Source organism: Ochlerotatus camptorhynchus, unplaced genomic scaffold (assembly GCF_037179485.1).
Source record: "Ochlerotatus camptorhynchus isolate MF236.1 unplaced genomic scaffold, CSIRO-AGI_Acam_v1.1 ptg000137l, whole genome shotgun sequence".
Taxonomy (NCBI): Eukaryota; Metazoa; Arthropoda; class Insecta; order Diptera; family Culicidae; genus Ochlerotatus; species Ochlerotatus camptorhynchus.
The window spans coordinates 2,229,683-2,487,193 of record NW_027040627.1 but is presented as its reverse complement, the minus strand read 5'-3'; the positions used below and the strand labels follow the sequence as shown (position 1 = coordinate 2,487,193).

At 38.5% G+C, this 257,511-nt stretch overlaps 2 protein-coding genes and 2 non-coding genes across 5 annotated transcripts; 2 read left to right on the top strand and 2 right to left on the bottom strand.

Annotated features, from left to right (window-relative positions):
* Positions 1–20,258: 20,258 nt before the first annotated feature.
* On the bottom strand, positions 20,259–32,311 carry LOC135700484 (tudor domain-containing protein 6-like). The gene is made up of 8 exons (XM_065221003.1): positions 32,090–32,311; positions 31,386–32,030; positions 25,222–25,910; positions 24,670–25,154; positions 23,821–24,602; positions 22,281–22,706; positions 21,436–22,215; positions 20,259–21,381 (listed from the first exon to the last, which is right to left on the bottom strand). The coding sequence occupies exons 1-8, from the start codon at positions 32,213–32,215 to the stop codon at positions 20,452–20,454; spliced, it is 4,863 nt and encodes a 1,620-aa protein (XP_065077075.1). The 5' UTR covers positions 32,216–32,311; the 3' UTR covers positions 20,259–20,451.
* Positions 32,312–44,910: 12,599 nt separating this feature from the next.
* On the top strand, positions 44,911–44,983 carry TRNAR-UCG (transfer RNA arginine (anticodon UCG)). The gene has a single exon. It is a non-coding gene; the product is annotated as a tRNA-Arg (tRNA).
* Positions 44,984–64,220: 19,237 nt separating this feature from the next.
* Positions 64,221–254,065, top strand: LOC135700503 (uncharacterized). Of its 2 annotated transcripts, none has more exons than XM_065221050.1 (5): positions 64,221–64,280; positions 64,956–65,399; positions 224,020–224,217; positions 252,601–252,711; positions 252,776–254,065. In XM_065221050.1, the coding sequence occupies exons 2-5, from the start codon at positions 65,339–65,341 to the stop codon at positions 253,003–253,005; spliced, it is 600 nt and encodes a 199-aa protein (XP_065077122.1). In that variant the 5' UTR covers positions 64,221–64,280; positions 64,956–65,338; the 3' UTR covers positions 253,006–254,065. The 2 variants fall into 2 exon arrangements, with proteins under 2 accessions (XP_065077122.1, XP_065077123.1); XM_065221051.1 differs by lacking the exon at positions 64,221–64,280 and adding an exon at positions 64,460–64,473.
* Positions 236,709–236,781, bottom strand: TRNAV-CAC (transfer RNA valine (anticodon CAC)). The gene has a single exon. It is a non-coding gene; the product is annotated as a tRNA-Val (tRNA).
* Positions 254,066–257,511: the final 3,446 nt, after the last annotated feature.

Below are 257,511 nucleotides of genomic sequence, written 5' to 3'. Positions count from 1 at the left end.
TCGGAAGAATTTTCTGAGGGCAACCAAAAGAAATTTCCGAGGGAGGCCAGGAAAAACTTCCGGGGAAATCATCAAAAGACTTATCAATGAAGTCGGACGATACTTAGCAATTAGCAGATTTCCCTAGATCTCATCAGACCCTTATCAAGATATCTGCATCGTTTATGAAATAGTGCAACACAGTCACACAACAAATGTTCAGAGCTTTCACTCTTTAAGTTACAAAAGCGACATTTAGCTTATTGCGTGTTCTAAATGCACTACCTCAGTTATTAATTGAGAGAATTCGATGTCAATACCAATGCATGCATTTGTATATTGTGTGGCAAGCACAATGATACTCTATGCCCAGGGAAGTCGAGAAAATTTCCAACCCGAAAGATTCCCTCGACTGGACCAGGATGCCAAAATTGATCCTGAAATTGATACACTAACCGTGCGTGAGTGGCGGTTAGTTTTAGCTGGTATAACGGTTTGTGGAGAAGGTTCCGATGCACAGGTGCTTCCTTCTCACGGTGCCGGTCGACGACTGCCCTCTGTCGAACAGGTAAGGGAAATTCTCCTTTATTTGTCCTTTACGTTTAGGCCAAGGCAACTAAATCGCCACCTAGACCGTAGTGTGCAATGGCAGTCCAGATAGACCAGATAGCGATTAGATTTGTAGAAATGGTCTTTGATTCTTGTTTTCCGTGCTGAGCACCAATGCTACCGACGCCAGGGAGGCAGCTCTCACACCTGGACCCATCCTATCGACCCATCAACACATGAACCGAAGACCAACGGTTATGCCTCAGAACATCCCGGCGGCGCCGACTGGGACTGAACCCAGGCCTGCTGGGGTGAGAGGTAATCACGCTTACCACTACACCACCGGCGTCGCTGACTTGATATTCTTGTTATAAGTATACCTACAGACACCTCAATCTACAAGCTTGCCTGAGATAAAGTGAACGATGACCGTTCCTTAAGCATCGCAGGACCCTTTAGCTCATCACCAGTGACTCCGTGTCACCATTTTGCCGTGGCCATGCACGCCTTATTCAGCAATCGCCATTAAGCATGGCCGTATCGTCTGCTCAGTGGGTTTCACCGCAAGTGTTTTACAAATTTATTTGAATGCTGGATAACATGGTGCATATTTAAAATATTGTATTGGATCTTTGTAACAGAATAGTTACACCTATTCGATCCTTGTTTGGACCCAACCCGAGGTAATCTTGCTTGAATGTCAATTTGGAAAATTCCTCATCGATCCTCCAGAATGTTATAGTAATCTGCTTGGAAGTCGATTTGGAGAAACTTTCTTCTTCAGGAAATCTCTTGAACCCCCTTCTTTTGAAATTTATGCCTGCAATCAATTTGATATGCTCACGGATTTTGAGAATGATCCATTATCCAGGAAAAATCCAGTGCTTAATGCCAAGAAGGAAAAGGTCTCCCTATTTTAATAACCATTTCCGATTCCTTTCCTCTTCACACGGAACTTTTGAACTTGAAGTGAATGCCGTGTATTGGCTGAAAACTTTGAACGGATTCACGCGTCTTCTCAAGCATCTTACTGAGAAACAACACCAATTTTTCACTTATGACACCAAAACTGAACGCCTGTTCAGGTTGTCTCGACAGATCTGCTCAGTAGTGAATCCCGGGATCAACCCTAGAATCAGAAAAACGATTTGCATAAACCTTCGCATAATTGTGTGTCATGGGCAATCATTGATATTTTTTACAAAAAAAAAATCGACCAATTTGCGTTTGTTGGTGCTACTGTACCGGTGTAGCTAAACCGTGTCGGCGCCGATGGTGTAGTGGTAAACGTGACTGCTTCTCACCCCAGTGTGTCTGGGTTCAATATCAGCCGAGGCATAAAAATCTCTGCTCGTTTTCTTTCGGAAGGGGAAATAAAGCCGGGACCCATGTGGTTGATTGATGGGTACTATATCCTCACAGGTGTGGAAGCATGCCCTCCCTTGGCTATTCGCTTGCGGAACAGAGACCGACGTTAAATAAATGAATTAAGAAGAAGGATAAGTAGCTACACCACAAAACCAACACCAATGTCTGAATATTTTCCTTCAATCTGTTTGACAGTCAAAAAACTACCTCTCAAGGTCCACGCACATTAGATCCGGATCGGACGCGTTGCGGCAAAGTGACAGCTAAATCTATTGTCTAACTGTCAAATTTACGTCAACGCAACGCAAACGGATCTAATGTGGGTGGCCGATAGGCAGCTGCCTCCCTGGCGTCGGTAGCATGGGTACTCAGTACGGAAAACAAATCTAGAAAAAAGGTGAAAGGTGCTACCAACTACTGCTCCGAATTTCTGTGAAGACATTTTTCCTGCAAACATTTTAAAGACTTTTCATGTTTTGTGAAGATGTTTGCAAACATATTGAAATTGAAAAAGAACTTATATAAATAATTTAATAGAAATCTTGGGAGATTATCTGTGAGACGACATTTGAAGATCTTCAGAATAATACTTGATCAATCATAAGTCTAGAAGGATATCCTTAGGACTTAATTGCAAACTTCGATCAGCTGGAGATCCTTTTAATACTTCTTAAATAACCTGCCGTCTTGAGAAAATATCTAAGCGCCGTCACTTTTTTTTTAAGTTGGAGAGCTTCGGAATAATAGCCAGTAATCTTCGATTAACTGGCGATCTTTCGAATACTTCCCAGTCAATCTGCCATCTAAGTAGAATATCTGTGTACGTCATCAACCTGAAATTTTGGGGGGAAAAATCGATAGAAATATCAAGAGGACATTATTGCAGTCTTCGATCAGCTGGAGTTTTTTAAATACCTTTTGACCAACTTGCCATTTCGGAGAATATCTAAGAGACGCCTTCTGAATTTTTGAACAGTCGAAGACCTACAGATCTTCACCTTGGAAAAAATTACCAGAAACAAAAAATTCACATGATAATATATGATAGGGTAAATGAGCCAGTTATGGCACTAGTGCTCCAGTTATTGGCCCTAGGGTCTAACTCAAATTCGAAACAAATTATCATGGCTTTATTCGCGTAGACATATGACAAAATCTGTGGAAATAAATTTGGTAAAAATGTTACAAATTGAAAATTAAGATAGGGCCAATTAGGGAACCTTTTGGGAACAAACCGGGCTCACTTACCCTAAATGTAATTTATTTATCTATTTTTTAACAGTTCAGAATAATACATAAAAAAATATACAGAGGACTGGAGGAGCTGGAGATCTTTTTAACTCTCCCTGTTCAACCTGCCTTGAAAAAATATCTGAGAGATGTCATTAAGTCTTCAATCCAGCGGACTTCATTGATATCTTCTCGCAAATCCGTTATATCAGCAATGTTCTTTAAAATTCCACAAAGTTTCTTGAACTAAAACTCAGTACCATGAACTCAAACGAAGTTCCCTGAACTTCTTGACATCAATTGTGCTTATCCAAAGTTCAATGCGCCTCTATGAAGTTCCTTAAACTTGTGGGGAGTTCCGCCAACTTGTAGAAAGTGCTGTCAACTTCAACAATTTTTCCATAGCTTATTCAAACTTTTCTAAACATCTAGGAAGTTCGCTGAATTTCTACCGAATTTGCTGAACTTGTACGAATTTTTGTACCAAATTTGCTCAACTTCTTCGAATTTCCCTGAAATTGCAAGGTTTATATGTTTTAATTCTACCAAGATCTCAGAACATCTATGAACTTCTCCGACATTCTGGTACGTCGTTGAACCTTTTCTACGAATATTTCTGAACATCTCGGTAGCTTCCTGAAATTAAACGAAGTTCCCAAACTTCCAGGCAATCTCAGAAGTTGTACGAACTTCTGAACTCTTAAGAATTTCGCGAAGTTCTCTGAACTTGTATTAACCTCAACAAAGTTAAAATAAAATACCGAACTTTTGTAAAATTTCCTGAAATTAAAAAAAAAAGTTTCTATAACTTTCATGAAGTTCCCCAAACTTGAACAAAGTTACCGCTTCTACGAATTTTCCCAGAACTTTTACAAAGTTCACAGGAGATCTACGAAGTTCCCAGATTTTCCACGGTTTCCTGTATTTCTGAACATCTATGAAGCCCTTGAAGTTTTACGAAGTTATCTAAAGTTAAGTTTCCCGAATTTCTACGGAATGCGCAAATTTTCTACGAAATCCGCTAAAGTTTGATAATGTGGTGAGATGATTAAGCATTCCATGAATTGTTAAATAAACAGTTACTCGGTTGCCACACAATGCATGCGACCGATGGTGTATGGTTGATAATAAATCGTTTTCCATTGAGCGTTTCCTATCTTTAAAGTTGAATAAAACAAAGTGTGTTTGAGATATTGACGAGATTTATTTTTCGACTAAAAGGCCTATCAATACCGTTTTGAATGGAATATGACATCGTTCAAATGGCCACGTCGGCTTCGCTTGGTGGCGTGCATCCGAGAGGTCCAATTTTCCATGACTCTGGCGCACAAATCAGGTTGAATCTCGTTGATGGCTTGAGTAATGTTAACTTTGAGGGCATCGGTGGTTTGCGGCTTATTGGCACATACCTGCGACTTAACATAACCCCACAAGAAAAAGTCTAGCGGGGTTCAAATGACACGATATTGGTGGTCGTCCACTTTATGCTCTCCGTTGACGGTGATGCTAGCGGTGATGGCCTCGCCGAAGAAGTACGGACTGATGATGCCTCCGGCCCAAAATGCACACCAAACAGTAACTTTCTATGGATGCATTGCCACTTGGAGGACCTCGTGTGGATTGGCCTTGTCCCAAATTCGATAATTCTGCTTGTTCACATACCCGTTTTCGGGCAAAATCGGGGTCTGTTTCCAACTGCTCCAAACACCAATCAGCGACACACGGCGCTGTCTATTATCGTTAAGCTTGAACTCCTGGGTCAAATGGATCTTGTATGGGTGCAGACCTTTAGTCTCGACGCAGTATTCGCCAAGTTGAAGCCTGCGAGAAGCCCAGTTCTTGTGTGCGGCGCAGAATCGACTGCCGCGGATTGTGTACAGGACAAGCTACAGCGGCGATATTCTCGGTAGACCTTCCCAAGTAACATTGCAAGTTTTATGGAGGTTTATAAAACCGAAATTGTTACTTGGGCTTGCGTTCCGTTCACGTACGGATGGTGGTTGAGCGTTCACCGAACTAGTTTCTTCGAATTTGTTCACCACATTGCGAATAGTCCTCTCGGTATGACGATTATTGCGATCGTAAAATGGGCGAAACGCTCGGAACGTTGCTCGCAAAGAACACTCACTTTGATAGAGCAATTTTATCATTTGGACGTGCTGTTGGACGCTATAACCATAGAGGTAACTCTAAGACCAATGAACCAATTGAAAATCGTTAGTTTCGAATTGATTGTTGCATCTCCATGGTAATTTGACAAGATACACTGAATAAATGACAGCTAATTTGATGCTTGTAGTTTCAACAATACGGCCGCAATGAACCGTCAAAGTTAGGAAATCTCTTTTGGAAAACCCTTACTAAACATCGTAGCCGTACACTACATAAATTCTGCTTACGCAGCATAAACACATTCCCTTGAGCGTTGGTCTGAAGTATGGAATAAAGTCATTCTAAATTATTATTGACCGAACCTTAAACCAAGTTGAACGCTGCTAACCGCGGTCAATATCACCACTACGAAAGTAGTTAAGGTTCAATTTACTTTGATGCATTTTCGAAAAATTCAAAATTACGCGAGCTTTTTGCAATCTGAAATGATGCGTCGGAAAAAACTGCATTTGAGTTTTTCGAAAATGCATCAAAGTAAATTGAACCTTAATAACAATAATTTTCTACACAGTTGGATGAAGTTCAACAAAATTTGCTGAACTTCTGCAAAATACTCGAAGTTCTCTGAGCTTCAACAAAGTTAGCTTGAACTTCTACAAAATTGTCTGCATTTTTAGAAGATTTCCTGAACTTCTTCGATTTTGCTGTAATTTTACGAAGTTTCACGATCCGGTTGGTGTGATTAAATATTTTTGTTGGGAAAAAGGAAAAACAATCGAAAAAAACATCTCGAGACTTATGCTACTTGAGCTAGTGGGTTTTATAACACTAGCCCGAATTTAACTAGACCGATACCGATTTTTGTATACAGTATTTGTATATTTACAGTACCTACGGTATCGAAATAAACAAGGGATCCCAACTTTTTTCGTTTACAAAAATCGGTATTTGTGGAATCGCTGGATGGGACCTATTTTCTTGAAACGACCCAAAAGTAATAGAGAAATACAACTAGGGTCAGGTGGGGCAAGAGGGCCACCGCCCGGTCATAACATCTTCGATCACGCCTTCCTTCGGAAGGGAAGTAAAGCCGTTGGCCCCCTGTTTATGAATTGATGGGTCGATAGGTAAGGTCCAGGTGTGGGAGCTGCCTCCCTGGCGTCGGTAGCATTGGTAAACACGCACGGACAACAAATCAAAAGGAAAAAAAGAGGGCCACCGCCAATAATTTTGAAAATAAAGACATTTTCAATGCTAGCTCACCCATGAAACAATGAATGGCAAATTGAGCAACATATAGTAAACTCGATGTGAATACATACAATTGATTCGCACTGGACATATTTGTACACCTCTGGCTCTTGGTTTTGGGTTCCGGCCTCTGACTTTATAAATGGTTTTAATATAGTTTGGCAACCTTAAATGACATGCTTCACGTTCTTTATGCATTTGGTATGGAACCCCTCGAAGCCCTGCAGAAAATGAAGTAGGGATATCAATAACGACTTCAACTCATTGAAGGATCATTGAGCCCTGCCAACTAAATTTAAAACCATTGTAAAAAAAAAACATTTTCTATTAAAGAAAATATAAGTGTTCACAGTAACATTTTGGACACTCATGTATCAACTTACGGAAAAAATCGAAATTGCAAAAGTGATTGAATCAATACTCCACCTGGTTACAGTTGTTCACCTTTCCTTGAAACAGCTGCTTTTTTTCTTGTCAGGATGTATGAGTTGATTTGAGCACTGATTTGACCACGGAGATTCAAACAATAGTTTCCGTGGCCACCCCTGACACCAATTGTAGAATTTCATATGTAGTGAAGCTAGCTTAAGAGAGGTCTCTCAATGGTATGATTTAAAGAAACTTAACCTAGCAGCCCTTTCCCCCCTGTGTTGACTGAGTGCTCTGCTGTCAGTGACTCGTTTACTTCTCAATCATTCTGACTCTCACGAGGCATTGAATGATGAGGTGGATGGCTGTTCATATTCAATGACTCATTGGACCTGACTGTTTTGCGCACTGCCTAAGTATCCTGGGCACCTCCTCCAGTCACACAAAGGGCCAACTTGAAAGACTTCCATTCCGGGTGATGGCTAGCTTTAGATTTAAGCTGGGCTCAGGTCAAATTCCTATCGACTTCATTATTTCAAAGGGAACGACTTTATCTACGATGCAGGGAAGATTTTGCTTTACTGTCGTGAGATGCACGCAAGCTAGGTAGATAGATTGAAGATTTAACGAAATTTGATGCCAAAACATGGACCGTGATGCAGGTAGATGGATCTTGATTCGATAATAGGTTGAGATCGTTGGTGTGAAATTTGTTATATAAACATTGCAGACGTTGTCGATTAACAATCCTGGAGGCCCCTTTGGATAATTTCATGAAAATTTAGAGCAAAAATCCAATCTTGGAAATAAAGTCTGAGTGAAATTCGATGGAAATCCTAAAGGTTTTACCAAATTACTTTTGAGGAATTGAAGAGGGGAAATGTCTGCTTCGGCAATACCTTAACCTATTATCTTCAGAGAGTGAACAACGTCCTTGAGAGCTCAATTTTGGCATGAGGATACATTGTGTTTCAGAGCATCTATTGGCCAAGTTTGAGTGCTCTAAGACTTTGTTTACGCCCCGACGACTATCGGTTAAGGTATTTCCGAAGCCGACATTTCCCCGATTTGAAAAAAAAAATATGAAGCGAAATTCAGGTCGATTCTTGCGAAAATTGTTAACAGTTCAAAGAAAATTGCAGAGTTAATTCCAAGCATTTTCTGGGGAAACTTTCGGAAGTAGTCTGCAGATAAATTCTTAAGACTAATCTCAAGGTTATTCTAAGGGATTTCTAAAAGAAATTGTAATAAAATTCTGTGAAGACTTGAACAACATATCAAGATTCTGAGACGTCGGTAAATTGTGTTCGGCTATTGGCCAACCCTAATAAAAAACATACCAAAACGATAACCCAAACGATAAAATTATTGCACAAATGGTTTGGATGATACCCTGAACACGTCGTTAAGCAAAATAGAGAAGCCAGAAGAGACAACCAATGGTGGTTAAAAAGGCACTGTTAACACATCTGAATAGGGATCTATTATGAAGAGCTTTGAGTGGGTTGGTTTATTTCCTTTAAATTCCGTTATAATTGCTTATCTTTTGACAGATACGCGTATTTCGTCTACTACTTGGCACTGATGAAGTCTGCAAGTAGTAGACGAAATACGCGTATCTATCAAAAGATAAGCAATTATAACGGAATTTAAAGGAAATAAACCAACCCACTCAAAGCTCTTCATAAAGGGATTCCGTTAAGAGGTTCGACAAATTTAAAGGAAGGATCTATTGTTAATATAACGATTGTATGAACTTACCTATGAAATTCTGGGCTTACTTGTGATGTTAAATCATCGATTGACTGGGGGTGCTTCGTGGGTTGTTATTGTCGTTATCTCGGACCGACGGTTCCTCTGATGATGGGAAGTCCTAAGGAACTAGGTCTTCTGTTTCACTACCCCAGTCATAGTCGCTGCTAGTCTCAAATTCCGACTCCACCATGCTACTATACAGTTTTTTGTGGTTTGTTTGAATTTGCTCCTTTCTTGTGCTTAAATTTCATTGGGAATTTTGCTCCTCTCCACGTCCTGTCGAATACAGGTTTTCCAGGTATATGCCGGTCTTCTAATTTTCTTGGGTTTTGGTATTCTATACTTGAGTGCCGATTTCAAAATTCCGCCTGGATCGCTCATAAGGATGTGCCCGTTGTAGTTGAGCCTATATATTCTTATCCTGTTGTTTATCGTATATCTCCCCCAGTCACTCGGGGGTAATGTGGCCACTACTACTACTCTCTTGAGGACGCTCTTCGTGATGATTGTTCCAGAACGTGAGTGGATCATGGTCTTCCAATTTTCTTCTTCTCCGAGAGCCCATATCCTAAGGGGCTTTCCTGATAATCTGTTATGATGGTTGTTTTTTTTTTTTTTTAAATAAAATGATGTTCTATCACTCTAGCATGGCTATTAGAGTGATGCAAAATTTGAAATTTTCGCTCCACAATACTTAAACGATTCCAAATCGGATCCTGACTAACCTCTCAAAATTTGAACCCATTTGGTGAGAAACTGAGATGGCACAAATCATTTGAAGTTTGTATGTTAGATTCCTTGCTAACAAGGGGTCGTTGCTTGCCCAAAATACTTGTAATTTCACACGACCGGATGTAGCTTTGTACGGAATTTGAATGGCTTCACGAAACAAACCACCCTTAACGCGTGTGCATCAAGCGTTGATGAACAAACAGATAAAAGTCGTGCGAAACATTTACAGAGGATAAACTTAACGCAAAAACCACTTTCTTAATGAAAGCAAAAGGAAAAAAACAACAACAACAAACATACAACAAACTTAAAGCTATTATATAGACTAAGCAAGATTAGACAAAAATGGATGAAGTAATTACTTTATAAGTGCAATAGTTAGGAAACAGTTTTAAAATTTACTTTTCTAGAGACTTTGTTCGTGCTGCTGATAGCACCCCCGTTGTTACTCAGAACTGTTTTCTTTCGCCCTCGCATCCACGTATCCTTTAATATTACTTTTCCCCCGGTTCTGCTGGTTTTCTTTCTTCCGCAAAGAGATGTACATACACCCAATATAGGTATATTTTTCTATTGATTACTTCAAGTTCTTTTATCCGTTAAGAAACGCCCTTAGTTCAATTGTTCCCTACGACAAAAGCATTGCTCACCATTAAAACAAAATAAAGCAAACACAACAATACATACCTACACTCATAAGCATAACTATTGAATCCATGAAAAAAAAAATAAGTGATGAGCTCCGTCTTTTTCAGATGGAAGCTTATCAGGATGTTTGGGAGTAATTATTCTCCCCCGTACTGACTATATACTACACACAAGCATCGTTTCACATAAATATTAAAAACGAAAGAAGAAAACATTCTCACCAGTTTGCCTCGTTCATAAAATAAAAACGGTTCATCATTTTCATCATTCGAGCATTCGCGTCGATTATTGTAATTTAATTAAAAGTAGCAATGCAAAGCAAAACAAAAAAAACTGAAGAAAAGCTAAAGTAATTTAAACGCATATTTATAGATGTAATAACGACAACATTTGGTAGGAAAATACAAACATACACACAAACACACTTCTTAACAGTAACAATAATGGCTATGGTAGCGTTTGAATAATCATTATCATTTACTCGTTCATGACAAGCAGACAATTCAGACAGAAAAACAAAAAATCATCCAAAGTGTGCAGCGAGAATGCATCAATAGACTAGTAACTCACCATTTAGGTACCTACCCAGACCGTGCAAATACGTACACATACATACATGATGAGTGAAAAAGAAATGAGAATCAAGGTAAATTTCATGCGTATTTTTCAAACATGAACGGCAAATTGGTAGACAGCAAAAAGGTATGGAAGGTTACTGAAACTTCGCAAATAAAGTGTAGCAAATTATCAAAGTTTGCATAGAGGAAATTTTAAAAGCAAGGTTCTTTTTTGGGGCGGTAATAGAATTCCAATAAAACAACAACAAAAGAAAAAAAAAACATTTTAGGAAAACAAAAAATTATAAAATGCATATAAAAGAGACAATTTCGATTAAACGTTTTCTGTTCGTTTTGAGAATGAAAAGATATGATACAAGAAAAAGCATGATACATCCATTAAATAAATCATGATGATTACCGGATAAAAACATAATTTCAAATGGCGAGTATTTGTGTGTTAATCAGATGACAGTTCCATAGAATCCTAAAGAAATGAATGCCGGGTTGACCATGTGGCCAGTTGAGCAAATACTTAGGAACTAGAGGCAAGAAGGTCACCCTAGCGATTGTGCGTTGTTATATGCGAATCAGAGAATATTTATAGGAGTTTATGCACCGAATTTTAGGTTTATAACATTGGTTTCATGTATCAACATTGAAACTAAAATTAAAATCCATGTTAATGATTTTTTTTTTCAAAATGTCATACCTGCTCTAAAAAAATGCTACGGAGCAGCATTTATAAATAACAACTTACTTTTATAGTGAATTCCATTTTAATATTGACTTAACGATATTTTTTTATGTATGTGCTTAGCATAAAAAAATATCGTTGTGCCTCAAAGAATAAAAATGGAAACTTATTTTGATACTACCATAGAGGTAATTTTGATACTACTTTATACCGAGATGGGAAATGACAGGTGGGCAGGAACTCACGGTCTCCCAGTGTTGGTGAGTTCTTTGCCGTTAATGTTCACGAAAAGTTCACTATTTTGCCATACAGAAATTCAAAACAAAAATTTTTATCTGCGGATTTGGACACTTTTTGACCTATTTCGTACGACCGGAAGGTGTATGCTGGTCACAAATGCCGTGCCAAACTGATTTCCTACGCAACTAATCAATCTTTGATGTGAATTTCGCTAATAAACACGAGGAGCATTTCTGTGGCACCTCTCTTACTCGCCTATACTTTATACAGCGTGTTTTGAAAAATTTCACGAAAATAATGTATATCGAAAACATAAATCCCCAATTGACCACTTTGTCAAGCAGTTTTGGCGTGACTTTCTACCAGCGATTTCACAAAACTGGACCAAATAATTTCTATTTTTTTATGAAACGCACAAATGTTGGCTACTTTTCTCGAGGTTCTAGAAGAAAAAATCTCGAAATAATGTTTTATTTCAAAGTTCGAGTGGTAGTAAACGTCATTTTAAGTGCTCGAATGAAGTGGTTATTTGTGCTAATTTCATAAATATAGGTGTGCCACTCTTGCCCCATATAAAGTTTATTTTTAGGATTCTAATTTTAGATAAATTGAAGAAAATATATAATTATTTATTGTTATTAGTATTTCAATCACCCATCAATAGTGACGTCTCCATGAGCATAAGCATGATCATGATTGACCGCCCTTAGATGCAACTCCATTATTGCCAGATCAGCTGTAATTACACAGAGAACCAATAGACGCGTTGCTTGGGACTAGCAATCATCCTCAATGTGTAAATACTGATGATCTAAAATTAGGCAATACCAGCGCCGGTCACGTCCGAATGCTGTTCAAGAAATGAATGGGTAGGAATATGTTGACGTAATACTCGCTGTAATGAAAGCCGATAACACCTCTGTACTTCCACGAGAAATCAAAGGGTTGGGATTGCAGCAGGATTCGTTTTGGAAATGGATATGCTGAATTGATGGCCTAACGAATCAATAGCGCGAAAGAGCTTGGGTTTGAACCCACGGTTTTCTGCTCTGTAAGCAAAATCGACAATTTTTTTTCCTCTGTTCGGGACCTAACACTACTGCGACCAGTAAATTGATCTATTGTAGTGTATCCCGTGTCCTTAGTTTAGTACATGTCGTATTACTCCATCACTATTGAGAAATGATGAAGTATTCGATTTTTTTACAGTTGCCACTCTTGCATTTATCGCAAGGATCCGACTCTAATTGAAAGGTCCCGCTATTTATACCCTTTGGAGTGTTGAAACACCCTCCAAAGGCGCGCCCCTGTGTCAGTCAAAATTGGATTCCTAGCAACAAAATTAAGGTATGACACCATAATGACCATGCATCAGAACCCTAGTCTTAACCACTTCAAACTAGGGAACAACGAATAGAAGATTAGGAATCACATAGATGAAGACAACTAACACATTTTTTTCCTTGTTTCAAGATCATCCTCGGTAGACAAAGCCGAGTCTTGTCACTATCAACAAGGCATAAAAAGTAACAAGGACTAAGAGGTGTTCCTTGGATTACTGAAAAATCCTGTTCCCCTAGTTTGAAGTAGTCAGGACTAGGAATCGATGGTAGATCTTACATCCCGTAACGTACCACGAAAAGGTGATCTACCCACGTTACGGGGCCACCAAACAATTACGATCAAGTTTCCGTTCAATTTGTTGTTACTATGTTTCGATCCCGGCGACAACCTCACCGACGACGACAAAAACTGCTCTTGAGAAATTTTTTGTATGGATTTCCAATCAACAAGTCTTTCCTAAAACTCAAATATTACTTCTTTCACGTACCCGTCCTTTTAACTGAATTTCATTACGGTCAATAGCGTATGGTGCCATAGAGGTAACTCTAAGCATAGAGGTAACTCTAAGACCAGAAGATCCCGAAGAAACGTGCTCAACTTTTTGGCTCAGCTCTGGTACTCTCTTCGCTCCCAAGCCATTCGATTCATCCCTCGAAACATAGGAAAATCCACTAACCCCTCATTTTATCTGTCAAATTTTCATAACGAATCAAAACAAACATAGTGTAGTACTGGAATTTATACTAGAATGGTGTACGTTAATCGATTTGCTTGGGACCAATAGGCTAGTCAAGTAGTGAGCCATTTAAAATCGTTAGTAGACCATTACTTTGATCTATTGTGGTGTATCCTCTTTTTATTTATGCCATAACGTAGTGGTAAGCCACTATTGTTTGAGTAACTACGATGTAAACGGAGTTGCATCTAAAGGGCGGTCAATCATGACATGCTTATGCTCATGGAGACGTCACTATTGATGGTTGATTGAAATACTAATAACAATAAATAATTAAATATTTTCTTCAAATTTCAAAGGGTTGCATTCATTAATTTTTCAGAAACAAGAAGAAGACACAACCGCAGCTGTCATACATTCCAAACACTGAAACAAAAACATATTATTAAATTAATTGTTGACTCCGAACTTTTATAAACTAACCCTTTGTATGTATCTCTAAAATAAAACAAAGTTCATTGCAAAAATCCTTCAAAATGGGTATTAAATAAAATTGAAATATATCTCAACTAATACCCCAGACAGACTATGGCTTATATCATGTAATATAGGCTGGTTTGCAATGAGCACTCATACATCTAGTTTTCACTGGAAATCTTATATATGAGTGCTCATTGCAAGCCAGCTTATATTACATGATATAAGCCATAGTCTGTCCGGGGTATAAGAGCCAGGCATATTAAAAAGACTTCAGCATACAAATATGTTAGAGAAAGAATCGTTTTGATGAATAATCAAGATTGCAAAAACTGTGAGGTTCTCCGGATATCAAAGGACCATGTTTGTCCCGAATATTAAGAATTTTACCATGACATAATTTTTGGAAGTTTGGGAGTATCAAATATCATTTATTGCCCATATAAGGACAAAATTAACTGTTTACCGCTGACCCGCTTGGTTGACGACTTTGAACGTGTTGAGTATAGATGGATCACTCAAGGATCGCTAAAAAAAACTTATCCGGTTTACCTAAATTAACTAGATTGCAGGCTAGAATACACGATGATATATTTATACGCATGATTGCTGGGTTGAATGGTGGCTGAATTGTCAGCTCGATTATTGGCTGCATCACTTTGATTTGTACTTCAAATATTTTAGCTCTTTATTTTCTTCTATCATGCAAATTGGGGATGGCACAGCTGTAACACTATTTATAAATCCGTACACAAACCTAATTTTGCTTCGATTTTTACCCCGAACTTTCATTTGTTTTATTGATGTTTAGTGAGACTATTCGCGTTGTTATAAGGACATAGCCTTCTGCGAATGGTTTAGGTTCAGTGCTTCAAAGTTTCATTGGAATTGGCTGTCAGTGACGATTGTAAATTTCGGGTTTCAACGCCAAATGTTAATTTTTCTCTGAATTGGCAATACCAACCGGTGGAAACTAACGATTTTAAATTGGCTCACTACTTGGCTAGCTTATTAGTCCCAAGCAAATCGATTAACGTATCCCATTCTAGTCGAAATTCTAGTACTACACTATGTTTGTTTTGATTCGCTATGAAAGTTTGATAGATAAAATGAGGGGTTCGTGGATTTTCCTATGTTTCGAGGGGTGCATCGATTAGCTTGGGACCAAAGATAGTACCAGAGCTGAGCCAAAAAGTTGAGCACGTTTCTTTGAGACCTTCTAGTCTTAGAGTTACCTCTATGGTATTACCTAGAGTCGGTGTATAATGAGTCACGCCAAGAGAAAAACAGTTGAACTCGCATCACGGTTTTCGAAAGATTCCCTTTCTTTTAACTTGGCAACAGAGGACTTCTGCATCAACTTCAAATGACTTCTAGCGAGGCTGTAGTAAATCATTATTATCAGTGATTTTGTCGAATTATTTTAAAGAAAAATAGTAGAAATTGTCATTACTGATCATTACAAAACGTATCGCATGACAAATGTAATGCTCACTGCGTGTATATGATCATTTCTTCGGTTATATTTAATATTTAATTGCAATACCTTTCGTGGACCTTTCATAGCATCGTAATGCTTGTTTACTTTGCACGATAGGTAGCCGGTTTGACAGTTCAATAGGTAGACTTGGCTTCACTCTTGGCGTGACTCATTATACAACGACTCTAGTATTACCAACAATCAATACGAAACTAACGATTTTAAATTGGCTCACTACTTGACTAGCCTATTGGTCCCAAGCAAACGATTAACGTACCCCATTCTAGTCGAAATTCTAGTACTACACTATGTTTGTTTTGATTCGATATGAAAGTTTGACAGATAAAATGAGGGGTTATTGGTTTTTCCTATGTTTCGAGGGGTGAATCGATTAACTTGGAACCGAAGAGAGTACCAGAGCTGAGCCAAAAAGTTGAGCACGTTATTTCGGGACCTTCTAGTCTTAGAGTTACCTCTGCATACATTAGTTACAGTCATTTGCCTGATCAGTTTCCGTGTTCCAGTGCAACGCTTCATGATGTTTACACGATTTCCAAGAATAATGCTGCTACCTTTATTGCTTCTGGACCACCACCATCACCACCGAGACGCATCGTGGATAGTACTGTGGAAGCCCCTGATTTCTCTGCCTCAGTCGCGCTTATTCCAGCCAGCGCTCTGCATAGTCGTCTTGGCCCTGAGTGTAGATGTAGGTCGGGGGTCTTCCAACCAGCTATTACTGGCAAGTATATTGACGATTCAGCTTCTCCTTTGCCTGATACCGCTTCAACTTCTAGCTGTGTTTCCGGTTCTGCGATCTCCACACTAGCCACATCATGTCCATGCATCCGTCCTGCCAACTACCAGCAGGTTTATGCCGCCACCTGCTCTTCCTCGGATCCGGGACACCCTAAAACAGGCACTGAGGAAGCTTCCGAACCTCCCGACCCAGTCGCGCTTGCTGCAGACATCCGCGATCGTCATCGTCCCGGTCCTGTGGTCGGTGATGGTATCGGGGGCTTCCGGCCTGCAACCTCAGGCGAGTATGTTAGTGATTCCGAACTTTCGGTACCTGATGTCCTTTCGATTTCTAGTGCCCGTGATTGCTCCTCGAATGGTCTCCGGATTTACTACCAAAACGTGCGTGGGCTGAGGACTAAAATCGACTCGTTTTTCCTGGCTGTTGCGGAGGCCGAATATGATTTGATTGTGCTGACGGAAACGTGGCTGGACGACCGAATTTACTCATCGCAACTTTTCGGGTCACTCTATTCCGTCTTTAGAACTGACCGGTCTGCCCTAAACAGTCAAAAATCGCGCGGTGGCGGAGTCCTGATTGCAGTATCTACTAGACTAGCCAGCTACGTAAGTACGTCACCCATTTCCAGTCAACTGGAACAGCTGTGGATTGTCGTAGAACTTCCACAAAGCAAGCTTAGTGTAGGCGCAATCTACCTGCCTCCCGACCGCAAAAACGACTGCACGATCATCCGTGAGCATGTGGAATCGTTAGGGTCAATTTCGTCACAATTAAGTCCCTGCTCTCCCGCTTTCGTATTTGGTGACTACAATCAAGCTGGTCTACAGTGGCGCTTTACAGACAGTGGCACACCATTAATTGATCCACTGCTTTCGCATATGCCGGTTGCTTGCTGTGCTCTTTTGGACGGTTTTAACTTTTACGGGTTCACACAAGTGAATACTTTTCCGAACCGAAATGGACGTTTGCTAGATCTTGTCCTGGCAAATGATTCCGCACTACCGGGCACTTCTGTTTCCTTGCCCGTCGAGCCACTGATTGATCTAGATGCCGATCATCCCGCTCTCGTCGTGTCATTTAGTTTACCTGTGCCGATTCTTTTTACGCCGTCATCTGAGTGCTACTCTTTGGACTTTCGCCGGGCCGATTATGTTGCATTGAACAATGCGCTTGCGGAAATTGATTGGCAATTTATCGAAACTGCCGCTAGCGTGAATGATGCAGTGGATTTTTTCAGTGCAGCACTGGAAGATGCTATTTTCCGCATTGTCCCAGTTCGACGACCTCCGCTAAAGCCTGCATGGTCTAACCCACGCCTACGCGTGCTAAAACGTCAACGCTCTGCCGCCCTCCGAAAGTATTGTAACTCTCGCTCGCCGTACTACAAACGACTGTTCAATTTTGCGAGTCGTAGTTATCGAAATTACAATCGTTTTCTCTACAATCGACACGTGAGACGCATGGAAGCGAACCTTCGCACAAATCCGAAAAGTTTTTGGTCGTTTGTCAACTCAAAACGGAAGGAATCCGGATTGCCTTGTTCCATGTTTCTCGGGAATGACTCGGCTAATAGTGAAAGAGAAAAATGCGACTTGTTTGCTCGTCATTTCAAGCAAGTGTTCAACGATTTCTCCGCTTCGCCAACACAAGTGCTGGATGCTGCTGTTGGGATGCCACGTGATGTGTTTAGTTTCGTTATTCCGCGCATTTCAGAAGACATGGTGATAGCCGCAACACGCAGACTGAAGCTATCGTTCGCCTCCGGACCTGACGGCATTCCGTCATCAGTTCTAAAACGTTGTGTAGCCAATCTCTGCCTTCCACTTGCGAGGCTATTCAATCTCTCGGCACAGCAATGTGAGTTCCCCTGCCGCTGGAAACTTTCTTATCTGTTCCCAGTGCACAAAAAAGGCGATAAACGGAATGTCATAAATTATCGTGGAATCACCTCCCTGTGTGCCTGCTCAAAACTGTTCGAGATTATCATAAATGGTGCTCTGTTCGCACGCTGCAAAAATTATATCGATACAGAACAACACGGTTTCTACCCGAAGCGCTCCGTGTCCACGAACCTGGTGCAGTTCACTTCTAACTGTCTGCGATGCATGGATTCAGCTGCATTTGACACGGTGGACCATAATATCTTGCTGGCCAAGCTGGAGATACTTGGCATCTCGTCAACTGCTGTGGATTGGTTCAGATCTTACTTGGTGAATCGCTATGTACATGTCAAGATTGGCGCGTCGGAATCGGATGTTTTCTCAAACAACTCGGGAGTTCCGCAAGGCAGTAACCTAGGACCGCTACTATTTTTGATCTTTTTAAACGACGTCGCCTTGCTGATACCATCAGGATGCCGCGTTTTCTATGCAGACGATACGAAAATCTACAAAATTATTAAAAGGGCTCTCCAGAATATGTTAGGTATTTTTGCTGACTCGTGGTGCTCCAGAAATTTGATGAGTCTAAGCATAGAAAAATGTAACATTATTTCATATCACCGAAAAATTGAACCAATCATGTTTGACTATGTTCTCTAAGGACGCTGTCTTGCTCGTGTAGAACACATAAAAGATCTCGGCGTTACCTTGGACTGCAGACTCACTTTCAGAATCCACTACAATGAAATCATCTCCAGAGCTAATCGACAATTGGGCTTTATTTTAAAAATTGCCGACGTGTTCCGTGACCCGCTATGCCTCAGGTCACTTTACTGCTCGCTTGTGCGATCCTTATTGGAGTCAAGTTCAGTTGTTTGGTGCCCTTTCCATGCTAGCTGGATTACTAGAATTGAATCCGTTCAACGCAAGTTTATGTGATATGCTCTTCGTTTCCTCAACTGGCGTGACCCAACGAACTTGCCACCGTAGAGGAGCGTTGCCGTCTCCTGGGAATCGAGCCATTAGAGGTGAGACGGACGGTCGTTCAAGCTATGTTCGCTGGAAAGCTGCTTACGGGTGACATTGACTGTCCAACACTGCTGTCACAGCTAAATATGTATGCCCCTGAGAGATCTCTTCGGTAACGCGACTTTCTGTTTTTGAAACCACGGATCCGGCATTATACACAATACGAGCCAATTCGACAAGTTTTTTTATATGTTATGTTCGCCTTCAATGTATCAGCTGACGAGTTTCGTCATCGGCTACTTGGCCTTTTCCGTACCGTTGACCGTAACTATTTAGTTTAAGTTTTATTCATTTAGACAATAATTGTCAGTTGAATTTTTCAATAAACAATAAACAATAAACAATAAAAAAAACGTTTGAAAAGGACCTATCAGCTTCTGTCAACAGAACTTGTAACGTTCATTTTGAGCGAATCGAACACGATCGGGTTGGTAACAATGCAATCACGCTCAGATAAAAAGTTAATTTTTTTTTTCGGAATGGCAACACGCAGAGAAATGATGTTTAAATTCAAATGGATATACTTTTGACTCAGGACCTAATATGTTTTTAGTAGGATTGATACATTATTCAATTAATTCAACGAAAAATATTTTTGAATCAACAAACCGGTTGTAGAGTCGATAATTCGTTTGTTGATTCTGAAAACCATTTTGTTGATTCAAAAATATGTTTTGTTGGAATAGTGATACAATATTTTTGAATCAATAACAAAATACATTACACCCTTAAACAAAAATCAATTTTTCTGCGTGAACAAGACTTAAAATGTAACAACATAGGACTAATTTAAAAGGTCCACCCACAATGGATACGTATGCGTTCCATTGACGCAAGTTTGACAGATAACCCATGGGTTAACTATCCAATGCACGCAAATGCAACGTATCCACTGTGTTCCGTTGGTCTCGACAGTATGTGTTCCGTTGGTCTCGTCAACCATGATTTGAAAAGTTTGGAACTAGAATTCGGTGGTAGATCTTACACCGTAACGCACCACTTAGAGGTGATCTACCCACGTTACGGGTCAAACCTACGATTTCTTTTGCGAAAAGGGAAAAGGACTTTCTCTGGTTTATTTCAAATGAAAAATAAGCATGGTACTCTTTCTGTTGTTTTGTTTTTACATTTATTGCTATTTAATTCAAGGATAAGGAAAAGTAATAATACCATACGTTTCTCCAGCCCTCGGCTCGGAGCAGTAACTTAAAGTAGGTAAGGTCAATCTTTCGAAATGTTTTTTTCAGTAACATGGATAAAAAATTAACTGCGGCCCAGCCAAACACGTTCACATTGTGTCGAACGGCGAGAGTGCAATTTACTTTTCTGCGGAGTAGTACTTATCCTTGATCAACTGACGATAGACCAATTGGTTGCATCTGGAATCGGTGAATAGTTCAACTTCGACCACGGAATTGTGCGCCATTATTCTGGCGTAGAGTCGTTTACTTTCGACCAGCTCTACTAGCTTGTTTGTGACATCTCCGTCACGCATTCTGGTATTCGCACGCAGTTTGTGCAGTTTTACCTTCATCACCCGCAGTGGCACTTTTCGCAAGCTTACGGGACACTTGAGAATATCCCGCACATTGACGGTTTCCTTATTGAGATAATCGACATAATAGACTCGAGCTTCCGCGCGTTCGGGGAAGTATTCATCGATCAAAGCACGATACCAAAAGCCGTCTTCCGGGAACAAGGCCAAGCACGGCATATTAGTTTCGATATCGGGACATTTCCGATGTTTCTTGGCGTAGGTTTGAATCTGCGCCATCGTGCTTTTCATCAATTGGATATGCTCATCCAACTGTGGATAAACGAACATTTCTGTAGAATTGATCATGTACGTCACTTCACAGTAGAATCCTTTAATGGATTCGTCCACTGCTAACTTAGGATACCCATGTAATGTGGGACGTGTAATTTCTAGCGGTGGATCAATTTGGGTGGATGTATCGAATTCATTCGGATTGAATGAAATATTTGATGAAGCATCAACCACGTCGGCGTCGTCAACTTGGTCTATTTTCTTGGCCAAATCCCTTATTTCATCATCATCTTCCGAGCCGGAATCTGGTTCCTGCTTGACATCACCGAAGCTGTAGAAGTACTGCACCTTGTTCATATCTATACCGGAACTATTGTCGCCGGAGTCTTCACCCTCTTCGCGTTCCGCAGTCACTGAGTCCAACAGGTCGGTCAATTCCTTCGAACTGAAATGGGCTTGCAAGTCTTCTTCGGTTCGTTCCTGAAAGACACGGAGTGAGAACAATTTTGCTAAACGATTACTATCAATACTTACAACTTTGCTCTTGCCTTCTGCTTCGGCACCCGTGCCGAAATTGGCTGCGATACGCCGTCCGGCTTTCGGGGTCGTCGCATCATCATTGCTGTTGCCAGTAGTTTCCGAAAAGGGATCATAGAGAATATCTACTTTTTCCTGGAACACACCACGCTTCTTGATGGCGAGCTCGTTTTCTACTAGATATTCAGACACATCTTCCGCCAATTCTCCCGTTGTTCTGAGGTAGCATGGAATCACTTCAACTGTATCGGTGTCCATATCGTTATCAACACGAACCTGGCACCGCTTCCCGACGATCAACGAGTGCAGTGTGTCGAGTGATTTTACTGGCCAAATGTCATCGGATCGCGCCGGGGCAACGTCCGTTAGTCGATATTTGTTAGCAAGCATCGGAATGCTACCACAAATGACGTCCTTGCGTAGATCTTCCACGCCACAGTCCTCAATGTTGCCGTAGTCTACGAATTGAACCTTGTAGCGACCAGGGCCTATAGCTTTCCGTACTACTGCCCGGTAGAATTGATCATCGACGTGGAACTTGGCCAGACACGGTTGACCAATGGCATAGTCTTTATCTCCCGGTACATGTTGGCTTCCGTTGAATTTGGCATTGATGGCTTTTTTGATAGCAGTGAGCTTGAGATCTTTATCCACGTCGTGTAGGTAGATAACACCGTTGTTGTCCACGTAGGTTGGCATTGCAACGAAGATATTCTTCTCTATTGGATTTGCCGGCAACCAATGATCAATCGGTGTGGATTCGCCTGATATGTCGACCTGTTGGATAGAAGATTATAGTTGTTGACGCAACATTTTAATATATAGTGAATTTTCAAAACTACCTGATATTCATCTGACGACTCAGAGTCACATGCATTTCTTTTTTGTTCTTCCATTTCCACATCCAGGTCGTCCAACAACTTGTCGAACGCCTTGTAATGTCGTTCCAGTTCTTCCTCCACCGAGAAAGCTTCCGATAATGGGGGGAACTTTTCCTTGAGGTGCGCATAGCCATACTTCACCAGTTTGCTGTTGATGTTCGTGTAGATATAGAGCTGCGGCGAGAGAGCTTTGACCCTTTCCATGGTCATTCCCCACAGGATCACGGGAACGGAATCGTTCACACATCGTCCGTGGACGGAAATGGAGTAGAACTTGAACTTGTCTATGGCGACCCTGAATGCATCAATCACCGATGGGGTCCAGGTTTCCTGCAGTCCTGACGGACCGACACAAGCCAAAAAGCAACGGATGGCAACCGGATGAAACTGAAATGGAATCATTTATAAGTTCAGTGGTGATCGATATAGTTTACAATAGAACTCAGATAATGTAATATTATATTGTACTGCACTGCCCATAATCGCACATCAGTCCCGTCGTTGCAGACAACGGCGATGGATTTGGCAACACTGCCGGTTGCTCTATCTTTTCTGCAGGGCTCACCGACGACGCCAACACTCGTGTGAAGCAACAGAAATGCAAAACAATAGCATAATGTTGTCTAGCAGCCACAATGTCTTAAATTGAGACATTCTAATGGCGTGCCCAGCCCACCGTAGCCGCCCGATTTTTGCGATGAGTTGATGTGCTCGTTTCTGCTGTTGGTCGTGATATGCTCGCTAATTTGACAGCTCAATCGGTTCCCGAGATTCTACCCGCCAGACTAAAAGTATAGTGACTATTTGTACCATTGGTCATTGGTGAACCAACACGAAGCGTAGTGCAATATTTCTGCCTCTTCTACATCTGTGTTAACTGACTCACAAGTCGAAGGTGTTCAACGGTGAGCTTGAGCTATGTGACAGCAGCTCCAAAGTGCTAGTTGAAATTACCGCCTTCCTTTGGGTGTGAAAATGAGCCACGCACAATGCATCCGGATCTGCTCCGTTGTGGCAAATCTGACAATTAGACAGTAGATCTAGTTGTCACTTTGCCGGAACGTATCCCATCCGGATGCATTGTGCGGATGCAATCTCCGAACAGTTCTTCAGTGGATTGAAGGCTTCGGAGTTACGGTCCGACCTGTTCGTTCGGGAAGCAAAAAAAAAACTGCTGCTTTAGACCACTGGCGCAGCAAAGGAGGGGGTTTAAGTTTTCAACCCCCTCTCCCAAGAGTTTTGAGGTTGTTTTTAAAAGACGAAAATTGTCATATTTTGAAAAATGTTTAGTTGGATCATACATTAGCGCACTGGGGGTGCTTAAATCATGGTCTCCCCCCCTCCATAAGTGCCACCTTAGTGCGCCGGTCTCGCGATACAAAATTTCCTATTATTAATATGGGACAGTTATGTGATTATGGATAGTACATACCTGCATAGAAAACACGTTAAGTGATTTAACTGCATGAAAGAAATGTGTTTCGTATGGTACCCCACTTACCTCTTTCAGAAGCGGCGGAATGGTGCTCATGTTGGAGTAATGGGAGTTCATGGTGTGCGCCTTATCGATCAGGAATACCGTGTAGTTACTGTCATCAACCACTTCTATCACTCGGCCCCTGTACCACTCACAGCCTATGGTGTCTCTTCCCTGTCCCGTGGCCGTCGTCGGGAACACCAAGCACATTTCTCCCCGCTGCCAAGTTGTTTTATCGTCACCGTCGTCCATTTTGTCGTCCATCTTATTCTGAATGTCGTCCTGCATCCGGGCTATTCCGCTAGCATTCTTCAGCAAGCTCACGTAAAACTCACTCGGGGAAACTACTCGCAAAACTTCTACCTGTGCTCGCGTCACTTTCTTTTCCACTTTGGATGCTTTGCTGGTGTTTGCCTGTGCACCGTCTTCAGTCGGAACTTCCTTGACACGTTCTACGGTGCTACTTTCCTCACCGGTTGACACAGCGAACCCGTTCTTCACCATTAGACCATTCACACAGACGTCATACCGGCGCTTCACAATGTGAAGAACTACATCATAGCAATCGGCCACCAGGCCACCAACGATCACTTGAAAGACGGACAAGGTTCGTGCGATGCCGTTGAAATATTCTATTGCTTCCGCTGTCCAACGGCACATGTGCTGCTTGAACGGTTCGATGTGCATCAGCTTGCAGCAGACGGCAAACGCTGGTGGCGAGCTGAATGGCCCCGAAATCTCACGAATGTTTTCCCATCCTATGGTCAAGCGATGACCTGTATCTACCGAATACACCTCACACTTCCCTGTAAGAGTTGAAAAAGAAAACGTTTTCCAATCCGTTTGGAGCCATACGCTTATTTATTGATTTACCTTCACCCACTTTGACTATGCGTCCCCGCTTCCATACCAATAGGTCGTCGTGATCCTTTTCCGAAAAAGCGCAAACCATTCCCACGTGAGGCAAGTAAGCAACTCTGGCATCCTTGTTGCAGTAGATACTCAGTTCGGTTTGCATCTTTTGGTATGATTCCCGCCAGCCGTTCTTGCAGATATAGAACTCACTGGGCGACAGTGATAGGGTAATTTTCGTTCTGAACACGTCATCCTTTTCCAATTTTCGAGCAGCAATTTTTCGCTTGTAGTCCAGGATCCATCGTTTCTTTACCTTCTCAAGGTGATCGATCCGCTGTGAGGAATCTTCGCTACGTTTTGTCGGATTTGGATCCGGTTTAGCCAAATTCAAATAAATTAGAGCATCACGCAGCGATTTCGGACTGTCGACGGTCTGCATTATGAGGTCAACATGATCGATACCATCAGTGTCGGTCTGGATTACATACATGATCGATTGCTTGCTGAAAATTAGAATAGCAACATTTAATGACAAACTACCTAGTCGAATATAATCGTATCCGAACATACTTCTCAATAAAGTCAACCATAATTTGCTTGACTTCGGGGGCCCACGTTTTGCTTCCGTCTGCTGGGACAATGTCGTACAAAGCACACTCGTACGCGCCATCTTCAAATTCCTGCATGTCTTCTTGCAGCACACGAAGACGTGAATGGAGAATTTCATCCGTACGACCGTAGTCAACGAAACGGACGTCATATTTCTTGGTCTCTTTGGAGTACCCGATCACCCTGGACCGGTACCAGCGCCGATCAGCTGTGGGTTGAGCCAGATATAGCTTACCAATTTTGACATCCTCTGGGACCTCGGCATCCTCGGCCTCAGCGTCATCGCAGCATAGCTGGTTGACGATCGATTTGAAGGCCTGATTCTGCACGTAGAATTTGTGCGGACTCGTCACATAGGTAACATTCACCTTCTGGCTGAATTTGATGAACAAGGCATTGTCCGGGTTGATTGGATTTATCTCAAACACCGTGTTTCCTTCTCGGGAAGAATCAACCGGTGCACTGGCCGATGCGTGCTGATTCGAACTGCTGTGAGCGGAACTGTTCAGCCCTTGGGATTTCAAACGACCTCCGAAGGTTCGTTTGGACGAAAATCCACGCCTTGGCGAATGACGGTTGCCTCCTTGTCGACTATTCGAAGTTTGCTCGGGTCGATCAATGATTTCCACATCCGGACTGGCGCACTTGGCCTGCGAATGGTTAAAAACGTTAGTGAATGAAGACTAATAGACTACTATCAGAGCCGTGCTCGGGATTTTTCTTAGTTGACGAGTATGTAGGTATTTAGATTTGCTCCTATCAAAATTACCAAATGCAAGGGGAGGATTGTTCAATAGGTATATGTTTTAAGCTTTTTTAAGGGCGATTTAAAAATGACGTTAACCCCAGTATAGGTTTTCGATTGTATTGCATTTTAAGACCAATTTATTAGCATTTTAAAGACCAGTTAAACACGTTTATGTCGATTATGAATGGCAATTTTGTCGTTTTTACACTATAGGACATGTTCAAAGATATATAATTAACTAGATATCCTACTTATAATTTTCTCAAATAAGGCAATGGATACACCACCCTTATATGATTGCAGTACCATCTGGTGAGTGCACATTGAAACAGTTGGGACTACCCCGCCAACATCACCACCAGGGCTCAATAACTGACAGGTTTCAGCATTATAGATTCCAGCGTGGACGTTAATGATTAGCCGAAGGAAGATATCATCCTTATACAGGGTGCGTGACGAATTTTTGCAGTAAATTTCAAATAGTAATTTCTCATGCTTGTGCATCATGATTTAGATGTATTTGGCAGCACTGGATAGCTTATACTGTTAGGTGTAAGATTTAAACAAACAATGTTGAGTAAACGTAAAGATGTCGAAACAAGAGAGCAATCTGTCAGCCGTTGTCGCTTTGTTGCGCGCCGGAGTATGCATGAAAGAAATAATTCGGTCGGTAAATGTGTCTGAAAGAACAGTGTATAATATTAAAAAAAGGCTTGGGAAAGTGATAAGACGGAGCACCTGCTCATACTGCTAATAAAGCACAGAAATGGCTTACGGAAAATATTTCGTAAATTTGGGAGGAAGAAATTTGGCCCCCAAGCAGTCCCGATATCAATCCGTTGGATTATTTTGTATAGGGCGTCGTCCAACGGGATACCAATAGAACCCTTCACACCACACTTAAGTCGCTAAAAGCTAAAATCAAGGCAGTGATGACATCTATGGATCGAAACATTTTAAAATGTGCATACGGCAGTTTCCGGAAGCGTCTAACTACAGTCGTTGAAAGGGAAGGCAATAAATTTACTTACAACTTCCATATGTTGCGAAAGAAAATAAATCGCACAAAATTCATTGCTAGAATAACTAACTGGTGTATTTTTTCTCAAATAAAGGGTGATACGGTCAAAATTTGGTCAATATCAACTTGACGTATTTCTTTCAATTTTGCATTTAAAAAACCTGAACACCCCTCATTTTGAAGGTGTGTGTGTGTAGAATGTTGCTCCTATTTTGATTTTGGAATTCACTCTTCAGTTGTCAAAATGCCGTCCAAGCAAGAAGAGCAGCGTATCAAAATTTTGCTCGCGCATCGCGAAAATCCGAGCTACTCGCACGCAAAGTTGGCAAAATCGCTAAAAGTTGCCAAATCAACCGTTACAAATGTAATTAAAGTGTTTGGGGAACGTTTGTCGACATCCCGGAAGTCTGGATCGGGGGGAAATCGAAAACCGGAAGCCGCTGAGACGACAAAGAGATTTGCCGGTAGTTTCAAGCGAAACCCTAACCTCTCTCTCCGAGATGCCGCAAATAAGCTGGGTGTATCGTCTACAACCGTGCATCGAGCCAAAAAACGAGCCGGACTATCGACTTACAAGAAGGTAGTGACTCCAAATCGCGATGATAAACAAAATACGACGGCCAAAGCGCGATCCCGGAGGCTGTACACGACGATGCTGACGAAGTTTGACTGCGTGGTAATGGACGACGAAACCTACGTCAAAGCCGACTACAAGCAGCTTCCGGGACAGGAGTTTTATACGGCAAAAGGAAGGGGAAAGGTAGCAGATGTTTTCAAGCACATGAAACTGTCAAAGTTCGCAAAGAAATATCTGGTTTGGCAAGCCATCTGTACCTGTGGATTGAAAAACAGCATTTTCATAGCTTCCGGGACTGTCAACCAAGAAATTTACGTGAAAGAGTGTTTGAATAAACGTCTGCTGCCTTTCCTGAAGAAACACGGTTGTTCCGTACTGTTTTGGCCGGATTTTGCATCTTGCCATTACGGTAAAAAGGCCATGGAGTGGTACGCCGCCAACAACGTGCAGGTGGTTCCCAAGGACAAGAACCCTCCCAACACGCCAGAGCTCCGCCCAATTGAGAAATACTGGGCTATTGTCAAGCGGAACCTAAAGAAGACCAAAAAAACTGCTAAGGGCGAGCAGCAGTTCAAGGCAAACTGGCTTTCTGCGGCGAAGAAGGTGGACAAGGTGGCTGTACAAAATCTGATGGCAGGGGTAAAGCGTAAGGCCCGGCAATTCGGATTTGTAAAGGCGGAAGCGTAACTGAATATTTTTCCTGAATTTTATACTAATTGAACTTGAAAAAGAAATTTAATTTGATTTTTTAAATAAACGATTTCACCGATTTACACGCGTTTTCCCTTGACCAAATTTCGACCGTATCACCCTTTATGCCATTTACTGCAAAAATTCGTCACGCACCCTGTATAGGCCTTTTAAGGCTGTGAACCATTTGCCGAGTTAAATTTAACTCGTGGTTAAAAGTGACATTTCGAAAGTTATTCTTGATGTTCGAAAATCCCTGTGCTGTCGATCGACAGGTTTTCGAGAAGAACTCATCCACGGTTGTCAACATTTAACTTCTTGTCTGTCATAAATAACCACGCTCGGATAGCAGGGTTAATCGATAACTTTCCATCTGTCAAATTTTAACCAAAATTTAAAATAATCCACCAAATGGTTCAGAGCCTAAATGCACCACCTGGGGGCGACCCCGGCGTAGTGGTTAGCATCCATACCTCTCACGCCAAAGTCACGAGTTCAAATCTCACCCCCGGACAAGTCACGAATGACCCAAGAGCGTTAAAGTGACTATAATCGAAGAAAAAAAAAATGCACCACCAACGTAGAGTACGCCACGCGAGTTCAAGAAGAAACGTCAACCAAACCGTTTGTTTACATCAGAATAACTATTTTTCACAACGCAAATTAAAGCATTTTTCATTCAACATCTTGCCAATTTCCATCGGTAATTGTCTCATTGTACGATTTTCCACAGATCTGAACTGATTTGTACCTTAACTATTCAAACACAAGAGATCCGGAAGATCATAACCACTAAGGCACTTTTCTAATTTTCCATTTTCCATTTCTCGCAACAAAAATATTCCTGTACACCAGCAGGATCTTTGCGAAAACGTTGCAGAATTAAATTCTTCAACTGTAGATTAAGTTTTGGAGCATCTCATATGCATCAATTTATCAGGAAAAGTAAAAAAGTGTTCCGCTTCCTATGCCTCAAGGCAAAAATTTCTGCTCACAACACTCTTTTTGACGTTCTCCTATTCACTACCAGAGGTTGAATCGATCGCTTGGGTTCTTTTAAAAAGGCGTATACTAATTTGCAATTTTTGCGTTTCTAGATAATTTTAAAAATTCAGGCCAATTTAGCGTTTTTAGCCTTCTCCTGCACATGGTAGCACACTAGCGTTTATATCGCCATGTAAAGATGTTTATTATGTTCCTCTGACTAACCTATAAAATGTATAAACTTAGAGCTGTCAAAATCACTTTGACAACGATTTGTTATGTATTTTCCTCAGCTTTTCTTTAACACGCTCTCACAAATCGCACCAATACAACCGGACGTGAAAATCTCTATTCGGTCCGTCTCATGTTTGTCAATCTACACTCTCCCCCCGAAGAACGCGAACTCGGTCTACACGAATTCCATTTACGTTGGTGAATTGGTTTGGTTACGTTGGTCGAATGATTCCGTTTACGCGAGGGAATCGCGTAAATGGAGTACACGTAGCATATGGGATTTGACCTTATAGGGACCAACATGGAATATCTCGCGATCCTGGACATATAGAAGGTTACTGCCTTCGACAAAGTTGTTCATTGGATCAAGACCTAATGGTTGGTGGACAGAAGTTCGGAATTTTCTCACTACACGGCGCTAGTGTGCTTGAATTTGTGATTTCCTTGTTTGTGTTATATCTTAAAATTCTTGCCATATAGAAAGTTGCTGCCTCTGGCGAAGTTGTTCATTGGATCAAGACCTAATGATTGGTGGAAGTTCGGAATTCTTTCACTACGTGGCGCTAGTGAACTGAATTTGTGATTTCCTTGTTCGTGTTATATCTTGATATCCTGCCACCTAGAAAGTTGCTGTCTTCGGGGAAGTTGTTCAGTGGATCAAGACCTAATGATTGGTGGACAGAAGTTCGGAATTCTCTCACTACGCGGCGCTAGTGAACTTTAATTTGTGAATCCTTGTTTAATGTAACTTAAAATCCTTGCCATCTAGAAAGTTGCTGTAAACGGCGAAATTGTTCAGTGGAGTTTTCTTACTACGCGGCGCTAGTGTGCTTGAATTTGTGAGTTCCTTGCTCGTGTTATATCTTGAAATCCTTGCTACCTAGAAAATTACTGTCTTCAGCGAAGTTGTTCAGTGGTATTACTCGCGCTCTTCGGGGGGAAAGTGTACCATTAAATAGTCAGTACTTAAGGCCGGCGCACAATAGATACGTTTTCGGGTTTTTTGACAGTTAGCCCATGCATTATCTGTCAAAAAACCCGAAAACGTATCTATTGTGCGCCGGCCTTTATTTGAGATTCTCCATGGTTTCATTATTCTCGTCCATATGTTTTCTTTAGGATTCAACTGAGTAACTATTGAGAAACAATTTACAAATGGTAAATGATGACTTCGGCGTCCATTGACTGTTTTCGACAACAAAAATTTAAACGTTAAATTCGCTCTATTTTCTCACAAAAACGCTTCGCTACATGTATTTGTACGATTCCTTAATCTTTCAGCTTCAGTCTGATTACATTTTTACGACTGAGCAAAACCATTATGCCAGGTTTTTCATCAAATGAAACATACGTACTACAAAATACGGATGATTTCGAGTTACCGATAATAGAACAGCTAGTTAACACGCAGTTCAAATGGAAAGGTTGCCGAAGGAAAATAAGCTGCCGACAATATATATTTTCACAATATATGTTCCACAACTATTCTAATATAATTTATCTACTAAATAAAAACTAGTTAAGATGATTGAAAAAAAAAGTTTGAAACTCAAATTCACTGAAAAAAATCAAAAAATATATACAATGTATCACGGAACAGGTCGATAAAAAATAACCGAATCGTTCGGTACATAAAAATAATCGATTTTTTAAAATAATTTTTCTTGACCAACAATATAATTTGATTTGAACTGAAATTCCATACAAGATACTTAGGGCTCTAAGGTAATTTCGGGTAATTTGGGATCCAATCATGTGAAGAATTAAACATTGAATCTTAATATAGCCTGGATTATCATCGAGTTAGGGGGAGTTGACTATGTACCAGCTGAGCACGGTGGTTGACCTTAATTTAGGAGGTCAAAACTTACCTTCATGGTAGCAGTGCTGGATGCTTTGCCGACCGCATTCATACCGACATCAACAACGTTCTTGTTGAGACTGGATCGCGACGATTCATGTGATGAGCGGTCCTTGCCTTTCTTATTCTTCTTCTTTTTGGTTCGAGTTTGACTTCCGGTTGTTTTTCCGGAACCTAACGAAAGACTCTCCTCCACAAACTGTACCTCCTCAACGTTCTCCAGTTCGTCGGAAATTTTACTGATGTCCATTTCCTTCACTGTATGACTAGACGATGCCGTGGATTTATCCAGATTTTCCCAATCGAAACCGGGTTTCTTACTTCCATCATGTTCCATCGCCGATGGGGTGGCTTCAGGCGAGTGAAGCGTTTCCGGTGACTTTATCGGTTCCAGCACGGGAGCAGGCTCGGGCACAAAGTAGGGAACCACAGTGTGCCGGTAACTGTTGCGATTGCAATCCAGAGTAAAATAGTTGTGAATGTCCCTTCGTAGGGGCATAAGTTCTCGAAATTGGAAAGGATTTTCCTTTGGTTCCTGGAAGTTGGCCGTAATGGGCGCCGTTTGCAGCATCTTCTTCATGTCCCTGGTAAGATCGGTTAGCAGTGTCTGTCGAGGAAGCACCACTTGGAACGTCTTTAGCTGCTCGATCGAACGCTGTTTAGGGAAACAATGTAATTAATCAGAAAATAAAACCATTAAGTCAATAAACTCACCGACAAATCCCGCTCGGTGGTGGCAAGTTGCTTCTGTACGGTTCCGATTTCCGTACGGTACTTCACAAAGTCATTCCTTACCGTTTCCAGCAGCTCCTTTTCGACCGTTTGGAGCACGTTGTGCATCGAGAAGAAGTATTCCGTGATGTCTGTAATTGCTTTGTTTGTGTACGTTTTTTGCTGTTCGCGCACGCGTTCTGCGTTCTGGAAGAAAACAACGGAAATTTTGAAATGTATTAGTGCTAATCGAATTTGAGACTATATAATATATTGGAGGATCGCATTCGCATAGAATTCAAGTAGCTAGGTAGATGCAAATCACGGTCATTACTATACAATTATGTAACTAGATGCCTAGCTTGACGGATGCATTATTGGACGTCGTACTTGAGATGCTGTAGAATGTATGAATTAGGTGCATACGATTGTCTCATGTTACTTGCAAGTTGGCGCCTTTTCCTCCAGTATCAATTTCATTTTCATGAATGTGTTGCTAGTGAGCGTTCTGGGTCAGGTTCTTCTAAGAGGACGCTCTGATTCATGTGACATTGAGGGAGCAAGATTGCACTGAGATACGCTGGGTATTTTTCTAGGTTGATTTAGCATGTTCGCACAGATTGTTCGGATAGTTCCAACTCATGCACTCGGATGGTTCAAATGATCAATTTTGCTCTGCTCAGCGCAATCGATTTCAAATCAGTGAGGATCTACGACAGACCCACACTAGTCCTGATCATCCTCATCAGAAATTTGAGTTCATTTGGTTGAGATCTCATACTGCACTAACTCTTTGAAGTTCGATTAGATGATCTGTTTTCGTGCTGTGTGTGCCCGTTAGGCATAAATACGTTAGACATACGAAGGCATAAGTACGTTAGGCATAATGGAAGTTATGCATAAATGCATTAAACATGCTAATGATGTGATGTATGTTTTTCAAATACGTTCTGCAACTTCTACAACTTGGATCTGTAAATTCAGCTTGCCTATGATTATCAGAGCTGTTGGACACACTGGCCTGAGCACATCTACATTACCGTTGGTATCTACCTGTGTCAGCACAACCCTGCAGTGGGTTCGGCATCTAAGTGACAGCGGACGGACAGGTAACGATCTGTCACACCGGTAATCTAGTGAACTTAATTATAGTTGAATTTAAAACTAGTGTGATTAATAACTACAGGGTTTATCAGGTTATGTAAGTTTCTTATACCAACACACTGAATTTGGTAAACTAAACCTAATATTAATCACCATACACTCTACTCCGTGAATCCCGTAGCTAGAAAACATCCGAAATTATACAAAAAGGAAACTAAACCGTAAGTCACAACATTATAATCTACTCTTACAACTGGGACTAAAATTAGGTTGAGAACATAATGACAAGTAATTTTATGCACACTCTATCTACATTTCAACCTTGAGCAATATCAAGATCACTTAAATCTATATCAATGCCAATGGTAATGCAATGCACAGTTACATATATCTATAGACTAGCTAATTCCAACTGAAATTGTAATTATCTAACACAGGCAATTACATTTTCGCTATAGGCTGTTTCTATGCACCACCAATGTAGAGTGCGCTAGGCAATTATTAGAGGAAACGTCAACCAAACCGCTTGTTTACATCCAAATTACAATTTTTACATCTCAAATTAACGCATATTGTTATGCGTATCTTGCATATTTCCATCGGGAGGGGTCTTATTTTATTATTTTTCACATATTTGAACGAATTTACAGCTCAAATAACACCACATTAAAAATCCGGAAAATCATAACCGCTGTGGAAGCACCAGCCAGTCCACTCCAAAATCGATACAGAAAACAAAATATTCCATGTGGATGTTGATTACAAGCACCTGCGATGGATAAATTAATCAGAAAGGGTAAAAACATTTACCTCTTCCTATGCTTCACGGTGAAAATTTCAGCCCTCATCACTCTTTTGATGGTTCTCTTATTCACCACCAGAGGCTGAAACGATTGCTCAATTTCCATTGAATTCGCCTATCACCAGCTCGTCTTTCAAGAAACTGAATTTCAACATCATATAATTTCGTTTACTGAAACGGCACGGTCGGTGCAAGCTTAGATAATTAAAACATAGATTTGCCACTTCGGAAAATAAACTGGCAACAAAAATGTGGCGCCTGACTGAGAAAAGCGGTCAACGGGTGAACTATTTTTTTTCTCCCTGCTCATTCACAACTTTGCACGCTAAGATTTATTTACTTAGATTGCACAAAGAAATTATCTTGATTGGGTGCATAGCGAACAAACCCCAATGGTGATCATATATGATTTATTTTTATGCAAAATTGACATAAATTTTCCCATGTTTTGGTTCGTCCAGTTGGCGCCCAATGTGAGTAAACATAAGCTTATTTAATCATAGCGTGCAGAGTAATTTGTGATTAACGTGTATATCTGCATTTGCGTGAACAAACACTTTGAGTACCGATTTCTATATTAAACAACAGTGATTCATACCAGAAACCAAAATAGGGTTTCGACGGTGGGATTTTCAAAATTGTACGAGAGCTGCTTCCAGTCCAAGTTCAAAAACGTTTCACAAGCTTCTAGTGAATAAAAGGTGCTTCTATAGCTGTTTTTTGATGAACATTTGAATGATATTTTCTTGGGTTTCAGCTCAAGAGACTTAGAGAAATGGATTAACGTCTGCGGTGTCATGAAATTCTCGAAAGAGTCGGTTATTTGCAGCGATCAGGATGACGACCTCATTATTCCGATTTGCAAAACTAAAGAATTAGCTGCTCCGTCTTCAAATCGGAACGTTGCGAGCCAAATTTCACGTTTAGATGGCATTAGTTCGATGGATGTTGACTTTAAATTTAGCGAGTCGGAATCGGAATGTATAGAGATTAACAATATTCATGACAATACAGTTGTACATTATCAATATTATTGACAATACTACTCCACCACTTAAGATTGAACACAGCTAATAAAAAGCAAAACAAAACCGATGTGGCATAAACAATTTCAATTTTCAACGTCAGACGTGGAATGCGCCATCCAAAACATAAATGTACGCAGGGCAAAGGATAGCGCACTATCAATGTTACTTTTCGAGTAAAAGCAGGGATGCCCGATTGAGCAATCTATGTTTTAATTATCTAAGGTGCAAGTCAAATGTCGCGAAGTGATGGTAACTCCGACACGAAAAGCACCCGTAGAGGATCTAATAAAAATGGTATGAATAGTGAAGAGAATGCTACTGGTGGTGATGGTGGTTTCAATACGGATGTGGAGATATTGGAGGAAACTGTGGAAGGACATACCTGCAGAACTTGTCAAGGTCCTGACACCGACGAGATGGTCCATTGCGATGTATGTGATCGATGGCACCACTTTTCCTGTGTAGGAGTATCGGAGGAAGTTATTGACGAGAAAAGCTCTCAATTAATAACTGTGGAAGTGCATTTAGAACACAAGTTGCAAGTAGAGAGCACGCAATAAGCTAATATCCACTGAGCAATAAGCTTGAAATACGAATAAGAAGAAGATGCTGACAAGAGCTGGAGTTGGGAAGACGTCATCCAAAATCGGAGATCGCTGCAAGACCTAAGCATCGGGAAAATCGAGACAAACACCCGTGGCAATCCAGTAATTCCTTCAGCTTCAACATCAAAAAAGTCAGCTAAGTCGCCGACAGTTCCGTTGACCAGCCATAAACCAGCACCTCTGGATCCAGTGCCCGATCGGAAGCAGCAGACTTCGACACAATGCCTAGTTGTACCAGTGATTGGCTCTGGAATTCGTTCAGGTCCAGCGTCGTAAAAATATTTGAAGTCATTGCCAGTTCCGGTGACCAGTAAACAACAAACGTGTCCAGCCAGCAGAAGCAGAAGTCGTCGTTGCCAGCTGTAGAGTTTCCAATGATCGATGCAGAGGAGGCAGTTTCCGAGATTTCCATCTCCTCGTCACAAAAGTTTGCGAGAAACCGCGCCAAGCTTCAACTGATCAGATTGCTGGAAGAACGAGCATTTCAGCAGTAGCAAGAAGACTCGCTGAGGAAAAGGCAGCCCAGGAGTATAAGGAATATCTGGACAACAAATATAAGATTCTGGAGGATTTAGCGAGCGAAAAAGGATCGAGTTTGAGCTCTAACTTCTATCGGCGTCGGGTTGAAGAATGGGTGCAAACAACTAACCATACACGCTTAGACACAGCCAAATCCGCTGCTCAGGAACAAGACAACCTGCAAAAACAACAGCAGTAGGAACAGCGGAGTGTGTCGAGCAAAAACAGCAAGAACGGTTGCGGCAAGAACAGCTTCGGGGAAAACAATAGCAGCAGGAAGCAACACTGCAAGAACAACATCGGCAACAACGGTTGCACGCAGACCAGCTACGGAAGCAGTTGGAGAGAGAGTAGCAATTTCGGCAGTATCAACAGCAGCAGCGGCAAGAGCAAATACGTCAGGAGAGTTTTCTGCGACAGCAACAGGAAGATTTGAGGAAGGAAGCGGATGCCATCAATTACACTTATACGTCTTTTATTCGGTCCCGGTCGAGAATCATAGTATCGGAAACTTCCCGGTGAAACTGAATTTCAACAAAAGCCTTCTCGAACATCTAGCTTATGATATATATTGGTTCAGATGCCCCATAATCATCGAAAAAAATAAATCATTGTTAGCAGAAAAGGGTTGTCCACATACTAAGTAGACAGCCGTTTTGACGATTTTGTTTTTCAATTGTAGGAACTTTAAACAAACGCCAATACCTTTCCTCATATTTAAATATATAGCAGTTCATGGATAGCGTCAATCTACAAAAGATCTCCGATATAAGGAAATTTTCAACTTTGGTGATTTAAAGATTCTAGAACTGGAAATTTACATCGACATATCATGCTTAGACTAATCTTCCTGAACCCGGTTTAAAAAAGATTGAATATATTTAAAAAAAAAACGTTCTTAAACATAAACAAAATGCGCAATCTCAGATTAATAAAAAAAATCATAGGGGAAATGGATATAATGTCGGCCTGAATGCCCCTAATTTGGGCGCATACATAAATTCAGTAATCGACTAAATTTTTAATAGCGACCAAAAATATCCATTAGTACCGTTCCAATGACGCGTTCATCTAGATCAAATTGATAAATAGCAGATTTTTAGCGATGGGCCTAATCTTAGATCCATAGACCAATATTACTATTTCCCCTACATACGCTAAAAAATAATAAAGAACCACATCTCTGCAGGAATTTAGGTTATAAAAAGGATTCAAGATTTCCAGAAGACGCACAACTCGCAAGAATATTCAACATGTCGGGTATCCCAATTTTAAGCATTTGAAACTTCGATAGTTCTAAGAATTCTGTTACTATAGAAATTTTTCAAGATTGAAATGGTAGAAATATTTAAAGATTATTGGAGTTACTTTTCCTAACTAGTAACCCGATCAATTAAAGAAGAAGAAGTAGATTATCCTAAAAAAAAAAGCTCATGAGAAAAATAATGGTAAATTTAGTGATTCGACCAAATTACCAATCATACAAAAAAACTGCCCACATAAAAACTACAGCTTGCATTTGACTTTCATCTGAAAATGACACAAATCATGAATGTATAAAGAAGATTGAGATAGTGCTAAGCAGGGGTTGAAACTGTTGACGTTTTTTACGACACTCGCTTCGTTGTCATGCGCGATAGTCTGTTTTTATTCGCACTCTCATGCTCCGTCGTCTCTCTTACACAACACAAACGGTAGAACAACATTCGAGCAAAAAGAAATTTTTCAAATAACTATCATATGACATGTGTGATTTCGTTATAATTCTTCAATTTGGTGTAAACCATTTCTGATACAAAATGTTATTACTAGGACATCGTTGCTTGCTATCAGAATTCACACAAGCACAACATCAGCAGCTCTTTTTATGAGAAAAACTAAAATACATATATTCGTGACGGTCTTCGGCGACAGTGTCGTATGACAGAACCTGTCATATGACATTTTAGTTTGGTACTGTAATTTGATAGCTTGTTTTGCAAGTGTCGGAAGCAAAGGCAGTCGATTATCATAGAACATATGTCGACTACGGTGACCACTTACAAGACTGGTGCTAAGAACAGCTCATGAGTTCAGTTTGCTTTCGGCTGTGGACACAGCAACGCTTGTTTCTCGGAAAAATAGAGGTGCTGCGGCCCCGGTGACCAAAAACGAAATCGAATCTCAACTGAACTGGTACCAACAACTGCAGAAGGATTGGAATGATCTGTACGAGTACAAAATTATGCGGAAGAGGAAAAACAGGAGAAAAAAATGAAGAACTCAATCCCCCTAAATGTACATCAAAACAAAAATTAGTCCTTCGGCTCCAACAGGATTCCAGCACAAATTTGCGAACAATTATGCGAAGTTTCTTGGAATTCTGAGAGGTAAAATTCAAAATTATTTTTTTGAAGGATCACAGACCTGTGCTCCTCTTCGTCTTGTACCGGCCGGATTAGAGGCAAACACCATTTTTGCGGGATTGTTGTCCAGCGTTCTTAAAACGTGTCGCGCCCATCGTACCCATCCAGCTTTCGCAAGAGTTGTGCCAACTCGTGGTTCATCCTTCGCCTCCATACACCGTTCTCACATACCCCGCCAAAGATGGTCCTAAGCACTCGTCGTTCGAAAACACCCAGTGCTTGCAGGTCCTCCTCGAGCATCGTCCACGTCTCGTGCCCGTAGAGAACTACCGGCCTTATCAGCGTCTTGTGCATGGTACATTTAGTACGGAGGTGAAGTTTACCCGACCTCAGGGTCTTGTGGAGTCCGTAGTAAGCACGATTTCCAGCAATAATACGCCGACGAATTTCTCTGCTGCAGTTTTTATCCGACGTCACCAATGATCCGAGGTACACAAATTCATCCACCACCTCGAACTCATCTCCGTCGATTGTCACGCTTCTGCCTATGCGAGCCCTATCCCGCTCGGTTCCTCCAACTAACAGATACTTTGTCTTCGACGTATTCACCTTTAATCCAACCTTCTCTGCTTCACGTTTCAGCCTGGTCTACTGCTCCGCCACGGCCTGAAACGTTCTTCCGAACATGTCCACGGCGTCAGCGAAGCAGATGAACTGGCTGGACTTATTGAAGATCGTGCCCGGTATGTTGAATCCCGCACGTTTCATAACATCTTCTAGCGCAATTTTGAACAGGAGGCAGGAAAGACCATCGCCTTGTCGAAGTCCTTTGCGAGTTTGAAACGAGTCCGATAACGCATCCGATATCTTCACGCAGCACTGTACACCATCCATGGTAGCCCTGATCAGTCTGGTCAGCTTCCCGGGAAAACCGTTCTCGTCCATAATCTTCCATAGCTCTTCACGGTCAATAGTATCATAAGCGGCCTTGAACTCGATGAATAGGAGGTGCGTAGGGACTTTATATTCAGGACACATTTGGAGGATCTGCCGGAACGTAAATATTTGGTCCGTTGTCGATCGCCCGAACTGATTCAATAATTTTCCAATAAAATAGTTTACCATTTATGTAAAGTGTTAATTTTCTTCGTTCTGACATATTTACGAGCATATTTAGGCTTTGAAAAATTGTAAATACAGCAGTTGTTTTCATTATTTCTATGTAAAAATTACTATTTTTTTTACAATTTTCCAACTAAAAGTAACGCTATTCCCTAGTACTTATTCGTCCTGAAATCAATCCAGGGAGGTAGACTCTCACATTCAAATTGGTACCAATTGTTTTTGCAATTTTGGAACATGTATTTTTTTTTATCTTTCGATGTTCCCAGGATGAGAGCACAAGAATAACTGTCAGCAAAATATTTATTTTTGGTAAACTGGGACTTCATAAATGCAAACAAAAACAGGGAAAATTACTACGCTTATACCAGTTTTGAACGGAGCTCATTTCACCAATGGTCATTTCAATAAAGTTTTTTTTTACGGTTATGGCGAAAATATGTCCCATATGCCGAAGTTGTGCAAGACCCTATAGAACTGATAAATAATCAAGTGAAGCAGGGATGTCCAACTTTTCGTCTAAATAAGGAATGCAGTACAATTCAAAAGAAGTCTGACTACATGTTTAACAAGAAAGAACTGCTAACATTAAAAAAGACGGAAAAATTTACTATGACCATTGTAAAAAAAACTGTTGCTGCAATTTAAAAAAAAAACATTAGCAATGTTGAAAACTAGGAATCACGAGCAAGTTATGACCCAAATTTCAGAAAATTCTGTTCAGTTCAAGTAGTAATAACGATGGAGTTTTTATTGTGTTGTTAAGAGCATTTTTTCAATGAAATATTTTTTTTACTGAAATCCCTCATAAATATATTATGGTTAAGTTGCTTAACGACGAGTTCGAGGTATCATCCAAACCATTTATGGAATAGTTCTATATTTTGGGTTGTCGTTCGTTTATGGTATTTTTATTAGGGAATCATAGAACATATTTTTTCAACAGAACTTCTCAGAATAATTTTTTTAACCAATTTATTCCAAATGTTCATGTGAATGGTAGATAAATGGTGATGAAACAACATTTTTAAAAACTCTGTTTTTTACTTTAAATTTAATCCGTCAAAGATAGGCTTGCAAAGTAGATTGTTTGATGATAAAAAATAAAATATCTTAATATTGTTCGTTATATTACGCGTGACGTTACTATTATTTTTGGTTTACTGACTTTATTAGCTAATTGAAAACCCTGTAAAAAATTACCCAAGTAACATTTTTGATTTTATCATGGTTTTGAAGAGGTTTATAAGGTTTAAAATATACTTGAAGACCATAACTAAACCGGAAATGTTGCTTCGGTACTGACCTCAGTAAATAAATCTCTGTGTGAATAAGTACCTACAGATATTCAGCTTACCCATTACCATATATTTTTTTAGGGCCAATGCAATATTTATGTTACCGCAACCAAACATGCAAAACAAATGGCATATGCAAAAAATGTAGGCATCAATTTCTTACATCCTCTACAGATTTTTCTTTCGAGAACTGTAATACATACTACAGCGTTTAGTAAACAAGCAACTTTTTTAAAGTTGTTTTTTTTCGTAAAAAAATCTTCATAAGATAATTTTCTAGGCTCAATGTATTAGCGGAAATTAATTAACCTCATAAAATAAGCTATTAATAATTTCACACGGTTATTCGATTTACGGTGTAAAAGAATCTTAAATTCCTCGGCTGAGTGCGAGCTTATGCACTCAGGATATTAGGATAAGTTAAGTAGACAATATTGAAATTGATAGTTTGGAGTTGTGACAAGCGCAAATATATTAATGTGAAAAAACCTTCTGAACATTATAAATTAGTCTGATGCAAATATTATTCATCCGACATCACTCAAACAGGTCGAGGCAAAAAATAAATAACAAGGGATGAAACCAAAAATTTTGTAGTTCAAGGAAAAAAGCGTCGAGAGAAAGAAAATTTTGAATCGGGATGATTTGGCTTACACCTCTTCAATATTTTTTTAATTTTTGAAGGGGGGATGATATAAAATAAAAGTAAAATTTGCATCAGCCCAAGTGCAAAAAATAAACGTTGTGATAGATGATGATTATGATGATGGTCCCATCTCTTAAATGCATGGTTTAAAAATTGGTGTTCATCTGATCATGCAATAGTTTTCGAGCTGTAGCTTTCTAGAATGTTTTTTTAAAGCGGCATAAAGAATATAAATATTAGTGATAAAATTTATAATGAATAAAAAATAAAAAATAAAATGTTTGAGATTTAGAAAACTTTGAAAACTTCTGAACACAGAAAAAAATGATTTTATCTCAGTTCAGCTTGTTGATTTTTTTTTTTAATTTTAAATAGGGTAAGTGAGCTAGTTTTTGGCCAAGAGGTTCCCTAATTGGCCCTATCTTAATATTTTTCATTCTTCATCAAATTTATTTCCATTCAAGGTTAGAACACACATTTTGTCATATGTCTACGCGAATGAAACCATGAAAATTTATTTCAATTTTGAGTTAGGCCCTAGGGACAAAAGCTGAACAACTAGTGCCATAACTGGCTCACTTAACCTATGAAATGTTGTAAATTTTCCATAGTTGTCCAACATTATTTCATGTCTCCGAATCTGAGATTTTACTTTGTATGTAATCTTGAGTTCTCGCAAAATTGATTGAGCCCCAGCCAGAATTTAGATTATTTTTCTTGGTTTAAGTCTGAGCAGGAAATCAAAATAATATTTATCTTTTGTAAATGACAAATTTTAAAATAATGTTACTTGTCATGGTGATCATATTGTGTTTTTCATAACAATCTTAGCATGCGACATGGTCTTTATTGTTGTTACGTCTTTTGATACCATAAAAACTGATGTGATATCCCTGGACCGTAAAAACCTTCATAATACCGGGTCTACTAAAATTTAAATCAACTGCTATTTAATAACATTGTACACACTAAACTCTAATATATGAAAAAAAAAATAACTTCACACATCGGGAGCTGATCGTACATTTTTCGGACTCTAATAACAAAGGAAAAAAAGTTCCACCATTTTTTGTTACCAGCACGAAAATTGTTTTTTTAATTACCTCTTGTTTAATTCTCACGTATGTAAATCCAGCAATGATTTCATTTCTTAAGGCAAAACAAAAACCTTTAAACGTTTAAAGTGTTATCTGCTCACCTAGCGAACGAAGAATGGAACGACAATAACGACATTCGCCAACCGAAATTTCATGTGTCAAAACAGTTGTCAAATGCAAATTAAATGCAACGAAGTGTCCGAGTTGTCCAGGTGCTACTGATGCACGGCCGATGTGAATAACTCAGAATTGAGTCAAATTATAATTAAAATAGCAAAAAGTGGGGTTTACAAGTATATTTGTAGACTGAGTAGAATAATATTCACAGATTTTCATGAAATTCGAGCCGATTTTTGAGGCAAATCGAGGAAAATTTTACTCATCCTTTGATTAACCCCCCTTTTGCAGTTTTGAACCGAATTCGACTCAATTCTGAGTTACTCTCATCTACCGTTGGTGTAAAATTACATGAGTCTCTGTTATATATCTCTAATAAAATTGTTATGGTTATTTTGCTTAACGACGTGTTCCGGTAACGATTCAACGATAATATTGTTTGTTAGGACAAAAACCGGAATAAAATGATTTGTCAGATCGTACCACCGAATTTCAGTTTTGCGCTTTAATGACAATAATCATCGTCTTCAAAATTCCGAATAAAGTTCAATCTTGAACTTTGAAGTTTAAACGCTGGCCAGACTGAGCAGTTATAACATGTTATAGCGGTTGTCAAATAATTTCAACACATAAACCACCATCAAGATAGCGCTATAACATGTTATAACTCTATAGTCTGAACGTACTATTAGTTTCCTCTCATTTTTTTCTAGGTTGGTATACAAAACCAGTTGGTGCATTTCCCAATACATGTAAAAGATATCAGCATCAAGAAAACGCTGAAAAGGTGAGAACGGCGAAAGTTGCATTAAATTTGACAGCTTTCAAATGTTGTTGAGATAGGGGAAATGGATGTAATGTCGGCCTAAATGCCCTTAATTTGGGCCCATACACAAATTCAGCAATCGACTAAATTTTCAAAAGCGATAAAAAAATATCCATAAGTACCGTCCCAATGACGCGTACAACTAGATAAAATTGATAAATAGCAGATTTTTAGCGATGTCGATAATTATTATAACGTGTAGTCTGAACGTGGTATAAACGTTTAGGCCGCCCTAAGCTGGCAGTACAATAATGCATTTCAATCTACCTACCTCCAATCCAATCCTTCCATTTATGGATGGTACCGTCAACTCACCGCTGTTTTTCGGATGTCCTTCAACCAATTACGCTGATTTTGTGTATGTGATTAGTGTCAACAGGTGTAAACCATAAACTAGTTATCTGCAGAATATCAACCACCCACCCATCGGATAAATGGAGATATTACTGTATACTGTATCAAATTTAAAGTAGAACGCGATGTACGCAATGTTTAACGTAAAATGTAAATCAAAAATCTAGAGGTCGAGCAAAACAAATTGATTTGAATTACGTCGTTTTCGTTTTTGCGGTGTAGCTACTACTGCCGTGCACCGAAATAATTTAGGGTGCAAATATAGGATGACCTTTGTTTACAAACAAATGACGTTGAGCTGTCAAAGACTCGCGCTTATTCCTGCTTACACTACACCGGTGCTACACCGCAAAAACGAAAACGACATTGGATATAATTTAAGCTTGAGGTTCAATTTATAATTTGTGTCCATGGGTATTTATTTGCTTCATAAATGTATGGTTAAGTACGTTCACCAGCACCGAAGGGGCGAATGATATCCCCTACTTGTATGCTTGTCGTGCATTCGTACGTACGATTAGCATACACTGATAATACAACAGCTGCAGAAGTTGTTACTCACCACAGCAGTCACCTATTCGTGATGTGTATGGTGAATATGAACGAAAATGATGGTAAAGAGGATTTTATTCGAAGTATGTGCTCTCACACTTCAGCATATTAACAACGAGTTTATTTGTGTTTGGAGAGGGAAGATTTTTAGCTTTTTTCGCACTCACGTAAATGAGAAACACCGCTGGAGTAAAGAAAGGCTCATTAGTGGTCATCAACACAAATGGATTCGAAGGTTGAACGAAATAAATGCTCTCGCTCTCTCACACTCTACACCGGTTTTCCAGCTACCAGATGAATGGACAACTAATACTAATCCAAGCACATCCCGAGTCATGCGTACTTCATATTTGCAACGCTTCCCGGCTAAGGTTTAAATTCGGCTGCTGGCTCTCCCCACCATCGAATTGGCCGTGTGGCCTAATGGAGAAGGCGTCGGACTTCGGATCCGAAGATTGCAGGTTCGAGTCCTGTCACGGTCGATGGATACTTTTTTGTAAGCTAGGATTTTTTGCAAGATTAGAGACGGGATATTTGTTATGTAAATTTGATTTGAATGATTGTATATTAAATTTTAAGAAAAAGTTGGAAGTCACAGAAAAAAGGTCATAATTTATTATCACATTGAGCAGAGACGATTTTTTATATAATCAAGATATTTGTTTTATTGCTTCTGAAAGGAGCTCATTTCAGTATTTGAAAGGAAAACAATGTACATATTTTAGATTTGGCCAGAGTGGTAGCGTGTTCAACAGACTTGTTCATCAAGCTAAATACATAATTTATTATCCTGGAAATTGCTGATGAGCTTTGTCCTGGAAATTGCTGATTTTTCTGATACAAACTGGATTTTACATTTAAATTGACAATAAATCAATAATGATTAGCTATTTGATTGAAATCGAATGTGCATAGAAATAAAAGTAGATTACACCAACTGTCGAGTCCCTCAGTAAATCCCATTTGCAAGATATATGATGTTCATATTTTAGATTTTTATAACCGAGTCAAACGTTATACAACATTTAACACAACGTTGCATTTTATTTAATTAAGTTTGGGACACTTTCGCCACTGACCACTACTGAAACTTTCGACAAAAAAGTGTGATTAAAAATGTAACTGTAACTAGACCGGTAGAAAATTTTATGTCGATTATGTGAATAATTGATCGAAAACTAAGCTGTGATTAGTGATAATATGCTAGTTCAAAAATTGATAGATTCGATAACTGCTAAATAATGAAATGATAAAGAGATTAACGTAGTAAATGCTACGTTTGGAATAGCGAGTTGTAACGTCTTATAATAAAGGTTTTAGTGATACAAGGTCAATTGTGCTACATTGTTCTTGTATCAAGAAAACTTCTTATAGCTCCTTGATTCCCTAGTCTGGACATGGTATAACGATAACCGTTAGCAAATATTTACATCGATGACCAAGTCGAAACCATATGGGTGGTGAAGCACATTTGCACCCACCCCCTCCCAATAACACTCGGATTACCATATAATCTATACGTAAAAAGTCGTTTAGCCCCGGTATGTTCGACCCATCTCGAGTTCCCTCTGGGATGAACACTTCACAGGTGGTGAGGATCGTTTTGCAACACAGTTCTTTTTCGATTCGAGCATTTGATTTATCATGCTCGAATTGAAAAAAAAAGATCAGTTCAAGCTGAACAATGCATTAGGTCCTAAGTAACATTGCTCGATTCTCTCCATCGACTTACTCTTTCGTTAATAACTTGGATACAGAACCGTTTCATGCCGTGTTTGTCGAATTAGATGCTAGATAAAAGCTTCTTTTATAGATCTGAAAATAACTGGGAAAGTCTTAACTTGGCCGTGGAGATACAGAACGAAAAAGTCGACGAAGAGAACCTGTCAATGTTACTTAGGACCTAATTAAATGTTCAGCTTGAGTTCGAATCAAGATTTTGCTACGACCATGGCAAACCCTGAAAATGGCGTCCCTTCCTAATACTAGATGAAAAATTCCAAAGGGCCTCTCCGCGTTGAACGGTTCTCTTCGTCGACTTTCTCTTTTTATAACAACAGCTATACAAACATATTTCTTGCTATTTTTGCCACATAGATTGATAAAAGAGGTTCTTAGCTAGCATCTAGAATGTCAAATACAACAGGAATGTTTTTGCAGTTATTAACTAAAGAGAAACTCGATGAAGAGATCAAAGTTGATAGGATCTTTTGAAATGTTCGTCTTTTGAAAAAATATCACCTGTTCGTCGATTAATGCAAGCAATTCAGATTTAATGTCCCATAGTGCAAACTGCTCAAGATGTTTAGGGCTCTGACGCTTGATTGTTTTTTTGGATCCTTAAAACTTTAAAATCTTGAATATTTTTGAAAAAAAAATTCCTAATGAACTAGTCACTTTTTAATGAACAACGAATGGTTATATTTTTTTATTTAATTCCACATTTTGTATCCCTAACAGATACGTATTTCGACTACAATGTGCAGTCTTGTCAGTCAGTGTGATTCCCTATTGAAATTAAAAAAAAAATGATTTTCCTTCTTTAATTGAATCTTGGATTATTATTTAGGTAGGTTCCGATTCTGCTCGTTGTAGTTTAATTTTTACACCTGAGGTTGACATGTTTACCTAGGGAATGAGTACTTAAGAGGGTTAGATTTCAATAGATTTTACACTTATGAACACTGTACATAGTAGCCGAAATACGTAAGGAGGAACATGGAAAAAATGCTGCTAAGTGGAATCAAATGGAAAATAATAATCAATTTTTGCTCTTAAGTATTCTTCCCGGTGGCGTAAAAATACATTCATTTACATATTGTTAATGGTTTTGAAATAAGAAATTATCAAAATTAAGAGTAATACTTTCACTGATTAAAAAAAATAAATGAGATGGTTATTGAATTACATGAAATGCCAATCATTCTTAAAAAATTCTTATGGAATTTTCCACAAAATTCTCCGGAAAGTCCCCTAGGAACTATCTATGTATTCTCCCACAATTCTCTAGGAATTACCTTCAAAATTCCTTTTGAACACTTCAAAAAGTCGGCAAAACCTTTACTATTCTTCTCAGAATCCCCTTGGAGTCTTACTGTAACTTCCTTGAAGCTATCCTCAGAAATGAAACTATCTTCAGATTCAGATTCAATTTTAATCGACTTGGAAATCTTGTCAGGATGCCTTAGGAGTTAATGTTAGAATTCTCTTTAAATACCCATCACCATATTCTTAGAATTATTTTCAGATTCACATCAGGAAAAAAATAGAATATCTATTCTGTTTAAGAATTTCTGAGTTAGAACTACTTCGGAATTCTACCCATAACATCTATAACTGTTTTCCAGGAACTCTTCCTTGGGGCAGTTTGTCTTGGAATGCAGACAAAAAAAAAATAAGAAATTCACCTTAGAATTCCTTTGAAACTATCTTAAGATTCAGATTTCCTTGGAAAACTTTTCACAATTCTCTTGAAGTTTGTATTGGAGATCTTGCCTGTATTTTCTTAGAATTTTGGTCAGAGTTCTCTTGGAGTTGCGATAAGTCGAAAAGTATCCTCAAAATTCCTTTAGAATACTACTTGCACTTTGTTTTACATTCTCCTGAACTTCTCTTCACATGGAATTCTCCTCTAATCAATCATAATCACGAGTGAAATCTCAACTGATTTTGGCTGAACTTCTCCTCTCAAAACGCATGAAACAATTTTCAAAATTGCCTTGAAATTATCCTCGAGTTATTTTCAGAATACACTTGAAATTATCACAGTTCCCTGCCATTTGGTTCAGTGAGGGATAGGGCGCGTTCTGCCAGGTTGTAGTTCCAAAGAGCCTCAGTGAAGCTGTGGAGCTTGCGAAGATCACTTTAAGATACGTTGCAATACAACATTAGACTTATGGACTAATAATTAACACATTTTTCAATATGTTATCTTCACTAATTTCTGGAAGCATTTAATTGTGTTTTATAGAATTAGTATTATGATGAAAAATGTGTTAATTATTAGTCCATAAGTCTAATGTTGTATTGCAACGTTTTAAATCATGTTAAATTGATGATAATGTATATATCATTTACTAATAATGTGTACATCTTTTCCGGTACCATGGTAGTCAACAAAGTAAAAGTGAAAGAAGAGCAGCAAAATGGAGCGCATGCGATACGACAATGAAGTGATGCTCGTTAAGGAAATATCCGGAGATGGACACTGTCTTTTTTCCACGCTGTTTTTTTCTTTTTTACCGTGATTTTTAGCCGTAGGCTAGTTCATCACGTCAATTTCGCGCTGGTGTTACACTTTTATAAGACGCAACTAGGAACTCAAGATCATCATACAAAACGGACTTACATATGTCGAAACGTCGTGGAACACATCAGAAATAACATGGGAAACTTTCGGGAGACTAGTAGTTATTCTGACTGGAGAAATACGAAGCGTTAGAGAGATAAAGTACAAAGGATCCCAAAAGAAGCAATCAACGGCGGTGGAAGAGCATTTAAAATCTAATATCAAATTAAACTAAATACGTGCCAGGTTTGAAATGAATGAATTTTTTTCGAACCTGAAAGTGTGTATTTATAACCAATATAAATTTGATAATGGCGATGCATACATGAGGGCTTATTGTGAGTGAAAGTGGCCTCATAAAGGGCGTGACTCTCCAGACATTCTGAAATGGGTTGCTGGATTTGCAATAGAGCTATCACCTTCTAACTCCCGGACTAAAACTATCTGCAATTACTCATGTCTCAATTATCATAGCAATTCTTTTGAAAATTATTCCTGTAAGTTCATTCAAGTCCAGAAATATAGGATCATGGAAATACGACAACGTGGAGTCCGGCAATATCAACATATCACACATATTTCCTTCCCGGGATCTTAGTTTTTTTTCAAACTCAAAGCATAATTTCTCACTTTCCAAAATTCGACCTAATGACCCATACAGCTCAATACCGTTCGGCTTAGTGGCCTTTAAATAATTACAGAATTCTGTAAATAAGTCAGAAAAAATAAAAAAAAAGCTGAGATATTGCAAAACTTTCGAGATCTCGAGCTTCAACAAAAGATTATCTTAATTTTGGAACTCAAAAAATTGATAGCATAACATTTTTTTAAATGGAATGGAATATTCTAAAATTTTTACTAAGTAGAAACTCTTTAAATTCGTGCCTCTAGCTTGCCGCCCTTGACGGGGGGTCGATGTCACTTCTTCCTCACTACGGCGCTGTGTTTGGCTGTTTTCAACCAGTTAACGCCCAAGTCGTTTTGACCACCGAACAATGTGCGATTTTTTCAGGAGTAACCCAAAGATTATTCTCACACTTTTTGAAAACAAGATTAGGATATTCCAAGGATCATTCTAGTGATATTGAAAACATTATTTACGTAAATGTTGATCTATAAATAGATCACTGGACGTTAATTGGTGAAATAAATCAAACAATGCATTCAATGGGACCTGAGGGTGCAGGGTGCTTCATTTAATAGAAAAGGTTTGCAAACGCGACAACCACGCTCCAGTTCGTTTATTAGCCCCATAATATGAGCCTGTGCAAAAAAAAAATGGTACTGATACCTGAAGGTTTAGGGTTCGTGCAAAAGATTTAAACATATCAGACAAACAGCATAACCGGGGTTTTAAAATTCTCTGGCTTGGTGAAAAAAAAAAACTGTGGGATTATTTTTAGCGCAGGAATTTACTTCAATGTTCTTCAGAATCAAGCAGCATTGCGACTGTCTTTTTACTTAAAATTATTATTTTTACTGATTCTATAAAAGGTTCAGAAACAATTGCAAAACTTTGTGTTTTGGCAGAAGAAACATTTCAATCGAATTTGAGCGAAGAGTGAATTCAATTATACTAAAAGATAACTGAAAAAGCGTAGATTCTAACATGACAGCAGTAAAGCGAAACAGTTGAGAAACTGAAAGAATATGAAAAAAGTTCTCACCGACTGAATCATGAGAACTTAACTCGGTGAATTAGCCGTTCTAGTACAGATTCTACCTATTTGGATTAATATTAGGTAGGGGAATTTACGTATTCTCGGCAACCTAAGCAGTGACCTTCTTTCTATAGCCTTTTTATCTATGGAACGCACACATATGCAGTATTGGTTCGTTTACAATCTTTTGCTGCCAGCTGCTCTAACAATTTCAGTCGAAAGAATTGTTAAAAACTGTTTTGAAACGCTTTTACAAAGCTCCAATCTTCTCTAGTGAGAACGAGTATTGTCGGCAACCAGTTTTTCTTCGGCAACCGTTCAATTTGAACTGCATGTAAATCTGCTGTTCTATTATCGGCAACTCGAAATCAGCTACAATTTGTAGTGCGTGTGTTTCATTTCAAGAAAACCTTGCTAGATTGCTTTTTCTCAGTGGTAAAAATATAGTCAAATTGAAGCTGAAAGCTTAAAGAATCGTTTGCATGCATTCAGCGAAGTGTTTTCGTAAGAAAATCCAGTGAAAATAGTGTTTCAATTTGGGTTACCGAAAATAGTCTGTCATGCCGAAGCCGTCATTTCCCCTATATACTTAAACATAGTACTTATCTCCATACCAATACAAACACAACAATGTTTAGGGCAAGCAATCTGTAATTCTAATTGAAAGTTACTCATAAATTAGCCACGGTAAACTTCTCTGTCAATTCCCGCTACATTCTTTGATCAACGAATTACGTGAAAAAAAACAATCACAAAAGAGTAAGAAGTTGTATCCAAGACACGGCCGTAGACCGAGATCCTACGTCAAGGATTACGAGCTCGGTATCAATATTTGGCGACTGTGTTGGGAAAACCACTTTTACCCATCTCGGAAATGCCTCGTTTTCTGATGACAAAACGCACGGAATTTTTGGTTTATTCAATAGATGATAAAAAAATGCGAAAATTGATTGGAGGAATTTCTAAAATTTTCCAATTGCGAGATATTCGATTTTTTTTTTGCTTTTTTCTAGCGTCCTGGAGAAATCCTTACCTTAATTCAAAATATTTCTGGTTAATTGACAAGGGCATGTGGTATTCGGTCATTGCGAGAACTTTTATGTACCGCTTCAATATTGTTACGCATTTGACCACAATCGTTTGGTTGCTGGGTACATTATCAAAGAGCTTTGAAGGTGATGTGGCTGGCAGCAAGGCGAGCGAACGTTCATTGAAAATTAACTCTTAAACAACAATAAATTGTGGTGGTCTTGAAAAGAACGGTTTTGTCGTGATGGTTAAGCTATTAGGGTGTTCAACACGGATGAGGCTGGCGGGCTTTATGTTGTTTGGAACGAGGGTGACGCGCTTGGCATAGATGGCCCACAGCGACTCACGAAGAGCTACTGAATCCGATCAGTAGCGGTGCGGTTTCTTCCTCCTTCTTCGGTGAATGGACGCTCATGTGGGTTGAGGCCAGTGATGTCACGTATACAGATTTATCTGTAATAATACTGATTTTTCCCAGTATTTTTATACCGATATTGTATATACAGAGCAGATTTTTTTTCACAAAATGGAATGTTTTCACTGCAGATGACTTATAAATTTATTAACCTTTCCGTATTTGCTAAAGAGAAACAAATTGTTGAGATATTGTTAAAAATCTAACACTGCTTCTTGACTCCAAACCCCCTAATGCATTGAAACGCCATTGAATTCACTTCGGCCTATCGGATAAAGATAAAAATTGATTCGCTTGGAGCGCTTCTTTTGTTTTTGAGAAAAATGGGTGTAAACATTCATATCACGCGTTCTCATTAACTTCGTTCGGTAGCTTTTGAACTAAAGTATCTTACAACGCATAATTGACTTGCTAACTCTGAAACAATGGATTTATTTGATGTTTTCTGCTAGATAGGCCCTAAATGGGCGATTAGGCCGAAGTGCTCTACCCTATATAGATTTTTCAATTTTTTTTTAAATAAGCGGAATATATTTTAAACTCTTGATTTATATATTTTGATAAATAATCGTTTCTTCCTTTTGAGCAGCTACAAGCACCAATCCCAAATCGCATTTTTCACTCAATATAATATTATTTTATTTTATTATCTTCGTTAATTTTGAACGATTTTCTAACAGTGTTGCAAAATATCAATATTAATACCTACAAAATGCTGAATTTCATTAGCCACCTGATGACATGGCCACTGATATTCAAAGTACTACCGCAAATGTTTCCTATATACGCCAGCTAATCGAGTACCGATCATTATAACACTCATCAGGAATATTAAAACAATGCAACGGTTATACAAAAAGTTGATTTATTGGGATAAAAGTAAGTTTTTCCACTTTTCCCTAGTGATATTCATATGGATAGTAATATCAAATCCGTACTGCCTGATGTTATGCTTACTACGAATATCAGTGTCGGAAGTGAAATTCAGTGTTAGACAAATATCTTACGTCAATTGGCGTTGTTAACAGCACGCTCAAGTATCATTGCAAGCCTTATAGAGGTACTAAAGGTAGCATTCTAAAAGTCTAAATCATGGTCTACAGAACCCGCATAAAACCTACATTGTTACTTGGGCGCAGCACTGACTTCTGATGTTTAGATGTTCTGAAATAAAGAATGTTGTCTGCAATTCGACTAAACAAATACAAGTTTTGTGTTGTGACAAAATTAAAAAAAAAATGATGAACACGATTGCACATAGAGAAATACAAGTAGAACTATCCCAAAGTGTTTTACTTGGTCAAAAAATACTGAGTACACTTAGATATAGGCTTGAGCAATAACAAGCGAATTCCATATGCTTACAAGCTGCCAAAGGTTTACATAAAGTTGAAATTTGGTTGGTTTAAAAGAATTTGAGAACATGAAACAACGAACATTGAAATTTAACGAGTACCTAATACATAAATCATAAAATTTTAAAGATCGATTTTTCATTTTCTCAATTTGTTGAGTTGAAAAGAAAACAAATTATTAGATAAAGATGTTCGTAATCTTGGACATACAAAATTTAAATCTAGGGAAATGAGTTTGTTATTTGATTAAATAAATTGTCAGGTTTATTTCTCCCTACTGGTGCTTTATATTTTGTATTTCAGATTGAAATAGGAAAAAAAATGTGACGATACTGGCTGCACCTCCCTGCTTGCGGGCAGCCTTTCGTTGTGTACTGTAAAACAATGTTCAACGCCACACACCGAAAGTACTGCGACCGGACACCACCACACACGGCAATCGGTGATAATTTTGATCATCATTAAAATAGTTGGACATTTATGTAATTTTCAATAGTGACCTATTGAAAATTGATAAAGTTTTCATTTTAGCAGATTCGTAGAAAAATTTCCAATCGATTGGCTTTTTTAAAATTCAAATCCATCCGCTATTGACAGAGTTATAAGTGGCCAAAACCTGACCAACTTTCGTAACGCGGTCGATTTTGGATTTTTGAAATTGCACCCCCAGTTTGTTGCCGAAAGACTGATGATGATCATAGTGGTCTACCACTCATTGTAACACGGAAACTAGTCCGATAGCTGTGGGCTCTCCTCACTGTTGAACTTGATCAAGCTTAGCTTAATAACCTCTGATTGTCATCAGCAAATCGCTGTATGAAGGCCCAAAAACGAATCGATGGATTAATAGGAAATCCGCCTATTAATTACCTTGGGACAATTCAGAATCTTCTGCCTATTGATCAGCCAATTGGTCAGAAAACCAGCCATCCAACAGGAAGATACCCCAATGAGTGGGGAGAAAAGCCCGTCTACAGTAAGGGGCAACTGCGTATTTTAAGAAATATATGTTGGAATTATTATTTAAAATGCACTTCACTCAAGGATTCTAACGTCTGATTCAGATTCAGAGAACCCAAATTCATAGAGCACATTTACTTTAAATGCACTGGGAAAACTATTGATCAATTTCACTCCACCCGTTATTTCGAAATTTGAGACTTCAAAAATTTACTAAAACATTAAATATAATTAGTTATCCTGTAAAACGATAGAGTCCTTAGCTACTGGTTTAGTACCATTAGTTCGTCAATGTCTTTTTTGTAGAAATTTATTTCGATATTTACGTAAAACAGTGATCAATTTGCTCCCGTTTTTTCAGTGGCCCGATAAGCTTCTCGTTAAAATTTTAGAATTAGAAGCAATTGATGCTACAAAATCCAAATTGCTTAAGCGTCAAATACATTCAAATACACAAATTGTAAACGGTTTTGAAATAAGAAAATATCAAAACTAAGAGTAATAGGGGGCTCTAATGCTGGCCTATGGATATAAGATTGGGCCCATCGCTAAAAATCTGCTATTTACTAATTTTATCTATATGAACGCGTCGTTGGGGTGGTGCTAATGTCTATTTTTGGTCGCTATTGAAAATTTAGTCGATTGCTGAATTTATGTATGGGCCCAAATTAGGGACACTTAGGCCGACATTACCTTAATTTCCCCTACTTTCACTAATTTAAAAAATATATATGAGTAGGCTATTGAGCCACATGAAATGTCAATGATTATTCGAAAATTCTCATGGAATTCTCAACAAAATGCTTCAGACAGTTCTCTAGGAATTCTCTATGTATTCTCCCCAATTTTTTCTTGGAATTACCCCCAAAATTCCCTTTGATTACTTCATGGAGTCGGCGAGCCCTTCGCTATTTTTCTCAGAATGCCCTTGGAATCTTTCTGTAACTTCCTTGAAACTATCCTCAGAATTGAAACTATCTTCAGAATTGAATTATTTTCAGATTCACCTCTGGAAAAAAAAAATAATATTCATCAAATTTCTGTTTAAGAATTTCTGAATCAGAACAGGATGCAACAGGAAGATGTCCCAATTAATGGGGAGAAGAGCCCACCCTCTATCCACAAGATGTTAGCAACAGAGGGTTGACATCTCCACTCTTCCCATCCAAATCGCTTCAATTGGATGCCCTGATGGTCCCTGCGCATCCTGAATTTTTGATATATAGTAATATGTAATATAATAAACACATAATCAGAAGCATAACGTCTACAAAAATATGCGAGTCGATTGAAATCTGCCGAAAATAAATGAGGGCTAAGTTGATTCTTAACATAGAAGCGTAGATGCATAGGTGAAGGATAAGAGTAAGGAGAGTCAAAGGTGTTGACATGCAGAATTAGAAGTCGTCGAGATTGAATGCACATGTTTAAATATCGTTGATCCAGTTACCTATCATATAAATTTGCATTTAATCTAGTTATGATTATTGTCAATAATACTTACATTTCAATGAAGATGGTGCTACCTATTTTACCTTTTATGTGATACCAATAATAACAGAAGCCAACCTTGAATCGTAGACCAGGTCCATTAACAATTGACTTGTTCCGAGAAGGGGCTCCATGGCACCACTCATACTGTACAGTCATCTTCTTCTTCTTCAGGTTCGCTCACCACCCGGAATGAACGCTCGGTGATAAATACGCAATAAATTTACTACACCTTTTTAATTGAGGTAAATTTTGTTCAACTTGCAGCGAATTTTTAGTTGCGTAGAAGTTTTAGTTTGAACGAAATGATTAGATTTGACTGTTTATAATTTTGAAATATGTGCCAAATTAAGAGTTGGCATTACTGCCGCCTGTGGCGTGATAATATTATCACGCCACAGGCGGCAGTACTGCCAACTCTTAATTTGGCTGTCAAATGTGTGTTCGATGAACAACATGCGAGAGTTATGTCTGTTTGTCTGTGTTTTAAAGGTTGTATCAACCCAATAAAAAAATGCATTTTCAATCTGTTCATTATCTGTGTCTTCAATTCAGTTTTCTCGCTAATGTTCCTATAGCCTTCTTCAAGTACAAACCTGATCACAGCTGAGAATGGCAAACCACAACAAAAACGGATTTGCACATTCGTTCATCGTGCAGGTAGGTACACAAGCTATAAGACGTTATAAAGCATTATCGAGAGATTGCTTTGGAACCATGGCGGCGGCTCACAGTGCCCAATGTACAATTGCCATCGGGGTACTACCCACCAGACAAGCAGCCACAAAGCACACTATAAGCATCGTGCCAACATAAAAGACCATTCGAAAGATCGTCCCAAGCGTCGTCATCGTCTTTGGTTGGGCTGATCAGCGGAGGAGACTTTGAAGGAGAATGTTTCCAGCCCTGATGGCAAGGCAGCGCGCGTTCTAAACTTTTTGGAGCTGTTGGTTGCCCGCACCACAGACAGACCCTGGCCAACTGTACGATTCCAAGCGGTGAGAATGTAAATCTTTAAATATTATTTTGCCTTTCAGTAAATAATGACTGGCGCACAGGTCGTGATACTATTTTGTTTATGAGAGCACATAGCCTGTTGGTCTCTATGGGATTTTAATACCGCTGTGTGTAGTACATACAGTTGTGGATAGTTAGAGTGGGTACTTATGCGATGGACTACAAGCGTGGCAATCCCTGTCAGAACCAGGTTTCTACTACCCAGACTAAGCATACTGAAACCACTCGACCCCGTTGCGACGACTTTCAGAACCTTGGCTTTCAAGAGGGGCCTTTTGAGTGGCGTTACGATCGCTGGTGGCGCACGAACGCAAAAAGGTCAAGGATTGTAAATAGCAATAGAGGCTGTTCCTCTATTGGAAACTGGGAATATCTACTATGAATCCGTTGGACAGCCTATGCTCCAAAGTACGGCCTATCGTTAAACTTTGGGATGGAAGGCAGATTCAAGAGCCCCAATTAGCCTTAAGCGTGAAATGCCCAGTCATGAAACAAACCAATGATGACAAAGGGTAAACAATGTACGCACATGGGGTCCGGGGAAATGGACAGTCTGGAAATGTAAGATTCCTTTGCATTTTTAATTAACTTATGTTCTGCTATTTCTATGAATTTCTGCCAATACATTAAACCTAGAAAATTATCTTAAGAAAGATTTGAACGAAAAAATTATGTTCACGACAGGCTAAAAAACTATCAATACAGTAAGCAATAGCTACAGAGGATGTAAGAAATTCATGCTTACGTGTGGATATTATTTCCATTAAGCATAAGTAAGCTAAGCATAATGGAAGTTAGACATTAATTCTCCTTGGTAAAAGGCTTAACCAAGTTTTAAAATACGGACGAGGCATTTTTTGTTTGAATGATGGATGATTAGGTTGTAAGATGACTTCGTGACCAAATCCAATATCAATATTGTCCCGAATAAAAAGAAAGAACGACTTATTTTTGCAGCCTTTAAATCAAATACAAAGCTCTGAGCAAGCGTAACGTTCCGTAACGTTGGGGTGTAGTAGTTAAGAATAATTTAATTAAATAATACAAGTTCAACAATTGCACCAGAAGAGCGGCTTTCAATCAAATCCACCCAAGGACTTGAAATGAAGATTATGGACACATCTGGCGGGGGATCTCTTTCAGGTGCAACCAACCTAACTGACAACTGGCCCGCGCTCTATAATGCGGCTAATAAATCTAACTAGTGCATGGTCAAGACAATAGGTCATATTGTTAAAACTGTTTGCTCATGCTTTTCACTTATTATGCAGATTTTACCGCTGGGAGCCGTCCAACCGCGCGCTTCGCTTCAAAGTCATTCACGGTGCGGTAGATTATGACAAGCTTTCCTGGGAGTAAAATATGCAGATATGTATGCTCATGAAGTAACGTGTGTCTCAGAAGTCGGACGACACTAAAACTGATCTACCGAAGGAAATCCATTAAGGCGAAGATTTGAATAATTGCAAAAAGCTTTCCGCTTGATTATTTTATTTTTATTTTTGCGAAATTGCAGTTGTAAAACGCACCCCAATTTAAGAGAGCGCAATTATTAAATTCTTTTTTTTTATGTTTGGGTAGGAGGCTAATTTTATCACAGTTGCTCTACTATAAATATTAGACAAGATCATGCTTCGCTGTTGACGGTGTTGCATGTAGCATGTAAAATCTATACGCATTCGATGCAAATGACATTGACAAATCAACCGAGTTCTGATTTTCTGATCCGGCTGATTCGCATGAAGTTAGGTCTACGTTTTGAATATGCGACAAGAACATATGGTAATGTTGACGGATTACGTACCTCCCAGTTGTAAAGATCGCATGGTATGATTCACCAGATTGCATCGGACCTTCTCCACAGGTGCTACTGGATAATTTTATACGCCAATGCCCCTCGGGAAACCACCTGGGGAATTTCGGTGCAGGCTAATCCTCAATCTACATACATCTGTATATTGCACGTGTGCATTCCGTTAATCCCCAGTTTCATCTGTCAAATGCGGTCACCACATTTCTCAACAGATGTCGTTTGCCGCAGATTGGTATGAATCATTCAGCGTTATAACTGTCAAGGTTTCGCAGATTAGTATTGACGTTTTTGCATTTCGACCTGATGCATATCCTAGCCATTTGATTATAATAGAAAGCAACAGCATAAATAAACGGTTTACTTGCAGAATGGCATATGTACGTCCAGTTTTGAAGTTCGCGTACGTCCAACCAAATTTTGTGCAACTTGATTAAACAATCAGAAGAAAAATTAAAGAAAAATATGGTGGTATTGAAAAAATGAAAATCGTGTAAAAATAGAATTATGTGTCCGGAGGACAAATAGCAAAATAAATGTACAAGGTGATTCAAATCATCCACACAGCGCAATCGGTTCGAGCAGTTCCACGCCAAATAGCTAATCGATCTGATGCGACCTTCTCCGATGTGCATGCAAAGTTGCACATCGGAGAAGGTCGCATCAGATCGATTAGCCATTTGGATAATTGGCCATTGATTCTTATTGTCAAACATCAACATTTGAGCTAATACTCGGCCATTATGAATCTCGCAAAAATTCAGAATGGCGTATTAGATATTTTTCAACAAATCATAACTCGATAAACGTCACTTCCAATTAAAATGAGGTCTGAGACAAAGTTTTAGGAAATAATAAATTCAAAGTGTTATTATGTTACTTCCTTCGTGAAGTTTACGATTTTCAGAGTTGGTTGGAAATGCTATCTAACATGAAGCTTTAGTGTGACTAGTACTGTCGCATTAATGGCCCTTCGCTCATTTTCAACATCTATTCAATTTTCATACTGCCGTACTCTAGCGGAACTATCCACCTACCCTCTTCAGAGCTTTCTTTAGCTGATAAATTATCACACGAAAGCTTCATGTTAGATAGAATTTCCAACCAACACTGAAAATAATAAATTGCTTTTCAGGTAAAATATACACGGAAAAATATTTCAAGTAATTTTTATTTTTATTTTTTCAAAATGGTCATTTAGATTTTAACAAAAATCATTAAACAAAAACTTTTGGACACATTTTTGAACTTTTTGTGAAATTTTGCACAGAAAACCATTTCTTAGATTCAAAGTGTTTTTATGTTACTTCATACGCGTAGTTAGCGATTTTCAAAGTTGGTTGGAAATGCTAACATGAAGCTTTAGTGTGATAATTTATTAGCTAGAGAATGATCTTTTAGTAGAGAGTAGGTGGATAGTTCCGTTAGAGTACGGCAGTATGAAAATTGAATAGAAGTTGAAAATGAGCGAAGGGCCATTAATGCGACAATTTTTGAAGATAGACGCACATCTTTTGCCTAACCCGTACGATGTACGCGGAGACTTGAAGTATGTCTCCAAGTCTACAGGCAAAAAATGTGCGTCCCTCTTTTGCTCATAAACTGACTGCGGCTGTGGAATAGTTCTAGCGACGTTTTCATCACTACCTAAAGCCCCACGTTGCGAGAGCATTTCCAGTCGATGGTGTGTTATAATGCAATTCTTCTTTACCCAACTATTGTGTTGTTGTAACTTTTTAACCACGGTAACAAATGACTTGAAATTTTCAGAGAAGATTCTTAGACGAATTCTTAGTAAGAAAACAACAGATCAATGGCAAACTAATACCCACTTTTCAATTAGGGAATCCAAGAGCTGTCTTATACAGTTGCGAAAAAGTCCATCCTCAGAATTCCTGAGGGTCTTTTCGAAATTTTTAGAACTCAATGAGCTCTATTGAAATTCTTCTCAGAAGTCCTCTGGAATTATTTTTAGAATGCTTCTTGACTTTTACTCAGAACACCTTGGAACTGAAATTCCCTTAGAGTTCCAGAAGAATTTTCTCAGTATTATCCAGAAATTATTCCGGAATGAGCTAGAAATTATCGGTACTCACTAGAAATTTTCCTCAAAATCCCTTTGGAATGTCACTCAAAATTTGATTTTCTCGGTATTCTTTTTTGGATATTTGGAACTATCTGCAGGATTAACTAGAAATTAATTATAAAAAATTTCTTGGAATACTCCCCAGAAATATTTTAGAACTGTCCTAAGAATTCTATATCCTTGAGGTTCTTCTCGGAATATTTTGAACTTTTTTTTTTTCTCAGAACACCTTGGAACTGAAATTTTTCTAAAGTTTCAGAAATTTCCTCTGTATTCTCCAGAAATTCTTCCCAGAATGAGCTTGAAATTATCCTCGGAAGTCCCTTGAAATTTTCCTCAACATCCCTTTGGAATTTAACTTAAAATTTTATTTTCTCGGTATTCTTTTCGGAATTATCTTGGAACTATCTGCAGGATTCACTATGGAATCATCCCCAGAAATCTTTTCTTTTAGAACAGTCCTCAGAATTCAATACCCTTGAGGTTCTTCTCGGAAGTAAAGTTAAGTTGCCCGTCCATTCACCAAAACGTTGTATTTTTTTTCAACCGGAAATGTTCAATAACGCTTGCCCCTACATTCACCAGAACTGTGCAATTTTTACATCAGGAATTATCAATTCAGCTTGCCCCTCCATGCAGCAGATTGTTGCAAATCTTACACCAGAAATTTTCAATACAAACTTACCCACAGGTAATTTTAGACCAAAAAATTTAAATTGACCAGAAGGGTGCAAATTTTCCACCGTTAATAAAAATTGCTTCTCCAATCTTCTGATTTGTGCGGATTTCCTTTTTCCATTTTCTACCAAACATTTTAAATATAGCTGGCTTCTCCTATCATCAGAATGTTGCAGGTTTTCCACCAGATAAAGCTTGGCCCTGTTTTCGGATTTTTCATCATAAATTTTCAGTCAAGCAGCTTCCCTCCAATCATCCAAATGGTGCAAATTTTACACCAGGAATTATTATTAAAATTTGTTTCTCTATTCAGCAGAGGGATGCAATTTTAAGACCAATTTTGCCCATCCGTTCACCAGAATGGTGCAGATTTTCCACCAGAAATTTTCAATAAAGCTTCATTTTAAATAAAGCTTGTACCTTCATTTTCCATATCAGTGTAAGTTTTCCACCAGAAATTTTCTGTTCATTTCTTTTATCAGAGCGATGCAAATTTTTCACCAGAAATTTTTCAATAAATCATGGTCCTCCATTCACCAGAACGGTGCACCAAAAATTATCAGTGAAGTTTGTATCATCATGCACCTTTGTGGTGCAATTTTCAGGCTTTGCCTCTTCATGCACCAGAATGGTGCAGGTTTTCCACCATAAATTTTCAATGAAGCTAGCATTCATCAAAACGATGCAAATTACGTACCAGAAAAATGAATAAACCTTGCTTCTACATTCACCACAGTGTTGCGAACTTTCCACCAGAAATTTTTAGTCAAATGTGCACCTCCCCATTTTTAGCGTGATTCAATTTTTTCCACCAGAGTTATTCATTTTGATTAGTCCCTCCATGCACCACCACCTTGATGATATTTTTACACCAGAAATATATAGTAAAAAGCTTTTGCTTCGATTCACCACCTCGAAGGTAAATTTTTTCAACCTTAAATTTACCCTCTTCTTTTAACCCTCCATGAAACACCTTGAAAAAAAAAAATACACCAAGATTTTTTTGTATGCACCACTGTGCAATTTTTTGACCAAAAAATGTCATTGAAGTTTGTCCCTTCATGCACCTTTGTGGTGCAATTTTCAGGCACCATATCAAAGGAATTGACGCAATAAACGGTTTTCAGTGCCCATATATTATGAAATGAAGTTATTTTACCTCCAAATCAAGTTATCAAGAAATCAAGTTATTTTATATTCTTATTTTGAAAATTTGAAAATAAAAATCTTATTTATAAAAGAGGGGGCAATTGCCCCATCTTGCCCCACCCTGTGCACGCCCGTTCGACGACTCAAAATGTATTATGTTTCATCAAGAAGTAAATAAATGCAACATTAACCCTGAATAGATATGGTAAATGCCAAATTATCCCTAAAATTAAAGGAATCCTTAATAACTGTTGGAAACAGCAAAATGATCTGAAAACGTTAGAACATTCCTGCAGTACACATTTTAATATATTTTGTAATTCATACATTATGTTGATGTGGGCACGAGAAAATCTTTTATTGTTAAACAAAATGTATCATTCCGTTAATCATGTTTAAAAAGCCAAAATTGCTCTAAAATTAAATGACAACGTAGCCTTCAACGAACTGCCAAAAATTACTTTAATACGCAAAAATATCCAACATGGTCAGAACCTGAGTTTAAAATTAAATGACCGTACAAGCGTCAGAATGATCTCAAAAACGCCGAAAAGGCCTTTAAATCACCAAAAATGATCTAGAATGCGTTTTAAAAATGCCAAAGTAGACAAAACCTGCAAAAAAAAAGCTAAAATACGCCAAATCTGGCAATCCACGGAAGTCTCTCTCCTCGAAACGTCAAAATGACTATAGAAACGTCAAAATGACTATAGAAACGTCAAAATAGACCTAAAAATGCTTTGGAAACGAAAGCGCCAAAATGGCTTAAAAACGCGAAAAATTTATTCAAAATGCCACACTGTGCCCAAAAATTATGAAAACCATTACCAACATTACCTTAATAAGTCTAAATTGTTCTAATAAAGACTATAAATTGCTGTTGTGACGGAATTTGAGGTAACCTCCTGCAGCGATCTCGGCTACTATTATTCGCCTTCCTTTTTTTGAGTTTTCAAAACCTCTGTCTCTCTTCTCATCTCCAATATGCAAATTGTATCCCCTTTGTTATACCCGCTAATTGTGTCCCACTGCTATAAGTTATATAAAGCAATGTAGTTAAATTTGATAACCTAAACAAGTCTCGCGTATTTCATCCATCCGACCCGAAATCGGTAGTTCTCCCAGCGTTTTTTTTTTGACCTCACAGAATCAATGGGTCACATGGGTTTAAAACCGCCAATATGGCCCAAAATTAAATGATATAACTGTTTAGAAAAACGCCAAAATTATCTTATAAACAAGCCCATCGATCGCAAAAAGGGCATTGAAATTCGGCATTCCGTTGAAAGGTTTGATTCGTTGAAAAACAATTTAAATGTGTTCCATTAATTTGATTAGTTTGGTTGAAAGTTTGTTTTAATTTTACTATGCCATGCCCCGTCGTCAATCGGAATAGATAATCAAATTCACCAGTTCAAGGATCAAGCCTTCGGTTGTCAGAGACGAGTAATCATCCCTAAAAAGCCATAAACACCAATAAAAGCGTCTTCAGCCGAAGATCTTCCACCGCCGCCAATCTGTGATCTTGCCGAGACCCCTCCGATCGGAGCCCGTTCAAGGGAAATAACGAGCAAGGAGGCTCAGCCTGTCTGCGACGACGCTAAGGTGCTCCGCTGCTGCAGCAGAACAGATCTCTCTCGATCGCGAGAGGGGCACATCGCGAGAGAGCCCCAACTATTGGAAGTAGGGGAGTAGGTACAACTGCATCCATCGCGGCTGTGAGGAGTTGGGCTTAGTAGTAAACAATTTTTATATTTTAATTCAGTACGTGTCGATTGGTCGAATTGAGACGTTCTACGGATTCGAGTTTACCCGGTACGTCGTCGAAGTGGATACACACGTGTGTGGTGTTGGTTTTGGGGGGTTTATAATTCTAATTCTCTTGTTACTGGTAGCGTGGGGTAGTTATCGCACTGGTCGCAGTGAAAGCGATTGCCTTTGACATTTTGTGCCACCTATTGGCAATAGTCGCTTATGCGAGGAAAGGGTATTTCGTGAGATGTTTCGTGCGTGATACGGCTCATCTTCAAACGGTTGAGATTATCATGTTTTGAATTTTACATAATCGAGACGAGTCGTCGATTACCTTGCGGTGGCACAACCTGAGGGACCTACCGTTAAGCGGAGTCGAGAGGTGTATCATTGAAGGTGGATGTGTTGCCACAACCTCTTAATCAATTTTTTTACGAGCCCCATCGTGTATTCCTCCTTCTCGGTGAGTACGCGGCGTGGTGCAAGCAATAAGGGGCTCGTAAATCAATGAAGAGGAGACCCCAAGAGTGGGAACCGTGTGGTTTTTGTCAAGGAAAAAAGATCACCGATATACTCTTGTGTGGTACCTAGAAACAATAATAATAACAGCAACAACGTCAACAGTCTCCATAGCTCGAACCTCGAAGTAGAAGTGAATCCTCTTCGCTGCTCGCCTCGCTTAGTAGCGTCTTGTCTTAAAGTGTTATTTTCAGTAAAATCTTCCTCTTATTTCTTAGTCTACTTGTATTTTTCCCTTTCTTAGCAAGCATTTATGCATCTCTATGCAAAGTGTTTTGTGTATAGTTCGGAGCAGTGTAATTTTGCCGTTTCAAAAGTGTGTCGTGAGCTGCAGTAAAAGTGGAAAATACTCAAAACGGGAAAAATATAAATACAAAGTGACATAATAATTATCATCATCGCCATCATCAACCACAGCAGCAACAGCAGGTCGTCACAGCATCATCTTCTCGACTATCTCAGCAGGTCTTCACGGGTTTTCAGCGCATCTTTCCTGCACGCGGCTGCCCAAGTCTGCTCAATCGTTTGCCCAGTGAAGCTTCATTGAAAGTGAGAGTTCATCGCGCGTGTCGCTTTTGGGTGATTGTTGTTCAGGAAGATTCGGACATCGCAGCTGGAGCCAAGAAGATGTTTCTACGACGGTCGTCACTCGCAGTGCTGATCATATTTGGATACCTGCTAATTATAGGTAAATATTGTGTACGATGATGCGCTCTTCTTTCTCGCTTTTTCAGCTTTTTTTCTGGTTGGCAGGTCGAGTAGATGCTAACTGAGCCGTTTAGATTAATGGGATAGTGTCGAGTGTCGTTTCGATTTTTTTATGAGATATGGTATCGAGATATTGAGGAATGGTTTTCTCACGGTGGTAAAATATTTTTTTAATGGCACTAGTCATATAAATGCGTGTAAGCGTACCCCAGGAATCTAACCTTTTTTGACGATGGAACATTAAAATTAGTGGGACATGTTCTTCTGATTTCGACCCGGTCAAAAAGATAATTACTTGACTGGATTGAACCAGACCAAAGGGTGAGATGAGCATAGATGCTGTGATGGTTTTATGTGAATGGAAATGATGCATTTATGAACAGATTTGAAAAAAAAAACCCTGAATTTGATGCGGATCTAGTCCCCTCTAGCTGCTTGATGTAATATTGATGAGTGTTCATTATTTCATATGGTGTAACGGCGGTTGAAGTGAAGAGTTGAAATTACTATTATGCCATTGATCATTACTGTAATTTAGATAGCTCAAAACGGTACACGCGTATGATAGTGATGATGTAACAGTATTAGACAAAATTTCAAAAAAACGTTTAGCAGCAGGACGCATATGAAGTAACCAAAAATTACAGTATAACAAAGGAAAAAAACACCTGAGTAATGTGCTGGACATTTATCGACACAAACGCCTATGCAACGAACAAAAGACTTAATCGATTGCAAACACAGGAAACCCATTGACCCGCAATTACCATCTGAACACTGAAGTATCAGTTTCGAAATAACTTTTCTTTAAAAAAAAAAGTGAAAAGGAGGCAAATTAGCTCTCAGCACACAGACGAGTTTCACAACATTACAAATTATGATCAAGCCGTGCAATGGGTTGTTGTCACTTGGAATCACTTGATGAATACTCTGCAGTGTGCTGATTGCCAACAACGGTCGAATGGTCATAAACCGTACACAGTATATGTATCACAGAAGTGTAGGATTGTCAGCAGAAGGGTGTAATCATACACTCTGACACACTCTCTCTCTCTCCCTAGTTGTAAGTATGTACGGTCATACTACCTATAGGTGGCTCATAATGACACGCGATCAGTCGGGTCCACACCCCTTTCTTGGGCTCAGCTGGTTGACTAATAATGCCTGATCGGTGTTTCGTCGGTGTGATCGGTAATCTTGCGATCAAGAAGATATTGGCCGTAAAGTAACAATTAGCTTCAACGATTTCGGTTAATTTTTAAGCTTAATTTACAAAAAAATAGTGAAATTAAATTTCTACGAGAAGAGAAAAAAGTTAAGTCAGATAACATATTTGTAAAAATATGATAACACAGAAAAATTATATAGGGGAAATGGATATAATGTCGGCCTAAATGCCCCTTATTTGGGCCCATACATAAATTCAGCAATCGACTAAATTTTCAATAGCGACCAAAAATATACATTAGTACAGTCCCAATGACGCATTCATCTAGCAGATTTTTAGCGATGGGCCCAATCTTAGATCCATAGACCAACATTAGAGCCATTTCTCCTACATCGTTGATTTCCGCTGCATATTCGCGCTGTAGATTAAACAGCTTCCGACAAATTCTGCACAGTTCACACAAATTTCATATAAAATAAGGCATGTTCTGGAGCACCCTACCTTCTGTTTTGAAAGTTTACTTGACAATTTTCAAGTAACAGGGAATATATCCCTAACCTCGGTCTAATAAGAAGCCTTCAATTACATTGTATGCCGTATCTTATTTAATAATTGAGCTGCAGTCGATACTTCACTGTCAACATGCAAGTTTAGATATTCTTGATATTTGGATAGTAACTAGGCACGACTGAAAATTGTAAAACTCACCATTTTAACATCAAAACTTTCATGGATGTAATGTAATGTTGGTCTACTGTACTCAAATTGGGTCTATAAATGGATGCAACTTCGTTCTATCGAAGATGAACCTCGATCTACAAAGGTTCGGCATGTGCAATCGCGCTTCTTTTTTACTCCTTATCATTCATACGTAACCACATTGTTAACGTCACTAACACTTCTCGAGTAATAACTGATGAGAATGAAAGAGATGGTGTTTTCATTTCGGTTGATCCAGATAACATAAATCACGAAGCCAAGTAGATTAGCTCACAACCACACATATAACGAACTCTGAAGTCAAGTGATAGCAAGCCGAACAATGCATTAGCTCCTAAGCAACATTGATAGATTATCTATGTAGATTTTTTCTTTGCATTCCCACGACCATGCACAGGCACTTCCAGCTATTTTCAACACAACACAGTTCGATTAAATAAGCTATTATCTAGCATCTGATACGGCAAACACGACAAGAAACGGTTTTGTAGTCAAATTATAAACGAAGAAGAAAGTGGACGAAGAGAATCAATCAATGTTTCTTGGCACCTAATACATTGTTCGGCTTGATAGTTTTTCGAAGGGCCTACACGGCAAACATATCTAACTCATATTTGAAACCCATTCACTCAAATTCGCATAAACGTAGATCACTCATAGGATGAGTTAAAATTTTAATCAAATATGAATAAACGTCACTCATATGTGAGTGAATATCACCCAAATATGAGTGGAATTTACTCATATTTGATAAAAATTTACTCATTCTACGAGTGACCTACGCTTTTGCGAATTTGAGTGAACGGTATTCAAATATATACTAATTTACCGTGAACTTTGTTTTGACGGCAAGAATGACTGCACGCTATTTATAAACAACCCAAATTTGAGTAGGATCTACTCATATCCGTCAAAAAAAGGGCTACACTAAATAGAGCAAACAAAGTTCGATCTGACAAGATGACAAATGAACATCATCATACTCAATTTGGAGTACCCTACTTTCCACGGATATAAGTAGATCCTTCTCAAATTTTGATTGTTTAGAAACAGCGTGTGTACCGTATCGATCCGGACTTTCACGCAAAGATTAACACGGCGAATTTATTCAGTCTCGGAGTAGTACCAATAGACTGAGTGAATCCAACCTTTACTTTTCTCAAATTCGGGAATTTTTCCCTGGAAAATCCTGGAAAAACCTGGGAAAACATGAGACAAATTTTACTCATCGCTGAGTTCCTGCACTTTTGGCGATTATGAGTGAACTAAACTCAAATTTTGGTCGTTCTCATTTGACGTGAACATTTATATGCTTCACGAAATTCGACATTTTCCTATGGGGTTTTCCTATAGGAGTCGTCGTCGTCAACGCGAATGGTTTCACCAATACCAAAACAAAGTTATCAAATAAAGTTCGTAGACCATAATTAGGAACACGTCTCAAAAGTACGTCCCTAATGTTCGGCCCATAGTTATAAATCTTCTAAATTGACAATAAGAGTGAAAATTTATTACGCTAGCATGTTACAAAAAGGAAAGACCTTACAATTAATAAAATAAGCAGTGAAGTAATGAAATTGGGTTGTTAGCGGAATGCTTAAATAAAACAGCAAAAAAAGTTTATCTTCCATTTAATTCCACTTAATTAATTTTGGTATCCATGACACATACGTATTTCGACTACAGGGGATGAGTACTTAAGGGGGTTAGATTTTGAAATGTTCTTTAGTGGGAATGACACTGATGAAGACTGCACATTGTAGTCGAAATACGTATCTGTCATGGATACCAATATTAATTAAGTGGAATTAAATGGAACATAAACTTTTTTTGCTGTTTTAAAATAATCAGGTTATTTGATGACCACCGCAGTGCCGATGTTCGTTAGAGCAATAATATGGCAAGATCATGGCGCCTAGAAATCCAAAAATATGAAAATTTCACTAAACTTTTTCTTTTAAAAAGAGCAATAAATGTTCTAAATTTGTCCCAAAACTAGGCAATTCATTTACGGATTACAATTTCACAGTAGATGTGTTATTAGTTTTTCATTACTATCGTGTATTATTGCAGAATTAATGAGTTATTTACTGAGACACCCCGCCCAAGCAACAATTTTTGTTTTATTTAAGTTTTATAGCAGTTGATATAACCAAATTATAAAACCTTCACTGACGACCACATTGCTTTAACAATCTCCTGAGAACCGCAATACAGCCATGTCATGGCCAATTGGCCCAGTTTTAATGCAGTCATTAAAACTTGATATGCGAACTACTTTAGGAGCATAGGATTTATGTCAGTTTTATCACACTCTAGACGTGATTGTTAAAAATGAAAACATAAAACCTCCTCCAGGTCAGAAAGTTTTAACAGCCTTCTAATGACTACCATACAACTATATTACAACCGCATAAATCGCTACTGAAGAAGTTGATAAAACATGATACGCAAAACATTTTGACAACTTTGAAGGTTTTAAGTTGGGGTTTTTGGATGATAGTTAATATTGAGAAATATTTTATTGTGGTTTTATTCTTTCGATGTTTGATGTGAAATCATGATCCTTGTCAGTTGGTAATAATGGCTGATATTATTGTACATTGAAAATAAGACAACTTTATTATAATTTTAAACCAATCTGTATATGCTTCACAGCATGCCGTGCAATATTTATGGTGATTATTATACCAAATAGGAGCATAAATTTAGTGCGCCATATGAATACTAAAATATAGGGATATTTTTAATTTGTCTGCATTAGCACCATGCATTAAAGAGTCATTCAAAGATTATCTATTTAGTACAAAACTGTTACTACTGTTGAGCAATAACCAGCCACATATTATTTAATTATACATAGATGTATGAAAGTGTTTTATTGCCTATCAATTAAAGCGTAATTATTCATACTGTGTGAAATTTGTTCATACGGCGACATTTTTTTCGTTATAACTTGCTACTCCTTAAAAATACCTCAATATAACATATTCTCTTAGATTGGAATTCTATAGCATAACATAAACCTAATGGTTGTATCTTAGCATTTCGTAGTCCAAATTGAGAGCGTTAAGTTATATTTAAGCTATATAACTAGCTTGCTGGTTTTATTCGGTACAGCGAATCAAAACAAAACAAAAACCATGACCACCTGTCAAAAAGTCAACATTCCAAGCGATCCTCCTATTTTCGCTTGTAATCAAGATGTAAGAAATGCTTATTGGATCCACTAAAAGCTTTTTCAATACAAGGTTTAAAGCCGTGATGTCAATACTGGCCATCTCCAAACGGATTTAGTGAAACTGTCGGCGTTGCTTTAAGAAGGGTTCGTGGATCTTTCGGAAGTGTATCGGAAAGCCGCTTGTTCAATATTTTTAAGAGCTCCTTCACCGCACTGTGCCTTATGTAGGGATCGTATAACTGTAGTTCCTCCAGGAGTTTCATATTGTCGATCGTCTCATCTTCATCGTGTTCAGAAGCACTGAAGGGGTTTTCATTTCATATATCTGAATAGATTTGTTTTTTATAATGACAAAAAATTTCAGAGTATTTTTTGTTGTAGCAGTATATTTCTTATCTGTGAATCTTAGGCCTCTGATAAAGATGATAGTTGTAATGAAGCTTTAATGAAGGTCTAAGACTGCTTCAAGTTTTATATCGGTCATAAAAAGTGTACCATAAAACATAATTGTATGTTTTGTTTTGGTTTTATTCTTCAGTTATAAGTAGTGATGCAGAACCACCTTACAGCTACCGTTAAAACTATGAAGTCTGAGTTTTAATTTAGTAGTCATAAAACAGTTTTATAGACGACTTGACGGCCTGATTTTATGACAAGCACACAAAACCGTAATACAACCACAGGCTGGAAGGGATGCTATGATAAAACAATGATAAAATAAGAATAAATCTTCCAAGCATTTAGATTGTTACTTGGGCGTAACCCTATTCAATTCGTCGTAGTTAGGGACAGTTGACAGTTTTATGGATTGATGTCAACAGGATTTTGACCATCAATCGAAATTCTGTGTTTAGAAACCCTCTGGGGAATAAATCAGGTATAATATACTGATGAAAAAAAAATACCACACTAAAGGTAGGAGTTAGTACTCGTAGCATGCAAACTTTACAGTCCTTACTGCTTTAGACCATTTTTTAAAAGAATAAGCTTAGAATTACAGCTTTTCAACATGAACTGAACGAAGTCGTTCGGTTATGTTAAAATAATACAGTACTAAATTTATTCTAAAAATATTATACTTGATTAAAAGCAGCAAGTGTCTATCATTACCAACTTTCCCATACGCACTTCTTTACCTAATATCGTCAGGGGGTAAATGAAGTCTTAGAGCGTCCATTGTTAATAATATCGGTGCTCTAGAATATGACGTCCTACAAAAAATCAGTACAATTTTAATTAATTGATTATTTTTAACAGGAGTTTGAAAAAAAGGTTACGAAAATGATGTATGTGCTAGGGGCTTTGATGTCTGTGCTAGGGAAGCATGTTTTCACAATCCATACCCTACATAAATCCGCGCTTATTTTTTTGAAGAGATTCCAACAGCCGAGTAGTTCTATAGTTATTTTGCAGAGATTAAGAAAAACATTGGCCGAGACTTAGCTAACAAATTAGATTTTTGCTGAGATCTCAGCTTACAAAATATATTTTGCAGATATATCAGCAAAAGTAATGGCCGAGGCAGTCGGTTATTGGAAATCTTACCGAGCTAGATTGATTGTGTATAGTGGCACGTTTTGAACCGTCAATTTAGGTACCGTAAGTGAGGGTGACATGACACTTTAAAAAAAAAATCGTTCCCTACCTTACAACATTCACATTTTAGCAAGGAAAACAATTTGAAGCATGTGAATATATTTATCAATGATATTTACGACTGTCCTGGAAATGGTTGATTGACATTGGACCAAAACACACATTTGGTTAAAATATCTTTCAATATGTAAATGTAAAGTAGCTATTAGCAATACACTGAGGCAAAGGAACGTTAGAATTCCATAAGAACCACTTATGAAATTTCGACAAAAGGTTTTCATATGGAAATCATAAGTTTGGCTAACCAATTAATAAGCTTATGAAAGTTAAAAGAAGGGATATGAAATGTAGCAGACCGGTAAGATGCGATGTTTTTCTTCAGTCGAGTATTAGTACAAGACACTGACGAAGTCTGCACATTGTAGACGAAATACGCGTATCTGTCAAGGATAAGCAAATAAGGTAGTGGAATTTAATGGAAATTACTAACCCTTCTCTCTCTCTCTCTTTATATGGGTATAAGAACCACTCGTAGTAACTCAAGTATTACGATACTCATTCATAAGTCGTGTTTATGAAATGCAGAACTCATGCCTTTGGAATTCATAATGATCTTATGAAATCAAAATTGCCCAGGTTCATAAGTCATGTCTTAGGGAAGTCTTAATATGTTTTTGCCTCAGTGTACATATGTATCACATATGATCACAAGGTACTTTGTATGTATGGCTAAATATGTGTGTAACCCTCGTCTATCCATATAAAAGTGTATTCAAACTTTCGTTTGCCCGTAGACACAGGGCTGGTATTGGGTATTTGATGCAATAGTAGTGACTTTAGTGACTAAAATAACGAAAATAGTGATCAAATAGTAACTTTAAAACAATATAAAAGTGATCAATAGAGACATTCATTGATTGGAAAGATATGAATTCAATCTTTCGTTGATTGAGACCTGCTTTTAGAAATATTATATACTCACAACCCACGATGAGCATTTTTCAAGTGTCTTGAAAATAAAACAAATTGCTAAAGGATCCCATAAAATCTTTTTCGAAAAATCACTATTAATTGAATCATCAAGAGCACGGTTCATTTTATATTTATTTATTAAGTTTATTTAACTTAAGTTTATTAAGTTAAAATTACGAATAGAATTAAAGTACTGCTTTAATCTGTTTTAGTCATTATAAAGTCAATAGTTTCACTATGTTTATTGTAAGCAGTCATAATTTGATTAAGTGGACCAAATTTAGCATAATTTGTGCGATATTAATTTGTAGTAAATATATTTCGAGTTCGCAATTGCCGGGAAGGTATGTAAAAATTAATCTTTGATAACAGTTCTACTGAGTCAATCCGATGCGATACGATATCGTTCACAAACGAAACCATTGCAAATTCACGATATGTATGTCAGATTTTTTGCCACTTTTGAAAATAGGCACTGGAAAAGAGCTTTTCCATGTTTTTGAGAAGATTCTAGATTTTAGTGACAATTGAAAAGCCAAAATAATGGAGCTATAAGTTCCAGTGCCAGGCTCTTCATAAATATTGGTGGCCTTTGGAAGTATCCAAATTTTTAAAAGTTTCCATAATATCCTGCACATTAACATCATTAACTTGTGTGTCACTAGTACATTCAAGGATGAATTCAAAATAATCACGGTCACTATCATCTTTTGAAAAAGAGGTGTAAATTTTTTGGAAGGAAGTAGCATATCTGCAATAGTTTTAAAGTAATTTAAGGATTTTTTTTTGACAAGATTTTATTTCGAGTTAGGTTCTTGAATTGTACTCCTCAAATGCAATATAAATTGTAATTATTTAACTCATCGCAAATACGCAAATAGTTTGCCAGATTATCATTGGTGCTTTGCTATTTAAGTCTTATGTGCCTTTTGCCTTCGATTTTTTAAACTTATAATTTGTCTCAAGTGGTTATTAGAATAAATTTAAGGATGTGAAAGATTAAAGATGAGTGCTCTCAAGGATGTATACACAGGCAGCTGTGTATTTTTTCAGCGCGGTCACGCGATAGCCTTTTATTCAATAGCAACTATTGTTGCTCATTGTGTGAAGTTCTTCTGCCGTTGCCCCATTGGAAGCAAACAACAAACAACAGGAGATATCGGTGGAATTAAAGCTGACTCTTAGATTCAGGTTCGCAGCTAGCTGTAAACAACCGTCAATATATGGACCTCGATATGCTTACAGGTGTGCGGGAAATTTGCATGGACATAAAAAAGAAGCTTCCCAATTCCCTGCAACACATTCTACAAAGGGAAGAAAAACTTGTGTTTCCTTTGTAAGATGGAGGGGCATCGGATGAACTCCTGTCCCAATCGAAAGGAACGGATGCAGCAAGTACAGCAATAACAGGAAAAAGAAAGCAAAAAACGGAACGAAGAAGAAACCATTGCCAGTACGTACACTGACGTACGGTGTAGGGAATGGAGGTGCGTTAATGGACAACGATAAAGACACAAAGGAAGCGGTTGATGTGCTGGAAGAAGAGGTAGTAGAGCTAGATGTGACAACCCCTGATGCTGATAAGAACAATGGAGAAGACGACTGAAAGCGGAAGCTAAACTCAAGTCGTCTCACAGAAAGAGTAAAAAGAACTCATAAACATTGTCCTTCATTAATATTTATTGTTATTAAAAAAACTACTGGTTTTCGGCTCCGTGGAGACATTTGAGCCCAACCAATAATCTTATTGAAAAAAAAACAAAGTTTAAAGATCTCGAACACCTTAAACATAGACAAATTTTCATAACTCTGCAACCTGACTGCTGAAAAAAACATTATTCTAGAACGAGACAAATTTTCCCACTTGGAGATATCACGGACATAGAAAATTTTACATGCGTTTTAAAAAGTTATAAGGCTCCGGGATGAAGTTTAAATATTTTAGAATGTAAGTTCACAGTCCTGGAAAAATTTAAATGCTCGATGTTTGAACAGATACTAACTTCAAAGATTTTTAATAATTCGTTGCTTTGGAAAAATCTCTAGAGCTTGAAAAGTTTCCCAGACCATTTTTCAACATATTAGGCTGTAATAAGGCCAAAATACGTTATTCTCAATGGAATTCTGGTAATTCAGACATTGCAAATTTTCTCAGGCTACGGGCAGAAAAATTCAAGATTCAGGATTGGTTAAATTCTGAAACTTCAAACAGTTGTTACGATTTCATGCTTAGAAAATAATTAAGAGCCCGGTTCATTCAAACGGGAAAGCCTGTGTTACGAGACCCGAGTTGTTTTTTATAAGATTGATCAGGACTCAGGAAAAAAATAGAAGACTCCGAAGTATCTGAGATTAAGGAAAAATAAAGTCTTTAAGTTAAGTGTTTCACCTCTGATAAGCACAAATCAGTTTGCATACATCGGTAGAGCAAAGTGCATAGATGAAAAAGTACATATAGTTAACAAATTAAGCAGAATTATGTCAAAATTGGTACAAAATATGTTGAGATTGCAATCATATTCCCGATATTTCCCGTTTGGTTTTGATTCCCGGTTCTCCCAGCTTTCCTGGTTGGGAGGCCACCCTGCAAATGTCAAGATCAAGGAACTGAAAAAAAAAATTAGTTCGCAACTATTCTAATCAGATTTTACACGCTGATTTTCAATGAATCTTTCGAACACAAATGCTTTATCAAATCAAGCGTTTTGATGTGATTTTTAAAGGCTTATTCTTTAATCAACATTGGTCGTAAAGATGTGACTAAATTTTAAGAAATAGTGACATTAGAGACTTTTTGGATAAAAAGTGACTGACTTGAAAATAGAGACCAAGCCACTAAAAAGCGACTTGCTACCAGTCCTGTTACAGCACTATTTAAATAAAACAACTAGTTAATATTATCTACCCAGGAGATCAAGAAACATATTATAGTCATCAGTTTCTGTAAATTCCAGATATTTACATTATTACACTTTTTTCAATTTTGGCCCAATGTCACCCCATCTTAAGGTACTTGAAATCAGCGGCCGTGTTCGGGAAATCACCTCGTGGCTGATATTTTCACATACAACTTGGATCTCACTTCGACAATTTGTGGAGCTCGTTTCAATTCTATTTGTGAGGAAATGAAAATTCCATATTCGGGGCAGCGTTTTGATGCAGATTACATTGACTGCCCAGGGGGGCATCTACTCAATCTGCTGAACAGAATTTCCTGTGTTTTATAGGTTTTTTTTTCCAGGACTTCAACTTAAAATTTCAAAGTGTTTAAAGACATATTTTTGGTGATACAATAACTTTAGTGCCACAAACGCTTTGACAATCAGATTTAAGAGAACAGCTTTACAACCAAAACTATTACAAAAACATGAGTTTGTTTTCTCTCTGACCGGCGGCATATTGATCTGAGAACGCACATTTTTTTAAACCACAAAATAATATCGAACATATTTGCAGAATCTTGAATATTTTTCTATAAAACTTTTCTAAGCACCTCAAAACTAATTTAGAAGTCACAGAATTTTGCATTTTTTTTCAAATCCTAGGTCTCGTATTCCAGTGTCTAGGATCTTAAACAAACACAGGATATGTAAAGAATTTTCTGGAGAATTCGCTTAGCATCATCTAAGAATTTCCTCAATTTCATCTTAGAACTCTCTCTTGTACCTATTCCCTTATAATTTGCACTATACAGATTGATTATTCACAGTTTACACAGTTTCACGTCGATTTCCCGAAAATAACAACTCAATCATTCAAATCAACATTATTTATATATTGGAGATTGTCTTTATCCTTTAAAAAAGTCAACTGCGGATAATCAAACTGTCTGAAAATTTTCTTGGCATTCCCTTCAGCATTCACTATGTTTCGCTAAAGTTCCATGAAGTTATTCTCGGAATTCCCTCTGAATTATCTTATAGTCGTTCCATAACTTCAAGAAATGCTTGGGATCCACCAAGGAATTCCATTGAAACTCCATTTCCTTGATTTTTTTTCTCATAATTTTGTTACGACCAGGCATGGAAAATCATTTGCATTCATTTCACACATTCACCCACATTCATTTGTCTCTAACTCCTTTCATCAACAGCATTCCGCAAAATGATGTATAGAGCTTTTGTAGATTTTGTTATTAGCTACAAGTTATGTTCATAACTCAAATCTGTATCTCTTATGCACCACGAACTAGAGCGGGCAGAACTTGTTACTATTTTTCAGTGAATGAAAAATACATTCACTGAAAAACAGTAGTGGCTTCTGTTCGCTCTGCTTCGTCATGTATATGAGATACGGATTTAACTTGTAACAAATACATAACAAAACCTACAAAAGCTCTATACATCATTTTGCGGAATGCTGTTAAAGAAAAATTTAGAGACAAATGAATGTAAATGAATGCACGAAATGAATGCAAATGATTTTCCATGCCTGGTTACGGCTATCCTCGGAATTGAGAATGAAGGTTAATTAGTAACTATTTTTTAATTTCACCTAATCAACTTGCTTATCGTTCACAGATAAGCGTTTTTGACGTAGGACTACGTCTTTAATTTCTATACTGGGGGTCACATTAAAAACAAAATCAAAATTCAGACATGAGCGAACTCAATGCTCGGTTAACCGTTCATCATTTCACAAATGAAATAAAGGAAGGAGAAAAGAAGCGATAGCAGCTTTCGAGCAACGGACGGATAAGTGTCGTATGAGTGGAACAGTACGCCTTGCACTAATACGAAGACAACAGTATTGCCACATTATTTCCATTTTCAATCTGTATTTTCGCCGTAAAAATCTTTTTAATCTGTTTCTGGCTGACAAAAATCTGTATAAATTCTCTTGTATGATCTTATTGCGGATCGTCGTAATCAGAAATCAGAACATCTTAACATCAGAAGTCCGTTCAAAATTAACGAAAATAATATAATAAAAAAATGAAAAAAATTGTTTTTGGTTAGGTACTCGTACTTAACGGGTGTTCAATAAAAAATGAGAATTTTTTCAGTCATATACCTAACTAGTAAAACAAATTTTTTTTTCAACGAATTCAGTATTTTTTTATTAAAAACATAATGTTTATTCTTCAAAAAACGTCAATGAATTTTGGAGAAGGGGCCCTGGTCAGCCGTAAGTTGCGTCAGTCGCGATGCTCTCACAAGAGGGCTGGACGGCACTGAAATCATTCAAATTTTTAATTGAACACCCGTTATTCAAAGAAATAAAGGATTATTTATGGATATTAATAAATACAATCCAGACTTGAACATATATTCCACTTATTTGAAAATTCTGACAAATCTAGCTAGCAGTCCTATGTCAAGCTTCCGTTCGTACCTCTAGGCACAGACCCTTCTACTTTTTTAATTTTAAAATCCACATCCATACATAAAATGAACAAATACGAACAGTAGGGAAATCACCGAATGTTTCAATGGGTCTGAACTGGGAACAGTTGGGCGGATTGAGGGTTTTCGGAACAAACTGGACTCCGTGTCATTGTACCATTGTTGTACTTCCCGGTTGTAGTGACAACTCGCAAGATCCGGCCAAAATATCACCGGACCATCATGTGACGATTTTGTAAACGTCCGAGTTCATAACTTTCTCAGTGACGAAAACCTTTGCCTTCTGGCCACAGCTGCAAATTCCCTGCCAGATTTTTGCGTGCGAATTTATCCGCAAAAGCAAATTTGAAACTACCAGGGACAACTTCTTGAGCCTTCGCCTTGTAAAATTTTGGTCCTGGAAGCAGTCCGAAGTCGGCCTTAACATAGGTTTAATCATCCATAAGAATGCACACCTGGTCAGAAGGTTGTCATACAGCTTTCGATCACGGGTTATAGCTGCGGTATTCTGCTTCGATCGATTTGGTTGTCTACTGGCGCGGTAACAATTCGCGACATCATACTTTTTACTCAAAAATCGCGATTGGACATACCCGGGTTGCTTCTGATGGACCTCACGACCTTTCCGTGGAGCTGACGGTTGGCAGTTCCACTCCGGCGTTTACTTTGAAGCTTCCGATTCGTCATCAAGGTTTCCCAGTACGTTTTGAGCACGCGCCATACGGTGTTTCTAAGAAAATTCAACACTTTAGCCAGCTTGGACCCGGATCACGATGGATTTTTCAGGTGACTGCGCACGATTTTTTTCTACGCTCCTCTTGCATGGTGACTGTCTCTTAAACAAGAGCGTTTCATGCACTGAAAAAATACACTGTTATTGTTATTGTTGTTGTCAACAAATAGACGCATATAGCTTCCGAAAACGTTCACTAGGAGCGCTGTAATAAGCAAAAGAGTTTGTTCCATTACTAAATGGGCTATGGTTTACCTTGAAAGCAATCCTTAAATTTCACTTGGAATTATGCTCACAATTCATCCCAGACAGAACTCTCTTTGAATTCTCGTCGGAATTCATTTCAAATTATTACTTTAGTTCCATGAACCTTCTCTCAAATTCATTCATGAAGTTTTGATTTTGTTTTAAAAAGTCTTGAAAAATGTTTAATCGTCAATATCTTGAATATGTAATTATCATATACCAGATTTCTAAAATATCCTCGAACTGTCTTCAGTATTTCTCCAGAAATCTTCCTGGCTTGGAAGTGTTGTTGGACTGTTCCCGGAAGTTTCTACAGACTTCCTCCGATGTCTTTTGATGGCCCTAAGGTTTTCTGAGCTTCTTTGAAGCTTATCTAAAGTTCTCATAACTTCCCAGAAGTACCAATAGCTCTATGAAGTTTACTAAATTTCTCTTAAATTTCCATGGGCTTACCTAATGATAATGTTCTCCTTAACTTCTCTGAGATTATTTAAGTCTTCCTGAGGTTCCCTGCTCTTTTGGTCTCTGAATTTCACTGCACTTAAATAATCTTCTCGGAAGGTTACATTGAGCTTCTCTTGTGTTCATCTGGGTTTATATAAGCATAATGTCCAGAGTTCCCTTGAACTTCGCTCAAGTATACTAGACTTCTCTGAAGTTCACTTGCGTTTCTCAAAGCTCTCTGAACTTCAATGAAGTTCGCTAAACTTCTCCGAATTATATAAATTCATCTAAGGTTCACTGGACTTCTGAAGTTTTTTGAAGATCTTCTGAACATTTCTGAGGTCCCTTAAACTAATCATAAGTTTCTCAAGGTGGTCTCACTTTCTGCAACGTACCATGAACTTTCATGAAGTTCGCTGAAGTACCTTAAAATTCTGACAATTGAACGGATGACTTTGTGTAAAATAATGTTAAATGTTAGAACTGTTAATTAATTTTACAGCTTTCATGGTTCAAAAGATCCCACAATTCCTAGACTTCCTGAAAATCCACTGTTGCAGCAAAAATAGCCCAAAATTGTTTTCTTTTTTTGTATGTAGGGTTGCAACATGCTGCCCCATACCACGCCAATGGTGCTAAATAGAGTCCTCTCTAAACCCTCTACTATAAAGTACCTACGTCTTGCGAGATGGAGAGGAGCGGCGGCCAGTCCCTTATATTAAGCTTATTAAAACAAACGTTACATCACAAACCAATTGGCAAGGCTGGGCAATCGTAACGCTCTCTTCGTGCCACGGGGAGTTTTTTTTTTCTTGCTGGCTGACTTGCATCTATCGTGCTGTTTTTCCACGGCTAGACCAACAATTTTATTACTATTTCACTTTCCACCCTCCTTGCAAATACCTACACCGATCGCGGAGAGGGCCTCTGTAGAATATAGAAGGAAAAAAAATCCAAATAAGCCAAACATACAATTAGTTGTGCTCGCGAAAGATGCAGTGCAACAGTGTGACGATCTTGGGTGGTGATGTGAGCACTACTGAGTCGGATTAGAAGTAGCCCAATTCGAGCCATGGTCCATACTCTATAGTCTCAGTGGGAATCAAAAACAATGATAGGGTATCACGGTGGCGGCAGGGTGGAGCCCGCGAGAGGAGAGGTGTGGGTACTTTGGGGCACCCGCCGGTCCCATTGACACCTCCAATTGCTATTGTTGATGTCGATTGTGTCTCCCATCGAACCACAAGCTATAACCGATAGACACTCAATCATTCAGGTTACAGAGCCAAGCGTGAAAGTAATGAAAATATTGACTCCCAAGAGCATACAGCAAGCGTGATCGTCGCGAGCCGGGACGGAACACAGACAATGGACAGTTGGGGGCACGCCCCCAGGCGGGCTCACACTCGCGGTCACCGAGAGTTGGACGGTAGGTGACTATCGATCAATCAATCGAAACCCTGGTGATTGGTGATTGTGTTGAGTGGTTGTTTGGAAAAATGTGTCAAAATGTAGCGAATTTTGTTGTTGCGATCATGCAGCGTCGTGTGAGCAACATTGCATAAACAAGTTTTTTTCTCGGTTATCTTTGTATTTAGTAAATCAGTACTGATGGGTTTTCAGCCAGATAAAACAGATTTGACATTCCAGTTATCAAATCAAGCATTACTGAAGACAATTCGGACATTGAAAAGTCTAGATTTTCAAAAGATCTAAAATCAACTGATTACGTTAATGTCGTTGTGAAATTGGTCCCGTTACCATTTCAAAGCCCTTTTCTCAGTCTACATCCAGAAGCACGCAGTGCATTGGAAAGACTTCGAGTCGAGAGGTATTTTAGCAATCGATAAACACTTTTGAAAGCTCGACAAATCGCAGTGCAGCAGTGAGCTCTCCGTGTCGTTCAGGAGATGCATCAAAGTGCTGCCGTTTCAGATTTTGCAACACCCATCATTTCTGCTACCATCAACATCATCATCATCATCATCAACATCAGGTAAAGCATAGTTTTATGCACGGGCTCGAGTTGAGTGACTAACTCACTTTATACGAATGAACGAAGCCATCATTTTTCGCGATCGCACTTTGAGAAAAGATCGCGCGCGTTTGCTCTATTGAAGGTACAAACACACATATACATCATTGGTATAGTACACAATACTTTTAGAAGGTTGAAGGGGAAAAAAATAAGTGAAAAAAAATCACCGGCAGCATAAGGCAACTTATATATGGCAATTAGAAACGTACGACGGGTGTAATTGTATTTTTATTATTGCACGCCGGTTCAGGTTTAAATTAACATATTCAAAAGGTTTTTTTTTGCGCTGAGGGCTGTTCGATGAACTCGTTACTCATGGAATGGTGTTTTCTTGGAAAATTGAAATATTTTATTTGGATTTATTGCTTGCTAAAAAGCTTTGAAATCGAAAATTCGACCGTTTGTTTGTCGAGTGTTTTACAAATTTGAAACAACTAGAAATATATACGGCCTCTATAATAAATCGCCGCATATAAAGATTCTGTAATTTCAAGGAATTTTATAAAATTTAAGTTCGTCCATCTTTTAAGATGACTTCTACCAACTCAATGAGCCAAAAAATCATCTCGAAAAAAGTATTGTAAGAAACTCCAAAAATGCTACATATCCGCTACATGTTTGTAAGAACTATCGTAACATATGACGTCAGAATCATTTGCAGAGAATATGTTTGTTCTGTCCAAGATTTTTCAAGTTTGGAGGTACCTACATATAGAATTTTTAGTTAGTGGGCAAAAGCAGCGCGGGAAGCAGAAGGCAGAGAAAAATCTGTTCAATAGAATTCTGCAATTCAGATCACCCGCTGCTTTTGTCTAACACATTTCGCTAATTGAATTTAATTTATGTCTACTCTGCACTGATTGGATGAGGGGAAGTCAGTCAAAGCATTATACGTAGGAGAAGGAGCAGAATAACAATGGCATTTTTCTGAACATCCTTTTGCATTTTCATAAAACTCCTGACATGTCAATGGAGTTATCCGCGGAATTCTTTTTAAATTCTGCTCAAAACCTCCTAAGAATGCTCGCAGAAATTTATTTAAATTCTCCATACCCCAGTCAGCCACAGAAGTTGTCTGCATTCCATTCGATCCATGGCTGCACTTCGTCAGCCTCGCAGTCTGCGAATCACAACCCGGGGAGCAAAGCAACTTGCAGTTCCATGGTCCGAGTTTCCAATCATAGTTCTTTTTTCGTTGCCTAGGTCTTTGCCGATTGTTTCGGTCCGTAATTCCTTCTGTATTATTCTGTATTTGCAACGATTGTTTTCAAGGGCCGCTTGTTGGGCGTGTCTCCCACGCTGGCACGAGGCCGATTATCAGCCGACCTTGAAATGGGGAACAAACGGTGTTTTGACCCGTCCCTTGCATAGATAACAGACGTTTGGATGATCTTCGCTCCCTACCCCTCCCTGTCCAGTATACGACCAAGGTCCCACCGGGGTTTGTTACCCGATGTTTCCTATGGTTTCTCGTACCCCTTCCGGCACTGTGGGGAGGTAGGGATAGAAGTTACTGGACATGAGGCTAAGGACCACATTGATGAACTGATCTATTCTAATCTAACACCAACACAGCCAGTTCTTGAAAGCATCCTGGAAAATTATTGATATACCTTCATCATTTTTCTTGTCTATTTGATATGTTTCACATCGAAGATGTGTCACACATACCAAAACGGCCAGGCCTACTGTTCAGCATTTAAGGGGGCAAGATGATTCAGAAAACATCTGGCCTGTTTAAATCCAAGATTTAAACACGATGCTTCAGAATCCTATAAATGGATGAAACGTGGACATCTCGTACCGTACCTTCCGTTTTTGGTACTTATGTATTTGTTGGTCGTTGGAAGCATCTAAGCTAGAAAGGTTGAGTGATGCTCCATTTTCCTCTGACGGTTGGGACATGAGCACTAGCTACTAAGGACCAACGACCGAAAACATGAATTTCAGACTCGACCGTCTCCGATTTGCATGAAACTTACCATAATTGTTTTTTATGGTCAATCATCTACATTTGAGATAAAATTCGACCATTTTGAATCTCGCTAAATACGATATTTTTCAACTTATCATAATTCAAAAATGTCACTTCCAATCAAAATGACGTCTGAGAAAAAGTTGTAAGAAAAAATAATTGATTTTCAGGAAAAATATACACTGTAAAAAAAATCAAGTAATGTTAGGTAAAAAATAAACAAAAGTGTTTAAATCATGAATAACAAAAAGTTACCCTCTTAAATATTTTTGAATATTTTTCATTGAAAAGCTTAAGCAAAATACTATCATCTATTAAAGTTTCAAGCACTTAAAAAATAACAAAAATCATAAACAACATAATTTTGGTCAAATATGTTAACTTTTCGTTTATATATTTTTTTAATTTATGTAAATTTATCAAATAGTGAGAAGTTGCAGAATTACAGATGTTTAATCGTTTTTCTCTTGTTCCGTATTTTTTATAGGTCAATACTTTCGGCTCCACAAAGTTTTTGCTAAGAGTTAAGCCTTACAAAATAAAGACATTAAAAAAAATCTCTTCAAAATCTTGATAGAACCAAAGTTGCTACTTGGGAAGTAAAGCCTGTCCACGTTAAATTTTGGACACTAAAATAATGTCGGGAAAAACATTTACACATAATATAACAAAAACGATTGTTTATTTCAGTAAAGTAGACTTACATGTATCGATAGCAAACGTAGCTTATTTGAATGTTAATTCTTTTTTCTGTAAAATTATCGAACTTCCTGTAGGATATCCACCATCAAACTCCATACAGAATCCTCAGATACCTTAGTGGTGGCATGCCTCCATCTCCTCTTGAAATCTTTGATGCTATTTGCATTTTTTAAATTTTTTTTGGGTGATATTGATGTGCACCCAGATGAATATAATTTGAATCAACAATCGTAGCGTACACTCATAAAATAAACCGCATAACTAGTGAAAAATATCCATGTGAAAAATATCCATTCACATAATTTTCATGTAACCCCATAATTGGTAAATGCACACTGGTTAATCACATGAACCTTATGTGTCGAATGAAATCTATATGAATACATACATCGAATTTAATATTTTAAGTTTTTTTTAACTATTTGGTTTGCATTACTTCTGCGTGAAGTTAACGATTTACATAGTTGAAGAATAACAGACTAAAGTGGTAATTTCTATACAATATATGACGAGATGAAAGTATAGAGTTGATAGTTCCGTTAGAGTACGGCAGTGTGAAAATTGTATATAGATAGTAGAAAGCGAGCAAGGACAACTTTGAGGAAGGTACGAATCCGGATAACCATTTCTCTTTACCAAACTCCCCCGTTGGAGAGGGGTGGTAAGGGGCATGGGTCGATAGGTAGGGTCCAGGTGTGGGAGCTGCCTCAGCATGAAAAACAAGATCAATCAGTGAATCAGTCCTTGTCAGTCAAATTCCTTACACAGTTTTAAGGCTCATGGAATTTTATTATAATTTCTAAGGACCTCATTCCACGGGAGTTTTGGGAAAAAAATCTGAAGCCTAAGCCTAAGATAGCAAACTCCAAGCGAATTTTAATAAGAAATCTCCGTTGAATATGGAATGGACTATTCTGAGGTCTTCATAACTACTTGAAGGTTCCCAAAATATTCCTAAAGTTAATTAAACTGTCTTGAAATTCTTTTGTAGTTTGAGAATCCAACCTGATGCTCGCAATACTTCTCATCATTTTTTTTTAACTTCTCTAAACCTTTTCGGATTTCCTTAAGTTTCCACAATTTTCCGAACAATCATGAATCTTTTCTTTTTTTCACTGAATTTCTCGAAACTTTTTTTTTTTAAATTTGTGTAATTTCCCTGCTTTTGAATATCTTTGCTCTGAGGATATCTGTTCTTTCTTGAAGTTTTTTTTTGTTTAGAGCTTTATTAGCGAGATCAATATCTTTCTCGAAGTTCTCGAAACTTCTCTAAAGTGTTTGCAGTTCTTATGAAGCATGTTGTACTACTATGAATTTAATTGAACTGTTCTAAAAATGTTTAAGCTTGCGTGAACTTCTGGAATGCAATAATTTTTTTAACATCTCTAAAGTTCTCTGAAAATCTGGGAACTTCTAGAAATTCCCGCTAATTTAGTGAAACTAATAGAACTGAACTCCCCTAAAATTCCCTTTGTTATTGGAGCTTTACTAAACTTATTGGAGATGCTCCCAAAATGTCCATAAAAGTTCCTGAAGTTCTTGGATCTTTCCTTAAGTTCCATAGACTTTTATGAAATTCTCGAAATGTTTCTGAAGATCTCTGTACTTCTGTGAAGTTTTCAAAGTTATTCTGAAATTTCAGGAACTTCTTTAGGCTTCCGCAGCGAAATAATTATTATAGTTCTAGGATTTTCACTGACGTTATCGAGGTTTGTCTGAAATTCAAATTTTTGAAACTAATTCATAACTTCTTCAATAGTCTAGAGTTTCCTGATGTTTTTAGAACTGCCGAAAATATTTGTCAATTTCCTTAAAATTCTCTAGACTGCCCTGCCTTAGTATTTTTTAAAAGAACCGACCATTTTACTGGAATTAATTTAATTGTCTTTAAGCTCTACAATTTTCCTTATGTTTTATAAAGTTTATAAACGCTCCCGGAACTTTGCCGTGAATCACTAATTTTCCCTGGGAGAAGTTTTCTATGCTTAGCTTAATTTCTCTAAATTGATCAAATGCTTCTAAAGATTTCGGATCAATCATAGAATTCTCGGAATATCCCATAATTCTAAGGAACTCCTTGTAAGTCGCTGCAAATTTCCTTAAGTTAATGTGATTTTTCTGATGTTATCCGATCGTCATCGAGGTACTCGGAACTTCACTGAATATAATGAAACAATCTAAAAATTTCGAAATTTCTTAGAAGTTCTCTGGAATTTCTTGAGAATATCGGTGCTTGCTAAAAGTTTCCACCTTTTTTTTTAATTAATGGAACTTCGTTGATGTTCTCTAATCAACTTAGCTAAATTTTCGATTTTTTTTTAGATCTTAAAATTTCCATGATATAACACCCTTTAAATACTGTCGCATTTTCCGGATGTTCATACAATTTTTATTGCGCTCCAGAAGTTTTCTCTGAGCAAACCAAAGTTTCCGAAAATTCCGGTTTCTGCAATTTTCTTGATTTTTTTTTTGAACAGCTCTCTGATCTGTTTTGATGTTTTCGGAGCTTCCTTAAAACTCTCAACTCTAATGAAGATCTCGGTTCTGCTTTAAAATAAATGGAATATTCGTTAACACCTTTGAACTTCCATGGAATTTTCTGGATTTTTGTGAAGTTCCTGAAATATTTCTGAAGTTTTCATAAATTTTCTGAAAGTCTCTGTACTGAATCTTTCAGAACATCATCTCATGGTTTTTATTTCAGCACCTCATGGAACTATCCTGAATTTTTCTAAACTCACGCTTATAGATTTTTAGACCAATTCAATAGTCTGGGCTAAAGTTTCGGGGACTTCCCCTTAAGATCTCTGGAATTCCCGTAAGATCTATATATCTAGCTTTTCTGAGATCAATAGAACTTCAGTTAAGTTTCCACAATTTCGTTAGTACGAAACGTCAAGACATTAAAAATGTTGTGATCTTAGATTTACTAAAATGAAGTAAGTGTTCTACTTCAACATTTTGATAGTAAAGCTGTTTCTTTAAAACTGATTATCATGTCTTAAAAACGTTTGCGTTAAAAACATATTTTTAACGCATTTCATAAATAGCATTCTTACTATAAACCTGGAAATTATCCACCAAAGTTATGCAAAAACCTGAAAAACTCAGGGAGCTTTATTTGGCCAAATAATTGGAAACCCTGTAGATAGAGAAGAACAATCAAACGTAAACAAAACTCTATACCGTCGTCAACTTCTAATCGTAGGCCTATCCAGAAGAATGATCAATCTTGAAATAAATTCACTTTTAAAAAAGTTAAAAATAGTGACTTATTACAAGAAAAAGTGACTTAGTGACTTGGCCTTAAAAAAAAGAACTTTTTAGTGACTGGCTTGAAAAAAGTGACTCGCTACCAGCCCTGTTTATAGCATCCCTTAATTTATGTTTCACTCACTTTAATCTAATCTGAGGATTATTTCTCGAATAGCAATTTTGGATTTATCACAGCCAAAAGGCCTGAGATTTGGACTTCTGGAATGCTTTAAACCTTTGATAAAATATACAATACTACTTGGAATCAGTCGATATGTTAATAATAATTAGTTCGTACAACACATCTAGTTTCCAGTTCTGGCTTACTAAAAACAAACGAGATTACTTTCTAGTCATAGATCATTGGAAAAAAAACACACAATTAGTTCAAACATTCACCGAACGTAAACATTACAGAAAACAGTTCAAAGTATATCACAATCTTCACCAACGTGAGTGGTTCGGTGGTCAAGAGCATTAGCATTAGCATTAGCATTATTGACCGCCCACGGTTGCTACTCTGTTATTACCAGATCAGCTGAAATTACACAGAGAACCAACAGATGATGTTTGGGACTAACATTCATCCTCAATGTGTAAAAACTGAAGATCTAATATTTAGCAATACCAGCGCCGGCCGTGTCCGAATGCAGGTCCAATAGGGAATGGGAAGGAATGTGTTGACGTGATACTCGCTGTGAAGGAAACCGAGAAATCCTCTGCGCTTCCACGAGAAATCACTGGGATGTTGGATGTGGGGAAAGGTTTGCAGCAGCCGGGATCGTTTTTGGTAAACTAATGCTGATTGTAGTGATTTATAATAGGTACACAAACACAAAAATGGGCGCATACACACGCACACACACTCGCACTCGTGAGAATAAACAGAATATAAAATGATATTAACTTTATTTTAACTTAACTTTAACATAACTTCAACTTAACTTTAACTTAACTTTAACATAACTTCAACTTAACTTTAACTTAACTTTGACTTAACTTTAACTTAACTTTAACCTAACTTTAACTTAACTTCAACTTAACTTTAACTTAACTTTAACTTAACTTTAACTTAACTTTAACTTAACTTTAACTTAACTTTAACTTAACTTTAACTTAACTTTAACTTAACTTTAATTTAACTTTAACTTAACTTTAACCTAACTTTAACTTAAATTTAACTTAACTTTAACTTAGCTTTAACTTAACTTTAACTTAACTTTAACTTAACTTTAACTTAACTTTAACTTAATTTTAACTTAACTTTAACTTAACTTAAACTTAACTTTAACTTAACTTTAGCCTAACTTTAACTTAACTTTAACTTAACTTTAACTTAGCTTTAACTTAACTTTAACTTAACTTAAGTTTAACTTAACTTTAACTTAACTTTAACTTAACTTTAATTTAACTTTGACTTTACTTTAACTTTACATTAACTTTACTTTAACTTCTGTAGGCTAGTTCATCTCTAAGCTGAAAAAGTGAATATTTATAATATAAATGCAAAATTCAATAATATAAATGAGATATTATAATATAATCCTGGAGGTGTTTCATCATCGAAGAGCTGAAAGCAAGCTTAAATAATTAAAATCCATACATCCCGCATGAATGAAAACTGAAAAAAGTGTATTATTATTTTGTAAATCTAATGATGTCATATATTCAAATATTCAACGATCTGAAAATAAACTTATCTTATTTAAAACAATGGATCTAACTTGAGTGAAGACTGAGAAAAACTAATCATTACGTTATAAATCCAAAGATGTTCCGTCATCAACGAACTCAAAAGATGTTTCATCATTGAAGAGCTGAAAATAAATTTTTAAATAATAATATTTCTTCAAGTGTTCGTCGCAGCAAAGCTATGCAAATAAAACGGCGTCCCCGAAAGCTGTTTATAATTTCACTTTAATAATGAATCAATAGTCAGAAAAATCAAGGTTATTTGGACAGTTAATAGTTCTCATGCACTTGTTATCATGGATTACAATATTTTTGTATTTTCCTGAACGAAGGCTGAAAAAGTGAACCATTATAATATTATTCTAAAAAATTTCCATCATCGAAGAGCTGAAAATAAACTTAAAGATTCAAATCAGTAAATCCAACCTAAACGGAGGACTCGCGAACACAATAAACTCCCCGATCACTCATATTCCGAATCTGATTAAATGAGTATTTACAAGTATACAATTACATATATCAACAAGTAATGTAATTTTCTCTCCGGGAATGGAAAAATAAAATGGTTAATTGCTCTGTCATATAAACGTAGAACATACATTAGAGAAAATCAAACAATGTTACGTTGCTTCTTCCAGTTGTGTTTTGATCCTGTTTTAAATATTTGTCATTGAATATATAATAATAATATAATAGGACCTGGGATTTATTCAAACTCAAACTCCACGGTGGTGCCTTTTACACAAGAATAAGTCTCTGCTACCGATGATCTTTTAAACCTGGAGACAAAAAAGCTACGAAAAAGCGCTTATGCCTTCATTAAATTCTGCTCTTAAGCGACGTTAATAAAAAATAATAAGATTCTCTTGAATTGGTCGCGTCGCGTTAGCAATTATGCACGGCCCACACAAATAAAAAAAAAATGCATGGACAATTGTCTACGCAGGGGGGGGGGGGGTCAAGAATCCCAAAATCCTGTCTACGTAGTTAATGAACAGCCCCTAAGAGCAATCTTCAACTGGAACGTACTCACCAAATCAATATATCCGGGAGCACATACCCGATGCTTATTTTCCTCTCGCAAACCCGTCGTCGTCGACGGGAACTCGGTGAGAAGTTTTGTGATACGGAATTTTTCCTGAAAAAAACCGCGAATTCACGAATCTCACCACACCCAACTGCGAAACACGTTTAGACGCACTTTTGGTACACTTTCGATATCAATTTCGTACGAAAACACTTTTTTTTTTTTGCAAAAATAGTTGCAAGCGAACCAACATCAACACCGATCGTACGGAGCTCTTTCACGCACATTATCACTCGCGATGCCACTAATTTCTCTAAATACGTAAATATTCCATTTTCTACTAAAGATCGATTCTTTGATACCGATTTAATCAGTGGATCGATTCTAGAGCCAAATATAAGATCGATCTTTCTCTGAAGAGACTTGCTCAGAGAGAGACTCACTTTTACTCAGGATACTCAGCGCTGAGCGTTTTTAGAAATTTCTCTTTCGTCTGAGTAAAAGTAACTCTCATCGGTCGTGCAGGCTGTGAAGATCCATTGCCGATTCGCGTTTGAGTGATGTGAAGTCTAAGAGGTCGTCCAAAAAACGATTGCTTCAGATGGGAAGGGTTCTGGAAGTAGAAGATTCCATGCCATTGGGTAATTGTGCATGCTGATTGGAATCGATTAGATGAGCTGCACATTTGGCAACGATGACCGTTGGTAGTAGAACCATTGTTTGAAAGACCAACCGACGAGTGAACCAAGAACATTCAGAATGGAAGCCCTGAAGTTTTATAGTGGGCATGAAGAAACCCATTTAGGCAGTAGTAGTTTGCGGACCCTAGCGATGTCCGCTTTTTTAGATGGGTGTCGAGGGCAGTTTCGTCGAGCATCTTCGTTGGCCAGCGTTTCTTCGTCTCTAAGTAATTTAGCGAGGCCACCAAGTTCTTTAGCCGTTGTTTAAATGACTTGATGCAACTCACGGTCGACATAAGTGTTGAAGTGTATTTTTGAAAAACAATTAAATCGCACTTGAATGGTTCCTCGAAGCGGTGGATAACACACGATAACAAGACAAACGGAGACTCGACGCTATCCGGACCGAATGATCAAAGCACGACGGTGCATATTTTTAGTATAAAAACGTCATTAACTCTTGATAGGCGAAAGATATTGAAAAGCTTTCTGCAGCAAAAATTTGCGCCTTCTTAAGATCCAAAATCATTTTAAGTCACCTTTGCTGAGAAATTCGAAATAAGAAAACTAGACCAAAATAACTGTTTTTTTTTAGCGCCACCCTAACTCAATTCAAGAAAATAGCTCTAAATCGGCCAATTTAAGAGATACAAAAAAGTTGTTTTTACCAAAGTTGCTTGAAATTAGCTCAGCTATAACTTTGTCGAACAATGTATACCTTAATTTATTCAAACAAAAAAGTTAGATTTTTGATTTTAATGATAATAAGAACCACCCTAGAATTCATTGTCATAAAAATGAGGGCCTAACTATAGGAACAACTTTGTACAATAGACTTTTAGTCTAAAGTTTCAACTTCAGGCTCAAAACATATAATTCCACCTAAATCTGCATTCTGGACCACTGTGCACTGCGACCAGTAATTTGATCTATTGTAGCATATTCCGTGTCCTTAGGTTAGTGCATGTCGCATTATTTGATTACTATTGAGAAATAATGAAGTATACAGTTGTCATTCCTGCCTTCATCGCAAGGAATCGGATGTAATTGAAAGGTCCCGCTATTTATACCCTTCGAAGAGTGAGAGCACCCTCCAAAAGAGCACCTCTTTGTCAGTCACAATTGGATAATGACCGATAATGACCATGCATTAGAACCCCAGTTTTCACCACTTCAAACTAGGGAACAACAAATAGACGATTAGGAATCACATAGATGAAGACTAACTAACTCACTGTTTTCCTTGTTTCAAGTTCATCCTCCGTGGACAAAGCCGAGTCTTGTCACTATCAACAAGGCGTAAAAAGTAACAAGGACTACGATGTATTCCTTTTGATTAGTGAAAAATCTTGTTCCCCTAGTTTGAAGCAGTCAGGACTAGGATTCGATGATAGATCTTACATCCCGTAACGTACCACGAAAAGGTGATCTACCCACGTTACGGGGCTGAGTGGTTCGGTGGTCAAGAGCTGCAAGAAACGGACTAGCAATATATTATGCTTCGTAGGCTTCCTTCCACCTGGTTGCTCAATTTTATCGCAACCCCACCTATATACGTAAATAATTGTGAAAACGCTTTTAGAGTGGTATTTTTTTTATGTAGGTCTTCCTTTTTTAAATCTTAGGTCTTTGATGTCTTGGTCAGTATTTCTCAATATTATAAAATGCACAACATCGCCCAACACACCCTTTCCCTAAAGACGCGCTATTTAAAAAATAAAATCGAGTGTATTCTAGGCGGAGGGAACAAGAAATAAATAGCAACCTTAAAAAGTGGTGCTTTGTAAACCGAGTAATTTTGTCCAAGACCGTAGAGCAGTAGAGAATATGCCCACGGCCTAGAAGGAATGTAAATAAAACAAGTTAGTTCCCCCACTATTGGGTCACTTGCCCCAAACAACGTTGAATATTGTCAAAATATGAATAGAAGCATGTCCATGATAGGTGCGTTTCCCCTACAAGGGTACAAATTAAATCGGATAAACTCCCAAGTCTAGTCTAACTGAATTTGTGTTTACAGATTAAGTCGTATATAACTTGGTAATATCAAATTGAATCGCTTATAAAGATATTTCAAATTATCACGTATATGGCTTGCACCATAACCATAACCAATTGTTTTGAATTATATACGATTTTTCTGTAGATGTAGATATGGGTTTCCTTTCGTAGACCATTTGTTTTAGATTATATTTTTACGGCAAATGAAATATTTAAGCCTGTTTTCCGATAAAATTTAATGTAATTAACCATTTATTTTTCAATAATGTATTCAATATTCTACTTAGCTATGAATTTCCTCTAAACGGTCAGCTCAGAAATGTGGCAATCTATCGCTAGTCAATTGCTGCCTAAATCAAAATTGATTGATTCCTAAACATTTAGCGCGCCAAATACGAACCATTCGAGTGGTTCATACGAAACGTGCTAAACGGCAGATGATTTGGGCAATTACACAAACCATTCTTTTTCCACATGGCTGTGTACGTATATTCGCACCAAGAAGGAAAAAAAAACGGTATAAACTGTCATTGTTATGACATAAAATTTTATTGGATTCATTAGCGTTACAACAACAATAAAAAGCGACGATTTAGTACAGACGTGCATTTTTTCCAACATCGAACCATCGTGATTTTTTTTCCGTAAAGATGGCGCTTTGACGTGGCGCTGTCATAAACTATCAATCATTAGTAGTCGTCGTCGCTGTCAAGCGGACGGCTTTCGACGCGCTTTGTATGCGGATCGATCATAATTTATGCCCCATCGAGGTCTACTGCTGTGTGATGGACCTCTCCATTCAGTAGACATCCAGACGACAGTTACCCATTGCTACTGGTTTCAGTTTTGTGTTGCAATCACAAATTTTAGCATAAAATTCTTTCAACATGCTAAGCTTAATCCGTTGCAACTGCACGTGCTACTAACCCATAACACACACCTATAAATTACGCTGTTTGTTTAATTTTCCTAAGCGTCTTACGCCAAACATCCTTGAATTGCGACGAAGGCATAACATCCCATCACCATCATCGAGAGATGATGGTTTTGAGGGCGCTGGTTGTTGTTGATGCCGCGGCTGCTGCTGTACTCTGCTCATGATTAAACCGCAAATGTCAATTTAGCAGGGCTGATGCTTCCATCACCTTTTCTTACTGTATCCACACAGTACATAGAGGGGATGAGCGATGAGCACTAGGGTGGGTCAAGTTTGAATGGCGGATCGCAACCCCCTGCGCCTCAACGCTCTGTCGATCTGTGTCCCAAACAACTGTGCCAAATTTGAACGAATTTGGTTATGATCTGCATATGCGGTTATATAAGAGTGTTAAAGTTTGTATTGTATCAATTTCTTAATTTTTGACAAACATGTGGATAGTTTTGATCCGTTTCCCGTACATTCTCATACACACTTTAAAGTTCTCCCACAAATCGAGATCATAACAAAATTCATAACAAATATTTGGCATAGTTGTTGGGGACCTCAATAATGATCTAAAGAGCAGGGGGCAGCGGGTTGTAAAGTTGACGCACCCTAATAAGCACATTTCGCACGCGCGTGCACTTTTGCGGCTTGTGTTATTTAAGCAGTTCAACTTTGAGGGATCATCTTAACAGCCGCGCAAAACCGTGCCGCGGCGATGACAAAGGCGGTGCTGATGGTTCCGGCATGCAATAAATTTCCAATCGGGTAATGAGCTGACAAAAGGTTGATTGCTGAATGGAGTAGTTTCGTAAACTTGTTCATGGTGCTTTGGGAATGTTAAAAGTATGTGTGCAGTTTTTTATATTAAACGGCATCGGAAGGGTAGTTGAAATATTAAGTTGAAGAACGTAAGAATGTGTCCAAGTCATTGGATCATGAAAATTTCATCAAGTTCAGGCCTGAAGTAGAGATCGAGTTTGCTTTTCGAAGCTCCAGGCTTTTAACATATTTTCTTAAATGTTAAATATTTATTTTATAACGTTTTTCAATGAGATTTTGCAAATCTGAATCATGGAAAGTTTGCAAATTCGTCACGCACGTAGAGTTATCGCCTTTATAACTTGGATATATACGGTTGCATACAATTTATGGAATTTCTCAACTTTGCCGCAACGTGTCAGATACGGATCTAATGTGGGTGGCCTATTTTAGCCAGATTAGCTGTTATTATACAGAGAACCAATAGACGTTGCTTGGGACTAGCAATCATCCTCAATGTGTAAAAAGTGGCGATCTAAAGCTTGGCAATACCAGCGCCGGCCGCACCGAAACACAGGTCAAGAAAGGAATTGGTAGGAATGTGTTTACGTGAAACTCACTTTGATGGAAGCCGAGAATACCTCTGCACTTCCACGAGGAATCACTGGGATATTTTGTAAGAGGATTGGGACTGCAGCAGGGTTCGTTTTGGTAAACGATAAGCTGGAATGATGTCCTAACGATCTTATAACGCGAATTGGGATTGAACTCACGGTCTTCTGCTCAATAAGCAAAAATGTTTGCCACTAGGCAAACGAGCTCCTCCTTCTTAATCATCGAGTTGCTGTTATTACCATGTAGTCATATTAACAAATAAAACGAGTAACGAATGTTGAATGTGGATGGGCATGAGATTAAACTCATGATGTTCTGCTCAGTAAGCAAAAACGGTCGCTCTAAGGCCCCCTAGTCTCTCTTATCAATCGTACCGTTACTCAAGTTGATATAACCACTCAAACCCGCCACCGACGACGACGACAAGTTTCGCAAAATACACGATAAACAAGCGATTTGACCAAACATCTGTGCCGCGTTTTTCTGCTCAGTAAGCAAGCCACGGCAACAGACGATCTTTAAAATCCGAAAACTAAAAGCTATGAAAAAGCCTTCATTAAGATCCACTTTCACGCGACGTTCAATGTTTCGATTTGCTTTTTACGCATTGTTCAGGCTATCACAAAGCTATGACCGACGTGACGATTGTTTAAGCCCTGGTTAAACAAGCTATTCAAATGAAATTACGTTCTCGAACAACTATTTTTAGCTTGCACTATTATAGTAGATAAGCGCTGAGCAATTTACCTAGTGAAGCTTATCAAAAAGTATCCCATATTTCAAGAAATTTTCATTAAATTAACTTCACAATTCAACGACAATTAACAAGGCATAAAAAGTATCAAGGACTAAAATGTGTTCCTTTGAATACTGGAAAATCCTGTTCCCCTCCCGAGCAGGAGAAAATAACTAATGAATACCTAATTCTGATCTGATACCAGAATTTGGTATTGACCAGCATGACATAACAGGTAAAATACCAAAGAATAATACCAAAACATGACATGGAAAATTGATATTTGGATACCAAAAGAATACCTGGGTGGTATTGTTTTGGTATTGCATTATCATAATTTGGTATTGGAATGGTATTGTGGGAACATTTTTTTTGGTATTATTTTTTGGTATTTTACCTCTTATGTCAGGTTCATGCATACCAATTTAAGGTATCGAGATATTCCTTCCTGCTCGGGCTAGATTGAAGTTGCCAGGACTAGGGTTCGGAGGTAGATCGTATACAGTAACGCACCACGAAATGGTGATCTACCAGCGTTACTGGTTGTTGAATTTGCGTTTTATTCATGTGATCAGATCATAAACTTTACCTGTGGGAGAAATTTCATAGCATTTTGAGAACCATTGGCCCATTTTGACCCATAGTAAAAAGAAATCCCCATTTTTAGATTATAAGTTTTTTGCGAATTCCTTGACTTAAGTAAACAAACTTACTAAAAATCTGCCAAGTTTTGAACTTGGAGGAAAATTTAACATGCCGAATTTGAAAGGTTTCTTAAGATCCCATATTTGATTTGAAAATGAAAATTAAGATTCTTGGCCTTGGAAAAAGCTCTGAACTCTGGCAATTAAAAAAATCTAGAGTACGTAAATATTCTGATTGAGAATTCCTAATAAGTTTAGAGGAGAATTTTTATGGAATTACAATGATAATGCCTAGGGAACATTGAGATTGATTTTCACCAAATCCGGGTGAAATACTAAAAACTTTCTGACTATAATTTAAAGGGTCGTTCAAAAATCACGTAGATAGTTTTTGATCGATTTTGACCGATTTTTAACTTTTCCTCGTTACATACAAATTTTTAAAACTGTTCACGTGGTTTGTGAGGAGCCCCAAGAGAAATGTAACGGAATTCCAAGACAATTCTTAGCTAAAATTCAATACTGCAATAGTATTGATGAGAATTTATAGTTTTTCATATAGGGTAAATTCCTATGGATATTCTTAAGGAATAGCGAGGAGAACTCTAATGGAATTCAAAAGAGAGTTTTAAGGGAATTATGAAGAGATTTAAAAGGGAATTCCTTTAAAATATTTCCAGTCTAATCGAATTATGATGAGAGTTTCTTAAGATAATTTTGCGGAAATTCAGAGGACAATGCCAGGCGAATTTTGAGGAGAGTTTCAAAAATTCTCAGACGGATATCGAGGAAATATAATCATAAGGATAATTCCAAAGCATTTTTAAGGAGAATTTCAAATGGAATTTCGAGAAGAACTCAAAGCTGATCCCGAAGAGATTTCCAAGTAATATTCTTAGGTGAAATCCAAGAAATTCCGAAGAGTGTTCTGAGGAGCTTTTCAAGGGAAATTTGGAAAGATTTTTTTAGATAAATTTATCTGAATTCTTGCGATATTAAGAATTCAAATAGAATTGCAAAAACGAATTCTAGAAATTAGCTGGATAGAATTCTTAGGGTGTTAGTGATGAAAATTGATAGATAATACCAGAGGGAAATCCAAGAGGAAGTCTGAAAAGAACTATGAGGATATGTTAGAACGAAACATAGGAAATTTTTAAGAGAATTTCCTGTGAAGAGTTCCAAGTGAATGATCAAGATAGGATTCAGATATACACACTTAGAAATAACTACTTCTATACGAGACGTAATCCATATTGGTCGTAAATCATGGAACGTAAACAAACATTTAATGTAAAATTAAGTGTTCTCAAACCGAAACATCAGCTATTCGACGAAGAGACCGTTCGATTGAATTGATTTTCACGTTTCTTTCAACTGATTCTTATGTCAAAGGTGTCGGTCTCAGGGAACCGAAATTTACATGACTTTTGTAGTGTGTATGAAGAAAAAAATGCACACTTAAAATCAAGGTCTAGGATTGGAGCATCAAGATTCGGAGGCTTCGGATACCAAATCTGCCTCCTTCTATTTCTAAACATAGGTACGCCCTTGTTTCTAAGCTAGAATCGTTATTTTAAATATTGATTTTATGTTAGGGTTATGTACCAGTTATGGTACTAATTGGTCATATTGTCTAAAACCTCGAATTTTTCTTCAAAACCACCACAGGACGTTAGTATAAATGTTGTTCTTGATGCCAACGGTGCAAAATACGGCAAAACTTATTTTGAACTTGATTTAGGCCGTATGTCCAATTAGCGGAGCACTAGTGCTATACCTGGCATACTTTCCCTATATTTGTTGAAATCTTTACTTTTTCTAAGCCCCAAAATCTGAGGTCATATTTGTTTTCTTCCAGAATCTTGCATTTAATTTGTCTAAATCCAGGATCTTAAATTTAAAACCAAATTGGGACCTTGAAAATGAGCACTTTAATTTTTTAAACTTCACAATCTTGGGAAAAATCCTTCCAAGTCTTAAAATCTTGATTTTTTTTTCTTGTTCTGTAACTTATTTTCTATTTCCAGAATTTTATGTTTTTTCCAGAATCTTGAACCATTTTAATGTCCGGGATGTATAAAACAATAACGCACTAAATCTTCAAAATTTTCCTTTTCAAGCGATCCTTCAAACATGATGTTCTAGAACCGTGAGAAATTTTGTTGCGAGATTTGGAAAACAAAATTGTTTCAATGTATTTCTTTTTTAAAGAACATTAGGGTTGGTTTTTTCCGATTAGGTTCACGTTTATCCTTTACTTAATAAGGCTGAGAAATTTCTACCTTCCACTATTACCTATATAGATTTTCACCACATACCCATTCGCCATCAAGCAATATACATAGCCAACCTAGTTTTGCTGCTTTTTATTCTCACTAAACTTTTCAAGTATAAAATAACATTAACGCCGCCTGTTTACAAAGCGCCTCTGTACATCTTCACTTCTGCTTTAAGTCACATGCAACGTCACCTTTTCAGCCACCCACGCAAATCTTCCATCGCATCAGTGCACGCGATCAGCATCTATTAAACAAATCCCCTAAGATTTCCGTCCCCCCCCCCGTGCGCCTCAAGCGATCATTTCGGAGCCATCGTTCGACCGACTAAAGGTTTCCTACTTCCAACTTGACGACGCTCGGAGACTCGGTAATGCTAAACGACGCTCATGATGGTATGGCATTTTCCCATGAAGAATCAATTGTTGTCGCTGTAGGTATAAATATACCGAACTTAAGATCTTCAGGCGTACTAAGTACTGACATACACGGAGAGTGCTTCCGCACTCGAACTAAACTTTATACGAACGGCAAATATAAGGCGTGATTCAGTGGGAAAAGGTCATTTCTGTACGACCCCCGTAGCAAGAAATCAAGTGAAGTTGCAACCGCAAAGAGGTTGCATCATTCATGAGAGTCTCTCATCGGTACCTACATTCCATCAGGAACGAGGAAACTGTTGCAATAGACTTTTCCAACATAAGTTCCAATCAGAGCTGTCTTGTTACCTGTCTGGTAATCAGAGACCTTTTATGCAGTTTGTCACATAACAGTGAATAAACATCCATCACAACTGCCCCGTATTGCCCATCAAGGTGTGTGTGTGTGCGAAAGGGAAAGCTTTCTCCCTTGGGGCGGATGGAGTTACAAATAAATAAATCATCACCTGACGCACCCGCGGACGTCACACCGCAGATAACGTGACACCGCAGGATTGGCCGCACGGAAAAACACTCACACGTCCCGGATTCGGCGAGAATCCACCAGGGTCTAATGTGCTGATAAAGGTACAACAAGAAGCGTAAAAACGCGTGCATTTTCGGATGCATTCAGCTCTTGAAGTGTGTTTCATAAAATTGTGCAACACCCACTTGGCGGGCGGCGCGGCGTGATCCCCATTTCAAAATGGAATGGACGCATCATCATAACGAAATTTGGATCGTGCGCTGCCAAATGGCAATGTGGCCGAGAGAAAGGGGGACATTTTCAATTGAATATTAACTAGCGGTATTTATGCGGTGATGCTCTCGTTTTGAACTGCTGCGCCGTAGCTGGATGCTGCTGCTGGACGCTGCGGTAAGGTCGTCCCAATTTGATCCATCGTGGCTCATTAATTCAGAGCTTGGTACAGAGGCCAAATTTCAAGTGCTGCAGCAGCCACCATCCTAACCAGCCAGGGCGGCGTTTGGAGGGCGGTTGTGTTGTGATGTCATTATATGGACAAGCAGCCCACGCTGTCGCTCGGACGGGCAGAAGCGCAACCTTTTTTGGCACTATCACGACGAGTTTGATGCCTTGTTCTGGGATAGAAATGGATTAACGGTGTGAAGTGCCAGATTGGATGTTGATGGGGAATATACGTATACCACTGACGAGGGCAACGTCAATGGTTGATTGGTTTCAAGTAAGTCACAAATAAAGAAAAGTCAAACGTTATTTCATTTAGTTACTATTTAACTGTTGTTGAGTCTAATTTAATTATATCCCGATCGGACAGTTCCGAAGATATGATAACAATACAGAAAGTCGGAGTCGAAGTCGATGACATTACGTCGAATCAGACTCCGAATCCTCTTATTATATGAGTTATATCAGAAGTTTAAATTCAGAATGAAACATGTGACACTCTGAAATCTTGAATGTATAAGCTCAACCCAAGAGCAGTTGCGTCAAATCAAAAAACAATGAGCGGTATTTTTGCAAGCGAATAAAAGCGAAAATTTCACTCCAAGTGATTCGGGTTTTAATTGTATTTCAAGGTCAACTTTTTCTCTTTCTAGATGTGTACGCATATTTTAAAAATATCAAAGTACATTGTTGATAAAACTCATGCTTCAATAGTGTGTTTTTTGCGCGTGCACTGAGCTGGAATATTTTACTATAGTTTTAGGTTGCATGTCCTAGTGATTCTGATTTATTGAATATGGTAGAGCCGGATCTTCTACAGGGCTGATAGCAGGTCACTTTTCGCTTTTTTTTATGTCGATCACCTAAAAGTAACTAATTTAAACTAAAAGTAATTTTTTTGTTAATCCAGCACACCTTTAAATAAAGATGGGAGTTCATGGGGAACTTCGATTACTTCTTGGGAACGATTACAGAAGCTCTGTTTAAAATAAATCAGTAAACGAATGCTCAGAACGGAGCTACTGAAGTTTCCGGATCGGATTTGAAACTTTCAAAAGATCTATAACAGCTAAAACATTTTAAAACTTCCACGTCCTTGTCAGGACGTCACTGAACACTACTTAAGATGTATTTCTCGCGTCCGAAGCTGCTCTCTTGAACCTCTTCTGAAGTTTTCGAAACAGCTCTAAAATTGCAGTTTAATGCATTCTTGTTTATTTTTCGTCGGTCTCTGTTCCACAAGCGAGTGCCTATAACAGACGCCAGAGAGGCAGCTCAAAACCTGAAACCTACATAACAAATTCTTCAAAATATGGGCCGGGACATCCCCGAAGTTAGCTGAAGCATTATAAATATCGCTGAACTACTCAGAAGCTCTCTGATCACTTCAGAAGTTCTCTGAGAAGTTTAAAAAACGTCAGAAGTGTTTAGCAAACTTCGATAAGTTTAATGAACTTCTGAGAAGACTAGCGAACTTCATAGAATGTTATCAAAAATCAGTAAATAAAAAAATATCAGTGAAATCTGAGTGAAAAATTCAAAATTTGATGTGGTTTTTGCATTAACTCATACGGAAACATATTTATTGAATTGAGTGACAGAGGTTTAAGGTTACTGGGCCAAATGCTATCTGGATGAATAGGTTATATAATAAGTGAATTGTGCAGAATAAGAGATTTAATTAAAAAAAATGTTTCAGAAAAATGAACTTGGTACAAATGAAAATAAGAGCAAATTGATAGTGATATCGGATAAAGAAAGATTATTTACTAAAAAGATAGATTCCCAAGATTCTGGGGCATTGAAATTTGTGTAGGGTCTGAAAATAGAACTTTTCTTCGAAATTTGGGATTAATAACAATCTTTTTGATGCAAGATTTGGAGAAAAAATAGTTAAAATGTGAGAATTTAAAAAAAAAATCCAAGATCACAGATTTGAAAAAAAAATCATATTTATTAAATAGTCGTGCAGTGATAATTGTCAAAGCTCTGAGACTTGGAAGTATTTTAAGAGTTAAAACAAATTACAGAACAATCGATAGAATCTTGCGGACAAACCCTGTAATGTTCAGTAAAATATAAAAGTATTCAAAATCAGCGTTGGGAAAATATAAAAAAATCAAGTCTAACCAATGCCCAAGGTCACGCTTGATTTTCGTAGACAAAAATCAACAAGCAAACAACTCCGGTTGATTTTGCAAGCTGTGATATCGCAGCTCGGAATATCAAGCTAACAAAACTCACCAACTTCAAATCTCACCAAACTGTGGTGAGATTGAGTTTAATGATTTTTGCTTTACACCCGAATGCAACCGAAACTTCCATAACGGCTTGCAGCAGTCCCTTCGCGTCTGCCATCGGTGAAGATTAAAAAGAGATAGCAAATTATGCTTTCTCTTTCTAAGAAAACGATGTGCAATGGAATCATTTTTGTGTCGAGTCAACTCTCAGCTTGATTTTTGCTCGTTGTGAATAGTCTCGCAATATCAAAGGAGCTTATAAAATCAATAGCAAGCATGATATTTTGTTCCAATATCACGCGTGATATTGCGAGCGCATGAGAGCGGAAAAATATCAATTGATTTCTGATTTTGCCAACACTGTTCAAAATGTTGATTTCCAAAAACTATTGAGGAGGATCCCACATAGTTTTCGAAGGAGAAATTGTTAGAAGAATTTGGAGGGATTTCTGTGAATAAGATTGCAAAATCTAAATTAAATTATTAAGTAATTTTTGAAGAATCCCAAGAGAATTATGATGAGAATTCAACAAGAAACAGAGTTCTAAGAGTGTTCTGGCGATAATTTCAACCCTAGTGTGAATGATTCATCAAAGCGCTCCAACAAAATTTATTTCAAAAACATTGCTAATTATTAGGAAGAAATTCTTTAAAATACTCCAAGGGGTTTCTAAATTGTTCCAAATTTCGAAAGATTTATGCTAGAGTTAAAAGAAAATTTTGAAAAGGATTTCAATGAAATCAAAGTCTCTGAATAGGTTTAAGGGAATTCTAAGGCGGATTCCAAACAATTTCGTAGAAGGGGTTTCAAGGAAATTCCAATAATAATTCAATGGTAATTATTACGCAGAGTGTTTTCTGGTTAATTTAAAAAAAATTCTATAATAATTCAGAGCAGAATTCCTAGTTCATTCTGAAATTCATATCATGAGAATTTTTAATAAAATTAAAACCCGGGAAAAGAATAGTTCATTTTCAGTTTTTACAAATATTTGTTTCTTAAGTCCAGCATCTTCAATATTTTGTTTTAAGGCCCATGCACTTTACATCTGAAATTGAATCGCAAAAATCAATTTGAAGTATTGCTGAGTGATTAAATTCTAAAAGCAATAAGGCGGGAATCTGAAGAAAATTATGCAGCAAATAAAGAAAGACATTCATTTGGTAAAAAATCATTCTGTTTCAATGGTTTATTCTGAAATTCTGGTGTGAAAATTTATTCCTATGGTGTGATTAATATATTTTTCCCGGTTCTCTCATCGAATTCCCGAATTTTTCACGGTTTTCCCGGTTACTTTTCAAATTCCCGGATATTTCCCGGTTTTCCCGGTTCGCTGGCCACCCTGTTATAGATTTGCTTTTTTGTTAATAACTCGGTAGGTTTAACATTTTTCGGTGCGATTGATGTTACTTTTGCTAGTTAGTACATCCAGTACACGGTACTGGAACAATTTCGGAAAATAGATTCACTTAACTGTAGTCATGCGAAGAGAAAATCGATGAAGATAATCAATCATCGCAGTTAGGCCCTTATGATTCTGAACGCTAGACATATAAGGGAGGATGCAGATTTGCATATTTACTAGATGAATATTTCAAAAGATCCTATCTGTTTTAATTGATTCTCTTAATCGAGTTTCTCTTTCAGGGTGGCAAGTGATTGGTTTTCCCGGAACAACTCTAAAGAGATTCCCGGTTTTTTAATATGCAATTGAAAACGACCACAATTTTTATTTAAATCGACACCAAGTAAACTTTTTCGAAGCTTTTTAGTGTGTTAATCTTCAGTAGCAAACTACAGGAATTTTTTTTTTTAAGTTGAAAGTACCTCACGTCATGCTTGGCATGCACAGTTGTTCACACCAACTGCTCATTTGTTAATAACTTTTCACTCAGTAGTTGAAATTTAGTTTTCTTTAAAGTAATTGATAGATTAGGATCATAGCTTACTGTAGACATGTAAAGAGTAGGTAAATCTTATCATTTCAATCAACACCATTGAATTTTTACATTTAAAGTCCGAGATGTGCAACGAGCATTTCTCACTTCATTGTTGCCACGCAAAATCAAATACAGTTTATTTCTATAATTACAATCTCTTATTTTACATACATAAAAGAGCTTAAACTCTATTCTATCGACTGCTTCAAACAGAACTACGTTTCGTCAACTTTGTGCAAAGTTATTAGCAAATGAGCAGTTCGTGAGCAAAACAGTGTATGGCAAGCATGCTTCACGTTATTCGACTACAAGGGTCACTTGATACATAAAAAAATAACTATCTAAAATGAAAGTCTAAGTGTGATAATGTATTAGCTAGAGAAAGGTCTGAAGAGGGTAGGTTGATAGTTCAACTAGAGTACGGCAGTGTGAAAATTGAACAGAAGTTGAAATTGAGCGAATGGCCATTAATGCGATAGTACTAGTCAAACGCACACTTCTTTACCTAACTCATCGATGGATGAGGAGATTTGAAGTATTTTTTTTCAAATCTACAGGCAAAAAACTGCGCGTTTGACTTGCTCATATATTGTCTGCGGCTGTGGAATAATTCTAGCTACGTTTCATCACTACCTAAAACCCCACGTTGCCAAAAAAAAAATGTTAGATAGCATTTCCAACCAACTCTGAAAATCGTAAACTTCACGTATGAAGTAACATACAAACACTTTGAATCTCACAATAATGTTTTAAAGTCATGCCACAATTAAGGGTCATCTAATAATTGTTATGAATCAGTCAGAAAAAGAAAATGTTATTTTTAAGATACTTGGAAAAATCAATTTGTCTCATTTTTCAAGCCATATTTTCAAAGTCCTAGAACTTATTGAGAAACAGAGGGACTACACCCAGAACACTATCGAACTGAATGGGTCATTAGACCAAATTGTAAACAGTGAATGATCGGATTGAGAAGTTGTTTTAGAATACTTGAATTTGATTACACATGAAATCTAGGGAAACATCTTGCAGAAGAAAATATGTTAGCACTCCATAGTCTGTACTAATAGAAATCTTAAGAATTTTAGGATTTAAGAAAATTTCCAAGAATGTGAAGCTTAGACATTTGTATATGACATTATGATTTTTTTTTCGAAATTTGAGACTTATAAAATTCTTCGTGATCCTAGATTTAGGGAAACAAACAGAAATGGAAATCAGAGTTGGTTGGAAATGCTAGCATGAAGCTTTAGTGTGATAATTTATTAGCTAGAGAATGATGTTTTAGAAGAGGGTAGGTGGATAGTTCCGTTAGAGTACGGCAGTATGAAAATTGAATAGAAGTTGAAAATGAGCGAAGGGCCATTAATGCGACAGTTTTTTTTAAAGATAGACGCACATCTTTGCCTAGCCCGTACGATGTACGCGGAGACTTGAAGTATGTCTCCAAGTCTACAGGATGTGCGTCTATCTTTAAAAAAAACTGTCGCATTAATGGCCCTTCGCTCATTTTCAACTTCTATTCAATTTTCATACTGCCGTACTCTAACGGAACTATCCACCTACCCTCTTCTAAAAGATCATTCTCTAGCTATTAAATTATCACACTAAAGCTTCATGTTAGCATTTCCAACCAACTCTGAAAATCGCTAACTTCGCGTATGAAGTAACATAAAAACACTTTGAAGAAATGGAAATGTTTTCATCAATCTGTGTGTAAAAAAAAGCTCAAAATGTGAGATTTAAAAAAAAATCAAGACCCAAGGTTTTGCTCTGATTTTTTTAAGCTTCGATTTTTTAGTGTTCTAAGCTTTTGAAGTTTATTTTTTCAAAATTTTGTCCAGAAAACCCATAGTTTTGGGGGTATTAAAGTGTTAATTTCAAAGAAATTCTGAGGACGATTTCTCAAAAAATATGGAAAACATTCTAAAGCAGCTCTGACCAACATTCGAAGATAATTTTGAGATAGAATCCTAACAAATTCTGAGATGAATTCCAAGCAATTTCTGTAGAAAAGAAAGGAAACTCTGAAAGGGGTGTAAGTGACTTTGATCGGTTCTCTTCATCGACTTTCTCTTCTGATAGCCACAGCTTTATAAACAGATGTTGCGCTTTTTCTGCCACATAGTTTGATAAAGGAGGTTCTCATCTAGCATCCAGAATGGCACACGAATCAAGGAATGTGTTTGCAGCTGAATTATTAACGAAAGAGAAAGTCGATGAAGAGAATCGATCAAAGTCACTTACACTCCTTTCCTTCTAAACCCCTCAATTGAATCCTAATGAATGTATACGTCTTAGTGGAATACCTTTTTTGCTTATCTTTGACAGATACGCGTATTTCGTCTACAATGTGCAGACTTCTTCAGTGTCCCGTAGTCGAGTAATAGTACAAGACACTGGAGGCTACACATTGTAGATGAAATATGCATATCTGTCAAGGATAAGCAAAGGTAGTGGAACTAAATGGAAATTACTAATCCTTCTCTCTCTGAATTGGATTCCTAGGTGATTTTGAGGAGTATTTAATGGGAATTATGAGGAGAATATCAGAAGAATTTTAAGGAGAATTCGAAGAGAATGCAAATGAGCGTACTAAAAGAATTATAGGCTGAATCAAAAAGGTTGTTTTGAGAATAATTCCAAAGGGATAGGAAAGTTCAGAAAATAAATTAAAGGAATTTAAAAAGAGAAAATGTAGGAAGAATTAAAAAAAATCTTTAGGAAAGTTGAAAAAAAAAACTCATCGGAAAATTCCAAGAGATTTTTGAGGAAAATTCCGAAGGATTTACAAAAAAATTGAGTTCAAAGAAAATTTCAAGATGAAAATCCAAATAATCTACTGTGACCGGCACAAAAATAGATACACCCACTCAAACATAAGATAAACGTCTATTAATGTCTATTTATCAAATCAAAACTATTTTTAAAATATGTTTTAAGTTTCTTCTAGCATAATTTGTTAAATTTCATACCACTTAATTGAAAAAAACATCAGTTTCAGTCAACTGTAAAGTAAATTCATAAGGATACTCTGATCCCGGTATAACATAAAAAAAGATCCACCAGAGAAAGCCGTCTGCATTACATTGGCATATCCCTCGCATTTTATGTGTTTGATATTTCATTGTTTATATAGGAGAAATGGATGTAATGTCTTTGGGCCCTTACATAAATTCAGCAATTGACTAAATTGATGCGTTCATCTAGATAAAATTGATAAATAGCAGATTTTTAGCGATGGGCCCAATCTTAGATCTATAGGCCAACATTAGAGCCATTTCCCCTACATCACAAAAGTCTACTGTAGAACTCTGAAGTTGACCTGTTGTGCTAAGTGAAGTATTTTTGAAGCAGCAAAAATGGGCGGATAGAAAATTTCTCTGCAGGGCCGAAATGTCATCGTGCGCGATTGCCAAAGAAACGAATCGATCTATTTGAAGTATCAATTGCTTGGAAGTGTTGCTGATCAATCGGGGAAAAGACAAAAACGAAAAAGTGATTCACCTGAAGAAAGGCTGAATCTGTCGATTTATGATTGAACCATTCGATGACGCTTTGCTGAACATGGTTTCAAGAGCCATTTTGCTCGGAAGCTACCATTTATTAGCAAGAACCAACGGCTTCGCAAAGAATCTTATTAACAAGTCGCTGGAGTTCTGGAAACATGTTGTCTGGTCGGATGAATCAAAGTTCGAGATGTTCATCAAGAAACGATGTCTAAGATTATGGCGGAAAAGTGACGAGCCGCTACTGGACAGACTTCTCCAACCAACCACGAAACACGGCAGAGGAAAATGTTATGGTTGGCTGTTCCTCATGGTTTTCTGTAGGAAATCTGATTTTATACTATACATACACACAAAATCACGGCCTCCCTGTTCGGTAATTTTTTACTGGGTTTTTGAACAGCTGAAAAAGTCAGTAAACTTAAAAAAATTGTAAAAAATTGTATAAAAGTGATTTTTTCTTGAAATTTATACAGACTGTGTTCTTATTACATTTATTTGATGATAAAAATGAAATATGTTAAAATTGTTCGTTGCATTACGTGCGACCGTTATTTTCAGTTTACTGACTTTTTCAGCTGTTTGAAAACCCAGTAAAAAATTACTGACCCCAGTAAAATAATCTCTGTGTGTACACACCAAAAAATAATGAATTTTAATGGTGATATAAATATCCATCTATGCTAAAATTGAAGCATGTAAACTTCCTTTTCACGTAAACTAGCAACTTGCAAGAAATATTGCTTACAAAGATGGATGGTTGCATACAATATTTAGAATATTTCATTAAATGACTCATAAATTTACACGATCTGTAATGTGAATTTGAATGATATGTGACGCTCCATTTATGTGCATCATAGAGACAGAAATTTACACTACTTTTTCGAACTGTGTAGATGAGGAGATGAAAGTATAGAGTTGATAGTTCCGTTAGATTACGGCAGTGTGAAAATTGTACATAGAGAGTTGAAAGCGAGCAAGGACAACTTTGAGGAAGGTACGAATCCCAGTTGTGGGCGGAGGGGAGATAATCCCAAGGTAATTTTCTGGTAAATTTAGGAAGAATTTCGTCATAATTCATAGTATGTAATATTGATATTTTTTATATGTCAAGCGAATGGAATAGTTACTCTTCGCAATATTGAAACAGAACCTCAACATTTATCATGAAAACTCTCCAGCAACTGCTAGGTTGCAGAAAATACTCGCTAAAGATCATTCTAATGGGCTGGGCAATTTGAAAAGAAGAGGATGGTGCTTTTACTACTTCTACAAATGAAACGTTATAGTTGATTATGAGAACGCATTTTCCATGTTCTATTATCAATTCAAACCAAGACCAAAACGACAACATCAATTGGTATCGAAGAAACCAGGACGAATATTCATGAAATATTGAATGAAACGACTGAGTTAGACAGAACAATAGCTGATGCTTGCCTTTAGCAAACAAAATCTTTACTGAAAGAAAAGTTGAATGGGCGCTTGACTCGTTTGAACCTTTCAAGTCACCAGGCAGGGATGTAATTTTTCCTGTACTACTACAGAAGGGAAAAGTGGTTTTAACGCCTATTCTAACAAAGCTATTTCCAGCAAGCTTAATATAAAGCTATATACCGGCAGTGTGGCGACAAGTGCGGTTTATTTTTATCCCAAGGCTAATAAAAAGGATAAAACTTCACCAAAATCCTTCAGGCCAATAAGCTTATCGTCTATTATGCTAAAAACAATGAAAAAAAAAAACAATAGATGAACACATAAAGTCATCATATCTAGTTAGAAATCCTCTGAGCAAAAATCAGTTTGCATACCAGGAAGGTAAGTCATCAGTAACAGCACCACATACGGTTGTTACAAAACTAGAAAGATCTTTTTAAGCCAAAGAAATTTCACTTGCTGCATTCGTTGACATTGATTCATCACACGATTCAATGAATACAGCTATGATGAAACGTGGTTTCGATCAAAGCATTGTAAATTGGATCAATGAGATGTTATCAAAAAGAGAAATATCAGCAAACCATGGAAGCTCACTCATCAGTGTAAGAGCAACCAAAGGATGCCCGCAAGGAGGCGTGTTATCACCTCTATTGTGGTCTTTAATAGTTGATGATCTTCTCAAAAATGTAATAGCCCAAGGCTTCGAAATAGTTGCCTTCACAGATGATAAAGTCATAATTGTACGTGACAAATATAATTGTATTATCGTTAACAGAATGAGAATTGCCTTAAACTTTGTCTCATCATGGTGTGATAGGGAAGGATTGAACATAAATCCATCTAAAACTACTATTGTGCCATTTACGTGAAGGAAGAAATTTTCATTAGACAACATAAGATTTAAAGGCACACTTTTGGAACTGTCCAATGCTGTCACATATCTTGGAGTAATCCTTGCTAGTAAACTTAATTTGAACAAGCATCTAGAGTAGGCAACAAACAAAGCTACTAATGCTCTATGGATATGCAAAAGAACATTCGGTAAACAGTGGGAATTGAAACCGAAAATGATCCATTGGATTTACTCGGCATCTGTGAAACCCAGGACTACTTATGGTGCATTGATATGGTGGACAAAAACAAAAGAGAGTGTTGCTCAGAGAAAGTTAGAAAAACTCCAAAGACTAGCAACTTTCTCAATAACAGGTGCAATGAGAAGTACACCATCGAAGGCATTGCATACTTTGCTTTATATGCAACCATTGCATCAATTTGTCCAATTAGAAGCCGAAAAGTGTGCTCTAAGGATTACAAGGTCAGTGAAACTCTTTGAAGGAGACCTTAAAGGACATCTTAGGATTCTAAAAACTGTTAGTATCAACTCTCTAGTAAGGAACAACGAAGACTGGATGGAGAAAAGATACAATTTCAATCAACTTTTGCAAGTCCGATTCTTTGTCCAGGATCGATTGTTTTTTATACAGATGGTTCAAGATTGAACAATCAAGTTGGAGCAGGAGTAACTGGCTCAGAGATAGACATATCGGGTCCTCTCGGCAGATGGCCAACTGTGTTCCAAGCTGAAATCCAAGCAACTTTAGAGTGTTCTATTATATGTTTGCTCAGAAACTATAAGAGTTCAAATATATGCATAATGTCTGAAGCTGCTCTAAGTGCTTTAAAACCGGCGACATGTACATCAAAACTTGTCTGGGATCAATCTTGTAATAATCAAGTCAACTTATATTGGATTCCTGATCATTGCGGGATTGACGGAAATGAAAGAGCTGATGCACTAGCAAGACTCGGATTTTCTAATAAGTTCATAGGGAAAGAGCCCTTTTGTGGCTTATCAGCTGCATCTCTTAGAATGGAGCTAAGCGTGGGAATCTTCAAAAGTAGAGGAAAACTGGAAGAACACTTCCATTGCTGGGCAGTCTAAGCGATTCATAAATCCACATTTCTGTGACCCACAAAATCCTGGATCTTTCTAAGAAAGATCTTAGCATATATACAGGTCTGATAACAGCCGTCCGAGCCGTTAACACTTGAAGCTGATTGGAAAACTTCAAGATGATGTATATCGCTTCTGTGGCGTAGAAAAAGAAGACTCGGAACATTTGCTATGCCACTGTCCGGCAATTTTGAATAAAAGGCGTAAGTTCTTCGACAAGGGGCTGATAGAACCCTTTGACATTTAGAGAACAACTCCCAGTACGGCAGTGCACTTTATTCGAAGTATAATGCAGTGCTGGGATAATGCTATTAGTCAAACAATGGCGATCACTCCTAATAATAGTGATACGGAATCTTGTTACAGCTAAAAAATGGGGAATATATCACAATAGATCAGAAAAATAGTCGCAGTGATGAAAACACCTGACAAGGATTTTAAAAAAAATAATGAAAACTGCTTTAAGTAGAGGCCATGAATTAATTAACCATTAAAAATTAATCTTTAATAAAGAAACCTAGCCTAACTTAATCTTAATTTCGAATCAACCATTTTATTGTTTGATTTGAAATTGATTAATATTAAACCAATTGGAAAAGCAGCACATAAGCTGATAACATTGAAACCTGCATAGTTAAGAAATCACAATTTTCATAAACTTTATAATAAGTTTGTTTAGAAAAAATCATTCATAGTGATAAACTTGTACATAACACAACTAATTATTTAACTGAAAGTATGTTAGGTAGATTGAATTTTTCCCGGTTCTCCCATCAAATTCTCGGGTTTTCCCGGTTTTCCCTGATACTTTTCAAATTTCCGGATATTTTTCAGTTTTCCAGATTTTACCGGTTCGCTGGCCACCCTGCTCTTTTGATAATCACGGCTATGCAAACAGATTTCGTGCTATTTTTGCTACATAGTTTGATAAATGAGGCTCTCATCTAGCGTCCAAAACGTTAAACACAATAGGACATGTTTTTGCAGCTGAGTTATTCGCAGATTCTTTTGTAATTAGGTCGTATGAATTAAAGCGTTTGCTTTACTTTTCCCGTAAGAAAAGCACGGGAAAGTAAAGTAAACTCTTTTTATTCATACGGCCTATTGTCAACTAGATTTGTACATGTGCTGTGTCATTGAAAATGCAATGAACTTCTGCAATTTGATGTTGAATTATTTCGACTGATCCGCACCAATTCAGCAACAACAACAACGACGAACCCCTCGTGCAAAACCATTTCTGGAAAAGGTGCGAAGGAATGGCAAACCGCTACAAAGAGAAGCCATCACCAACAACAAGCACCCATCAGTGCTGCAAAATCTCGACAGTACACGGTGATATTGACAATTCTGCTTTGGTCACTCATTTGAGCTAACAGTCATAGTCAAGGCAAACCATGTCAATTGTCAATGACAATGGTGTCAGTGACGAACATGTGCAAATTTGTTTGTTAGCTAAATTTGTAGCGAAATTAAATGACTTGAGCAAAACAATTACATGGATCCATTTTAATGAACAAGTATCTACGTCCTGAGCTACTTGGATAACAATAATGTGACACAGAATGTACTAAATTACACTTTTTGTTACCAGGTGAATCTTTGTCATTGACGAAAAAATGAATGAGATTTTGACGAAGGTTTTTTTGAGGATCAAGTCTGTCAGTGACTATGTGACGAACAATTTTGTCAATATCGCGCGACAGTCTGTCAATGACAATGACAAATCTCAGCACTGGCACCCATCGAGCAAAACAACAACATCAACAACGACCGGCGACAATGAGGAAAAGGGTATGACATTTCACGACACCCAAAGTGCACATTATCCCAAAACCTTGTGCTTAGAAGTTGTGTACCTACACGGAGATTGGTGATGAGAAAAAATTACGCTTCTTCGTCAAAGTGAGAAGTATGATTGAATTATAGGTCGCTCGCTATATAGCAACAAGGTCCCTCCTCGATCGCGTTCCGATCCGAAGGCATATCGTGCCAATCTGATGCGTCTGTCTGAGTCTGGCTATTACCGCATAGAGCAAATACGGCGGGGCGAGATCTGGACAAGAGAAGCCTAAATTGTAAATAGGCTTCGTACACGTATGAATCTCGGAGTGCATCGGACATAACATCGATGGCCGTATAGAATAATGACGCAAGCCTGCTCCCTTCGGGAGATGTCGCTTCACACGCTATACCGTGGGTCGTCGCCGCTGCTCGTTCCGACAACGGCAGCAGAAAGGGGTAGGCAAATAACGCCGGATAATCATATTTTATAAACATTTCGCTTTTATTATATTAATTTGCATGTTTGATACAATTTTCCGTCATAATTCGCTGGCAGGTCGACCGGCAGCGAGCAAACCATGAGCGAAGCGAGCATTCATATCCTAGAAGTGACGGCTTCGGTCCCGTTTATTCGTCACTTATCGGCGCCTGTTGTTATTGTTGGCGTGATTGTGGCTCTGCAGTGGGACGATTTTCGATTTATCACAATTACAAAATTTAAGCGCTATTGAAATGGTAATTTGTCATCGTCGCGTTGGGCAGCGCGAATTATCGCTCTCTCTCACTATGTATGTATGCATGACGATTTGAACGTCATCGTCATCGGCGTTAAATAGGGTCGCAACTGACTAACAGCTATTGTGATTAGTTTGGTTCAAATATGGTAATGTCTAAACTAGCATCATCCTATAATGAATGGTGCGCTATTCTTTTCCTGTTTATCCAAACAAGCATAATTCGGAAAACCTTCGAATTTCAATCCCATACCCTACAAACAATATGCATTGGTGGTCGTTTCGCTAGCGCAGCTTGAGCCAAACCAAAAAGTGTTAGTCACGAACTTAATTGTTGTGGCTGGTCGTCGAAGTATGTTCAAGGAAAAAAAAAGTAAAAAAGTGCGAAAAACATCATTACTACTGTTTTAACGCCTTCTCTGAAACGTGGACGACTTGACGACGAACGGTGTTGTGGTGCGTTAAAAATCAACACATAGCGAATCCAAATTACATCCCGGCAATTGTGAACATTTTGACGAGTCGAGACCATCTGTGGTTTTATTATTGGACGTCTCCTGAGGAGAGTGATCAGACATAAGAGCTCAAAGGCGTAGTCAGACTGTTGATTCTGGATCTATGCCCTAATAGTTATTAATTATTTGGTTGCGGAATGCATCCATTATATCTATGCATTATTGATTTATACATAGTTTGAACTTTTACAATCGACCATACATGCACAAACAGTTCCTAAGGATCTCATCCTAATGATATTTTTTTTTTGTTTTCTCTCATTTCAGGTAAATATACCCAGCACGGTTTTATTGAGCAATACATAGTAGCAAGAACATCGTACTAGGAGGAAGCTGGTAACTGTTAAATTATTATTGTATTAGGTAAACCTATTACCGAAACGGTTGCGTGACGCTTTCTTAAGCAATTAAGACATCAAAAGTTTTCACATTTTAAAAGAATCTTTAAAATAGCACATGATATTTTTATTATGTAAATATGATGTAAATCGTGCTTTTGGGTTTTGTAAATGACTTAAAAACTATGATATTGATTAATGGGCATCAATGTTCACAATAATTCAAAATATATTCATAGTTGCTACATATGGACCCCGCAGACTACGGAACGGTCCTACGGAAGAACCGGAACATCCGTATGAGTGAAACTGGCCAGAGAGCTCCACGGTTAAAAAAAAACAGTTGGAACTGTTATATAAGAATTGAGGGTCGTAACATAAGCATGGCCACGAAACCTCCACGGAAAGATCCGGAACACCCATTAAGTGATCAATCCGTGAAACTGACCATAGAGATCCGTGGAATTTTCGGAAAACACTTGGAACTGTGATATAAGAATGAATTGAGCGTCGTGACACAAGCATGGGCCCGGATGACGATGGGATCTTGAAGATCTGGAACATCCGTTAAAATTTAAGGGGCCACAAAACGGTCTATTGATAGATTCAGAACATTCATGAAAGCACTCAATTAATGAGAATGAAAATTTTAGAGCATACATAATTACAAGCCATGTCGAAAAAAAATCACGAAGCTGAATAATATTTTGTTCATGAATTAAAGTTTAGCCCTGAGGGCCAAGGGACGGTTCTCTGGAAGTTTCGGAACATCCATCTTCCTAACACTGTTTGTGGGTAACAGTAGTTCATTTGTGGGTTGAAATTTAGACCATAAAGTGGATATGAGTTCTTTTAGTTCTCGGAGACGATCCCAGCCAACGGCTGAAAGTCTCCTTAATAAAGATATAAAAAAAAAAAAAGATCTTTTAGAAGAAGTCGGTACTTTCCATGCCACAAATAGAAAAAAATACCCCTTTCTTGCGTGCAAACTTGACTGACTTTACTTACTTGTTGAGTAGTTGCTTTGACTCTGCGAAGTCATGCGGTTGATTATCATTAATTTAAGAAATGTAAATTTTTGTTTGGATCAGAGGAGAAAATCACCTATCGATTCATCCAACAGAATAAACGGTAAAATATAAATAAGAAACTATCGTTCATTGACATTAGGAAGAGGGAGAAGAAAATCAAAAATTTATCAAATGGGTGCCGGGTCATTTCGGCCGTTTGGCCAAATGGGTCATTTGGTCGATTTCAAAGATTTGACAAGTTTTCTGATTTGAAACTTATATTGTAGGAATAAATTTAAAAATCAACGTACAGTTTGATAGAATGCATCTATGTGTACTAAAACATATTGGAAAAATATCGTGAAATTTTTATTTAATGACCATTGACTGGCGATTACATTTAACGTCAATGAGAAAAATAACCGGCAAGTCAGTCACAATTCCATGACGATGCTGCATTAGTTTAGCACAGTATTGAACAGTAGAAAGATACCATGGTCTCATAGAAAGTTATTGAATGTTTCTGGGTATGTTCCGCCGGAACATATTCCGGTGAGTGTGGGTCTTCATCAGACCAGAGCTTTTCATTAACATGCCAAACCATAATTCAATTCACATGAGAATTTAAAAATAAGATCAATAAGAGTCATGATGAGTGACCAGCACCATGTTGGCTACACCCGGACATATTCCGGGTATCCCCGGGGAAGTGGTAAATCCTTTTGAAATCAAATCTTCAAAGGCCATCAAGCAATACATCAAATCACATGAGAATTTAAAGCCATATCCATTGGCGGTCAAATTGAGTATCGTAAGAACTATATTGGCCACATTCGAACATGTGGCCAATATAGTTCTTACGATACTCATGCGGGGAAGTGGACAAAATCTGTCTTGAAACAAATCTCATAATGCATTTCTAACATTTTTTTTCTAATGGTACTGACTTGCGGTTACTTTTCGCTGTGGGACAATTTGACTTGGTATTTTTTTTCATTTTTCTTGAACAAACCACCTTTTTTCAATAGCACATCTAAAAACCCGAATTTATCCACCTATGGTGTGATCAAACCCTTCTTACTTATTCAAGTTTATTTATTTTATTGTCATTATCAGTGACCAAGCCCCCCACCCCCGTGTCATCCAGTGACGCTACGCCACTGCCTGGGGGTACCCGGAATATATCCGGGTGTAGTCTATTTGGTGAGGCTACCAATCACCTTATCATCGTATTTTAATGTGATTTAATGGGTTTTAATTCAATTCATATTCAAGCAACTTCCTCGGGGTACCCGGAACATGTCCAAGTGTGTCCAATGTGGTCTGAAAAACTTAACACGACTTGCATTGATCTTATTTTTGAATTCTGTAGTAATTTGATGTGTCGCATGATGGTTTTGATACGTTTTCCGTTAAATCCAGCGTGAAGGCCCATATTCACCGGATCTTATTCCGGCCATATCTCCGGAACCGGTTCACCGATTCCAAAACCGTTCAATAGCGTTCAATGGGACCCCAAGACCTATCATTTGGCGCCGAGTTTGTCCAAATCGGTTGAGCGGTTGCTGAGAAACGTGAGCGCATTCATTTCGTTACATACACACACACACATACACACATACACACGTACGCACACACACACAGACATGTTCCGATCTCGTCGAGCTGAGTCGAATGGTATATGACACTCGGCCCTCCGGGCCTCGGATCGATAGTCGGTTTTTCAAGTGATATCTATACCCTTCTTTGTAAGAAGGGTAAAAAACATAGAAAGATAAACTGAATAATGATGCTAATTCAAAATTGTTAAAAATGCAGATGGTAGTACGCATGCATCATAGAATTTAAATGAGGTTGCCGTATTTGCTCGGATATTCCGATAACCTAATGTTTCAGTGCAATAATGAAGAAAACGTGTAAAAGCTACCCAAACAGGAACGAATATCTCGATACCTTTAATTGGTATGGATTAGCCTGACATAAGAGGTAAAATACCAAAAAATGTCCCCACAATACCATTCCAATAACAAATTAAGCAAATGCAATACCAAAACAATACCTCACAGGTATTGCTTTGGTATGCAAATATATATATTTTTTGTTATTTTAATAGTATTTTGTATGCAATTTTTTTGGTATTATTCTTTGGTATTTTACCTCATCCATGTCATCCCTCATTATGTCATCCCGAGCAGGAAAAAATAACTTACTAATACCAAATTCAGGTATGAAAATAGCATAACTGGCACACCTAAATATGGTATTAGTGAAGCTGACATAAGAGGTAAAATACCAAAAATAATATCTAAAAAATATCCTACGAATAACGAACTAATAAATAATTCAGTTATTACAATAACAAACAGATAACAGACGCTTTTTTAGATGCCAGAATACCATAGTTTGTTATTTTGAAGGTCTTCTAATACCAATTCAATAACTCTTTTAGGTGTTATTGTCTAAAAACTAAAAGATCGTATTTTGTTATTTTGGTACTCATTTGATATTTTAAAAAAAATATTTCGATAACTGAATAATATCAAAACAAGGTTTTACACCACAAGCATACCAAAGTATGGTATCATATCCCAATTAAGATATTCATTTGTTATTGATTAGCTATCGGTTCCTGCTCGGGATGCTGGTCAACACCAAATTTTGGTATCAGGTCAGAATTAGGTATTCATTAGTTATTTTCTCTTGCTCGGGATGATTCATAAATACACGTAAAACATATTTGTCTTATATCCAATGTAAGGTTATTACATCCGCTGCATTTTTTTCAAACAACAAATGTAATGGCTGCTCTTGTAATGAACTGCAGTGTACAAGCAACTTTTTCCAGAATGTATATTTCCGTATGAAACCTTCACGAGATGCTTTCAAACATTGAAAATTCTGCATATTTCTCAGACAATAGAATCTTACATTACCCGGTTGGCTGTAGGATCCAGGATGATGTTATGGAACAGTGTACATTGTATTGTTTGTTTTGCAATTGACCTCTTCTGATGTGGACCAAATTTGAAGTAGATGTTTATTTTGAACTAACTTTTATGAATCAAATTTCTTGTGCCGATCGAAGCTCCCCTCGGTCCAGCATTTTCTATTGTTCGTGATATTCAAGAAAGCATTACTTTCTTTTATCAATATCATCGGAACAATTAAAGCTTCAATTAACATAATAGAGTGTTTTAATGAGAAAATTAGACAAGAAAACTTAATATGAATGTTTGTACAGTGTTGCCAAATATTTAATATTTGCGTTTAAACACTTAAACCGGAATTTTATCAGCATGATTTAGATTTCCATGCTGACAGCACAATCGTGTTCCCCATCCTTTTTTTATATAACTATAAGAAACACTTATCAGCAAAAAGTAATTTGCGTATTTCCTGAGATTAGCAAAGAATGCTAAAAATAAGGAGATTTTTTCGATTTTCTTTTCGCCCGCTCTTTTAAGTAAAAGAACTCATTTTGCTCGCCTACTATTGTTAATCTTTTTTTTTTGCATTTCCGCGTCATATTACAGGAATAACGTAACTGTCACTTCTGACTTCCTTCGTCGATATATCACAAATAAAAATTAAATTATTCAAATTGGCATGACCAATAGACGGAAGATTGTCCCATATCTCCGATGGTGTTATTACTTTGCTTGATTTAATGATTGTTAGCTATAAATCATCGATGGAAGTCAAAAGTGACAGTTACGTTATATCGCTTATATCGAGTTTTTTCGTCATGCAGCCAACTTTTCCTAACGAAATTAATCGTGCGCAAAAGTAACTTTTGCTCACGCTTTTGAGTATTGTCTAGTTTCTCGTCTACCAACCGAGAGTTTGAAAATATGTGACAGATATATTTCGTAACATACTGGATCAGAAAGTTTTGGTCATACGCATGGACGTCCATATGCAGTTAATCTTGAAGCGGCGTTCTTTACTGATAAATATAATTAAATCTCAAAGGGAATATCTAGAAAAAAAAACAAAAACACAGTGTTGCCAAATTTAAGTTTAAATTTCCAACTAAAAACTTTAATGGGATTTTTTGAAAATATATTTGATTAAAATATTTTATTTGATACGACAATCATGTTCCTCAGTATTTTTTACATAAGATAAATTATCAACAAAACTTCAAAGTATTATTGCTTTGATAAAGAATACTAGAAGAAACAAATAAAACATTTCAAGAAAGTAACGGCGCCGGTGGTGTAGTGGTAAGCGTGATTACCTCTCATCCCAGTTGGCCTGGGTTCAATACCAGTCGGCGCCGCCGGGATGTTCTGAGGCATAACATCTCTGATCACGCCTTCTTTCGGATGGGAAGTAAAGCCGTTGGTCCCCGGTTCATGAGTTGATGGGTCAATAAGTAGGGTCCAGGTGTGAGAGCTGCCTTCCTGGCACGTCCGTAGCATTGGTGCTCAGCACGGAAAACAAGATCGACGGAAAAAAACACACCAAAGGAAAAAAAAAATTTCAAGAAAGTGATTTTTTGAGGCATTTTCCTAAGCAGGTGGCATCTCTCTTCAGACCTATTCTTTTGAATGCTTTCAGAAGATGACTGCCCAATCAATCTAGGAATGGAGCTTTGGAACAGTGTTTCCAAACCTTTTTTTGCGTTCCATCGTCTTGACCGACAAACAGACAGGTTAGATCACATGCCGATCTTCTGTCGCTTATTTAAAAGTTAGTTTATATTCAATGTGAACTCGAAGAAATACTTCAAGTCCCCTCATCCATCTATGTATAAGTTAGGGAGTGTGCCTTTGACTAGTACTGTCGCATTAATAGCCCTTCGCTTAATTTCAACTTCTATTAAATTTTCATACTGCCGTACTCTAGCGGCATATCCTATTCAGATCTTTCTCTTATTTATAAATTATCATACTAAAGCTTCCTGTTGATATTAGTATAGTATTTCCAACCAACTCTGAAAGAAGTTATAGTCGATATTTTTGATAGTAGGTAATTCAGCCAAGACCAAGACAACATTCTATCGTCTAAAATATAGAAATGTTCGGGTTGTGCTGACGCATCACATCTAGTTATTGCAGCTTAAACGCAAAAATACATAAACTGCTTATACTCACATATCAGTCCCCCCAAGACTGAAAATCTCTCTAATAAAGCAAAAAAAAAGACATACGGGAAATGGCTCTAATGTTGGCTTATGGATCTAAGATTGAGCCTATCGCAAAAATCTGCTATTTATTAATTTATCTATATGAAAACGTCATTTGGATGGTACTAATGGATATTTTTGGTTTGCTATTGAAAATTTAGTCGATTGCTGATATTATGTAGTAGACCTGTTCATTTTAAACGAAATGTTCGGAATGTAACGGGTCAACCGTGATTACTGTTCGTCATGTTAATTTGAACTTCTGTGCAAATTTTCAGCAAAATCGGTGATGATTTAGAGGTGCTTCAAGTTAATTTTATGTTTTTAAGGTAATTTACGGCTTACAATATTTGTATCTCGAGACTGAAACAACGAAAGCTGCTGTAACAACTTTCATAGCAAAGTTTAATGTGTTATGTATCAACTTTGTAACCAAAGGTTGACTATTCGAAGTGATTTTATTGAAGTTTGACTTTGTTTCATGCTCGAAGATATCTTAAAAAGTGAAGAATTTTAAAGTATTTGTTCTACGAATTTTCCACCCATATGATATAAAAATGTGTAGTGTACGGCATAATGTTCCTCATATTGTTCTAGAAGTTTCGTTCCAACATAGTTTTCGTGTATATTTCATAGATTGAGAGATAAAAATCAGAAAAGAGGCCGTTTTAGCTAAAATTCACAAGACAACAGAACCAATAAAAGTCAATTAGATTGACAGAACATAGTTGCATTGCTTTTCAATGACGACCGATGACTGTTTCATTGATATATGATTTTTTCATAAACATGAATCCTCAGTAGACGTGTTTTTTATCAAAGGCAAGTGTCACTCGAACCATAACAGCAATTTATAAAATAACGAACATTTGAATGGCTCGAGTGACACTTGCCTTTGATAAAAAAAAACACGTCTACTGAGGATTCATAGGGTATACGTCCCTAACCTCGGTCTAATATGCAGCCATAGATTACGTTTTTAATCATAACTCATCAATTAATTTACCTGCAAACGATATTCTACTGCTAAATGGTATGCTTAGATATGCTTATCATGTCGTTTGCTATCAGGAACCGCAAAAAGTTGAAAAACTTACTTTTTTTAAGACAAAAACTCACCAGGGAAATGTATGTAATATCGGTCTATTGTCCCCAAATTGGGTCTATTTATGGATGCAACTTCGTCCTATCCTGTTTGATTCTCAAAAAAAACGCTCTTGGTAACGTTTTCTTATGTATTTTTTTTTATCACTATCACTGTTAACTTAATACTCTTCATTCCTCAAAACATTTCTTAGAGAAAATTTTACGAAAACTACATTAAATCACTCAAGTTAAAAATTAAAAATTAAAAATTTCGCTTATCGTCTTTCGACCGCAGAATATCTAAATCAAAACATTGTGATGTTCATTATACAGATTTGGCAGAAAAAATCTCCCTTCCTGTTCGTTCCTTATCATCCAAATGCAAACCACATTGTTGACGTTACTCTTATTGCTATATGCTGTCAAATGAATTTCATGGGCCAAAGTTAGGAACATAGAAAAGAAATGTGTCCCTAAAGTTGGGTCCATGATTTACTTGTGAAAACGTTGTTAAACAATTAAAATAAACATAAAATATTCAAACAGTAACTGTGAGTTTTACGTCTAGTGTGTATTATCAGGTAATTCCATTCAATAAATGCCATAATCAGGCCATTTGATGATCGTCAGTGCAACCTTCCCATCTTAACCTTAGAAGTCATGGCGGCTAAAAACTCCGAACAGAGTGATATTCTCAACCAGTTTTATTACTTACGAGAGCTGAAAATGTATTGAAATGTTGTGATATAAATTGATTTGTGTGTGGTACACATTTATCAATCATCAGTGATCAATATTTTCCTTATTTTTTGTGTAATATTCCTTAATTAATTATTTATTTGCGTGATAGGCCGAATGAAAGGACTAGACCCACATTACATACCGTAACCCTATTTATGAAAAAAAAAATTTATTCGCAACTATGGATCGGGAACCAACTAGTGCCCGCTAGCTGACAGTTTCAGTGGTTTGCTGTCGGTACTGATGCAAAATATTCCGATCATCATCTATTCGCAAGGTCTGGAGAAGGCTGGTCTATTTTCAGACTGTTTTGACAATGTTTTATAAATTTGAGGACTACGCTCACTTCATTCTCAGTCGTTGATGGTACCCGTTCCGCCGGACGTGCTAAAGAACTAATTTTTACTGAAATCGACTTCCCTTCGGTCGTTAGCATCGCTTGAATTTTTCCTCCTACTTCGTTTATCCTTCGAGATATCCTTGTCATAAATTAGGCTTTTATTCACTATGAGGATCCATCTTTAAAGTTCAATTTGTAAACAGAGGAGATTTTATGATGCACTTTAAAAAGCCTTAAAGGCAAAAATATATGCCTTTGCTCTCATTTAAAACCTAATGGTTTTATGATTGCTTTTATAATGATAGAACACGTTTTTAGAGTATTTTATCAAGACATTAATAAAAAAAATCGCGAATGAAGTTTATGATTGATTTAAAGAACAGTTTTATGGTGGGATTGACAACTTTAAATTTAATTTTAATACAAGCCAGTTTTTGACTTCTCGCCAGACTGTAAAAGGTTTTTAAAACAGCGTAAAGGTGAGCTACTAAGCAGGAACGTTTTACACTGTGAAATGCTGTATTTAAACTAAATGGATTGTTCATAAATCAGAGTGGATGCCAAATGATTGCAGAATTGTTACTTGGGTTATTACGTCGCTAGTGGCACATTGCACTGGCCCTCAACTTAGTGTTCTAAATGCACTACCACAGTTGTTATTTGAGAGCTTTCTGATACGATTAACATTTTTAGTATAATTGACATGACGCGGATAAGTCTGATTTTATATTTTTCTGCCAAAACTCTATATCACAGCAACTATACTTTCAACCTATGTTGTTTAATCTATCGTAAAAGTCTGTGGTGGTATCAAATCCAATACTTATATCCACAAGTAAAGCTGATGTCGTCAATGGACGACAATCGCTGTCCGTCAGTGATTGGCACTAAATTGCGGAACAGAGACCGACGTCATCCACAAAACATTCCATTAATGTTTTTAGACGGAAAATTAAGCTTAAAATTTGGCAACACTGTAAACAACAACTTGATTTTATGTTTTCTTACTTCAAACAAAATTAGAAGGCGAGAAAAATGAGTTATTTTACTTAGAAGAGCGGGTGAAAATAAAATTGAAAAGAATAGTATTTCCCATAATTTTTGACAGTATCTACTTCAAAATGCTGAATCTCTGTATTACTTTTTGCTGATAAGTGTTTCTTATGTAAAAAAAAAAGATGGGGAAGACGATGGGGTGGTGTCAGAATAGAAATCTAAATATACTAATTCTGAGAAAATTCCATTCAAAGTTTTTAAACGCATATAGTAAATTCATATTTAGATTCCTTGTATAATTTTCTCATAAAACACTCTATTATGTTAATTGTAGCTATATTTGTTCCGAAGATATTGATAAAAGCAACTAGGGCTTTCTTGAAAATGCTCCCCTGGATCGAGAGGTGCTTCGATCGGCACAACAATTTGGTCCAAATCACACCAATTTCACTTTTGTATTGTTCCTCGGTCACTTGGCGCGGAATGACCCATATTGTAAACAAAAGGTGCGTGTCAACCTTGTTATGAATAGTGTCTTAACAGAGGGAGGGCACATGCCCACTTTTGCCCACCCTTGAAACCACCAGTGGCCGACAGATATGGCTCAATTCCTTTAGTACAGAACGGTAATGTGAAATCCACGGTACAGCTGTCGCCTCCGGAGTCCATTCGACCGTCGTCCATTGGAGAACAGCCGCGCGCGTCCAGTGATAATTGAAGATCGTTATCATTACACCGTATCTTCACACGGACAGCAAAACAGCGTGCAAGCAGTAGATGCACAATCGCATCAAATTAGCGTCTAATTTGTTGTTAGATACTCTTGTCCATTGGCGACACTTTTAACGACATCTGTCGTTTGTTGCTTTTGATCTTTTCTGCTCCGAGGGCGATCTTTGCTCGTAATTGCAATTTTTTTTTCTCTTCAAACCCCGAGGATAACATATAAACCGAAATGTTGAAATGAGATCGCACAATGGAGCTGCAATTTGAAATGACGCGGATGATCCACCGGTCATTATTCCGATGATCTTTTCGGGTATCGAGCTAATGAAGATCTCGGCCCGCTTAATGATGATGAACAATGTGTTGCCCTTTAGAGCATCAAATTTAAATAACATTAAACTGTTCATTGTCTACTCTCTCACATACAGTGCAAGATCCATCGTAGAAGAGTACATACCAGTAGCTTGCAAAGGTCCCATCATCAAACTTCAAAGGCTTACCTGCAAGCGAAAAAAAAAAATAGAAGACGAAAGGTTCTCATTAGTTGCACGTTTATAACGATCTCGTAACATAGCGATCATCATCGAAACCGGGCTGCTCCCGATCTCTCTTTTTCGGCACATACACACAAGAGATGATCAGAGGCATCAGACGTCAATTGGCCAAAGGTCAATTTTTTTTTGGGATCTGCTATTGACTATCAAGACGACGACGACAGCAAAAAAAATGATAGGGACAAACACGCGCCTACACAGCGAACCGGGACTTGCGAAATGATACTTCTTCAAATTTAAGTGTGTACCTACATTTAAATTAAGGCTTACCGCGTGGTTGCTCGCGTGGTGGTTGACTGTTGTTGGCGGTTATCGCCTTGACATTTGTGGGTTTCGTGCATTTGAAAACGGCTTGTGCTACTACTGTGTAGCAACTAACCACCTCTGTGATGGATTTTAGGAGGATGCTACACATATTTTGCATTTTGTTGCCGTTTTGATGAGGTAATTGTCGTGAGAATGACATTTACGTGAATGTGTTGTTTGTAAAACAGCACGCAACATGTGCTCATTGATGGCATCGGTAAAAACACAGATTAATCATATTTGAAAAAAATATTAAATCTATGTCCAGTCTTAAATGACAACCAGACGTTTTTGTGCATTTTACAAACCTTTCCTGTTTATTCGTGCGGTTAAACTATTTTCGCAATTTGAGCAATATTCTCTCATACTGGTCTCAGTTACTGGTCTCTCCAAACATTGCAATGGATAGCCATAAATACAAATGCATCAATTGACAAAAAACCTGTTAATTATGACAAGTATAATTGTTCAACCCCCTGCACTCAGATCGATTGTCCCTGCTGCCAGCCTACATTACGGTTGTATATCTTGGTGTCCTTAAACGCATAAATTCATGATGCGGCCAGGCGTGTCACCGCATATGTATTCTCTTCCTATCACTGCTGATAGCTTGGTGGTACCAAAAGGGGAAACTGTAGTGCACTGCACTTCTAGGAGTAGGGTGACAATGTGAAGCGGCAGCAGGTAGAAAATCCATAAATCGCGTCGTAAAATTATTCGATAAATTATGTTTTATTAAAAGTTTTGCATTTCAATGAAGAGTGCTCATCACTCTCGCTCCCAGCGAATAACGCGCGCGTGCACACATAAACTTTATTTATGTAATTATTGTTTGGGTAGGTTGCATGGAACAACGCGCCACCGTCCCAGGTTTTCGGAACTTGACAAAGCAGTGGCCTAATGGGCAAAGGCGAGAAACGGCTGCGGCGGGCGACAGGTACAATATTGTACAATTCTGATTTTGCAAACCTACTTCCACGCTACTGATTGGTCAGAGCTCATTTCGGGTTGACCCCAAACGCGATGGCACACACCCCGGCGGAACACTCGGGAAACAAATTTATTATTGAATTTTAATTTTCACTGTACTGAAAATTATCATAAGTAGGTAGGTGTCTGACGTTGGCTTTTTGAACCGGGCCCGATGTTTGGATGGACAAGTGACGTTGCGGCGATGCATGGTGGGAAGGACGGCGGAGTGATTCGTTATGAACAGGTAATTGGGAGTGATTAATTTACAAATTTGGCGTACGCTTCATTTCACTATGGTCGTAAATAATTTCCTCTCGTGATGAATTTTAACGCTTGACCAAAGTTGGTCTGGTTTTTGATTGTGGGGGGATGTGACAATATGCTACCTGAGCTGGAATCCGGACTTGATGACCAAATTAATGTTGCTTCATTAAAAGCAATGGATGACGTACATTCAGTACTGGTATGAGGGCAAAAGCTGAATTTGGGGAAAAAAATCCAGTCAGGTTCCGCGTTATCTGGTTGGAGATGTGATTTTTTTTTTGTTTAATTAACTACTGGGAGTCTAGTTAACGAAGACAGCCAACTAACCTAATCATTATGAAGTTTCGTATGTTAGATGTACCAGGCATGGCTATACTTTGCTATTAAGACGTTTTCCAAATTGCCATGTGTGTGTTTACAATCTAACAGTCTGGAAGTGGCATTATGGATAACATTCATTCTTATGAATGCAAGAAGCTTGAACCCGGGAGTTAGAAGGTGACAGCTCTATCGTAGCTCCAATAGCGCTTTTCAAGAACGCAAGTTTTCCGAAGCTATTTTCACGCACGGTAAGCCCCACTCCAATACGTCATCCATGCTATTATACATCAATGATAATGTACAGAAGCTTTCAATCAAGCAGTAGTGCAATACTTGATTGACGCGTATTTAGTAAGTTTTAAAATAATTGTTTAAATTTAGATGGATAAAACCTATAGAGGAACGAAAAGATAACGCGTTGGAACAAACGACACCGGATGCAACAAAAAGCAAGATATTTACACTTTTCAACACCACGTCAGTACTTTTAAATAAAAAATTTCAACACGAAATTGTGAATTTTTAACATTTTCACAAGAACGGAAACGACGTAGCAAAACAAAAGCACGTCATTTTCGCAGCGCAGCCTACTTTGATATGTAGGCGTTTTACAAATTGCCATATGTCATAATTGGAACACAGGGTGGCCAGATACCAAATCTCAAAATATTCCCGGTTATAAATATTTAGTAAAAATAATGATTCCAATATCACGCTATTTCCGAGGTACTTGATTCTCATGTACCTGTTTGAATCACTTTTTTTTAGACTCGAGTCCTCTTATGATTGTAAAGCGCCAGAATTTACAAAGTACCAGATTCATGGATTTTTTAAAGGTCGCGAACGCTATCGGGCTAATGGGTCATTATACCGAATTTTAGAGGGAGCGATTAAATTAAGAAATTGTTTTAAAAATCTTGAACTTGATGCTGCGCAAGACATTTGTTTAAAGTATCATGATCTGTACGAAAATAAATCTTAAAAACAAATTAAATCTTAAAAACAATTTTAATGTCTATGATTCTGAGGCTTTGACATGTGTTTAGAGTCTTAGAATATGCCATTTTTTTTTTGAGATTTGTGACTTATGAAAATCTATCCTAGATTTTGAAAAAAAAAACAGGATTGGAGGCCTCCGTTGGCTCAGTCGGTAAAGGCGCAGCTACAAAGCAAGACCATGCTGGAGGTGGCTGGGTTCAATTCCCGGTTCGGTCTAGGAATTTTTCGGGTTGGAAAATTTCTCGACTTCCCTGGGCATAGAAGTATGATTGGACTTGCCACACAATTATACAAATGCAAAAATGGTACAGGCATCGAAAGCTCTCAATTAATAACTGTGGAAGTGCACCTAGAACACTAAGTTGAGAGCACGCAATAAGCTAATATGCGATATGCAATAAGCTTGAAATGCGAAGAAGAAGAAAGAAGAAGTGGACAATAATCCCAAACTAATTCTAGAATTAAGTCCTGACGAACTCTTAGAAGAATTACAATGGAGTTGTGGGGAGAACTTCAAGGAGAATTCCTATGTGATTCTGAAAAGACTTGTAAGCGGATTGTGAGGAGAATTTTAAGCAGATTTTAAAAATAAATATAAACAGGGTTTTCTCATAATAATTTCAAATGAATACTAAGGAAGATTTACAAGAGAACTTTAACCAAGATTCAAGAAAAATGCTGAAGGAATCGTGTTCTGAAGTAAATAAAGAAAAATGCTGAAGAATTAAAATTAAAATTCAAAATAATTCAGCTCGTAATCCCAAGGCATTCTGATGATAATTCCCAAGAATTTCTGAGGAGAATTTTGCTAAAGGTCAAATAAATTTAAAGGTTTAAGATTATTAAGAACTGAATAAACCGTAAGCTGATGAAATATATGTTTGCTTGATTAAACTCTAGCTGTTATTCAAAGTTTAATTTTTGTTGGAATATGTTAAGGTTTATTGATTTTTCCCGATTCTCCCGTCAAATTCCCGGCTTTTTCCCGGTTTTCCCGGTTTGCTGACCACCTTGAAAACACCATAAGGCCGTTCGCAATGCTGTTGTATTTTATATGGACTGTTTCAATTTGAAACTAAAACGGAAACGCATCCCTTGCTGAGTTACAGTTTCATTATTCTAGTACAAGTTTGCACCATATTTGCAACTGCTCGACTATTATGTATTATTTATGAGTGGGTTTGAAACACGAATGGAACTCTGTTTCAAATTTTCAATGGATGTATTTGTGAAGTTTCTAATCCGACAGATGGCAGTCGGCCAGGGGAAAACGAGGTGACGAAACGAAATCTCATTCTGTTCTTGTTCGGAGTCGAAGAATTGATCGAGCAAATAAAATTGCTTTACATCATAGATATCTCTCAAGAAACCAGATTGCTCCTAATTTTTCCTAAGATCTTCGAGTGATTAGAGATCTATACAAACTTCTCTGGATATTTTTTTACCATACTTCTGGTTCATTAGTTATTCTGAAGATCTTCTACTGCCCAATACTTCTAATCCCGTCTCTCAGGTATTCTCTTATTATACGTGGCTCAAAAATTATTCCAAAGACATTCAGGTAATCAGATCAGATCAGATTTTCAAAAAAATCTTTGGATACTTTTTCGTTACTTCTGGATGATCCACTGAAGATCTTTAACTGTCTAACATTCCAACGACGTCTCTCAGAAATTCTCTTATGATACCAGGTGTCTCATAAATTATTCCAAAGATCTTTGGATCCTCATAGATGTTCAAAGTTTCCCAGGATATTTTTTCAATACTTCAGGATGGTCAAATATCATCATTGAGTATGGTATGTCAATCTGGGAGAGTTGATCCACCGTGAACTGCAAAAGATCGAGAACAAGATCCTTAGGATAATCCTAAATAGTCCACGGCGGACTCGAAATTCTGAGATCTACCTCCTCGGCTGGAATTCAGACATTAGAAGAACGGAAAGTATTCATCCTCGAAAGGTTCAGAGACACCCCAACAAACAATTTTAGCTGCAGACGAGCTTATACAGGCAAAAATTATCGATTCGGTGTCTGGTAGTCGAGCAACGCGAACGCGTCGGGAAATGTCTCTTGAACATTACGATTTCGGCGGGTTCAATCAAGTGAAAACAGTGCTATTTGGTGAAAATTGGCAAAATCTTATTTGCAGAAGAAGTGGAAGTGTCTTGCTATCACAGCGAGGAAGAAATTTAATTCAAGGCCAGTAATTGGAATAATAAAAGTGTTGCACAGTGCGGAAACGAGCGTAATTATGCACGTTTTTTTTTTCTTTTTTGTGAGGTCTCTGGCTGGTGCCACCCAGTGGCTCAAAAAATATGTAGGCAAAATTTCCTTCTTGACGGAAGAAGGCAGCAGTGGATAACCTGTAAAGTGTTTATTTTGCTACAAATTAGTGAAATTTTCTAAATTTTTCGGGCGCCATTTTGACGGCGATAGAATTCTCTCAAAGGAGGGGAAAATAGGAAAAAACGGAGTGAGTGATTTACAACGTTCATACGCACACACACACGAATAGAGAATGTAAAATCTACAGCAAGTGAAGTGTGGAGGAAGCGAATGAACGAAAAAAAATCGTTTCCACCAATACAGAAAAGAGTGCTCAGGCCAAGAAGTTTCCATAGTGCGAGGAGGGTCGAAATAGTAAGAATAACACAGAAAAGAAAAATATGCTCACAGTGGTAGTGTGATTGATTCATGGTTCTTGGAAAGCGCTGTTATTTGGCGTGTGCAGTCGTAAAAAAGAGAGAAAAAAAAAAAGAGCGAGAAAAGCGAATCAATTTCTACGAACGTACACACGCCTAGCAGTGTTCGAATGGTTCTAGCGGTGCTTGCGCTGCGTAGAGATTCTGGAGCGGAGAGGGCCGAGATAACGAGAGAGAGAGAGAGAGGAGAAATACGTGTAGCAGACAAAGAGAACACTCTTAGTGGAACCCTAAGCTGGAGCTTAGGAATACAGATAAAAGGCATTCTGTGTGATTGTGTGACTGCGAGTTTTCTGTATGCGAAAGTGAAAAACGTGAGAATGAATGTATGGAATGGAAGCGAATTGAGTATCTAGGGTAAGATACGTTTACTGGACTATTTGGATTACGAGGAACTATGGTAAGTGATTTTAATTTAATCTTACGCTGTTTCTTTTATGATTAGCGCTGTCACTCTGCCTCCCGGACGTTTATACGTGTGTGATTGGGTCGCTTGCAAAAAAAAAAGTTTTTTCGAACGAAATTGTTTTGTGTCCCGGGCGCGATAATTTGACTTGAACAGCGCTGATCTTTTGTTTACTATGTGCATTGATTTGGTGCACAAAGTGACTAGAAAAAGAAAAGTCCCGTCTTGGGCCGCGGCCGGAGTGAACGCGACGCGACCAATTGAAGAGAATCTTATTATTTTTTTATTAACGTCGTGTAAGAATAGAATTTAATGAGGGAATGGGCGCTTTTTTGTTTCCAGGTTTGAAGGATCGTTGGTGGTAGAGGCTTGTTCTTGTGTGGGGGGCGCCGCCGTGGAGTTTGAGTTTGAATGGATCCCGAAACTATTATATTATTAATATATATTCAATAATACATATTCAAAACAGGACCAAAACAAACTGGAAGAAGCAAAGTAACATTGTTTGATTTTCTCTAATGTATGCATACCGTTTATAGTGCAATTAACCTTTCTATTTTTCCTTTCTAGGAGACAAAATTACATTACTTGTTGATATATTTATTGGTATACTTGTAAATACTTATTTAATCAGATTCGGAATATGAGTGATGAGGAAACTTATTGTGTTCGCGAACCCTCCGTTTAGGCTGGATTTATTGATTTAAATCCTTAAGTTTATTTTCAACTCTTCGATGATGGAACATTTTTAAATTAATATTATAATGATTCACTTTTATCAGCCTTCGTTCAGGAAAATACAGAAACATTGTAATGCATGATTACAATTGCATGGATAACTGTAAACTGTCCAAATAACCTTGATTTTTGTGACTATTGATTCTTTATTAAAGCTTACCAATATTTAAAAAAAAAGCATTCCATATTGCGTTAAACCATTCCATGGTGCATAATAAAGAGTTTGTTCAATTCCAATAAAATATCAAAAATAATAATAAAAAAATGTACTGCGGTTAACTTAAATTGAACTTATGTGTATTTTGTAATACTTGTTTATTTTACATTCATTATATTTTATATATTACATGACTAGTAAATTATTTTTATTTCACATATTTAAAATCTCATTATATCATTATAACTATAATTTTCATTTACAGAAAATAGTTGTCCTACAAATACTGATGGTGTATCAAATAGCAAATCATTGTTATTTACATTTTTTTTTTATTATTATATAATATGATCTATGGTTTTCAGAATTTGGACTACCCAGAGAATAAATTGAATATCATCATACATTAGGCCAATGTTTTTAATTTGTTTTACTTTTGCAGAATTTTGCTCTTTCAAGAATTATTCATTGATACTTTTTTTTTATAAATCTTGTATGCTCAAATATCCTTGACTATGTAGCAAATTGAGTCTTTATTTAAATTGTGGATTAATTAAATAGGTAAAGTTGAGTTCAATCATACCACGGCCAATGATTATAAATAACAAAACTTGTTTATTTTTTTTATATGTTGCATTTCACTACATATATTATATAAATTATACATTGCATGATGTACTATTACTATTAGCTTAATATTCCAGTTACCCAAGCAAGTCATCGAAATTAATATGAAGCTGATAAAGCAGAGGAAATAACAACATTAAATAAGATTATATTTTTCGTCTGTTAGTTATTAATCACAATTTTTAGCATTATTGTTAGTACCATTCGAGCAAAATATATTTAATTGCCTTATATACCCTATACATTTCAGTGCTGCATCCACCTGCCATTGTAAGCTGAAAAGGTATAGAGCTGCATCTTATTATATGTAAAATACTTCTTCATTGCAGTAGCAACTATATTATCCATATAAATGTATTTCATTATGTCATATTTTAATGTTCTGATATATTTCATTTCTCCATTGCATATATTTTCATTATATAAATAAATACTGGGTTGGGAGGGAGCATCAGGGTATCATTCAAACTGAAACTGGACGATGGTATGATTGACAGCGGGAGTCTAGGAGAGAATAAACACTATCATTTTCTTTATCCTACCGATTCGATTGTGGTGATGTGAATTCTACTCCAACAGTTTCAGGGCGATTGACGCGCCCTTCTTAACAAACCATCCAGTAGGAAGCTTAATAAGTATTGCGAATTGTGTTATTCGATTTGTTGGAGCGTATCGTTGGAAGGAGATTCTTAAATTCCCGTGGATTTCGCGTAAGTGTCTCTGCTTACGGGTCCACCCTTCCGTTTTTGGCCCTTCATACAGCGATATAGTGAATTCAGATCGGTAGCTCAAATTGATCTTGCTATTAAGTGGAGCTGCATCCAAGACAAGTCTTGAAAGGATGGTGGCTACCTTACATACATACATACATACTTCAGGATGGTCAAATATCATAGATTCTCTAGGTGTCTCAGAATGTATTGCAAAGCCTTCAGGTGCTCATAGGTCTCCAATGACTTCTCATGATAATTTTGCGATACTTCAGGATGATCAAATATTATTCTGAAGATCTTCAACTGTCCAACAATTCAAATAATGTCTCTCAGAGATACGCTCGTGATATCAGCTGTCTCAGAAAATATTGCAAAGACATTCAGGTGCTCATAGGTCTCCAAACACAGCACTGGATATTTTTTCTAAGACTTGCCGGTTCAGTGGCCACCCTGTATGTTTCGACAGTAGAACCGTCCGGGACCTTTTTTCGTGGTTCGGACTCATTACCTGACACTGGATTACGTTGATGTAATCATCTTGTTCCAGGAAACATTCTTGTATCTAAATCAAGAAATCAAAAATATCTCCAAATGACAAAATGACAAGCGATCAATGAACTGAATGATAACGCTATGTCAGAAGTGGAAAGCAATAATGATATAAATCTTCTTCCTTTTTTTCATAATAAGCATCCCGTGCGACACAGCTCACTCGGGGCGGTAGAAGGAAACGCGCAAATTGTTGGCAAGCTGCTTCACGAAGTAAAGTCGAAGATGATACACGTGTGTTAATGGGAATTGTTTTGTTAGGGGCTGTTCATTAATTACATAGACAGTTTTTTTTGAATGATTGACCCCCCCCCCCCTTCCCATGCGTAGACAATTCAGGCACAACATTTGTAACGGCACAAAAGCATTTGTAAACTAACTTTCTAAGGCCCTTTACACGCGAACCAAAGTACGCCAACGCAAACCAATACCACTTTCGGAAATGTTGGTTTGCATGGGCGTACTTTGGTTCGCGTGTATAGGGCCTTAGAAAGTTTGTTTACAAATGCTTCTATGTTACGCCTGAATTGTCCATACAATTTTTTTTTAATTTGTATGGGCCGTGGATACTTGCCACCCCCCCTAAACTGTCTACGTAGTTTATGAACAACCCCTTATGTATTTTCTCGATTCAGATCATTCTATGTCCTCATCCTACCGTTTTGTCTGTATCGTTGGTTGCTTTATGTGTTTGGATTCGCTGATCTGAATCACTTTCTCCGTTCGTGCTAAAGTCACCAAAGCAAACAAACTGTGCATACCCACACATATGTAGGGATGAATACCAAACACCGTTTAAAACTGTGCGGCAATTCTAAATCACCGGGAAAAATCCGTGAATTTCAACGAAAAATCGGGATAAAAACAAGATTCTGGACCAAGAAAAAAAAATTGACACCCTTGGACTGGACTAGATTTTCAGGATGAATCACTTCGAAGAACATAATTGTTTATTTATAAATAATTTTGATGGCATTTTCGTGGAATGATTGTTATGGGAGAAGATTTCAGAATGAATTGGGTTGTTTAGGGGTATTGAGGTAAATACATATTCGTTATCTGTATTAAAAATGGAACCGAGATCCAAAATTTCATCAATTTTGGTACACTGGAACTATTTTAAATAAGTATGATATTATCCGCAGAATTTTCTTTGAACTCTCCCCAGAAATATTTTGGAACTGCTCTAAGAATTCAATATCGGTCCGTCTCAGAATACTTTAGAACTTTTTTTTTCTCAGAATACCTTGGTAATTTTACACTGAAAATTTCAATTGACCAGAACGATGCAAATTTCCCACCGTTAATGTTTAATAAAAATTGCTTCTCCAATATTCTGATTGGTGCAGATTTCCTTTTCCATTTTCCACCAGAAATTTTCAATATAGTTGTCTTCTCCTATCATCAGAATGTTGCAGGTTTTTCACCAAATAAAGCTTGCACCTATTTTAAGATTTTTCATCATAAATTTTTAGTACAGCAACTTCCCTCCAATCCAATCCAAGAATGGTGCAAATTTTATGCCAGAAATTATTATTAATTTTTTCTCTATTCAGCAGAGGGATGCAAATTTAAGACCAAAAAATTTCCGCAAAGCTTGCCCATCCGTTCAACAGAACGGTGCAGATTTTCCACCAGAAATTTTCAATATGGCTTAATTTTAAATAAAGCTTGTACCTTCATTTACCAGACCAGTGCAAGTTTTCCACCAGAAATTTTCTGTTCTTTTTATTTATCTTAGCGATGCAAATTATACACCAGAAATTTTCAAAAGCATGCTCCTCCATTCACCAGACCGGTGCACCAAAAATTGTAAGTGAAGTTTGTTTCACCATGCACCTTTGTGGTGCAATTTTCAGTCTTAGCCTCAGTCTTTGCGCCAGAATTGGGCAAATTTTCCATCATAAATTTTCAATGAAGCTTGCATTCATCAGAACTATCCAAATTTTTAGCGTGATTCAATTTTCTCACCAGAGTTATTCATTTTCATTAGTTCCTCGATGCACCACCTTGATGATAGCTGAGCCGTCTCGAATGAACTTAATTCTCCTCTACCAGCGTAACAGTTTAAAGAGACGTTTATAGCCGGAAGCATTGAATCACCTTAATGATATTTTTACACCAGAAATATTAAATAAAAAAACATTTTCATTAATTTACCACCACGAAGGTGAATTTTTTCAACCTTAAATTTACCCTCTTCTTTTAACCCTCCATGAACACCCTTGAAAAAAAATTACACCAAAAATTTTTTTACCAAAAAAGTTCATTGAGGTTTGTACCTTCATGCACCTTTGTGGTGCAATTTTCAGGCACCATCTCAAAGGATTTGACGAAATAAAAAAATTTCAGTGGCCTTATATTATGAAATAAAGTTATTTTACCTTCAAATCAAGTTTTAAAGAAATCAAGTTATGTTATATTATAATTTTGTAAATGTTGAAATAAAAATCTTATTTATAAAAGGGAGGGGGGTAATTGCCCCACCTTTGACCCAACCTGTGCACGCCAGAGATAAGAGTTCTCAGAACAGTTTAAGAGAATGTAACGCAGGAGTTTTATGACCAGAGATTATAGTAAAATTAGCACATCGAACAGGACCTTTTCAAAAATGATCGGCAATCACAATACAATGCTTTGCCCGATATATGCCAATTCTTGATTTTATCAGAAATAGAACGGCTGCACCATGTTATGTCAAGCACTTCTTGCCTAATTGCATTTATAAAAGTTGGATCCACCCCCTTATTACATATATCTATTTCATGCTTTGAGAGGTGTGGTCTTAAACACAGTTGTAGCTGAGAACAAAATTTGGAATACCAATCAGGACCCAATTTAGAACCGTTTGAGCACTGTGGAGCAATAAGTTCTAATTTTGCATTTGCCACACCTGGACATGGTTTGGATGTCCCCAAAAAGTAGTCAGTTTTTAACGTACAATCAGAAAATCCCAGATATTCAAATAATGCCAATAAAATTCTATACATTTCAGATTAAATTAGTTTTAATAATCTCTTCTTTTCGCAGCAAAACAAACGTTAGCCAATTTTTCACGGCAAACATAATCATAATATGATATTCCAGATGTTATGCATATGAGCAATTCCGTGCCAAATGAAGAATCGATCAGACTTGACCATTTTCGATTTGCATGAACCTTTGCATAATTGGAAAATCATTCACATTTGTGCTAAAATTCGATAATTTTGTATCTTACAATTTTTTTTTTCAAAAGAACTTATTTGAAATTTTTCAATAAATCGTAGTATTAAAATGTCACTTCAAATCGAAATGACGTCAGAGAAAGAATTGTAGATAAAAATAAAGTGTCTTTTGGTAAAAATATACACGGTTTAGGTAATTTTGAGTAAAATTCCAAAAAAAGTGTTTAAAACATTAATACTGGATTCAAAATGTCTTTGTTCAAAATTAATTAATTTTTTCAAAAAGCTTATGACCAATGTAAAATTTTGAAATATTTAGACCTTTACAAAAATCGTACAACAAGAACTTTTGGCAATTTTTTCACTTTTTTCAGAGCAATATTTTTGTAATGTTTGCTCATAAATCGATTTAGAAGGTTTCAAATGTTCTACGCCGAAATGATTTATTGCTCGCTCAAATGTCAATCATTGCCCATAACAGACAATTATGCAAAATTTCATGCAAATCCGAGAAGGTCGAGTCAAATATTTATTGCTGTTTTGCTATTTGTCCTGAATCTGCTCATATCAGAAAACTCAGTCCGGTTGAAGATGCTGCTTGAATTGTTTGTGAGAATCCATTCGATCCACTGTTGATTATAATATCTTGATTTTATTACACCCTAGACCCGATATTTACCAGCTTCACAGGAAAGGACACACTCTGCTTTTCACTGCCTCGAAAATAATTCTTGCGAAAGGTCACCCAAAACTTAACATGCATTATCATAACTCTATTGCCAACCTCCTGATTTGAATTCGTTTGCTCTGCTATTGATGCGCGACCTAATAATAGAGTCATCGTAGACGAAAAAAAAAACAACACCGTGTGACCCTTTTGGCAACGCTTCAAAAATGGCTTAATTAAGTTTCCATTAATTGTAAATTTATTCAAAGCGGTGGCTTCTGTCCTGTCTGTCTGTGAGGCACGAAAACAACCCTGGCACCTGCATTGGGATGGGAGTTGGAATTTATTGCCCTATTGCGTAATACTTAACAACATCCTTTACGGACGAATGGTGATGATAGTTGATTGTTGAAATATTCCAAGCAAACTGTTGTCCTAAATTATATCTGAAAATGGAAGCATGCAATTTCTATATCGTTGGTGCTATTTAAGATAATTATAAGCCAATCGTGATCATATTCTTCGTTGGTCCCGAAAGTCAATGTTATTAGCTTCAAATTTGTAGTCGGACCATAAGTTACTTCTGACCACCGCTGCTTGTTCAATTGGGCGGTGGCAATCAAATGGCGTAATTACATGTATATTGAAGTCACCCCCAAACCTAGGGTGCGCGCCGTTATAAAATTATCAACTAGAAAACAAAATTGGCAGTTGTTGTAAAATAATTGAAAACCGATTTGCTTGGCGTTGGGCCCGCAACCGTCATCATCATCGTCGTCGTCGTCGTCAGAGGTGTGTGGGTCTCTAAACGGTTATTTATGAAAAACTAATTATTATTTTACCGCCGTTAGCAGAACAGTTCTGCCTACCAACCAGCTGACATCTAAGTTGATTTCATATTAGTCATAATTGCTCATAAATGTAATATTCTGCTTCACTTTCAATAATCATTAAAACAAAAGCTCCATCAGTGCGCACTCGGTGGATTACCTTCAATTTGTACAAGCAGACCACCCACCCCACCTTCCTTGCCATTTATGCGGTCTATCTCGTTGGATGGTGTCCCCAATCCGACATTACTCGAAAATGCCGCCGTGGAGAGCAAAGATGAAAAATCATCGTGAAATTATAAATCTACCTGTTTTCATTCTCCGCACGTAGAATTTATTGTGTCATTAATTGGTAAATATTCATTATTTTAATGATGAGCAGCGGCGGCGGTGGCGCTCCCCTTAGGCTGCCCGGCCCGGGATGGATGGATCGCTTGTTCGCTGTGGAACGTGTTATTTTTCCGAAAGATTTGCTTTCCAGTTTGTCGCCGGAGCAGCAAAAACAACCCGAGTGGACGAGCCGGGTGCTATTGCTCAAGGGATTAGAGTCGCTTGTTCGGAGGATTCGCCGGCGCGTTTGCATCGCAACAACAATAATAATAATAATAATAATAATAATGATTATGATGGTAACGGTAATAGTGTGCGCTATGCAGGGATTTGCAGTGGTCAGCTCTCAGCTGATAAACGTGAGATTTTTACGAATTACGCGTGGGTGGACGGATTCGCTGAAATGGGCGTGCAACGGAATGCATATGGATTGGATGAAATCAGGATAGTTATTTGGGTTTAAGTTTATTAAACGATGGAGACCGCTCGACGGACGTGACAGTTTTGTATAATAGCATAATGAAAGCATTTTATAGAACATGAAGAGACACACTTTGAGAGTTAAATTAGACAGTTTATATTTCTGTTCGAATACTTTTGGCTGCGGAAAAAGAAAAAAAAATGACTGAATAGGGTTACGGGATGTAATGTCAGCCTAACCCGCTCACTTCGGCCTATCAATTAAATAACTCATTCATTCAGCAACAATACACTTTAGTAATGGAATGCTAATACCGCATCTGCTGTAAAATTGTAATCCGTAAATTAAATGCTTATTAATGGGACAAATTTAGAACATTTATTGCTCTTTTTAAAAGAAAAAAAATAGTGAAATGTTCATATTTTTCGATTTCTAGGCGCCATGATCTTGCCGTATTATGCACTAACGAAAATCTACAACCCACTGGTAATCAAAAAACCTGATAATTTCATGAATTGAAAGGACTTACCTTTTTGTAACATGCTAGCCTAATACAACAATATCATACTTTTCACTCTTATTACTATTTTAGAAGATGTAACGCTTTTAGCGCTTTATAAGTATGGACCGAACTTTAGGAACGTGATTTTGATACGTGTTCCTAATTATGGCTTACAGACTTCATTTGATAATTTCGTTTTGGTATTGGTGAAACCATTCGCATTCACGTCGACTCTGCAACTGTTCACTCCTATACTACCTATAATCGCATATCAGTCCCATATTTCACATAACATATGTGGAACTTCATACAAAAAGCTGACTCAAAGCTGACCCCTTTTAAAATTTTCGTGATATCGACACTGATCATTCATAAGGACCCATGCCGAAGACATAAATAATGGCTTCTTTCGTAAATGTCTCGTTGACGTACGTAAGCCACTAATTTTATCGGATAGGAGGACTTTTTCTGTACACAATCTTGGTGCTGGTTTTCTTGAGTGAGTTTTCATTTTCAAGAAATTCACGCAAAAAGTAATTGTTTACGTTTGCAGCATTGGCCCTTATGAAAGTAAGCATTGACGTTGACGGCGACTCTGCAACTCTTTACTCCTAGTAAAATCCCATAAGCATCTGACAATCTATGCATGATCTTTATTCCTCCAGCAAGCCGCCGTTTCTTCACGCAAAGATTGACAGAATCATATGGGATTTTCATAGGAGTGAAAGGGTAAGAAAATGTTCACCAAGTTTCACGCACAGACTGATGTTTGCTTATGGGATTTTACCATAGGAGTGAAGAGTTACAGAGTGACCGAAGAGGCGAATTGTCAATAGTCACGGTAATGTGTAATGAGATGTAAACATATAATTTGTCGTCTCGTTTGTTCCTCCGCTGTTTAAATACTTGACGGAGTTTGACATTCTTTTTTTGACTAGTTCGACAGGGGGCTTCTCAAAGGTTTTTTAACTAGTATTTTCAAGTCGGTTAGAAGCCAGTCAAGAGCGTTGTTATTCAGTAATATTGCCTATTTACAGATGCAATATTTTTCGTCTCTTCGATCTTTTTGGTTTGCATTGGATTCATTATGGAAATTATGTTAATTGCATGTAATTTAATGCAAACAATTCGAAGATTTGATTACGTCGAATACGTGTGAAACTATCATTATGTCTGTGGTATGTTGAAATATTGTTAACTGTGCTTTTAGTAAGTCAACTTATGATTACAGCACGAAATATCCAGTTGATGCATATAAACGATTATATTCGTTAGTAAATAGTACTTAACTTTGATACATCTAGGTGGGAGTCCCACCCTGGGACCTTAGTTTTAGTGGTCAATTTTTTTTTTGTTATGATTGTGTGTAGCTCCTCCTTTGCCTTTTTCGATCAACAAGGATCAACCTTACCACGTTTGTGACGTAGGACTACGTCTGTGATTTCGTTGTGGGGGTACACTTTGTGAAAACCAAAAATGGAACATGTAACAAAATTATGAAAGATTTTGAACGTTAATAACTCAGCTGCCCCTGGACCAATTTCAATAATTTTATCACCAATCGATCAGAAATATTTCTACGCATCTGTCAAACTAAAGATTTTATCATTTTCCAAAATGTCACTATTGAAAATTGCACGAATGTGTAACTGTTGCTATGATAATTAAAAATATCACCGATTGCCTACGAAAAGTGATTTCCCTAACACAGATTTCAAAGTTTAATTCCATTCGATCTCACCAAACGGTGTTTATTCAATCCCCACGTGGTGAGTGGTGGTGTTCTCCAGTACACAAAGAAAGGATGCCTGCAAGCAGCAAGCTGCTGTCCACATGAGCATCCATAGAAGGAGGAAGAAGCCGCACCGCTTTGGATCGGAATCAGTAGCTTTTTGTGAGTCGCTGTGAGCCATCTATGTCAAGCGCGTCATACTAAAGAGTATAAACAGAGAGAACCCCGCTCAAATTCTTATTCCTACACAAAACACAAGCTCCTGCTGCAGTTAACAAATAAGATTTATTATATAAGACCACGTAGTACTACGTCACCATTGCGTACAACCCCCATATGGCTGTCCCTTGTAGTTTTTTAAAAAAAAATTCAATTGACGCAATTGAGAAACATAACGAGTGTTGAAATCTTGGATATTGCATCATGGGGGTTATTCCGAGAGTCGAAGTGACTTTTGTCACTAGTGAAGTGAGAAAAGTCACGTCGTAGTGACGTGACTCTCCATTTGATTTGCACAGAGAGTCACGTCACCACGACGTGACTTTTCTCACTTCACTAGTGACAAAAGTCACTTCGACTCTCGGAATAACCCCCATGGGTTCTTGCGAATGAAACGATGCAAAGTCAGCTCAAAACACTGCATATTTTTTCAAATGGGGCTTCTAACTCTTGTTCAAAGTTTTGCTACTTCTCTCTGGACTTGTAAGCACTTAATTCCAAATTTACGTGGTCGTGTTTTTCCTTCTACGAAACCTAATGAAATCAAAGTTTGATGCAATTGGTTAAAAAAAAAATAGAAAATGACCAAAGAAGGAAATGTTACATAGGGGAAATGCAGGTAATTTCGGCCTAAGGGTCCCTAATTTGGGCCCATACATAAATTCAGAAATCGACTAAATTTTCAATGGCAACCAAAAATATCCATTAATAACGTCCCAATAACGGGTTCATCTAGATAAAATTGATAAATAGCAGATTTTTAACGATGGGCTTAATCTTAGATCCATAGGCCAACATTAGAAACATTTCCCCTCCCCCTCTTCTAAGTTTACCAAAGTTTTGCTGTGTGAATCAAGGTGATGAATTTGTTAAAGTTAGCTATATAATTATAAATAAAGCACATGAATGGTTAAGGAAATAGTAATACACGAGTTCAGGAGTGCTAGGAACACATAGAATTATAAACCACGGTAGAATTATTTAAAAGCATTTCTCATTTTACAGTTGGTATAATCAATTTGACAGATCGATGTCCACTGAAATGGGGTCGATTTTTGTTGATCGAGTTCCACATATGTTATGTGCATCTTTGCTTGATTTCCTATCTATATGGGACTGATATGCGATTATGGCCATTATAGGAAATGTAGATTTTCGTGAAACATACCGGATCGTTTCCTATCCTTCAACTCCACTGAAAAATCCCGCAGGCAAAACGTTAATCTTTGCACGAAAGGAGAGGTCGACATGGTATGCACGCTATTTCTAAACAACCCAAATTTGAGACGGATCTACACATATTCGTCAAAAGTAGGGTACACCTAATTGAGTAAACAAAGTTTAGACTAACAAGATGGCGAATAGGAAAACATCGACCTGTCTGTTCCAACTTTGTTCAATTTAGGGTAGCCCTACTTTTGACGGATATGAGTAGATCCTAATCAAATTTGGGTTGTTTACAAATAGCGTGCAGTCAATCCTCCCGTCAACATACTTCACGGCACATGAGACTGACTCATATTTGAGTTCCGTTCACTTAAACTCTAAAAAGCGTAGCTCACTCGTAGAATAAGTAATGTTTTATCAAATACAAGTAAATGTCACTCATGTGACTCAACGTGACATTTACTCATATATGAGATACATTTACTCATATTTGAGTGAAAATTTACTCATTCTATGAGTAACTATGGATCTAAGATTGGGCCCATCGCTAAACATCTGCTATTTATCTTAATTGTATCTAGATGAATGCGTCATTGGGACGGTAGTAATGGATATTTTTGGTCGCTATTGAAATTTTTTCGGTTGCTGAATTTATGTATGGTCCCAAATGAGGGGCATTTAGGCCGATATTACATCCATTTCCGCTATGTGTTGAAAATAGCTGGAAGTGCCTATACATGCCCGTGGGGATGGAAAGAGAAAATCTACAAAGAGAATCTGTCAATGTTACTTTGGAGCTTATACATTGTTCGGCTTGCTATTAAGGCTTGTACTCGAAAAAATGCACCATTTTCAACCGTGTGTAACTTTTTTTTTTATTTTGGGTAAAAATTGATGAAAATCTGGGTATAACTAACTAGTTTGGAGTGAATTGTTTACATGTGCAAAATTTCATAACAATCGGTTCAGTGGTTATTGAGATGTCATCGAGACAAGAAGAAAATCGCCGGAGAATTTTGCGCGCCGTCATGGAAAATCCGACTGCGACCATGAGATGGATCGGAAGACAACTGGAAATCACCCATACAACTGTGTCTCGGGTGGTCCGGAAGGCACCGAACCGACGTGATCAACAAAACACGGCGGCCAAATCCCGCGCAAGGAAGCTGTATCGAGAGTGGTTAACGAAACCGATGTGTGTGGTTATGGATGACGAAACCTACATCAAGGCAGACGCAAAGCAGATACCGGGGCTGGAGTTCTACGTTGCCAAATCACGGTTTGATGTTCCGGAAGACATAAGGAAGAATAAAGTGGACAAACTCGCCCAAAAATATTTGCTCTGGCAGGCCATATGCCAATGCGGTAAACTAAGTAAACCGTACATCACAATAGGTACCATCAACAGCGAAATTTACCGCACCGAGTGCCTCCAGAAGCGTCTGTTGCCCTTCCTGCGGTCCCACGGAGGAGAGACATTATTTTGGCCGGACCTGGCATCATGCCATTACGCGCGATCGACGTTGGATTGGTACAGAGACAATAACGTTGTTTTTGTACCAAAAAAACCAGAGATTCGTCCGGTGGAAAGATTTTGGGCCATAATGAAGGCCAAAGTTCGAAAATCGTCCAAGGTGTTTAAGAACGAGCTAGATTTCAAGAAAGAATGGATGAAAGTGACCAAAAAGGTCGGCTCCACCATTGCACAAAATGTAATGAGGGGTCTTAAAGGAAAGGTGCGGGCTTTCAGCGATGGAAAGGAAATTGAATAAAGTAATTATGCCGAAACATAATCCATATGTATTAGTTCATTCCTTGAAAGTTTCAAGAAAATCCAACTTAAAATAAGTTTTTGGCGAACACTTCTGTCTGGTGCATTTTTTTCGAGTACTGGCCTTACTTGACTTGACAGTTCGTTATATGTGTGGACGTGAGATGATTTGGATTTTATTTTATTTCCAAACGCATCGTGATTTATGTAATGTGGATCAACTGTAAAGAAAACTCTGTCTCTTTCATCTTCATTAATTCTTACGAGAGAAGTGAAAGTGACGTCAACAATGTGGTTACGTATGAATGATAAGGAGTGAAAAAGAAGTGCTATTTCACATGCAATTTGAGCACAGTAGACCGACATTACATCCACGTACCTGTGATGTTTTCATGTTAAAATGTTGAGATTAAACAATTTTCAGTCGTGCCTAATCAATATTCAAATAATAAGAATATCTAAGCTTACATGTTGACAGTGAAATATCAACTGCAGCATTATTACATAAGAAACGGCATAACATGTAATTGAAGGCTTCATATTAGACCGAGGTTAGGGACACGTACCCTATGTTTACAAAAGTTGACTCAGACCCAGTCAGCGTTCGGAAAAAGTCAAAAACTAAAATCTCATGCGTAAGTTTATTCGCCTATGAATTTTGGCTCGTAGAATTCAACTTCACAAAAATCACCGATGAATTCTGAATACTTTTCGTGAAAACCGGGTAATTGGTAAAAAACGATAAAAATTACTCAAACACGCTAAATGGCTATAAATCATAATGTAAAAACGAAAATAAATAGAATAAAATGTCCTTAAAACGTCAAATGGCTCAAATGCCAAAATGGCTTTAACATAGCTAATAACGCGTATGTACAGGGTGAGGAAAAATTATTCGTGTTTTTTCTCTCAGTGTATAGCTCGAATTTGACAGATGCTGAAATGAGCACACCTCTGCCAATTGAGACCTTGATACATAATAGACAACCGCTGGTAGTTTCGTTTGAATCGGTTCACGTGTATTGCCGTTCATTACGAAGTGCCTTCGCAAACAGTTCGGGATGCTATAAAACGGTACCATGAACTCGGAAATTTGGAGGACCGTTCAGGAAGAGGCAGAAAAATAAGTGCGAGGACCCCTCATATAACCGGAAAATATTTCGTCTTAGGATTAATCGAGATTCTAGACGGTCTATCCGAAAAATGGCGGAATCATTGAAAATCGACCCAAAGTCAGTACGAACTATTCTACGCAAGGATTTAGGATTGAATTCTTACAAATTCTCGAAGAACCATTACCTAGATGACAGGATGAAAAGGAATCGGTGGTACCGAAAATCCAAGATTTTATTGAAGGATTTCGGCAATGGACGGCATCGCACGATTTTATTCACCGATGAGAAGATTTTCACTGTTGAGCAATATCCAGCTTCGGTGATGGTTTGGGCGGGAATTACGGCTTCCGGTTAAAACTTCCTTAATATTATTTATCGAAAAGGCGTCAAAATCAACCAAATAGTCTACCAGAAGCTGCTGACGGACACAGTTGCACCTTGGGTACGTACGCGTTTCGGTAACATTGGGCACCACCGTATGGAGCGAAAAAGACGCTGGTGCTTTGTAGCAAGCTTTTTCCTAGATATTTGACAAAAGATAAATGGTCTTCAAACTCTCCTGATTTAAATCCAATGGACTATTCCGTCTGGTCTACTCTTGAGTCCAGAGCCTGTACTAAGTCACACATATCTTTAGATCATCTGAAAGCAAGTTTGACAAAAGTATGGGATGCAATATCTGTGGAGGAACTAACGTCCATCGTCGATAATTTCCCTAAGAGGTTGAAGGAGTGTGTACGAGTCAAAGGAGCACATTTTGAGAAATTAAAAACTATGTTGGTGTACCTACATTTCCCATAAATATGTTGTAATTCAATACACAAGCAATAAAGTTACGACTAAATCATTAAACACGGATAATTATTCCTCACCCTGTATTATTACATTCACCGGCGCGGAAGTCCGCGTAGCTTCTCAGTAAGACTAAGGTTTCCTTTGAAGAGTTATCTATTGTTACATTAAAAGATCGGCGGCCTGGTTTGACTGCCGCGCACGGAATACATCAAACGTTTGAACTTGTCATTAGTGATAATAATGTGGAGCAATAACCTAGCTTATGCAGATAATATTGAAGGTGAATGAAAGCTTTGAAGTAAATCCCGCATATCTTTCTTACTGTGCTACTTTCAATTTCAAACAGTTTCGCATATAAATGCATTCCAGCCACAAGCAGCCAGCTCAGTTTCACAAGTCACGAGTCACATGTTTGTTGGAGGAATAAAATTTTATTGGCCTGTGATTAGCGAACTGTACACGCAATTTTTACTCACGCAGCACAATCACCCGCTTCAAGTGCAGACTAGACAATCATTCTCAGGTGATCTGTGTGGTACATAGGACACTACTATCAACGAACATAACGCAAGCAGAAAACAGTTAATTCAATGCTAATGAAATAAATATTCCACCAAAGCGGCAGACACAGAAACACCATTCCGTGGGGGGTGAACGATAGATTGAATGAAAAGCTTATTTTTCTCTACTCAACCCGTCTAAACACCAATGAAAACATATTTAGATTAGATTGAAGGTAACTCACGTTAACACCTCAACCAACTTTGTACAGACCAAAAGTACTCGCGTGAACAATCATGAGTATGCATTTGTTATCTGGTTTGTTATGACTGTAAATTACCCTACATTTGAATGAATCAAGTTGAAAGAAAATAGAATCGTGCCGGCGTTGTCCGTACTGTCACGCTTTATTGAGTGGTTCGAAATGCTCAACATTGGTCATAAAATACCAATGATAGGTTAGTAAACAGATAATTTAATAACATCACTCCTTGCATAATTTGTTATCAATTTTCATATTTATGCAATTTTCCTTTTCGTGGTACGACTGCCTTCTCAAGAGCTGGACTTGACAAAAGAGTGCACCTACATAATTGTATCTCGACCAATCGTAATAGGGGCAATTCGTAGATCTTGCACACCGATCGAGCAATGTGTCCCGAGTACCGAACGTGAATGAAATCATTTAAGGAGTGCACAGTGCGTGATTTACGATGATTGTTGTTAACTGAAACCCTCGTAGCTTTGGCGTTTTATTAATGAGATACGCGCCCATTTTTGACGAGCACCCGGCGCCTGTCGTAGGTAGAAGTAACTGTATACTTAAACGCTTACGGTTGGTTACGCTTCGCAGCAAAGTTCAAATGTTAAACGTGTGAGAGTCCGGACTTATTGTGCAATGGCTGGTTCGCCATTCGCAATCGTACAATCGCTTCAAATTGAGCGGGGTGAACTCTTCCAATACCATACAGCCCTCTCATTTCCGAAAGTTCTGTCCGAACCTTGGAAGCGGATAGACCTTCGAACCGTCACAAACGTAAAGCTATCACCATCACCACCGGATCGAAAACGCAAGGAAAATTGAACCTACATATATCGGACGGCCGTATGATTCACGCGTGTCAGTTGGCGAATGCCCCCCAAAGAGTTTGCACCTTCTGCGGGTGATCTACTAACCTTGACCGGCTCTTGGCAGCCACCGGCATATCGTCATTTAAACGGTTTAACCATGTCCAAAAAAAAAATTGGCTCAACTTCCTTTCTTAAGCCACCCGCCATAGTCAAAACTCCTCAAGAAACACAAAAACAACCAAACAAAATGAATAGAATGACCCCAGAGCACCACAGTATGATTGGCGATTAATTGATGAAGATATGGAACAACCAGCATCGCCTATATGCATGAGGTGGCGAGACACGGTGGCGGTTTCCCCGTTTTTGGATAGCCAAATCTCAAGCCCCTTTCCGCACATTTTTTTTTCCATAGATGTCAAGTTTCGGTTTCGTTTTTCGCAGTTGCATATCTAAAATACGGTTCATTTTAATCGGTTTCCAATCAACAAGGGTTTGCTCCTGCCAGAGAGGTCCACCGGCTACCGTTGTTGGTGCGCCGCTTTGGAGTTTAACTCTACAGGGGTGGACTCGTTGACGGTATGTGTTCAATTCAACGATGATGGTGGCGGATTCGTCAGAATGTTTTAACCTTTTCGGGATAACCGGTTGGCTGGATACAATCACAGCTGCCTTTTAGAATTGTTATGAGGTCCCCAACAACTGCGCCAATTTGCAAGGGTAAAAAGCATACAGAATTTTTAATGTTTCACCATGAACAGAATGTGGTCATCGAAAGGTTTTAATTTAGTAATTTTTATGTTAGCCAAATTTTTAAACTAAGTTTGTTTCGCCAAAGACACTACGATGATTCATTCTGGAAATACTTGCTTGTACACTACGATCTATTGTAATTAGTGACATTTCATTTGTTGTAAGGAACATATACAGGGGATGCAAGAAATCTACACTTACATTTGATATTAATTACTAACTCTAGTATTAAATGAATGCCGGCTCCGTAAAGCTTCCGCATTTGAGCCTTGATAAATAAATTAATTATAAAAACGTTGATGTTCACGGCATTTGTTTTACGGGTACTCGAATCTATAATGAAATTCACAGAACCTCCTAGTTTTATCGATGCGTTTATTTCCAGAAGTATTTTGAAATTTTAAAACATGTTGAGAGTTCGTTGGTATTAGGATTACTCCACTGTGTAAGTGGATAGGAAACGTAATATAACCAGATCGCAAATTCAGATCGCTACGAAATGTCCCCAAAAAGTAGCACAGTTTTTTGGGGGCAAATCTAAAGAGCAGTGGGGATCACATCGTAAAGTTGATCAACCCTATAGCTATAGCATAGCATAGGATAAACCAGGTTACACAATGTCACCAAACTGTTGTTTGACAAGGAGACCCACCTTCATCCGTTGCTGTTAGATAGTAATTTGTGATTAACTACTACCTCTTAGATAAAGGATGTGTCTCCCTCCGACAGACCAGAGCTGTCCTGGCCACGTCCATGCATCTGGTGGGGAATGGGGAGAAATGCTAGTCCGACACTTACTTAAGAGAGATGCAGAGAATTCTACGACCCCTCATAAGTGTCACGGGAAGGGTGGAATTTTGTTAGTAGAGAGGGATAGCCATAGGATACGCCCAGTCGGCGTTGCTGGCAATCGTTATATCAAGTATTCAAGAAATAAAAGCTGTAAGTAGTTTATCTGTTGGCCGTTGCTGCTGCCTAAACATATTATTCGAAACAGTCTTCAGATTTCGGAATTGAGAAACGTTATCAACTCGATCCTGTTGCTCCCTTGCGCCTGAAAATTTGGTTGTTCCTAAACATATGCGCAATTCATTCTGATCATAGGAGGTTCTCATGTGTGAGTTGATCAACCCTAAGCTATATACTCATTTTAACAAAGTTATACTTTTTCATGTTAACTGGACAAATATGAAAGGGCAAGTTTATAGCTAAATTGATAACCTAGATCGTCAGAACCTTATGATTTCATATCTGAGTAAATTAATTATATTTTTTCAAAACAAAAATTACATTTTCCATTGAAATTAGCAAGGTCGAAAGGCAAAAGGTCGGATGACAAAATGTAGAATGACAAAAAGTCGAATGGTCCACAGGTCAAACGATGAGAAATGAGACAAAGGGTCGAACGATTCAAAGAGGTACAAAATAAAAAGGACAAAACGTCGAATGACAAAAGCAGGGTGGTCACTCAATCTACGAAATTAAATTCCCGGTTGTATCCCGGTTTTTCCCGGTTGTCCAAAATATTTTTCCCAGTTTCATACAAACAGCTCAATATGGTAAAACAGTAATACCGGCATGATTGATGTCAGCAATTGATCACAACAAATTGTAAAGTTACGTTTGAAATGTATGTGAGAAGCATGTGAACTATTCGAAGGGTACCAAACACATAAAAACAGAATCGAGTGTACTCGAACTGGGATTTTTTTTTCAAAATTGGCCGGAACAAATCACAAGTTTTTCTTTTGTCACTCGATGCTCGCACCAGTCGAGGGGGGGGGGGGGAGATAAAAAAAATAAACCAAAAAAAAAAGTCCAGTCGAGTCTAAACCGTATATTTCAAAAGCTACCATTTTTCTTAGCCTTCGCTTAAGCCTTATACTTCTTTGAAGCCGTGATTGTTGACACTAATGCCACAAATGTTAACTTTATTATGTGTAACACTCGGGTTATCAACAAGACATTCCGAGCATAAGTTTTTGTATCCTTTCAAGGAAGAAAATTGGTAATAATGTAGATGAATAGTTGGGTATTGATAAATTCCGGGTAAACCATCAAGCGGAATACCACAAACGTAACAGTTCTTATATAAAAAATGAACTGTTTTCGATAGTTCCCCCTATCCAAATATAACTCAGTTTTCTATGCAATTGTGCGTGCTTCAAAAAATCTAATTAGACGTATAGATTCAGGCAGGTCTATTCAACAAAATCCAAGTTTAATATTCAAAGGAAGGAGCCAGCTGATTGGCTGAACATAAAAACCAAATTTTAACAAAAATACGTAGTTTTTTCAATTTAAACCTGGCTTTGAGTGTACTAAAAAAACATCACATATGAATTCAGCTAGGTCAATTCAATAAAATCTTAGCATTGCTTTCAAAGATAGTATGAAAATCCAACTTAGCAGAAAACGAAAACCAAATTTCGGAAAAAAAAATCTTTTGGAACTACAAACACGGTTCAACCTTCACGTATGGATTCAGCAAGTTCCATTCTATAAAATCCAAGCACAAATTTCAAACGATTGACCGAAATCCAACCTGGCTTCAAACAAATCTACCATCACGTACACACTTAGTTTTTTCTACCGAGCTCGGCTGTGCAAATCTCGGCAAAAAAAGTTTCACTGAGATCTCAGCAAAAGTGACATTTGATTGCTGAGTCTCGGATAATGCTTAGCTGAATATCAGCAAACAAATGAAATGTTTGCTGAGATCTCAGTAAAACTTTTTTTTGCCGAGATTTGCACAGCCGAGCTCGGTAGAAAAAACTAAGTGTGTATGAACTCGCAAAGATCTATTCTATAACATCTAAGCCTGTTTTTCAAAAGACGGAGCCAAATTCCAACTTGGCTGATCAAGAAACCCAAATTTCTATAAAAATACGTACTTTTGTAAATGTAAACCCAGTTTTCTCAAAAATTGTGCTTGCTTAAAAAATCCACCATCAGGTATGAACACACGAAAGTCCATTCTTTAAAATCTTAGCCTAATTTTCAATGGATGTGAATCTCACAAGTACGAGAAAAGCGGAATCAACGTTAGTTAAATCACTTCAGGAAAGCTCAGACTAACATTAAATATCATTCAATCACTCAACACTTGGTTTCAGTTCGGAAAAAGTTGAATCAATGCAAGAAACCTTGGATTCATTTAGGATAGGTATTAAATCAGCTAATGTTGCCTCACTTCAGAAAATGCGAAAACAAGCTTGGATTCGGGATATGTTGAATCACTTCAGGAAAGCTTTGACAACTTTAAAATGGATTGAATAACATAATAGAAAAGTTAAGACTCAGTTAGAAAAATGTTGATGACTTATTAGAAAGTTTGAACACATTTCAAAAAAGTTAATACTCAGTTTTGAATCTGCTTTGAAAAGTGTCAGTTGGGAATTTCCTGAATCGTTTCTGATTTGGTCACTTCTAAAATATTTAAACAATTTTGAAAAGATTGGATTTAACTCGGAAATTGTTGAATCACTGTAGAAAAGAATTGAATGATGCAGTAGGTTTGTAAGTTAAGAAATTAAAATCGAATACAAAAATCTGGCGACTACGGTGGGCTGGGCACATTGTAACAATGTCGGATAACGACCCAATGAAAATGGTTCTTGGAGTGATCCGACTGGAACACGACGAAGATGTGCGCAACGAACAAGAGGGATCGATCAGATTGAAGGTGGCTTACCTAGTGAGTTGCCAAACAAGAGAAGGAATGAATGTTTTCAACAACTGAAACCAGCAGATCCAATTTCAAGGACATGGCATGCCGTACCGGTCGAGTTCAAATTTATGCATAAATTCTGTGAAAGAACAAGGTGATATTCTACAACATAATAAAATTTAGCAAAGCAAGTAACAATACCCAAATGAATTTGCGATACTCGAAAAATAAATGTACACTGAAAGTTTTGATTTTATTTCCCCCTTTGTGATATTCCTAAATTTTGAGGGGGGGGGGGGTTAGAGACAAAAGAAAAACTTTAGATTTGTTCCGGCCTAATACATTTTCGCATTCTACAACTTAGCGAGATTTTTAACTTCTTATAATGCGTATTATGAATATCTCAGATTTAAACAAAAAGCAAGGCCTTTTTTTTCCATGATTTCCATTCCGTCGATCTTGTTTTCCGTGCTGAGCACCAATGCTACCGACGCCAGGAAGGCAGCTATCACACCTGGACCCTACCTATCAACCTCAAGAAACGGACACCAACGGCTTTACTTCCATTCCGAAGGAAGGCGTGACCAGAGATGTTATGCCTCAGAACATCCCGGCGGCGCCGACTGGGATTGAACCCAGGCCTGCTGGGATGAGAGGTAATCACGCTTACCACTACACCACCGGCGCCGCTAAAAGCATGGCTCTTGATTGGCTAGAATATGATGCCAAGCCAAAGAGTTTATTTATAAAGATATCCTAAGATGAGTTCCTTCCTATGAAATAATTCAAAATTCGACAATTGAATATTTTCAAGATTCCGGTCTTGAAAATTGAACTGTTTATATATTAAGCAAGAAACTTCAGAAAAATGTAACAGTAAGGTTTGTGATATCTCAAAGTTGGAAAAATCCTCTACGAACGTGCATTCAATATTACAGAAATGGATACATTTTCTAAAATTTGTTACACACATTTGTTATCCGAGACTCAGCAATCAAATGTCACTTTTGCTGAGATCTCAGTTAAACTTATTTTTGCCGAGATTTGCACAACCGAGCTCGGTAGAAAAAACTAAGTGTGCACGACTAAGCCTGAATTATTGGTGCTATGGAAAAGTAACAATAAATCTACACACACAAAATATTCAAGACAATGTCATCAATCTAAATACGAAAAATATTGTACAATTTCAATCAAATCCCCGTTTTTTCCGGTTCAATGGCACCCTGCTAGCTTTACCACACGTAAGTAGAACGTTGAGAATCGATGATCTAGTTAATTCAGAAATCGAAAATATTTGAAGATTCCAGACAAGTTCAAGGCCGGTTCCAACCCCTTAGCTGTCTCTCAATCGGTAACCCAGCTTCAAAACAAAAAAATATAAACATCATACCATCCGCAACTCCGATAGCTCAGTCACCCGGATGGGTGTTGGTACAGCGGTAACAGGACCGCAGCTATTAGTCTTCTGTAAGCTTCCGATCCAATGCGCCTTGTTCTCAGCCGAAGCTGCTGCCGCCTTTATTGCTGCAACAACCTCCTCCGAAAACCCGATCGCCGTGTTTACCGACTAAGATAGTGTAGTGGAAGCCCACGATTCAGACATCTCCAAACATCCTTGGATCCAAGGCATCCAAAGGTATGCCCCACCAGGCACTACCTTTGTTTTGATCCCGGGTCATTGCTTGGCGGCCTCCGGCAGGCAGGCCACGGCATACACCGGAACAGAATCCTGCATCGACAGTCTCCTCCGAGTGTAGTCCGGTGTTCTCCGGAACTTCACGTTTCTCCTTCACATCGAGTAGTGCCAGCCTTGTCACCGGCCGCACTGGAATTTTTCCACCAATCTTTACCACTGCTCTTCGGTTCCGGCCATCCGGATTCGGGATCATATGGATGATTCGTCCTCGCTCCCATCCATTCCGCTTCGCCACCATTACCAGATCTCCAGGTTCGAGTGCTCTGGTTTCCTCAAACCATTTTGTTTGTCGACGGATCACCGGCAGGTACTCTATCAACCAGCGCTTCCAGAATGCCTCCAGTTGGCGTTGAATCAGCTCCCATGATCTACCTAGGATTTGCCGACGAACTAGCTCTGGCGACTGTCCCCGAACTACCGCTTCGCCTCCTTCGCTGATTCTCTTCACCCCATTCGAACTCAGCAGCAAAAAATGATTCGGTGTGAGTGCCTCTGCCTCCTCGGACTCGAGTGGTAAATACGTCAGAGGCCTTGAGTTTACCATATTCTCAGCCTCCACGGCCAGTGTCTGCAGCCCCTCATCATCTAGCTTCCCCTCGGAGTACGCTTCTACCATCGCTGTCTTTAAGGATTGAACCAAACATTCCCAAGCTCCCCCCATGTGTGGTGCTCCCGGTGGTATGAAGCTCCATTTTGTGTTCCTACCGGTGAATGTTGTGGACAGTCCTTGGTTTATTTGGTGCTGCAGTACTCGGTCCGCCCCTTGGAAATTCGTTCCATTGTCGCTGAAGAACTCGGCTGGTGGCCCCCAGCGACCCACGAATCTGCGGACGCAGGAAATGCATGATTCCGTTGATAGTGAGTAGGCAACTTCTAAATGGACAGCGCGGACCGTAAGACAGGTGAACAGCGCGATCCGCCGTTTGACGTTGGATCTTCCCAGCTTCACCAACAGCGGTCCGAAATAGTCCACTCCAGTATAAGTGAATGGTCGTTCGTGGTGCGCTAGACGTGCAGTCGGAAGTGGTGCCATCGGCGGAATCGTTGGTCGTGCTCGACGAATCTTGCAGAAGGCGCAATCGCGTTTCACCTGTTTGATCACCAATCGAAGTCTTTTGATTGTGTATAGCTGCCGGACCTCGTTAACCACCGTTTCGTCGTTCCCATGGTGATAATAGCGATGGTATCGGTTCACTAACAGTTCCGTGACGCGATGCTTCCTCGGGAGGATCACCGGATGTCGCGCGCCATAGGGAACATGTTCAGCTATCTCGATCCGACCGCGCTCGCGTAGCAATCCGTTACCATCCAGCATTGGCATCAGTTGATAGATGGAGCTTTGCTTCCTGATAACCTCCTGTCCCGCTTCGTTCGGCGCTTTATTCGACAGTGCGGCAACTTCATCTGGGTAGGATTCAAGCTTCATAACTGGCGGTCGAACAGCAGCACGGTGCTAAACAGACTAGGCGTAGTCCAACACGATGCCGATAAGGAGCTGGACCTGATCGATGGCGCGAAAACCGAAAGGATGCTCGGGTAGGAAAATCTTTCAATGACTTATGGGCGTCCGCCTGAAACTACACTAGAGAACCATTCATCCGCAAGGTTATAGGAGATATCGTCGGAGATGAACCAGCCTACGGCTAAAAATCTCCTATATAAAGAAAAAAAAAAAAAGGTCGTCCGATTGGAGGATCCTAAGAACCATCGAATGCACGTGAAACTCTCAAGATTGAGAACGGCACACACCCCTAATCGCAAAATTTATCTGGAACTGGCCCTTTTTTAAAGATATGCGAGGTATGCCAAGTACATCACTCCGTCAGACATGCCATCTGCCCTCAATACGAGGGTCCACGCATACACGCATGTCTTAGCGGATAACCCGGCCAGAACTGCGGCCGTCGAATGTTTCCTCCGAGAAGCCGACCTCTTCGACGAAATTTAATCGAACTATTCATGACACTATTGCCGACCAGCTCTCGAAAACAACAAAGCTAATACTGATTTAAAATAGCCAAAATCACTGAAAAAGTTCAAAATGTATAAGCTTAACTACCATTAAATATTTAAAAATGACGAAAACAGCACAATTACCTTAAAAACTTCAAAATAACTTTTTTTTCGAAAATAAGTCTAGATGAATCAGATTTCAAATAATTTGTTTCAAGACGATTTTCCTGGATTCCGTTGGGAGGTTCGACAAATTTAAAAGAATGATTTTCCTGGTAAATCTTTCAAATTATAGACATTTTTCTGGATTAAAAATCCCGCTTTTCTTTGGTTTGTTTTTTCCGTCGATCTTGTTTTCCGTGCTGAGCACCAATGCTACCGACGTGCCAGGAAGGCAGCTCCCACACCTGGACCCTACCTATCGACCCATCAACTCATGAACCGGGGACCAACGGCTTTACTTCCCATCCGAAGGAAGGCGTGATCAGAGATGTTATGCCTCAGAACATCCCGGCGGCGCCGACTGGGATTGAACCCAGGCCTTTTGGGGTGAGAGATAATCACGCTTACCACTACACCACCGGCGCCGTTAAAAATCCCGCTTTTCGCCACCCTGTTTCAAGTTCAAGATTTTAAATGTTCCTTCTCAAACATAGATCTTGAAAAAAGGGAGCTTCAAAGTGTTGAAAATTGTTTCAAAGAAAACCCTAACTTCTTTTACTTTTCCAAAGTGAGCCTAATGGCCCTACACAGATCTAATAAGAAAGTTAGAGTACTTCTTAGATTGGATTCACCGAACTAGATTGGATTCACCGATCCTCGATTTTTTCTTAATATTTGAAGTCCATTACCACCACTCAATCAAAAGTAAAACATCACTGTCGTGTCTGCGCCGATTGATTAAACAAAAAGTTTGGTTGTAGACATTGGCATTTCGTCATCTCGTTCGAGACGTGCGCTCGATTGATGATATACGCGTTTAATCAACACCAGTAAAGCCACGAAGAAACCCCTAATTCCATCCCTTGGCCCCACCCAGCCAGCATGCCCGTTAGCACAGTTGTCGTCGCTGTCTCGCTAGTTTCGCATGCTCTCATTAACGTACCCACCAACCCGCGTCGATGTATGGCAGTGACGAGAGGAGAGGCTGACCGTGTCTGGTGGTGGAACGGCGGCGGTAGACGAAGCTTTGTCCCTGAACTAAACCGTTCGATTACGGGGAAGGCGTGTGCGCTGCTCTTTCTCTATGCTCGCGCTCACGCGTCCTAGGCATATGCTGTGCTTTATTTTTGCTTCAATTTTCACCTCGCCCTCGCTTGTCCTGCCGTGCTGGGACCTCGAACCCAGACCAGACAAACCGGAGCACATATTCAGCCCGTCCGCATTTTATTTAGATTTGGCTCCATTTATAAAAAAATATTCGAACTACTTTTCGTGTTCTGTGTGCGGTTACCTTTTCTTAAATAGATTCGGCACGCACTGCGGGGCTCACAAGCGCGCGGGTGGTCAAGCCCACAGATTGAAGCCCTCTCCCACAAGTAGTAGCCGACAATTCTGGGCGTATTGGTCAATGCTACAATGTTCTTAAGTGGCCGGCGGAGATTTGTACGTACCTCTATGCTGTTTTATATTTTCAAATTGGCCCGCAAGGGTTGCGAAATCAGCTTCAGAACTTGCGTTTCTTGGCGCGAGGACTTGTGTCACGTTCAGCCCTGGGTAATTGGGTAAGTGCTGGCGACCGTCCCTACAGCTTGATGCAGCAGCAGAGCGCCAGCCCATTTCATTCATCGAACTGGAAGTGGATTGCTTTTGCTGCCGGGGATTTGGTAACTAGCTCGAGATCTCTTGACCACAACGGCAGGGGTGTTCCTGCTCAATTGCCCAATTTGGCGCTCATGATCTGTCATAATTAGAAATGCAGTTGAAAATGGTTTACAACCGCAGGTCAATTTGCTCGTGCCTACCTAGGAATGGCGACCAGTTAGAAGTAATTGGAAGCCATTGAATGGGGTTGTTCGGAAATTGCTCTGACAGGGTGTCGTTTGTGATCAGCTGGGAAAATTTCTCGCTGTCATCGTGGATTAAGACCTCAAAATCGAAAACATATGACTCAACGATCGATTGGTACTCAGCGCCTTTTGAAGGCCACCGCTATATGTATGCCGCCCGAAAGGGATCGTCTCTTTTACTTTCTGAGTTGGCGCGTGTAACATTGTACCAATATAGAGCGCAATTTATTCTCACATCCACTCTCTAACCTCACAGTACAAAGCCATCACGATTTTGAACTGGTTGAATATTTGAGAGGCTGCTGCTGCTGATGCGCTTGGTCATTGTCGTATATGGGTATGAAATCTCCATGCAGAATCGAAGACTACGATCACCAGTCCTTCCCCAAATAACACTCATGGGCCTGAACCTGAGCACATCAATAATGCCTTCGGAGATTTCCTTTCAATCAATGTTTCTTCTTGTGCACTTGCACTGCCATTTGGGGAGCGAAGACGACCACCGACCGTCGGTCGACGGACAACCGGACAGGTCGGTATAGATGGATGCCAAAAGCCACACGCGAACGGAAAACAATAATCGAACGTCCCTGTCCCTCCGTGGCCCGATCGAAGATTGTTTACCATTCTCTCAAAGGCTCATTTTTCAATTAAGACACCAACAGCGGACGTAAAACGGCTACTTCAGTATTGCAATGTGCATCGAGTTTGAAGAATCTCTTCGCGTGCGAGTTATTGACCATGAATTGCTCCGATGATGGCTACTGCTGTGGTTTGAAAGGTTGTTTTCTTTCACATCGTCGGAAGAAGCACTTTGTAATGCGGCTATGCTTAGGGTCAAACTGCACGATAGAAATGAATAGATCATCTCCAGCAGCATCTCGGATTTTATCATGGGCCTTGGGTGGAGATTATTGCTGACAACAATACAGCGCTGTACCGGTTTTACTGCAAAATTAAGTCATTTGGCAACTACTGAAAAATCCGGTTCGATCCGGTAACACAAAAAGCTCAGTAACATTATCTAATGCGCCACGCTGTTTCGACAGTCGTGTGAGGGCTGATGTTTTAATTATTGCAGCAAAATTGGTCAGAGGCGAGGGTCATCCCCAAGTCGGACGGTATTCACACGTGTAGGTTACGGAGAAGTCAATACGAACGATGGTTTCGGCAGCACCTTATGAAGGGGAAATGTGTGATATATTGTATTGATATAGGTAAAACAGCATCAGCCGTTTGTGATGCAAACGATGGTAGGGTACACGGCAGAGGATTTGAATTTCAAACGCCAAGGTAAAATATTGAACACATCGTTAATAACGCCATTGGAACGAAATTCAACTTTTGTCTTGAACCTAATAGGGGAAATGACGGCTTCGGCATGACAGACTATTTTCGGCAACCGAAATTGAAACACTATTTTCACTGGATTTTCTTACGAAAACACTTCGCTGAATGCATGCAAACGATTCTTTATGCTTTCAGCTGTAATTTGACTATATTTTTACCGCTGAGAAAAAGCAATCTAGCAGGGTTTTCTTGAAATGAAACACACGCACTATAAATTGTAGCTGATTTCGAGTTGCCGATAATAGAACAGCAGATTTACATGCAGTTCAAATGGAACGGTTGCCGAAGAAAAACTGGTTGCCGACAATACTCGCTCTCACTAGAGAAGATTGGAGCTTTGTAAAAGCGTTTCAAAACAGTTTTTGACCATTCTTTCGACTGAAATTGTTAGAGCAGCTGGCAGCACAAGATTGTAAACAAACCAATACTGCATATGTGTGCGTTCCTTAGAGAAAAAGGCTATAGAAAGAACGTCACTGCTTAGGTTGCCGAGAATACGTAAATTCCCCTATATTATTTTTATTTCTTGTGTAGGCCACTATTTCACCACAAATGTAAATAACTGAATGCGACTCTTTCTGCACTATCGTAGAATAAATTAAATTGAGGGCACAACTGATTTAGTAAACAATGACATCAGTTTCCGATGTCTCGCGATTAAAAGCTCACCCTCACGAACTAGCTATGCCAACCGGTAGAGCAATCATTCATCCTCCTGTTTGTGTTGTTAGTGTACGAGGATGAGCTTATATTCGCAAGAATCCTGTGATTGAAGTCATTGTCTAAAAAAGCAGTTGCAGCCAAATCTCAAATAACTCCAGAAACTTACAGAATGAGCCTGAAGTTCCCTGAACCTCTCGGAAACTCAATCAAGTTAATGAAGTCTTTAAAACCTTTCAGAAATTCTCACATATCAGAAACCCCATGAACCTTTTCCTCCAAAGATCTCCGACGCCCACTGCGACTAGTTATACTTCACCGAACCGCTAAGAAGAATTCCGAGCGCAACAATTTCTTCTTTTATGAAGCAATCAGATTATTCGAAAGCGGTCTTAAAACTTCAGATGTTCAAAGAAGTTTTGAAAGTTTCACAGAAGTTGTGGAAGCTTCAGAGAAGTTTAGCAAACTATGGAGACCTTCAGCCATGAGTTGCGCTTCGTCTCCTTTGAGAAACGGAACATAAGAAACGATTAAATGATCGACTGTACCTTACTTCATTGAAATCAAATAATATAATGTGCGTTGAGTGCTGCGGCCTTTCATCCGAGGTAAATCGTGTGGGTTTTTCAGAAAATGTGACAATAACTGAAAGTTTTAAGAAAGTAGTTTCGAGAAAAGCTGGTCATTGCCATTGAAGTGGCTTCTTTAATTTTGCGCCTTATTGCTCTTATTATCGTGAGGGTTAAATTACGTAGTTCTGCCGTACCGTTGTCGTTCTCGTTGAAGAGCGTAGATCGGGTACCATCGTTCATACTTCTAATTGTCCTTAATCGTGCTTCAGAATCCATAGTCATTGTCGGGGCTTGGCTGAGGTATTGTAGCTCTTGCAGGTCGTTGATCATTTTCATTACAAAGGTTTTAAGTTGCTTAAGGGGTGTTGGTCGTTATTCAACTTAAATTTACCATTCCGTGCACCAGTAGTTCCAAATTGTGGTCAAGTATCATCCAGGGAGTTGCTTTTAACTTCGCAGTTCTTCGGAGTACGGACAAAAGTTGCATCCTTGAGAGAAGTTTATTGAACTTCAAAGATATCCGACGAAACATAGAGATTTTTTTAACTTTCCAGACGATCAGCGAATTTCAAATAAGCTCAGCTTTATTGTAATCTAAATATATATATATGAGTTAATTTTCCTGGTACGTAAAAAAGGTAAAATTGTGTGCACAGGTGCTATTTATCTGCAGAATGCAGAATGCAGATTTAGGCGGAATAATATGTTTTGAGCCTGAAATTGAAACTTTCGACTAAAAGTCTCTTCTACAAAGTTGTTCCTTATAGTTAGGCCCTCATTTTTATGACAATGAATTCTAGGGTGGTTCCTATTATCATTAAAATCAAAAATTTAACTTTTTTGTTTGAATAAATTAAGGTATACATTTGTGGGCAAAGTTATAGCTGAGCTAATTTCAAGCAACTTTATTGAAAATAAATTTTTTGTATCTCTTAAATTGGCCGATTTAGAGCTATTTTCTTGAATTGAGTTAGGGTGGCTTTTAAAAAAAACAGTTGCTTCGCTCTAGTTTTCTTATTTCGAATTTCTCAGCAAAGGTGTCTTCAAATAACTTTTAGATCTTAAGAAGGCGCAAATTTTTGCTGCACAAAGCTTGTCAATATCTTTCGCCGATCAAGAGTTATTGACGTTTTTATACTAAAAATATGAGGGCCTAACTATAAGGAACAACTTTGTAGAAGAGACTTTTAGTCGAAAGTTTCAATTTCAGGCTCAAAACATATCATTCCACCTAAATCTGCATTCTGGACCACTGTGCATTGCTGCAATCATAGCGCACTGCCCCCCGTTGGCGATACTGTCAAACAATGAAACCACTGGAAGCGAATCCCGTTCTGCTGGAGGAGGCACACTTCCCGAAAAGTCAGTAGGATAAGAAGGAAGGAGCTTCCCGGAGAAATCATAAGAATATTCCAGTGTCAATCTGGAGCATGCCTGGAAAAAAACTGCCATATAATGTTGGAAGAAACTTCAGGATAAAGCCAGAAGCAATATTGGAGAAAGTTTGAATATATCATGATGCAACTTCAGGAATCTTTCGATGAAAATCAGAAGAACCTCGAAGTCAGAATTAAACTGGAACTAGCTTCAGTGCAAAGATGGAAGAAAATTCCGGAAAAAATCATAAACAATCAGAAGTAGTCTAGTAGTCGGAAGACATATTCAGGGGGAGTCAGAAAAACTTCTTGGAGAAATCGGAAGAAACTTCCGGTGGTAGTAAGAAACAAATCCCGAGGGAAGTTAGCAGAAATCGGAGAAAGTTGAAAAAAATCTGGTAATGTCTCACAACACTTGCTTTAGTAGTTGGTATATCAAAATATTAAAATTAAATGGCAGAATTTATTAAGTACTTGATGACTAGTTACTGAAGATTTACGATTTAAAAATGAATTTCCGTCCCTAATAGTACAACAAAAAATTGTCATCGGGAGGTGGTGAACAAATAAATTTATTCTATATCTTTCATTGTGCATCAAAGTAAACGAGATAACGAATAAGGAGATTCAAACAAACCACCCAAAACTGTCAAGTTTGTGTTTCATTGAAAAGTGAAAGAGAACAACTAGACGAAAGTGTCGTTAATATTTCATGTTGCATAAGCGGTTAAAATAGAGGATTTCGATTCTTTGAGCGATTTTTTTTTACAGTGGTGCCATTGAATTCTCGGAATTCCCGGAAAGTGACCACCCTGATTTGATTAGTTTAGAAGACGAGTAGTTCAGGGTATTTCAAAAAAGTCCAAGACACATTAAAAAAAGTTCAAAAAACTTCCGCGAAGATTTGAAGACCTTAGATAACCTTAAATCAGGAAAACTAAAAGCAGTTAAAGAAAAACCAGCAAAGTTTGATGAACTTCCTGAAAATTTAGAAAATCTCAGATAAGTTCAACTTTCTTCATAATAGGTGTTCAGATAACTGCAGTAAAGTTCAGTAGTCCTCAGAAAAGGTTCTTGGAAAACTTAAGAGAAATCCTTTAAACTTCAGAGAAATACAGGGAATCTCAGAAAAGTTCATGAAACGGCATAGAGATTCAGAGAAACTCACATCAATTATGGAATCTCTGAGACAGTTCAAGAAAGTGTCCAGGGAGGCTCACAGAACATCAGAGGTTCTGGATTCCGATGTTTCCTAAACTGATCTACAATGTTTACCGATCTCCCACTCTTAGTTTATACCTACATCATCCGTTGGAATATTTCCAAACTACTTAGGACTTTCTAAGGAATCGAATCAATTTTTTACAAAAAAAGACCAACTTTACCACATTTTTAGTAAAGGATGCACTTGTAGCATGTTCAAACGTTTAATTAATACCCAAAACCAAACTATGGCAATTATGGCCTATTGAATTCCCATGTGTCAAAATTTGATCCCACTATAATAGGAACGTTTAGCTATGACTGGTTCATCTAACCAACATTTACTTATTTTGTAGCATTTGGTCAAACTACGATAACCTGTCATTCAATTCTAGCTACTTACAATTAAAAAGGCGTATACCCACCATGGTTTGTACAATTCTCCATTCTCAGGAAATTGGCGATCGATTCAACCACTGATGGTGAATAGGACTACGTCAAAAAGAGTGTTGTGAGCAGAAATTTCTGCCGTGAGACATAGGAAGTGGAAAACTTTTTCACTTTTCCTGATAAATGGATTTATCTAAGACGCTTCAAAACTTGATCTACATCTTAAAGCCAACAAATTCTTGCAGCCAGGCACTTTCAATGTCCCCGAGCCGTAAGATGAACGGTGACACAGTTCAAACATCGAGAACTGATTCATCGGGCTTTTACAACCGGACGAAGACGGATCCCGATAAGAAATCCGAGGCTGGATCTCTATAGGTAATCCGTTGACGGATCCCGATGGAGAATGCGATGACGCCTAGTGGCAACCATAGCTGCAATTTCCAAATCTATCGACTAGATGCTTACATCATATTAAGACTTGAGTGTGAAACAATCGATAGAACTGTTTCCACACATCGAAGGTACGTGAGCAAATCGGCGATCATCTCTTTTTCCAGTGATGGCGGGGGGAGAGACCCTTCACCATCCCTCTTCAATAGGGGAGTTTGGTAAAGGAAATGATCAACCCCAAATTTGACCTTTGCTCGCTTTCTACTCTCTATATACAAGTTTCATACTGCCGTCCTCTAACGGAACTATCAACTCTATACTTTCATCTTCTCAAATATCGTATAAAATGACTGCTTTAATTCTGATATTTGACGTTAAGCATCTCCAACTGGAGTCGAGTTTCGAACGCCTTTGGATACGGTTGTGTCTAAGGTTTGCTCTCTGTTTTGTGCGTGCTTTCGCTTTCATAGTTTTCGGCTGCATTTGCCGGATTAGCGCTGGCACTCTGCCTCCCGAACGGTTATATGTGTGTGAGTGGTGGTTCTCTCGCTTTCCGAAAAGTTTTAGAATCGGGAAAGAAAACATGATTCCTCATGTTTGCAAAATTGCAAGCATCAGAAGATTTGGCGCTATCTGCGTGGTTCGATTTTTTCTCCCAGACCGCGAATGAAAAATTTTAATTTCAGTTTATTTACGCGGTGATGAGAACGGCGCTGATCTATTGTTAGGGTTTTGCAATGTGCATTGCTTTTGTGCACGGAGTGACTTGAAAAAGAAAAGCGAAGAAAAGTGATATTTGGTTGTTGTGTGGTTGAAGTCGCTGGAGGAGGAATTTTTTAGGGATGACTAGAGAAAAATATGCGTGGAAGCATCGGGAATGCGCTCCCGGGTGAAGTGATTTGGTGAGTACGTTCCAGTTGAAGATTGTTGACAAGTGTATTTGTGGTGATGCAAATTATGGTTTAGATGAAGCATGGCTTCAAAAATTTTGTGTATCCAAATAAAACATATTACATACTAAATACGCACAGGGCATCGTCTGCTGACCATTGCCTCGGGTATATCGTGGGAGACCCAGGTACCCGATTCAAGCTTTAGTTGGCGGCGGTGGCTCTTCTTGACCTTCTACCCCCTGAGTAGTTAATGTGAATAAGGGCGTCTATGTGATGTTTTGCTGTACCTGTTGTGGACATCTAGTGCATCCTGTTCCCTTAACTTGTTGAGGACACCCTGTCTTGCCTCAAAAGTTACCCTTTTTGAAGTACTAGTTTTCACAACCCTTGCCCTTTATCACCATTACGGAGCATGAGATTTGATCATATTATTCGCAGTTCTACTTGTCCAACGCCCCCGGCTGGGTGAGGAATAGAAGATGACACACAAACACACATATTTGACGTTAAGCATCTCCAACTATATAACTCAATTGTAACGACCTAACTGGATTAAAATTTGAATAAGGACCACCGTAATAATCATTTTCATAATAAGAAGGACCATTTAATTATAAACTGATCGACTCAACCGTGCAGACGCAGACGAGATCCGTAGTTAGAGCAGTTCGGTTACTGGGGGCTGACAGGCTTCGAGTTTAACGACTAAGAGGAATCATTCAGTTGGTAGACGATGAACAATCCCTTGATATATGACCATTTCAAATGCAATTTCGACAAAATCAATGATCTCTTTCCCCTTTAACGCTTCCGAAAGCGTTAAAATACTCCCACAGAGATATAAAGGGTGATTGTCGAAGCAGACGACACACTTCCGAAACTTTACCTAGCTGGGTCAAGACGGTTGAACTTCGATTGTCTTTTATTTGGATTGATTGTAGCGCCGAAACCAGTCGGCGGATGAATCATGAAGTTTATCGCTTGCTTATTCTCGAAGATTACTTTTCGCGTTGTCATCGGATCGAGTCGAGTGCTGAGCATGCGAATACGCAAAACCCATCCAGCTGCACACGCTAACTTCAACTTACTCATCGGGTGAGTCGATCGTACTCACTTTCGTCCGATGTATCGAGTTGTCAAAAACTGAGTAAACGAGAAATGTCAAACTGAGTAAAAGTCACTCAGTCAGCAAAATTCTGGACTTAGAAAAAATGTCAACCATGTTGGAGGAAACTTCCTAGGAAAAGTTACTCAAAACCGGCTGAAATGCCTTCAGGTAAGAAGGAATTGCTTAGAGAAACGGTGTTGAAGCATTTTATGCTCCGGTAGAATGAATCCGGAGCAGGAAATTTCCATTTCCTTAAATAAAAATCAAAACAAAAACACTCCCCGCAACTGAAAATATCGCTGAGTGGATTTGACTCAGTCTACGTGAGAACGTAGTTTACTCAAAAGTGAGTCAACATAAGGCTACTGAGATGAGTACATTCGACTCAATTTTGGACAGAATAAGCGTGCAGTGCTGGACTAGGATTGGGTGATCTTGGATCGATCTTTGGAAGATCGATCTTTTTCATCTCGATTTCCGATTTTTCAGATCGATTTTTTGTCCAGGACAAATATAGGGGAAATGACGGCTTCGGCATGACAGACTATTTTCAGCAACCCAAACTGAAACACTATTTTCACTGGATTTTCTTACGAAAACACTTCGCTGAATGCATACAAACGATTATTTATGCTTTCAGCTTCAATTTGACTATATTTTTACCACTGAGAAAAAGCAATCTAGCAAGGTTTTCTTGAAATGCAACACACGCACTACAAATTGTAGCTGATTTCGAGTTGCCGATAATAGAACAGCAGATTTACATGCAGCTTAAATGGAACGGTTGCCGAAGAAAAACTGGTTGCCGACAATACTCGCTCTCACTAGAGAAGATTGGAGCTTTATAAAAGCGTTTCAAAACAGTTTTTGACAATTCTTTCGACTGAAATTGTTAGAACAGCTGGCAGCAAAAGATTGTAAATAAACCAATATTGCATATGTGTGCGTTTCTTAGAGAAAAAGGCTATAGAAAGAACGTCGCTGCTTACGTTGCCGAGAATACGTAAATTCCCCTAGGTGTTAAATTTTTAAGTGTATTTACATCGAAAAAAAAATGATTTACTCTCACCAAAGACTGCGTGGTAGATTTAACGAATATAACGTCAACATCAGCATCGCTCTCTGTTATTAGCTGGATTACAATGACGTCACTATTTGCGTTTCCAATATTTACGAATACAACAACATTTGAAGGTTTTTTGTACCTCCCTCCTGTGCTCATTGCTCCTTGCCGTTTCTCTCGAAAATGATTCAACTTAAATCATTAATGTATCATTCTGTTTCTCTTAACGGCGCCGGTGGTGTAGTGGTAAGCGTGATTACCTCTCACCCCAGCAGGCCTGGGTTCAATCCCAGTCGGCGCCGCCGGGATGTTCTGAGGCATAACATCTCTGATCACGCCTTCCTTCGGATGGGAAGTAAAGCCGTTGGTCCCCGGTTAATGAGTTGATGGGTCGATAGGTAGGGTGGTAGGGTCCAGGTGTGGGAGCTGCCTTCCTGGCACGTCGGTAGCATTGGTGCTCAGCACGGAAAACAAGATCGACGAAAAAAAAAAACAAACCAAAGGAAGATTCTGTTTCTCCGTGTACTTTGTTGTAGCTCTGTAGCTGAATTGACACACACATTGACAGGGAGCAAGAGTAGCGTTCATTTCCTCTTTGTTTTCGTTTGATCGTTGCTTTGCGCCAGGCTGGATGGAACCTCGCTCGCGAGTTTGAAATGAGCCGAGCGTAGCATTTTTCTATAACACGCTCTTACTCTCACTCTGGGTGAACTCTGAGCTTCTTGCGTCGAACAAAAAAGTTATCCGGAGTCTCGAAAAGCGCACCTCACGTCAAATCATCCGCTCGCTGAAGTTCACTCTCCCTCTCTCTCTCTCTGGATGAGTTTTTGTTTACTTCTTCCATATTCCTGCCGCCACTCACTCGAGGTGAGGGCTGGCTAAACTCGCAGGACAAGAGCGTTTTAAAACCTCCAGTGAGTTTGAGGAGTTTCAGCAAGCCTGCTTTGCGCACATTTTATTCAAAGAAAAATTTCTGGCCGGTGAACTGAATATTATAAAGGAAAGAATTTTTTGGGGTACCAACGTAAACAACCGTATTTCAAAAAAATCAAAAAGATCGATCTACTAAAGATCGATTCTTTGATACCGATTTAATCAGTGGATCGATTCTAGAGCCAAATATAAGATCGATCTTTCTCTGAAGAGACTTGCTCAGAGAGAGACTCACTTTTACTCAGGATACTCAGCGCTGAGCGTTTCTAGAAATTTCTCTTTCATCTGAGTAAAAGTGACTCTCATCGGTCGTGCAGGATGTGAAGATCCATTGCCGATTCGCGTTTGAGTGATGTGAAGTCTAAGAGGTCGTCCAAAAAACGATTGCTTCAGATGGGAAGGGTTCTGGAAGTAGAAGATTCCATGCCATTGGGTAATTGTGCATGCTGATTGGAATCGATTAGATGAGCTGCACATTTTTTCCTTGATTTGTTTTCCGTCGATCTTGTTTTCCGTGCTGAGCACCAATGCTACCAACGCCAGGGGTGCAAGCTCCCACACCTGGACCCTACCACCTATCGACCCATCAAACTCATGAACCGGGGACCAACGGCTTTACTCCCCCGAAGGAAGGCGTGATCAGAGGTGTTATGCCTCAGAACATCCCGGCGGCACCGACTGAGATTGAACCCAGGCCAGCTGGAGTGAGAGGTAATCACGTTTACCACTACACCACCGGTACCGCTAACATTTGGCAACGATGACCGTTGGTAGTAGAACCATTGTTTGAAAGACCAACTGACGAGTGAACCAAGAACATTCAGAATGGAAGCCCTGATGTTTTGTAGTGGGCATGAAGAAACCCATCTAGGCAGTAGTAGTCTGCGGACCCTAGCGATGTCCGCTTTTTTAGATGGGTGTCGAGGGCAGTTTCGTCGAGCATCTTCGTTGGCCAGCGTTTCTTCGTCTCTAAGTAATTTAGCGAGGCCACCAAGTTCTTTAGCCGTTGTTTAAATGACTTGATGCAACTCACGGTCGACATAAGTGTTGAAGTGTATTTTTGAAAAACAATTAAATCGCACTTGAATGGTTCCTCGAAGCGGTGGATAACACGCTGGACTGCAAGACAAGCGGAGACTCGACGCTATCCGGACCGAATGATCAAAGCACGACGGTTTTTCCTCTGTCAGGGACATAAACCACTGCACAGTGGTCCAGAATGCAGATTTAGGTGGAATTATATGTTTTGAGCCTGAAATTGAAACTTTAGACTAAAAGTCTCTAGTACAAAGTTGTTCCTTATAGTTAGTCGCTCATTTTTATGACAATGAATTCTAGGGTGGTAATAAGAACCACACAGAACATTTAAAAAGTGCATATTTTTAGTATAAAAACGTCATTAACTCTTGATAGGCGAAAGATATTGACAAGCTTTCTGCAGCAAAAATTTGCGCCTTCTTAAGATCCAAAAGTCTAGAAGAAAACTAGACCAAAATAACTGTTTTTTTTAGCGCCTCCCTAACTCAATTCAAGAAAATAGCTCTAAATCGGCCAATTTAAGAGATACAAAAAAGTTGTTTTTACCAAAGTTGCTTGAAATTAGCTTAGCTATAACTTTGTCGAACAATGTATATCTTAATTTATTCAAACAAAAAAGTTAGATTTTTGATTTTAATGATAATAAGAACCACCCTAGAATTCATTGTCATAAAAATGAGGGCCTAACTATAAGGAACAACTTTGTACAAGAGACTTTTAGTCTAAAGTTTCAATTTCAGGCTCAAAACATATAATTCCACCTAAATCTGCATTCTGGACCACTGTGCACTGCGACCAGTAATTTGATCTATTGTAGCATATTCCGTGTCCTTAGGTTAGTGCATGTCGTATTACTTGATTACTATTGAGAAATAATGAAGTATACAGTTGTCATTCTTGCCTTCTTCGCAAGGAATCGGATGTAATTGAAAGGTCCCGCTATTTATACCCTTCGAAGAGTGAGAGCACCCTCCAAAAGAGCACCTCTTTGTCAGTCACAATTGGATTCCTTAGCAACAAAAATAAGCAATAACACCGATAATGACCATGCATTAGAACCCCAGTTTTCACCACTTCAAACTAGGGAACAACAAATAGACGATTAGGAATCACATAGATGAAGACTAACTAACTCACTGTTTTCCTTGTTTCAAGTTCATCCTCCGTGGACAAAGCCGAGTCTTGTCTCACAAGGCAAAAAAATAAAAGGAACAAGATGTATTCCTTTTGATTACTGAAAAATCTTGTTCCCCTAGTTTGAAGCAGTCAGGACTAGGATTCGGTGATAGATCTTACATCCCGTAACGTACCACGAAAAGGTGATCTACTCACGTTACGGGGCAAGCATGACGATTTTGACAGGCATTGACTGTTTTCGACAACTCAAATGAAGCCTTAAATTTCACTGGATTTTTACACGAGAACACAGGTTCAGTAGGGGAAACGCACCTATTTTTTCCATGCTCCTATTTTGGCCATGTAATGACAATATTTCACGTTGTAGATCTTAAGTTGTATTGAGATTGCTGATCAAAATCACATGCATCGGGATCAGGGCCCTACATTTTCGAAGCTCTAAAATGAACTCGAGTCTTGTCTCTTTCATACAACGTGTTCAACAAATCATTTCTATAACACCTAGCTAGGCTATCAGCACGAAAGGAAAATTAAAAAGAAGCACGCTTAAACGAAAGGCTGCCTGTGAATTTATTCTTCGTTGCTATGCTCATCACTTTCAATGAAAGTAACGTCGATTATCAAGATGAAACGAAACTTCCTTATGGTTTTCAATCCCTTTCACCGACATTCTATTACCGTTCTTTCAATTTGTCTAATATGTGTTATGTCCCGTTTTCGTTACTGTTTTTAGATAAATATGTGGAAGGAAGATAAATTAAACATATTAAGGGTAATCTTCAAGTGTTTTCACGTGAGAAATGCAATACATATATCTATATAGAGCTAGAATTAGGGCGTAACAGCTTTTATATACAATGACTTCTCTCGATGATTTCTCGGCATTCAATGCTCGCCCACGCAAACCATCATAGACGAACTAAGGGAGACGACCGAGAATACGTAAAAATTCCCTAATTGCAAGAGAGTAGAACTAATTATCACATAAATGATACTCTCTCTCTCTACCGCGCATTGTTATCTGGATGCCACAAGATACGACGAAAAAAAAAAGCATGACTCATTCAAATATCATTATGATGAATGTTTTTTTTCGATTCACTTTTCCTCACAGCCATAACCCCAAGATAATTCCTGAACATTGCATATAATGAGCTACTTTGCTGCTGATTAAATATTCAACTTCCCCCATAAAATATTCCATTCACACGCCAACGTCTTTAGCAAAATGAGCGAAATTCATTACAGTTTGAGACTAATCTTTACCATCCGTTTTGCGTTTTCCCTCAGCCGTGGAGTACGAACCTGTTCAACTTGGAAGGACCAACTATAGTTTGAAAATTATTCATTACCTGAAATGAGAAAAGAAACGAGAAGAAATGTTAGTGACATTCATATACACAAATGAGAAGGATGATAATCAGAACATTGATCCTACTGGTAGCAACTTTTTAAAGTAAGGATATACGTCAATCTTATCTAAAAAAAAAACATCCACACCTGGTTTGCAATCAAGTAATTTCCCGCCCCTCGCCATTGTCGGCAGCCACCTTGCACCGTTTGGATTACATCGGTCGACGGTATATGCATTACACAGAGATAAAAAGCGTAAATCCATAAGTAAACATGCGACAAAGTTTTGTTTGTATATAGAAGGTATGGCTTTGCATCCATCGTTTCAAGGTGATATTCTGATCGGATGTCGAGGATGGCAAGCAACAGCACTACTCGATGTGGAAGAACCAGTCATCATAAGGAACCTGTTACCGGTTTGTCGTAGAAGCAATCAAGAATAAAAAACCAAACCATCCGCAATCTAGCGCAAAAATACGATAAAACTGCCACCGACTCTTTGTTTGATGTTTACTTGCGGGGATGCACTGGGAAATATCTTGAAAACGAAATAATTCAAAACCCGTCAAATTCATGGAAATTTTAAATATAGTCTTTAAAATGACAAGATTCATTTTTTCCAGTGTAACCTTCCCTTCGAGATGCAAAGAGAGCACACACTCGCATTCATGAAGATCGTCATCATGACAGAATCGACGCCGTTCTCCAAATGACGGCGACACGACGCTACCGAAGACGACAGATTCGTTTAGTCTGGCAGTCAACAGTTGTGTACTCTATGACTCTGTAAGATTTTTCTTTTCCTCAGATTTTTTTTTTTCGAACCCAGCAGTAGAACGACGATGAAGACGACGTAACGAGATGTAAATTTATGTTTGTCAATTTGTAGCTTGTCACATGCAATTCACCCTCGATTGCTCCAAGAGTTAACCAACGACGGCGACGGTGATGATGATGGTGATGATAATGATGAACAAAAAAAAAGTGCATGCCTCTCATCTTCATCGTCGATGTGACGACTATAGAAAATGGCAAGTTTAGTGAGTTTTTGTGTTGCTAATTTCTTACGAAGAAGTGCACCATCACCGATCGACGGCGATTGCACTTGAACACGGTTTTGTAAGACTCCTTTCCGAGACGGCTGAAGATCGTTTCGACGGAAAAAGAGACAGCGATCCATGTGCTGATGGCCTTGTATTGAATTCTTTTCGGAAGACGGTGAATTATGTGTAATGAAAGACTTGGATTGTTTTATTCGTATGATTGGTAGAAGCGAACTTGAAAGTGTTTATCCATTTTTATTTTAAGTTGTACTTGAAAGACGATTTACTGATTGCCTGTTTTGTTTCTTTATTTGCAGGTAAATTTCAGTTTGCATTCTAGGAACGGCGGCACGTAAGTAGGATTGCATATCATTTCAAATCTGTATTTGGAACGTTCAATAGATTATTAGAATTATCACAAAGTTCTTATGTGAGCAAAAGCTACCTTATAATGGATTCGATTTCCCGTTCATGTTGAAGTTTTTTTTTCAGGTTGAATATATTTCAAATGCTTCTCGAATTATTTCATGAAGTTCAGAACATCAAATCTTTTTTTTTAAATCATGGAAAATACACACTGGTGATTGCTCCAAGCTTGGTTTTTAGGCCAATGTATGATTTATGTTATGTCGAAATGATCATTGGGCTGATTTTGATTTCGGACAAGGTCATGATATCTTGATTAAAACTTAACTAATCCTGAACAGTCAACAAACAAAATACATCTTATGCAGACAAGTTGAAGACTTTAAAACGACTTTTAAAAATTCTAGCAGAATGGGAAATATCGAACATATGATACCTAAAGTTGAATTCCTGACACATAGCTTGAATCGGCTCATTATTCCCGTAGTCCGTTCTCTTAAAAATTCTTTCGATCTTAGGAACACTGCTGGCACGTTCAGATTGACCTGTCCTGTGGCTGCCGCTCTCCATCCTCGGTCATGCCCTTGCTCGCTAGATCACGCTCTACCTGGTCCGCCCATCGTGCTCTCTGCGCTCCACGCCTTCTTGTGCCAACCGGATCAGTAGCGAACACCAACTTTGCAGGGTTGTTGTCCGGCATTCTTGCAACATGCCCTGCCCATCGCATTCTTCCGGCTTTGGCCACCTTCTGGATGCTGGGTTCGCCGTTGAGTGCAGCGAGCTCGTGGTTCACTCTTCGCCGCCACTCACCGTCGAAGATCGTCCTTAGCACACGTCGCTCGAAAACTCCGAGTGCTTGCAGGTCCTCCTCGAGCATAGTCCATGTCTCGTGTCCATAGAGGACCACCGGTCTTATTAGCGTTCTGTACATGGTACATTTGGTGCGGGGGTGAATCTTTTTTGACCGTAGTTTTTTTTTTTTCTGGAGCCCGACTTCAACTGATGATGCGCCTTCGTATTTCACGTCTCACATTGTTGTCGGCCGTCAGTAAGGATCCAAGGTAAACGAATTCCTCCACTACCTCGAAAGTATCCCCGTCTATCGTGACATTACTTCCTAGATGAATCCTGTCATGTTCGGTTCCGCCTACTAGCATGTACTTTGTTTTTGACGCACTCACCACCAGTCCGACCTTTGCTGCTTCGTGTTTCAGGCGGGCGTATAGTTCTGCCACCGTTCCAAATGTTCTTGCAATAATGTCCATGTCGTCCGCAAATTGACCGGATTTCGTGAAAATCGTACTCCGGCTGTTGAGCCCGGCTCGTCGCATTACACATTCTAGAGCGATGTTGAAGAGTAGGCATGAGAGTCCGTCACCTTGTCGCAGTCCCCGGCGAGATTCGTTGCTTTGATCAGTCAGTGTCCATCGTTGCTTTGATCAGTCTGATCAGCTTCCCAGGAAAGCTGTTCTCGTCCATGATTTTCTATAGCTCTGTGCGGTCGAGACTGTCGTATGCCGTCTTAAAGTCGATGAACAAATGATGCGTTGGGAACTGGTATTCACGGCATTTCTGGAGGATTTGCCGTACGATGAAGATCAGGTCTGTTGTCGATCGGCCGTCGATGAAGCCGGCTTGATAACTTCCCACGAACTCGGTCATTTTAGGTGATAGACGACGGAAGATGATCTGGGATAGCACTTTTTAGGCGACATTCAAAATGGTGATCGCTCTGAAGTTCTCACATTCCAAATGGTCGCCTTTCTTGTGAATGGGGAAGATTACCCCCCTCCTTCCACTCCTCCGGTAGCTGTTCTGTTTTCCAGATCCTACGCCTACGTTCTCCTCGCCATTCAGGTGCGCATCAAAGTGCTGCTTCCACCTTTCAATCACCTCACGTCCATCCGTCAAGAGGCTCCCGTCCTTATCCTTGCACATTTCGGCTCGCGGCACGAAGCCGTTGCGGGATGCGTTGAGCTTCTGGTAGAACTTCCGTGTTTCTTGGGAACGACACAGCAGTTCCATTTCCTCGCACTCCGCTTCTTCCAGGCGGCGTTTTTTTCTCCCGAAAGATGCGGGTCTGCTGTTTCCGCTTCTGTTTATACCGTTCCACGTTCTGTCGGGTTCCATGCTGCAGCATTACCGCCCACGCTGCGTTCTTCTCGTCCAAAATCGCTCTGCACTCCTCGTCGAACCATTCATTCCGTCGACTTCTTTCCACATACCCGATGGTGCTCTCGGCTGCGTCGGTGATGGCTGCTTTTACTGTACTCCAGCAGTCCTCTAGAGGGGGCACATCGAGCTCGCCTTCCTATGGCAACGCTGCCTCGAGATTCTGCGCGTATGCTAAGGCGACATCCGGTTGCTTCAGTCGCTCTAGGTTGTACCGGGCGTCGGTACCGTACATTGTTGATGACGGAAAGTTTTGGGCGCAGTTTGACCATCACCAGGTTGTGGTCAAAGTTGATGTTAGTGCCACGATAGGTCCTGACGTCGATAATGTTGGAGAAGTGCCGTCCATCAATCAGAACGTGGTCGATTTGCGATTCCGTCTGCTGTGGTGATCTCCAGGTGTAACGATAAGGGAGGCTGTGTTGGAAAAAGGTGCTACGTATGGCCATGTTCTTGGAGGCGGCGAAATCGATGAGTCGTAGGCCGTTCCCGTTCGTCAGCTGGTGGGCGCTGAACTTTCCAATCGTCGGTCTGAATTCCTCCTCCTAGACTACCTGAGCGTTTAGGTCTCCTACACAGCTAAAAAAAAGTAGTGTAAATTTCCGTTACTATGATGCACATAAATGGAGCGTCATATATCATACAAGTTTAGATTAAAGAACGTTTAAATTTATGAGACATGTCATGCTATATTTCATATATTGTATGCAACTGTCCACTTTTGTTTGCAACATTTCTATCAAGCTGCTAGTTTACGTGAAAAGGAAGTTTACATGTATGAATGTTTGCATGCATGGATGTTTACATCGCCAGTAAAATTCAGAATTTTTTGGTGTGTATGATGATCTTGACGTCGTGGTTTGGGTAGCGATCGTACTCGCGGTCGAGCTGCGCGTAAAATGCGTCCTTGTCATCATCAGTGCTTCCGGAGTGAGGGCTGTGCACGTTGATTATGCTAAAGTTGAAGAATCGGTTTCGCCCATCACGATGAAAGCTGTGCCCAGCTCGCGTGTGTTGCCGCAACTCTGGTAGATGATATGATTACCTCTAAACGTTCGCACCATGGATCCTGTCCAACACACCTCCTGCAGCGCTACGATGTCGAATCCGCGGTCCTTCAGTAGATTGGCGAGTATTCGGGTGCTCCCGATGAAATTGAGAGATCGACAGATCCACGTGCCGAGTTTCCAATCGCAAGTCCTATTTCGTCGCTGGGGTCGTTGCCGTTGGTCTCGGTTCGTATTCCTCTGTTGCTGATTTTCCGTTGCAATGCTTTTTTACGGCTGGCTCGCAGGGCCTGACACCGAGCCCCTTAAATTTCCGGAGGACCACAGTTGTGCTTAGAGTCCTTCACTGGCACTCGGACGTAGATCACCCGCCCCTAACATGGGGAACAGACACTGTTGTGAGCCGCTCCTCCTGGAGAACAGACGCTCAGGCTTGCCGAAGCAAACACCCCCCTCTTCCCTGTCAGCCTATGACCAAAGTTCCCACCGGGGTTGGGGTAGGGATAAGAGTGGCTGGGAAGAGGCTAGTGATCTCAATGGGATCTGTATTGCGCATTACCCAGCATTTATCGACCGGCAGCTCTTTTTATAAAGCCCAAATTCCTGTTACCTTCGGCAATAATGCTCGAGTAATGATCTCTGAATGAAAGCTGCGAGTCTAGCAGAACTCCAAGATCCTTTCCCGCGCTAACTCTCTCGATCGAGGAACCGCAAATCTCATAAATCCAGTGAATTTGAGATTTCTTTCGTGTGAAGGAGATGACGCTACACTTTTGTACGCTGATTGTTAGTTGATTCACAAAACACCAGCTCTCAAAAAGTTTAATTAACGTCTGTAGTTCCCGGCGATCCTCCATGGATTTGACGATAATAAAGATCTTAAGGTCGTCCGCATATACAAGTCTACACCCCGGTTGTATGAGAAGACAAACATCGTTGAAAAATATTGAGGACAGTAATGGTCCTAGATTACTTCCTTGGGGAACGCCTGAACTGTTAGAGAAGATGTATGACTGCGATGATCCAAGCTTGACAGTGAGTCGGCTGTGCACCAAATATAACTCCAGCCAACCAGTGAAGAGTGAAGAAGCTCCTAGTCGACTGATCTTAGCCAGCAGTAGATGATGATCTACACGGTCAAAAGCTGCATTGAGGTTTGTGTACACTGTGTCAATTTGAGCCCATTCTCAATAGCCTTGATGCAATACGACGAAAACTTTACGATATTAGTGTCGATTGACCTTACTTTGAAAAATCCATGTTGATCAGATGAAAGGATCGATTTTACTGTATCAAGAAGCACACTGCCCAATTGTCAACGAAGCAACAATGGAGTTAGCACATCTCTTAAGTACAATTGAAGGAATTCCATCAGGTCCAGCAGCTGGAGAAGATTTCAGTTTCCGAATAGCGTCAAGGCCGTTTTGTTCCGTGAAAGCTAAGTTGCCAATCTCCGATACATCTCTGGGAACAGTTCTCAATGCCAATGATCTGTGTCGGGTTCAGTTTTAAATACACTGGAGAAGTGGTTTGCAAAAAGGTTGCAAATGTCTTCATGACAATCAGCGGGAGGCCATTAGTTTTGCGTTTTTCGTCCATAAAGACCAAAAGCTTTTGGGGTCCACCAAACGATGCCTTGAAACATGATGCATCCTCTCCCAGCACCTGGTGCAATTCGCGGTTCTTTCTTCTCCACCACGTTCCTTCTGCACTACACCGTAGATGGTACATAACACCTTCAATTCGAAAAACCGAAGGTGCGTTGGTTCTCCACGAGCATAGTCCAGATCTCGTGGCCGTAGAGGACCACCGGTCTCATCAGCGTCTTGTAGATAGTCATCTTCGTGCGGCGGTGCAGCTTAGTTCCCTGCCGTAATGCGTCTTTGAATGTTTCTGCTGGTACTGTTATCGGCGGTCACCAGTGAGCATAAATACAGGAATGTAACCAAGCGAGCAGCGAACTCCAGGCTCATCGAAGAATACGCCAAGGCAACGTAGGCTAGCGTCTACAAATATATGCAGCTGCAGCTTACGATAATTTTCAGAGGAATGGCCAGGGAAATACCAGCATGGAAGTCGCATTCGCTCGAGTTTCACTAAGTAGTAGCTTAGTCCATTACCACCATGCATCGAGCAGATCGTTGGGAATTTACTTGTCCCAGTCCACCAGAAATTTTGTATCAGCACTTTTCCAGTGAACTATGAACACAATTCTCCCAATCTCATAGAGTCGGAAATGCTCATAGCAACTCGTCGAGTTTGCATTTTCGTTTGGATGATATTGTGGTGAAGTAGCGATTGAACAGACCTTGAAAAACGAAGGCACCCAAATTCGATTGCCAAAGCCTTTCCATAGAACTCGTTTATAAGCGACCGTTGTCATCTCCTACTCAAGCTCGGCTAGAAAGGTTAAGAGTACCGAAATTTCAATGAGTTCCTGAAAATGTTTAATTCCAATAAAATGTTAAGTGCCAATGGTGAAATTTCCAATGACTGGATGGAGGTTAAAAACTGTGGAAATATTTATAAAATACTAAATTCAGTGCCGGCATATATTCCAGTAAATCTAATAAGCCAGAAATACAAAGATATCCCGTGTAAATAAAGACCTAATATTGAATAAAACAGGAAATGTAAACAGTGTCAAAACTGGCTCCAAGCTACATATGTTTTAACTGATAATGCACAGTTCAGTTCATTGACTCCTGCCCACAGGGAACATACTTCAAAAGTATAGAAACCAGTTTCGCTTTTAGAACCTACTCAGCAGGTCCCTGAACGACAATGATAAAAGTTCAATTCCTTCCAGCGTAGCGTACTAGTTTTTATTATTCCTCACACATAACGCGATCGCACGCAACCCGGTTATCCAACAATCGGAACAACAACTTCAATAACACCTCTCGAGAAGTCGAGAAACAGTTTGTTTTCATTTGCGGTCGGTGGCCTCCCCTCGCAACTACCAACTACTACACAGAGAGCAAAATATCGCTCCACTCGTATTAGATTGTACACAAGTGCCAACGTCTCGTGTAATTCTATTCTTTGTTACACTATGGTAGAGAGCAATGTCATGTTTGTTAAAAAAAATAAACAGATTATAGAAAAATGAGTACAGGCGTCGTCATCATTCATCAAGCGGCATGCGTAGTGAAGGCAATCCGGTTGGCTGGAATTAGAATCGATAGACAATCGGATAGGATTTTTCTCATTTAGACCTTTATCGAAGCAAAAATGAAATCATCATTAGTCAAAAGCCGAAATTTCCAAATTCAAACTTCACCGGAAAATAATCAATAGTTTCGACACAGCCGTGACACATGGTTGTCGGTCCTAAACGAATTTCCGAGCGTGGTTGGCCAACAGGAAAATCCGGAAAGCGGTCACACTGCACAAAACCCTTCAGCACATATGTTGTTCATTATTCAAAATTTTGGGAAACACACAACACAGTAGAGGAATCTTCCACTATCGGTCGTCCCGGTTCCCCGTTTTGGTATCCCCATTAGAAACAGCCCGCAGAATGATTAACATAGATCGAAAGTGAAATGCCATGCATAACGTGTTAGGATGATTTTTTCCTGGAGACTCGGGCAGCAAATCGGACCGGCCGAGGAGGATAGGAGGGATTGGTTGAAGTTTTGTCAAAAACGACTTCTAAACAGCTTGCTGGCCGGGTGGCTAATATCTATATTCATGCATGTCTGTCTAGTGTTGGTAGGTACTAGCTGAATGCACATTGACTCTTGTGGTGTCGTCGACTGGGGGCGGTGCATTGCGTTCTGTTTGTCAGCCTTTTGAATGAATAATTCAGATTTGATATTTAAAACAGATTTGTCTCATTGGGCGCAGGAACGGATTTTGGGGGGCGAATCGTGCGTTTGAAACACGCACTGTAAAATTTAAAATACGATGTAAAGTCTTTTCGTGAGACGTTTCTAACCAGTGGATTTTGTTTATCATCATAACAATTTTTCCAAATTCAAAATTTCAATGTTTAACTACAATTTATTACGTATTCTTTTTTAGTTTTAAATATGGCGTATTCGATATTTTCAATAAATCATAGATCTAAAACGACATCGTAATGATGTCTAGGGCAAAGATGTAGGAAAATAGAGTTTTAGTAAAACAATTCTATAGGGCCTAAAGGCCGAATGTCATTAGGCTGAACGCCACTTGGCCGAATGGACTATTAGGCGGAAATACATTAGGCCGAATGGGTCATTAGGCCGAATTTTGAAAAGTGAAATATTGAACTTAAATTGTTTGGATCTATTTTCTACACTCTGGGACTTTTTTTTTACAATTTCTCTGTGAGAAGAGATATTACGTAGATTAGCGATTACAAAATATTATTAGCTAAAGAAAAATCAAAATCACACAGTTAAAAAAATAAATAAATTATGAATTGCAAAAACGCTCAGAATGGTTTTTAAAGTATTTAAAAAAAATCAAGGTTTGTATTTGGATCTGGCATGATATCAAGATAAAAAATAAATTAGTTAAACGTTGTTTGAATATCCTTGATTTGCAACACTTATTAAGATTCTTGGAAGTAGAAAATGTTGAAATTATATCAGAGATGTGCTTTAACAAAATTATAAATGTTGGTCCATGCGACCCGGAGTTCAATATCTTATCATAAGCTGCTCCTTCAAGCAATCAAAAACTAGTCCATCCAAGCAGGATCATAATTCTAAAATTTCATTGGATAGCTTAATTTCTGAATTTATCCGGCTCTTAAGCACACAATGAGGAACTAGGACGTCAAGTATTTAGAAATATATCTCTTAACTTTTGGCCTTTCTTACATTTACATTATTTACACTAAGACGCTCTAGACCGAACTAAACACAGCGCCGCCCAGAAAAGCGCTAATCCACTTGGAGCATGAATTAACTCACAACCAACAATGTATAGCTCTACTCAAAGATGTAAATCGACTGTGAGCATGCATAAGGGCGTAAACGCGATGATCTATTCTCTTCGTCGATTTTCTTTTTTGTTAATAACTCGCTAGAATTAACGTTTCTCGGTGCGTTTGCTGTTGCTTTTGATAGGCAATACAACCTGTTACAACTCTGCATTGAACAAATTCTAGAAAATTGTTTCGCTTAGCTGTAGCAATGCAAAGAGCAAATCGATGAAGAGAATCAATCATCGCGTATACGCCCTTATGTATGCTCTTTGTCGAAATGGATTTTTACCGTCCTTTTGGATCCCACTTCAACTCAGGGACGGCGCAAAATCACCAAAATTCAGTTCGCCAAGCAGAATCTCACAAACACTAGGATTTTCACAGTTCTTACAGTAATGTAATTTTTATACAATACATATGGAGCTGGAGAAGACTATGTTCTTTTTAAAGTAATGAAAATAATTCATTTTAGCACCCACAAGCTCACAACTAAGGCATCGAAAGTGATCTAAATCTACTGTTTATGTTTACGGTTTTTCCCTTCCTTGGTCCATCGAGGTTTGACGGGTTCGTTGACGGATGAGGGATCTCGATGATGTGATAAGATGACGATTTACAACCAGATGGCGCGCGAACACCGAGTAATTAGATTTTATGAGACTAGGGAGATCAGTAATACTTTTTAGAGAGGATTAAAAAAATTTCCTCGATATTTAAATAAATTTCCTATGATTCCTCGATCTTCCAGGACTGAAATAGAATTCCCTGAAATTCACTGATTTTCCAGGTTTCTACAGGTAGTCGACACCTTTCCGGATATTTGATCTTGAAGTTCTGCACATTCAACAAGGTATACGATTATTCGACTTAATGATAGAATGGTTAAACCTTCGTGAACCCCTTAATATCATTGATTTTATTTATTAGGTTTTCCAAAATGCGTGGAATTCAGATCTTTACATTTTTTACTGTAGTCACACCAAAGTAAATTCTAAAAAATTACTCTGTAAGCTATCGTGGTAGGAATACAGCAAAATCACCATTTGCCCCGTGCACAATCTGTTCGTGAGTGAGAGCAAAATATGCAACTCGACTTGATGATAGAATGGTTAAACCTTCGTGAAACCCCTTAATATCATTGATTTTATTTATTAGGTTTTCCAAAATGCGTGGAATTCAGATCTTTATATTTTTTACTGTAGTCACACCGAAGTAAATTCTAAACAATTACTGTGTAAGCTATTGTGGTAGGAATAACGGCAAAATCACCATTTGCCTCGTGCACACTCTGTTCGTGAGTGAGATCAAAATATGCAATAATTTTATGGATTTTTTGCTACTTTACCGCAGTGAAAGATATAATATGAAAGTTGTAAACAGATGTGTAAACATGAGAATATAATGGTGTATGTGATATAAAATTGATTGATTCCAAATAATATTGCAAGTTTTATAAAGGTTTAAATGATTCTTCAAGACCAAATTCTGGCCTACAAGACTATGATAAAACCAAAATTGTTACTTGGGATAAGTATAGATGATCTTTCCCGGTCCTATTTGGGTTTCCCGGTTTTTCCTGGTTCGATGGATACCCTGTAAATGCTTTAAAAAGTTCGATCAGTCGATTTTGTTCTGCGCAGAGCATGATTTTTCAATACCTGTTTTCACTAGCTGAGAGAAGTGAGGAAGGCTAGGTAGCAGTTTCGACAAATTTACGTTTAAAGTCATTGTTTGTTAAAGTAGTTATGTCTATTTGACATTTTGTTCTTGCGTTCATCATTTCGAAACTTGTGTACAGCTATTTTAGACAACCCAATACGGAGCAAACATGGCTAGAGTCGGTGTATAATGAGTCACGCTAAGAGTGAAGCCAAGTCTACCTATTGAACTGTCAAACCGGCTACCTATCGTGCAAAGTAAACAACCATTACGATGCTATGAAAGGTCTACGAAAGGTATTGTAATAACATATAAAATATAATCGAAGAAATGACCATAAACACGCAATGAGCATTAAATCGTCATGGGATACGTTCGGTAATGATCCGTAATGAGAATTTCTACTATTTTTTGTTAAGATAATTTGACAAAATCACTGATACGGGAAATGGCCTATGGATCTAAGATTGGGCCCATCGCTAAAAATCTGCTATTTATCAATTTTATCTAAATGAACGCGTCATTGGGACGGTACTAAAGGATATTTTTAATAGCTATTGAAAATTTAGTCGATTGCTGAAAATTATGTATGGGCATCGTAGAGGCATTTAGGCATTAGGCCATTTTTAGGCATTTAGGCCATTTCCCCTATATATTTTTCAGTACTCTAAAATTAATAGCATTGATCTGGAAAATATTGAATTGATCAGTAGGGTAGAGAACTTCTTCGGCCTAAGCGCCCATTTTGGGCCTATCAAGCAGAAAACATCAAATTAATCCATGATTTCGGCGTTAACAGGTAAATTATACGTTTGGTACGATACTTTAGTTCAAATGCTACCGAACGAAGTCAATGAGAAAGCGTTATATGAATGTTTGCACCCAATATTCTTAAATAAAAATGAAGCGCTACGACCGAATCAATCTTTATCTTCATCCGATAGGCCGAAGTGAATTCATTGGCTTTTCAATACGTTTAGCCGAGTTTAGAATGCGTTATGCCGAGTTAGGCGTCAAGAAGCAGTGCTTTTAACAATATCTCAACAATTTGTTTCTCTTTATCAAATCTAAATAAAGGTAAATAAATTTGGAAGCCATCAGTAATAATAACATTACGGTTGGTGCTACACTACGCTAGATTAAGAAAGACTGCGGGTTGTGCTGAATAGGCCGGAAATGGGGTAGTTAACCCTACATGATCGAGGAAAAATTATAAAAGTATTCTTTTGAACGATGGTTCTACAACTTTGCCCAAGACAGTAGCGAAATAAAAAAAGTTTGTATCGCTGCGCCATCTTTGCAGCCAAAACTTGAACTATTTTTATCCACCAAATTGTAGTCCTAATTAATGTGAGAAACTCCACTAAAGACGTCAACTCAATTGGATGCAATCCCAGAGCGTTATTATTCTTTCCCTGCTAGATTTAATTCCTGGTCCACTGTGCACTGCTTACACGACACATCTTCATCCTAGCGGTGTGCACCAAGACCTTCAATTCTTGAAAAGAACGTCTGGAGGAAACGAGAGAGTGTACCTCCTCGTGAAAGTAAACAAGCTCCTTCGGTGTCCCTCTACTGTCCAGGATTCACCGAGACGGCGACGAAGGGTGGGACGTCTCTCCACCGCGTACCATCTGGTCACTTGAGCATATTCGCAAAAGGAACCCAAGCACGTTCACGGCTGTACACGTCTTTAACGAGTTAGCTGCCTTCAAACTTCGCGGGCATGATCTCCTTTTTACGGACGGGTCCAAAACTGATGGCACGGTCTAAAGGGTGTCCACGATGAAATTGCCACACTATGAAATTGCTCTAACTTTTTAACCGTTGGGTAGAATTTAATGAAAATTTGGGTGGATTTAGTTCATAGTGCATTATTTACATCCTGCAAGTTTTAAAGTCCTGTGATCAAAACTCGCGGAAATGGAGTCGAAAGAACAGCTCGTGCGTGATAAAATCTTGCGCATTCATCACGAGAACAAGGATCTCTCGCATCGTTCCATGGCTAAAACGTTGGGAATCGCGAATTCCACGGTGTCGCGAGTGATTAAGCGGTTCTAGGAATGGTTGACCACCGATCGGAAGCCCAGAAGTGAAGGCAAAAGTATTCCGTACAACACCAAAAATCACAACCGCGTAGTTGGGGCCTTCAACCGAAATCCGAACGCCTCCGTTAGGGATGTGGCTAAGAAGCTGCACCTAAGCCGAAGTTTTGTCCAGAAGGCCAAAACTAAGGCTGGGCTTCGAATGTTCAAGGTACAAAAGGCCCCTAATCGCGACGAGAAGCAGAAAAAGTCCGCCAAAACCCGTGCCAGGAAGTTGTACCTCAACATGCTGACGAAAGTTGAATGCTGCATCACGGACGACGAAACATATGTGAAGGCCGACTTCAAACAGATCCCCGGCAACCTGTTTTTCACGGCCAAGGATAAGTTCAGCGTTCCGGATCATGTCCGCACTCAGAAGATGTCCAAATTTGCGAAGAAATTCCTTGTTTGGCAAGCCATCTGCACGTGTGGGAAGCGGAGTGCACCTTTCGTGACCCAGGACACGATGAACGGACAGGTGTACATAAAAGAGTGCCTCCAGAAGCGGCTGCTTCCTCTCCTGAAGGCCCACAACGTCCCAACAATCTTCTGGCCGGATTTGGCCTCATGCCACTACTCCAAGGACGTGCTGAAGTGGTATGCGGACAATAAGGTCAATTTCGTGCCGAAAATGTTCAACCCTCCCAACACTCCGGAGCTCCGCCCCATCGAGAAGTACTGGGCGATTATGAAGCAGCACCTTCTTAAACGATCTAAGGTAGTGAAGACAGTCGAGGAACTGAAGAAAGTATGGGTTTACAATCAAAAAACGGTTGATTCACAGGTTGTGCAGAATCTTATGGCCGGGGTTAAGGCCAAGGTGCGGGCATTTGCGTATGGACTGTAAATAAAATACGAGTAAAATGGTAAAATGAAGTTTAATAGTTATTTCTCAATCCCTGAAAATTTGATGGCAATCGGATGAAAACTCGAATTTTGCGAATCAATTTTGTGTGTGGCAATTTCATCGTGGACACCCTTTAGGGTCTCCGAACCACAATTCAGTCTTCACCAGAGTCTGCCATGCATCGCTTTCATCTTCTCGACCGAAGCGGCGGCAATCCTAATTGTATTTTTACCTATTCAAATTAACGGAGTTCTACGGTACATCATTCTCGATTAGTTTATATTATGAGGTCTTGCCTCACCTACAAGTTTGCACAACTTAGTTGATACTAAATGCTAAGGTTGTACGTATTTTGTATGCATTCCTATTTGTTTTAGCTTAAAATTTGCTCCGTTCAAATTGGCAAGTGGATGGTTACAAATAACAGAACTAATCACCCACGGATCAAGATAATCGCTTAGATCGTGTCAGACAGATTTACTACCCGGCAGGACGGTAAGGTCAAATTCATCGTACCTCTTTTCTTACGCGATCCGGTCGAATCGCCCGATCACTCTGCGAACATCCGTCAAGGCAGAACACGGATGTTCTCAGCGTATTTGAGCTGCGATATAGCATCGATCACCAACCGGATTTAGAACTCAGGCTGGGTTGAAAGTGATTAATGGTGGAAATCGAACGACCGAATCGCTTTCGAATGTCTCTGTTTTCCATTTGTCCACTAAAATCCTAAACCAGAGCCGGTCATTGCGCCACAGGGCGTAATGAATTTTCAAACCTTCGAACCATAAAACACAATAGACATGTTAATGAGTTTGGCCACATGTGTGACATTTCCGCAACGAACCAACCGTATGCTCACAAAAACATAAAAAAAATCTAAGCACAAGCCCCCAATCAGCGAAAGGTTATGCTGATCAGACTACAAAACAAAATCAGCAAGCTCAGCTGTTATTGTACGACGACGGTGGCGGTGCAGCCTGGGCTGAGTGTGCTTAGCAAAGTATCTCAATTTGCAGCTATTTACCATCCTCCCCACACGGTTCCGTCGGTCCTCTGTCCCGGGACCGTACAGAAGTAGAGCAATGGTGGCGTGCCTCTATCCGCCTCCGTCCGTGGGTTGTGTTCGGAGCAAAGCATAATTTAGTAATAACTGCCTTTTTGTTTGAAACCATGTAATAAAATAATTAATCCGTAATTATGGTTGTACCTGTCCGCTCTTTTTGCTACCCAATTTTGCTCCATCCCGGCCAAGGGGGCTGTTCATAAACTACGTAGACAGTTTAGGGGGGGGGGGTTTGACAATTATCCACGGCCCATACAAATTTAAAAAATTTTGTATGGACAATTGTCTACGCAGGGGGAGGGGGGGGGGTCAATAATCCCAAAAAACTGTCTACGTAGTTTATGAACAGCCCCAAGCGAGTATAAAACTCCTCTAGGTATATGGATGAAGTGTAGAGGAGTCAGTGAGTAGGTTGGCTTTTTTTATTATTGTTGGTGAACGTGTATGTATTGTTTACCATTCAACGTGTGCTCAGCTGCTGCATTTGCACTGATTCGTGGGACAATCTACGGTAGAGTGGAGAACGAAGCCGCGTGTACTCGAGAACGGTAACGTTCAACTCTCTTGACCCTGATCTTTAAGAAGAACTAGGTACAAGCTCGAGGAGGAATAGGATGAGGCAAAAACTACGGGCTTAACTCTATACGTTACACTTTTGTTTTGTTTTTTTTTGCACGTCACGCTACTAAGACGAAATGTGTCTATGATGTTGATGATGGTTGCCCCGGTAGAAGAATCGGAATGATTCATCGCCCTCAGCGGTGGATCACGACATTGTGTGGATCGTCATTGGCTGGAGTGAATGGATCGTTAGAAGCGGTGGTCGTCGTAAAATAAAATCGCTTGACAAGAACTAATCCGTTCATCCGGTTACTTCGCTGTTAATCATACGTATGTGGTTCAATTTTGCCACTCCATTGGAAACCTCGACGGTAGCCTCCACTTTTAATTGTTGGTAGTAATTTTTCGCAGGCGCTTGAAGCACTACGAAGATTTATGGTCTGACCAAAAAGGACTCGACTATTACCTAACCAACTGAAGTGGTACATTTTTGGTAAATTTAAGAATAACTTAAATTGAAAAGGGTGATGCAAATAAACCGATTTTTTATTTGTTTTCATAGTTCATCGATCAATCTCGATGCGTAAATTATCGATCTCGAAGATCTATAAAAACATGAAAATTCTTTGACGCTGTTCTTAAATTCCGCATTTGCAATTTAAAGGTTCTACATTATTATTCTTATCCTTTACTTACATTGTTAAACATTACACCTCATGAAAAGGATCTATATAAGAAATAATCTAAAAATAAAAAGACTGTTGAAAAATTCCATGATTTTTTCTACAATTATTTTATTTGGCTTCAAGAATGACTTTGAAATAAATTTACAATTGAGGGGGTTAGAAGGAAAGGGGTGTAAGTGACTTTGATCGATTCTCTTCATCGACTTTCTCTTTCGTTAATAATTCAGCTGCAAACACATTCCTCGATTCGTGTGCCATTCTGGATGCTAGATGAGAACGGCCTTTATCAAACTATGCGGCAGAAATAGCGCAAAATCTGTGTATAAAGTCAAAGTCATTTACACCCCTTTCCTTCTAACCCTCTCAATTAATTAAAATTGGAAACATTATTTAGATTTAAAGTCGGAGGGGTTTGTAGTGAGTTATTCTGGTTATTCCTAGAAGGCAATATTCCGTTATGCCCGTAGCTCTTTTCTTTTTGTATTTCCTCAGCCATCGAATCAGCATCACTTTCTAGTCTTTTTTACCTTATCACCGTCCAATTTGTGATTTTAGCAGTAATTCTCATCATTACAACAGTTGAATAGACCGCTATTTCTGGTCTTCACTCTTTATCACTGCTCTTTTTTGCTTTTGGGGTTGTTACATCTTTCATTTCCACTACATAATTCTCAAGCACCTTTATCACTTCCTTTGCTTATTTGTTGTTGATGAGCAACGAAGCACCTTCAATCACTATGCTACTGCTCTATGCGTCATGTTTTGGTTTGTCTTTATTGGCAGCGGCGTTCTATCTTTGCATAAGAAACACTTGTTTTTGATTCCGTCATAGAACGTTTTCCTTCCGATTGAGGAAATGAAACATGGATCGTAGCACATCACACGTCCATGCCGAGGCTTTTTTCCTCTGTTCGGGACCTAACACCACTGCGACCGGTAATTTGATCTATTGTAGTATACCCCGTGGCCTTAGTTTAGTGCATGTCATATTCCTCCATCATTATTCTTGCATTTATCGCAAGGATCCGACTCTAATTGAAAGGTACCGCTATTTATCCGACTCTAATTGAAAGGTACCGCTATTTATACCCTTCGGAGTGTTGAAACACCCTCCAAAGGCGCGCCCCTTTATCAGTCAAAATTGGATTCCTTAGCAACAAAATTAAACAATGACACCGATAATGACCATGCATCAGAACCCCACGCAATGTCGTCTTAACCAATTCAAACTAGGGAACAACGAATAGAAGATTAGGAATCATATAGATGAAGACTAACTAACACATTTTTTTCTTGATTCTAGAATCTAGATCATCCTCGGTGGACAAAACCGAGTCTTGTCACTATCAACAAGGCATAAAAAGTAACAAGGACTAAGATGTGTTCCTTTGATTACTGAAAAATCCTGTTCCCCTAGTTTGAAGTAGTTAAGACTAGGAATCGGTGGTAGATCTTACATCCCGTAACGTACCACGAAAAGGTGATCTACCCACTTTACGGGGCATGCCGAGGCTTAGCACCGTAAGAAAATTTTACCGGATCACACTTTCAGCACTTTTGTATTGTATCGGTAGGAAGTCGTACAAGTACGTACTTATTACATCTTTACTGGCACTTTAAATCGGCCCTCAACTTAGTGTTCTTTGAGCACTTCTACAATAGCTAATTGAGGGCTTTCTAAGCCTGTACCACCTTTGCATTAGTATAATTGTGTGGCAAGTACAATCATATTCTAATGCTAAGGGAAGTCGAGATATTTTTCAACCCGAAAAATTCCTAGACCAGACCGGGAATCGAACCCAGCTTCCTCCAGCGATATGATGGGATATTTATACATCAAAAGATAGATTTCAATAAGCAATTAAATACCTAGGTGATTGTTCATGAATCATTTTCGGGTAGGTTACGGAAAATAAAAATAATAAGTGATCTTCTCGGTAAATCATCACGTATGTTTTCAGTCATCCTTCTGCATATGTCATAGGCAGGCATGGAAAATCATTTGCATTCATTTCATACATTCATTTACATTCATTTGCCTCTAACTTTTTTCATCAACAGCATTCTGCAAATTGATGTATAGAGCTTTTGTAGGTTTTGTTATTAGCTACAAGTTTTGCTCATAACTCAAATCTTTATCTCTTATGCATCACGAATTAGAGCGGGCAGAACTTGTTACTGTTTTTCATTGAATGTAAAATACATTCACTGAAAAACAGTAGTAACTTCTGTTCGCTCTGCTTCATCATGCATAAGAGATACGGATTTAACTTATTAACAAAAGTTGTAGCTAATAACAAAACCTACAAAAGCTCTATACATCATTTTGCGGAATGCTGTTGAAAAAAAAGTTAGAGGCAAATGAATGTTAATGAATGCACGAAATGAATGCAAATGATTTTCCATGCCTGGTCATAGGTATTTTATGAATTTGTATTTCCTTCATACATCCTTCGGCATATGTCATAGGTATTTTATGAATTTGTATTTTACACAAATAATTTATGCAGGGTGCCAGAACCGTTCAAAACTCTAGGGGTTGTCTACAAGTTCGATGTTTTTTCTCTTCGTATTAAAATTAAGTTATTATTATTTTTTATTTTCCCAAGAATTTTCAAGTTACCTCATTCAAATTATTAATAAAGATGCTGCGGGAATCATGCTCAATAACATTACGAAGAAAACCAGAATTAATAATTAACCAGGGTGGAGTGGCGATAAATTGGCTTTAATAATTGTATAAGGAATCTAAAGGTTGCAAGAAATTAAGATCCATAGAATATATTTTTTTAAGTTTACGTACTCTTATTTTGCTCGATATCTGAATTTTATTCCACCAGAAAGTGATAGATTTTTAAAATTCGGAGTCTGATATATTTTTAAATTTGTCCTACTTCGGTAAATGTTGAGCATTTCAAACATATTTTTTTAAACCAATACTTATAAAAGAATCATAACCTTGCAATAATAGTCCTTTTAATGTAGTACATAAAATCAACTCTAAATGATTAGCATTTACAAAATTTTACAATATTTTATGATTCGGACAATTGAGCAAAGTGAAATGATAAAACATCTTTAGTATCCCCAATTTATTAAAATTTTCAATAAACGTATAATTATAAAGATGTTGTGCGTTTTTCTGCATAAAAAGGATTTAAATATTCTACAATTTGGTGAACGTTCAATACTTAAATATTTCTTATTTATATCGAAGACATTCCTAATTCCTCATCTCATCTCACCTATTTATCTTTAACAACTTACAAAATTATGTTTGAAAACTTAGTCTTGGTAGAGAACGACCACTATTTTCGATAATAGTTTTTCAATAAATATCATTATAATTAACTAGAAAATTTGTTAAAAACATTATATTGCTATTGCTGCTATTGAAGTTTGCTAATTGTTTTCTTGAAACCTTCTTCAGAACACTCCTGAAAATTTCCTCAGAACTTTGTTAAAATTCTTCTTATAATGTTGCAAGGGTTCTCCTTAAAATTCCCTAAGATTTATTAAGAACCCATTTAAATTATCTCTCGAGCTAAAAATTCAAGCTCTTTAGAATTCTAGCCAACATTGTCAATATTTGAAAATTTGAAGTGCCAGACTGTTGAAAAACAAGGTAATTATAAGAACTTTGAAAATATTTCAATACATCAGATTCTTGGGAAAGTTTTAGAGTCATTACTTCATGGAAGAGCAAGAATTCAAAGTTACAAATAGGATTCTTTGTAACAAAATATTTTAAAATTTTCAAATCTGAATAATAATTCTCAGTCCTTCAACAAAAACCAAGAATCAGGAATGGGTAGGAATGTGTTGACGTGACACTCACTTTGATGGCAGCCGAGAAATCCTTTGCAATTCCACGAAGAATCACTAGGATGTTGGATAAAAGGATTGAGTTTGCAGCTGGATTCGTTAAAAGATAAACTGAATTGATGTCCTGACGATCCTATAACGCGAAGGACCTTGCAATTGAACCCACGGTCTTCTGCTCGGTAAGCAAAAACGTTTGCCACTAGGCAAACGAGCTCCTTATTTGACCATGCACTACTTATGATCGAGTTGACGTTATTACCAAGTATTCATAATAACAAATACAGCGATTAACGAATCTTGAATGTGGAGGGGCCTGAGATTAAACTCATGATGGAAACGTACATCAGACTGAAGGCTGAAGCTAGGCGGACTGGAGTTGCCATCAACGTATCAAAGACAAAATACATGAAAGGAAGAGGTTCTAGGGAAGACAATGTTAGCCTCCCACCCCGAGTTCAGATTGACTGTGACGAAGGTCGGTCGATGAGTTCGTCTAATTGGGCTCACTGGAGACCGCCGAAAATGATACCAGCAGAGAAATTCAAAGACGCATTATGGCAGGGAATCGTGCCTACTTTGAACTCCGGAGGACGCTCCGGTCGAATAAAATTCGCCGCCGCACGAAGTTGACTGTCTACAAGACGCTGATTAGACCTGTGGTCCTCTACGGCCACGGGACCTGGACTATGCTCGTGGAGGACCAACGCGCCCTTGGTGTTTTCGAACGGAAGGTGTTGCGGAGGAGGAGGCGAATGAACTACGAATTGTACCAGCTGCTGGGAGAACCATCATCATTGCAAAAATTGGGCTACTACGGAGGGCTGGGCATGTCGTAAGAATGTCGCACGACGACCCAGTGAAAATGAACAAGAAGATGAGGCGCGCAGCGGACAAGGTGGATCGACCAAGTAGAAGGTGACCTGCGGACCCTTCGCAGACTACGAGGCTGGCGAAGTGTGGCCATGGATCGAGTAGAGTGGAGACGACTTCTTCAGACAGCAGAGGACAACATGACCTTAGTCTGATTGGTAAGGTAGCATATGTCCAAACATAATACTTTTCCGAATCGTTCCGCACGAGTTCTATCAGTAAGGACTATCTACAATAATGGCCTGAGATAGATCCTTATGTATTTTCGCAACAAGACTCAACTATGTTCCTTCACCCGGGTCGAGTATACGTCACACCTTACCGACAGTACTGCTTTTCTTATTTAAAACATCTTCGACGTTCCCACACGTTCAAAAGTGACGTTGTATATTACATAATGCAATAAAACATTAAAAAGAACAAATACACCCAAAGCATAGCATAAAGTACCATACTCGACCTAACAAATCTTGAGCGACTCTTCCAAATGCAACAAAATTATCCACATGCCAAGCCTGCACATTCAGTCGCGATTGTGGTCCAAACATAACAAATCAAAATTATAGCAGTTCTGCCTTCACTTGAACTAGAAAAAGAAACAATTATTCTAAGTAAAATCGAACAATAGATCACGTGCGATCGAGGTTATTCCACCGAGCAGTAAACGGATTGATTTTAGCTGGAGCCTTTTAAAAATGTAACTGAACTTTTTTTATCGCAAAATTATGCGTGGATAAGATATCATCAAATATGTACGAAGGTATTTGTAAAGATCTCACCATATTAAAAGACTTCCGTTTCTGCAAATCCAGTGTGGAATCAGAGTCAGGAAATTGGGGAAGACTGAACGCTTCTGTTAAAACCAGTGTTGGCAAAATCATCAATCAAATTATATTTTTCCGCTCTCAATATCACGCGTGATATTGGAACAAAATATCATGCTAGATATTGATTTTACAAGCTCCTTTGAGAAAAATCAAGCGGAGAGTTGACTAGACACAATGATCATTCTGCAGCACATCGTTTTCTTAGAAAGAGAAAGTATAGTTTGCTATCTCATATTATTTATCATCTCACCGATGGCAGACACGAAGTGACTGCTGCCAGCCGTTATGGCAGTTTCGGTTGCGTTCGGGTGTAAAGCAAAAATTATTAATCTCAATCTCACCACAGTTTGTTGAGATTTGCAGCTGGTGAGTTTCGTTAGCTTGATATTCCGAGCTGCTTGTTGATTTTTGTCTACGGAAATCAAGCGTGATCTTGAGCATTGATGAGATTTGATTTTTTGATATTTTACCAACACTGGTTAAAACTACTAGTAGGTAAGAAGTGCTAGTAGATCTACACTGCCAAGTATAAAAGCCTACGAAACGCAAAATGGCATGGAACCAGCCAAAATAGCATGGGACGTTCAAAATGACGATAAAACGCCAAATTCCATCAAAATGGCCTCATTTTTTATTTTTTTATTTAAGATATTTTTAGCTCTTAAATAAAGAAAAAAAAAGTTGAGGCCATTTTGATGGAATTTGGCGTTTTATCGTAATTGTAATGGTAATGGCCTCAAATGTGGTACTAATACAGAACACATGAAAGGCTATAAAATGATGCAATAGCATTGAAACACTTAGCGTAGCCAGGGGGGGGGGGGGCAGCTGTCCCCCTCCTAACTCAGCAGCAAAATACATTTTTAAGTTCAAATAGGTACTGAAAAAAAGTTTAAATTTTAAGTTTAACTAGCCTTTGTCAAAAAATTATAACTTCCAGTTTTGTTTGAGTTTCCGAATCATAAATACACTAAAAAAAGTACTAAAATATTCATGGCGACCAGCAAATCCGGATTAGTAATTTCCCGTTTTATTCACGGAAATTCTTCCGGATGAGTGATATATGTACATTTAAATCATACATAAAACCGAATACGATTGAGCCATATAGATCAATACCAAGACAGCAGAATTTATCATGGATCTTGAATTTTGCTCTGCGTTCGAAATCTTCAAAATTTGTCTAGGAAAATTCACTCAAAACTTGACACGATTATATTTGAGGTTAGGCTACTTTTTTTTTAACTCACGCAATTGAGATGGAATGTTAGTCACAACTCTCTTAGATTTATCATAAAACTCCATAGCAAATTTTCTCTGAAATAGCTTGGTGTTTTCTCTAGAGCTCATTCTAAAATTTGCCCAAAACTGCTTAGGAAAATAATTCTAAATTTCGCTTAATAGTTCCACCAAGTGACTGTATCCTGAAAATCTAGCCCAGTCCAAAGTCCAAAATGTATTTTTTTTTTCGAAGGGAGGATAAAGTATCACACAAATTTTCAATGTGAATGTTCTATGAGTTTTGTCGATTTTTAAGTGCCCAAGGTCAAAAATACTTAAACAACCTCACCGTGTATATTTGTCTAAGGAAAATTTTGCAATGCTTCCGACTTTTTCCCTACAACTTTGTCTCAGACGTTTTCGTGCTAGTATTTATTGAAAAATGTCGAATAGATCATTTTGAAATAAAATTCAATATTAAAAATGGTCGAAGGTCTATTCAAAAATTCAATTTTTGTTGCGCTATTTGGCGTGGAACTGCTCAGTAGATTCTTATTTAAGCTCAATTTTGAATATCCCAACATGATTTAGATATGAGTTGTCTGGGCTTTAGCTACCCATTCAAGGATAGCCCGCGGACAATTCATGGCCCATATAAAGAGAAACACTACTTAGTATACCATAAATAAGCTTTTACTATTATCACATTCGGCCATATTTTCTGCCCTGTTATGGCCTGAAACCTTATTTTCTCAAAATCAGTAGCTTCGATCATATTGTTTAGTGATTACACCAACATAGGAGAAGGAATTAATAGTACAAACAATCCTACGCTATATAGCATTTGGATAGATATTAATCGTCTATAATCTAATACAGTGTACACACAACCTACCAAATAGAACATTGTAAATAGCCTGTTAGTACTCAAGATACAATGTCAAGACAGTCAGCTGTCAACATCGGGTAAGTAATTGCATTAATCCCTCTGTCGCTCGTCAGTTCACAATTGCTCACACCGTGGCATTCCAGCAAACCGACGAAACCGTCAGTATCGATTTCCCTCTCGCAGTTTTTAAATTTCAATGTCGGCTCTACACACACCATGAGGGAAGAAGCACGACTCGTGAAATGAACGCCGCATCACCATATAGATGATGATGATCACGTTGACGATCATCTGTCAATACTCGTTTTGGTTTTGCTTTTAACTTTGGACTGATCGAATTCGACTTAGCCACGACGAACACCGTCCAGCTGATTTACGACCCACATGGACCCCAATTAGCGCTCAATTAGTCTTCAGAACAGAGCGTCACCTCTGTTTCTTTTTCGCGTGACTTTGAGCGTGAGTATCTTCCCATTTCTACCACGGCGGTCGGTGTTGCGGTTGCGTTGATGCAAAAGAGAGGCCGTCCCGAACACGAACGCACTCAGTGATTGAAGGTATTACTCGTGCTCCAATTTGATTTCCGTCCTCGTTAATTATGGTACCTACCAACGTAAAATCGACGACCACACGCGTGGAATGCGTTGGGCACGTAAAGATACTTTATAGGTACATGCACGAATGAGCATATGCGATTGGAGATCTTCTGCGTATCGAAGGTTAAGCCTTGGACCGTGTCGTGTTTGTGCCTTTTTATGGGTTCTATTTGATTAGGCAGAGCATCCATAGTCATTAATGTTGTGAGCCCTTCGTGAACGGGGGTTGCTTGATTAAGGTCAAATGGGTATTTGGATGTCGATTTCGGACAACGGTTCGATTGATTAATAATAAATTTGACTCCTACATAATTGGCCTAATGAAATAAGCGCCGGTCATTGGGGTTTTTTACCTGATCATACCATCGCTTTACAAAAGATTGTGTAAGGATTCCTACGTTTCAGGCATTGTATTGTAGCTGAATTCGATAAACCACTCGCTGCTATAAAAAGGAAGGTCACATGTTGTTCTTAAGCATAGTGTGACATTCATTAAATTTACGACCCACGAAGAAGTTGCAAACTACCTCCCAATCTTAGGCACGATCGAGAAGTGATCACACATTTGATCAACCAGGAAGGCGAAGATGACAAATCTTTAGTGTCTATTATGACCAATCAAACGCATCACGATATCCGCGAAATCCATCACATGTGATGTGTTCTTGAGCTATAATCACAAAGCAAAGAACCTCATTAGGTGAAGTCTCTATGTTTGAAATATGTACGGGTCCAGCATGAAAACGTGTTTGCGGAAGCTTCGCTATGACCAGAGTTCTTGGCCGCCAATAATAGACCCAGGTGACCGTGTTGAAATCCGGTCATAAGGAAGTTGATCTAATCTCAAGTGAGAGGAAGAACGAGATAGAGAGAGAGACAGATATGTCCGACAGGATACGTTATATAACAGTAGTTTCAGGTTGACCCAGACTGGTAACGCAAAAAGTGACGGGAAACGCGCGACCTTCACGTGATATGAAACCGTTTCCACTGTGTTCGGGACCAGAGTCTACCGCACCGCAGCACATCATGAGGCAGAGTCAGAGAGCGTGACGACGGTGCCGTAATAAAAAAATGACGCGAATTTTAGTACTCATTTGCCTCCCTCTAGCGATCAGGTTTCTTGGGTAGGTATGCGCGACAGGCATTTACATCATTCTAGGTTCTGACCAGTCATCGTTTTAGTTTTCATTGAGAAAAGGCAAGTCTACCGATGGTGGTGCGATTGTAGGACACGATGTGTTTTTTTTCTATATGATAAGGTGAGCGGTTAAAAACAGAAGCCGTTAATCAAAAAGACATGTACCGTAATGCACCGAAATTCGGACACTTTTAAAAGTTGATTATCAATGCCTACCATGCTCAAAATAGCAAGTACAGCAAGAACAACAAAATGGAAAAGATCAGATTTTTTTTAAATCCAATTGTCTCGGATCCCCCCTAAGTTTATCAAAATATTGAAGCTCCATATGGAGCAGTATCCTCAAACCGATCCTTCTTGCACATCCATACCCTCCTAGTGTGCGCTCAAATGCTAATCAACACATTGTAAATCGATTGTTATCAACCCTCGGTGCATTGCATCGCTCAAACGATGATGGTCATCGCCCCCGCCAACTAATCCAAATGAATCTCCAAACACAGCCCAGTCTGGCAGTATTTCCGCTAATTTTCCAACCAACGCATCACTCAATTTTGTCGTTCAGTTTTTGTGGACAAATACAAATCACTAGGCATACGATGCAAGAAGTGGCTCAACTCCCTTTCAGGCCAAACGTAGCGAAACACTTTTTCCACTCGGAAAAACTCTTCTCCTCCATGCGTCACTCGGAAGACGATACTCTAAACTGGGTTCCCGTTCGGTGCCGAATGATAGATGATGCATCTTGTCGAGCCGTTTACCAACCGAACACAGAGCCATTGACGATGGGAACGACGCCACCAATTCTGAAAGAGCATGCAGGCTTGCTGGACCATCACCACCATCATATGCCATCAGTGTTTACAACAAACAAAAACGACGGACACTTCTTTCGGTTGGTTCCAGCATCCACGACGACGACGACGATGTCGGAACAAGAGAACCTGCCTCTTCCGTTGTAGCCGGCGCAACTTCAAGCTTGTGCTGTGTGGCAGTGTGCAATCCATCCATGGTTCCTCGGTTCAACAAGCCGGGAAAAATCGTTTTGTGTAATGTTTAATAAATCTTTCCACAGCTTTCTAAATATGCTGCCAACCAACAGTGAGCGTCCGCCGGGGAGCTGCCAACCCTTTCCGGGTTTCCTCAAGACCGGCCACAAGAGTGTGTGCATCATCGTGTCGACCGAGACCATGTTGTGTCACGGTTTTGGGACTTATGGTTATTTCACGACCAAAAATTGAAAAGGGCTTGTCGGCTTTTGTAAAAACAACTTGTAATGACCTATTCTCATGAAGCGAAGATGATTAGTTTGTATGGGCGTGCATTACAAGTTTTGTTTTCGAAAGCTGATGGGCTCTTTTCAAATGTTGGTCGACAATTTGTTATTTTGGGCTCTGACTGCTGTTGTTGCATAATTGCAGGCTGATGGACGGACATAAGCGACACTTTCTCGCTCTCTAATTCTTCTTTAGTAGGAGTTATCTTTCAGGACTGATGATGTAGTAGGTGCACTGACAGCATCATCATCATCATCACCATCACCATCATAGATAGTCACGGAAATTGTCACCGCTGCTGTGTGCATTACTCATTTCTAATGTCTTCCGTCCCGGTCCTTCTCGTCGTCAGTTCGTTGGGGAACGCTGGTGCAAATGTCATGTGTTGGAGTGCATTTTTTATCTGATAACTTCGCTTTGCGCTATGATTGGAGGTGCTTTGAAACTTTAAAAGGGACTTTCATGAGATGTATTGTTTTTACTTTCGGAATATGTATGTGCTTAACACTCGGGGCAAATAGATAAAATTGTATTGAAAATATGTCATTTTAAAAGAGATATCGGCAAACTAGCTTGATGCACTGAAACGACTAGTCGTCTTAAGGTGAAGTTATATAGAGGTCTTTTTGTTTCTATCCGAAGGTCATTAGGACGAATGGTCATTAGGCCAAATGCACAGTGGTTTAACAGTGAAAATTCATGAACTTAACTGATTTCTGATGAATGCGTACATTTTGGCATTTGAGTGTGTTCAGAAGATATACATAATTTAATCACCATCACCTTAAGTTTTTCTTAAGGAACAGCTGTACTTCAGAAAACTAACTTTTTTATTCCAACAGATAGAGAGTAGGTTTTCTTGACAAAGTTGCAGACAATATCATTCCAAGCAACTTTGCTGAAGGCATCAAGTTGCCATGACTTCAGTTTATCGAGATAATTGAAGTAGTTTGACAGTTGCATCTCAAAAACAGTTTTTGAATTTTTCTACATTTTAATCTTGTTATATCTTTTCGGCGTGTTCTGCAAAGTTTTAGATGATAAAAAAATATATACAACTTTGCCGAAGACACCAAATTTATGAATCTTTAATTGTAAGAGATATATTGATTTTTAAGCAAAAAATATACCTGAAAAAAAAATTTCAACAAAGCTATCAGTCAGTCAAATAGATTGATGAGAGACATTAATGAACAGCTGTAAAAAGAAGGAAAAATTATGTGATTGCATATTTTGTTCATGGTGTCAAAAATAACGAAAACAGAAAAACTGGAAAGAAATGCTCATGTTTAAAATATAAAAAAATTCTGTTAAATGGTACATTTTATTCGCTTATTAAATTGAAATTGACAAACCCTATTCTTTGAAAATTCAGTAGATGTATAAAAATTCTTCAATACAGAACAAAATCCTCGTATTATAATTTCGTGTAAGAAAAAAACGTGATGCCAAAAATCATAAAACTCGAAACAACTGTTCACATTTGAAAGAAGGAAAAATACTTAAAAACGTTTTTAATTGCTTTCCAAACTTGAAACATTCAAATTTCAGGGGAGTGAAATATCTTCAAGGGTTTTTGATCTAATTTCCGTCCTACGAAGAACAACCAGATGACTTCTAAATTTATTCACCTTTCCTTTCCATTGGATTTGATAAAGAGTAACAAATTGTTAAGATATTGTTTAAAATCTAATACTGCTTCTTGATTACAAATTCGTATAGAAACGCCTTCGTCCTACGGATAAACGTAGAAAAAGGGGATTCGCTAGGAGCGCTTCTTTTGGTTTCAGAACAATGAGCGTAAATATTCATACAATGCGCTCTAATAGGATTTATGTTGTAGCTAATGAACTAACACATCGGAACAAACCTATTATTGATTTGAGCACGGTGAAATCATTGATATTATTGATCTTTTCTGATCAATAGAACGGAAATGGGCAATTACGACGAAGTAGCGCTCTACCCTATTCTATGATCTAAAAACCAGTTCGAGATCTTTCAAAAAGTTTTCCAAGTCCGAACAATCTGAAAAAATATCTACCTAAGTGTTGAAAATCTTACAAACATAAGTCTAGGTAAGCTGGAAATCTTTCGGTCTGATGAATATTCGGCCTACTGACCATTCGGCCTAATGGACTGACACCGGCGGCGATGCGGCATCATATAACATGTCAAAACATCATGTAGAAGTCGAAACTGACGCCACCACACCATTTGGTGCCTGATCTTAAAATTCCAAGTAACAATTTGAGTTTTATGAGGGTTCTGTAGACCATGATTAAGCATTGTACGCACATTTTTTGCCTGTAGACTTGGAGACATACTTCAAGTCTCCGCGTACATCGTACGGGTTAGGCAAAAGATGTGCGTCTATCTTTAAAAACAGTCGCATTAATGGCCCTTCGCTCATTTTCAACTTCTATTCAATTTTCATACTGCCGTACTCTAACGGAACTATCCACCTACCCTCTTCTAAAGATCATTCTCTAGCTAATAAATTATCACACTAAAGCTTCATGTAAGCATTTCCAACCAACTCTGATCATTTTCTATATATTAAAGATATTTGCATCAATAAACTTTTGTCAATTTTAGCCCAATGGCACCCCGTCTTACGGTATCTAAAATCACTCGCTAATTTTAGATCTTTGTTCAGATTCTACCTATTTAAATTTTTTTTTTTTTTTTTAACTCTTTATTTGTTCCAAATTAAAATAAATTACATTTCATTTTTAACCTAGGTGCTCCAGTTACTACAGTAACTTACCAGCCTTAATTGTTATGATATATATCTAAGTGTTTTTACATTGTTCCTGTCTTGGCAATTCAGTATTTTAAACAGGTTTTTTAAACCTGCATGTCAGTATAACAATTGATAGCTTAAAACTAAAAAACTAAAACTAAATCTTATCTAAGTAAAAAGGGAATTAATCGTTGCAATTGAGGATTGTAACGATTTTTGCCGGAAATTATTAATTATTTTGTTGGACATTTGTGCTAAAGTCTCAACATTCGAAATTCTATGTACTTCGGTAGTACTGTACCAGGGAGGCAACTTCAAAATCATCTTCAGAACTTTGTTCTGAATCCTTTGAAGTGCTTTTTTTCCTGGTAGTGCAACAACTAGACCATATTGGCACAGCGTAAAGCATGGCCGGTCTAAACAATTGTTTAAATATTAGAAGTTTATTCGTCAGGCAAAGTTTGGATTTCCTGTTTATAAGAGGATACAAACATTTTATATATTTGTTACATTTGGCTTGAATGCCCTCAATGTGATCTTTAAAAGTTAATTTTTGGTCAGGAACTAATCCAAGATATTTCACTTGGTTTGACCAGGAAATTGGAACTCCGTTCATAGTGACTATGTGACTACTACTAGGTTTCAAAAAGGAAGCTCTGGGCTTATGTGGAAATATTATAAGTTGAGTTTTGGAAGCGTTGGGAGAAATCTTCCATTTTTGTAAATAAGAAGAGAAAATATCTAAACTTTTCTGAAGTCTGCTGCAAATAACACGAAGACTTCTTCCTTTAGCGGAAATGCCTGTGTCATCAGCGAACAAAGATTTGTGGCAACCCTGAGCCAAATCAGGGAGGTCCGAAGTAAAAATGTTATACAATATAGGCCCAAGAATGCTACCCTGAGGAACTCCTGCTCTAACAGGTAGTCGATTAGATTTGGAATTTTGATAATTTACCTGCAGAGTTCTGTCAGTTAAATAATTTTGAACTAATTTCATAATGTAAAGTGGAAAATTAAACTTTTTCAATTTAGCAATCAAACCTTCATGCCAAACACTGTCGAATGCTTTTTCTATGTCTAGAAGAGCAACTCCAGTTGAGTGGCCTTCAGATTTGTTTGAACGAATTAAATTGGTAACTCTTAATAGTTGACGAGTAGTTGAATGCCCATGGCGAAATCCAAACTGCTCATCTGCAAAAATTGAGTTCGTATTGATGTGAAGCATCATTCTATTCAAAATTATTTTTTCAAAAAGTTTACTTATTGAAGAAAGCAAACTTATTGGACGGTAGCTAGAAGCTTCAGCTGGATTTTTATCCGGTTTCAAAATTGGAACAACTTTTGCATTTTTCCATTTATCAGGAAAGTATGCCAAATGGAAACATCTGTTAAATAATTTTACCAAGAAAGACAAGGTACTCTCTGGGAGTTTTTTGATGAGGATATAGAAAATTCCATCATCACCTGGAGCTTTCATATTTTGAAACTTTTTAGTTATAGACCTTACTTCGTCCAAATCAGTCCCCCAGGAATCATCAAAAATATTTTCCCGAGAGAAAATATTCCGAAAATCCCGAGCAACCTGATTCTCAATAGGACTAGTAAGACCCAAACTGAAATTATGGGAACTCTCGAATTGCTTAGCAAGTTTCTGAGCTTTTTCCAAATTTGTGATCAAAATTTTACCACCTTCTTTAAGCGCTGGAATTGGCTTTTGAGGTTTTTTCAAAATTTTTGTGAGTTTCCAAAAGGGTTTGGAACTCGGGTCTAAATTAGAAACATTATTTTCAAAAGTTTTGTTCCTCAGGGCAGAGAATCGCTTTTTAATTTGTTTTTGCAAATCCCGCCAGATAACTTTCATGGCAGGATCGCGTGTTCTTTGAAATTGTCTCCTACGGACATTTTTAAGACGGATCAAGAGCTGAAGATCATCGTCTATTATAATTGAATCGAATTTAACCTCGCATTTTGGTACTGAGGCAGCTCTTGCTTCAACTATAGAAGTAGTCAGAGATTCAAGAGCATAATTAATTTCATCTTTGGTTTGCAAAGGAATGTTTGGATCGAAGTTATATTCCATAAATGTTCAATATTGCTCCCAATCAGCCCTATGGTAATTGAAAGTAGAGCTGTTGGGATTAGAAATTATTTCTTGGGATATTTCAAAAGTTACTGGAAGGTGATCAGAACCGAAATCAGCATGGGTAACCAATTGGCTACAAAGATGACATGAATCAGTTAAGACCAAATCAATAGTTGAGGGATTTCTTGCAGAAGAAAAGCATGTTGGGCTGTTTGGATATTGAATAGTGTAATAACCTGCAGAACAATCATCAAACAGAATATTACCATTGGAATTGCTTTGAGCATTATTCCATGAGCGGTGTTTTGCATTAAAATCACCAATAATGAAGAATTTAGACCTATGACGGGTAAGTTTCTGGAGGTCACCCTTGAGAAAATTCTTTTGCTGGCCTACGCATTGGAATGGCAAATAGGCAGCTATAAACGTAAGTTGTCCAAATTTTGTTTCAACAGAAACTCCCAAAGTTTCAAAAACTTTGGTTTCAAATGAAGAAAGAATTTTATGTTTGATTCGTTTATGAATAATGATGGCAACGCCACCACAGGGTCCATCAAGACGATCATTTCTATAAATCAAGTAATTTGCGTCCTTCTTAACCTTATGGCCAGGTTTAAGGAACGTTTCAGTTATAACGGCAATATGCACGTTATGAACTCTCAAAAAGTTAAATAGCTCGTCTTCATTATCTTTAAGAGATCGAGCATTCCAATTTAAAATGTTTAATGCTTTAAAATCCATTACTGAATTTTAAAGTCATGACAATATTATTAGCAAATTTTACTCCAGTTTGAATAGCATCAAACATGGAGTTAGATTTAAGCATATCAGAAATCATGTCAATTAATGAATTCTGTAAAAATTCCATTTTAGGAGCAGTAATGCTTCCTAAGTCAAAATTGTCAAAATTTCCGTTAGAACGTTGGTTAGTATTTTGATTTCTACCCGATGCAATAGCAGCATAGGTAGTTCCATTAACTCGTTGAACATTGTTAGCAGCGAGGGGAGTAGGTACAGATGAAACATTTGAAGCAGGGGTGATATTTGTACCTACGGGTACGAATGTAGAATTTGTTCCTCGCTGACCGTTGTTAACAGCAGAGGAATTTGTACCTGGTTGGAAACGTGGAGCGTTTCCTACCTGTCGGTTAGAACGAGATTGTAGGATCGCTTTGCGAGTCTTACATTCCCAAAAATTGGATTTGTGGTTTTCACCACAATTTGAACATTTAAATTTTTCAGGATCTTCCTTCACAGGACAGTCGTCCTTTGCGTGAGAGGAATCACCACAATTCATGCATTTAGCTGGCATGTAGCAATTTTTAGTTCCGTGACCCCATCCCTGGCACTTACGGCACTGAGTGAGGTTTTGGAAATTTCCTCCAGTCTTCCTGAAGTGTTCCCACTTCACTCGGACATGGAGCATAAGGCTAGCTTTTTCTAAGGCCTTAAGGTTGTTTAGTTCACTAGACTTGAAGTGAACTAAATAAAAATCATTAAAAATCCCGTTGCGCGAATCGCCAGGACGGGATTTCATTTTCATTTTGATTACTTGGAGTGGCAAAAACTCCAAGTAATTTTGCCAGTTCATCTTTGATCTGATCCAGGGATTCACCACTGGGCAGTCCTTTCATGACAACCTTGAACACACGTTCAGTTTTGGTGTCGTAAGTAAAAAATTTGTGCTTCTTCTCAGTAAGATACTTGAGAAGACATTTAAATCCGTCCAAGGTTTCAGCCAATACACGGCATTCACCCCGACGTCCAATTTGTAGTGAAAACTTAACTTTCACGAAATTCAAAAGTTCCATGCGAAGAGCATGGAAATCGGTAGTGGTTATCACAATAGGGGGAATCTTTTCCTTCTTGACATTAAGCCGGGAAAGTTTACTAGAATTTTTCTTGGATGATGGATCATTCTCATCATCCGTGAGCAAATCAAATTGATTACTCAAATTAATTTCTTCAGAAGGGAGGTCAAGAGTTTGCCCCTTTCTTTTGCGTTTAGGCGCCATGGCGGCAGTAAATTTTTATCCAAATCGACTTTCAAGCAGATTACTATAAGAATCTGAAGGATCGAAGAGGAATTTTCCAAATCGATATCCAAGAAGGATTACCTCGGGTAGGGTCCAAACAAGGATCGAAGAGGAATAAGAGGAGTTGAACAAGGTAGAAATTTTTTACAGGTTGAGCACTGAAAAGTGCTGTTTAAATTTGTTGTAGCTTTAGGTAGTAGTAACACTTCCTTAAGCAAAAAGCAAATAGATCCGCACGGCAAGAGAGCACGATGCGGACTGCCTATTTAAAATGATTTTTTTTTGTCTAAAACAGGCCTGCCCAAGCTTTCAAAACTTGCTTTTTAAATGGTTATATCTATTTTTGATGAACATGTTTCAAGCTGCATTTTGTTTCTTCCTCATTGATGCTGGGCTGAAAATCATAATAATGAATAAAATTTAACTAGAATGATGCCATTGCTAAGATCCAGAGACCACGTCCGGCCCACGGGCCGTACGTTGGGCAGCGCTGTTCTAGAACATAATAATTATCTCCATATGAGTGTCCCAATTATGTTTAAGGCCAGAAAGCAAATGAATTAAACAAATAAATGTACTTGAAAGCGACTTTGCAATTAGCCATGGCATGCAGAGCTGTAGCGAGCGTTTTGCCAGCTGATCTAGATGTACTTCCACAGTTATTAACCAATGCCAACCAAATGCATGACATTGTATATTGTGTGATAAGCACAATGGTAATAAAGGCACACGTATCAATAATATTCACGATAAGGCTAGGTTAGGTTTACTTTGTTTAGAAGACTTTCTGAAGATTTCCTCAACCGAACCGGGAATACATAGAACATTTACCGACTAGGCTATCTGAGGCCACTTTCAATATCACTAGTCACTGACAAATCATACATTGATGATAGCATGATAGTGGTTTACCACCCATTGTAGCACGGAAACTAAGTCCGACAGCAGTGGGCTCTCTACTCTGTTTGTCTTGATCCAGCTTAATAACCTCTGATTGTCCTCAACATGTCGTTGTATAAAGGGCCAAAAACGGATTGGGTAGATCGATAGGCAAAGTCGCCTATACGCATCTACGGAACAATAAAGAATCTCCTTCCAGCAACTTGATCAGCCAATTGGTCAAAAAGACAAGCCCCCAAACAGGAAGATGCCCCAATGAGCGGGGAGAAGAGCCCGCCCTTTATCCACGAAATGTTATCAACAGGGAGTTGGCATTCCCACTCTCCCCGTGCAAATCGCTTCAATCGGGTGATCACTGACAAATCATACATTCACCCAAAACAAATGGCACGGGCATTGAATGTCAGTGTGTATTCCTTACATCCTCTGTATGTTTTCTTACAACAAATGTAATGCCAGTTCTTACAAATGTCAGTAGCGTGCAAGCAAGTTTTTCCAGATTGAATATTCTCGCTTAAAACCTTCACGAGATAATTTTCTAGCCGCAGTGCATTTGAGAAAACAAAATTTGTTCAAAAGTTTAGCTTACATAAAAATTACAAAATCATTTAAAAAATCTTCCAACGACCACATTACAGAATATGTTCATGCGGTGAAACATTACAAAGTCAGTATGCTCTTATGCAAATTAGTAATAGAATCTTACATTTCCCGGATGGGTGTTCAATTGATTCTAAAAATGGCATGAAAATAACGATAAATACGATAAATCCCAAATTATTGAAACCATATTATCATGGAGAAAATAAATACTCAACGTTTTCCCGTTTTTCCAGAGCATTTCCTGGATTTCATGGTTGACTTGACACCCTGAATAATCCCCCCTGAAATGAAAACGCAATCATGCCTTGAAATACAATTATTACTTCATTTTTTTTTCTTGTTCTACAAAGCTTGCCCCCAAAGCTGGTACAAATGTTATAGTGGAAAAGTTGGCTTCGGCAATACCTTAATCTTTTATCGTCAGGGGGGTAAACAACGTCCTTGAGAGCTCAATTTTGGCATGTGGATACATTGTGTTTCAGAGCAACTATTGGCCAAATTTGAGTGCCCTAGGACTTTGTTTACCCCCTGACGATAATAGGTTAAGCTATTGCCGAAGCCAACTTTTCCCCTAATTCATCATCTGAAAAAGAAAAAAAAATCTGAAACTCTTTGAATACATCACCCATTTTTGTGATTTTTTGGGACAAGTCTGGGCTGAAAAGACCGTCCAAATTAAGTGACAGAACGTCAACCCACCATTTGTTCATTTAATTTTTGCATGATCCATAGTACCTGTGCAGTTTGATGGAACAAACAGAAATCGAATGAATTTTGTTTAAATGTTTTACGAAAGGAACCAAATGTCATTAATCGCAAAAATTTCTCGATTTTTTTTTCAAAGAGACGTATCTTGATACTTTAGTGCAATGAGAAAAATAAGGAGTGGTCACGATTTTTCGTTTTTTTTCGCGTAAATGATTTTCCGGTAGGGAAAAACGTTATCAGTAGTGGTTTTGGTACGGTTGTTCGGTTGATGGAGTGTTTTGGTGGCGTGATTCGATCGTTTGTTTTTTTAGTAGAAAATTGAGTAGCGTTTTTTTTTATGAGAGGCAGAGTGTTGCCGTTCCATCGACGACGGTTGGTGGAGGTGGAGAGAATGTTTGGTAGTTGTGAAGGGATTGTGAAGTCCGGTATCGAAATTGTAGAATAACAATGAGAGCGAGAGAAGAACTGGATGCGGCTTAAAATATGGTGAGATCCATTCATTTAGAAAAATTAAATTTATTCCAGTATATAACATAAAATGCATTTGTAACAATAATGTAACAATATTCAAAAACTAAATACAAGATGGCATCGTTTGCTGGCTGCTGCCGCGGTTATTGTGGGTTTCCCAATATAAATAAAATAAAATAAAATAAATATATCTGAGTAGGTAGTGCGAATAAGACCGCCTATGTGATGTTTTGCTGTACGTGTTGTTTTCCTTAAACATGTTGAAGACACCTTTTCTTGCTTCGAAAGTTATCCTTTTTAAAGTACTGATCTTCACAACATAAAGGGCACTATTACGGAGCATTAGATTTGATCAAATTATTAGCAGATCTATTTGTACAACGTTCCCATCTGGTGAGCGGTAGATGATGAAACACACACACTTTTTCAAAGGCACGTATCTTCTTTTGTTAACAAATATTGAACCGGGAATTTGTTGAAATTATTCGCACTGTCCCGCAAACTAACAACACCATCTTGTGGTGGAAACATTACCCTTTCTGATGGTGGCATTAGTTTGCGTGGAAGTATTAAGGGTTTCGACAAATTGACGTTTGAACTTTTGTTTGCAAAAGCAGATACGTCCCTTTGCGAAAGTTTTATAGGATTAGAAGTAAGCTCTCCCAGATTGGTGTTAGAATTTTATCCGTTTGTCGTAGTTCAGGAGTCTACTTTCGTATTATAATTGTTAATTTTTACATCTTAAAAATCAAATTAAGGTGATATTTCATACATATGCAAAGGCCTCAAAAACATTGTCACCTTGGTAATTTCTGTTGTAGTTTCCCTTATCATTCCTGTTGTAATTGTCTGAGCTATTCGGTGAATTATTGTTATTCATATTTCTGCTAAAATTATTATTTTCTTGGTATTCGTAACTCGTGCCCCTGTAACCATTTTGATTTCCATTGAACGGCCTTTGATTAGACCTAACGAAATTATTCGGAAAATCTCTATGAGGTCTGAATTTTCTATCAAACGAATTGCTTTGTTGATGTTTTCGTTGATACCGGTTAAAATATTTGGGTTGATTAACATGATTATCCCAATTATTTCGGTTCCTTTGTGATTTTGATTTTTCAGCGATGTGAATACACTGAAGTCTTTTTTCGATATCCTCAATTTGTTTTTCGTAGATACACTCTTCCTGTAAACATTTGACTAGTTCATTGAAGGTGTTATTTTTCTGTGATTTTGCCATATTTTTCAGGTTTCTATTTTTCAATCCTCCCAAAAAGTGTATCCTTAAACTTCGTAGCGCATATGACTCTCTGCCTTTGGCATTATTTTCTTCATATTCATCCACGTGTTCTTTTAATGTTAATGCCCTATCTTTGTAATCTTGAAAGGATTCGTTTGGTCCTTGTTCCAAAGTTTCGATTTTCTGAAAAATTTCTTCCAGCTTAACATTTGTCCCAAATTCTCTTTCGAGATTGGTTCTCACTTCGGGCCATGTTTCCGCATAAATGCGTTTGAAATACCCTGATGCCGGATCTTTCAATTTCATCAAAATTACCTGAATTAAAGGTTCATGCGATTCTTCTACTGGCAATTTCTTAGCGAAGAAATCGCACTGGTATAAAAACGATCGTAATTCTGAGGCCGCGCCTCTGAACTCTGGAATGCATTGAATAGCTCTTTCAGTTGGGAACTCTGCCATTTTTTTGTTTGTTTTTCGAAGCAAACGAGAAAAAATGCGACTGTTTCTCAGTCTCTTATTAAATTATGGGTATTGCTATTATCTTCCGTTTTTGCGAATTTATTTGGATCAAAAACGCTTTCAGCGTAAATTCAAGACAAAATTATTTTTTTCATGTTTTGTGCTTTGTTAATTAAATTTGCCTGCTGGCCTTTTAAATTTGTTGAAATTAATTTAACGTTCCCTTAAAGTGGTTGAAAAAAAAGGATAATAATTACACCGCAAAAATTCTGAATTTTACTTATGATGTAGACATTGATGAGTGGAAACTTATATTTCATATCACGCAATCCAGCATCTTGCAAGAAATATTGCTTACAAAGATTAAATGTACAATATTTGAAACATTGCTTGAAACGTATCAGAACTTTAATCAATTTATAATGTTCACTTGTATGATATGAGACGCTCCATTTATGTGTATCTAGAATAGAACCTTACCATTTTTTTTAAACTGTGTACTCACCCTATCAGGAGCAGGATCAGGGTTATTCCTTGTTGAGTCTGCGATGAAGTTCCCAGATGAAGTCCCCATATCTTTATAGTTGACCATATGTGCACCAATGTGCTGTACTCTTTATTAATCACTAGTTCACTTTTTCCTTTTTTTGTAATTTAATCAAAGTCACTTTTTGGTTTTTTAACACTTACTGATTTTAGCCAGTCGAAATTTTGGCGTTCCAACACTTGAAAATAGCGGTTTAGTTTCCGCTGTCACCAGATGAAGCGCCCATACTCCGTTGCGCATCCATGTTTCACTCCCGTGTTGAAGTGCCCAACGTAGAGCAACAACTCGCGTGGTCTTTCTTTCTCCGTAAAATGAAAGACAGTGCAATTCCATTTCTACTGTATGGAAAAAGCTCTTTGATGAATCAGTTATCCTGAGGTTGGAACTGTGCTCGTCCGCACCTAGCAAACCTCGGATAATAACTCATCAGAACAACTGCTCCGATTCTTTATTATTCGAAACCTTTTATACATGAATTTGTTACTTAAACTCTACACAATAGTTTTTCTCCAGTATGTACATTTAAAGCGAGACAGATAGTTTTTCTCTTGGAAAGTCGGTGTCTGTTTTTTTAACAAGAATTAATGCTCCTCGCGGTAGGAATGGCTATGTATGATGCTTACTCACCAATGTTTACTTTGACCTTTCTCGAAGCACCTAGTTAAGCCAGCGCGCATCGCTGACGACGCGGTAGCAACTGTTTATAAACAACTGACCCTGGAAATGTGCAACATTGTCACTGCTGCTGTTAAGATGATTTAGCCAAATGACAAAATTTAGTTAAAGTATGAACGACTGAATATGTTTATCAATAGTACAAAGTAGGGTCTTAAGAAAGGCACAGTAGGAGTAAGAACCATAATAAGAGATCCAGTACAAAATTTAGCAAATATAGAATAGTTACCAGCGCATATCCTTGAGAAGAATCTCTTCGATATTATTCTCAAGCTGGTTAAGTAAGAGGGGATGCAAAGGCCTCAAAATCCAATATCAATCTGAGTAAGAAATTAACCAGTAATAGACCCCCATACGGTACGAGAAAATACACAACTTAACAGCAGCAGTGACAATGTCACACATTTCCAAGGTCAGTTGTTTATAAACAGTTGCTACCGCGTCGTCAGCGATGCGCGCTGGCTTAACTAGGTGCTTCGCGAAAGGTCAAAGTAAACATTGATGAGTAAGCATCCTACATAGCCGTTCCTACAGCGAGGAGCATTAATTCTTGTTAAAAAAACAGACACCGACTTTCCAAGAGAAAAGCTATCTGTCTCGCTTTATATGTACATACTGGAGAAAAACTATTGTGTAGAGTTTAAGTAACAAATTCATGTATAAAAGGTTTCGAATAATAAAGAATCGGGGCAGTTGTTCTGATGAGTTATTATCCGAGGTTTGCTAGGTGCGGACGAGCACAGTTCCAACCTCAGGATAACTGATTCATCAAAGAGCTTTTTCCATACAGTAGAAATGGAATCGCACTGTCTTTCATTTTACGGAGAAAAAAAGACCACGCGAGTTGTTGCTCTACGTTGGGCGCTTCCCCACGGGAGTGAAACATGGATGCGCAACGGAGTATGGGCGCTTCATCTGGTGACAGCGGTGGGATGGCGGGGAATGGCAGACTCGATGGCAGATACACCCACACCTGATATTTGATATCAACCAAATGACGAGTCAGGAACAGTTTTCAATCGCATGGATGAACGAGCAGAAATGAAGGAGCTTTTACGAAAGGTACAATTGAGGATCACCCTAAGGTTAGGAGAAATATGGCAACAAGAAAGCACGAAATTTTCAAATGAAAGATTACCAACTCAAGCTTATTGATAATAATTTTTGAAAAATGATTCTCAAGCTCAGTAAGTAAGGGGGGATGCAACAACCCCAAATTCTAACATCACTTCTTATAGTGAATTATTCGTAATAGTTCTATACAATGTTAACATTAAATATCAATTGCAACCAGAATGGGATAACTCAACTAAACGCATAATTAACGTAAGTCAGTTAGGCAAATTTTCATATCAGCAAAACGCGTGATAAAACTTGTTAACACAGATGATTTAACCAAATGACAAAATTTAGTTAAAGTATGAACGACTGAATATGTTTATCAATAGTACAAAGTAGTGTCTTAAGAAAGGCACAGTAGGAGTTAGAACCATAATAAGAAGATCCAGTTAAAAATTTAGCAAATATAGAATAGTTACCAGCGCATATCCTTGAGAAGAATCTCTTCGATATTATTCTCAAGCTGGTTAAGTAAGAGGGGATGCAAAGGCCTCAAAATCCAATATCAATCTGAGTAAGAAATTGACCAGTAATAGACCCCCATACGGTAGCAGAAAATACACAACTTAACAGCAGCAGTGACAATGTTGCACATTTCCAGGGTCAGTTGTTTATAAACAGTTGCTACCGCGTCGTCAGCGATGCGCGCTGGCTTAACTAGGTGCTTCGAGAAAGGTCAAAGTAAACATTGGTGAGTAAGCATCATACATAGCCATTCCTACCGCGAGGAGCATTAATTCTTGTTAAAAAAACAGACACCGACTTTCCAAGAGAAAAACTATCTGTCTCGCTTTAAATGTACATACTGGAGAAAAACTATTGTGTAGAGTTTAAGTAACAAATTCATGTATAAAAGGTTTCGAATAATAAAGAATCGGAGCAGTTGTTCTGATGAGTTATTATCCGAGGTTTGCTAGGTGCGGACGAGCACAGTTCCAACCTCAGGATAACTGATTCATCAAAGAGCTTTTTCCATACAGTAGAAATGGAATTGCACTGTCTTTCATTTTACGGAGAAAGAAAGACCACGCGAGTTGTTGCTCTACGTTGGGCACTTCAACACGGGAGTGAAACATGGATGCGCAACGGAGTATGGGCGCTTCACATATCACTACATATGTACATCAATCATACATCAATTCATACTACTAAGTAATTTAGGTCTTCCTTGCCGCCCCGAAAAAAATACAATTTGAATTTTCAGCAAATATTGGAAAGGATCGACAATCTAACAAAAATAGTGTTTTCTTCATTTCTTACGAAAAAATACGTGTAAAAACATTTTTTTTTTTCTAAGTGATCATCGCAAAAAGTTGAACTCAAAAAATTACAAAAATCGACCTATTGGTTTTGTTTGGAGTTAACCCTATTAAAAAAAAATATCGCATAAAAACCCACCAAACGAACGCATAGTCATATGAGTCTAGTGTCTAAATGTCTCATCGGGGGGTCTAGAGCATTTTTTAAAATAATTTTACAGAGATCTTAGAAAAAACTGATTCTTTTGGATATTTTGAATCTTTTTTCCAATATTTTTAGAAAAATCAAAACAAGCCATATAAAAAACTGTTTTGCCGGTTAGCTTCCCCTCTAAGTTTCTGTTCCAAGTCCCGAAAAAAAAGTACAGCAACCATCCAAAAGATGCCTGCCATGTCACTAATCTGAGCAAATGATCTTTCCATGTTTTCAAAATTGCCTGATTGGGACGTGTCAATGAGCTGCGTCCTGCAAACGATTAGCATCAGGGCAAAAATTGAAACCCAAATTGATATTCCAATCCGTTCGACGACGACAGCGAGCGGAAACTAATGTTCATTTGATTTCTGTTCATCGTCCGTCCCGCCGAGGCACAGAGGACACTCCCCCCTCCCAGTGAAGGTACACTCTTCAGACAACCAGCAATGTTCAGTGGGTGGGAAAGGCATGACAAATTACAACCAAGCAGTCCTACACACACAGGAGGATAGCAACGTCTAATCCGTCTGGCATCTAACGTTGCCGCCGATGCTGCTGACTTTGTGCAAATTTCAAGCTTAGAATATGCGCTCGAGGGCCATCGTGCGTTCTTCCTCATCTGTGGTGATCGAAAAACCTTCGATGAAAAAGAAACCATGCAGATTATGACCGTGTCAATCAAGAGTCTCCCCGAAGATATGTATGACGACGGACGACAACGACGACCGGCTCCTGGCAGTCAGTCGTTGTTGTTTGATGGTTTTCAGCAACAATCCGGAGGTCATAATCTCCGCGAGAAAAAAGTCGCAATTAATTAGCGAACAAAAAGTTCAATCTTTTATGCTGAAGTAAAACGAAACAAATCAGACTAATCTCTCACGCTATCAAACGAAACCGAGCTGCATGTGCTGCACAATGTACTGCATCCCATGCGACAGCATCTGCAGTGTAGAACCCCGCATGTGAGTGGGCAATCAAAGGCGCAAGGTTGGCGTCGTTGTCGCCATCGTCGTCGGCTTCCTCACGGATCTACTCGCGGTGCGCGATACGAATCATTCATAGTTTCCTCGCGGTCGTCGCGGGTGCCGAGGGGTCACCACCTAGCTTGCAGAATGACGTCATCTTGTTGCATTTGTGCAAGTGCCTTTGGACGTGTACGAAACGGAACGGAAGGGCACGGCTTCGGCTGCTATCGCTCCTCTGTAGGCTACTAGGTGGTGGCGTGTGAACCTTGCGGTCTTGTGGTAGATCACGAACTTTTATGCTCGATGGGTTCTAAGTTTTTAGTTCTCTTTATTCATTCAAGTTAAGCTTGTTGCTTTTGAATGATTGTCATCGTCGTTATGTACTATAAGGGACAAGAAGGCGTTTCAGGTCATACTATCTACGAATAGCACTTGAAGGCAATCGTTAGGAATGGATCAATGATAATCTTATGGCATATTGCTTCTTTGGCACTATGGACGTGATTTGTCACCCAAACGGGATGTGTACCATCTTATTACAATTCTGGATGAGTATAATCTATAAATTCTTTAATGGGATTGAGCACATACAGAACTTGTAATGAATCGATCTTACAAGTAACGTAAGTGAAAGCAGGTCGAAAACTTTGGAGAAAGTAGTTAGATTTGTCCAATCTTTCCAACCAGCTACTGGGTAAAGTTGTCTAAATTCTATTCAAATTTGGTCGTTTGATAAAAGGTATTGCTATTCATTGCAAGGGTGTATATTAGGGTGGGTCAAGTTTGCATGGTGGATCACAACATCCTATTCCACGCTGCTCTTCCGATGTGTATTGAGTTCCCCAACAACGGTGTCAAATTTGAACGAATTTCGTCATGATCTGGATTTGCGGGAGCATGTTTAATTTTGTATAGGGAAACTCAAATATTGCTCAAATTCCACCAAATATCGGCAGTAAATTGGGAATACTATGCAAAACAACTTTGTCGAAGACTGTAAATCGATTAGGCTCAATTATTATTATACTTGAGAATTTGAGTATTGATTTTGAAGAAAATTTGAGAAATATTTGGATTTTGGCAAGCAAATGAAAAAGTTCGTTCTGTTTCCCATACAAAATTTAAAATTCTCCCGCAAATAGAGATTATAACCAAATTTGTTCAAATTTTGCACAGTGGTTGGGGACCCATTTCGCATTGAAAAAGCAGTGAGGAAAGGGTGGTTGCAAGCTGACCCACACTAGTGTACGTAGGGGAATTTACGTATTCTCGGCAACCTAAGCAGCGACCTTCTTTCTATAGCCTTTTTCTCTATGGAACGCACACATATGCAGTATTGGTTTGTTTACAATCTTTTGCTGCCAGCTGCTCCAACAATTTCAGTCGAAAGAATTGTCAAAAACTGTTTTGAAACGCTTTTACAAAGCTCCAATCTTCTCTAGTGAGAGCGAGTATTGTCGGCAACCCGTTTTTCTTCGGCAACCGTTCCATTTGAACTGCATGTAAATCTGCTGTTCTATTATCGGCAACTCGAAATCAGCTACAATTTGTAGTGCGTGTGTTTCATTTCAAGAAAACCCTGCTAGATTGCCTTTTCTCAGTGGTAAAAATATAGTCAAATTGAAGCTGGAAGCATAAAGAATCGTTTGCATGCATTCAGCGAAGTGTTTTCGTAAGAAAATCTAGTGAAAATAGTGTTTCAATTTGGGTTGCCGAAAATAGTCTGTCATGCCGAAGCCGTCATTTCCCCTGTATTGAAAATTTCAAAATCATAACCCAAATTGAATGTAAGAATTCTACCTGCAATAAAAAAGCAGGTTTTTCTACCTATAACGATATCATGCTTGGGTGCCCCTGCAATCTTTCTCACTTTTAAATATTCGTACGTCGGATAAAATATGACCAATTTCAAAATACAATAAAATGCACTTTCTCCGGAATCCATAATCAAATAGCATATCCATTAGCAGTGCCCAAAAACCAAAACGGGAACGGGCCTTGCACTTCCCGCGAAACACACATATCCCGTATACGACCGGTCAAGATTGATTTAGAGGGACACAAGTGCATTGCATTGTCGCCCCCCGCAACCGACCACCACCGAAGCTAGGTGAGAAAAAGAGAGGCGCAGAATGCACCGGATTAGATAGAATGCATTTTAGCAGCAGTCAGCAGTCAGCAGCAGCAGCAGCGCGGTATCGAAGTGAACCATTTGAATATATTTTAATTATCAGGATGTAGCACCACACACTCCCGCGGTATGGTCTTGGTGATGGTGATGATGATGATGATGATGTTGTTGATGGCGACGGACAGCCAGTGTTGGCGCAATGCTACAAAATGCAATAGCAGTAGTAGCGGAAAAACGAGGCGGCAATGAGTGCAAAAAATTGACTGTCCTAGCTCAAAAATACATGGCAGTAATTATTTTATGTTTCCGGCCGACGAATGGCTGTCCGCGCAATTGGACACACGCGTCGGGTTTAGAACAAAAAAACCAAATCGGGATCCAGTCACCGCGCAGTGTGATCGAGTCTTGTTGCCAAGAATCAAAGGGTTCGAGCCACCCTGGACCCAGTTTTGATTTTAGGGTATTTTAACTTTTGAAATATTGCACGTAGGAGTGAAAAATTTCGCTGAGGTATAGCTGGGAGTCATTGATGAAAAAGACTATGAATGGTGTTTGCATTCCATGTTTAGTGTTCAAGATGGCGACGAATGAACAACACGTGCGCGAGCGGATTTTGTACGGACGTAATGCAAATGCAAAATGACTTTTCAATGCGGGAACTCGCAAAATAATTGGATTTACCTAAATCCACTGTTCAAATAATTTTCGGAACATTTGACGGTCGAGAGAAAACCGAGAAGTGATAAAAACATTGGACGTGCTGATCCTGTCATGGACCTAAAGGTGAAGAGGATATTGAAGGAAACCCCGAATCTCTCTGTTCGAATGGTGGTTCGTAAAATAGGAATGTCACCTGGTTTTGTCCAAAAATCAAAACAGCTTTTGCTGTTTGCTGAAGCCGTATAAAATAAAAACAGTCACGGGCTAGACGTTTGTACTGTGAATATTTGACGATGTTTTCATGCGTTGTTATGGTTATGGATTTCAAGCAGCTTCCAGGACTGGCTTTCTGCTATGGCCAAAAATGCTACAGCTGAGTATTTCAGGACGAAGAAGGCATCGAAATTTCCCAAAAAATACCTTATTTGGCAGCAATTTGCACGCATGGCTGAAAGAATAAATCTTTCGTCACTACAAGCACAATCAACAAGGAGATTTACCAGAAAGAGTGCCTGCAGAAGCGATTGCTACCATTCATCAAAAGCCACAAAGAAAAGCCTTTGTTCTGGCCAGATTTGGCATCATGCCATTATGCTAAAACTGTGATGGAGTGGTACGAAGCTAATCAAATGAAACCGCAAATCCGCCAAATTGTCCAGAGTTACGTCCAATCGAGAAATATTGGGCTCTAATGAAGCGGAAGATTTCTGGAAAGAAACAAGGGATCAAAAATACCAAACACTTCCAACAAATTTGGACAAAGACAGCCACCACGGTATCTGAGAAGTCTTTACGAACCTTGGAGTTAAGCGAAAAGTTCGAAAATTTTATCCAAATACCCAATAACTATGTTTTGACTTCGTGAATTTTTAAATTATACCCCATGAATCTGAAATAAACAACTACAATTTATATATAATGCAAAATGTGTGTTTTACTTAAGTTTTGATGTGTCCGGATTATTATGGATACAGACCTTATTACGGGCTATGCAACACTTTAACGCAAACCGGTATCCATCATTGATTCAAACATGGTATCAGAGTTTAATGGCGCAACTTGCACTCACTCGAAGATGCCCGGACTTACTCGAGATTTGTAACTGTCAAACCAACCACAAGCGACTACGAGCTTGATCGATATCCGTTTGATCCGATTTAAATATTTCTATAAAACAATACCAATTGTTCTTACTCTTTCCTGAAATCCTCGTGCTCATACTTCAAAATCTCGAACGAGTTCGACCTGCTAGGAACTTACTGGCACTAAATAGTGCGAGCTGTTCAAACCACATCACATTCGGTGGAACTTTGGTTGATCGAACACCACAGGGCTGTGGGCATGTGATGTAATAGTAGTGACTTTAGTGGCTAACGAAAATAGTGACCAAATAGTGACTTTTAATCAATCAAAAATTGAACAATACTGCCATTTATTGATCGGAAAGATATGTTTCCAATGTTCCGTTGATTGCAATTGCCACTTCGAGAAATTTTATAAACTCACAAGAAGATGGGCATGCGCATTTTTCTAAAAAATAAAACAAATGGTTCAAGGATCCCATAAATTTTTTATCGGAATATGAACATGAATTTAATAAGCAAGAGTACCAATTCTAACTTTCATTTTTTACTCTGCACTCTTTTTTTTTGTTATCAATTTATTTGATAAGGCTCAACCGAATTAACTTTACAGAGCCGAGGATTCTTGTTCGCTATACAATACATCTTAAAACTATAGTCAAAAGGTAAAACACAATAAACATTTTATCTTCCGCTATCCAATAAGTCTCCTCCACCAGAACGGGAGCCGCTTTCAGTGGTTTCATCGTATGGCAGATTTGCCAACGGGGGTCAGAGCGCTTCCATTGCAGCAATGGACACAAAACGTGGTCAGCACTCACACACTCATCACGAAACGGTTGCTTTCCAAAGTCGACGACGCATCGACTGAAAGAACTGCTGATGAAGAACAATAAGGGGACCACACAATGGTTGCTGCCGAGTAAACAGACGATGGCGTGACACACATTGAGACTGGTCTGCTTCTCACTCTGCACTCTTTTGTCTACCTCGATTTTTTTAAACAAACAATTTACCTCGCAATTTACTAAGTTGATATTAGATGCAAATCGGGAATTGGGGATCGCAAAATTGAGACAGAGAGACAAATGTTCAAATTCAAGAATTTAGACAAATTTTGACAATTTTAGGACAGTCAATTTTAAAGATCTAGGATATAGATGAAGCGATGCGTTTAGCAACTAGAAGAACAGCGACCTAGAATTAAATGTAGATCTAAGTTAGCTATGAGTATTTTAATAAAAATATCGTTGTCTTCTTCGAAGCCGCTATAGCGGACTGGTCATCTCAATTCCATAGAAAGTAAAAATTCAGTCTATGAAAAAATCTATGAGCTCCCATGTTGTTGCGATCTGTTTTGAGCTCTCATTAAATAATTCTATCTTTATCTACCTATCTAGTTAGTCTCTGTTCCGATTATAATTATATAGAACTCTTGAAGAACTTCGCCAAAGACTAAAACTTTCTATAGATAGTCGAGATACAAGTAAATTCTGGAAATTCAATGCAAACTAATATGACTATCATCCAGTAAGCAATGGGCATCTAAACAACTGGGCTATTGACGGCCACCCTCTGGGTGGTAAGCAAATTTCTTGAAGATAGACTTTCTACCGTATGCGTGATAATGTTTGCACCATCGTACAAATAAGGATCCCGTTTCAGCTGTGCATACAATGTCTTGGTTTTCTTTACATGCACGTAACCTATAGCTTATACCGTAGAGGCTGTGTATAAAAGAAAATGATTTACTTAGTTTGGCACCATGACGAAGTGGCAGCGTATTCGTGATTTGTCCCACGCGCAAATGTCGCAAAAAGACATTTCAATCGCCGTGGGAGGGTCCCGGTGGAGCGTCAAAAGGGTTTTAGACCGAGAAAAGAAAGGACAACTATCCACGAAGGTGGCCACAGGTCGTCCGAGGTCAGCTCGGGTTCCGAGGGTTATCGCTGCTATCAAAAGGAAGATTCGGGTGAATCCAGTGCGTTCAATAAGGAAAATGGCAAACGGGATCAGTGACTTTACGGCACGGAAGATTTCGGGCGAAGTCGAGGGCACGGAAAAAAAAAACTTACATGATTACCAACCGCATCCGGGAGCTACGAGTCGAATGATGCAAGAAAATCTTGAACTTCCTTAAGCGAAAAGTCCGGTAATCCTGTTCACCGACGAGAGCATGTTTACCGTCGATCCCGTATCAAATTCCAGAACCGACCGGTATATTAGTTCTCTTCCGGTAAAAGACGTGGCCGACGAGCATAAGAACGTGTATCTGACCAAGTATCCTGCTAGCGTTATGGTGTTTGGATTGGTGGCTTCCAATGGCCAAAAAATGGACCCGGTGTTCATTCCAGCAGGCGACAAGGTCAACACGGAGGTCTACATCGGCATTTTAAGTAAGTATGTTCTTCCGTGGATCAAAGAACAGTACGGTCCGAAACTAAATGTTGTATTTCAACAAGATGGGGCTCCGTGCCACACCTCGAACCGCACTCAGCAGTGGTTGCAGGAACATCTTCCGTTCTGGGCGAAGGATATGTGGCCGCCATCCAGCCCCGATCTTAATCCGCTGGATTACTCAATATGGCGCGTCATGGAGGCCAAGGCCTGTTCTAAACGCCACCCGAGTACAGCAAGCTTCAGACAAACATTGACCCGTACCTGGAGAGAAATGGATCCACACTACATTATTAGAACCTGCCGTGCATTCCGGAAGCGCGTGGAGGCCGTAATTGCAGCAAGTGGAAACTCGATCGATGATTAACATAGTTTAAGACTCTGAGAAACATCCCCCTTTTGAATAAATAAAAAAACTCAAAAACGAAATTTTTGAGATTTTTTTTAATTTTGACATTGCTTAATGGTGCAAACATTATCACGCATACGGTAGATGGCTTGGATCTTGACAGGCTTATGTTACATCTTATTCAGGCAGTTTTTTTTTAATACAAGACTCCTCTCTGCGGGGAACTACCCATATTTGGGGAGATTTGAAATAGTGTGTAATAAATTTATTGAAATCATAGTGTGTAATAAATTTATTGAAAGCAGACGAGCATGGAAAAGCTATAATAACATATCTTATGACAGATCAGGGGGAATCCATAGGACCAATGGGGTTGTCCATAATTCAAGTGATAAACCAATAAAAATCGTTAGTTTCCCACTAATTGTTGGTATAGAGCAGTTGGTTGAACGATCAAAATCTAAAAATAAGATCAAAATCTCAATAGCCATTCCCACCACTCAAAACAGTAACAAATGACCTCGGCCGACACCGGTCGGAATAGTTTCGATGTGTTTGACAAATGTGTAATGTATGCACATTTTGAATTGATTTACGAACTCCCTCCGTCAGGTGAGGTATGCATGCGAGTCACTAGAGACTCGTCTAACCACTCTCTTACCCTCCGCTTAGTCTATTCCCATTGCCAACACGGGGTTTTGAAAAACTGGGACATGTGTTTGAATTAGGAGATCGGTCGTCCTGTCCACGATGCTACAGGATTTGCGCTGATGTAGTTTGACTAATGGGAATTTGTGCGGACAGCTAACAGGAAAAAGAAACGCTTTGCTCGCACACACTTCCGGCGTACGGTGCTCCATGTCACCACGGCGGTCATAATTCAATCTGCACTTGTAAGCGTCTCCGGCGTGGTTCCTGTGTCATCCGACTAAAAACAGAATGTGATGAATGTGTAGATGCTTCCGATAATGAGGAAAAATGAGCGCAGGTTTTGTGTCGTAGTTTAGATTTTAATTAATTTGTCGTAGCGTTTCTCTAACAGGTGTTCCACTAATATATTTTTACGCTACTTTTTAATTTGGCAATGTTCCTTAAAACTACTATAAAATTGACAAAAACCATTTTAAGCAACGCTTGCTAAGAGCATCTTCGACACGCTAATTCACTGATGACAACGAACGCGGTTAAGTAGTCGATAAAAGATACGCACAATCCTCGTTAGCAAATAGTTTCCAGTCCAGCACAGCAAAGACCTCAACAACGCCGTCAAAGAGGCAGAAAATGATTAATTGCTCGCTAAATACACGTCGCACCCCTTGAGGAATTTTATGCGTTTTTTTTTTTCTGTCACCGATCATCAAAGTAGCCGTGGCCAGATCGAAGAGACATCACCAGGATAGCGTGACGAATATTGCGATTAGGCTGCCCAATCGTGTTACGGCGACCATCATCAATGGCGACAATCGCTCCATCTACAATCAACGATAGATTTCTACGTTTGCGTTGGTTTTAGAGAAAGGGAATAATGTTCCATCAATTTTCTTCGTCTGTTCAGCCAAGAGACACCTGCGACAGCTGTCAATGTCTTATGTCCACTCCCTGCCGAGAGTCATCACCCGAAATGTGACCTCCACCACGCTGCGTCGAAAACCTTCTCCTTTCCTGAATACGATGCTGCAAAAGGCGCATCATTCAACCTAAGTTGTCGTGCTCTGCCTCTGCGCAACTATATGGAATGTGGCCCTCCGTGACCAAATTGGCATGTCTTTACGTCTTGTAAATATTAGACCGGTACAATACCTTTAGCTTTCAATCACATTACATTTGAACTAAGAAACAGGAACATTCGTTGCCGGACTAGTCTAACAGAAATTCTAAAAAAGCAAACGACACGGGTTTAGGCGAGAAAAGCGGCAGTTAACTCGAAGATGCGCGTAATTTCAACGCCTCGGCGCAATAACAACCGTGACCGACTGCATATGAGCAAATCAGCGAGTGTTGATAAAGAAAAAAAAAAAAACAAACTGCGATGGACATTAGCGATAGTAATAAAAAAAGACGCACAGCCTAGGGTTACGCAAGAGAAAGGTTGTGGGAATGTGAGGGTTAAACGGTTTTGCAAACGGTGGGTGATTAAGTCTATAGCATGTTTTTACTCAAGTTCTTTTTTTTTCTCTAATTTATTCCTTGCAGATGGTCGCGAAGAGAACGTTGTACGGACGAAACGTGGTCGGAAACCGCGCGTTTCTGTCGTGTCGCAAAGGGTCGACGAGGAACCGAGTCAAAACCTGGACAGCAGTGACAGCCAAGGAGACGTTACACCGGTGGTACCTCCAGGGTTTCTAAGCCCCTCGGTGCAGGAGTACTTGGAGCTGGGCAAATCTATTCCAGGTAGGTTGGATTATTAATATTTGCTGAACTAACAGTGGGTTGTTGCTATTCCGAATCCAATTGCGCACTGGGGACACAAACGTTAAAATGTATCAAAATGCAATAAATCATGTTCGGGATGAAGGAACTTGATCAAATATAGTCGTTCTCTCAAGAAACGAATAGTGCAATTTGGGGTTTAGATGGATTTTAAATAACTAATTTTTTTTTAATTTGACACCCTAAAGGGCGAACTCGAAATTATTGCGACACCGAAAATGTCATGCCAATTTTCTTATAATGTTTAGAATCAAACCAAAATTTTAGGGTAGTTTTATACATATATTTACTTCAAAAATCAAAAGAAAAGTTAATCGATGGAGCCTTGAGTGTAAAATTGAACGCATTTTCGCTTGATGCCCTCCATCAAAGCCTTTACAGTGTCATCCGGTACCAGTTTCTCAGTTTTTTTTTTCCATTTTCTTAACATGTCCTTCTCGTCTTTGACTGTCTTCTTGCTCTTCCGAAGTTCCCGCTTCATTATTGCCCAGTACTGCTCCACCGGGCGCAGCTCCGGACAGTTTGGCGGATTCATGTCCTTTGGAACAAAATGGACAGAATTGGCCTCATACCACTCCAGGACACTCTTAGAATAGTGGCATGATGCCAAATCTGACCAAAATAGCGGAGCTTCGTCGTGCTGCTGCAAGAACGGCAAAAGGCGCTTCTCGAGGCACTCAGATTTGTAGATCTCGCCATTTACTGTGCCCTTTGTCACGAAAGGCTCACTCCTCAGTCCGCAAGAGCAGATGGCCTGCCAAATGAGATATTTGGAGGCGAACTTCGACATTTTCTTCTTCTTAAATTTGTCGTCCACATCAAACTTGCCGGTGAAAAACTCCAACCCCGGAATTTGCTTAAAATCGGCTTTTATATACGTTTCGTCGTCCATCACACAGCAGCCATATTTTGTCAGCATCTTCTCGTAGAGCTTCCGTGCCCGAGTTTTAGCCGTCGATTGTTGCCGCTCATCGCGGTTTGGGAAGTTCTGTACCTTGTATGTATGTAGTCCAGCTCTCTTCTTTGCATTCTGGACGTAGCTCTGCGACATGCCGATCTTTTTAGCCAAATCACGGCTTGAGACGTTGGGATTTGCTTTAATCATCCGCTTCACCTTTCCCTCCGTCTTTTTGTTCTCCGGTCCCGGTTTTCTTCCAGCTCCTTTGCCGTGGTCCAACGTCAACCGCTCCTGGAACCGCTTCAACACTCTGGAGACGGTTGAATGGTGAATGTTCAAAAATTTTCCCAACTGCCGGTGCGACAGGGTCAGGAAATTCCAGGTGTTTGGAAAGAATTTGTTCTCTCAACTCGCGTTGGTTCACCTCCATTTTCGTTGAATCGAAAAACACGACTTCGAGTTTGACAGCATGTACACAATACACATCAATGAGAAAGTGTGCAAAATTTGGTTGATTTTTACCCAATGGTAAAAAAGTTATGCCCTGTTGAATGTGTCGCAATAATTTCGTGTTCGCCCTTTAATACGGTTCATGCCTATGAATTTCTGAGAATTGTGCAAAATGATATCTTTAATTGATGATAATCTCTTTTTTAACTTATAATTCTTATTATTTTTAAAATTCATAAATTGGGGCAAATTAGGTAAAAATGTCACGATGAAATGAGGATTGCAACGATTTTTGCCTGAAATTATTGCTGGAAACTTAATCTAAAATCTCAACATTCGAAACGATTATTGATAAAAAAAAAGTTACGAATTGGAGCTCGTTGAACATCTCCGAATATCTCTGAATCTCTCCGAAATCAGAAATTCGAAAATCCTCTCTGAAATCTGAATCTCTCTTATTCCCCTACACTGATGGTGCAGAAAATTTACCCATGAGAGAACTCGCTCCTTTGAAAGGTTGATGAAGAATTTTAGTTTCTAGAGATCTTTTGGAGAAATTCGGTGATGTTAAGGCGTAAGTAACTAAGGAAAAATCCTAGGGTGGACAAATGCATAAACGAACAATTTTTATGTCTAAGGTAAATAAGTAATTGAAGTAAACATTCTAGGGAGGACTACATTAATCTTAGGGGGCTGTAGCTCCTCCACCTAGCCCCCTCTTTTCCCTTGTTGGGTATATTCATCACTGCAACCATTACTTTGATCTATTGTGATATATTCTCCGTTTTTATTTTGCTTTATCAGTATGTCATATCACTATTTTGTGAAGCGACCGACATAGACTGACCAAAAGCATTTTCCCAGCAAGGTATTACATTTCGTATGGGACCTGCATTCCAAATATCAAAGGGTTCTGCCAGCCCTTTATCCAGAAAAATACGCCTTTTATTGAAGATTACTGCACAAGAGCATAGCAGATGATCAGAGTCTTCCTTTTCTATGCCACAGAATCGACACATATCCTCTTGAAGTTTTCCTATTAACTTCAAGTGATATTTATATGGACAATGTCCTGTTATCAAACCAGTATAGACACTGAGATCTTTCTTTTATAATTCAAGAATTGTGATAGTACACTGAAGTCTTTTTTTACACGGTTTTTTTACGCGGTTTTTTTTACACGGTTTTCCACGATTTACACGGTACGTTTTTAACGATTTCTCGACAACGATACAACCTATCGACTTGATTCCAATCACATTATCCGTTTCAAGCTATTTGTAATCGAATGGCATACTTAAAAAAAAATCACAATTTTTGGTGTAAATACAGAATTTTTTTAAATATGTCTATATGGACCATATCATGCTTTAATTACAAATGGCATCAAAATCCGATTTTTTAAAAACATTTAAGCATGCGAAAAATCAAAATCTCGTAGGTTTTTTTTTACACGGTTTTTTTTACACGGACCGTATCCCCCGTGTAAAAAAAGACCTGAGTGTAATTGAAATGTCCGGAATTATGAACCGTTTCGATTGTCTAGCAATGGAAGTGTTGTTCCAATTGGTCTCCATTTTCATTTTTTCCATTTCTTGATCTCCATTTTAAGAGAACAAGCAGAAACTCCACAGAATGGTTCTGGTCCTATGAATTCTTGAGATAATCTAGCATGACTAACGTGTCGGCTTTTTCATTCCCTTCAATTCCAGTGGTCAGGAACCCAATATAGGTTTACTTGGCCCCCTCTTAGTTAATATGTTTAAGAATTTCTGCAAGGCCATCGAAGACGTTTAAGGAAACCTCAGGGAAGTTTAGGAAAGGTTAAATTGTTTATTATTCAGCAATTCCATGGACAAAAATGTGTGGATTGGTAATTTTGTTCTTTATCGAAAAATATTAGACCCGTATTTTTTATTTCGCCATTAGGGTGGTTCTTTCCGTGTTTTAGGGTGGTTCAGATAATCACAATATTGCTAATTTTTATTTTTTTTTAAACCAAAATTTTGGTACCAAAGCGCTTGGTTCTCTCCTCGGTGTGAGTGAAGAGGAAAGTGTATCTGCTACGTGCACCGCATCCAACAAAATGGTGCGCGCACCGTAGGTCGGCTTACCCTACACCTGGCGTTTAAGCGCACCGATTCGTAAGTGCGAGAGTGCGGCACATCGTCAGGGTTGCCAAAAGGAAATCTGTGTTTTTATTCAAAAAAATCTTTTCATCTTAGTTTTTGTCCAGAAAATCTGTGATGATATCTGTGTTGATAATTTATTAATTCAGTGCCAACATTTCAAAGGGGCGTAATTGCATTTGTAAACAATTTAAACGCGAATAAAAGCTCACTCATGAAAAATGATGACACCAGCAGGTAGAGGCTACCAGCTAGCATTGTTATTTTGGAGAGGTATGATTTCATTCGCGAGAAATTGACGGCTAAAGTCATTGTTTACAAAACCAATTACGCCCCTTTGAAATGTTGGCACTGAATTGAATCCTTTAAAAATGACATTTGAAAAGTGATTGAGCAATTTTTCTGACGAGACATAGATAAAAATATATGTATCATAAATTGGCAAAAAAAATACCTCTGACAGTTCTCATTCTCCTTTTTCATTCAGCAAAAAAGCATGCATAGATATGAAAGTTTGTGATGATAAAATTACACTGAAGTGAAAATAATGTGTTGTTATTAAACATCTCAAGTTTAATTTATTAAATGTTTGATCATATTTTAAAAAATCGGTGTAATCTGTTAAAATCCTAGAAATCTGTTATCTGTGAATACAGAATCTTGGTTTTAAAAACTCTGAAAAATCTGTAGAAATACATATTTATCTGTATCTGTAGTTCAACTAAATTCCAGTAAAAGTTTTGTGTTAAAACTTAATGAAAAATTAGGGAGTTGAAAAAAATAAAGTTACCAGATAAAGATTTTCGTAATCTCAGACATAAAACAATCTAATTCTAGGGAAATGTGATTGTTACTTCATTAAGAAAATGTTCAGCCGGATTTAGATTTGCCTCTCAATACTTGAATCTAATTTTCTGTATGTTCAGACTTGTAGAAAACATACAAATCACTTAAAAAAATCAAGAATGATGATTCTCATTAAATACAGTCAACTCCCCATAACTCGATCTGCACTAGCTCGATATCAAATTATAGAACCATAGTAAACATAAAATTTCATGGCTACTATGATAGCGATTTTGTATGGGATTTTTATTCTATAACTCGATAATTCTATAACTCGATAATTCTATAACTCTATTGTCCCTTCAGTATCGAGTTGTTGAGAGATAAATTCTTTAGAAAGCATATTTTATAATTTTCAAGATTTTTTCAAACTGTTTCTGAATTTCACTGCTCATGTAAACATCCATACATGTAAACTTCCTTTTCACGTAAACCAGCAACTTGCACGAAATGTTGCTTACAAAGTTGGTTGCACAGAATTTTTGGAAAATATCATGACATGTTTCATACATTTATTTACACGATCTATAGCAAACCCCACACGCATCAATATATTGACGCGATGGGGAATTATTGACAATAATATTGATGATGTGAATTCAGAAATATTGTCAATCTCGATGTATTGACGTCAATATAGAATGTATTGACAATACGATTATTGTCAATAAAAGCAATCGTGTAGGGTCCACTTATAATGTAAACTTGTATGCTATATGACGCTCCATTTATAGGCATCATAGTAACGTAAATTTACACTACTTTTTCGAACTGTGTATGTATGAACTCAATGGGCGTAGATCCGCACTATGACAATAATCTTCCTCTTTTATTTCTATGTCTATCTCTATCTTTATCTATCTCTATCTCTATCTTACGCACATGAAATCGGCCAATCAGGAACTGGTTCACGTTTGACAGAAAAGTGGTTCATTTTCGCCTCCGTATTGTCACCTCTTCTCTTACGTTATTCCGTCATCATTTGGTAATGAAATCAGCTCATATTTGATAAGGCACTGAGAGAGCGGCGTGCAATTGCCGAGATCAAAGGCCACGTGAAAATTTGTGCAAATACGTTAATAGGGGAAAAGTTTGCTTCGGCAATACCTTAACCTATTATCGCCAGGGGAGTAAACAAAGTCCTAGAGCACTCAAATTTGGCCAATAGTTGCTCTGAAACACAATGTATCCACATGCCAAAATTGAGCTCTCAAGGACGTTGTTTACCCCCTGACGATAATAGGTTAAGGTATTGCCGAAGCCAACTTTTCCCCTATTATATTCAATCCATTTTCGATACACGCTTTCGATAAAAAGTTAAGTGTAAGTCCTTACTCCGTAGTCCACTTCCCTATATTCGTGATATACTCGTTACGGTCTACGCAAATGAACACTTGTGCAGGTTTTCCAGGAACATCGCCGAGAGAACTGTTTTTTTCTTGCTCTAGAAGTCCACACTCCTTAGCTTGCTGTTGTGGACTAAAGAGATGGGTCTCACCAAATTGAATTTTGTATCACATTTTAAAGACCGCCCTTCCTCGCACAATGAATTATTTCTGCACCATTTTCGTCTTAAATTTTCTTCATCCAAAAAAATCCTAAAACATTACCACTAAGCTATCATTTTTCTGTCATCATGCAAAGTTTAGGATTGGGCGATCTTGTTTAGGATTCGGATCGATTCTTTGCCCACGAAAAGATTTAATAAATAATTTGTTTCTTTTGATATTTTCAATCTTCAAAAAATAAATAGTGATCATTTTTTTACGTGTATTTAAATCGAAAAACCAATTTACTCTCACCCCAGACTGCGTGGTACATTTAACGAACACAACATCAACATCACCATGTTATTAACTGGATTACAATGACGCCACTATTTGCGTTTCCAATATTTACGAATACAGCAACATTTCAAGGTTTGTATTTACTACCTCCCTCCTGTGCTCATTGGTCTTTACCCTCACATTTTGTCTACATGGAGAAGCAGAATGATACATTTTGATTGATTAATCATTGTTGATTCAAAACTTCACAAAAATGCTAACAATGTATTCTTCATTATGAGTTGTCCCGTTTTTCTCGAAAATGATTAAACTTAAATCATTGATGTATCATTCTATTTCTCCGTGTAATTTGTTGGAAACCGAACTGAATTGACACACACATTGATAGTGAACGAGTATGACGTTCATTTCCTCTTTGTTTTCGTTTGGTCTTTACTTTTTGCGCATTTTATTCAAATAAAAATTTCTAACCGGTAATTTAATTGAATATTATAAAGGAAATAATTTCTTGGAGTACCAACGCAAACAAGCGTATTTATTTAAAAAAAAAATAAAAAGATCGCTTAACCATAGATCCACCGATTCTAATATTACATCGATCCGTTTCAAATGAGAATTAGAGGAAATTTTTAGTGATATCGGATAAAGAAAATGTGTCTTCACTCCGTTGTCTGTACTAACATCAATATTAACCTTTCAGTAATCGCGCTAATGTATAAAATTAAACACGAAAAAAATATGTAAACCCTACTGATGTTGTAACTCGCTCAACGTGACAACGTAACAATCCTCGTGATGCAAGATTTGTAGGAAAAATATTTAAAATGTGAGATTTAAAAAACAATTCAAGATAACAGATTTGAAAAAAAATACTAATAAGTTTTTGAATCATAATTGTCAAGGCTCTGAAACTTGGAAGCATTTTAAGGGTTATAACAAATTACAGAACAACCTATACAATCTTGCGAACAAACCATGAAATTTTTAGTAAAATTTAAAAGTATTAAAAGCGTTGATTTAAAACAAATATTGAGGAGGATTCCCACATAATTTTCCAAGGAGAATTTCTGAGCAGAATTCCAGAATTATTCTGACATGTAGTTCTTACAAATTGTTAGAAGAACTTGGAGGGATTTCTGTGGAGAAGAATGCAAGTTCTTAGTTAAATTCTTAAGTAATTTTAGAAAATTGATTGCAAAAAAATTGCTCATAATTAGCTCTTTAAAATACTACAAGGGGTTTCGAAAGATTTCTGCTGTTAAAAGAAAGTTTTGAAAAGAATTTTAAAGTCTCCGAATAGGTTCAAGGAAATTCTAAAAAAGATTCCAAAAAATTCTTAGAATTGGTTTCAAGGAAATTCCAAAAATAAATCAACGGTAATTCTTACGCCGAGTGTTTTTCGGGTAATTTTAGAAGAATTCCATGATCATTCAGAGTAGAATTCCAAGTTAATTCTGGATTTCATATCATGAGAATTTTTAACAACGGAAAATTAAAACCCCGAAAATGAATAGTTCAGTTTCGGTTTTAGCAAATATTTATTTGCAAAGTCAAGCGTCTTCAACAGGACCATGCACTTCACATCTAAAATTGAAACGACAAAAATCAATTTGAAATACTGCTACATTCTAAAAACAAACAAGACGGGAAACTGAAGAAAATTGTGGTGTAAAAGTTGTTATGATATGGTTAATCTATTTTCCCCATTCTCTCGTCGAATTCACGGGGTTTTCCCGGTTCCTTTTAAAATTTCCGGATATTTCCTGGTATTCCCGGTTTTCTCGGTTTGCTGGCCACCCTGATAATAGGTTAAGGTATTGTCGAAGCCGACATTAACCCCTAGCACATCGCTGAATTTTTTATAGGTTGTGTAAAACAGTCAAAATTATAAAGAAAAAAATATATAATATACAATTACCAATCGATTATAATCAATGTTTTTCAATTTACTTAAAGTGAATGTTCGCATTTTTCCTAAAAACTAGATTTAATATTCTTGCATTTGACCTTTTAATCCAAAAATCGATATAGTAGTAACTTTTTTTTTCATGAAAAGGGAAATGGTAGAATTGACTACAAGCTTTTTCATAACATACGCTGGAGATGATACAATGGGGGGATGTCATTTCAAGCTTTGTCGTCAACCGCAATTGTTGCAACAAAGATTACAAGCAATTATATCGCTTTTCTTTCACCGTTACGATCAAACTATATTGCAGAGAATCTTTATCTCTTTTTTGATTCTCTGCTTAGGACAGTTCTTAGGGAGTTCGCAGGAGAATTCTGTGAAGAACTTCAGGATAATTCATGACAATTCTAAGAAAAATTCCATGGATATTATAAAAGGTTTTTAATTTAAGGTAGTTTGAGGAATATTCCAAAAGAATTTTAAGCAAAATTATGTATAAAAATTAACGATTAAGCATTGGAAAAGAGTTGCAGAGATAATTCCATGAGTTTTCCTAAGTCATAAATAAGAACATGTTATATTATAATTCCAAGATCTTGTAAAATCTTGACAAGAGCTCTGAGAATCAGGGGATGATTGAAAGGAAATTCTTGGAAAAATTCTGAAACGAATCCTGTGAAGAGTTCTACCGAAATTAAAAAGTTAATTACTCAGATATAGGAAAAAATCAAAATACAGCATCAAACAATATTCAAGAATTTGGGGCTTAAATTTAGAAATAAATTGAATCCATAAAAAAAACGCCTTTCTTTGCTTTTAACTGATATAAATAAAAAGCAAATGAGCTTCATTTCCATTACTCGCCAAAGGTGTAGCATAGACTCACTACGCCTCTGTTGACATCCTACCGGAGCCTACTGGAATTCAGAGTTCTGTTGATTTTTTTCTCATTCTCAAAATTCAGATCAAAATAACTAGTGAGATAAGAGTCATGTTTTCAACTGTTCCACAAATAATTATATTCGCATAGATCGTACTGGAAAACTGTTCTCAAAATGTATAGGGTGTCCCAGAATGTCTAAGCACGGCTTTGGAACACCCCTGCTTGTTTCAGATGACGTTCAAACAGCTGATTATCACGTTGAATCATTGTTTACATTTCGACCAACAGTTTCGTGTATCACAAGTGTCAGTTCTTTACATTTTTGTGACAATGCGAAGCATTTCTCCTGAAAAGCGCAAACCGATCGTGCACAACTGGTGTACTATCCCCAATATTTCTCTGACTCAATTGGGTTGTTTAGGGGTATTGAGGTAAATACATATTCGTTATCTACATTAAAAATGGAACCGAAATCCAAAATTTCATCAATTTTGGTACACTGGAACTATTTTAAATAAGTACTGGAACATTAGTAAAAATCACCGTCTTAGCGCCCCTCGGTGGGACATTGTATGTCAATGATCAAAATTTTAAATCTTAATTAAAAATCGAGATGAATGTCTACGGAATCGATAAAAATATCGTTGTGCTCAGAAAACAAAGCTCTATCAGATGATGTATAAAAATCGGTATATTTTTCGAAGTTATACAACCCAATTAGCGAAATTGGAAGGTGTAAGCATCGGAGCCGTTCGAAACGCGATTCGGAAGTATGGTGATGATGCAACTTTCCAGGACAAGCAATAATCTGGACGTAAACCGAACCCTGTTGACCGAAATCTGGACCGGAAAATCGTACAAGCTTTCACTCGCAAGAAAAGTACTTCGGTTCGAGACGTGGCTAAAAAAGTGGGATCCTCGAAGAGTAACGCGGGCCAAGGCAAGAATGGGTCTAAAGACGTATAAGAAGCAGAAGAAGCCAAAGCGGAGTGAAAAACAAGCCGCTTCCGTCAAACCGAGGGCTCGGAAACTATACGACCAATAGCATTAGCATCGAACAAGTTGCACAATATCGTAGGTGGTACGAATTCAAAACTATTAAGAGCAAGACGGATATCTATTACTGGACAGATAGTAAGTAGGAAGTAATTACTATCTCCCAGATAAAGACATATCCCGCTCCAACAGTTAAGGATTGTCCTGGTCACGTCCTTACAACTGGTAGGGATAGGAAAGGTATGTTAGTCCAACATTTACTTAAGAGAGATGCAGAGAACTCTACGACCCCTCATAAATGTCTCGGGAATTTAGGAATTATGTTAGTAGGGAAACTATACGACCAATAGCTGTGCGGAAAATCGGTGTGCGTAATTATGGACGATGAACGTTAAATTTGATTACAAAACTCTTCTTGGTGATCAATACTACACCGTTCGTGATGGCCGAAGTGTTGACGATGCGGATAAGTTGATTTTTACCGAAATATTCGGTAAAAAAGCTATGGTTTGGCAATCCATTTGTGAGTATGGTATGCTTTCCAAACCGTTTGTGACAACGGAGACAATGACAACCAATGTTTACGTGCGTGAGTACATAAACAAGCGTCTGTTACCCATGATCTGCAAACACGACACCTCAGTACTGTTTCAGCCGGATTTGGCGTCGGTTCATTACTCCAAGGACACGGTAGCCTGGTATTAAGCCAACATGGTTCAATTAGTACCCAAGGAAATTAATCCGCCGAACTGTCCCCAGGCCAGGCCAATCGAAACTTTTTGGGCCCTGACCAAAGCATATTTGTTCAGTGTTCACTCGCCTGACGACAAAAGCAGGCCACTCTCGATGTGTGCTACGCGATCGTCTGTTTTCTCGGCAGCAACCATTGTGTGGTCCTCCTCATTGTTCTTCATCAGCAGTTCTTTCGGTCGATGCGTCGTCGACTTTGGAAAGCAACCGTTTCGTGATGAGTGTGTGAGTGCTGACCACGTTTTGCGTTCATTGCTGCAATGGACGCGCTCTGACCCTCGTTGGCGTACAACAATTTGCCATACAATGAAACTACTGGAAGCGGCTCCAGTTCTGATGGAGGAGGCTTTTTGGATAGCGGAAGATAAAGTGTTTATTGTGTTGTACCTTTTGACTATAGTTTTAAGATGTATTGTATAGTGACCAAGAATCCTCGGCTCTGTAAAGTTAATTCGGTTGAGCCTTATCAAATAAATTAATAAACAAAAAAAAGCATATTTGCGGAAACATGTAAAGGCAAAGGATTCCGTTTGCAAAAGACTGGGAAAAAGTATCCAAAACTGATGGAAAGGCATCTGTGCTGAAGCTGAGATCATAAATCCGCTCCTTGGCTTACAACTGATCGGATCTCGGATTTTCTACGTTAAACGTACTACGTTAAGAGAATACTATAGAGAACAGGAATACGAAATAAAAATCGAATTTGCTGTAAACAGAATTACGTCACCGTTTTTTTTTAATCGTGCTTAGACATTCTTGGACACCCTATATGTTTAGATGGCATAAATTTAAGTCAAAAAACACGTTTTCCACAATTTTTTTTTTTTCAAAGGGAACGAAGAATCGCCTACGTTTCAAAATCAATACAATGTGCATCAAATGAACCTCCCTTATTTGCGTGTAGGTTAATTAATTTATTTCAACTACCCCGTTCCTCAATCAAAAGCAAGTTTTTATCTCTATAGCAGCCAACGGGTATACAAACGACTCTGAGCCTTAAAATAAAAACTAAAAGGAAATCTTTTCCATTTACGACAAAAAAAGGATATCCCTCGCCCGCATATCCGCATACACTCTACAGAGAGTATTCAACAACAAAGTGTAGGGGAGGGCAGGTAACAGTGAGACGGTTGCTACCACGATATACTGATGTGGTTTAATTAAATGGCTTTCAGAATCATTGTACTTAATTGACATATTTTCCTGCTGTAGGGGAAAACGTCTCAGTGTTCACCATTTTCCCCTACGGCAGAGAGATTTGGGCCCATTAGTGAAAATGTCGCCCCCATTATGCAACGCCATCCCGTTCCAGGATCTTATTTCTATAGGATATGATATTCGCACAGTACCATTATTTATTTATCTCAAAGGAATGCAGCACACCGAAACAAAATTGCACTGCATCCAACGCGGCAGAATAAACAGAAAATACGCATTGACAGCGGCAACAAAAAAAAAAGATCCCAAAAACCGGACAGGAATTGCAATGTTGCTTTCTTTTTATTCGAATTTAGCAATTCAATGCAGCGAAAGCGCATCACACTGTGCAGGTTTCGACGGCGACGCAACGCCGGGGACAAATAGAATCGTGCGGAGAATAGCGCGACATTGAATGGAAATAAATCCTAATATAACAAGTGCCAGGGTTGGTTTGCAAATTCCAGGCAAGCAAACAGCATGACCCATCAAACATGTTAATAAAACGGCCATGGTATCACGCTGCAATCAGGTGCAATATTAGCACAAAAAGTGCTCCTTCCCATGCAATAAGAATGCATTTGTTTTGAAAAATAAAAAAAAAAACTGTTTCCGCCCGGGTTCGAACCGGGGACCTTCTGCGTGTGAAGCAGACGTGATAACCACTACACTACGAAAACTGATACGAAGGGTCGGTGTTAAGAAGGAAGAAATATCAGTGCGATAGTTTGTTGCCATGGTGTGAGTGTGCTCGACGGTCGACGGAGCGAAATCTAAATATAAGGCAACTTGGTGGTGAAATAAACGTCGATAGCAAAACAAACGAAAAGTGGTGAATATGGTACCGGTGTGCAGATGTGCACAGGAGTGGAACTTCAAATCAGAAAGTGGCTCCACTGGTCATTTGCGAACACTAGCGCACCTAGCGGTAGAAGGCATCTTCGGCCTGCAGTTAAGATAGGCAGCATGCTATGATAGTGTGAGTGCACATAGAAAGCCTATGTGGAACGCTACCACATCACATCGCTCGTTGAGCAGAAAAACGAGCACTTTTTGATTCACCGATTTGTTTGCACTTCCCCTTCTGTTCTGTGAGATGTGCCTACTTCGCTGTGCAGTGTTTTTGGATTGAAGAGGAAAGAGACGACATGCGATTCTATTTTTAGATTGCGACTCTTGCTCACATGTTGGCGTTGCCGGTGGTGGTAACTTGCTTTGCTGAAGCAACACAAAAGGTAGGGGAGAACATTCCATAATGCACCCTTGGGTTAAAATGGTCCGTGCGGTTTTTCGTTTAATTCTTGGTACTAATTGTGAGATTTTATGTGCCAGAATGCTAGTTTAAGTGAACAATTAGCAATGCTGCTCGTTAAATTCATGAATTGATAATCGGAAAGCTATGAAAAACAGCGAGGGGTCATTTTACCCCAGGGCTGCGATTTAGATCATCCTACCATAGACAATATTCTATTCAACGTCATATGAGTTAGGAGGGAAATTAACAGATTTTGTTGGTTGGAAAACCGTATGGTAAATTACAGGACAGTTTATTGGCAAATCAAAGTTGGCACTTGTGGAGAATAGAAGAACTATGAGAGTGATGATGGTTTCAAAATTTTACACGGTAAGGTATACGAGTGCAATCTTAAAATGCTTTTATTTTGCAAATGGAACATTTTATTTAAATCTGGTTGATGCTATGTTAGTAGAAAACTTAAGGACTACTCAATAGACATATAATACAGAAAAATTAATTTCTTTTCAGATTTTTAGGAGCATACATATATTTGAGCTTTTCTACCACTGTAGTAGCAACCAGATTTAAATAAAATGCTCCATTTGCAAAATAAAAGCATGTTAAGATTGCACTCGTATACTGCCCCGTGGAAAATTTTGAAACCATCATCACTTTCATAGTTCTTCTATTCTCCACGTGTGCCAACTTTGATTTGCCGGTTTTCACAAAAAATAAAATAATGATAGGGTAAATGTTGGCTTCGGCACCCATTGACTGTTTTCGGCAACCAAAATTTAAACGTTAATTTCACTATGTTTTCCCATCAACGCACTTCCCTGAATGTGTCCAAACGATTGTTTAGCCTTTCAGCTTCAATCTGATTATATTTGAACGATCGAGCAATCCAGTAATGCTACATTTTTCTTCAAATAAAGCATACGCACTACAAAATGAGGTTGATTTCGAGTTGCCGATAATAGAACAGCTGGTTTACACGCAGTTCTAATGGGAAGGTTGCCGAAGAAAAAGAGACTGCCGACAATAGTCACACTCACCTGAGAAGTTTGGAGCGTTGTAAAAACGCTTTCAAAACGTTTTGAAAAATTCTGTCGATTGGAATGGATAGAGAAGCAAGCAGCAGATGAATGTAAACAAATAGACACATCATATATGTGCGTGACGCTGAGAAAATGCTAGTAGAAGTGCAGACGCTGCTTAGATTGACGAGAATACGTAAATTCCCCTATATCAACATTACACACGGATAGAAATCCCTCTTATACTATTTTGACCGTTTTATAAGACTGATCAAGCTTCTTACATACTCAGTTAATTAAGCACAAATCCAATATCAAAATTCTAGAAATACATGTATCAATAGAGTTTTGAAAGAATTAAAACAAATGTTTTAACATTTTCTTGTATCACTGTCTTTTTATAATTGTCCAAGTTCAAGTCTCCACTACCTTCCACTACCTCCACTACCACTATAATGAAAGCGACAACTTGGTTCTGTAAAGTTTATTCTATTCATCCTGTATAGTATAAATAAAGCATCGACGCCGTTCGAAACGCGATTCGGAAGTATGGTGATGAAGCAACTTTCCAGGACAAGCAATAATCTGGACGTAAACCGAACCCTGTTGACCGAAATCTGGACCGGGAAAAATCGTGCAAGCTTTCACTCGCAAGAAAAGTGCTTCGGGTTGAGACGTGATTAAAAAAGTGGGATCCTCGAAGAGTAATGTCCAGCGGGCCAAGGCAATTTACAAAAAAAAATCTCTTCTAGCAAAATGCATTATGCTTCTTAGAATAGATCAAACCGAATTCCACAAGTTTGAATTATGAAGCATAATTATGTTCATAAATAAAAAAAATTAACACGTTTATAAGTTTATTCGTGGTTAACGACTGCAGATGATTGGGAAATCAAATCCAATTATTTATAATCAAAATTTAAGGAATTTTAATAGAATGTTTAAGAACTGTTGTTTGCGGTTTATGTTCATACAACTTTATCATACCGTAACGTATTATATTTTAAGTCCTATAAATTATAAGTCCTTATTATATTCAAAGTTCAATAAATTCCATGGAATCTTTGAAATGAATTTGACACTTATTATGGCTCCAATTTCCCGCATTTTTTATTTTGTGATGAAAATTTCAAGAGAACTCTGGCGAGAATTTCAATTTTAATCGAATGAATGCTGGATAGAACTCTTTAATAAATGATGATTTTTAATAACTAAAGAAGCACATCAACTTTATTAACAGGCTTAAAAAGGATCTAGATTTACTGGTCAGAAAAAAATAACAGGTCCTTAGTGAATGTCGTTGAAACGCACTTTTTTAAATATAAAAGTGCGTTTCAACGACATTCACTAAGGACCTGTTATTTTTTTCTGACCAGTAAATCTAGATCCGTATTGGATGCAGTTTTCAGAAAGGGATTTGAGCTGGAAGAAACTCCTAGATCGAAGATCTCGTTCATAAATTTCAAATTTGGCAATGTTCCGGGAGAATCGATTTCACCTATATCAGGGCTTGTCAGATTCACAGTCTACTTTTTCCGTCCACGAATTGTCTATAGAAAATTTCAATCCTCTTTCAAACCGCCTTGTAAGGGGCTGCCCTGCATTCTCTGCTATTGAACCAAGTTGCAAAGTTGATTTCAGGAGAGAGCTGTATAAAGCTTTGAGGCAGGCAGTTAGTAGGAAATCTTGGCAGGCAGTTAGTAAAAATCTGTCAACCATTGCTTGGAGCTTATTCGGGAATTGTTTGCCCCATAGGCATATAAACACATAAGATTAAGGGCTGATTTCTTCACCTAGTCTAGTCTAGTCTACACATACACAGCCAGTACTTGAAAGAATCCTGGAAAATGATACATCTATCATTTTTCTTGTCATTATTAATGCTTGCTGCACATCAAGGATGTGAAACAAACAATAAAGCGGCCAGGCCTACTGTGTAGCGTTAAGTTAATTTTTGTGGAAGTGAATGTTTACCATGTCTACTTAATAAGTATAGACAGTGGTTAACATTTAATCCACAGGTAATCAAAGAGCGGGGACATACCGTACCAACCGCTCCGTATGCAGGATTTGAAAATAGGCTATATAAATCGTTGGGAGTGACAGAGCTAAGAAAGTTAATGTACACTCCTTGATTGTCCGATCTCCTGGGATGGAACACAGGTATTTACCCCTTGTGTTCGAGCGTACAGTCCTCCCTCCGTACAAGCGTGGACGGCACCGCCAACCCACTGCCATCCCTCAATCGATCCAGCCGACTTCAGTCGAAGGACAACAGAGAGCGGTGTGCGGACGTAACCTATACGGAGGGAATGCTGTATTCGCCTAGGTTATAGCGCCCTTGCTCGCTACCATTTTCTTCTAGCGGTTGGGACCTGAGCACTAACTCTTGTCCTAGCCCTATATGGCATATGGTTATAGCGCCATTACTCGCTTTCTGAAAAGAGAAGAAGGGAAGGGAAGGAGAGGAAAAGGACTTGGGAAAAGGAAATGCGGAATTCCTTTCCTCATTAGTATTTGTATCGTCAACTTTTATGAAAACTATATAAATCATTCTTCCTTGGTCAGAGGTATTATTACGACATTTGAATAAGATTGTCTTATCATTTCCCTAATAAAAATAACCATAAAAGAGAGCTTAACGACGTGTTCGGGGTATCATCCAAACCCTATGTGGGATGGTTTACCTATCCGAGATACAGTTCGTTTATGGTATTTGTTTATTAGGGTTGTTATTCAAAATTTAATGTTATAATGATCAACATAGCTTTGGATTATCCAATATAAATCGGTAACACTGTACTGCAACCGATGTAGGAAGCACCAAAGAATATATATAGACAAATCTCAAAAACACAGTTTTAACTGATAGTACTTTATAAACATCAAACTGTCCAATATTGGATCCTGCCAATTATAAGCACCAGAATAAATTGCAACGGACTCACCAAATTGATCCATGAACGATGTCCTGTTACAGTGATCTCCATACTCAAGGGTTGGTTGACTGGGCTCGAAAATAGGTTTTCCTATTCTTAGTATCGGACAAGCGAACCAAAAATCCTGTATGGCCAATCAGTTGATTAGTCAGATGATGAAAGCACAATTGTGGCTGAATGGATTCAGGCTGCTAAACGGAGAATCTGACCCACTTGTAAGGAACACAAAGAGCCACAAAGAACAACCAATGGTGCTAGGTTCCGAGATGATCAGTGGTTTAAGAACTCTGGGGTGGCAAATAGTTGAAGGAACACTAATTACAACTTCACAAAAGTCTAGAAAAAACGGAGCAAAAATTGACGGCTGAAAATTTTCTAAGTCTCTCTTCGAGCACAGCTCACTACGATCTCCTAAGGGCTGATTTCTTCACCTATGCTTAAATCTTGGTACAAACTTGGTTTAAAGCTTAAAAATAGGCGATGAAATCGAAACTTCAGGTTCAGGTGTTCCGTATCTATGACTATACATGATAGAGGCGCAAAATTGAATGCTCACCATCCCATCCAATAAAATATTTTTATAAATGATCTGTATAATATTCTTTTTCGGATTAGACGGAGTCGCACAAGGATCGGTTATTGTCGTAACGTTATTTCTAGTACGGATGAATGGGATCTTTCAAAACCTCCCTAAGAAGATCTACATATTTGTTTACGCTGACGATATCATTCTAGTCGTCATTAGAAATATCACAAAAACTCTCCGCATTACTCTAAATGCCGCTGCGAGAGCAGTTTTCCGGTGTGCTTCTTCTGCGGGTTTTCTATTCTCCGCGGAAAAGAGTTCATATACCCACATGTGTTTACACAACCATCGACCTCTCAGAAACCCCCTGCGAATAATCGACGAGACGATTCCATATTGCAACACCAACCGCATTCTCGGTGTCCGGTTTGAAAGAAAGCTTTCATTCACAGCGCACTTCAACGAGGTCAAATCTAACTGTAAATCTAGGTTAAACCTTCTCCGTTCCCTCGGAGGTCAACACCAGGACAGCAACCGAACAACCCGACTCCATGTGCATAAGGGCCATAGTCAACTCTCGTCTGACTAGAGATGCCAGATCGACGGAATACTCCGTAGATCTACGGATTTTACAAATTTTTGTGGAAGTACGGATCCGTAGGCAAAATCTACAGAATTCGAAACTGATTCTACCGAGGTGGACGACTCTATCTATGATGCAGGAAAGATTATGTTTTGCTGTGGCTAGCTGCGCGCACGCTGAGTAGATAGAAAGAAGATTTACAACTGTTCTGAAGATTTCCTGCAAAAAGATGATGCGCGATGCAAGTAGATGCGAGAAATGAAAGAAGATTTTTCGAAGATTGATTTGCTAGTGGGAGATTTGTTGAGCATCTAGGCTTGAGATTTAGATGTGTCGCCCCCTCGGTTCTACGGATTTTTTTCATCAGTATACGTCTCCCTTCAGAATCGAATTTTACAATCTAGAGTATAATCTGATTCTGAAGGGAAAGAAGCATAAAGTATGTGTATTCACCCCTGCTACTTGTCAACCGTTTTCTTGTTCACTTATCCGCTTTTTGATAGAATTGGCGTTGACGGCGACTCTGTAGCTCTTCCCTCCTATGAAATATCCCGTAAGCAAATGTCAGACTGTGCGTGAAACATGGCGGCCTTCGTACTATCTCTTCACTCCGCCGAAAGTTTCTATAATATACTGTCAATCTTTACTTTAAGAGAAAATTTTTCGACGGTGCCGCGTGAAGGCGAATAAAGGTCGTGTCAAGACCAGTCTTGTAAGCGGTCACCGTAGTCGACACATTTTCTGTGATAATCGACTGTCTTTGCTTCCGACACTTGCAAAACAAGCTTTCAAACTACAGTACTACAGGCTCTGTCCTACGACACTGTCGCCGAAGGCCGCCACGAATGTTTGTATTTTAGTTTTTCTTATAATAAGAGCTGCTGATGTTGTGTGAATTTTGAAAATAGCAAGCAACGATGCCCTAGTAATAACATTTCTGATCAGAAACGGTTTAATTTACACCAAATTGAGGAATTAGAACAAAATCACATATGTCATATGATAGTTATTTGATAATGTTCTTTTTGCTCGTTCTACCGTTTGCGTTGTGTAAGAGAAACGACGCTCTCTTCCCTGTCAGCTCAATGATGATCAGGCCTTCTACGTGTTCATCAAAAAGCACGTAATCCATAGGTCGTCGTACTTGTCCAGCTTTATAAGAGAGACTACGGTTAAAGCGTGGCTTTCTTATGAGATCCTAATTGATCAGATCGCCATAAATGGTCTTGAAACCCCTGAAGTGGATCCTCAAATTGAGCTGGAAACCATTGCCTTGGATAATGAGACATAATTGCTGCTTGGGCAACAGGAATCAATGGGAATGAGGACAAATGCCTGGAGATCGCTCCCGCGCAAAACAGGGTTCCTCTAACATTACTATATGACGAGCACGGCGAAGAGATAGCTTTTCGGCCATCTACGGAAATTCAAACCAGGGGTTCGGGTGACATATTTCATGATGGCATCCCATGAAACTCGTCGTCAAGACCAAAGATGTGTGGCCAAACCACAACATTTGTTGTATATGATAATGAAAGTTCTTCGCCTTAAAGTTTCCGAAGGCTTGCAATGCACTTTTAAGTGCACGGGGGCCGCAAACATTACACGTGTCAACCTTAAGGACCGCCTTATTCATAGAGCAGTGCATTGAGCGAATCTATCATTCCTCAAATCAATACCGAATTCAGTACAGTATTGGCAACAAAAGAAGAGTAATTTGTTCACCATGATGCGACAATTGGGAAAGCCTACGATGTTCCTCACACTCAGTGCAAATGAGATGAAGTAGCCCCATTTGTTGAATCTCTCATTTGCTGTCAGAATAACACAATGGCAATGACTTAACAGATCCTATCCAGGAATTGACTGCACTACAAAGAGCAACTCTGGTCAATGATGATCCAGTCACGTGCTGTGTGTACTTCATCAAGCTGGTTGACACGATTGAATTTCAGCACCGTGGAAGTCCTCACGCGCACATCTTGCTATGGCTGAACAATAATCCCCGGGAAGCAATGAGTGAAGTAAAAACTGTAGGTGCAACAGTATTCATGCCTGTACTACCATCGGCCCTTTTCAGGGCCACCAAGATTTTCCAAAAGAGTTGAATTTCTGAACATGTCCCAATTCATATCAAAAGCTTCTTTTCAGGGCAATCATAGTCATACTAAAGAGTATAAACAGAGAGAACCCCGATCAAATGCCTATTCCTACACAAAACACAAGTCCTGCTGCAGTTAACAAATAACATTTATTATATAAGACCACGTAGTCCGACGTCACCATTGCGTACAACCCCATAGGGCTGTCCCTAGTAGTTTTTCAAAAGTTGTTTCATCGATTTATCATTTAACGTAAAATATCACCTTAAAATTAAAAAAAAAAATGGCGCCTTCGATTAAAAAAAAATCCGTAGAAATCCGTAGATTTGAATAAGTCTACGGAATTGCATAGAAAAAAATCTGGCATCTCAGCGTCTGACATACGGTCTGGATGTGACTTGGCTTGCTCGGGATCGGCTAATCGATGTTCTCAGCCCCACGTACAATCAAGCCATTAGAGTTTCCAATGGCCTACTGCCCTCAACCCCAGGTGATGCTGCATGTGTAGAGAGTGGTTCGCTTCCTTTCAACCGGTACATTGCCAAAGCTATCTGTCGAAGAGCGATCGGGATAGCTTCAAAGACAACAGGTGAGGGAGGGTTCCTCGTACAGGAGGCTAATCAACTCTTGATGGAATTTGCCAACCTAGAACTCCTCATAGTATGCCAGTTTCACTGGGATCCGTCAGGAGTTGGAACCTACCTAAAGCAGGCTCCAACCCACAAGCGGTAACCAACTCGGTAACCCAACTCCAATGCGACAAGTACAACGACTACACCATCAGATACTCCGATGGTTCAGTTACCCGTGGTGTCGGTATCGAGGTTAACGACCTACAAATGTCGGAATATTTTCAACTACCTAAACAATTCTCGATCTTTTCTGCCGAGGCAGCTGCAGCTTTTGTTGCTGCCGATAAACCAATAGTTATATTCACGGATTCAGCCGGTCGAAGCTATTCAAGCCGATACCACAAAGCACCCATGGATCCAGGGTATACAGATGAACGCGCACTATGGCACCACCTTCGTATGGATCCCTGGACACTGTGGGGTTTGTGGTAACATTGTTGCAGATCGCCTGGCGGCTACTGGAAGCCGCAGTCCACGTTATACACTCAAGAGATTCCTAAGCATGACCTTTAAAAGTGGATCACAGAGATCATCCAGGACCAATGGGCAGTTGCATGGAGCCAAAAAAGAGAACCACTCATCCGAAGGGTCAAGGGAGACATCGACCCACCTGTACCAGGGCCAGCGTCTTGCCAGATACACGGTCAGACCACGTACATATATTTTCAGATTTTTTAAACATGTTGCTTTAAAAATATCACTACAATTGATATAGGGGAAATGTAGGTAATGTCAGCCTACATAAATTCAGCAATCGACTAAATTTTCAATAGTGACCAAAAATATCCATTAGTACCGTCCTAATGACGCGTTCATCTAGATAAAATTGGTAAATAGCAGACTTTTAGCGATGGACCCAATCTTAGATCCATAGGCCAACATTAGAGCCATTTCCCCTACCATCTAATCAAAAAATAAGAAGCCTAACTTGCTACCATAACCGTTGATCATTATTGGAATTTTAAGGTAATTCTGAAAATAGTTCACAGTGAAGTGTAAGGTGAATTCCTTGTGAAATCAAACGAGAATTTCAAGCTAACTCTACCCATCCATCAATGTGGGCTTCGTGTTCGTGCGACTTCACCCGTCGTTCAGGCGTATTGTGAGTGCCACGAAGTGCGGGTTCGATTCCCGCGATAAATTAAAGACTTTTTCAATAACTGTTAAAATTCTAAAACTCGGAAATTTTAGGAAAGTTTAACGAACTCCAGTGAATTTAAGGAAACATCATAAATATTTTGGATACTTAACAAGTCCAAAGAACTTCTGGAAAATTTAGTGGTTTTTAGGACAGTCCCATTAGTTTCAGGAGAATTGAGAGAACTTTAGGAAGCTCCGAGAACATCAGGACAGATCAATAAATTTCAAGGAAATCTCTGAAATTTTAAAGGAGTTCCGAGAAGCTCAGGCGATTTCCGAAAACTTCAGCAATGTTCCGAGGGGCTTATGCAAATTTAAGAAACGTAAGGGAAGTTACACGAACATTAGCATATTCTGGGAACATTTAATGGTAAGTTCCGTGCTTATTAATGGCAGTGTCGATAATTAAAAAAAAAAAATAGAAAAATCGGAAAGATCATAGAACTTCAATGCTGCTGTAACAATAAATTCAAGAAAATTGTGCGCCATAGAAATTTCGTAATCTTCACGAAAGTCTAGAGACCTTCAAAGTTGATTAGAGATATTTCGATAGTCTCATTATAATCAGAGAAGTTCCAAGTATTTCAAAATGATCAGAGTACTCCAAAAGGAAAATTACAACAACTTTTAATGAATTCCAAGGAAATATGGAATATTCCTTAGTACATTTCAGGAATGTTCCAAAAAGTTCAAGGGCATTGCGGGGTCTTCAGGGATGTTTTACGACCATTTGGAAAATTTTCTGGATCATTAGAACATCCCCCAAGAGCTCTTTCCTCCAGCCGGTGCAAATTTGGACTACCTGAAAATTTCCCTACTGGTCTACTGGGTGTGGTGTGTTGTCCGTTGTCTAGTGTTAAATATTCAGTCTGTGCATCCTCTGGTTGGAGACGGTGTCAATTGTCTTGTCAACTCTGATGACAGTTGGATGGAGATTTTGTGGATAAAGGAAATACAACCAGAAAGAGAAATCATAGAAAATTCTTATGATGAAACTTAAGGAGTATGCGGATACGAATCGTGAGAATAATTTCAATGGAATGCTGTCCAATGTTTCTATGGAGATTCATTTCAATAAAATTTAAAGACATAAACGGAATTATGCGCAATTCCTGCGAGACTTTCAAAACTATTTTGGCAAAGTACTTGGGTAATTAGGAAATACTGAATAGGATTTCAAAACTATTCTATCCTAACCTACCACGCAGTTCAAAGGGAATCATCGGATGAGTCTGAGAAGATCGTGACGGTCATTCTGAAGGGTGTACCGTAAAACGGGGTAACATTGATAGTTTTTAAAGCTTATTCTAAATAATTTTTACAGCAATGAATGTTTTTCAAATTTTATATTTTTAAAACAAGTACTGAGGATCCAAGAGTCAATTCGTTAGTAATATGTTTAACGGAAATTAAAGCATTTGCACTATTTTTTAAATTTGTGACCGAACTTCAGTTTTTTGATTTGGGGTTACTTTGATGATGCTCGATGAATGTAGAAAAAATGGGTGAAACTCAAACAATTTAGTTCTTTAAATTTGAAACTTCGAATGAGTATATAATCAGAAAACATCATAAACAATAAGAATACAAGATTGAATTTGTGATGGCTATATCGGAAACACATTTCATAAGTGATGGTTTGAGTGCGAAAAACACGAAAATTGTTTTTAATATGTTTGTAAAAAATGTAACACATACTGAATAAAAACTATATAAGATATCAACGGAAATACCCTAAGCTACAATATGAAACCAATGTTCCTAGTTTGGAAAAAGCGCAGCGGGTAAATTTAATCTTTACATTATACTATCAAAGTTACCCGCATTATCAAAGATACCCCGTTTTACGGTACCAAAGAAATTATTTTTATATTTTAAGAATTTCATAGAGAAAAATGGACACCAAATTGTGCCAATTCTTGGGAATTATTATCAGTTTGAGGGAATTGTGGAATTAAAGAGCGATTTATAAGAGATTACAAGAGGTAATGCTAAGAACTCTTAGAATGTTACTGGAAAAGTTTGGATATTATCAAGATTATTTTAGGGGAATATAAGAAAGAAGCATGACGGAATTCAGGGTTGATTCAAATGAAACTAAAAAAAGGGCGAACATATCCTGTGAAGAGTTCCAAGTAAAATCAGACTAACAAAAAAAAATATGATCTGGGACCCAGGAAAAATATAAATTCCGGAATTTAGAATCATTTCAAGATCCTGAGACTTCAAAAATGAAGCTGTCAGACTTCATTTTAGTAATATAATAAAATTATTCGTAATGGTCATGCGAATAGTGGAGTTACTCGTAGTTTAGATAAGCTGTGTGTGAGTACCACGATGTTAGACTTTGATTCCCACTTCAAGCAGGTGAATTGTGCTTCTAAGTAAAATTGTCTACTGGTCTACTGGGTGTTGTGTGTTGTATGATGTCAAGAATTAATTTGTAATCTGATCGCCCTCAGGGCAATATAAGAATTATTTAGAACTAATAAAATCTTTAAATTCTGGTACTGCATCAAATAGTAAGGACTACATCGATTATTATTTGTTAAAACAATATATCCCATCAAATTTGCTTGATTATTTGCTTCTCACTCGTTTTAAAAAAGTTACAGTTTAAAAAATCAATTCTAAAAATATTTTCTGCAGTATTTTACCCACATTTGACTCAATTTTTGAAATGCTGCGTGATGGATATTTAAACTTTTTGGGCACACTGTGTCAATACTTTTCAACTTTTGGATGATTTCATGTAACATGTTAAACATGTAATTCATAACCATTCTAATACCTTAAATAAATTCCAGATGATCATACTGACCGATTTTTACGGAGATTGGCAAATCACTTTGATTTCAATAGCATTATGTTAAAAACTGGATTTTTTAAGCATTCCAGATTTTTCCAGATTTTATATTTTAACCAGGGCTGTCATCTGATCACTCAACGTGCGCAATGTACTGATTTTCTGAAATAAACAAAGTGAAAATCAAGCAAACACAAAGTTTACTTGTCTTTCACCCTGCGCAAATGTAAAGCAGCGGAGAAGAGAAGACAGACACACACCCAGAAATAACGAAAGCTCAATGTGTAGCCATCGCATCGCTCTGACATCTCTGACGCAAAGAGCGCCTCTCAGTGTAGGGTTGCAAATGGGAAACCTAGCAAAAAGACAAAATTATTCTTCGTTATGCTCATCTTCATCTCCAAAGCATGCAGCCGTGGTGAGCAAAGTCTGCAAAGAATTCAAAGAAGACATAAGCGCTTGTTGTATTATATTCGCTCCCTGCGCCGCACGGAGTGTACCGCTCATTGTGTGGATCGCTTTCTCGTAGATTATGTGGAAAAGAGTGTGCGAAGTAGATGAGAGAACCACACACTCTTTGTCGAGAGTTGTGAGATGCATGCACAAAGTTGCTTTGCCAACGCTCTGAGGTGCTTTCCAGCCCTGATTTTAACTGTTCCAGATTTTTTTCTGAAAGTGACCTGGCAACGCTTACCAGGGCCCACGTGACTTCTATGAGATATCAGAAAACATTCGTGACGCCCTCTTCAACGACCACACCAGGATAGCGGTCCTCACTGGTTTTCTTCTCGAAGCCGGACTCGACAACCAAGTTAAAACCTACCAAGAAAACCCGGACCAATCAAATTGGAACCACGAATCACAACCTCCAACTTAGACAATAACTACCGCCTATCCATGGAACATGATACAGAAATAGAAAAACCACCATATGACCTGAAATGAGGACTAACGCAACTATAATGGAACCGACTTTTCTTTAACCTTCAGATAATCGGCAGCACCGACATAAAGAAACTCCGTTGAAACTTATTCTGTACTAAGAGGGTCTCTCCTCTGGAACCTCACCTTTTTCCGGAGAACCCCTTCTGGGAACTCCTAATACCAAACTTCATTTCCGCTAACTCTGTAACTCAGGGGGAATCCTTTTGGATCCCCCAAACTCCTTACCCGAACCAGCCAAAGGCTGAAAGCCTCTTTAATAAGTTAAGTTTTGCAACTTAAAAATAAATGAATGTTATTAAACAAATTCTTAGAAACCCAAAATTACCATGAAAACCAGAATCATAAGCTTTAAAATCACATGTGATGACTAAAAGTATTGTTCAACCATTTGAATACTAAACATTATACAGATGAGGAGATGCTCTAAAGGAACAAAATCTAGGAAAAGGCTAAAAAAAACTGCGTATATCAGCATAAAAAATTACGATATTCATAGTTGAAGATGCTAACTTTCAAATAACAGACTAAAGTGGTAATTGGAGATGAAAGTATAGAGTTTGATAGTTCCGTTAGAGTACGGCAGTGTGAAAATTGTATATAGAGAGTAGAAAGCGAGCAAGGACAACTTTTTAGGAAGGTACAAACAAATCGGTTTTGATCAGATGGACACTCTTTACCAAACTCCCCCGTTGAGGGGATCCCCCCCGCCACCACTGGTAAAAAGAGATGATCAACGACTCGCTCATGTACCGACGATGTGTTTGAAACAGTTCTATCGATTTTTACCGCGCTCAAGTTGTTATGTGAAAGAAGGCATCCAGTCGTAGGTTTGGATGCTGGATGCCTTCCTTCAGATAACAACTTGAGTGCGGTAAAAATCGATAGAACTGTTTCAAACACATCGTCGGTAGATGAGCGAGTCGTCGAAATACCCCTGACCATCCCTCTCCAACGGGGGAGTTTGGTAAAAAGAGATGATCAAACCGATTTTGTACCTTCCAAAAAAGTTGTCCTTGCTCGCTTTCTAATTTCTATATCAAGCTGAACGTTGCATTAGGTCCTAAGTAACATTGATCGATTCTCTTCGTCGACTTTCTCTTTCGTTAATTATTAACATGAGCAGGCATGGAAAATCATTTGCATTCATTTCATACATTCATTTACATTCATTTGACTCTTACTTTTTTCATCAACAGCATTCCGTAAAATGATGTATTGAGGTTGTAGGTTGTGTTATTAGCTACAACTTTTGCTCATAACTCAAATCTGTATCTCTTATGCATCACGATCTAGAGCGGGCAGAACTTGTTACTGTTTTTCAGTTAATGTAAAATACATTCTCTGAAAAACAGTAGTGGCTTCTGTTCGCTCTGCTTCGTCATGCATAAGAGATACGGATTTGACTTGTTTAAAAAAGTTGTAGCTGATAACAAAACCTACAAAAGCTCTATACATCATTTTGCGAAATGCTGTTTATGAAAAAAGTTAGAGGCAAATGAATGTAAATGAATGCACGAAATGCATGCAAATGATTTTCCATGCCTGAACATGAGCACATAACCGTTTCTTGTTGTGTTTGTCATATTAGATGCTAGATGAAAGCTTCTTTTATCGATCTGTGTGTTGAAAATATCTGGGAATGTCTTTACATGGCTGTGGGGATACAAAGAGCAAGTCAACGAGGAGAATCTGTCAATGTTACTTATTACCTTGCAATGTTCAGCTTGATATACAATTTTCACACCACCGTACTCTAACGGAACTATCAACTCTATACTTTCATCTCCTCATCTATGAGCTTGAGCTTGGATGACTGTACATTTCAGTAGTTGCTACTCCGTGATTGACAAGAACCAGCGAAATTGCACATAGATCCAAACGAATGGGGCCTGGGATGAGCTATCCATTCTCTATGTACACGTTTCGAAGGTTCAATACTTTATATGGTCAATAACGGCGCCGGCCACGTCCTTACGGTCATCGGGGGAAGGGAAGGATTGTTAGTTTGACAACCGTTGTTACTAGAGACCGAATACACCTCTGCATCTCCACGGTTGTCACAGGAGGGACGTTTTGTTAGTAGGGAGGATAAATGAGATCTGGAATCACTTTGGAAAGTGACGCGATCTTTTAAAGCCTGACAATGAAATTATGCAATCCTACGAGCTCAATTGTGTAAGGGCTTGGGATTAAACCCATGATTTTCTGCCCAGTACGCAAAAACGGCTACCATTAGGCCACCGAGCCCACTTTTATCACATAAGACTAATACGACCGACAAAAAAAAACACATATAAACAAATGGCTCTCCTCATCTATGGTATAAAAATTACCACTTTAGTCTGCTATTTGAAAATTAGCATCTTCAACTATGTAAATCGTTGACTTCACGCAGAAGTAATACAAAACATATAGTCAAAGTATGATATTCAGTTAAAAAAATAAGTTTACCTTCTCATATTTGTTTGGACATTTAGAAAAGAGCGGGGAGACGAAAGATTTTTTTTTCAGGCCTAAGTGTCCAATCGAACTAATCGAATTATCTTTCGCAGGTCGTCCCGGAACGGACTACCCCATCCTGGCCGCCGTACCGTACACCAATTTCTACTGCGACGAGCAACAATATCCGGGCTTTTTCGCTGACATGGAAACCAGATGTCAAGGTAACGCGTATTCAACATCCTTTAGCAGCGTTCAATAAGTTCACCAATTTTACGCTTATTTTAGGTTGGCACTACTGCGACATCGATGGCCGGCAAGCCACATTCCTCTGCCCAAATGGAACCCAGTTTTCCCAGGCCGTGTTCGTGTGCGATTGGTGGTTCAACGTCCGCTGTGACCTGTCGCCACGGTTATATGCCATCAACGCTCGGCTGTACCAGCGCCCGAAGGTGAACCCAACGCGGAAACATCGAGTCATAACGAAGCAGCTGGTTGAGGATATCTTCAACAAATAAAGGCGACACATTTCCAGGATCCAGATCCCAGATCAGTTCCTCTTGGTGGAGAAGAGCGAAAACGGGAAGAATGAGTTTCTTTTTTTTTTCTTTGGGGATGAATGCGATGCGAGATGCGAGTGAATGAGCGTTTGTCAAGGGAAGATTCTAACTTTTGTACTCGTGTTCAGCGCTCAACCTGAGCCGCCCAACGTGTACCGGGGATCAGTATGGGAAGGGAGGAACCATTTCATGAAAAACTGTTTTTAAATTAAATATTTTAAATCCCCGTCCAACCGAGCAAGCCTCGATGTGTAGCAATCCAAGTTTTAAGTTGGAATCACTTTCTCGTAGAATGCAAAGTTTGTCTTTTTCCCTTCTCATCTCCTGTGCTTCCTTTGATTGGCCTGGAATTTCACGTGCAACAGAAGGGACCAGGGAGCGAGAATTGAAATTTAAATTAAATCAAAGCAAACAGAAATATTTCACCATACACGATGATACAGTTGCCTCAACCACTTGCTCTCGATAGGAAACTGTAAATGAAACTAATTTTCCTCGCAACTGAGCCACCGGTAAGTACGTTAGATTTGAAACTTGGGGAATGTTAAAGGAGAAACCTGCTCGCTTGGCTTGCTGGGCGTAGGATATGAAACTTTTTCGCCCGGGAAAGGGAGGAATAGTTTTTAAATTTTAATTCTCGTTTTCTCGGAATGTAAATAGCGAATGTTTGCAGCCTCTCATCGTAACTTCTTCAGAATAAAAATTGTGAATAAGCAAATGTGTAATTTAAGTTTGTATGTTTTTTTTGTTTGTGTTTGTTCACCTTTTATCTTGCAATGTTAACAAAATACTCAACAAAAGTAGAGAAACTATAGAACTTTGAACTGTAAAACTGTACAAAAAATAAATAACGAAGCCGAGAGTGGCAGACACAGGTTTAAAAACTACGTAGTGAGAACAATAATCAATAGTCCCAGAAAGACCGAATACTTGTGAGAGTGAGATTCTTGCTTCGTAATAATAGTTAGGTGTGTAAATCTAATGTAAACAGTTGTACTATAAACCATCTAATAAATTTTATTAATTAAGGACAAAAAATAGCAAATCATTCATCCGAACTGAATTCCGAGCGTAGTTTCTACAAAATTTAGAGGAAAACTTCTAAGGAATTCTGAGGAGTATTGAAGGGATAATTTTTAGAAAATTCAAAAGAGAGTTCCAATTCCAACTCCAAGAATTTTTATGGTAATTTCATAATAATACTAAGTGTATGTTGAGGAGAACTCCTATTGATTTTATTCAAGAGTTTTTCGGGGAATTAGAATTATCACAAATATGAAGAGCATTGCAAAGTAATTCAGGGAAGTTCTGCAGAAGATTTTCAAGAGTATTGTCAACAATCAATACGAAACTAACGATTTGAAATTGACTCATTACTTGACTAGCCCATTGGTTTCAAGTACATCTAAAAGCGTACCCTAATAGACCCCCCTCAACAGTGCTCAAACGGTTCCAAATTGGGTCCTGAGTATCCTCCCAAAATTTGAACTCCTTTAGTAAGAACCTGACTTGGCACAAACCATTTGAAGTTTATATGGAAATTACTATGGGGAAACCATAATTTCGGTTCATATCAATCTCATAATTCACCAGTTCAGTCTACTTTTGAAAATGATAGCTGAGCTTGTTGAAAATTTTCTCAGCTACAACTATGTTGAAGACCAATTTTCGATCAAATGTAAGGAACAAAAATTACTAATGATTCAAGTCACTGATGTCTTATGATTATGCTCAATCAACTGCTCAGCAGGCAACATTGGTGTTTATGGGGCGTAGGATACTTAGACGACAAAAATCATGGCCACTATGCCATACTGCAGAATACAGTATTGCCCGCAATACAGTTGCTTAATCTTGCCATAAGATTATCAATCTCTTAAACAATTAATAACTATTTAATTTGAAGTTTGGCTGAAAAACGATTTTCTGCAAAGTTGTAGCTGATAAGAATTCCCATAAGAATAGCATTAGAACTTGTTAACAGTATAATATGGAAAAAGGCTAGAAGACAATGAACAAACAGTTTGGTTTTCCCATAGTAATTTCAATATAAACTTCAAATGGTTTGTGCCAAGCCAGTTTCATATCAAATCAGTTTAAACTTTCGGAGGCTAATCAGGACCCGATTTGAAACCGTTTGAACACTGTGGAGCGAAAATTTCAAATTTTGCATCAGTCTAGTACCCTATTCTCGTACTAGAATCTGTCAAAGTTTTTGCTTATTTTGATTAGCTTTATATATTGACAGAGTTTAATGAGGGATTCGTGAATTTTATTATTATTCGAGGGTTACTTCAATTAGCTTGGGACTGAGCCAACAGATTGAGCATGCTTCTTCAGGACCTTAGTGTTAGTCTATGGTATTATAGAGGGGATTATAATAGAATCAATTTTGGTCATAAAAATGTAATGATCCTGAACATAGAAAACGGATCCAGATTGGAAAAAAAATTAAATTCTGATGCTTAGATTTGATGCTTTGAAAACTATATGATCCTGTATTTAGACTAATCTGAGAGAGTGATTAGTGAGACAATTTTCAAAACTAGCAAACATATTTGAAATGCCGAACTTTGAAATTAAACATGGAAATTATCCGAGAAATTCAGGAAAAACTCGAAAAACTCTGGAAATTTTATTTAGCAAAATGAGTAGACGCCCTGCATAAGAACAAGTCTAAATGTTACCGTAAGCCGGCAGTAAATGGGGTGAAATTTCTGATAATAAGTTCGTAGGGGAAAAATCTACTTCGAGCAAAAAACATCAAATACATCTATGATTTCGGCGTGAACGTGTCAAACAAATGTTTGGTATGATGCTTCTATCCAATAGCTGCAAGACGAAGTGTTGAAGAACGCAAAATAACTTCTCGAAAACAAATGGCACACTTGAAGTCTACAAAAGGCGCACGCGAATTCACTTTTCTTTCCGTTCGATAGGCCAACGAGAATCCCAATGTCGTTTCAATGGCTAATAGGCCCAAGAAAACCCGTAGGCAAAGTTGAGCCGCCAGAAGCAGTTTTGCAATTTTTAACAATAAACTAATATTTCATGACCCCTTATCATAACTAAAAAGGTAAATAAATTTGGAAGCCATCTGTAATAATGAAATTCAGTTTGGTGCTAAACTACGCTAGATTAAGAAAGACTTAGTGCGGGTTGTGCTTAAACGCCGGAAATAGGGTAGTTAACGCTATTACAATTATTATTAAGGCATCGTTTACCAACATTTCTCAATAAGTTTGTTTTAAAGTAATTGATAATTCTACGTTAATCTGAGCGTTTTTTTGTTCCCACATTTATGGCAGATAATTAACATATTTTTCAAACATATAAATGATATTTATGAGCTGTAATCACATTAATTCACATTCTGCAGACATACTGTAATTCAAAGGGATAATAAAATAGCTGCAAGTCCCAAAGCAGTATTTTCAAATTTTGGAACAATAATTATTTAAAATAAAACATAGGGGAAATTGATGTAATGTCGGCCTTAATGCCTCTAATTTGGACCCATACATAAATTTAGCAATCGACTATATCTACAGTATTGACCAAAAATATCCATTAGTACCGTCCCAATGACGCGTTCATTTAGATAAAATTGATGATAAATTGAATAATTTAACAAGTCAATCTCCTAGGTTTTGTACTGGACTACACTAGTACTGGTTTAAACAATAAATGTATTGAAAATAAACTACAAGCGAACAAAATATTCACAAATAATGATCAATTTACCCCCGGTTTACGATACTTCAATTTCATTACAAAAAATTCACAAGAGAAGATGACGGACCCCGAAAATTTTAAATTATATTAGTAGATAAACAACAGAGATACATAATTAATATTTACAGCAAGATTTGAGATGGTTCCATTGTTCTAAAACTTACTGATTTGTTACATGTTCTCAACATCAGTTAGGTTAGCTTTGACATAAAGTTATGTTAACTGTCATACTACCAAACCTGCAAAATACGTGTCGATGCTGTGACATAGCACGCCTGTCCCGTTGCCGTGAAGCGAGCTTGATCGTCGTTGCAGATTTAATTTGAAATATTGAATTTCAATTCAATACTGCATACTAAATTTGATCCGCGAAATCCACGATTTCTCAAAAGAAATCAGCGACTTCAAATACTAATCCTCGACAAAAAAAAACTGTTTTCATTGCCCAAAAATACCATTTGTAATACTACTAACATGGCATTTCAAGCTTCTTGCTTATAGCATATTAGATTTTTGCCTGCTCTCAACTTAGTGTTCTTTGAAGTACCTAAGTATTGAAAAATGTCCAATCAGATTCAAAGTGTCTATGTGGATCATGCATGATCTATTTCCGAGTAATCCAGATGTTGTAGGTGCTCCAAATCGTCCTGGGGTTCAGATGATTTATTCTACTAGATCAACCATGACTGGGATAATGTCTGTAGTATCAAAATATGTCCAAACAGATTG

Bases quoted from the DNA above. Each gene is read 5' to 3' on its own strand.
- LOC135700484 (XM_065221003.1), bottom strand. From the start codon at position 32,215: ATGCACAACGTGCTCCAAACGGTCGAAAAGGAGCTGCTGGAAACGGTA. The intron at 25,155-25,221 runs GTATGTTCGGAT...TCTAATTTTCAG, and splicing joins ATGGTTGACTTTATTGAGAA to CAAGCAATCGATCATGTATG. The intron at 24,603-24,669 runs GTAAATCAATAA...CAACTCTTACAG, and splicing joins CATAGTCAAAGTGGGTGAAG to GGAAGTGTGAGGTGTATTCG.
- LOC135700503 (XM_065221050.1), top strand. From the start codon at position 65,339: ATGTTTCTACGACGGTCGTCACTCGCAGTGCTGATCATATTTGGATAC. The intron at 224,218-252,600 runs GTAGGTTGGATT...TATCTTTCGCAG, and splicing joins GCTGGGCAAATCTATTCCAG to GTCGTCCCGGAACGGACTAC. The intron at 252,712-252,775 runs GTAACGCGTATT...CGCTTATTTTAG, and splicing joins CATGGAAACCAGATGTCAAG to GTTGGCACTACTGCGACATC.